The sequence below is a fragment of the Cyprinus carpio genome, chromosome A11 (assembly GCF_018340385.1).
Source record: "Cyprinus carpio isolate SPL01 chromosome A11, ASM1834038v1, whole genome shotgun sequence".
NCBI classification, from domain to species: domain Eukaryota; kingdom Metazoa; phylum Chordata; class Actinopteri; order Cypriniformes; family Cyprinidae; genus Cyprinus; species Cyprinus carpio.
This window is the reverse complement of record NC_056582.1, coordinates 10,356,764-10,630,134: the sequence shown is the minus strand read 5'-3', so window position 1 is coordinate 10,630,134 and position 273,371 is coordinate 10,356,764. Positions and strand designations below refer to the sequence as shown.

The 273,371-nt window shown below is 36.3% G+C and overlaps 7 protein-coding genes, 1 long non-coding RNA gene and 1 pseudogene across 16 annotated transcripts; 4 read left to right on the top strand and 5 right to left on the bottom strand.

The window, feature by feature from the left end:
* Positions 1-47,007: 47,007 nt before the first annotated feature.
* Positions 47,008-53,458, bottom strand: LOC109053717 (kelch repeat and BTB domain-containing protein 8-like). Its single transcript, XM_042766189.1, has 4 exons — positions 53,303-53,458; positions 52,137-52,344; positions 50,194-51,311; positions 47,008-48,657 (listed from the first exon to the last, which is right to left on the bottom strand). The coding sequence occupies exons 1-4, from the start codon at positions 53,316-53,318 to the stop codon at positions 48,194-48,196; spliced, it is 1,806 nt and encodes a 601-aa protein (XP_042622123.1). The 5' UTR covers positions 53,319-53,458; the 3' UTR covers positions 47,008-48,193.
* Positions 53,459-109,635: 56,177 nt separating this feature from the next.
* LOC109098273 (leucine-rich repeats and immunoglobulin-like domains protein 1) lies at positions 109,636-146,664 on the top strand. The gene is made up of 18 exons (XM_042766186.1): positions 109,636-110,828; positions 123,423-123,494; positions 124,474-124,548; positions 130,626-130,763; positions 130,878-131,021; positions 132,450-132,593; positions 132,748-132,891; positions 134,077-134,220; positions 136,520-136,600; positions 139,062-139,133; positions 139,490-139,561; positions 140,204-140,367; positions 140,475-140,795; positions 141,809-142,090; positions 143,287-143,718; positions 143,799-143,930; positions 144,098-144,370; positions 144,588-146,664. The coding sequence occupies exons 1-18, from the start codon at positions 110,638-110,640 to the stop codon at positions 144,773-144,775; spliced, it is 3,069 nt and encodes a 1,022-aa protein (XP_042622120.1). The 5' UTR covers positions 109,636-110,637; the 3' UTR covers positions 144,776-146,664.
* On the bottom strand, positions 146,019-198,032 carry LOC109061622 (S-adenosylmethionine mitochondrial carrier protein-like). 2 transcript variants are annotated; one of them, XM_042766187.1, is made up of 10 exons: positions 197,877-198,032; positions 193,143-193,299; positions 192,779-192,888; positions 181,913-182,017; positions 181,677-181,724; positions 163,838-163,882; positions 157,891-157,960; positions 155,990-156,054; positions 153,635-153,709; positions 146,019-147,400 (listed from the first exon to the last, which is right to left on the bottom strand). In XM_042766187.1, exons 1-10 carry the CDS (start codon positions 197,907-197,909, stop codon positions 147,305-147,307), a joined length of 804 nt encoding a protein of 267 aa, XP_042622121.1. In that variant the 5' UTR covers positions 197,910-198,032; the 3' UTR covers positions 146,019-147,304. The 2 variants fall into 2 exon arrangements, with proteins under 2 accessions (XP_042622121.1, XP_042622122.1); XM_042766188.1 differs by lacking the exons at positions 146,019-147,400; positions 153,635-153,709; positions 155,990-156,054 and adding an exon at positions 156,919-157,753.
* A 1,055-nt stretch (positions 198,033-199,087) lies between these two features.
* Positions 199,088-210,729, top strand: LOC109061640 (ras-related protein rab7). The gene is made up of 6 exons (XM_019078744.2): positions 199,088-199,403; positions 204,386-204,448; positions 205,374-205,500; positions 205,888-206,106; positions 208,093-208,221; positions 209,475-210,729. The coding sequence occupies exons 2-6, from the start codon at positions 204,396-204,398 to the stop codon at positions 209,568-209,570; spliced, it is 624 nt and encodes a 207-aa protein (XP_018934289.1). The 5' UTR covers positions 199,088-199,403; positions 204,386-204,395; the 3' UTR covers positions 209,571-210,729.
* A 1,120-nt stretch (positions 210,730-211,849) lies between these two features.
* Positions 211,850-214,446, bottom strand: LOC109061623 (annotated as a pseudogene).
* Positions 214,447-215,955: 1,509 nt separating this feature from the next.
* tada3l (transcriptional adaptor 3 (NGG1 homolog, yeast)-like) lies at positions 215,956-221,214 on the bottom strand. 2 transcript variants are annotated; one of them, XM_019078746.2, is made up of 9 exons: positions 221,084-221,214; positions 220,355-220,588; positions 220,025-220,275; positions 218,764-218,869; positions 218,511-218,643; positions 218,309-218,412; positions 218,110-218,210; positions 217,329-217,520; positions 215,956-216,998 (listed from the first exon to the last, which is right to left on the bottom strand). In XM_019078746.2, exons 2-9 carry the CDS (start codon positions 220,562-220,564, stop codon positions 216,806-216,808), a joined length of 1,290 nt encoding a protein of 429 aa, XP_018934291.2. In that variant the 5' UTR covers positions 220,565-220,588; positions 221,084-221,214; the 3' UTR covers positions 215,956-216,805. The 2 variants fall into 2 exon arrangements, with proteins under 2 accessions (XP_018934291.2, XP_042622117.1); XM_042766183.1 differs by having other exon boundaries at positions 220,983-221,102.
* A 178-nt stretch (positions 221,215-221,392) lies between these two features.
* Positions 221,393-223,105, top strand: LOC109061643 (actin-related protein 2/3 complex subunit 4-like). Of its 2 annotated transcripts, XM_042766185.1 has the most exons (5): positions 221,393-221,520; positions 221,731-221,834; positions 222,345-222,463; positions 222,567-222,678; positions 222,758-223,105. In XM_042766185.1, exons 2-5 carry the CDS (start codon positions 221,757-221,759, stop codon positions 222,905-222,907), a joined length of 459 nt encoding a protein of 152 aa, XP_042622119.1. In that variant the 5' UTR covers positions 221,393-221,520; positions 221,731-221,756; the 3' UTR covers positions 222,908-223,105. The 2 variants fall into 2 exon arrangements, with proteins under 2 accessions (XP_042622119.1, XP_042622118.1); XM_042766184.1 differs by lacking the exon at positions 221,393-221,520 and having other exon boundaries at positions 221,629-221,834.
* A 1,743-nt stretch (positions 223,106-224,848) lies between these two features.
* On the top strand, positions 224,849-225,701 carry LOC122146590. The gene is made up of 2 exons (XR_006161105.1): positions 224,849-224,999; positions 225,102-225,701. It is a non-coding gene; the product is annotated as an uncharacterized LOC122146590 (long non-coding RNA).
* A 12,784-nt stretch (positions 225,702-238,485) lies between these two features.
* LOC109061644 (calcium-activated potassium channel subunit beta-2-like) lies at positions 238,486-268,347 on the bottom strand. 6 transcript variants are annotated; one of them, XM_042766176.1, is made up of 7 exons: positions 267,858-268,347; positions 258,042-258,223; positions 245,154-245,270; positions 243,464-243,637; positions 240,936-241,131; positions 239,499-239,779; positions 238,486-239,430 (listed from the first exon to the last, which is right to left on the bottom strand). In XM_042766176.1, exons 2-7 carry the CDS (start codon positions 258,065-258,067, stop codon positions 239,346-239,348), a joined length of 879 nt encoding a protein of 292 aa, XP_042622110.1. In that variant the 5' UTR covers positions 258,068-258,223; positions 267,858-268,347; the 3' UTR covers positions 238,486-239,345. The 6 variants fall into 6 exon arrangements, with proteins under 6 accessions (XP_042622110.1, XP_042622112.1, XP_042622115.1 ...); XM_042766178.1 differs by lacking the exon at positions 267,858-268,347 and having other exon boundaries at positions 243,464-243,634; positions 258,042-258,550; XM_042766181.1 differs by lacking the exons at positions 258,042-258,223; positions 267,858-268,347 and adding an exon at positions 256,398-256,703.
* Positions 268,348-273,371: the final 5,024 nt, after the last annotated feature.

Here is a 273,371-nt window from a genome sequence, read left to right as displayed (position 1 = left end):
ATATCTGCATTTATTCTATTTGAGGAAACAACTCCCCCATTGCACCAATGAAGGGTCATATGATCAAAGTTGGTGTTCACCTATGTTGATGTCAATCACCACCAACAGTTTTTCAATGACGAACGGCTCTCATTGACTGGGGAATAGCCAATTCATATCAGATTTATTTCCACATGAGGCCTCAAACTGATCTGAGAAGATTGGAATCCATGTCCTTTTTTTCCTGCTTAAATGTTTGTGGGTCATATCCCATCTGTGCCACATACAGTAGGAGGAAAAAAAATGGAATTGGGTTAGGCTACTTTTTCGGTAGTATGAAATATGTTGGAATTGGGTTAGGATGAATTTATTTTGTGTTGGTTTTTTTTATATTTTTTGTTTGAGTGGTTTACCATTTAAACAGCCCTTAATTCTTATACAAAATAAAAAAAAATATAAAAAAAATTAATTGAAAGTGGGGTGTGGTGAAAGAACGCCATTACATAGTATTTTACATCACACAAATGATGCATGTATATTACTAGGTCATGTTTCATATTAGCTTCACTTCTATATCAGCTATGTACAAACAAACAGAATAAAAGAATAAAAAATACAGAAGAATACAAATCAGTAGGTAGGTTGACGTCATTAAACAAGTAGGGATAATATGCAATGGCTGGAGCAGTGGGTTATGTGCAAAAAAAAAATAATAATTAAGGGCGTGCCGAGAGGTAGGGGGGCATGGATATAAGGTCTAGTGTAATGTGTTCCATAGTTATTATCAAGTTAGTTAGATGGTTGGGGGTTGTTTCCTGTTGGTCGTTTCTGTTGTACCTTGCACCTTTCGGCAACGCTACCCTTTGCCGCGGTCCATCCACTGCTGACCTGCAGCTCTTGATAAAAGTTGCGATGATCATCACACAGTCTTCTGAGGTCAGATATTGATTAATAGATCTGCACTTTCAGACAAAAAGCCCTAATGGACATTGTTAAGCAAAGCCCTGTTATCACAAATAAGCATGAGCAAAGGTGATACAATATATGTACAGGTATTTGTGTCATTATTCTTTTTGAAATAAGGCGATACAATATATGTACAGGTATTTGTGTCATTATTCTTTTTGTTATTGATTTATTTTTTGATTATGAAATTGTTGTTATTGTATTATTTTTATTGTGACACTTTTAAAACGTAGTATGTTTCATGAGTACATGTACAAATTGACAGAAATGTAAAGCAGCTTTACATAAAATTACAGACTTTCTACAATATATTTAGTAGTTGCAATCAAACTTCAGTGATGTTTCAGTATGTTTGTTTCAGGGTTATATCTGAGGTCCAAGCAGAAATGTTGAATCCCGTGGTAGAAACAGAGAAACAGAGATATAATTAGCATAGCAGCTGTTCCAATCAAGTAAAATTGATTTGTTTAACCCAAGCTAAAGAATAATAATGTGCATTTGATCAGATATAACTGCAGTACAAGATTATGAGATGCATTATTTGAATGCTTGGCCGAAGGGATGTGTCTTTAATCTAGATTTAAACAGAGAGAGTGTGTCTGAACCCCGAACATTATCAGGAAGGCTGTTCCAGAGTTTGGGAGCCAAATGTGAAAAAGCTCTCCTTTAGTGGAATTTGCTATCCTAGGTACTATCAAAAGTCCAGAGTTTTGTGACCTTAGGGAGCGTGATGGATTGTAGCGTGGTAGAAGACTAGTTAGGTGTTCCAGGAGCTAAACCATTAAGGGCCTTATAGGTGAGTAATAATATTTTGTAACTGATACGGAACTTAATGGGTACAGTAGCCAGTGCAGAGACTGTAAAATTGGGGTAATATGATAATATTTTCTTGACCTGGTAAGGACTCTAGCCGCTGCATTTTTGGACTACCTGTAGTTTGTTTATTGAGGATGCAGGACAACCATCTAGCTGTGCATTACAATAGTCCAGTCTAGAGGTCATGAAATGGGAACTATATGATCAGAAAAAGGACAAGTTGCTGTCTAAACACCCAGATTTTTGACTGTAGAGGGAGTAACAGTACATCTGTCTAGTTGCAAATTGTCAAAAGACAAGAGATTCTGTGTACTGATTTTTTTGGTCCAATAAAGTATATCTCTCTAGTTGCAAAATCCAATCTTTTACATTTTTACACACACTCTGATAGCTTAATTTAGATAATTTATTTCAACTAATAATCCAATTAATACATATTAACATCTGATAGCTTAGATAATTTAGAAGTTTCATCTGGTCTTGTTGAGATTTATAGTTGAGTATCATCAGTATAACAGTGGAAACAAATCCGGTACCTTCTAATAATATTACCAAGGGGCAACATGCATATTGAAAATAGCAGAGGACCTAGGACAGATCCTTGTTGCACTCCATACTTCACTGGTGATAACTGAGATTACTCCCAGTTTAAATAAACAAAGTGGTAGCGATCGGACAGATAGCATCTAAACCATCTTAAAGCCTGCCCTTGAATACCTGTATAGTTCTGTAATTGATTTATAAGTATGTCATGATCTATGGTGTCGAACGTAGCACTAAGATCAAGTAAAACTTATTTCATGATCTATGGTGTCGAACGTAGCACTAAGATCAAGTAAAACTATTAATACGATATATACTACAACTGAAACCTGACTGAAATTCTTCATACAGATCTCTTTTTTTTTTTGCAGGAAGGAGCACAGTTGAGCAGACACAACTTTTTTTTAAAACTTTAGACATAAACAGAAGATTTTAAATGGGTCTGTAATATGCTAGTTCACTAGGATCTAGTTGTGGTTTCTAGCTTGAGTGGTTTTTGGATGTGACCTAAAGATAACGACGAGTTAATAATATTGAGAAGCGTTTTTTCTGCTACATGTAACAACTCTTTCAGTAATTTAGTGTGTACAGGATCTAATCAACATGTTGTTGGTTTAGATGCAGTGATAAGTTAATTTAGCTCTTCTTGTCCTATAGTTGTAAAGCACTGCAGTTTATCTTTGGGTGCGATGGATGAAACTAAAGTATTAGACGCTGTAGAATCTACATTTGTTATAGTATTTCTGATGTTATCTATTTTTATCAATGAAGAAATTCATAAAGTCATTACTATTAAACTGTGAGGGAATATTTATTTCGGGTGACGTCTGATTATTTGTTAATCTAGCCACTGTGCTAAATAAAAACCTTGGATTTTTTTTGGTTATTTTCTATGAGTTTGGATATGCTCAGCTCTGGCAACTTTTAGAGCCTGTCTATAGCTGGACATACTGTTTTTCCATGCAATTCTAAAAACGTTCTAAAACTAATTCTAAAAGTTAGTTTTTCTCCATTAGCGCTCAAGATTATGAGTTTCTTTCTTAAGATAATGGGTATTACTCTTGTACCATGGCACAGTACGTTTTTCTCTAACCTTTCTCAATTTGATGGGGGCAACAGCTTCTAATGTATTAGAGAAATCTCCAAATCTCCAAATCTCCAACAAGCACTCTATCAACATTAACCAATAGGTCTTGTTTAAATTGTTTAATAAAAACTGTATGCAAAAGCCTAATTTACAGTCTTTTAAGCATGGCCAAGTTTAAGCAGTAATAAGATTTCTGTCTGATCCATGACATCTAGTAATGTTTTATATTTAATATTTGTATTCTATATTAATATATTTAATCATGTTTTATAAATCTTAGGAATAATTTACACAAGCATTTTCTTACTGTGGAATGATGCTTTTCTAAATATTGTTACTTTTGCTATAAACAATTTTTTTTTTTTTTTTTCTTGCAGCTTGTACAATTCCAAATTGAATTCTATAATCAGATGTGGTGCATAAACCCAGATGTCACAAACACACTTGGGTGGAATAAAAGGACAGGTGACTTTCTCTATTTCCCCACTGTTTCTTTAATCTCCTCCTACCTGCCCTTCTGCTCAAGGTGAATATATAAAGCTTGTGCATGTCAAATGTCATTGGGATAAAATAACTGAGCATGTGGCATGGTGTAGCGGGTGCAAACAGAGGAAGAATGGGATGTCAGCAGTGGTTTGGGCCATCTGATGAAGCAGGTCTGTAATGAGCCGATGAAGGCTACATATACAGCGCGGCACCACTCCACAAATTCTGAAGGTGATGAGTGCTGGCACCCTCACCCGTGATGAGAGCTCCCTGCTGCTTTGCACTTTGATATGTGTGTGTGGTGACGAGAAGGAACGCGTTTGTGAATTTGTTTGTTTTGTTTAGTCTAGAGGGTTTACACTAATAGAATGAATGTTGTTTTAAGCTACTCACACTCTTGCTAGCACCTGGTGCACACTGGAATGGTGCGTTGGGAAATTCTGCCTGGTTACATCACTGCAGCTTTATCCAGTGACGAAGGATGCTCTAAACAAAGGAAAACAACTACTGACAAATTTAAAGAACTTGTAGAACTTTGTATTAAAATAATAAACCTTTATTGGTAACCCTGTTCAATAAGGTCTCATTTGTTAAAGGGATAGTTAGAAAATAGAAAAAGCTAACTTTCTTATATTCTTTCTTATATTCTAGATTCATCTCATACAAACTGAAATGTTTCAAGAGTTTTTTGTTTTAATTCTGATGGTTATGAAATTCAGTATGTCAAAAAAAAAAAATTAATATTCAATTTTGAGCTTGATTAGTTTGATTAATTTTGAGTATAAATACTGGGTACCTCCTGGGCTAGTTTAGAACATGCAACCACAATTATGGGAAAGACTACTGACTTGACAGTTGTTCAGAAGATGATCATTGACACCCTCCACGAGGAGGGTAAGTCACAGAAGGTCATGGCTGAAAGTGCTGGCAGTTCACAGAGTGCTGTATCCAAATATATTCATAGAAAGTTGACTGGAAGGAAAAACGGTGGTAGGAAAAGGTGCACAAGCAGCAGGGATGACCACAACCTTGGGATGATTGTCAGGAAAAGCCGATTCAAGAACTTGGGAGAGCTTCACAAGGAGTGGACTGAAGCCGGAGCCAGCACATCTAGAGTCACCACGCTCAGACGTCTTCAGGAAATGGGCTACAGCTGTCACATTCCTAGAACCAAGCCACTCCTGAACCACAAAAAAAAAAAAAAAACTTAAAAAGCATCTCACCTGGGCTAAGGAGAAAAAGAACTGGACTGTTGCTCAGTGGTCCACAGTCCTCTTTTCAGATGAAAGTTAGTTTTGCATTTAATTTGGAAATCAAGGTCTGGAGTCTGGAGGAAGACTGGAGAGGCACAGAATCCAAAGTCCAGTGTGAAGTTTCTTAAGTCAGTGATGATTCGGGGTGTTGTGATGTCTGCTGGTATTGGTCCATTGTGTTTTATCAAGTCCAAAGTCAATGCAGCCATCTACCAGGAGATTTTGGAGCACTTTATGCTTCCATCTGCTGACAAGCTTTATGGAGATGCTGATTTCATTTTGCAGCAGGACTTTAGCACCTACCTACAGTGCCAAAACCACTTCCAAATGGTTTGCTAACCATGATATTACTTGATTACTTGATTGGCCAGCCAACTCACCTGACCTAAACCTCACAGAGAATCTATGGGGTATTGTGAAGAGGAAGATAAGTAACATCTGAAAAACAATACAGAGGAGCTGAAGGCCGCTATCAAAGCAACCTGGGGTTCAATAATGCCTCTTCAGTTCCACAGGCTGATCGCCTTCATGCCACGCCACACTGAAGCAGTAATTCATGCAAAAGGAGCCCCAACCAAGTATACTGAATTTTTAATTTTCCTAAGCTGTTAGTCGTAACCATCAGAATAAAAAACTCTTGAAATATTTTGGTTTGTTTGAAATGTTTCTGTTTTATTGCAATGAATCTAGAATAATTAATACAAGCAAACAAATAAAGAACTTTTCCATGATATTCAATTTTTTTTAGATGTACTTGTACATGCATATTTATAATAATTATATTACAGTTTTTATTATTATTATTTATTATTATTATTATTATTATTATTAGTTTTGGTACTATTTCCACAAGTAAGGTGTATATTTTCAAAACATTTAGTACAAAAATCCTGAAAATTTTATCATAAAAAAACTGATCACACTTAAAACTTCTGTAAACTTCTTATGTTTCAAAACATAAGATTATTGTAATATATACTGACAACATTTGATTTAATCACCAAAACACTTTTTGTTTACTGTCAATGAATGAATGAATGAATGAATGAATAAGCATTTTTAAAAGGGGAATTTTACAGTACATTGCCATTGAATCTGGTCTTGAACTTTGTTAATTGCTATATCTTTAGAATTAAATATAAGAAGTGCCAAAAGAACTACAGTATGTTCACACTGCAATCATTAGTGCTCAATTCAGATTTATTGCTTAGATCTGATTTTTTTGTTGTTCACATTAATATTTTTAAATGTAGCCAATTCAAGAGCAGGCGATAAGTATGATGAAGATGAGGAGAAAGAGAGTAGGTGTTTTTTTTCTTCTTTTTTTATTCTTCTAGTATTTACCTAGCAAATTTAGCTTGTATAGAGCTGACTCTGTAGTACACCATAAAACAACACCTCTTGTCTCGTCACTGACTACCTCTGCAACTTTCTGTCATTCTCTGAGTGATGAAAGAAATACCGGTATGTAACATCTTTGAAGTGAATCCCGACAGAGTGGAATTATGATGAATGTCGATCTAGAGTGAAGTAAAATCACATGAATTCCCTTTAGGCTGTTCAGATTTGGTCACTTTGAAAAACGTCTGCTCTGAATCAGATTTAGTACCACATATGGAAGTGGCCCAAGTTAGAATCGAAAAGATCCGAGTCCATGTGGTTTGTGCTGTTCACACTGTCACACTGTCAACTAAATTATCTGAGTAACATTTAAGCAAAAAACAAAAAAACATAAATGTGAATGTAGCCTTAGAGAAACTTTCCATTAAAAACTTTCCCACTGTAATCCAACACCTGTGTCAAACAGGTGCTTCTCATGACCCTGTCATCTAGGCCTGCATGGCCCTCAGATAGATCTCACATCAGCCATTTCCCCTAAATGCTCTCATTACTTACATCCACTAGATATTTCAGACACTTCCAGTTGTAAAATTCTCCATTACACGGGTCAAGCAGGGGCAATGAGAGATGAATAACTGTCTGATCATCTGAAACGTCTCCACTGGAATATTTCCCTCCTGCTAAAATATCTGTCATCACTTTGATTGCATTTTAGAGGAGACTTATTCACAGGGACAAGTGTGGGATGAGAGTCCTGCCTCTGCACATTTATTCAGCAGTCCATTGCAAGAATGAGAAGAGAGCGCAAATGAAAACCTGAAAGAAGAAAAAACGAAGGGGGAAGAAAACACTCAGGTCAGTATTTCATCTCCCTGAGATTAAAAACTCATCTCTCAGACCGGTGCAGCGTTATTTAGGCTGATTTGCAAAGCTCTCCATGCAAATTGCGAGGTGATTAGTTGTCGTGTTGGGCTGGTGGAACAGCGGAGGGGTTAGGACACTTTGTCCCCCCCGTCCAATTACAGCTGCCTGTAGCACAGGATGACACCCCATCTGCACGCCCATGTCATTAAGAGAAAAGCAGAAAGCCCTTCCTCACTTACAGGCTCTGTGCAGTCTAATGCAAGTGAAAGAATTGCACGACTGTCATCTCTGTGTCTTCCGTCCTGTCTGTGCCCATGCCATCCTCTTTCACTCAAGATTTAATAAAGAGTAAAGCAGGAAACACATACAAACACTAGCCACTGGATACACATCCATTGTAATTCCATGACAAAAGTTTAGGAGATAATACTTATTACAATAAGCTCTTAGACAGAAAATTATTTAGTGTAAAAAAAATAATGGCAGTGAATTGGCCAATTTTAAAAGGTTAGTGTAAATTTTGTCATCATTAACTCACCATATCTTTTGAAATATGTATGAATTTCTTTCTTCTGTGGAACACAAAAGAAGATATTTAGCCAAATGTCCCAGCTGCTCATTTCTGTACAGTGAAAGTAAATGTTGACTATGGCTATCAAGTGAGATTTTATGTGAATAATGATAGTCCCCATCCACTTTTATTGAATGAAAAAGAAAAGTTGGAATATTTTTTTAAAACATAGTAATTTTAATTTAGATCAAACATGAAGCTGGCACAGATTTTTAATTTGATGAACTTTGCTTTTAAATGTTCTGTTCATGCCAGAAACAAAACAAACAAACAAAAAATCTGCAAGTCTATCAATGAGTTTTAATGTGAAAATGCACCTAAGTCTTAAGGATATTCAGTATAACAATAACAATATTTAAAATGATGCTGATTGTTTTACCAACATTGTTGGTTTGTTGGTTTAAAAACTCAAAACTTAAAAAAAAAAAAAAAATCTTGGTTTGATTATTTTACTTAATGTTGGATAATCAATAAACAGTGTGTTGGCTGCTGTTTAGAGAAGGTCAGTCTGGTTGACAAACAGTTGGTTTCCTGTCTGACAGTCCTCAGCAATCAGATCCCTATCACATTACGCTGATGATGTGCTCTTACATATGAAAAATTCAGGAACCTGTCTCCACATACCATAGATTTCATACTTTCCAGCCATCTTCACTTTGTTTTGCTGAATAAACATTATCTCTGTATATGTACTGTATGTACATACATGATTAGCAAACATTTTGTCATATCATCATACATTCTTAGGAAAAAGGCACTTTGTATGCAGTATTTTATATTCTTAAACAATGCCTTTATAGAGAAGTGGTTGAATAGACACTACTTGATTACTGTACAGGAGAACACTCTGTTATAACTCATGTATTATTATTATTAATATGTTGTAGAATAAAATGAGAAACTTTCTTAAGCTTGTGTTAACCTCAGACTTTTTTTTCACTCGAGCTAACTTGAGTTTCTTCCCAGCACTCTGTTAGTCAATGCTGCAGATTTGCATGTCAAAGGTCACCAAACTAGAACCTGAGATGATTTTGTCCAAACAATTGCAACAAATATGCATATAATAAACTGGATGCTATATTCAGCTATGAATATGAAAATAATCTGCCCCCATGAAATAACCCTGAAGGCGCACAGTAAACATGCAATTACAGTAATGTTTTTTAAATCCCATTATTAATCATTAAGGGCATTTCCTTACATCCTCTTATGCAATGAAGTTTGTAACCAGACAAACTGACATTTTGGAACAGTATAACCGGTTAAGTCCTCACTTACATGGACAGACCTTATTCTGTGATGTTCATCTTACAAATGCAAGCAACTGATCCTGAGTCAGTGATAATTTAGTTTTCAGGGGGGTTACTTGCCCAGTTAGAGCAAATTATCTCCCCCAACATTTGAGAAGATGTTAAATGAGTCTGCAGCTTCTCTTTGAGAGGCAAACACTGGGGAATAGATGCGAATGTGATGTAATAGCTCTCTGAAATTCGAATGGTTTCACAAATCATTATAACATTCTGCCCGATCCCTTTTTAATGAACACCCACAGTCGTGGAGTAGCAGAGATGAGAGACGAGATGAGATTCTATATTCATGCTGGGTTGTTGTCTCATTAACCTTAAATTATGCAAGCTAATGCAGTTCTAACTACCCATCATGAAAAGGCACTTTCTTCTCTTTTAAAATGGGTGAGAAAAAGTCCTTTCAAGTTGGACTTGATCTCCGAGGGTCATGTCTGTTTTTCTATTTAAAGCTCCATTCCGAGAGTTTCTCACTTTTAATGAGTCTGCTGTGTTGGATTCATGCCACAGAGGTGCAGCTTGTAAAATACACAATTTGTTGTATATTATAACAATATTCACAGGTCACTGTCACACTCGCAAGGTTATGTGAACTGATTATTCCCTGTCTTGCTTCTGACCATTGATAACTCAACTCCAAGTAATAGCTTAAGCCATCATGCTAGTAATTGCCCGGGGCTTTTCATTTAAAAACTAAGAATATTTATCTCTGTTCTTATCGGTGGCTTGACTGGATCAATATGGATTAGAATTTCACACAGAATCGGATGTCTCCCTGGGTAATTTACAAGAGTAAAACCTGCCAGTATTATTTTTTTTAAGATCGGTATTCATTACGTTCTACATGTGCGCTTAATGTATTTTTGTCAGATTTAAAATTAGATACCTATAGTATTGCAAATTTGGTTATAACAATTCAAACTGACATGTTCAAAGAGCTGAGGTGACCTGATTATTGTTTCCGGTTAATGTAGATCCAATTGTACACTATTGCCTGTTTATCTTTCAAATACAGACTGAAATAGTGCCACTTAAAAAAACAACCTGAGGACAGTCTTCTGTTCTGTCTTTTAAAGGAAAAAGTTCTTGAGTTTAGCCTGCACTTTCATGAGATTGGGTTATAATGTCTTAAAGTAACTGGGCAACTAAAGTTGCAAAAGTCTCTACCACTGTTTTCCACATCTGTAAAAAAATACATTTTTTATTTTTTGGCTGACTAGCCTATAGATATGCTGTTCTGGCAGACAACCTTCAGAAGAACTTTTGATAACTTGCTGTATATGCGGTGGTTTTTAATTCATGCTGCCATTCCTAGGTCAATGCTAAGGCCAACTGTTTGGCCACACCAAGCCGACTTCAAAGAACTAGCGGCGACGAAACATGTTATATTAGAATGTTTTTTGAAGAATCACTGTTACTGAGGACTGGAGTAATGATGCTGAAAATTCAGCTTTGCTGTCACATGAATAAATGACATTTTAAATATATATATTAGAAACAGTTATTTTAAATTGTAATAATATTTCACAAGATTGCAGTTTTTAGTGTATTTTTAATCAAATAAATGTAGCCTTGGTGGGCATAAGAGACTTTTTTCAAAAACGAATATATATGAATACAAATACCCAAACTTTTCTCTAATTAAATGGTAATTATTCCAAAAATACTCATCCTACAGCAGCCCCAGTGTTAACTCCAGTGCGATGGTGTTTTAACACTCTGTATCATCTCTGTATATCTTGTCTCCCCAATGTGTCTCTGGCACATTCCCTCACTTTCTCATGCCCCACTATTCCATAGATGACGATACATCAAATATTTATAAAAAAAATAACCTCTGAACACAGTCATTAGTGTCAAGGTTTAATATGGTGCTAATTCAGCAATTCCCACCTCACTGGCAGATCTTTCCAAAGTAGAAGAGGGAAGTATGCCAGCGAGATCTGCTTTCCAAACCCTGACTGCCAAGGGCAGAGCAAACAAATTAGACGCTACACACCCTACCTTGCAAAAACCGTTTGGATTTCTCCCCCTCTCTTTCCTTCTGCCAAGTCTGTTTGATGTGATGATCCTATTTTTTTTTTTTTATTCTGTAAAATGTTAAACCCTTCACAGTTTGCACTGACAAGTGTACAAATTAGTTACCTTAAAGAACCTTTGTATAGCAACTAGAGTGATCTCATTTGTTTTCATACTTAAAGTGTGTGTGTGTGTGTGTGTGTGTGTGTGTGTGTGTGTGTGTGTGTGTGTGTGTGTGTGTGTGTGTGTGTGTGTGTGTGTGTGTGTGTGCATTGACAGAATCTAATTATTGTAAACATTAAAATGTTCTAAAATTAATTAAAATAAGTAAGTTTTTTAATGTTTTGTTCACTAAGGCTACATTTATTTGATCAGAAATACAGTAAAAACAGTAATATTGTGAATTATTATTACAATTTAAAACCCCTTTTTTGTAATTAATTCCTGTGTTCAGTAAATCCTAATTATTTCAAGCCTTTGACCAATATTGTAAATACTTTCAGTATGCTGATAAAGATTTCAGTGGCTTTTCAAATGTATATTAATATATGTGTGATACCACAAAATTTTACTTTCAAATGCTTACAAATCCTACTGAGATCATGTCTAAATGCCATAGTCTCAGAAGTGTCTGCTGAAACTTCTCAAACTGTGACCCCACAGCATTTCAGGTTATTAATTACTAGCCAATTATTTAAACAAATACGCAACATTAAGCAGCTAATTTAGCCACTTATGCCAGAGCAGATGAATGTTGCGGGAGTGAATGAACAACCATGACTAGCATAGTGTAATAAGTGGACAGACCCAAAGAAGAATGAAGCCAAGCGCTGCACGCTTCCCCTCAGCTAGCTAGCACACCTGTAGTGCACGCTAATCACCTGGAATATTAGAAGCCCGCTGCATTGAGTCGCATTGGGCAGCATTTTGCATATGTCCATGTAGCCTGCTTTAACTGAACTTAGTGAGTTTAATTAAAGGAAGAAAAATGTGAGCGTTTAACTGCAAAGTGTGCATCTGGTGAGCCAAACAGCAATTTGTCTTAAGATTGTTTTATTTTCCGTTTAAGCTCAATTGTTGTTATGCCAAGTTGGTTTTCGTCATGCTGCAGCGTTTTCGGCATCTTAACGAAACTTAAGATTAGTGAAACGTTCCCAATGAATGTAATGGGATGATTGGGGTTGGCGTGACAGGAGATGTTCTGTCAGGTATATTAAGGTGGATGTTGCAATAATTGAGAAGCATAAATTATTCAAATGATTTCAAGCTAATTTACATTCAGTAAACAGTGGTTGAGATGACAAGCCGTCAAAGGGTTTACCAAAGCAAAGGGAGCGGAAATGATTCCAGATTAGCAACTAGCTAAAAGATTAGGGTCTTTCTCAAATAGCCAAACTGTCACTGCAAAACCATAGTAAGCAATATTTCTTCCAAGGTGAATCACAGCAATGCACAGTTTGGTTCTAAGAAAAGTATTTGAAAAGTTACAAAGGTACAAAACAGTGTACATTTAATGGAATTGATGTAAATGATTGATGTAAATCATAAATACATAAAAAGATGCCTCATTAGCGGCTGTTTATTTGCATCTATATATGACTGTCCGCCATATTGGAATGGTCAAAGTTGGTTTGTGAACACTGAAGAGCAAGTTGAATGTATGTCTGCAACCATAGTTATGTACATGTATATGCAGTGACTTAAGCAGATGATTTTGCTAAACTAACACAATACAGTAAGACAAACATTCTCACCTGTGGAAGGTTATTCCATTTCTTTAGGAATTTAAATCTCTGCATTTTTTTACAGAGGCTGTGCAATGTTGTGGCACCTTAAAAAACTTTTTTACTGTGAATGACAACTTATTGACCATTCCTAGATGGTGGACATGTCAACATGTCTGGAGTGGTCACATGTGGAATCTACCTATACTTCTTTATGATCTCAATGGCTACTTTTGAATTGCTGACAGTGGAAAGAGATGTTGTAATTACTGTACGTCATCTACCCTCTAAAGGGACTTCTTTAGTGCACATACAAAAAGCTTTGTGATTCTTTACCAACCAAATAAACAGTTATTTTATCTTACAAAACGTAATTTTAAAGTATAAAACAAAAGAAAACAGATTGAAAAATAATTAAAAAAAAATGAAAAATACACTATTGAAATAAATCTTTGGTTGTTTTCCTGCAGTATTTACTTGATCTAAGAATGTGTTACAGTGTTCGTTTCCCATCTCACCGATCATAAGTTTGTGTGTGTGTGTGTGTTTGTGTGGCTCTGTGCAGTGTCATATTTCATACACTGTCATGCTCATCAAGTCCTATGGTTTTAAAATATCTGGTGGTTGATGGTGTGCTAAATTAGAGTCGACATGGTAGGTTGAAGCAGCTTTGAGGTTATTGAGGAGCCTGGCGGTCGGGTCTGTATTTTAAGCTCATTACAAGCATCAGCTCTCATGTTCTCTGAGAGTGAAAGTGATACAGAGTCAAATAGAGAGAGATAAAATTAATAACTGAATAAATATTAGTCAGGGTTCTTCTCTGGAGGGGCCGCCAGTGTTTCTTGATGTGACTGAGAAAGAAAAGAGTGACTCTTGTGAAAGAGAGAGAGAGGGAGAGAGAGAGAGAGAGAGAGAGAGAGAGAGAGAGAGGAAGAGGACATAGTGAACACTCTCATGGGGGAAAGTATGGTATCTAAACCTCTGAAGCGAAAAGCAGATCTCTCTCTAGAGGACACTTCTACTGTGTTTCACATTTTAAGCATGACAGCATAAATCATCTTCAGTCTGCTGACTACTTCTTCTGTCGACTGCCTCGCTCATAGCCCACATATGTTAAAATACTGTACAGCAATAAAAAGGCATTGCATTTTCTGAAAAATGCCACTCATAAAAATGTTTTATATCACTTTAATGTTCCTTCACTCATGACCTTATAAGACCTCATAATAGCATTCTTTACGTATATATTATTTTACAGTAATAAGCTTTATATAGTTACATAAAAAATATATATAGTAAATAATAAATGGGTTTGTCTACTGCAAAGTTGGTCTACTTGAGTTGTCTACTGTCTACTTAAAACAGCTTGTTAAAATTAAATAATTATTAAAATTTGGAATGCTCAGGCAGCAGAAGATTCACCTCACAATTGATTTCATTGAAGTGTTTGTATTTTGCTAAGCTTACAGTATGATACTAATTTTAATGATTCAGAATTTGTCCTGTATTGAATATGTTATACATTTACGGTTAAATGTAATACTGTAAAGTGACAGTAAAGACGTTGTATTGTTTAAATAAATATGTATGTTTTAAATAAATGCTGTTCTTTTGAACTTTCTAAAGAATTGTTTTTTATATTATTATTTTTTTTTTATATAATTTATAAAATAAAAAAAATAAAAAAATTAAGTAGCACTGCTGTTTTCTATACTGATAATGTAATAGGAAATGTTTCTTGAACACCAAACTATGCATTTAAAATAAAGGATTTCCTGGGTCTCACTTGTGAAACAGACATTAAATTACATGCGTGTTAAGGTTAGCGTTAACCCTGCTCCGTAATGCTCACATCGTATCATTTTGGGGTAAAAATAGAAAAATAATACTAAAGTACTTTGATGTACATGATTCATTTTGGGGTAAAAATAGAAAAATAATACTAAAGTACTTTGATGTACATGATGTAAATTATCATTTTGGGGTAAAAATAGAAAAATATTACTAAATTTATTTGTTGTTGATGATGTAGTTAAGAGATTGATTGTGCACAAAGTCTATTTTAAAAGCATTTGAATGTAATATATTAGGTCTCTGCTACCAGAGACGGCACTAGTTCTGAACCTGCGGGAGAAGCATAAGTTCTAATTTGGCCAAAGAAAACTTGTAAAATCTATATAATTCTATATTAATTTGTGCATTTTGAAAATGTTTATTAAAGGTGAAAAAAGTCTTAAACAAAACTCTGAAAAGTAGTCATTAATTTATTTTTTCAGGCAGCATTTTTTGTTTATGGTTCTAATTTAAATTTTGGCTTTCAACATAGCATTTTTTTTTTTCGTCATAGTTAAAAAAAAAGAATGGACACAAAAGTACACTGACCCAGACAGCACAAACATAATACCTACCCTTTGGACAGGCCTTCATGTTGGAAACGCTGAAATGTTCTGGAACAGAGCTGTACACTTTGACAAGGAAAGTGAATGTTTTTTTTTTTTTTTTTTTTTTTTTTAATAAACGTAAACTGGTTTATTGCAATATGAGGAATAGTATACAAGACTGGTTTAGTAATATGATGTTTAAGTGAAATGTTTTTTATTTGCTGTTCATGTCGTGGAGCAGAGCTGAACCTGTCTGTAAGCAAGACAGGCTCATTTTTCTTGCTGTCAGATGCGGGAGCATCTCTTGTTCTGTCGCTCACATTTGTACAAACATGTCTGGCACAGTGGTGACAGGATCAGGTCTGAACCTCATGTGTGGTGGTCCTGAGCAGATGACAGGCCATCTCACTGACTCATCAACTAAAAAATATTCAGCTCAGATGAACAAAACTGATGTAAAGTTAAATTTACACACATATTAAAGCACTGAAGCACAGCTATTTGTCATTTTAAAAACACGAAACAACCAATATTTATTTATTTACGATTCCTTAATACTGAAGGCTATTTGGAAAGTCTTTGTAATTTTTTTTTTCTTTTTCTTGTGCTTCTGTAAAGTTCACTTAATTTATTAGGATTTCGTTTTAATCCCCCTTAGTAGCAAAACAGAATTCTTCAAAAGTTTTCAATCTTTCTCAGAATGTAAGGGATAGTATATAATAATATATTACAAATGAACAAACTAACCAGTAATGTTTCCTACAAAGCAAAAGCTCTTTGTTTAAAAAATATCAGTTTAGAGATTCATTGTAATTTAATAGTTTTTCAACAGTATTTTATTATATGCCTGTGGCTGACTGCCACCACAGAGTGGTCAGATTGGAAGCTCATTGCTCATTGACTGCTCTGTAAAGGGTCTTCATGGGACGGCTGGATCTGTGACTTTACTCCCCAATTATCTCCATCTCATCCCACCGTCCCAGCTTCAGTGGGCTCTGCAGTCGCTCCTGCAGCTTGGCTTCTCTAATGGACCCCTCCACGCACAATCTGCCCACAGTCACTGCAGCATATGCCAGTCAATATAACAGTATGAGCCCTCCACATCGGGCATGGGCTGTGCCTAATTAGCCGCCCCAGCTGTTAGAGGAGAAAATGGAAATGGGTCTTAATTAAGAAATTAGAAGTTGAGGAGTCATCAAGTTTCATTCCTCAGTCCCAGTTTTCAGGACTCTCCTGATGTTGCTTCCTTTTTTTCTCCAAATACTCTTTCTCTTTCCTATAAGAATGTGTCTTGCTTTCCTCTTTCTCCTTCTTCATACTGCTCCCAACCTCCCCTGGCAGCCTGCCTGGTGGATTCAGACCAGCACTGAGCAATTAGTAGCATCCACTCAGGATCTGGGCTTAGCATGTCGTCTGTACCAGAATCAGTCTGAAGCCCTGATGTCGTCCAGCTCTGATGGATGTTTGCTTGGACACCTGTCTATGCCAGGAGGGGGGAGCAGGTGATAGAAAGGAGAGAGAAAATAGTTTCTGAATTTCCCAATTTTCTCACTGCAGCCTTGACACACTCATTGTTCTGTCATTCTATCATCTGTCCATCTGTCTAGCTAGCTATAGGGTGTTGAAATTAATAGTTTCTAAAATGCATTGCGATTTGGACTTGGAAGATTCTGCATCAATGCAGTAATAGACTGTAACTGATTATAGCCTAGTGACGTTTCTCTGACGTCATTTGTCCTATACACACTTGTTGCGCTAGTGTAAAATGATGGAGAGAGGCGAAACACAAAAACGAGTAATAAAAAATGCACCCACTATTTTAAAAACCGACATCTGGGCATATTTTGGCTTTTATGAACAAACTAAGCACAAACTGGGCAAGACACTTGCTATCAGGTATCTATAACCTATAACACAACCATTTGGTATGTCATCCAAGGTGCAATGCGTGCTTGTAAATTGCGTGTCGACTCATGCACTCTAGAAAGCTTCATCTTTTTCCAGCGTCTGACATATTTTTCTCCAGAAGTTATGACAGATAAAAATGTATTTGTACTCTTTTAAACTAAAGTTGTGTCACTTGCGCTGTACTTTTAAACAGAATTTGTGTCACTCGCACAGTGCACGGACCCTCGCACACACGTGAAAACTGAAGTATACCTTGGCTTTGAGGTGGAGCTCAGGAGCTCCTCCACATACACAAAGCAGAGCCAAATTCATGTATCCTATGCATCTGTCCTAATTCAGGTCAAGTCCTATATTAATGAAAAAAGAGTTTTACATTAGTTTTCAGAAGATGAGAGCAATATCTTTCATGTAGAATCCTTTCAGCATTTAAGGGGATTTTCCACGACTGGTGTGAGTTCTGTTAAATGCCATTGATCTCTATTAAGTGAAATGTCAGCTTCAGCGTGACCCTGATGATGCGTTGAGTTCATTTATCTAACTGCTTGTTTTCATTGATGAAAACATAGCCATGTGCAGTTATATTGAAAATTGAGAATGCAGCACATAGTGATGCATCGTGATTTTGTAAATATGATTCCTTCATCAACCCATGTGTCTGGGATAGTTGCCAAATGTCTTGCTGCTAAGAACCTGCTGTACTTCTCTGTTGGACTTCAGTCTTTGGGTGTAGGTTCATATGTATTCACCTGCATTGCTCCTCATCAACCCATCACACCATATGTCTCTGCATCAGACGCAGATGGAAGCCTCTGTCACCTCTTTACCTGTTAGACACACACTCTGCATCCACTGATCCATGTGTACATCTAGACCCATGAGCTGCTTAACGGTGCCTACCCTAGCCAAAGCCCTTAGCACCCTGGGGCCTGGTCCCCTTCTGTCCACCCTCTTTGATTTCCAATATGTCCGACTATGCAGACAGATGGCGAGAGGGTAAACACTTCCTCCACGAGGCATCGTATACACAACCCTTTTGGTCCACTGAGTCCCTCAAAACTGGCACAGGATGGAGTGCAGGGCAAAAATTGGGGTGTAATGTAATAGAATATTTGATTGGCCTCCACAGAGTAGGTTACTGGGACTCGTGCCACGGTTAATGCGACTGTGTTTGGCTGGCATTCCTTCTCCTGCTTCTCTCCTTCCAAATTTTATTTGATAACCTTGCTGTTTCGTACTCTATTCCTCCTCCTCAGCCTGTCAGAAAATGCATGCTTAATAACTAATGCTTGGGCTGGATGCTCTGGCCTTTCAGATAGTGGAAAATCAGCATGTCAGTCTTTGAATGAATTATTATGGCCTGCTGGACATCCTCTAGACCTGGCAATGAAAGTGACATGTCTATGGAGTCTATGTTTGCTTAGAGTAGTGCAGCTTGTGCAAACTAAAATGTGTGTGTTTGTAGAGACAGTGATTAACAGCATTTAATCTGTGACAAACAGATGAACTGTGAGAAGTATCAGTCTGCCTGAATCTGCTCATTTTTGCTGACTTTAGACGATGCATGTGATTTGCGAACTAGTTAACCTCCATCATTTCAGTTAATCAGCTCAGGTACTAAATGAAAAACATGAGATACATTAGTTTGTTTTTTCGTGATGTGAACAGTCAACATTAGAAGGGTTTGATTCATTTAAGATGACCATACATTCTCTTTTTCCCGGACATGTCCTAAAAAATGCCTCCGGCTGGGATTTCTAAATCACCCAAAACATCCGGGTTTTGGCTTTTTCTACAGTCACCATTCATTGTGTGTGTTTTTGCATTGCTTTAACCTTTGTCTTTAGGTCCCGCCTTCTAGCATGCCACCATTGGTCAGTCATGTAGGCAAACATTGGTCCCCCTCACCTCCACCCACTATGGGTGTCCATCTGCATCTGCCCCCTCTGTCCTCTTCTTTGAAAACTAAAATATGGTCATCCTAGATTTATAGGTTAATCTCATCATACCTTTTATACCCTGGAATCTGTATTGGCTTTGAATATAAACACATGAAACTACAACAATGTTGGTAAATATTGACTGGAAGCCATTTATTTTTAATGAGCATTGGCAATTTGAGGCATCATGACAACTTTATGCAAATGAGCAGCTGACACAATGTGGAAACTAATCTACCTTCTCTGGCAAATCTTACTATTTTTACAAAGATTTGAATGTACTGTTACATTTACCATTGTACAGTGAATTTTCTTGGGTGAAATCCAGTCATTTCAATAGGAATCCATGTGATCTGCAATTTTGTGTGAGGATTTCTCCATGCAGAGTTTAAAACAGATTCTCTGTGTTGATCAACAGAAAGCTGCTTGGTCTAAAAGTAACATCTGTGTGAGCATTGCTTGCTGCATCATCACACTATTGACAGTGGACAATGTACATATTTAACTTTTTTTTTTTTTTTTTTTTTTTTTTTTACAAATTGCAAATAGGCAATCATTAGTATCTAAAAAAAAAAAAAAGGAAGCAAGTTATGACTTTTGACCAAGGGCATTATCTAGGATTTTCCGAGAGGATTTTATCTCTTTAATTTGCCTGATTTAAATTTTATATATTATATTATTTCTCCCAGTGCTTGAAGTGGAAAAAAAGAAGTGCCCAGGTCCTTGTGTGTACAGGTCCTTCTCAAAAAATTAGCATATTGTGAAAAAGTTCATTATTTTCCATAATGTAATGATAAAAATTAAACTTTCATATATTTTAGATTCATTGCACACCAACTGAAATATTTCAGGTCTTTTATTGTTTTAATACTGATGATTTTGGCATACAGCTCATGAAAACCCAGAATTCCTATCTCAAAAAATTAGCATATCATGAAAAGGTTCTCTAAACGAGCTATTAACCTAATCATCTGAATCAACTAATTAACTCTAAACACCTGCAAAAGATTCCTGAGGCTTTTAAAAACTCCCAGCCTGGTTCATTACTCAAAACCGCAATCATGGGTAAGACTGCCGACCTGACTGCTGTCCAGAAGGCCATCATTGACACCCTCAAGCGAGAGGGTAAGACACAGAAAGTTGGTGTGCAATGAATCTAAAATATATGAAAGTTTAATTTTTATCATTACATTATGGAAAATAATGTAATGATAATGTTCTTTCTTTATTTCTTTCTTTCTTATATACAGGTCCTACAGTGTGACATTTTATGTTTAATTTAATGTTACTTTCTGCTTTTTTGTAGTTGTTTGTGAAATTTAGCAATTTCTGAGTGAAACCTTTCAACACCATTTTTTTCAGTGTATAAACAACCTCTTGCCTTTATATATCAGAGACAATAGCAATAATGTCACCTTCACCTTGTGTCCTCAGCAGTCTCTTTAACACACACATACACACACACATCACAAGCAGATAGATCCTCATGCTGTGCCAATACCATGTCACCCTTCATGAATCACGCAACTTAAACAAATATACAAGCTTTGATTCAGCAGAGTGGAAGGCTTTTGGCCCTGCGGGCGGCTGCACACTCAGTCATAATGTCCAGTGGTCATGCCCGACCCCCTCTGGCCTCTCACATTGGCCTTACAGCAATTTACTCACTTACACAAACACACACTCCGTCTCTGACAGGACAGCAGGGGTCTTTGATGGGAGCGAGTGTGTGAGTTTTGGGTGGAAGTCAGACAAGGGAACATTTACTCCCATTAAGAGCATGAGTTCTCAAGAGCACATGAAGGGCACGCTGCAGGAGTCTCTCTTCATCTCTCTTTCTTTTTTTTTTTTTTTTTTTTGTTCATCTTATCCATTTAACAAAGGCAGCTGCCCATTTTCTGTCAGAGGATTTGATCCATCCAGTGATTTCTCTGTATCTATGAGCTAACTGTTACTTTAACAATAAGACTTTATGTTTGTGTACAGGAGCTTGTAATGTAAGGAGTGCAAATCCAAATCTTTATCAGATTCTGTAGTGTACAGATTTATTTCTATTCTTTGAGGTGTAAAAGTAGATGTTCACCTCAGTGTCACTTCCACATACATTAAACCCTGCTGTAAGGTGTAGAAAATACTTGACCCTACAAAATTCACTGACAACAGGAACAAAAAGTCACAAATATTTCTTCTTGACAGCAATGAGACTAAATGGAGGTCAAATTGAGACTTTTGTTTTAATATCCTGCTTAGCAGGTTTTTCTCCTCAAAAAAATCCCACTAATCACATATTCCTTTAACCAGGGTTTTGGGGGTCTGTGAAAGTACAGCAAGAGTGTAACAGTCCTCTTTTTTCCTGACCAGTCCTGGCCGGGATTTCCAAATTGCCTAAAATAGGGCCCTATGAAAGCAGTTTTATTTTTTTACGAAATTACATTTTATTTTTTACTAAATTCAGTTTTTTCCTTTGGGGACTCCATTTTAATGGTTAAATTAAAGTTTATTAATAAAAAAAAAGATGTTTTGAAATCATCAAACATATCATTTAACAACAATTTATTAAAACTTTAATAAAAATATATATATTTTAGGGTCCTATGAAATATGTTTCATTTTATTTATTTTTTTCTGGCATAAAATATAGTTGTTTCTTGTAATCCTATGAAAATTATACCCTTTCATTTGTTTTGTTTTTTTGGCAAACAAAGTGCTGTTGAAAGATGTACTTTTAAAACATGGAAGAAAGCTTGTGTGATTATTCCTTAAAGGAACACTCCGACTTTTTGGGACTTTAGCTTATTCACAGTATCTCCCAGAGTTAGATAAGTCCATACATACCTTTTTTATTTCTGTGCGTTCTGTAAGTGTTATTTGACGCACCCACCGCTAGCCTAGCTTAGCACAAAGACTGGATGTGAATGGATAATGCTAGCATACTAATCCCAATAAGTGACAAAATAATGCAAACATTTTCCTATTTACATGTTGTGATCTGTATAGTCACAGCGTGTACAAATAACAAGGCTATATGAGACAGAGACCATTTTTAATCATATAAATACTGGGAACTATATTCTCACTAGGCGTAGGAGCACAGCTTACGTTACTTGGGCGGAGTGGCTACTTGGGCGGAGTGATTAGCGCAGCACCCGGAGACGCGCCGTGGTGAGGAGCAGAGAGTTCGCTCAGAGTTGGAGTAATAGAGTCAGCAATTACTAGATGGTACATTTATAGTGTACAGTCATGGGTGTTCGCTGTATTGTAAAGAGCTGCGACAATAAACAGGGGGAGACCAGGTAATACTATGATGTTTCATAGAATTCCAACCAAAAACGCTGACCTGATGAATCGATGGCTACTTGATGTTTCATAGAATCAAACACACCTGTAAACACCATCACGAAGTATTTCGTTTGCTCTGAACATTTTACTGTAGACGACTATTTTGAAAAAAATGCAAGTTGCCACACGGACCATGAAACGTGTGCTAAAGGATACAGCCATCCCATCGATAATAAAGACAGGACAAATTGGATCACCTGTTGCTGCGGTAAGTGTTCCGTTATGTTTTGAGATGACTAACATTAGCCATACTGTAACAGTGCCATGCTAATGTAATATAACCTTAGAAGGGACACTATTACGTGAATAGGGGATCCGTGTATCCCCTTTATTGTTATTATTGTGTTGTCATGAACACACTGTATCGCTCAATAACAAATGAGCGGCGCTAAATGTAACTCTCAGGACTAATACATTCAACTTGCTAATGAATTGGAGGGGGATGGGCAGTTTTCTTTTTTGAGAAAATGTTTGTGAAATAGTAGGCTAACGTTACTGTCTGTGGGTTCATTGTGCAAAAACTATTTGCCTTTTGCTATTAATTACTTTCCCCATATTATTGGCTATTGTAATGCAATTATCTAACATTACTGTATTATATGCTGTTGAATATATTTGGTCAGCTGTAATAAATTGCATTTCAAATATATCAATTCCTGTAATAATTATTTATACATTTTCTGTGATAATTATTAATCAGGATGAGATGAGTGTTCTACAGCACTTTGTAACTCCTCGTCTGTGTATCCTGGCTCAAAACTATATGGTTCTGGATCTTGGTTTGATACACAGTAAAATAACTCTGAGTCTGACAATTCCTCAAAGTCAGCCATGATCACGAGTCACGTCTAGCTAGTTAGTCACGTTTGTTTTGTTTACGGAACCATCAACAGGGCGTCTTGTGTGCTGCGCTAATCACTCCGCCCAAGTAGCCACTCCGCCCAAGTAACGTTAACTGTGCTCCTATGCCTAGTGAGAATATAGTTCCCAGTATTTATACGATTAAAAATGGTCTCTGTCTCATATAGCCTTGGTATTTGTACACGCTGTGACTATACAGATCACAACATGTAAATAGAAAAATGTTTGCATTATTTTGTCACTTATTGGGATTACTATGCTACCATTATCCATTTACATCCAGTCTTTGTGCTAAGCTAGGCTAGCGGTGGGTGCGTCAAATAACACTTACAGAACGCACAGAAATGAAAAAGGTATGTATGGACTTATCTAACTCTGGGGGTTACTGTGAATAAGCTAAAGTCCCAAAAAGTCGGAGTGTTCCTTTAAAAAAATAAAGTTTTAATAATAATTTTATTGTTAGTATTAGCAGTAGTATTACGTTAAGATATACATTATACAGTACAAAAGTTATACATTTCTGTCACAATTTCTTCAAGTTTAACCTGACTTTTATTTTGACGGGTTGTTGTGAAGAGTTTTGTTTGTATGATTTTTGTATGTTTTTGTAAAAGGAAATGGTCAGATGCTCATGAAGTTCCTCTCTGGAGATGATGTTCATGTGTTCAAGTCCGTATTTAGTGAGTCACAAGCGCTTCAATATGTGTAGTAAAAGTCTTTTTGCAGCTTAATATTCACAAACACTAACCCATATCGCAATCTGATATAAGTGATCTGATCTATTTTCGATATTCCACATTATACATTTTAGGCAAAACATTAGCTTATTATGGAAGTGTGAGTTGATTTGAGACAGTATGAAGTTATTTGTTGATTATGAATGTGACATTTACTCCTGTGCTGAAAAGAAACTAAAAGTTGGTTAGGAGAATTGTGAAAAGTATTAAATCATTGTTCACAATAAAAAATGTAACTTTAAAAATACACTGCAAGGTTCATATTACTGTTCTGCTTTGTTAGGTTCCCTGCCAGTATTTCACCCCTCAGGTCTTTACAAGGAATACTGTTGGTTTCTGTCAGGCTGTCTGTGTTCCTCGAGGACTGAAGCATTAAACCCATGTCTGCCTTGACCTTCATTGGGACTAACCTGTGTGGTCAATTAGTAGCCAGACGTCTTAGTCACACGCACACATATAACACACGATAACATCAAGTCTTTTCTTCTTCCTTATTCACCATATCTAATGTCTGTCTGTCTATCTGTCTGTCTGTCTGTCTGTCTGTCTAACTATCTATCAAATGCATAGGTCTTATACAGCAAATTTTCTTGGACATCATGTGAATGTGCTCAGAGGTTTTGTTAGGAGACATCCTCTGTCCAGTCTTTAGTCCATGATGAATTGGATCAGTGTCCTACTTGGACTAATGGTCTAAAAAGAATCAAAATGAACAAAAAGCCCTGAGGGTCTGGTGGAGTATGAGATTCAATGTCACTTACTTTTGAAGACAGACTGTACGTCCCCTGTCGCAACCTGATATTTTCTGGTGTAATTTTTAAGGCAGGACAGGTAGACTACATAGACTAAAAATCTGCCTTTAATATATACAGTATCTGCTTCATAAAGAAAATATTTCATTTGTATGCATTTAGGTACAGAAAAATATATCACTGTCTTTGGATTTCTAGAGCTTTCTTATGATGCTTGTAAACATGCATATACAATATTATCGGCTTTTCTAAATACCATACAGAAAACATTCGAAAATATTATACATTGTACAAGATTCTTCCTGAAATCCATCATTTTTCCTTTTGTTTAAAAAAAAAAAAAAAAAAAAAAAAAAGGCTATCATGCAGACAGCCAAAGAATTTCAGAAACAAATGAGAAAGAAAGTAACTGGGATCTATCAGTCTGTAAAAGGATATAAATCTAAGCTCTAAGATATTTATGATTTTTTGGTACTGCGGTGAACAGTGGTGGGAGTTATTATTAAATGGAGGGCAAAAACATGGAACAGTGGAGAACCTTCCCAGGAATGGCTGGCCAAAATTACCCCAAGAGCACAGCGACAACTCACCCAAGAGGTCACAAAAGACCCCACAACAACATCAAAAGACCTGTAGGCCTCACTTGCCTCAGTTAAGCTCAGTGTCCATGACTCCACCGTAAAAAAGAGACTGGGCAAAAATGGTCTGCACAGCAGAGTTCCAAGACGAAAACCACTGCTGATCAAAAAGAACATAAAGGCTCGTCTCAGTTTTGCCAGAAAACATCTTGATGATCCCCAAGAGTTTTGGGAAAATACTTTGTGGACTGACGAGACAAAAGTTGAACTTTTTGGAAAGTGTGTGTCCCATTACATCTGGCGTAAAAGTAACACATTTCAGAAAAAGAACATCATACCAACAGTAAAATATGGTGGTGGTAGTGTGATGGTCTGGGGCTGTTTTGCTGCTTCAGGACCTGGAAGACTTGCTGTGATAAATGGAACCATGAATTCTGCTGTTTACCAAAAATCCTGAAGGAGAAAGTCCGGCCATCTGTTCGTGACCTCAAGCTGAAGCGAACTTGGGTTCTGCAGCAGGACAATGACCCAAAACACACCATCAAGTCCACCTCTGAATGGCTGAAGAAAAAATAAATGAAGACTTTGGAGTGGCCTTGTCAAAGTCCTGACCTGAATCCTATTGAGATGCTGTTGCATGACCTTAAAAAGGCGGTTCATGCTCGAAAACCCTCCAATGTGTCTGAATTACAAAAATTCTGCATAGATGAGTGGACCAAAATTCCTCCACAGCGCTGTAACAGACTCCTTGCAAGTTATCGCAAACGCTTGATTGCAGTTGTTGTTGCTAAGGGTCGCCCAACCAGTTATAAGGTTTAGGGGGCAAACACTTTCACACAGGGCCATGTAGTTTTGGATATTTTTTCCCCCTTAATAATAAAAACTTTCATTTAAAAACTGCATGTTGTGTTCACTTGTGTCATCTTTTACTAATATTTTGTTTGATGATCTGAAACATTAAAGTGTGACAAACATGCAAAAAAAAAAAAAAAAAAAAAAAAATATATATATATATATATATATATATATATATATATATATATATATATAAATATATATATATATATATATATATATATATATGTATATATATATATATGTATATATATATATATATATATATATATGTATATAGATATATATATATATATATATATATCTATATATATGTATATATATATAATAAAATATTTTCCAGTGAAAGCATGTAAACATTTTTTTAAAAAACCTTGGATCTTCAGAAAGTGTATTTTGTTTTGATTTACTTTATAAGTGAAAAAAGTGTTGTAAGACAAAATGAAAATGTTTTCAACTGTAATGTTTCAATACATCTTGTTTTAAGGCTTTTACTGGAAATATTTGTATATATATATATATATATATATATATATATATATATATATATATATATATATAGTAAATTTCTTCACTGTACTCATGTGGCTCTCTGGAATATTTGATTCTGATTGGTCACTACACTAGTAGCATTCTATGTAAATGTCTCTGTATCTTAGTGGTCTCTACTTGTATATGTTTTTAATGAAAATAAAGACAAAAAATAATATTTTATATATATATAAAATAATATATAATAAAACAAAACTATTTGTTTTTATTTTTTTTATTTGTTAGATAGCTGTGTACTAAGTGGAATGTACATTCATACGGTCATCGTCACATACTGTAAACCCTTTATAACTTGCGTTAATGTTTGTGTAATCAGTCAGTCTGAGTTCATAGCCACCATCATCATTAAGTTTTAACAGTTCTAAACTTTTACCCTCCTGGGAGCTAATTAACATCCCAATGTTAACACAGCTCTGATAATTGAGAGTCAGAGGGACAACTGTAATATATAGTGCTGTGTGTAGACTGTAAAGAACAATCTGACAGTGGCAGGAGCTTTGAAAAAAAATGCCTCAACCAGTCTAAGCCAACCAAGCAACACAGGAGACAGCATCTATTTAGAACAGCCATATTTAAATATGAGATAATCATTCATGTCCGCAGTTTGAATTCATCCATCACTCTTAACTCCATTCCTGCATTACCAAAGCAATGCTTTTAACTCAGTAAGCAATGCTGATAATTGTTTTAAATGAAAATTGAATGCAAATGGTGCTCAGGTGTTAAATTAGGTCTTAAAATTATCAAATGAATTATTTATTCAGAATATTTTGTCCTCACTATTGTTTTGACATCTGTAATTATTTTAGTAGCACTGTATGTTGTTGTTTGATGTTTAAATGAATGGAAAGTTGCCATTAGGCGGCAAAGTATTGCCTGCACACATACATACTACAAACATTTATAAAATACACAGAGGATTCGCACCGAGCCGGAACTGAACAAAAGGGATTATGGTCCCCCCTTCTGTCACCCTCCGGTAACGTGGGTAAAAATCCTTTGAGCAACTTTGGCGCAAATTTATTAATGTGATTTACATAAAGTTAAAGTTCCCGCAGCCAAGCGGGGCACTCTAAAATAAGGCAGTGTGACAGAGTCCATGCGTTATATATGTCATGCCTACGGCTGGAGGACTCTCTGGGGAGCGCTGGCCTGAAAATGACAGAAAGTGAGGAAGGAGCCCAGATACAGCGGAATCACTCATTTTCTCCTCCGTAGGAGAAAAAAAAGGGACAAAACTGCTCTGTAGGGCTAATGCCCGAATGAACATTTTTCTATTTCCAAACAATCTCAGGAGCAGTGCTTTTGACCTGAGATGTGCACTAAAATACTGACTGCATAAAAGACTGCATTTGGTCATATTGTAGTTATCAAAGTTTAAATACACAATTTGAAAGTTTGGGAAGGAAGGCCTATTTTATTCATCTAGAACTCTTTTGATCAAAAGTTACTGTAAATACATTTATAATTTTACAAAAGATAAAAAATAAATGCTTTTCTTTTGAGCATTTATCGAAGAAACCTTGAAAAAGACAAAGAAAAGTGGAACACGTATGATTTTCAATCACAATGAATTAAGAAAGTAACACAGAAAAGTGGTCCATTCAATTTCATCAAGGTCCATCCATTTTGAGATTTCTGGTCTCGGCACTGATGCAGTTCAGCAGGAAATAATGCACAGAGATACAATATTCTGAAGCACACAACAGTGGTTATATGTTTTAAAGGAATTCACAAAAGAGAAAATGAAAAAAAATAAAATAAAATAAAATAAAATCTCTACTTTATTGAACTTGGATTAAATCATCTGACTCAGTGCTCATTTACATTAATCTATAAATTGTCACATTTCTTAACAGGTTGATAATGATCAGCAAGCCTTCAGGAATGATGACACATTTGACATGATATGTGGAGTGGCAAATATCACAAGAGCAGGTGAGAAAAATCCTCAAGAGAAACCGCAACAGATCCTAACATAACTCCAGCACGCAACCTTCACACAGCAAGACAGAAAAACAAGCTTATTATGAGGTCATTTATACCCTAAAATACACAGACTGATGTGAATGGTAATAACTGAGTACATAATGTTTACAAATAATTTGATTATTAAGTTACCTCAAACAATTGGGGGCTTTGTATGGAGTCAGTTAACAAGTTTTTTAAAGCACATAACAGTGAATGAATAAGCATTGAAACAACATATGTTTGTCCATGCTGCTGTGGTCCTCTGTTTTTGTCAGGAAATTCATAAACCACAGCAGCATATTAATTACAGGGACAGGATCCGTGCTATATTTAATATGCACACTGCATCACTGGCATTACGCGACTTTGTTTTCCACTCAGGCCATCGTGTCAGCAGTAATCAAATCTTAATGTTGACAACAACACCTCGCCAATCAATTGCACGGGGGAAATGGTCACATTTTCCCTTCTGAATTTTAATCCTCTGTCTCTCTAACTGCTTTTGGTACCTATACTGAGACTGGGTTTCCAGTGTTAATAACAGTGGCCTTAATTCCAAGATTGTAATATAATGTTTTGGCCCAACCAGCCAAAAACTCCAGATTACTATTGAGGTTTCTGTATTTTTTCTATTTACCTCGACTGACATCAAATGTCTAAAGTACAAAAGTAATTTTGTAACAATTTACAACCAAGCCCCGTTAGTTAACGTTAGTTACTGCATTTAATAACACTAACAATGAGCAATATATTTGTTACAGTATTTATTCATCTTTGTTAACAATAATAAAAATGCAACTGTTGGTTTCTAAGTTCATGTCATCTCAATAGTGATAATAAAAAAAAAAAAAATGAACAGATACAACTTTTTGGAAAATAATCTCAAAACCTTAAACTAGATTAGAAACAACTTTGAAAAGCATCGTTGCTCTAAATTTTCTTTGTGTAAAAATACTTTTGTATTTTCTCACAGAAGGTCAGTTCAATATTTCAGTCTGTGGCTGGTGTTTGATTCCACACTGTTTTGGGAAGAGTTGTTTGTTTTAGTATTAAAGATCACAATTTTAAATCACTACTGGTGTTTCTTGTTTTGAGGCGAGTGAGATTACACTGACATTTCACTGATGATGTTCTTTCTCTGCAGCAGACTGAACTGTTTCCCTTAAATATTCTAACAGAGAAAACACCTGTGACCAATTCACAGAAATCTGCATTTAATACTATTCCAGCTGTGTTCATTTGTATGATGGAGCAATACTGACCTCTAGTGACTGACACATCTATCTTTTATAGTTTATACCTCACTGAATGTTTTGACATTAAGAATTCAGACATTATCTTTAAAAGGTAAAGTCTGTACTTGGACAAAAAAAAAAACAATCTCAGATAACTTATAAAAATCAGATTTTTCTGAAATATGTTTATGTATACATTATGTTTGAGGACACTTCAAGTAATGTTAACCACAATCTTATTTTACTCATAAGCTATTCTTAAAAATCATAAGAAATCATGTTTAAGGGCTGTATTTCGTCTTTGGGAAACCTGTTTGGAAACAGTAATTTTGCATTTGCTGCATGCTTCATAAATCGCTTAAAGCAAAACTGAAATGAGATGAGGCTGCCTTACAAAATATATCTGATAATCTGTGTCATGTACATTTAACCTGAGTTTTATACAGATATCTATTAAAACTCAGCACTTTATGCATTTTAATTACTGCATACCTGAAAATATAACTCATTTTTATATTTTACAGTGCCCCCTCTCTCTCTGTTGGTGAATCTTTCATATGACATATTAAGGTAAAAAAAAATGTCTCTCCTTAGGGACGGCCACACTTACTCTAATTAAACACTGATGCTGCGACCTTATTGTGCCAGGCAGTTACCATAGAATCCTAATACATCTTCTGTGTTCCATGTCAAACTAGATTTCCCTTCTCCAATTCACAGAGAGAAGGGGGAAAAAGATGCAAGGTCATTGCCACAGAGGGCCCAATTACATGAAATAATCTCCACCGTGAAAACAAGCTCTGCTGAGAGTGACACAGAATACCTACAGCATTGTGTATGTGTGTGTTTGTGTGAGTGTAAGGAAGTTGCTGAGACACGTAATATAAGAAGTGAATATGCTTGTAGCTGTCAGTAATCAACAACTTGATGACAATGAGGTCATTTTCTCAAGACAATGAAGTAATTACAGCTTGATATTAAATTTATCGTACCATGCGGTCTAGATCTTGTTGCTCAGACCGAGATTAAGTTATGCACTGAAAGCAGAAATTCTTCAGGATGCACTTTTATGAATATTTGCATTTGTTTATTTCAGGTTTAAAGGTTTATTTCACTCGCAAATGATCATTCTGTAATCATTTACTCATCCTCATATCATTCTAAACCTATATGATGTTCTTTCTTCTGTGGAATACAAAAAGAGGTGTTTTGTAGAATGTCCAAGCAGCTCTATAATTACGAAAGTGAATGGGACAAATGCTCCAAAAATAACACTATGAAAGTGCCATGCCAATATCTTAGAGAGCAGGGTGGCCAATGGATGATGTAAAGCCAATAGAAACCCAAATATTTTCACACTATTTAATTTCAAATATTAAATAGCACATGCATAACATTTTCTGCAATGGTATGTATATTTAGCTGTAGATAATAAAACATAACTTCTTACTTAAATTATTAGAATTAATAAAACATTTTGGGGGAAAAAATAATAATTTGTACTTAAAAAAATAATAATAATAACAATGAAACTTTATTTTATTGCACTTTTTATAAAATGCAGCTCAATGTGCTTTCCAAGCCAAAATACAAGCAAAAATAAATAAATAAACATACTACACTGACAATGAGGTTTCACACAATTGCAATAAATATTGATATCAATATAAATTACATTTATAAAATACATTTTATTCATGCTTTATGCTTTAGATAGCAGGTACTTATTATTGGTATTTGTCTTAATATTTGTCTTTCAGTTATTGGACAGAACTGTTAATCAAAGACAGTAAACTAATGATGACAGAGAATGAGAGCTCATGCGCAACTCCACACTTATCAGGCGAACAGAAAAACTTTGAAAAATGCCAAATATCGGCCCATAATATCAACCTTGGCAACATATCGGTCATCCATTCCTACTAACCATTTACATGATGAGACTCTGAGTAAATGTGAACTGTGAGAGTGAAAGAGGCATGTAGAGAGGAAGTAGGGCTTGGAGAGTTTGCCGATACTGGCCATAATGTTGGTCCACTCTTCATGGAGGGTCACAGAGAGCGCCCGTCACCAGCTGCCACAGGGGGAAAGACATTCATTCATCACACCTCCATATGGCGCTTCATTACAGTCACCTGTTTTCACACCTGCCTAATGCCAGCTGACCTTTTTCAAGATCTGTTTACCATGCATTAATTACTGTAGATATCAGGAGAGACTAATGCTGATTTGAGAGCATTTGAACTGACAGGTTTAATCACTGTCTGAGCAGCGCAGTGATTCTAATGAAGGATCATCGAGGAAAGGAGATTCTGACAAAAAGGGTTGGCAAGTGAAGACATTGGAAAGGATGCAAAAGAAATAAAGAGAATTATAGAGAAATAAAGTGCCAGTGCAGTTCTGTCGTGCCCCACATTTGTGCCTTAGCCCAGCGCAGGACTGATGAGTCTTGCACTGCGGTGTCACTGGGCCGCGCACCATCATGCCACCTCCTTCAAAAGCACATAATAAATACACTCCATCACAGCGGCCCAGGCCAACCGCCACACACACACACACTCACACACACACACACACACACACACACACACACACACACACACACACACACACACACACACACACAGAGAAGGAATTAATTATAGATCTACATTAAATTACTTTCATCTCCTCCCCTTTTCCAGAGATGGGACACACACAGTGTGGTGACTGATGAAGCAGTATTTCAATACCTCCCTTAGCAACATGCAGGCTGGAACAGGCACACACACACACACACACACACACAGAGAGAGAGAGAGAGAGAGAGAGAGACGCTCATGCTTCTCATCTTGTTTGCTGCTCTCTACTGCTTTTTCAACTTAAAAAGATCTTCCCTGAATGCCGTTTATTTCATCTGTGATCTTTTATCGCTCCACAGAGAGGTGTGAGAAGACTACAGCAAGTCTAAATGCTGATCTCAGCATGGCGGTCTCATAGGGAAACGTCTCTGCAGCAACTTTTTTCCATAACTCAGTTTGGAGGATTCTATCAATGCACTGGCAATCCTTGGATATTATTATTATTATGTGTAAATAAACACTGTTCTTTTATTCATCAAAGAATCCTGTAAAAATGTATCATGGTTTCCATAAAAATATTAAGCAGCACAACTGTTTTCAACACTGATTATAAGAAATGTTTCTTGAGCATCAAATCAGCATATTAGAATGATTTCTGAAGGATCATGTGACACTGAAGACTGACTTGAAAATTCGGCTTTGTTATTATAGGAATTAATTACCTTTTAAAATATATTAAAATACAAAGCAGTTATGTTAAATTTAACTAATATTTCACAATATTACTTTTTTACAGCATTATTGATCAAATAAATGCGGCTTTGGTGAACGTAAGAGACTTCTTTCAAAAACATTCAAAAATCTTACAGGTCTCAATCTTTTGAATGGTAGTGTAGATAATTTAAGATTTAAGGTGAATTCAATAAGTAAGTCTTATATTGACAGATTCGTGGAATTCATTCAGTGAAAGATTTGTCAGACTTATTCAGAACTCCTGAGTCTGTGAGTCTTTTTCAATGGTTCATTACAAGAACCAGCTCGTGGTGTAGGCTATATGTGTTTCTGCGGAGCAATGACAATTCAGTGAATTAATTCATTGAAGGATTCATCAGTCTGATTCAAACCACCAGTTGCTGAGTTTATGTGTCATTTGAATGATTCGTTACAAGAACTGACTCGTAAGAGTCAATTGTACACGAACCAGACAGGTTGTAGTGTGTGTGTGAGGAGCATCGCAGCTGAAAAGCAATGCTATGTGTGAAACATGTAAGTAAAATTTATGCCCACAAACTTAATAACTGAATTTGAAAACTTACATTTTTCTGATATAAATACAGCACCATTTTCACACTTTGCCCGACCCACTTATTTCCACTCTGAAAACAACTGGTCTCTTAACGAATCATGAAGCAGCAAGATGTTTTAACATTATACATGTGCTCTGAATCCAACTTTTTTCTCATCAGTGTTAAAAATGGTGGAGTTGATCTGGGATAAGGTTTTTTTTTTGGTGGGGGGGGGTGTCATAGTGTGTATTAATTGTGTTCTGGCATGGGTCATTTCATAACCTTTGGACACAAACTCATAAAAAGGAAGGCTCCGTAAAAGCCAGACCATGAAGGACAACACTTACAAACCAAAGCACTAGGGGATGGATGACGAGGGTGGGGGACGTAAAAGATGAAAAATACAAAGGGTGTGGAGGGGTCAGGGAATCAAGCAGAGACGAGCACCCTCAGCTAGTATGCAGGCCTCTCTATATCTCAAGGGCTTTCTTCTGCGTCCTTTGCCTTGTCCCCAGACCTTGAACAGGGTCTGCCTAATTTATTGGCTTTGCAACTTGCTGAATGTGAGAGAAAGTGTATATGTGTAAGACGGAGAGAGAAAAAGAAAAATACAGTAGAGAGAGAGAAAGAGAGAGAGAGAGAGTTTTCAGCTTCAAGCAACTGGTTCAGAACATCTGGGACTCACTTCATCAGCTAGTCACGCCCTTACCTATGACATTTCAAAACTTGTTACGCAGCTTTCTAAGTGGCATGAAAAATTGAGCAAAGCTCCAAACAGTCGTGGCTGCATAATAAATCCTGATCTTACACCACATTTTTGTCCTTTGGAGAGATTTTTTCCCCCTTTTTATTCTAGTTTGCCATTCTATGGTAATTATCACAGTTTCCAAACATTCAAAATATTGTATTTCAGGGTTTCTGGTTGAAATGAGGTTAAACATACAAAGAAAATTGTTAAATGTGAATCATTAAAGTGAATTTTAACAGTTTAAGTCGTTATCTAGTTTCTGAATTTACGTCATACTAATGTATTTTAAGGCAAAAATTTTTTTGAGTTGGAATGAACAATTTTGAAAATGCAGTTTTAAACAGAATTAAATATAATTAGCAGGGAAAAATTAATTAGCCATATTTTTTGCACAGGAGACAGCTCATTGAATTTCACAAATGTGAAAGACGTTTTTTTTTTTTTTAAGAAACAATTTACATATTTGTTAAAATACAGTTAATTAATAAAGAAGGGAGATAGTTTTGCAATTTTAATGCCACTCTGTGTTGTTTTCTGTCTTCTGACAGCTGGTGTACGTGACCTTTGATCTTTGCTCTTCCCCTCTTTTTCTTCATTCAGTGTTTGTCTCGTGAGTCGTGAGCTGTGAGTCTGCCTCTCCCTGTCTGTTACTATAGTCATTCACATAGAACAAGAAACAACATGCAATAAGAAAAACAGCACCATACGGGTCATACATGTTCCATTAGTCATTAAACCTGCCTACCATACTTCCTGGTAGGTGTGCCAAATGTCTTGTGTGTTGGTGTGTGTTTTTTAAAATTAATTATCACTTATTTTTTAATTCAATTCTTTTTTTAGGCAATATTTAAGTGTCATGCTGAGACATTTAAATGTTGATGATGAGAAACAAAGAACACTAAATTTATATTGCATATTTGTGCCCAGGAGAATGTACAAAATATTGAAGGGACATTAAAGATTGCTGGAAATACTGTAAATCAAATCAAAGTTTATTTATAGAGGACTTTTTTAAAACAACCATTGTTCACAAAGTGTCTGGGACTGCCTAACATATAGGGGCAAGTTATTCCAAAGCCTTGGGCCTGAGACAGCAAAAGCCTGGTCACCCCTGCTTTTCAGCCTTGTTTGAGGTACAACCGAGAGTAAACTGTCAGCTGACCTAAGTGCTCTTGATGGATTATACGGTTGTATTAAATCAGAAAGGTAACTTGGTGCCAGTCCATTTAATGACTTATAAACTAAAACTAAAACCTTAAAATCAATTCTAAAACTAACAGGAAGCCAATGAAGAGAAGCCAGTATGGGTTTAATGTGTTCACACTTGCGTGTCCCTGTTAACAGACGAGCAGCAGCATTTTGTACCATCTGTAACCGTTTAAGGGAAGCCTGATTAATACTTACATAGAGGCCATTACAATAGTCAAGACAGGTCGAGATAAAAGCATGTATGACCCTTTCAAAATCATTGAAAGACAAAAAAGACTTGCATCTTGATAACTGCCTCAACTGAAAAAAAAAAAAAAAAAACTATATTTAATTACTGAATTAATTTGTTTATCCAATTTAAAATCACTGTCCATTATAACACCCAGGTTTTTAACATTTGGCTTTACATATGATTTTATAACACTCGACTCTACATCACATGTGTTGCCAGATATCATGACTTCTGTTTTTTCTTCATTGAACTTTAAAAAATTTGAAGCCATCCAGGCCCTAACCTCCTCAAGACAGACCAGCAGTGGTGCTATAGAGTTTCCATCTTTCCGATTCAAAGGGAGATAAAGTTGTGTATCGTCTGCATAACAATGAAACAAGACGCCGGATTTCCTAAAAATGAACCCTAACGGAAGTAGATATAATGAAAATAAGATAGGTCTAAGGATGGAACCCTGAGGGACTCCACATGAGAGAGATGCAGAGGATGACACAAAATCCCCAAGGTGGACTGAGAAACTTCTGTCAGACAAATAAGAACTAAATCACTCCAGCGCAATTCCCCGAACTCCAACGCAATGCTCCAACCGAGAAACCAGGATGTTATGGTCTACATTGTCAAATGCAGCCATAAGATCCAGGAGCATTAGGACAGCATAATCACCTGAGTCAGTAACGAGTAACAGAAAAACGAGTAACAAAAAAGTCATTAAAAACTTTCAACAGGGCCGTTTCTTTGCTGTGGATTGATTTAAAACCAGACTGAAACACTTCCTGCAAACCATGTTGACTTAAAAAGGATCGTAACTGAGTAAAAACAACTTTCTCTAATATTTTGGAAAGGAACGGAAGTTTATCTCACGGTTCTGTAGAAGTTCTGTAGGTTTTCAACAAATTATTAAAGAACATCTTGCTAAAGAAAAAAAAAAAGAAAGTTTATATTTAAAACACAGAACCTATATGTTGAATCTATATAAAAATACTTAAAATTGAAATCAATCTTTTAACCCAATAATGAGAAGCAATTCCTAACAGATCAGTCATGCCTTGGGAAACACTGTTATTGCACACTAAGAAACTCTGACATGTTATAAAATCATTTCTGTACGCATTGCTACTGCAATTAAAAACCGTGAGATAATGAGTTTTTCCACTGTGCAGAAGATGATGAGGGCGTTATCTTTGCCCTTCGCTCTGCGTCACACCAAACAAGCAACCACCAGAGTTTGATTGATCACATTCGGTGTTTCAGGGTGTTTGCCAATGACCAGGGCCCTCATTAGGGCCTGTGCCTGATTGGTGGACTGGTAATGAGTCTCCATCTGGTGGTCACCCCTCATTTTTTTCTTTTTGTTTCCTAATGTATTCATTGGTTAATTATCACACAGGTAAAAGCATTTAATGAGTGAAGGGCTGATCTGAGATTCATTAAGAACACAGAAAAGCAAAAGGCTAATTACTGCAATTTCCTGTCTTCTTCCTCATTAGTTTGACCCACAGGTTTTGGCAGAGGGATGTGGATTCTGGTCATAACAAGGAGCTGGGACGTAAAGGGGGAACGCAATGACTCTGCCCTCCAGAGGAGAGAGCTAAAAGTGTGACTGTGATTATGCATGTGGATGGGTGCTTATTTACTTCATTAAACATGGGTTTCAGAAAGGGGTCACACCGCAGAACTAGTAGGCCTAGAAAATCCAACTCATTATAAAACACAAGGATAAATCTTTTGAATTGGCCACTTCCTGTCCAAATACAGACCAATACAACTTGATTAACTGTGCCACCGAAACCAAACTTTGCCGTTAGTCTTTTTTACTCTCAGTCGACATCCACTGGCTGGGGTTTCATATATAGAACACTTTTTGAATTGCTTTGAAAGCAGTTATGTATGAATATGTGAATTATTTTGTCTTCCCCTGTGTTTATATCCAGAAACTTATAACGAAAGCAAAGGAAAGTGTAAAGAGACACTTCATCCATTCCTGCTGATATCCAACATGCTGCATCAAGTATACTGTAGACCCCTATATTCAAATTCACCAAAATAAGGACATAATTTTTCCCTTTACGTAGTACAAAAAAGTTATTTAGAAGTACATTTCTCAATACAGAAAAGTCCTCAATAATAGCCAACCATCTGAGGTATGATGTAATGTGTTGGTAACACATACAGAGGCCTCGGTCAGCAGTCTAGGGTCCGTTGGGCAGTTCCTGGCGTTTATTGTTGGCCGATAGGGACGGCGGTGAAGTAAGCGAGTGTGAGGCGAAAGGAGACTTCATTACGCCTCCAGCTACTTAACCTCAGAAAACGGTCCATAATTTGTGCATAGAGCCAAATCCTCAAGCGGGCGTGCACCGCAACTCAAAGCGGCGTGACTTGATTCACAGCAGTAAATAAGCGTGACCAATTACTGCCTTTCTTTCCCTCCTTGAGCTCACCGCGAAATCTCACTCGCCGACCATAATCCAATTCTGCTGGAATGTCTTACAATAATGACACCCTGGAAAGCGTTACAGCACCACCTCTGTGTACTCACATTAGGCAGGGAGGCAACAGAGAGAGAATAACTGTTTTTGGCTCTGCTCTGATTTTATTTGTTTTGTTCCATTCCAACTACTTTATTAAGCCTCAAGTGTGACCTTTTCCTTTGAGGGAAAAGTGAAGAACTGTAAAGCCACGGTAAATGTCATTGTCCTGCCTGAGACTAGTGGTTAATACCTATGGCGAGACAGGGGATAGGAGACATTATAGTTGGCTCAGATGAAGAAAGCTTTGAAGATTTTTTTTTTTAGCTTCGGGGTGAAAAGGGAGAAAAACAATGGCTTACTAACCTTTTGGTCATGTACCATAAATCATATTTCTGAACCATCAAAAATCTTTTTAAATAATCTTACAGACACCAGACTTTTTAACATCAATGTATTTAACATATAAATGTTATAGTTAAATGTTAATAATTAAGGTTCTACTCCAACTTACCAGAATCTGAATGATCGCAACACACAGATAACACTTATACCATGTATGAGTGTTTTTTTAGAAAGACTAAAAGCTCAAGCTGCTAAAGCTCAACTTGATCCAAAAGCACCAACCATAATGACTGCTTTGGGCTGCTCTAAAATCTATATCTGCTGGAAGAAAAAGTGATGATATTTATAATGCAATTTGAGTCATGTTTGATAAATCACTTTTACTACAGTGTGCTTCATAATAGGCTAACACACTCTGTCATATCAAAAGAGTTCATTAAATATCAAGTTGAGCCCTTCAAAACATAATGTTTAATCGTTGGTTTGGTTGAAAAAGATGTAGAGATGACAATGAAAAAGAATGAAAGCCTACTTTTGGACTAAAAATCAATCCTAAGCTGAAAATGAAGTATCACTCAACATAACTCAGCCATAATATGTATTGAAAACTCTCAGGATAAAGTCAAACAGATAAAACATTGCTGATTTAGAGGAGCCAGAGCACAGAAGAAGACTGGACTTCCTGCCGTGGCAGCATAACCATGTGCGAGGGGCCATATGGCTTGGAAATACACCCCAGTAATCATCAAGAAAGGCAGTAGGTTGAAGGAGAGCCCAAAGCCTGTAAAAAAATAAAGATTGAAACCAAATGAGTTCCATTTCCGAGGCTAGTGTGGCCATTCCTAAATGTGGTGTGGTCTGTGATTAAATTAAGACCATTTCTGCTCTGTGCACATAAGGGTTCCATCTCATTTCACTTTGGCAACTAAAAACTCATTAACGGAAGCTGAAATAATTTCAAAAACGATTCCTCTACTTAAATGGTAATAAATTAGAGACTCTGGACAAGTCATTGAGCGCTGCCTCCTTCACCAAAAAATCCAATTTAATGTCGCTTCATCTTCCAAATGAGCATCGCACTCGTCTTCACCTACAGAGAAAGATGTACTGTAGGTAAAGGGAGAGAGAGGTTTCTCATTACAAAGGTCTCCGTCGATAAACCCTTGAATATGAGTCTTCTTGTCTTGATGACATCACTAAAGTTTTTCATTAGGATTGATGTGCTTTGTGCGATTGTTCATTAAGAAATTCAGAGATAATTGAGATCATGTAGTGCCACATCCCAAGAGCAAGGATTTAGGGCATTGCAGGCATCAGAGGCAGGCTATCTTTTACTGTTGTCAGCATGATGCATGTGTGAAAAAGATTGAGAATTCCAGGAACTGACAGCTTTAATGTCAGAATGAGGCAGTCAGCATTTTTCAAGTTATGAAAAATGGTCCTCTGGTGACGTACATCAGACTTCTCTCATTATTTAGTCTACTTAAACCCTGTCCCTTTCTTAAAATCCACTGCAAGACTGCATTCAGATCTGCCTCCATCCAATGAGCAACCGTTGCAAGTACCCGGCCTTTTTATAAAAAATAAACAGTAATCCCAGACACTCATTCAATGGAAGGGATTTTTTTGTTCAACTTTTTTATCATCGAAAATTTGTTTGATGAAATTTTTTAATTATTGGTTTTTTTTATAAATCTATAGGGGTGTTTAAAACAAGGGCAATAACTAATTGTACTTATTATGTAAGAATAACAATGTTTACACAACAACTGTAATGATGAAACAGTGGAACAATATTGTTGAAATCACTTTCAGAACATTTATTTTTTTCAGCTGATAAATGTTACAAAACACTGACAGCCAATCAGAATTCATGACTATAAAAAGCTTAAGCATTTAAAGTGTCAGAAACACAACACAAAATTGCAGTTCATATATAATAAACAGCGTTATTATCTACTGGTGTGGATGCTAATATAGTTATGGTTATGGTTTATGTTCTTGGTGTGAATGTGCCTCTGAGTTTGATCCATAATAGTGATACTTGCCTCTTTAAACACCACTAATAAACAACCCACATTTTATTATTATTATTATTTTAGCATTTAGCTAATTTTGAATGAATGTTCATTCCAAATGATAATCTCAAGGTTACTTGTTGTTTGGACTGAATCTCTGGACTTACAGAAAAGCGTTCACCGTCGCTGCTGCACTTTGGGATGCCATGTGGCCACAGAGGCCACTAATTCCTTCTTTATCTATACTCCTGTCCTCCGTGGCAGGTTGTGAGAAGGTAATGAGGCTCACTGGGCAGTCCTTCAGGGCTGGTACGTGCAGTGCACTCCTGTCCTGGGGCAATGGGATGGCACAGACGTAATTACATTCAGAGAGTGAAAATAGGAGAAAGAGAATGAGGCAGAGGCCTACAGGCCACGATCTTTTCCCTGAGCATGCATACTCAGTGTTCCGGGGTGGGACAGTGGGACTGTTGTGATCTGTGGAGACATGTTTTAGCAGTTCACAGAGACCCAAAGGCCTAAATAATGAGAAATCTGGCTTGCGCTAAATAAAGCCCAACGACATACACTCCAGAGTGCTCATCCACTCCCCCTCTGGTGATATCAACCAAAACATGTTTGGTTGTAGGTTAGACAAATTACTGTCAGTCTGTATATTAGTGGTGGGGATTTTTCAGTGACTCTTTCTGCAGGTTACATCATTATGCCTGCAGGCAGAGTATTTTGAGTGAGTGGATACATTCACTCAATCGATTCATTCAAACCAACCATTTATACGGGAACTTTGAGTGAGTATTTGAATTGTTTTAAAAACACTAACTCATACAGGAACAAAATGCCACAACTATGTGTAGTGTCCAGAGATTTATTTGCATTTTACATCTTGAACTCTACATCTACAAAATGATGAATAAGGATTGTGAATCAGGTTTGTTTTTGCTTTTTTATGCTTTTTTTTTTATGAAGATGGTTGAAGCTTCATATATTAAAGGTGTCATCGGATGCCCATTTTCCACAAGCTGATATGATTCTTTAGGCTCTTAATGAAAAGTCTATAACATACTTTATTTAAAGTTTCTCAATGGCAGTGTAAAACAACACCCTTTTTACCCTGTTAAAAACAGCTCTTTTCAGAGCAAGCTGTTTTCTTGCATGCCGCTTTAACTGCTAATGAGCTCTGCTGACCCCACCCTTCTTTTCAGAGCCGCTCTCTGAGAGACGGTAAACTTTAGCCGCATTCATCATTATACTTGCTAAGTAGCACATTAATAGGAAAGGTGACTGCTATGTTCATTATTACATCCAACAACAAAACACCTCAATCGCTTAGGAGACATTCTTGTCTACATCTGCTTCGGTGGTGAAACAATGGCGGACTGATAACAGCTCACTCAGGGCGGGTCTAAGGTAAAACGCTACTGTCAATCATGGGAAGGGCTTGTGTCTGTGTGACATCACACAGACAAGAAGCTGAGAATGGTTTGATTTGAAAAAGGGGTAATGATTTTATTAGATAAAAAAAAAAAAAAAAAAAAAAACACTGGGTGGATTTAAGATAAAAAAAAGTGGTTGTGTACATACACTGCCAACACACATTTATGTTCAAACAAGTAAAAAGTAAAAGTGTAAAAGTGCATTTCACATCCGATGAGCCCTTTAAGTTGAATCATTATATATTCAGTTACATTTAATTGTTATATATTCAATTGTAACTGTACAATATTTGTACAAAGTTGAACGCTACATTTTCAGAGTGCCGTTTCATGCAGGAGATGCTGCAAAAGATATAAGACATGAGTGCAATGGTTAAACACATCCATCTAGCATGTTTACATTGAAAAACAATGGAAAAGCAGTATAGTGTAATGGAAAAAAAATGTGTTCTGTCTGCATTGCAATGTGTAATATTTGTGTCTAAAATGTAAGTTACTGGATATTACCTTCTTGTTTACTGAACCGATTGTTAAATAAAAGTACAACTGTGTGAGTGTTTTAATACTGTAGCAACACCTTACATCACTAGCTCTGAATACCTGCCTGCTCATAACTGCTCACATGAAACGGCGAGGGAAAAACATCGAGCAAAAGAAAAGCATTTTGATGAAAAAGATTTGTTCAGCACCATTATGCCCATAAAGTCTGAAATATCAGTCACCTAAAAGATTGCTTCTCAATTCATCTCGTATCCTCTCCAACTGTAATAAAACCCATTACTGATGACACCTATTAGATCACAGTCACGTTTCATACTGAAGAAAACAACCCAGAGCAAGAGAAGAAACTTATCAGCCAAATGATGCACATCAGTCTGCTAGTTTTTTTTTTTTTTTTTTTTTTTTTTTTTTTTTTTTTTGGTCTTTTTTTTTTTTTTTTTTTTTTGATGCATAAAATGTATGTATTTTTTTATAATTTTTCAAATTAATTTTTTTTTGGTATATATATGTTTTATATATATATTACTTATTACGCTACGCCTACAACCTACGTCATCTGCTGGAAAACCACTCTCTCGTGAACACGCATACGACAGTTAGAGCTAGAGATTATGGTTTATAAAGTTTTAAATATGGATATTTTTCTCACACAAATACATCAATTAGCTTCAGAAGGCCTTATTAGCTTATTAACCCCTCAGAGCTGTGTGGAGCTCTTTTTATGATGGATGGATGCACTTTATTTTGCTTCAAAATCTTGACCACCATTCACTGCTATTATAAAGCTTGGAAGAGCCAGGACATTGTTAAATATTACTCTGATTGTATTCATCTGAAAGAAGAAAGTCATATAAACCTAGGTTGGCTTGAGGGTGAGTAAATCATGGGGTAATTTTTGTTTTTGGGTGAACTATCCCTTTAAGGTCACCTCAATCCTTTGCAATTGCGGGATATTTTCTACTATGAGAACACAAAATTCATATGACTGATCTTTTAAAGGCATTGTGAAGACAGTTAAATTTAAAATGTAAAATTAATTGAAAAACACACACATTTATTGTAGACACTTAAAAAAGTTCTTGTTTGACCCCTGAGACAGAAAATCAATCATATTTCATCCACCTTACAATATCACAGTGAAGAAAAAATAAAAAAAGAATACAATCAAAAAACACTTCCACACGAAGGTGATTACTACATGTGCGTCTTTGCAGGCTTACAAAATATACAACCTCTCATAATTCAGCATCTCTCATAACCATAAGGAAGATTACACCTTTGCAAGACATGGATCATTTTCAAAGATTACAGTTACCAGCCGACGGCGGCATGATTATCCTTCATTGCAAATGCTTACAACCTTGAAAAGCTTTTGTGATTGTTCAGGTTGTAAATTACATAGGAAACCACATGTCCTCATGAATAAGCACCAGACAGGAGTCCTTACAGGAATGGAAAAAACAGAGATGAAAAATAAAAGCAAAAAAGTCTTTCATTTCACATTCATGCTTTCCTGGCATTCTGATTGTCTCCATCATTATGGATTTAGTTCTCATGTCATTGCTTTCTAAACAAAATAAATAGCAGTTGTGCCTTTGTCTCGTTTCAGTGAGGTGGGCTCTCCGGAAGTATCAGGGGTCTCTCTTCCATTACACTTCCAACAGCCTGACTGCCAAAGTCAAAGCTGCTCAGGTGAGTTCATGATGGAGCTCCAGCTGGGAGCATTTGTTTTGTGTGTGTGGTAGAGAAGCAATGGAAGCGTGTCTGATGTATTCCTGCCGTCTTTCTTCCACTGCATATAGGGTGACATTGGGGAAAGTGAAGCCAAGGGCAGTATGATGAAGCCCTGTGCCTTTACTATTACACACGGGACCGCTGGGTCTTGCACTCATTTTCTCCCTTCTCTTGCGCGGGAAAATTTTGATTTTTTTTTTTTTTTTTTTTTACGTGTTCTGTCTGTGTGCTGCTGCCATAATAGACACTTTATACGGTATATTAGATATGTAATATGTTTGTCAGTATCGTTTGTGTCTTTAAAAATAAATTCTAAACCACAGTTGTTGTTTTTTTTGGTGGGGGGGGGGGGGGTGTACATTTGAGAGCAGAAGTCTGACAAGCTCATTTTCTCAATTGTCACAGTTTTGGAGAGAGTGAATATTGAGTTCTCCTCCTAGATTGATTATAAATAGGTTTTCTTTGAATAATTAATTAGTGCATACCCCAGAATGAGGGAGAAGATGTTTAAAGTAGATGGTCATTTCAAAAGTGAAGCCAAGATGAAAGCAGAAACTCCAGTCAGGATCGATATAATGGCAAGCTCAGGCTGATCTGTGGGACATAACCACTTCAAAGCAGTGAAAACAGCACAGCCATTCCTTAAAAACTGATAGGTGCAAAGAACCGAAAGGAGCAGTGAATGAAGTCTGAGTTTGTACTTTCTTTCCCCCATTAGTGATTTTATATTAAATGATAAATAGCTGCATAGATCACTACAAATATAGTAAAGCATTCTCCTTGCTTTAAATCCAAAGCTTCTTTCTAAATATGAATGAAACATTTTAAAGGGCGCCGTTACAGTATACAATGCAGCTAATGTTTGCTGAAACAATACAATAACTTTGCTAGTAGTACCCAAAAAATAAGGTTGTTTATCAGCCTTACAAAGTTGTTGTCAACTTCCTATATAAATCCTTTACTTGCTGTAAAAATACAATACCATTCATTTCCTTTTTATTGTTTTATTTTTCAAATGATGTGCAAGGTGAATTTCACAGTAGAGATCAATGAATGTTTACTAAACTCTCACACCATACATACAAGCAAACCAAATACAGATAAATTTAACAAAATGCAAAGCAATAATACAGAAAGAAAATAAAACACTGTTTTAACTTATGTGGATAAATTAAATGCAAGCTATGACAAATGAAAGAACTGGCTGTAAAGCATTCACACCTGCAGCAGCCAACAACATAAAAGTATAATTTATAAATTCTTTCAAAGCTTTTATTTAACATCTAGGTAGACTAGTGAAAGTAGCACTGCCATAACTTATCTTCTGTAATGCTTTGTATTCTTAAGACTGATGCAATCCCGAAGAAAGAAAAGAACAAAATCTAAATGTTAATGTCCATGTTCTGTGATTCACAATTTTTAAACAATAAAATCAAACTCTAAAAAACCTAAGAGTAAATATTAAAAATCAAAGAAAAAAAAAAAAAAAAAAAAACACACACACCCCACCTAAAAGGAAAAAAAAACAAGAAACAAAAATCAATTTTTCAAGTTAGAAATAAAGAACAAAAAAAAAAAAACTGTGCAAGTTACAGCAAACGTATGGTACAGTATATTACACATACAACAAACCATTTAAATACAGTACTGTGTATCAACAATAATCCTGAGAAGTGTCCATTTCTGGTTCCCGTGCTACTGAGTGTAAATATGTGAAAGGTAATGTGAATGGTACGGGAAGTCAATGAAATCTAATGCTTTTTCTTTTACTTAAGCCCTTGATGAAGGTCCCAGATGAAGCTCGCCCGACATGAGAGTGCATCAGCTGTCCTTTTTAAAGCCGCCGTTTACCATGTCCTCAGTCTCTGTGTCTGAAAACATAGCGCTGTATTCTGAGACGCTTTCAAGGGAGGAAATAATGTAGTGCAAAATCAGAAACCTGCGTGACGAAATAAACATGAGGCTGGAGAACCAAAACAAACCCAGAGAGACAACTTATAAGACTGACACCTTTTGGAAGTGTCAAGCAATGACAAATGGCTGTAAAATCACTGCATCTTATGTACAAGATTGTCAAAAAAGCAGCACCAAAACCAATTCTTCTTCTCCATAGTTCAAGACTGGAAGATAAGGGGATGGAAAGAAATAAAGAGTGTTCATTTACAGGGCATGTGTGAGCTAGTATAGGAGGACTTGACTTTTGCAAAACTGACCTTTCCTAAAGACAAAGCAACTTAGTGCAGAAGCAAACTGTACTATAAGACTTCATATCGGCTTTGCTCACTCCATCACTGACGCCTGGGCTTTTCATGTGAACGGTCACTGTAACATCCCTGGATAACAACACATCTCACTGAACGTTAACCAACCCATAGCAAAACAAAGGCCATTTTTCTGGAATTATTCACGATTTTACAATTTCTATTGTACTTTGTCTAAAGAACAATGACAGAACACCTGTTATTGCTGCCTTGGGGTGCAGGCTAAGACTCCTTGAACACGTTTTGGCATTTTGGAGGCATCCATCTTCAAACTGCACTTGCAGGTTTCAGATACGAGTCGTCAGTAAATGACAGTGGAATGTAGGGCATCCACATTTTGGCTACCTCTTCTCCAACCCTATCGATGTCCCCTCCTGATCTGAGCTGTTTTGGCGGTCAACAAATCGCCCACTTTTGATTTCAGCTACACATAAAGCTGGTATCCTTTTTTGTTCTCCAATATGGAGACTGAGTAAAACCTTGTAACCTCACTAAAGATCTGGCTGGTGATGCGAAATTGCAAAGATATAGATTTCGATTTGGGAGCTGGGCTCAAAAAAAAAACATCATAAAAGCAGAGTCTAAATGAAAATTAAAAACTGCTGTAATGTTATAGCACATGGGTCGACTTAAAAAGGAAAACCAAAGATTAAGAAAACAAAATAGAGCCACCTATGTGTGCATCTTGGCAAACAAATTACTTTTCATTGATAATCAAAATTCTCGAACTAAATTCTTAAGCAAACCACAGAAAGTCTCTTTGTAGGTGGCATGGATCAACTTATTCATCTGAAAACCTGAAAGACATGACAATTCAAAAATTCAGTATTCACACTGAGCAAAAACGCTCATCATACCCGTATGAATATTTATAGCTTTACATATTTATTTTTCCACCTATTATTCTTTTCTTGCTTTACTCAAGTGTTGACATACTGCTTGTCCTTAAGGACATTAACTGCTCATGTTCGCCAACGATGCATGCCAACAACCCAAGCCAAAACAGCAACAAAACCTTTAAAGATATAATGGAGCAGAAACAACTCAACATCTGCAAAAAAAAAACACTAAAGATAATTGCACTTATGATTCACTTTTCTAACTGTAAAACAAGCGATTCTGTGGGTGCTGTGCGCACAATTGTCGAACATAAAATACTGCGTTTTTTTTTTTTACTTTTTCAAACAGCACCCGAGTTAATTGATTGAAACCTTTAATGCTTTAAGACTTCCCCTGCAGTTCTGGTGTTAGGGACACAAACAGCACCATGTATTGAGCAGTACCACCATCCCTTCTCCAAAAACATTAATCAGCTGTCTCAAACAGCACCCCTCCTCGAACTCACAGCACTTTCTGAAGACACTGAGGGTATAGTTTGGCCACCACACACTCAAAATGGCGGCCAAGGTCCCAGAGGCGGTCCGGCGTCTCATAGACCTTTGTCCATTGGTCGGCTTCATCGTCATACTGGTAGAGAGAGTTCTTGCGGCTGGTACGGAACACGAGTTCTTCTACCATGACTTGCGTAGCTCGAACAAACAGATGCAATCTGCCCTGAAGCAGAAGCACCTTGATGTAGGGGCTGGTTGCTTGCTCGAAGGGGAGGTCTCTTTTACGGCACCAGGTGTTCTGCTCGATGTCGTACACCTCGACAGTAAACGTGCGCTGGTGGTTCCTGCAGATGCCTGCTATGTAGTAGATGCAGTTTTTGTACAGGGCTGCCAAGCCTTGAGTGCGGGGAACGTTCATAGACGGTAAATGCCCCCAATAGTCTTTGCGGGGGTCAAAACAGAAGAAGTATTCTCCTAGGACAAAGTCATAATAAAAGAATGATCAATATCCAAACTGATGGCCAAAATGATTAAATATGTAATTAATATTGCAAGTACAATCTATATTATGTAGCACCAAAATTACATTACTTGACCAAAACCAAAAATTCTGGACTCACAGGGCTGAAAGGAAAACTTTTAGTTTTTATTAATAATTAGAATTCAGCTTTATTTTTCTATTTTTGTTTTCAATTTAAACTTCTACATTTTTAGTCAATCTGTAATGTTTGTCATTTTTATTCGTTTTTGTTTTTAAAATTGTTACTATTTAGGTTTATTTTTTATTTCAATTTTAGTTTTTATTTTATTTCCGATTAGTGATTTTAGTGCTTCAATAATTAGAACAGCTGCCTTGACATCTAACTGAAATACTTTTTTTTTTTCATCTAATATTTCTAATAAACTAATTTCCCTATTTTAAAAACAAAGCCTTACAAGGTAAAATATAAAATAAAGAATGGAAAATGACAACAAGGGTGAAGATAAATAACAACAAAGATACACATTACAAATACAAATAATATACAAATAAAACAAACAGTACTTTATTTTTCAGCTACAGTAGGTGTATTTAGCAGTAGTGTAGCATTCAAGAAACAGAAATGAACAAATATAGATATAAAAATATAACACTATATACATCAACTATAGATTGATTCTTATTAAAGCAACTGTATCAAAGTTCTTCAGTCAAGAACAGTAAGTGAGTTTTCTCTTTGTGTTTTGTTGTTTTATTGACATTAATGGGATAGTTAACCTAAAAATTTAAATTCTGTCATCATTTACTCACTCTTAAGTTGTTTTAAACCTGAAAATTTTTCTTTCTGCTGTACACGTGCTTTAAAGCACATGCAAATAATGTACTTTTGTGACTGCGGATAAGTACAGTGTCCTGTGAGTGTAACTCTGTCACTGAGTAAACATTTGATGTGAATGTGTCACGTCGTACAGTATATTGAGAAAGAGGCACCAGAACTGCTACTGATAGAATGTGTGCTGTGGTGAAATACTACGATATTTCTTCAAAAGCTTATCGTGGAGACATTATAATTGTCCATGATCAAAAATTGTCATATCACACACATATAGGAGCATTGTTTTTGTGTGCATGTTTGTTTGCGATACAGACTTTTAAACAGTCTTTATTTCAACTGATACATGCATAACAATTCAATACATAGCTTAGCTCCACAATATAAAAACTAGATTGCAACTGATCAGCTCATACGTTTAAGTTAAGTATTTTCTCTTTTGACTGATAAATTGCTATGGCATTTTCTGTTGACAGTTTTCAGTGGCTGAAATTTTGGTGAATCCCTAATATTGAGTGCTAGTCTAGCTCTTTTGTGCTCACAGTTATTGCCGATTTTGCAGAAAGAGGTTAACCCACCTGACCTTACCATCTAAGCAGAGCTAAAAGACATGACAGGCCAATGAATAACAAGGATATATGTGTTCGCACACTGTGACGACCCTGATTTCGGGTGACTCCGCAATAACCCCACTCACCTTGCAGCACATAGATGCGGTCCTTATACTCTACTGTGCTGTGGAACTCCATGGCCACTGGCATGGGACTGACCGCTGTCCAGCAGTTGTCTCTGGCATCATAGCACTCCACAGATTTCAAAGCATTTCGTCCATCCCCTTCATACACTCGACCACCCAGAGCGTAGAGTTTCCCGTAGCAGTGTATTAGCTTGCAGCCGATGCGCGCCCGCAACATGGGTGATCGCGGGAGCCATCTGTTGCCAGCATGCTCATACTGCCAGAAGTCGCTCTCTGCACGATGGTCGATGCACACCTCACTATTGCTCGGTCGATAGCCTCCGGCAATGAAGATGTCGTTCTCTGATGAGACCAAAATGCCAACCTCTCTGAGGTCATTGGGAGGCTTGCACAGCTTGTACACCTTCCCGGCAGCAATGTCCAGGCAAGGCACGGTCTGCTTCTTCCCTGAGTGCTTGTGAGCCGCGTCGAAGCAGATGACCATCTCTGATGCAGTCATACCCAGCCGCTGTGGACAGCCATTGGTCCCGTTGAGCTGACCCTTATCAGAGGAATCCCTGGACAAGGCCAGGGCGAAGGCTGGGGGTATACGGCTCAGAAAGGCCTCGTCCAGCAGTGGCAAGCGGATGCATTTGGCAAAAACCTCAGGTAAATCCACCTCCCGACGCGAGCAGTCATACTCCAACCAGTGCACGATGCTTTCATACACGTGCTCCTCTTTTTCCACGTTCAAATCATCACTGTTGAGAATGCTGACCAGCTGTTCTTTGGTCAGATGAAGGAACTCCGGCTCTCCCATCACGCACAGGAACTTCTTACGGATGTAATCCTGTGAGCGCTCCCACAACTCCTGGTGGCCATAAGCATCTGCGAACATGAAGACCCCAATGCAGTTCTGAGGGTCCAAACGGCTGATCATGAACTGGGCACATTGGTCTTGGAGGGCTGGGATCTGGAAGATGCTGGCAGCGGTGAACAGTGCCTGCACGTTAGACTCCGTGAGAGTGACACGTGAGGTGTAAGCATAGTCCAGAACCAAATGCATGGACTCTGATTCAACACCAACAATCCGCACCTCCCGCTGACTGCTCTCTGTAAGGCCACTTGTGAACATGGATCTGACAAAAGATCAAACAAACACTATTACCATGTGAACACAACAAAGCAGTGTCACCGACTGCATTTCAGAAGTTTACCAGAGGAAAAAAGAAGGCTATGGCAATCATTTTTATGACAATAAGCATTTAGTTAACTGTGGTATTCCAATGTGTGATTCAAGCGTGTTAAAGTCTAAATAAGTGGCACTCCAAAGATTATTTTACATTTAATGTGTAGTTTCTTAAATGAGTGTTCCTGGTTCAGTACAAGTTAAATTCTATGTAAAGAGGCTCTTGGATACTGTCCAAAGAAAATAGAAACCAACTTCATTTTAAAAGCCAAAAATGATTCAATCAATCAATTATTATGGAATGAATCATTCCAGAGTTAACTGGTTTACATGGTCATGACATGGAAGTTGAACGACTGTAATTAACTTAAAAACAATGTCTACAATGATTTAATCACATTGTCAAGCTGCTATATTTTTAAAAGAGTACATATTTTGATGTTTACTGTCTGCCTTGTATATTTACTGTAAACAATTTTGTAGGGACAAATGATGCCAATACAGCTTGTCTTGTATTGAACCAGAAACATTCCTTTAAAGTTTTTGTACATTAATCCTGATAAAGTATTACAAACTCTAAATGTCTAATCAGTTTAAAGCTTTCATATCGGTGTATAATAAATAACTGAACAGTTAAATCCTTATATAGCATATTTCCAATAAATGAAGGGTCTGTGTTTCGCTCTTAGCTTCTATCATTTCACAATTTCTCAACAAATGTTTCAAAAATTGTAGATACGTAAAGGTTTAGAGCAGTGATGTGTGCAGGTGCTACCTGAAGTATGGGCTGATGGCAGCGAGGACATTTCTGTGACAAGAGAATGTCTTGCCATGGTCCACTTCCACGACAATGTCAGTCAGCTGAGCTTCGTCGTACAAGGCTTTAAGCTGCTGGAGAATGTTACAGGCATGTAGGGCATCTACCCCATTGTAGCTTGTGCTTGCTGGAGTCCCATTCTGTACTTGTAACAGCTTTCCTGTGTCTACAAGACAAAAGTGTTAGGCAGTTGAGATGATTCCCATTCTTACAGCGACAATTAAGAGTAAGTATGACTCTTTTGCAGTCAGTTTTAGTTAGCTTTTAAACTGAAATGTAATATGGGAATGTTACACTTTATTTGACCCTGATTTTTTTTTTTTTAGAACTAGAGCCCAAAACTTTGAGTTTCAATGCAAAACTAAAAGAAAGAAAATAGAAAAAAAAAACAAAAAGATTTAAGAGCTCAGATGTGCAAAAAGTCAGTGCCATCCAAGTTTACTTGCTAAAATTATTTCAGAGCTGTTCAGAAAAATAAATAAATAAAATATCAACAACACTTTTTGTCCATTGACCAACTAACCAACCACATCCCCCACATGGTAATACTATAAAACTAGTTAAGAGCAGGAAAATAAGCAATATGGTCTACAGAACTAGTATTGCTTTTGACAACCTCAGACATCTAATCCTCTCCAGATAATCTAATTAAAGAAATGTATTTTGTTACTACGAGTAAGCGAGATTCGGTGCTTAACTTATTAGCTGTGCTAATCCAAGTGCTGTTTTACCGGTTAGCACAACATCAGGCTAGTCCGGTCTCGAGCCATTCAAGTCCAGGCTAGAGCCATTTCATAGCACTAAATAAACCGTGACAACGCTTTAAATATCACGAAACCACACAGTTAACCGAGGGTTAACGTAGTTCAATGAATTGTATTGTAACCCAGCGATTAAATAAGCGAGTGTTTACACAGTCTCTCGCTGAGCTAGTCTCGCTAGCCGCTACCTCTCCGTACTTTTCTGCCTAAATCCAAACAACCACCGGAGTTCGCCGTTTATTTGAACGAGCCGCCTAACTTTAACTCATTCCGTCAAAAGAAAATACTATCACAGATGAATAACGCACAAAGAGGCTAAACAACTTTTGGAAATAAGTTTGGATTTTTAAGAGAAGATCTAACCTCCACTGGCAGCCATTCTCCCCAATCTGTCTCACGGCGACTGGGAAAACGTCACTAATGGAACAGAGCCCCGGAAACAGGCAGCAGCCAATCAGCGTCGCTGAACGAAGGTGACAGCCAATAGCCTTTCGAGACCGTCTGTTTTCGCAAAATAGTTCAAAGCAATTTCAAGGGAGTTTATATTCCATTAGGAACGTCTGTGCGTGAGTTTGTGATATGGATAACTGATATATATATATATATATATATATATATATATATATATATATATATATATATATATATATATATATCTATATATATATATATATATATATATATATATATATATATATATATATATATATATATATGAAGATAAACCAGTATTTAGGATGTATACAGTATATAAGTAATTAAGTAATTAATAATATCCAGAAATTAAATATTTAAGATTATAGGGACTAAATATATAAGTTTAGGAATAGCTCAATGAAAATTATTATTCGGATTTCTGAATACTGGTTTGGAGATGTGCCCCTCATGTATATGGTGGTTACAGCCCTGAAATACAAGAAGTGACAAATCTATTTTATCTTAATTTCTAAAGTTCAAACTTGTCTAGTTGTCTTTTGTTCCAGCTGAAAGTCTGTAGACATTAAGTGCTACCTCTTCCACAACTTAAAGCTATGATGGTAAAACCTAGCTTGATAAACAGAGGCAACCCAGCTCCCACTCTTTCTTTTCTTTTCAGATTTATTTGTATAGTTCTTTTAACAATAGTAATTGTTGTAAAGCAGCTTTACATAATTTCAGGCCCAGGCCCCCTGTGAACAAACACAATGCCACGGTGGCCAGGAAAAGCTCCTGAAAGTAACGAAGTGTTGGAGTAATCAGTGGTTTTGGGGAAACCTTTAGATCAGCCTGTATCATCCAGATCAACTGTAATATGTTCTTCAGTTACTGATTTCTGTAGCTCACATGCCAGAGACATCTGTGCAACTTCATACAAGCGTGGGTAACTTATGTTTTTGGATAACGCTGCTAATTTATGTTTTAAGTGATTTTTGTAGTTTTTTTTTTTGTAATAAATTCACTACCCTGAGAAGTTAATATTAAAATAATTAAATAACAGATTTGTGTTCATGGTATACTGATGTCGGTTAATGGTCACACGCAGGTAAACAAATAAAATATTTTATCTTTTTTAGTAAGTGTTTTTTTTGATTGCATTTATTTTAAAAATTATTTATTTTAATTGGACATTTTTATGATTTCATTATTTATTAGAATTTTATCAACTCAGGAACCCCCTTGCAAACCCACGTTTGGGAAAACACAGTGTAGCCCGATGCCTTTTTTTTTTTTTATCATTATATTAAGTTTTATAGTTATATTTTTATAGTTTTTGTAATTAAAGCACATTTTTTTGTCAAATTCTCAGTTGACATTATAATGCATCCTTATGTTTTATTTTAAAAAAATTTATAATTCCTTTTATCATCAATGAATAATAAAAATTACTGTAATACTGTTATACAATTAATTTAGCACAATGTATGGAAACTTTAAATAATTATTAATGCTTTTTTATTATAATAATGTGCCTTAGCAAAATAATCATAATAAATAACTATATATATATATATATTTTTTTTTTTTTTTTTTTTCTTTTTCTTAATTTGGAGTGAAATGTTGTACAGGTTGTGTGAGATACACACAAATATCTACACCCCACAGACCTGCTAAATGATAATTTAAAGTCTTGATGAAACGGAAGTAGCAACAGATTTTTTTTTCCATATTGTGATGTACATCCCAGTGAAACTGATTATCGAAAAAGAAAAAGAAAAAAAAGAATGCAGGGTTGGTTCTGTCCATTGTGTTTAATTGGATGGAGGCAGATCTGAATGTGAGCTTGCTATCAATTGTAAGAAAGTCTATTGTTTTACCGGAAGATTGAGTTATGACATTCTAATTAAAAATGACAAGATCAGAAAATACTTAAAAAAAAGACGATCATGAATCATTCATAATAAGATCAATAACATGCATTTAGAAAATATATGAGGTCAAATTTTCATTTCTTGTCAACTTTTGCTAAGCTATTGCTAAATCTCTCTCACTAGATTAGCTGCTATGCTGTTCTCTATCAGTTCAATGAAAAATTAGGATTGTTTCAAGGTTCATCTTCAATTATACAGATCTCTGTAGTTTACAGCATGCTATCTCACACATTGCAATTGTTCAAGGTAATTTATTTCTCAAAATCAATAGTGGTTCCTGCTACATTAATACAGGCAGCCTGGATATGAATAATTTATTCAAAATAATATGCATTATTCATATTTGTTTCACATAATAATATAAAACAATGGACTTTGAATATATTAGATGTGCTAATTCAGTTTAAGTCATCTATCACAACACTCCTGTTCTCATTGCTTCCTGATTCTTGGCTCTCTATGCCCTTATCTCAGTCCAGAGGATAAAAGCACATGTTTTGGCACAGCTTGAACTGTGTTCTTTTCTTCCTGTCAGTCTAGCACAGACTAGAGATCCATTTTGACACTAACACTGCTCAAAAAGGTGATCCAATAAGGTATAACTGCAGTCCAGATAATCGATTTCACTTTTTTTTTCCAATTCCTCTCCTCCATAACAACTAGAACAGGGCATGAAATTGCACTGAAATGAAAGGTTTTCTGTTGCCTTGGATGTATAATATATTTTTGCTTATGTTTACGTTCCTATAGCCTGCTACTTTTATATATAGTGCTGGAATTCCTGATAACAGCACACCATATCATCATATATCCTTGGGACCTCACACTTTGTACTAACATCAGAGAAAAGCAGATTTACTGATTCAAAATGCGAACAGGTCAAACTTGAAAAGCTGTATTCCTTGCAAAATTCTGAATATGCCCAGGACTGTGGAAAGCAACAATCACACTATAAGGTTTTAACCTTGCAATATTCCCTCAGGAAAGTCTCTCCTGTCCAATATAGCAATGCTGCTTGATAAGCTGCTGTACATTTTATCTGGAATTGCTTCAGGCATTTATGGCATTTCCATTTCAGCTTTTGTCAGTAAAGACATTTGCTTTGTTAGTCAGTCACATTTTTCAATGCATTTTAATATGCATTCACACCTGTCAGGAACAGACAACACTAGTAACAACAAATATAGCCTTGTTACTTTGAATTGCATCTCAAAGGAATTTATGGCATCATTAGGGTTAGGGTATGTAGTAATCAGGAGCTGGATGTGGAGCACATAGGTCTTGTAAGTCTTGTATTGCCCTATTGCAATAATGATGGCTGGCAGTACAGTCTCCTGTGAGTGAATCCAATTTGATTTCACATTCTGAAAGGTCTGTTTATATGAACCCTCAGCTTCACAATCTGTATTCACATTTTTGTTGCATGCACATTTACGTATTCCAAAGAAAACTTAAGTTTATACACAGTACCCCACCACATTCATAACTGGAGAAGACCACCGTTATAAAAAAAATGCAGGTTTACTTTGCATTGCTTTTTGCACGTTTCGCAGTAGTTTCAAAGTGAAATGTCCAGTGAGTGGTGTTAAGATGCATGTTCAATAACTCCATAACAGATAAATGTGACTGTGCCAACATTTTATTATGCTGGTTCACGCATATATCATGACAGTTTGGAAATTAAATGCCCAATGAATGGTGCAAAAAGGTTAATGCTTATCACTTTGAAAATAACATTCCACCATATCCTAAACCTAACCAATCATTTTAAAGAAGGGTGTGGGGGGGGGGGGCATTTGCAGAAGCAACCATGTCATCTTACATGTTTTTGAGCTCTTTTGTCAAACCGTATTTTGCTCGGCATTACAAGTGCAATGCTGTACCAGGTGAGCTACTGAGCAAGTTTACTATATCAGAAAAGTCATACGAAGCAGGATATGTGATTAAAAAAACAAAATGTAATAATGTAATCAATTTGCGCGAAAAGAAAAAAAGTTGTTGATGATTTTCTTCAGCTGAAAACTGTAGCAAACTTTTTGTACGAGTACATTTTGGGAGTTTTTGCCTTTGCTGAATGTTGTATATGGAAGCACAAATGGTTTACGATATTTGACTGCAACAATTTTGCAGTGATATTAACATTTAAGGCCACTGAAGTGATTTTCAGAATAATCGATAACTGAGATTCAGGATGATGTCCTCTACTGTATTTAACAGGAGCGAGTGAATCCACGGTATAATATGATAATAATACATATTAAGCAGTAATAATGCATAATAAGCAGTCTGATATGCTATACCATGGATAACAGTATTATATCTCAGTTATTGAAGCCCTAAGACTGGCAGAAGCAGAATCCAAATCTGCAATACTTATCTTGCTTGATCTGTTAAAACTTCTGTTAAACACTAACCACCAGATCCTCCTGTCAGCCCTACTGGCAAATGGCATCTCAGGAACCGCACTCCAGTGGTTTGAGTCTTAAATATCAGATAGGTCCTTCAAAGTATCTTGGAGAGGTGAGGTGTCCAAGTCGCAACATCTAACTACTGGGGTGCCTCAGGGCTCAGTTCTTGAACCACTTCTCTTCTCTGTCTACATGGCATCATTAGGTTCTGTCATTCAGAAACATGGCTTTTCATACCACTGTTATTCTGATGACACTCAACTGTACCTCTCATTCCATCCTGATGATCCGACGGTAGCTGCTCGCATCTCAGCTTGTCTAACAGACATTTCTTGCTGGATGAAGGACCATCACCTTCAACTCAACCTTGCCAAGACAGAACTGGTTGTGGTTCCAGCAAACCCATCGTTTCATCACAATTTCACCACCCAGTTAGGCTCATCAACCATAACTCCTTCAAAAACAGCCAGAAACCTTGGAGTTATGATTGATGATCAGCTAACTTTCTCAGACCACATTGCTAAAACTGTCCAATCCTGCAGATTTGCTTTATTCAACATCAAGAAGATCAGACCCTTTCTTTCAGAACATGCTTCACAACTCCTTGTTCAAGCTCTTGTTCTGTCCAGGCTGGACTATTGCAATGCTCTCTTGGCAGGTCTTCCAGCCAGTTCTATCAAACCTTTACAATTAATCCAGAACACGGCAGCAAGATTAATTTTTAATGAACCAAAAAGAATACACGTCACACTTCTGTTTATCAATTTGCACTGGCTGCCAATATCTGCTCGCATAAAATTCAAGGCATTGATGTTGCCGACAAAACCACCACTGGCGCTGCACCCCTTTACCTAAATTCTTTACTTTAGACTTATGTTCCCTCTAGAAGCTTGCATTCTGAAATTGAACGTCGCTTGATTGTGCCATCCCAAAGAAGCACAAAGTCACTTTTACAGACTTTTAAATTAAATGTTCCCTCCTGGTGGAATGACCTGCCCAAGACAATCTGAACAGCTGAGTCCTTAGCCATCTTCAAGAATCGGCTTAAAACACATCTCTTCCATCTTTATTTGAGCCTCTAACTTTAGCACTCACTATTCTAATTCTATTCTTAAAAAAAAAAAAAAAAATCTAACTAGCTTTCTAATCTTTTTGTATTCTCTCTGTTTTCATTTCATTTATTATACAATTAACAAAAGCAAAAAAAGACCTCTAACACTAGCTTGCACTATTCTTTTTCTATTCTATCTGTTTTCTTTTGATTTATTATATTATTTTAAAAGCCTTTGATACGTGTACTGCATTTAAGCTAACTGAGACTTGTTATAGCACTTGTATATCATTGCTCTTTTGTTGATTTTGATTGCTTCCATTGTCCTCATTTGTGAGTCGCTTTGGATAAAAGCGTCTGCTAAATGACTAAATGTAAATGTAATGTAATGTAATAACAGTGAAAAAAATAAATAAATAAAAAACTTATTTTCTGTTTGACTAAACCTCTTCATATGTCTGCATTGTGAGGTGGAGGAAACGTGCGCAGAGCGCAATTGCACTTGGTAATAAATTGGCCCACCAAACACCTCTCAGGCTGTGAGATTATCTCACTTCTTTCACTGTCTGATGAAAGAGAGAGAGAGGGAAAGCGACAGAGAGAAAGGTGCACAGGGAACACAGATGCCTGAGCTGCAGCACTGAATTGCAGAAGAGACGCTGTAGGGGAATGAAATGAAAAGCAAGAAGGAGAGAAAGCAGGGGGTGTAATTGTAGTTTAAATGTATGTTTTAGGAAGAAATGGAAGTAATAGGTTATTATAAGCCTCTGGGGACCCGTGTTAGAGTATCTGCAGATGCTCAGACAAACCGTTCAGTCTCCCGCATCTTCCCTCACCACCTGTGATGAGGCAAATAGGAGAGCGATGGGAGGCAGCAGTAAATACCTGCCCGTGCTTCCCACCTCATGTTTAAAAAGTGCCTCTCTACCCCCCATATGTGGAATGAATATGCGAGCATCTGCGAGTAGCATGTCCATCACTCGTGGCTCCATCTCACGGAGAGAACAAGCTTCCTGCCCGGCATGGAAATGGATCTATGTGTGTCTTAACAATGGTTATCATACATGCCGGGGAGCCACTTATTCAAATGACTGAACAATTATTTCTGAATTTGTTTGCAGAGGAATGCTGAAGATGAGAGGATAGCCTGCTAGGCTAATGTGTTACACGGAGTTTCCGCAATGACATAGGAACTTGTCGATTAAGTTGCTGGGCCTTCTTAAATCTATCTATCTATCTATCTATCTATCTATCTATCTATCTATCTATCTATCTATCTATCTATCTATCTATCTCAGTCAGTCAGTATGATAAAAACTATGAAAAAGGTTTGGTCCAAAAATTACACTGTTTGTGTAATATTTGTGTGTGTTAAAATACTTACTCATATAACAGCTTAATATACAGAGACATCTATGAGTAAAACAAAAAATCCTTGCAGAGCTTTTCATTTAATTCCTCCACAGCAAATGTGAAGTGTGTTCATGGAGTGTGCTCAAGAAACCTATCTAAAAACAGATATATACAGTCATATGTACTGTATATTTCATACAGTACATACAGTTTATCTTGCTGAAAGAAACCTAATGCCACATTATTCATTTGTAATACTGACAGTTTCTCTCTCTCTCTTTGGTAATACTTCATTAGGTTTATTGGCCGCACTGAATCTGTCCTTCAGGTTATTAATCCAAATAAATAAGGCACAGAGGAACCTGCTGTAAGGGAACTCATTTGTACCTGTCGAGCTGATGGATCCAGTTTTGTACAATCATGCTTTTTTTTAAGCATCCTTCTAATTGTCTCGATCTCTCTCTTCTTCTGTTCAGCCTGTCCTCTCAACAGCAGTAAGCCCCATGAAGCTCAGTTTGGGTGCTTAGCTCTGAGAACAGAGAGTGAGGGAGAGGGTGACGGACCCCCATCTGAGAGGTCTCCTGCTCTAATAGCAGAATCGGATTAGAGAAAGTCTCTCAACACGAGCGGTGAGCGACCGTGTGTGAAAGCTCTGGCTGTTATCAATATCTCTGCAGCCACACGGAAAGATCCTTCAGCAAATCCAATTGCATGCCATGAATTCTGAGGTCCCAGCAGAAACTTCTCTGGCCTTTTTTCATTTTTTATTCCATTCCTTGGGAGAATATTCAGTAATCATGTCAACACAGAGGCAATCACACTGTCCTCGAGTTCAGGACTGGAGACAGAAAATGCAACTTTAGTACTTGATCTTCATGCCATACAGTGACGGTATGCCAGTCAATCTAATAGACCATGTCTCATATGTTGCTTCACTTGATTTGCTTACTGAAAGCAATACCTTTCATAATCCACACATCTGGATTTACCTTTCCTGCACATAATTTAGCCCAGTATACATATTAAAGTGACTCCAACTTTGGATATAATGGAAGTTATATGTTTTTATTTCACAAACATTATAACACAGCTTTATAACCATACTGCTCGGCATGCCTGTTTTTTGGCAAAATAATACCTTATTAATATATTCAATACCATTAATACAGGACTTTTGAACTCTTTTCATAAATATAAATCCATGCAGACATGTGAATATATATATATATATATATATATATATATATATATATATATATATAATCTTAGGCTATTAGTATTTTCATCAAAAAAAAAAAATCAATTTTTTTTCTTAATGTGCAATAGATTTTTTTCTCTCTTTTAATGTTATTTTCCACTAACCCCAAAGCATCCCCTTGTGGCCCCCAGTTTAAAAAACCCTGCATTAATCTACACAAGGATGACCAATATTCATGACCCCACCCTCCACTAAAGAGGACCTTAGTGGGAATGTCTCGACACAGAGATCTTCCGCCCTTAAACTATAGCTTTCTTACAACCCCTGTGTGATACATTAAATTGGTTCAAGTCATTTCCAGTGTATGGTACATTAAATGAAATAAAGTTTGCTATGAAGTAGCTGAGAGCACCACAGCTGAACTCATAAATATGACACAAGTGTCCTTATTATCTTGACCAAAACACATCATAGTAAATAGTCACAGCACAGTCTCAGTGCACGGCTTGAAGTGTCCAACTGCCCTTGGGAGAGTGAGACAGAAAAAATCCTAGACAAACTCTGACCTAGAGAGCAGGGGGGGGGGGGTGCTGTTTTTTAGAAAGCTCTGAGGGAGAGGGTGGTCGGCATTACTATGTGATTGATTCCCTGGCTGTGTTTCCAGAGGGCTGGACTGATCCCGGGTCAGATGAAAATGTTCCAGCTTAAGATCACACCCTGGATATAGATGCATCTGAACCAGCCTCAGGCATCCATTCCTTTAACAAGGGCACTGTAGCTTTACTGCCCTTGCAACAGTGTTTCTCTGCCATGAGAAGAAACACAATACTTTATTCAACAATAACTTAGCACATCTATTGTGTAAAGAAAAATATGGCATTTCTTAAAAGGTTTTAGCTAAATTTGTGAAATGGCCAGGTAGGAATAATGAGTTGTAATGTGTTCAGTTATTGTATAAAAACGATTAATTTTCACATGCAACAGTTCAAGAAAGTTACTGTATGCAAACACCAAATTGGAAAGGCCGGGGCAAGTTGTCACACATGTAAGATGTTAGACTAAGCCTAGTCCTAGATGTTCTCTAGCAGTAGTTTTGTACGTAACTCTATAAAATTATAATATTTTCTTTAGTATTATATTTTTTATTTATAATTAATTGTATGTGCCTTTTCTAACTGTGACAACTTACCCCGGTAACAATATGCCATTGGGGCATGTTGTCATAAAAGGTGTGTATACCTGTGTTCACTGAACAACAACAGAAACATTTGTCACTTTAATAAGAAAGTGTCTGCTAAAAACATGCAAAGTACACTGTAAAAAAAAGTCTTGTAGTTTTTACAAAATAATTTTGGCAGCTGTGGTTGCCAGAATACTTTTGTAAAAAATACACTGTAAAAAAAAGTCTGTAGTTTTTACAAAATAATTTTGCGCAGCTGTGGTTGCCAGAATACTTTTGTAAAAAATACAGAAAAAAAACTGTAAACACACAATTACGGCCAAAAACTGTAAATTTTACAGTATAAAAACTGTAATTTAGAAACTAGAAAATTTGAATGTAAACCAGTAAATTCGACAACGCACACTGCTATTAAAATCTGTTTTGTACCTTTAACATACTGACGACCACCATAATAATGGAGAAAGCCACATGAAGAATCAAAGCTCATCGCAATTAGCTTCACCACAAACAGAAGTATATATTAATATATAGAAAGTGCACATTCAAGCAAACATAAAAACACTATCATGGTGACACACTGACGACAAACAATTCAATAAACTTTCATTAAACAGCAGAAGATGTAACATAAAGCCCAAATGTACAACTGATAACAAAAACTATTAAAAAACATGATTATTTAAACAAAAAACTTTCAAATGTGGAGCGTCACACAGGGAATTCTGGGAATATCAGTTTACAGTTTTTGACTGTAAATTATACATTGATTTGTTCTTTTTTTATTTCTAAAAACTGTAAAATTTAACAGCATTTTTTACTGTAAAATTACATGAATGTCTGGTTAGATCTTTTACAGTTTTTCCCTGTATATAGTACAGGAACTTACTGTTAACCTATTAACACTTTTTTTTTTTGTAGCGTTTTTTTACAAAATTGTACAGTTAAAATGACACTTATTTTTTTACAGTAAAAACATGCAAAGTAAAGAAAATGTAAGTGGAACTAAATGAAGCTATACTGTAATGTATTTTGTCCTGAGGCAGATGTCTTAGAGTTAGAGCCACCCTATTAAGGAGAAAGAAATCATCCAAGAATATATATTCAATGCAAATGTAAGTGGAACTACATGGGGATTCTATATTGTAATTTTATAGCGATATGGATGTCCTGATTAACATGGTAATATCTTAGATTATGCCGCATAGACACTGTGTCAAGTTACTGGACATTTGAGGAAATTAATTATAGCAGTTTCTGCATCAAATTGAGTTTATTCGGGTTGAAATCAATTGAGCTCAATAAACTGTAGTTAGGCTTCACAGAATTGAGCTGATTGAATAACATTGAGCTGAATTTGCTGCTGGAGTTAATGTGAAGTGAGTTGAATTGATTGGAATCTACAGTAGTAGAGCTGAACTGGGTTTGTGCAGAAGGAACAGAAAATACATGATGGTATCTTCATCATGCATGCTATCTTTTGATTTACCAAAAATGCTAGCCAAAAAAAAAAAAGCCCCTGTTTATTCTTACTGGAACATTAACATTTTGAAAATGTATTACCCTCTAAGACACCAGATAAATATTCATACATTTCATAAACAGATCAGTTCACCTAGTAAAAAACTAGAATATATAAATTGTAATGCTACAAAACAAAAAGATTATTTTATGAGCATTTTCAGGATTTCCCTTGTTGTAGCAAATGCCAATCTGCAAATGCAGTTCTAAAAGGATTCGAGGATTTCTCGCCCTCAGGCCATCCAAGATGTAGATGAGTTTCTTTGTTCATCATGACAGATTTGGAGAAATTCAGCATTACATCATATGCTCACCAATGGTTCCTCTGCAGTGAATGGGTGCCGTCAGAATGAGAGTTCGAACAGCTGAAACAATAATCCACAAGTAATCCTCATGACTCCAGTCAATCAATCAACATCTTGTGAAGCAAAAATCTGTGTTCGTAAGAAACACATCCAGTGGCATTTTAACTTTAAACCATCACTTCTTGCCAAATAACCAGTCCATAATCCATAATAACACTATGGAAAAAAGGCCCATTTCTGTTGTCCTCTTACATAAAAAAATAAAATAAAATAATAAAAATACAATTGTTTAGAACTGTTTGGGACTGTTTTTTCTCTTGTAAACAGTACTTGATCTGTGAATATTTCTCTCCTGATTCAGATGAGATGACTTTTTCACTGGATAGAGGACTTCAGCTCATGTTCCTGTGGCTCAGTGGTGGAGCATTGCATTAGCAGCGCAAAATTTATGCTAAATGCATAAATGTAAAATGTAGCTGGAAGCAATGATTTGAAGTTAAGAATGTCTTGATGGATGTGTTCATTACAAACACGCAGCTTGTCACTTCGCAATATGTTAATCAATGCACTGCGTCATGTGGAGTATTGTGAGGTTTCTTTCAGCTGTTTGGACTCTCATTCTGATGGCACCCATTCACTGCAGATATCAATGATGAAGAAAAAAGTTCTTCTACAACTTGGAAGGCCTGGGGGTGAGTAAAATTTCAGCCAGTTTTCATTTTTGGGTGAATTATTCCTTTTATTTCTTTCGAATTCACTGCATCTCATCAGGCAACACACATGACGGTGTCCAACAGAGGCCCGTCTGTGGCTGCAAAGCCACTCAATGGGGCGTAAAGAAACATGCAGTCATTTAGGTAAAGGTCATTTCATCTGACAACATGACAACTGTTAGTAGGGGCCAGTATTCTGATATTTATGAGCAGGCATGTGTGTGTGTGTGTGTGTGTGTGTGTGTGTGTGTGTGTGTGTGTGTGTGTGTGTGGGTGTGTGTGTGCATATGTGCATGAAAATCCATCTTTTCTGAAAGAAAATATGTTTTGATTCCCTTTACATATTCCATTTGAATCCAACCTAAACAAAAAATGGAACAGATTTAGTCAGAATAGGTTTTGTGTTGTTGGATAAACATTTTCAGCTTCCTCTTTCCATTTATACATCTATATCTTATGCTTAAATAAGCCCATCACGGTGTGTGTGTGTGTGTGTGTGTGTGTGTTGGTCTCTGTGTGTGTGTGTGTGTGTGTGTGTGTGTGGTGGGTGGGTGTGGGGGGGGGGGTTGTCTCTGTGATGGAAGAGGAGCTTTTTATAAGCAGCGATGGCTGTCTGGTGCAAAGTCGTATAAGGAATACTAATGACGGGTCTTTGTGTGGCAAAGGCTCTGACCTGGGAAGAGAATGAGCATGCAAACATTGCAAATTTAATGGCAGTAATACAAAGACTGAAATAAATACATCTGCTAAACTGCACTGGAGGGACTACACCAGGCGTTTTGATGGTCCTTCAAAAAATATCAGTGGATAAATCTTGAATAACTTTTCCTAATCTCGTTCTCTCTCTATTAGTGCTGCGGTGAAAGTCTTAATCCCTTATGCCCAACAATGGACATTGAGGCTAGACTTTAATATGCAGCTGGGAGAGAATAAATTGCCCATTGGAATGAATCTATCTATCTCCCATTGACTCACTTTGGACATGTTACGACAAGGCAATCTGTTACGGAGATGAGTTTTGTGCTTCTCTAACACTGATGGTCTTTCAGACATCATATTCTCATATTAGAAAACCTGAGTGGCATATAAATGAGTTTCCTTTAGATCAAAGGTTCTCAAACAGGTGGCCGGGACCCACTAGAGGGCCTCAGCAAACTTTTCTAAGGTGCAGGATGAACTAAAATTATTTATATTAATGCATTACTTAAAATAGAATTAATATTATTATCATTATTCATAAATGAAAATGTTAATCTTAATTACAGTGCCAAAAAAACAAAAAAACAAAACAAAAACAAAGATGTGAACTGCATCATATCAAAATGTAAACTGAAATCATTCTTCATTTTCCTCTTTAACTATTTAACTATTGTATATTGTATAATATATATATATATATATATAATTTTTCCATTGCAAACAGGAAGGTTAATGAAAAAAAGTCACTGTAAGAAAAACACTTTTGGTCGCTCACGGACTGCATAAGCAACAGTTGAATTGCATCTCTGTTATGAACTTTGTAAGTAATCAGCAACAGAAATACCTAACACATCCTCTCAGGAGCACAGGAGAAGTCACAGCGTGATACCTTCAAAAAGTAACAGTGTTAAACCAATACACACCTATGCTCATAATCACGAAGAGTGAGTATTAGGAAACCCTAAGAATGCAAATGTCATTGCCTTTGAGCGAAAGTGCAACAGTGCCATCTGTCGGTCTGGACAAGAACAGCAGGCGCGCCTCTCAGTAGATCACGACGGAAATAACACGCGACTGTCTCATTCTGCGCTATCGCAGTATTAGCGTATCTGACAGGTAACTTGTTCACTGATGATTGACATGCAGTGATACGTCTAGCTCGGAGACTAGGGGTTAAAATGATGGATGGCTTCCTGCTCAAGATATCAACATTAACACCATAGGGACGCTTCCAGCTACAAATGGACCGGGCCGTTTTTACTATTAATCACGTGGCTCGAGCTCTCTCGATTTGCATGCAGTGTCACAATCTAATACATGCATTCCCCGGCTATGCATTATGAGCCGTGAAATCTATTCCACCGGCCTGCGATTGAGCAGCCACACTCCGCAGGTGTCGCATAAGCATATAGGAACTGGAAGAGGATGGTAGAAAATGCAGTAATGATAATGCGATGCAATGGGCTCTGACGTCTCCAAAGGCGCAGACATTTTAATTTCACCACCACCTTATTCCTGAGGAGCTGGTGAATGCTGGGATAGGATTCTTGTATGTTGAGATGGGATCGCGAATAGTGTATGGAAGTAAAGAAAATATGTGAATTAGAATCTGCATATTTGCATGTAGTGGGGTCCAAAATTCTAAAACCACTTTCAATTTCTGTCATATTCTGCTTTGAATTAAACATGACATTTTGACCGAAACAGTAGGCCTATCTTCTTGTAAAACATAGGCTAAAATGCAGTTACTGCCTTTTTGCTTTGTAGGGCAGTATAGTCCAATCATTTTCGTTTTATTTGGAAATTATGATTTTTATGTTGATTTTTTTCTGTTATTGAGTGTCTGATTTTTCATTATTATTTATTTTTGTGGAAACCATGGCACATTTTTTCAGGATCAAAATTCAAGTTCAAAATTCTTTGGAATAGACTAAATCGACTTTGTAACATTTATTTATATGACAAATTTAACAACGTTATAATAAATATTTTAGGAAATATTCAATTTATTCTTTCCAAATACGCTCACATAAGCAAAATTTCACTGAATTTATGATTATTATTTGAACAATTTTAAATAACATTAGATCTTTTAGGTCCCATGTGTACATATCCATACACAAATACACATAAACCTTACAGTACAGTATAAGTTGTACTGGGTTATGCTGTAACACACACACACACACACACACACACAAATATATATATACAGTATATCAGTCCAGATGAGAGAAGTTTATTGCAAACACGACAGAAAAAAAAAAAAAAAAAAAAAAAAAAAACTGATTTACCCAGCTTAAATTGCAGAGATATTGCCTTATAAGTTATCATTCAGTTGCTGCACTCATATGGTAAGTCTGTTATCTCCTCTTAACTCGTGCTCACTCCGAGCACAGAGCCTAACTCTAACGCACTATGACAGTTAGAGATGAAATAGAAATTTTGCTATCAAACACCTACACAAAGGGGAGATGACCTTTGATCAGAAGCGTGGTTGATGTTTTGACATGAAATTTGCATCAGAGGGGCTGAAGCAGCAGTCGGCGCTTCAAGTGGTTAATGATTCCTCCTGTCAGAGAGACACAGAGATCAAAATCCTTTTAGGGAATAAGCACACCTTTAATTCGGCTCCCTAGCTGATGCCCACCACTGCTTTCTTTATCTCACAGCAGTATTGCTTTGTATGAAAACGAGGGAGTTTATTTACCATGATGTGATCTTATTTTCAGACCACCCTTCGTCTGCAATAGGCATTTTATAGTTTATTTTAAACTAGGAACATCTGAAGAACCTGTAGGTCGAGTAAAGTCATTGATTGATCTTTGAAAGGGAGAGACTGTTTAATTATTCAAGCGAGCATTTCATTTTCACCTGATTAAAGTACACTTGCCATTCAGATTCTCCCTTTGAATCAGAGCAATAGCTGTCTCCGTCACCCTTAAAACCAAATTTTTCATTTGTTCTGTTCTGGCCAGTGTTATTTTTGTCATTGTTGATGTCTCTTTGGGTTACGGACATAAATGCAGATGCGATATGTAGATATATAAATAATAATAATAATAATAATAATAATAATAATAATAATAATGCGCCACTGCGTTGAATAACCTATATGAAATTGTTCAGCTATCTATCCTATAATAATTGTTAGTTTAGCGAGCCAATAACTGGGTAAAACAAACTAACCTCAGCAATAAGTCAGGGAAAAGCAGGATGGTGTGCAAAAGTGATACAAGAGACATAAAACTAGCATGGTTATGCCAGTGAATAGTTCAGTTTGGTATCACTATACAGTCTACAGTGTCACATGATCCTTCAGAAATTCTTTTAATTTGCTGTTCATAAATCAGGGGTAACCAAACTCCTGCAGAGTTTTGCTAATCAAAACACACCTGAACCAGCTAATCAAGCTCTTACTAGGTATACTTGAAACTTCCAGAAAGGGTGTGTTGAGACAAGTTGGAGCTCTGCAGGACACCAGCCCTCCAGGACTGAGTTTGGTGACCCCAGCATAAATGATAATGTCCATAATATTATCTTACAAACACAACACAAAGACGTTTCATTGATTTATTAGTCACGCTATACCTGTCAGATCAGGTAACATGAGTTTATGTTTCCACCGAAAGCACATCTTTTATTGGACATGTGCTATCATTTATACTAGATATATGTATCTCAGCTGCGTGACAAGTAAAAAAAATCAGTTGAGGGGACAAAAGCAATACCGAGGTTAATAAAACAGTTCCATCATGTTTGCAGTTGTTGACATGAGGAAAGAATAACATGTTTTTTCTCAAAGTGTTCGTCTGTCAGGTACTGTACATGTCAGAGTGCCCTGTAATTCAATATTGAAAAACAGTTTATATCCACACAAAATGACATTTACTCAGCTATGCATGGAATTGTGTAAATGTCAGAACAGAAGAAGAAGGGTGCCAAAGAAAAAATACACTGCCTTGATTAAAGGGATAGTTCATCAGAAATTGATGATGCAGTCCAGTGTTTTTCGGACCTCATAGACTTTCATTATATGGAGAAACATACTTTAAAATATCTTCTTTTGTGTTCCGCAGAAGTACACATGAAGGTGAGAAAAAGATGATGTTGATGGGGACCATGTTTTAGTCTGGAGTTTGAGAACCCATTAATAAGATGTCTGTCATAGGGAATGGGAGGAGAGGGGAACCCTAAGTCTGCCATAAGATATGCATCCCATTGGTTGATATCCAGCAGTGATGCAGACAAATGAGTCCTACACGCCTCAATCGATGAGAAATGCAGAGTGAGTGTGCTTCTTCTGAAGGGCCCTCCAAAGCATGACAAACATCTTAATCAGTCTCAAAAAGGAATAGTTCTTCTAAAGAACAGACAGAAATATCAGACAGCAGTCAGACTGACAACATATGCTCTCGCTGTGAGAGGAAATAATGCTGTAAAGCGTCATTTCACACTGCATGTACTTATCCAGATACGCCTGCAAATACTTCATCAGTGCACTTAGAAGTTTACTGCAAACTAGAGTTGAACTTATAGAGAAAACCACGGGGGAGAGGGGTTGGGGTGTTCTGATCCTCAAATTTAGGCCTGAAAGCTATACAAAACTATATATAAGCCTTGGTTTTCTATCTTAAAAAAATTGTTAAGAACTAGGATTGTCAGTAGCACTAAATATAGAATACATTTTAAAGTAATAAATATAAATAAAATGATGCAATTCATCTAAATTATTATCACAATTCCCAACCAAAACCTAAAGTTTAAAAACAATTAAACTCTATTAATATTCGGTAAATTAAATGCTAAGTTATGTTAAACAACAATATAATTCAATATTGGTGACTTCAATAATATTAGCGTTATGGTAAGTGTTCCCGATTCCGGTTTACCTAATTAATGCAGCCTAACAATACTTTAATGGATTTGAATTATAGAAAAGTGATCGTGTTTTATGTGTATGCCAGGTTAAAGAGATGGGTCTTTATAGATTTAAGGTATTAAAAAATTACTTTCTAGGTATTATCAAATGGCCAGAGTTTTGAGATCGCAGCGGACGTGAAGGACAATAATGTGATAAGCGCTCGCTCAAGTACTGAGGAGCTAATCCATTCAGGGCTGTATAAGTTAGCAAGATTTTAAAATGTATGCAATGTTTAAAAGGGAGCCAGTGCAGAGTTGACAGAACCGGGCTAATGTGGTCATACTTCCTGGTTCTAGTAAGAACTCTAGCTGCTGCATTTTGGACCTGGAGTTTGTTTATTAAGCACACAGAGCAACCACCCTGCATTTCTGCATTTGACATTGAGAGCATTGGTCATAATTTAGATGGATTTTAAGATGGAAAAATGTGGTTTTACAAATGCTAGACATGATTGTCAAAGGAAAGGTTTCTATTAAATAGCACACCTATATCCTAACTGATGACGAAGAATTGACAGCACAGCCAGACAGTCTACTAGATTATTACATGCAGATGACTATGGTCTGATAATTAACACCTCTGTTTTCTTTCTTTTTTTAGAATTTAGCAGCAGGAAATTACTAGTCATCCAGTTTTTTATATCAAGAGAGCTGGTGTGGATGTTCTTGGCTATATGGCTATATGTATTGATTTAGACAAGATCACTTGTAATAAGTAGTTTTGTCTGTAACTTTGGCTCAAGTGTCTGCCTTAGATTAATAAAGCTTGTTAAAGTGCTTTTTAAATGGTCATTCCGTCGTCATACCGTCTCAAGTGGCCACTTTTACTGTAGTGAAGGACATTAATGTGATGTTAACATATTCAAAGTGCTTATTCCTTTGACATCTAACAAACAGGAATCACATCATAAAGTCAGATGAAAAGATGCTAAGCTGTGAGTCAGAACTTTTAATTGTACTCGAATATAACAAAAACATAATATATTTTACTACTTCAGGTTACCGTCAATAGAGAGATTAATCATGGAACACTAAAGCCATCTGCTGGATGCTCGCATTCTGTTTTTGTTGCGATTTCACTTGATGTTAAAAGGATGGTTCATCCAAAACTGAAAACCCTGTCTTCATTTACTCACCATAATGTTTTTTTTTTTTTTAAACCAGTATGATTTTCTTTCATCTGTGGGACACGAAATGATGTTTAGCAGAATGTCAAAGCTGCTTTTTTCCATAAAATGAATCTCCAACAAAAACAAAAGGCACCTCTCTTGTACGAGAAGGATGAGGAAAAGAGCAAATTTGAAGTTGAAATGCTGATCTATGTTCAGTTCAAATAAGTTGCGTTTGGTTGTTTGGTTTCAAAATATACATAGATATCAAACCTGACATTGATATCAAACTTGGGTTGTAATGTCATATAATAGTGAGTTAAATTCTTTAAATATGATAAATCAAACTGGTTCAGTACTGTATTGGGAGGAAAAAATGGAAAAACAAAGAAAAGAAATGTCCAGTTGTGAGGAAAATATTGAGAAGCAAAGATGTTTTATGTATTGATAGTTGTCACAAACATATTAAGCAAGATAACTGATCATTAATTTAGCATATAAGAATGATTTCTGAAGGATCATGTAGACTGGAGTAATGATGCTGAAATTTCAGCCTTTCCATTTCATTTTAAAATATATGAAAATAATATTTCACAATATTACTGTTTTTACTGTATTTCTAATCAAATAAACGCCGTCTTGAGACTGCTTTCAAAAAAACTAAAAATACAAATCTTACCGACCCCAACATTTGAACAGTTTAGTGTATATTTTCTCTTCTCCAAATTGTTCACAGAGTTGGCCAGTTGCAGTTGTTTGGCAAGTCTTTGCATACATATGGATGTAGGCAGTTACCATTAGAGATCTAAGATAAGTGCTTTGGTATGTTTCGTCTTTGCATACATATGTGTGTGTGTGTTTGTGTTTGTGTGTGTGAGTGTGGTGTGTGTGTGTGTGTGTGTGTGTGTGTGTGTGTGGTTTTCTGAGTGAGTGTGTGTGTGTGTGTGTGAGTATTTTGAGGAACTGCTCTGCGGCTGTGATTCTGTTAGACCAACAACTTTCAGATTTCAGCGGCAAAGAACTCAAGCGAAGGGCAAAAGAAAGTCTAAGGCAAATGATTGTCCTTCAGAACAAGCCTTTTATAACTCAATTCTGCCTTCACGATGTACACAAATCATTATAAGACGCTCAGCAACAGTCCAACACGTTATCCATATAATAAAGCCCCACAAACACCATGAATGTGTGATTTTAAAACATATGGTACCAATGCGGACATACACAATTTTAGATTTGGTTGAAATATACAAATCAGGAAGTTTGTAAGTGTCTTTCCTGCGGTCCTCCAGAGCAGAATGGAGTGATTGTAATGCATGGCAACACAACTCCTGTCCACCAGAGGGCAAACTCTCTCTACACATTTGTCAATCAGGCTTCTCATTTGAATCTTATCTACATATATAATATAAGTTTCACCCTCTGTAAGAGTTTGTTTTCCATATGTCCATACAAACATTTGCAGGAATGATAATTACGTGAAGTATAATGAATAATCTAGACAAAAGTCACCTTTTCTGTCTACTTCCTCTTCTGGTGTTTTTGCCAGGTCAGAGGAACTTGAGAAAAATGGATCATACTGAAAAAATTGAGTGCTTGACAACACATATGGGACAAGTGTCTTCAGTCCAAAATCCAAAAACTTTCTCCTTTCTAAATTTGAAAGTAATAGTTTTTGCAGAAAGGAATAAATCGGAAACTAATGACACAAGTTTGGTTCCTACATATTTGAAACCATTTTGGCACCAATGTGCCATTTTATCATTGAATTTTGACTTAAACTTCTTGTATGATTTTATAAATCTGGAAATACAGCACTGAAAAATGTTTCATTCATCCAAAAAATAAATAAATAAATAAATAAATAAATAAAACAGGGTAATGATTTACATCTATATTTTTTAAGTTGAGCCAATTAAAAAAAAAAAAAAAAGAAAAAAGAAAGAAAAAAAAAAGTGCCCTAAGAGCAAGTTATTTATTTTTCATTGGCTCAAGTTAAAAAAAAAATATATAGATATGAATAATTACCCACATTTTTTTAATTGGATGAATGAAACATTTTTTTTTCAGTGAGCATACTGTACAAGTCATATAGACTTCTGATGTATTTTTATAATTCGTTTAGGAGCTTGCCATTACTGCTTGTATAGAAAAAAGCTACATGAACTTTGTTCATAATATCCTCTTTCGTGTTTCACGGGAGAAAGAAAGTCTCATCATTTGGAATGACTTGAGGGTGAGTAAATGATGACAGAATTTTTCCCTTGACATTTGTTTTGCATTATTGTCTCTCTGGGTTGGATCTGAATCAACTACATAGCATGATGCTTAAAAGCTCAGCTGGACTCTTCAAGCATATTAAAGTCAAATTCCACACAATATTTGCCAAATGTACAGTAGTAGCCACTTCAATAACTCGTCCTGACATGTGCGTGTATTTGGTATAAATGTATGTTGTTATGTGGTATGTGACGTCTATCATGTGTACAAAAAATATGTGGTAGAACATTCCAAGTACAGTAAGTGGCTCGGTCCAGAGTCCCCACAAACAGTTCCTTAACCATAAACATGCCTCTAACTTCAAATCCAGTTATTTGTGAAGGCGATGAAATGACAGGGACTGGACTGTGATGGAAAGCATGCTGTGTGGTTACAGTCAGTGGGGCGTTCAACTATGACAAGTGGAAGCCAAATGCAATTTACTGCTCGAGTCACTTTCCTGAGTATGTTCCTCTCATTACTGATCTGAGGCTTATAAGTATTTTCAGCCCCAGGCAAAGCATGTCTTATAAACATCACAAAGTTAATAAGATGTAATTATAAGAATGAGTTATTATAAAATTGGTAGCCAAGTCTATGACATTTAAGAGATCTGACGACAATAAGGGACTTAATAAAATAATTCAATAAAGTAAAAAAATGTGGTAAGTTCTTATAGTATCTGTTTTCATATTGGTTTTAATATTGTTTTGAAAAGACAGAGAAAATGTAATGATTCTAAAAATATTGTGGTGTAAAAAATATATTTTTTTCTTACATTAAGTACATGTTAGTGTACACTGCACACATTTTAATCATTATTTAAAAAAAATGTTAGTATAAAAAAAATAAAAGCTTGTAAATATATTTTTCAAGGTAAATAGTGTTTATCAACATCATGAATTATTAATTATTATGTATTTTGGGGGATTCAAACCATTTTTTATTTTTTGAAATTAGGGTGTATTGTTGTCTTTTAGTTATAATTATCTTTTATTATGAGAGACATTTAATAATAAAATAATATTGCATTCACATAACATTTCTGAATTTAGCAGACACTTTCATCCTAAGTGACTTACAGTGCATTCATGCTATATATATATATATATATATATATATATAATATATATATGTATATACACCCTGGGAATTGAACCCACAACCTTTTGCACTACTAACACAATGCTCTACCACTGAGCAACAGGAACACCAAGTATATTAGTAGTAATATCAATACTATAAAAGTAATAAAAATACTATGGCAAACTACTTATTTTTTTAATTGTATTTCTATTCAAAACTTAAATTAATTTAATGAGGTTTATTCTTCTTCACTTAGCTTTTACAGACAAAAAATATTATAAATAAAATTAAAAAACATGCTGATCTTAGAAGAGATATTATTGCATGTATGAACTATATATTTTAATGCATTTTGAAAACAGATAATAATAAAAACAGACAAAATAAATAAATAAATAAATAAAATAAGCATCATGTCATCGACCCATGCAGCCATATGCTGATCATTGGTTATATGTGTTCAAATCTTGCACATCCATCATGTGCAGGTGTTTTTAAAGGGCATGCTGCAGCCTCAAAGCTATTTAAGCAAAGTGTGTGTATGTGTGTTTTATATTATACACTCTCATATTTCCAAGCTATTTGCTGATGCAGCACAAGTGCTACAGCAACACCTGGTGTGTAAGAAGACTTCACCAGATCCTGATGCTCTAGTTTCTCCCAAACACACACACACAGACACACACACACACACACACACATCCATTCATTTTGCCAGTAGGTCTATATGCAAATACATTTATTCAAATATTAATGCATGCTAGATCATGTTTTCACCAAGCATACACACACATAACCCCCAATCCTCCCCCCATCAATAATTGTTCTGCTGTTACTGTAATATATTCATATTTTACAAATCAAGCATCTAAACTCCCCATCAATTCCTATCTAACTCATTTAATTCCTAACTATCTAACGCAACACTATCTAAGTTTGTTCATTGCTGCAGGCGTCCATGTTAATGACCATCTGGACACAGCTGCACATTTTCCAAAACTCTCCCAAGTTCTGAATCTTGGAATGCTTTGAGTGTGACCTGTTCGCTCGTATTCCAGACAAGTGTAATTCCCAACAGAGGGTGTTGGAGAGAGCTGATTGCCAGAACAAATCACAGGAATTTGTGGTTGAATGAATTTAAGTTCTTTGTTTTTCCATCAATTACACGGTAAATTATGATGATGATGATGATGATGATGATGATGATTAGAGGTTTCTTATTGTAACCACGTTCAAAACTATTGAAGCCCAACTGTCCCTTATCAGCCCAGGGGACAAAATGGTAAAGCTTTGGTATAAAGGTGCTCCAAAAAACTTTGCACACTTAAAATAATGTCTACTTATAAAGTACATTTTTCAATTGTGTAAAATCTTAAAACTTTGATTATTTTCTGGTTTATAGTGCGCAAAAAAATAAAAAAATAAAAAATAAAATAAAAAAACCTTTTAAAATGTTTTATTCATTTTGCATTATTTTTTTTATTATTTTATTTTATTTATTTATAGGATTATAGTGCAAAAATAATGCTACTTTTATTCATTTTGCATCTTAATATTTCTTTGTTTTATTTTGTTTAAAATCTTAAAATATTGTTTATTTCTAGTTTTATTGTAATAAAACTGCATGGGGACATGAAGGTTGAGGATCCAGACGCAGTATTTATTAAAGGGGTAATCCACAATCAAAGTCCAAAAGCAGGCAAAGGTCATAACACAGGGTATCAGTCCAAATTATAACAACAGCACAAAACTAGGAAATGAGGCTCAAAACTGCAGTTTAGACACTAGAACAACTTAGCAATGAATGACAGCGTCAACCGGGCTTATATAGGGTGAACTAACAATGCTAATGAGACACAGGTGCAAACAATGAATGCTTATGAGACCGGGCAGAGGATTATGGGGAATGAAGTCCTTGATGGAGTGCCCTCTATTGGCCATCAAGGGCACTCCAGCTAGTGACTGTGACATTTATAGTGCAAAAAATAAAAGGTAATTCATTAAAATAATAATAACAATAATGCAAAATTAAAAATATCATAATGATTCTTTTTTAATTTTCTTAACATCTTAAAACTTTGTTTATTTCCAGATATAAATATTTTGGCCTCAGATTTTTTGGACCCCATTATGCAACCCCATTATACAGTCCCCTAAGCAATTTTGTTTTTAAACACATTTTATTTTAACACACGTTAAACTTTTACTTCATTGAACTAATGGAATATGGGCCCAGTGAATGCGATCTTGTGCTTGTGGGCATGTATTCATTCACGCTGCTTAATGGACACATTGACTGCTAGTCTTGGATACAGTGAGAAGAGGGTGACACTTAAGGAGAACATCTCCATCCCATCAGGGATAGACAAGCCTCTATTATCTCTCGCTCGCTCTCCTCTCTCCCGCTGTCCCTCCATCCAGTGCGATCCATAATTGTCTCTTTGTGTACTGTGTGAACTCTTCGGCTTCACTCTGCTTCCCAGACCACAGCAAGCTGCCAAACAGATGGAGTCTGTGTTTATGTTTGTGCACAGGACGTGCGTCACTTCACAAGATATAGCCAGCCTCATTTCAAAACCAATCACAGAAACCTCACAATCTCTCAAAGAGAGCAAGTGTCAAAACCTTAAGGAAAAAATTGCATCACAGAAGAGTTGGTGTGTTTAAATTGTATCAATGTTTCAGAGCATCTGTACAGCTCTGAGTGGAGCTGGATTCAGAATATCAATATCATTATATGATTATATGATAATATATTATTGCTATATTATTATATGATAATATTGTAAATGATCTCCAACATAGTAGGTGGCAGTATTGCACCTGAACTAACGAACACTTTATTTTCACAACAAGGTCATTTTGGGGACCTGAAAATAGGTTTCAAAGTGCAAGTTTTTGAAAATTTTACAATTATTGTCTCTGTGTAAACAGAACAAAAACACAAATTTGATGTCATACACATGCATTATGTGTGTAGTCTATAGGTATGTGTGCATGCACGTGGTGTTTCTGCTAAAAAATTATAAATAAAATATGATTATATATTGAAGAAAATCTAAAAACAACAACAACAACAACAAACAACTTAAGATTCTATCCTGAATCCTATCTTAGCACTTATCTTAATGTTCTCTCTTAAATGGAACTTAATTTATTCAAGCTGGGCCTATGTTGTCATGTGACAAGAAACCATAAAACTGGGAATGATATCAAAGAGTGGACCCCTGCAGACCCTCATGAGTGTGTTAAGCCCAGTCTACTAAAAATATGAGGTAATTTGATCTTTGTATGACATGGCTATGTTAGTTGAAGTTAACATTGAAAACCATCTGAGTCTTTATGCTATTTGTAAATGTTTAATTAGTCTACTTTTAACTTTGAAACACATTTTTCAAATGAAATGAAAACAAAACAAATAAATAATAATTATTGTATGTTCTCTCTTCTGTCATTCTAACCTGAAATAGAATCTGGGGCTAGTTACATAAATATTCATACTGTATGTTGAAACAGCCTGAAGAACTAGTCTGACTAACTAGTTGTTAGCCAAGGGGTAACGAGTGTAACTTTTCAAATTCAAATTAGACCAATCTACCTTTTTATGTAACAGATAAAAAAAAAAAAAAAAAAAGTCCAGTCGTATAACAAATGTGATGGCTAACAGGTAAGACAAGTCTAAGCAGTTTATGCAACCGCCCAATGGCCTAAATCACTTGAATACATTTCTATGGAGGGCATGTATAGATACAGTACACACACACATATCTTTTTACTTAATCTAGTATATTTTACTTAGTATATTTTATTGCAAAACCACATAAAGTCTTATTACTAAATGGTAGCACACGCTAAACAGTAGTATTGATACATGCACGTCTTTTTTTTTTTTTTTTAAACAAGCAGCATGTTGAATATGTAATGACAGGATGACACGAGTTGACACTTAGAATCATTAGTGAAGCTCATTCTCACTGTTTGTGATTCATTCCACTGCAGCGTTATGCTGGAATGCACATGTGCTGCCTGCTAGCTAACAGGTGCACTGCAGTGGCATGATTTCGTGAGAACACGCAGGCTGTCAGGACCTGCTTAGCCAGGTGCAGTCTGCAGACAGGTCCAGCTGTACAGAATCCATGTGCTAAACCAACCAGAACCAACCGGAAACCTCTATAAAGGGCACGGATCATGACCAGCTGTGTGAAGCCATAAATTTGGGCTTAAGTGAGAGGAGTCAATATGTAATATTAACTATAGGGTGACCAAACATGCCATTTTCCCAGGACATGTCCTGGCCAGGATTTCTATATTGCTTAAAATATCCAGGTTTTGGCATTTGTTTCCTGTTTTCATACTTAATGATCGTTTGACCAATAACATGCAGACATTGTACGTAATCGACCAACGTGGTGCGTGAGAAGGTGGGATCTACAGAGAAAGGTCAAAGCGATGCAAATACTGTACATATTAGCGTTCAACTTGAAGCAGCACTGAGCATACCGACCCGTGTATGACATCAAAGTACCGTGAGAGTGATTCAATAGCACAAGAAGCCGTCTGCTCTCTAGAGCTCTCACGGTACTTTGTCATACAACAATTGGTCTGCGCAGTGCAAACAAAGCCAAAACATGGATATTTTAGGCAATATAGAAGTCCTGGCCAGGACGTGTCCTGGGAAAATGGCACTTTTGGTCACCCTAATATTAACCCTTTGACTTTCACTGCTAAAAGGAGTCAATGAAAACAATATTTTTCTTTAAATTCTTATTATTGGACACATAAAAAATGGCCTCAAGCCATCAAGCTGTTTGTTTGTTTGTTTGTTTTTACAAAATTTATGTTTTTTCCTAAACAATATAAAACTCTACATACGTACAGTTGAGATGTATGTTTATGGTAAATCTTGCTTTACATGTCCAGTATTGCTTCATGGGTTTTTTGAATAAAATAAACTTGGAACATTACATGGTTCTAGATTGCATGTTGTCAGTACCCAGATGTAATTAAATTGGTTTAAAAGGGGTGTTTAGAAATAAATAATAAATATACTTTATATTTGTATATTGTGGGTAATGTAATATCCAGACAATTTTCTGTGATTTTAATTCATATAATTTGTACATATAACAGGTACATCTATCCGTTTCAAGGGACTTTTATACACGTGTTACTGTATAAACACTCTCTTCGACCTAAAGAAGAACTTAGTTCCCAACCAATAAAGAGTATATATTCTTTATCAGGGATGAGCAACTCCAGTGCTGGACGGCCACTGTCCTCCAGAGTTTAGTGTCATCCCTAATCAAACACACCTGCAAGTCATTTTCAAGAAATCCTTTAGACTTCTGTTAGGTTTTTATAGTATGTTTGATTGTGGATAGAGCTAAACTCTGCAGGATAGTGGCCCTCCAGGATTTGCCCATCTAGTATGAATGCAATCCAGATTCTGCCATGTTGGCATTTTCATGTGACCTACAGTGTAATTTGTATTGCTTTCATGTCATTTATGAAAATTGGTAAATTGTCCTTTGTATGCATACATCAAAATATTGCAGGTAGTAGTATGTCATTGAGGTACTTTTGACAACTAATACTGTGAATAGTTATAATTACTGCGAATTCAGACATGCTACTCTCCTAATGTAGGCAAGGTATTTTTTTTTTTTTTGCCTATATAATAAGGAAATTATTAGTGCACCATTCTGATAACACCCACTTTTCTTTACCTAATCAGTTCCGTTCCCATACAATATGGAACATAAAATACTGCATGAATGTATGTGAGAAACATTTCTGCAATTGTATTTTAAATCCCATTAACATTTTTACAATGTCTGCTTGAGTAAAAAAAAAAAAAATATCCCCATGCACATCCTCATAAACCACTCTCAGATGCCCCTGTAGTCACAACTCAGTCTATAGCCCTGTTCAGATGGGACTAGTTTTGCAGGGGGTCGTTAGAGAAATTTGTGTTTCACAGATATACCTGGTGATTTTACCCTTTGCAGACATATCAACCATATGGTCACACATATTTTTGGAAACTTATGGCATACAGGTGTTTCTGTATTTCTCTTATATTTTACCATATTTCTATTGTTTAGACTCTACTCTACTAAATACAATAAAAATACAACTAAATCAAACATGGTTTGATTTCCAACTTAAAGGCATAGTTCACCAGAAAGTAATAATTACCCCATTATTGTCTTCCAAGTGTTACAATGGCAGTGAATGGCTGATGAGATTTTGAAGTCTAGTTCATTCCATTGTCAAACATGGAGATCCCAATGAAGGAGAAAATGAGAAAGATGGGCCACAGCTGCTGTGATTTGTGTTCACAAACAGAGAAGCTTTCCATGCTAAGCAAACGTCTTTGCTCATTTAGAGATTTGGACAAAGAAATTTGGTGTGACATTTCACTGCAGACTGAGAGCGGGACTGACAGCTGTTGTTCCCAGTCAGCTTGTGAGATTCCCACTCTTTCTTTCCTTTTCTTCTCTATACATTGTTAATCTGTCCCCAAAGTGCTAAATGTCACATTTGGCCTCAAAACTAAACTGAAAAAGGGAAAGTCTGACGCACACAGCTGTGTGACATATTGAAGGAGAGACATCTCTAGACCAATATGTGAAAAGGAGAGTTTTGGAAAATCACTCATTCATTTTGATAAAGACGTTGGCTGAGATTTTTGACACAATATCTCACACTGGATAAGCTCCATTCTCTCCCACCTTTATTTACAGACAGATTAATGGTGAAAGGAAAAGTGCACCCAAAACTGAAAATGTCATCATTTACTCAATAACTCTGAATCAGTTCATCACAGAAAATAAGAAAAACTAAATCTGATATAATAAGAGACTTATTAACCTTATTTATTTGATTTTCCGTATTGTAAATTGGTTTTTTAAACATTATAAGCAGTGAAGCTGTTTATGTGCAGAATGTATAAAGGCATACTTTTTGGGGGCATTAAATAATGCCACAAATACCAGTAAACTGACTGCTGCAAACTTTAGTAAATCATCTTGCAATTCATTTAAATACTGTTCATCTGAAAGGGAAAATAAACTATGTTCATGCTTTTTCACTGCTTATGGTTCAATCAACTTTAGTAAATCCTGACAGTAGCTTTTTAATGGCTTTCTAAATGCTGGCCCAAGGTTTTTATATTAAATTATTTAAAAAAGAATGGTAGCACTTTATTTTAAGGATCAATTCTCACTATTAACTAGCATGCATATTACTAGCAAACTGGTAGTTTATTAGTACTTAAAAAACACATATTAAAACCTTATTCTGCATGACCACATTTAAGATCCCTTAATCGTACCCCATACCTTAACTTCACACCTTACTAACTATTAATAGGCAGCAAATTCGTTGTTTATTGAGGCAAAAGTCATAGTTAATAGTTAGTTAACAGTGAGAACTGGGCCTTAAATTAAAGTGTGACTGAAAGAATGGCCTCATGTGCAGCACTTCAAAACATAGGACAGTTGCACTGCAGGTGACCCGAGTTTGAGTCCCAGGTTGAGTTTGGGGACCTTTCCGAATTCCGTCCCACTCTCTCTCAGACTTTGCTTACTATCAGATTCTACACTGCCCTGTCTCAATAAAGGCAAAAATGCAAAAAAATAAATAAATAAATAAAAACCCTGTCATGGCTACATCAAGAAAACAAAGAATTGTAACTCAAGCGTCATTTAGAAAATTAGTTGGTCCCACTTTATATTAGGTATCTTTAACATGCTATTTGTTAAAATAGCATGTTAAGGTACAATGCAATTGTTGTTGTTAGGTACAATGCATCTATTGTTTTCATGCTAAATTGCAAAAAAAAATTGCTGGTGTTGAGGTGGGTTATGATTAAGGTTGGGGACAGGTTTGGTGGTCCTGTTAGGTTTAAGTGTGGGTTAAGGAGTAGAGGTGGGGTCAACAGTGTAATCATACAGTAGATGTACAGTAACTAAAGAAATTAATTTTTTAAGATTAAAAAAAACTGCAAATTAAGAAAATATCTTCATCAATTTGACAACACACACGCTGCAAATTTTCACAACACAAATACAGAAACCCACTACAAATTCTCGCAACACAACACAAACATAGAAATGTGCTGCTAAGGCTCACAGCACAAACAAATACAGAAACGCACTGCAAATAAAAAAAAAAAAAAAAAAAAAAAAAACAGAAATCCTGCAAATATACATGGACCACATTGGAAATAGGCTATTTAAGGGAAGCACGTTTCTTTGTTTGTGTTGTGAGAATTTGCAGCACATTTCTGTATTGTGAGTCTTTGCAGAAGATGATTTTTTTCATAATTAGCCATTGTTTTTCTATTTACATGTGTTTTCAATTGCAGCACGTTGAGCTCTCTTAATCACCGTAGTTTTAAATATTGTGTACTTACATGTTTTTACACTGTATATATATGTACATTGTATCAAAAGATTATTTAAATATAAGTACACAGTAGTTTAAGACACTTAATATAAAGTGGGTCCAAGTCCCTTCTGAAAAGGGCCATTAAATCAAAAAGGCGGTCAGGGTATACTTAAAAAAAACAAGAAAACAAAGAAACTCATATGGGTTTGGAATATCATGAAGCCTGAGCCATTCCTTTAATCCGTCATTAAACATTTTCTGGTCAAGATAGAGTGTTCACTGTTGTGTGGTGAGATACATCGCCGCTTGTCCTCGCAGGCTGGTAGTGTGAGAGTGAAAGAGAGAGAGAAACAGAAAGCGACAGAAAGAGAGAGTCCCAGTCGTCCCTTCTTATCAGATGAGGCATCCACTTCAATTTGCAATTTTAATGAAAATCAGACACCTGCACTGCAAATGATCGCCACTCTGTAGACTTCAGGAAAAAAGCCAGAGCGAGAAGAGAGAGAGAGCTGTGCGGGTGAAAAACAACCCACAGTTCCTATCGAAGGGGGACAGAGGCTCTGGACGTATCTGGTTACTATAGACCTACCAGATTGGGTTTTCAGATGACTGAGGTGGGAAAAGAAAGGGTTCCTTTCATTCAGGGCGTAGGGACAGGGATCTTCTCACATGCTGAAAGAGTGTAGAGATGATGTCTGCTGTCAGGGCGGCCCCAAGACCTGATTACCCCACACCCGGGAAGCACACACACATACACGCACCCCTCCTCACCATGAAGTAGTCCCTGCACAATAAATGTTTCGGGCCGAGGGGGGGGCCACCGGGGCGAGGTGAGCCACCTCGGCGGGGCTGCCAGAGCAGGGTGTCCTCGGAAGGCCAGGGGAACCAAATCAAACTGGTTCTTGCTTATTCACATGAGAGAGAATGACAAACAGACAGAAGAATGGAGAAAAGAGTATGGAGAGGAGGTCATCAAGATCTTATCGGTCCATTACTTCAACTCACACGCACAAAGGCAGCTACTCTTTTACAGCTTGGCCTAGATGTAGGGCCAGCTCCCGCGTAGCGCATATACGTACTGAGACAAAAGAGCTTTGGTGCAGGTGTTAGGAGATGCCGCAGACAGTGAAAAAGCCTGGTGTAAAATCTTTCCGTGTCCGTAGCCTCACATTCAGATACTGGATAATGGAACTGCTGGCCTTCAAAACCTGTGTCCGCTTTTTTAATGGGTCAGCCCTGTAAAAGGTGTCTCCGGTTCTCACAGACCGCTCTGCCCTGGATTGCACTTTTCCCTGGACCCAATGGATAGAGCACTGGGTTCATGGGAAAAGTCTTTGAAACTGTTTGCTGAGAAGTATTTAACTATTCAACACAATCTCATTCATAATTGTTGGTAACTATACTAAAGCGTAAACTTAACCTTGCATAGACACTGAAACATACAGTGCATCATTAACATATTGACAGCATTTAAAACAAAACCATTTTACATATGAACAACTTTAGAGATCAAATGTGTATAAAATATTTTAATTTCATAAAACAGTGAATTCAGACAGATTAAATTTGTCCAAAGCTATGACTGTGATGCTATGATTTCTGATGCTATATTCAAGGATTTCATCACTTTATACAAAGGCAAAGCTGGAAAATTATACAATGAATATTTATTTATTTAAAAAATATATATATATATAAATTAGTAAATATAATAGTTTGTAACTTACAATATTGTCACTGTGATACTGTGCATCTAAGCATAGATTACTGTTTAAAAGTTTGGGCTCAGTAAGATTTAAAAAATAAAAAAATTATACTTTTAATAAGCAAGGATGCATCAAATTATTCAAAAATGACAGTAAACACATTTAACATTTTTCTAGATTTTTAGAAAAATATTTATAGGTTCTAAAAGCTAGTAAATAGTTATTTTAAATTGTAATAATATTTAAAAATATATAAGTTTTTACTGTATTTTTGATTAATGAAACTAATGCATCCTTAGTAAGAATAAGAAACTAATTTAAAAAACATTTTTATTTTAAATCTTACCGACCCTTAGCACCATATACCCAAACATATAAGAATACTAATGAGATCAGGCTGAACTAATAACACATTTCACAAAGTTCTATCTTTATTAAACAAATATTTATGGGAATTTCGCATAAACATCTTTAAAAAATTATCTCTATGAAATGTTTTGGAAAGTGCAATTCAATTGAGGTGGAGGTTTCCTTGATCACAGGTTTTTGATTCGAAAGAATTTCATTTCAAGTTCATATTTAAAGCCATCAAGACAAATAATTCTTGAAACTACTAGCCTGGAAAGGAGTTACGCAAGGATTTCTAAAGGCCTGGGGCCCCATAAGTCCACATTCAGGCAGATAGTTTACAAACTGGAAACTTAGCACCACAGTTACTTACTTAAAGTTAAGCACTGTGAAGTCTGAGATGCAAGAATGCTACTACAGTGTCAGAGTCAAGATACAAGATAGCTACTATTGCTGAAAGTGACACACTGCCACAAGTCCTGTAGATCACTCAAGACAACCAGGAGTTACAGCACAAATATGTTTGCAGTGAAGGTCAAAGAAAAAGAGTGCATGCTACGGTGGATTAGATATAGTAGAGTTGGCTGTTGATTTTGGCAGCTAGCAACCAAGAAGCTGTTGGACCATGATAATGATTCAAAACACAGAAGTAAATCATCAAGGCAGTTAAATTTCAAGAATGATCTTTCTGATGCTGCACTCCAACAACTGTGTTGAGTTTCTATTTATAAAGGGTCTTTCTAGGCAGTCTGCTAACACCAGCATTCATTCCTCCTCTCTTCCTGTCCCTCAGCATGTCACATCACGTTCATCATTAGCATCACTGAAGACAGGAAAAAATGTGCACTCTATGTGCCACTATTAAAAACACGCACCTGTTGCCCCCATTCCCTGCTCCGCTCTCTCTAGGGTGTTGTTGCCCCTTCAGTGGGTGGCCGGGACACGTGGCCCTTCTCTAAAACAGTGTGGTCAAGGCCCCAGCGCACTCCATTTTGGCAGGTGCCATGATGGATGATCATACAACTGGAAAATCAGACAAAGCAAATGCACACTCTTGCTGTCAGTGATTAGTGAGCATTTATCCTGCCCTTCACAAAACAAACACTGGAGAGGCTTCAGGGCCCTCTCTTAGTTGTAATGTTTTAGATTAACATATATCCAGAGCTGGGTAGTAACTGATTACATGTAATCTGGATTACGTACTCAGATCAATTATATTTTAAAATACTCTTAAGAAGACTACAGTTACTTTTTTTATTACATGATTACATATTATTCACTCGATAGCAATAAATGAATCATAATTTATTGATTCTCCCTAGTTCTTCTTTTCTATCTTTTAAATTTTCCCTTTAAACTTCTAAAATAGCCAACCGCTTATATACATTCAGAAAGTCTTCCAGTTTTGAATGTCGAGTATGAGATCTACAGTGTGAAGAATGCTGCATTATCTGACTTTAATGCATTATTTGACTTTTTTTCAATCACTCAGCCCAAACATGTTACTCAAATAAATTGAATTTCAGTTTTGAAAAAAAAATATAAAAAAAATTTAAAAATGCCTCAAAATATGGATCAGACAGACAGACACACATACAAAGACAGATAGATAGACAGATTCTATTCTTGTTATTTAAATTCAACTTATTAGAATTGCCTATTCTTACATGATTTCACACAGCCCTATCTTAAATAGTTAAACAGCAAATAGTTTAAGACTGGCTACAATTATCCCGGTGTGTAAATGAATGCACTGCAGTAACTTCATATCCTTCGTCATGAAATCTGGACCACGGATTTGTCCCAATGAACTCCCTGTACACCCCTCTGTCGTGGCTATTCAAGACTTCCCTTAGTGTACAACCCAATACTTAAACCCACATCCTCACCTATTCTCAAAATTCTTGATGATGGTTCTCCCAGGTCTGTGCGCGTGGCTCTAGGGGGCAGCAGGTGGGTGTTAAGGGGGCACTAACCCAGAAGTTGTTTGTGAGTGCACAGCAGGAAAGCAGCACAGAGGGACTTCACTAAGCTAGGGCCTCCAAAACATCTGGAAAAGACCTCCGGGTTGCCATCACAACTGCGCAGTGAAGGAACGCTTTAGTGGAGGGGGGAATTTATGACTTCTGTCTGTGGTTTGGATCATGTGGGTCTGTGAGCATACAGTGGGCTCTGAGGGGTCAGTAAAGGTTTAGCTGGCACAAGGGCTCAAACCCCCAGGCCAGACAGGGACCAGGTGAGGTGCTGCATGCATGAACGGTCTGTGTGTGTTTCAGGATTTTGTTCCAGTCTTGCTGTGCTGATGGAAGCAGAAATGAGAATCACAGGTGTCTGCTGCACTTCCTGTTCCACAGATCTGCCCCCCTGCACAGTCTCAGACCACTGCAAATGTGGGCCAAATCTCTCCGCCCCCCGCCGCCTTTCTGGTCCCTTTTTCTTCCTCTCTAACACTTTTATTCAGGTTACTTTGTCTTTCTTTAGAGTTTGATTCACATTGTTTGTCTTCCTTGCTAGCCCAGTTGCCCACACCAATCAGAGGTAAGGAAAACATTTCACAATATTAATGTTTTCGATCAAATAAATGCATTTATTGGAAGCACAAGAGACATCTTTCAAAAACATAAAAAAATCTTACTGACCCTATTAGCTAACATGAACTAACAATAATGAAGAATATTTCTACAAAACCTATAATTGTAGGTTCATTTCATAATTTACTAATACATTGTTTTTACTAACCTCATTCAATTAATAAATGCTGAAAAAGTTAGATTCCTTATCGTTAGTTCACGTTAGATGTAATATTAGCATAATATTAACATTAACTAATATTAACAAATGAGACCTTATAAAATGTTACCAATAACTCTTGTGAATCAAAAAGCAAATCAAAAACGTACAGTAGGACAGATTCAAATGATGCATATGAGCTGTTCTTTAGGTGAAGTCCAATCAAAACAACTGTTACAGATTTGAATCACTCTGAAACACTGTCGTGTATAATGTAGAGCATATTTTACAGCTTAGAGAGAATTTATTTCATATGTAAAGAAAATAAACATAAAAAACAACTAAATTAAATGAAATTGACACCTGGATCGAATCAATCTGAATCAACAGCTTGTGAATCACAATCAAAACATCTGCTTTTGGAAACCCAAACACCCTAAGCATCGGGGGTGTTGGTTACATAACATTAACACATAGATTAGTCCCAGGAACTGCAGGTTTACTGACATTACAATCCTGCTGTATCATCACTATGATGCTCAACACATGGTTGCTGCAGTGGGACTATCCATGAAAATGGATGAAAAGCATCTTGCTAAACAACATCAACACAGATTACATGATCTACCCAAGCTTTGAAATAAATTTTCATTCCAATGATTATCACTCAGGTGAATCATTCAGCTGGCTTCCCTAAAAATGCCTTTTTAAACATTGTCAGCATATAAGAGCTTTAGCTGGAGCTCATTTTTAATCCTGGATCCGATTTCATACCAGAAAAAAACATGATTAACTAAACGCGCCATGTTGGAGTGACAGATAGGTCCCAAGGGTCCAGCAAGGCTTAAGAGTCCTTGTACGAGGCACATATGGGGAAAAGTCCACCATCTGTAGTGCTTAGCACACATTCCTTTAACATAACGATGGATATTTCATGTAATCATTTTAGCCGCAAGCTTTAGAAAAGGATACTACCATCTCAAATGTATTTGACACAAAAAATAGTAAAGACAGATACAAATAAATAGAAGTTGTCTCTCTTTGTGTCATACAAGCAACACTATCAACTGCTCTTAGTGGCTCCACATTCCCAACTAAATCCCACTCTATTCAGACCTCTATTAGTATGCGCAGATTGATAAACAAAATCTATGTGGCATCCATAACGGCCCAGGCTTCAGTTCAAAAGAGCAATTTGTCACCACCTTGTGGAAAGTGATCCCCCGGGGGGCTTGAGCTAATAGGGACGGGTCAGTTTAATTGTGAAATGAGTGTTTCATCCCTAGCTCGCAGGAATTTGAAACCCCTAAGGTGCAGCAGACGGGCCTGTGAGCGAGGTGGATCTTGGCAGAATGCAGAAGGCAAATACAGTCAGCTATTTTTTTTCCAGGCTCTCATCAGAGAGGAAAGGGGTGGGAATGGACCATTGGGCAGGCTCGTTTTTACAGGCCTTCAATTGCTTGTGATATCAGCTGGAGGAGAGACCAGAGAAAAATAAGGAGAATGTAAACAGGGCCAGTTACACGAAGAAAGCAATTACGCAGTCCCAAAGAGATTTTTTTTTTTTTGCATATTCTGCAATTGCCCTGGTATTATTTACCCAAATCTTAACCCCTCCAAATTTTGTTCTTAGAATGAATTAAAAGACTGTGTACCATGAAATTATGTTAAGAAAAGTCTTTGTATACAATCCTATATGTAAACAAATAACTTGGTAACACTTTACAATAAGCTTCCATAATGGAAATATTAACATTAGTTAACTACATTAGCTAACATGAACTGACAATGAAAGATAATTTGGCAGTACCAATAAATCTTAATTTCAACATTTAACTAATACATTATTTTTATTAACGAACATCAGCAAATACAGTTCTAGCTTGACAACTCTCAGAAGATTTTAGCATAGTAATTGGTCTTGGTGGAACAGATCTGCTGTTGGTTATTGCTGTTGTTGTAGATTATTGCTGCTGCTGCAAAGCAAGTACAGGAACTTGCTACTGCCAATACACACACTGATACGCTGCTGTGAGTATTTAAGACATACTGCTGCTGCACAACTGGCATATATAATACCCCGTAGCAGATCTATAGTAGTCAACACTTGAAGTGGATCAAAAAAGTTAATCAAAGTTGTCCTAAGACAAGAACGAGTATTCTTTTAATTGTTTTAGGACAACTTTGATGAAAGGTTTTGATCCACTTCAGATGTTGACTACAGTATACAGGTGGACCTGGGGAGGTGGAGGGTTTCAGAGGAATGCAAATGCACTGCGAACTGCTCTAGTGAATGCTAACCAGCCATTTAAATGTAAAGCAGCAAGCTCATTTTCTGCGCCTGCAACATGAACCAATCAGTTTGTGCCGAGTAGTTAACGCTCTAAATATCCTCAGTTTGCATTAAGGACCAATCAGCCTGCACCATCTAGAGTTTAATGACAGAACTTGGCATTAAATGCTCTAAAAGATACATTGCTCATTGTTATTTCACATTAGCTATAGCATGGACTGATTTTAATGATTGAGACCTTATAAAGCGTTACCAATAACTCTTATGACCCAATTCTTCTTTGTGAATCAAAACAGTACGACAAGTTCACAAATGACACATGTGAGCTGAGAGTTACAGGATTTTACCCAAAAACACGGCCCTGTAAAACTTATGTATAAATTACACTTACCCAAAATTTACCCAACAAACTGGTGTGAAGCAATTTCAAACAAATCAGGCCAAAACTAAGTTCGTTTCAGGAGCTTGAAATATCTTGCAAACTTTCCAGAAAAGTTTGGTCCAACTGGAAAACACCTTTGAACTTTACAATATTCACATTGTTATGATCAGATGCTGTTGTTTTGTTGTGTGTTTACTTTGTTATTGAGAGAAAAGCACGAAGCACATATTTATATATTCATCTAAATGCAGCGTCAACTAAAAGTATATCGCTGCAAAGGTATTTCAAACTTCTTTTTACCCCTAAGCGAAGAACACAAAAAAAAAAAACATTGTGGTGAGTATATTAAGGCCTATAAAGTCACCTTCAAGTCAAAACTGTCAATTTGCTGTGTATATAGTAAATGATTTATCCATATACTGTACGTTAATATTGATGTGCCTTGGTAATCTTTAATAACAATAAAAAAAATATTAGCATCTTCTCGTTTGAGAAGCCATTGAACTCAGACATGTCACTTTAGGGAAGAAAAGTATTTTATTTCGGTTTAGGTGTGAATGAGCCTTGAGGCCACACAACCATAAAAATGGCTTTTTATTATGTAAGTGATATAATTTTAAATATAACTCATTTTAAAATTGATTCTCATTTTGAAGAGACTATTGAAAATATTTAATATGTCCATTCCTTCACTATCCTTTTAACAATTGTTCTTTGTATGTAAAGTCTGCTAAGTTATAGGGAAAACAGCTCTAGATATAAGATATAAAATATGTAGAGGAAAATATTGCAACACACTGTAACAGCAAAGATAGGTCCCATAACTAACAGACACCGGAGAGGGCAGAATCCTGTCAAAAGCATACAAATAATCTGATTCATTCCCTCTTGTTTGGACAGTGTCCTTTATCCCAGACAAAGACTACAGTGCTGTACTTAGAGCCAGCTAGCCTTATGTAGCCTTAAAGTTTCCCTTCCCTGTTAAAGCAATTTTCCAAGTGAAACTTTGCCAGACCTGTGGCCCTCTACACTGTCTTTCTATTTAAGAGAAGCAGAAGAATGCAGAGGCCAAAACAAACTACCTCCCCAGATGATAGTAGGGAAGATAGCTTAGCAAGCATAAAGGCTAATAGCCTCAAGCTGACTTTCCTCTAGGGGGCACATCTATGATCCTCCTCCAGCCCTGTCACGCTTTTAACACTTAAACACAAGAGGCCTGTGAACAGTCTCTATGATCTGGGAACACAGAGATGTAAATAATTTTATCCAAGCATTAAATGCCAGAAAGGCGTGTTTTTAGTGCAAAAACAAAAACTGTATGTTAAATAAACCAGTAGAATAACATTTAGTAAAGCCTTTACAAAAGTCGAGCTTCAGAATCATAAAGCTTCAGAATTGTTTTTAATCAACTTTTCATATATGACTGAATAAAAAATTACTTTAGCATGCAATTAGTTATTGCATATCAAAATTACAGAGTGACAACAGTACTACCATTCAAAAGCTGCATTGCTATTTAATATATTTGATCAAAAATACAGTAAAAACATTAATATTGTGAAATATTATTACAATTGCTTTCTATTATATTTTAAAAGTATATTTTAATATGTTTTAAGCAGTCATTACTCCAGTGTCACATGATTATATCATTTTGTGTCACATGATCTTTCAGAAATCATTCTAATATGCTGATTTGCTGCTCTGTAATGAATAATAATGAACTGGAAAGAATGGCATTTATTTGAAATATAATTAAAATTATAATTATATTATAATAAATTCTTACTGACCCAAAACTACTGAATGATAGTGTAATGGCATAGTTAATACTTTTTGTAAAATAAAATAAAATAAAATAATTATTTTAAAAAAAGAAGAAGAAATTAAAATTAAATCTCTGGAGGCAAGCATTGCTTCACTGTCCAATCAGTCAATTACCAAACAGGTATTTTTTTACAATGCTTACTTCTCAGTAAAAACTGAGTCATAAGTTGAAAGAAATATCTATATCTATATTACACACACATTATGAGTTGCATAGACTAGTCGTCTTTAATGATCTGCCAACTAGTCGCTGGTTCTAGAGGGCGCAACAGGATCAGAAATCTTTGAAGTCCACATTTACTCTCTGTTTCCAAACAGTTAAAATGACAAATAAATGCTTAATTGAAAAGTGATTGAATAGACGTGTGGTTATTGAATATGGGTGATTGTAACTTATGTATGGAATGCACGTTTTAAACAGCTTATTGTACAGGTATCTGTTATAGGCGCGACAGCCATGTGGGCAGCGCTGTGTCATATACCATAACTGTGCACAAGGTGTTCGAGTCTCAGCTCAAGGATCAGGCCTATTTGTTCATTAATCTTGTCGTTAGCGGTTAGTCGAAGTTAATTCAACTTTCATCACATAAATGTCAACATTAAAAAATCTGAAGTTGTTTATAAACAGACTCTGTTCAATCGCTTTGTTATTTTCAGTAACCTCATTACACAAGATGGTTATGAAAAAGAACAGCAAACACAAACTGATGCAATTTGGGACCCATGACTGGCACTGAATACTTTGTTCTAGCTGATCTAATAAGAAAAATGCCAATCAGGTGGAAGAGGAGAAGGGAGAGAGGGGGAGAAGGGTCCATCATTCATCAAAAGCAAAGAGAGAAAGATACATAGAGAAGGAGGATTGGGGGATGGGGGTGGAGGAGAGAGCGATCAGATGATGTTTGGCTCTGGGCGTTAGGAAGTATCGTATGTGACACATCCATGTGAGAAGGTTATGGCAGACCACTGTAAGGGCCCATGTAATACTCGCACAGGACACAGGAAGAGCTGACTACTGGACTTCACCTTACTTCTGTCTCGCTTCTCTGACTCTCTCTCTCTCTATCACACACGCAAGCACAGCCATTAAATCTATCAATACAGAGGCCTTTAAGAGCTCAGTGCTCTAATCAAAGGGTCCACCCAAACAAACTTACAGAACACCAATCGGTTCAATATGTGGGTCTGGAGCATAAAAGACCTGGTCTAATTATGATGACGTGATCAACTGCTAAATTGAAATCTGTCACTGAGCCAGAGATAGATTCGCCCAGTGCTCGTCATATATCACAACTGCTGTGCTTTAAACCACATGATGTTTATGTTTTGGATTTACACAGACTACCATTCAAAAGCTTGAATAAAGTAGGCATTTTTAATATTTTTGAAACTCTTTTACTCACCAAGGCTGCATTTATCTGATTAAAAATACAATATAAACAGTAATTTTATGAAATTTTATTGCAATTTTTCTATTTTAATATTTATTTTGTGTTGGTAAAGCTGAATTTACTCTAGTCTTCAGTGTCACTTTTTCAGGATTCTTTGGTAAATAGAAAGTTCAAAACAACAGCATTTATTAGAAATAGAAATTTTTTGAAACATTATAAATGTCTTTACTGTCACTTTTGACCAATACAATCCTTGCTGAGTAAAATAATTCATTTCTAATATTAATTTCTATGAATTACAATCTTACTGATCTAAAACTTGAGCAGTAGTGTAAGTGCTAGCAAAAACGTTTTTAATTTAATAATCAGTAATAATCTATAAAATAACCTTGCAACTTGATCAAAAACATCGGCTCACATTAGAATATTTTTAATTTATGTGTGATGGATTAATCGGTACTATGTTCAGTGCCTGATTAGGAGACAGTTCATAACATTTTCCCTTTAAATGTGGCCATTGCAATGAGTGTGAATGCTAATTGATAGATTTTGAGCACTATTGTAGACTTGATGGTGTCACATTATTGTCAGATTGTTTGTATGCTTTCTTGTATATCGGTTCAGTAGTCAGCCCATTTTTGTTCATTCTTGAGTTTAGATGTTTTTGAAAACACACAAACAGTTCTCTGTTCTCTATTCCACATGGAACGGACAGAATGACTGACAATTTTATTTTGAATAATTCATCCGAGTGTGTGAAGGTCAGATGATGATCTGGCCTGTACCGCCCAGGACTTAGAGCAGAGGTGACACAGTCATCAAATATTTATTTACCAAATGTACTCCCAATACACTCTCAAAATACACACACTAACCCACCACCATGACCCTCAAACACTTTCTGACCGGCCCTAGTTCTGCAAAAACTAACCAACACTCCCCTTAAACCTCAGATCTTAAACCAGGACATAATGACCTACTGTAGATCAAACTTCCCGGCTGCACAGATTTATTTCATATATGTGTGCGAGAATAAGGGAAACAGAGAAACTGTTCCCAGGTCAGTGGGAAATGAACCAAAACTTTAAACAGTTTCACATTTTTGTGTGCGTACTAATGCTTGGTATGTGCAATATGAGCCTGTGTCATCTTGCTGCATCATGTCTTTTCTGGCTTCCAGTTGCGCATTACTCATGCACACAGGTGCAGAGGGTGTGTGCACAGTGTGGGCGGCAAACACAGCTGAAGTTAACTTAGGTGAGCCTATTTTGCAACTTTAGTAATAATCAAATACATTAACAGACTTTTTTCAAAAACATAAAATCTTACTGACCCCAAACATTTGAATGCTAGTGTAATAATAATAATAATAATAAATTAATATTGCTATAATTAAATATATGAATAAATTCTTATAAACGTATAAACATATCATTATATATATTTATATATATATATATATATATATATATATATATACACACGCACACACACATAAAACTTATATTCAAAAGAATATGCCAATGTAATATATAAATGTTCTTTTATTTATATATATATATATATATATATATATATATATATATATATATGTGTGTGTGTGTGTGTGTGTGTGTGTGTGTGTGTGTGTGTGTGTGTGTGTGTGTGTGTGTGTGTGTGTGTGTGTGTGTGTGTGTGAGAGAGAGAGAGAAAGAGAGAGAGAGAGACTCTCTGTTGGAGATGGAGTTTGAGTATGTATTTCAGTGTCTACAGAAAAGGAACAGGGTAGATGAAAATGTACTGTAAGCTTCTGATGTGTCTGCTGTGTTTATTTTCTTAACACTGAGATTTGAGGCCTTACAAATCTGCGTATTCAAACATAAACAAGCATTTCATGGTACTGAGCAGTGAAGGCATTTACTGTTATGGCTTTACACATGGAGTGTGTGTGTGTGTGTTTGCCTCGCTCTTGAGAGGGCAGTAAGTTTTGGGCTCTCTGATGAACAGCACATGTTTGATTGTGCCGTGCACCTTGAGTCTGGATGTGTTTACGCTTCCACGGATCGTTGGGTAGCATTAAGGAAGTGGGGTCTGAGTCACAGGGAAAAAGAGAGAGAGATCAATTTGAGCCATATGTGCTCCCAACTTCCTCAAACACTTGAACCCAGGAACAGTTTATGAAACCATTAATATATTTTCAAAAACAGGCAATTATTACAGAAGCCAGACTAACTCTGTTCTGTGTTATGCATATACATAAATGATATCATGAACTTTTAACTGTACTACACCTTCTTTAAAAAAAATAAAATAAATCAAAACCCTAAACAGAGACAGATGGCATGATTCTTTAATCAAGTATTAAAGAAATCATTCACCCAGAAATGAACATAATGTCATTGTTTACTCACTCTCCTTTGTTCCAAATCCATATGATTTTTTAAAGTAGAACAAAAAATGAAATATTTAGAAAAATCTTCACATAGGTATTTCCCATACAATGACAGTTCAATGACAAAACAAAGACTAAAGACTTCAAGCCAGTGGCAAATTCCAGAAGATCTGGCAGAGGTTCATGAGCACAGAACGACCGCTGACACCCTGAAGCTCACATCTCCGAAAGTGTCGAAGCAAATTTTCAACTAGACGTCATCTTTATTAAAAAACTGCATACTTGAAGTCTAAACAACTACGTTTTCACCAAAAAAAAAAAAAAAACCTCTTAAAACTACATACCGTGACACAAAAACAGTATTATTTATAAAATTATAGTAGATTTGGGTGTGTGTGTGTGTGTGTGTGTGTGTGTGTGTGTGTGTGTATATATATATACACACACACGTGTGTGTACACATGTCCATATATATATATATATATATATATATATATATATATATATATATATTATATATATGGACATGTGAGGTATATATGTGAGGTATATATTTATAAATCTGACAAGGTTTATTATATTCTGCTTTATTAAATAAAAAAATATAAAGTTGATGTTATGTCCCTATTTAGATAACTATGTAAACTTGTGTGTCTGTGTACTCGTGTCCCAGCATGTATCTGGATGTGCTTGTTGAAGACTGTCACACAGGTGTGTGTGTGTGTGTAGGGTACATACTCCAGTTGGAGGTGTTATTGTATTCAAGAGATTCGAACTGCATCTCCAGGGGGCAGCTGACAGCTGAGGTCAAAGGTCAACTGCAGCCTCAATGATGGGCGATTAGTTTTGTTGTCAAATCTTAACAGGTGAAGGTGAGAAGCAACTTATCTTCTGAAGGCATATCATCTAGAAAAAATAACAAACAAAGAAAAAGAAGAGAAAAAATGTCTGCCATTCCGACAATGCATGTTCACTCAACACATATCACAACAACTATTGATGATTCACTGCTGTCACAAAAACACAAATGAGCCCGCATGCGCACATGTCATTTGACTGCTTTTGTCCATCCAGTGAGGCCTTGCCCAGAACTATGGAATGACGAAAATAGCATTTGTCATCCTTTCTTTTCCTTGTTTGTTTTCTTTGTCAGTGTTGTATTTCTCTCGGGTGCACAGAGCAGCACACCTGCAGTGGAGAATTGTTCTACAATACATTCGCTATTCTTATCAAAACATCAATACTTCCTGGAAACTTTTGAAAACAGGTCGTAACGTTAAGCTCTTTTTTGCTTCTTACATTGGTTACTCTATTTCTTTTACTTGAGGTTATTCCTCATTGTATATTTAGACATTTAGTATTTTGGGAGCCATTACGTTTTTTTCTTTCTTTCTTTCTTTTTCTTTTTTTTTTTTCTTTTTCAGCAAGGATGCATTAAATTGATCAAAAGTGAGATTCAAAACTTTTACACTGTTACAAAATATTTTTATTTCAAACAAAAGCGGTTCTTCTGAACTTTATACATCGAAGAATCCTGAACAAATGTATCACCATTTCTACAAAATTATCTGTGACAATACTTGCTGTGATAATAATATCACCAAATCAGCATATTAAAATGATTTCTGAAGGAACATGTGACACTGACCGGAGTAATGGCTGCTGAAAATTCAGCTTTGCATCACAGAAATAAAGTACATTTTAAAATATATTAAAATAGAAAACATTATTTTTAATTGTAATAACATTACAGCTTTTGCCGTATCCATGATCAAATAAATTCAGCCTTTTTAAACACAAGAGACTTTTTTCAGAAATACTGTATATAACAAAATGGTTTTAATGAGACACATGGATGTAAGTTTTTCCATCTCTGTTTGCAGATGTCTGCTCTTTTCTGACTTGGTGAGTATTACAGATAATTGCGTTTAAATGCTGCAGTTTGGAAAATAAATAAATGAGCAGTAATTTATTGTGATGTAATATGTAATAATGATTGACTTCTGTTCTGTTTTTTTTTTGACATTGCATTTATGATATGATTTAATTTTTTTTATTTATATGTTACTACTTTGATCCAAGTATGGGCATATAAGTATGATTAAGAATACACAAGCAATTTATGATTTAAATTGAAGAGAACCCAATCAAACAAATGAGACATAAATATATACTTAGTCATTCATTTGGGAAAATTATCTAATATTATATATCTGTGAGTGGCAAAAGTATGTGAATCTGTAGGATTAGCAGTTCATTTGAAGGTGAAATAGAGTCCATCTGTTCAGAGGTGTTTCAATCAGTGGGATGACTATCAGGTGTCAGTGCGTGCCCTGTTTTATTTAGAGAACAGGCGTCTATCTGTTTGTGGATGTGAATCTTGAAACAAACAAAGGAGATCTCTGAGGACCTTAGAAAAAGAGTTGCTGTTGCTCATCAGGCTGGAAAAAGTTACAAAACCATCTCTAAAGAGTTTGGACTCCACAAATCCACAGTCCGACCGAGTGTGTACGAATGGAAGAAATTCAAGACCACTGTTTCCCTCACTCTAAAAGCAAGATGTGTAATAGTCTGCAAGGCTGCTGTGAGGTAACTTCTAAGCAACTAAAGGCCTCTCTCACATTGGCTAATGTTAAAGTTCATGAGTCCACCATCAGGAGAACACTGAACAACCATGGTGTACATGGCAGAGTTGCAAAGAGAAAGCCACAGCTCTCCAAAAACAACACTGCTGCTCTTCTGCAGTTTGATAAAGATCATGTGGACAAGCCACAAGGCTATTGGAGAAATGTTTTGAGGATTGAGATTTGGATAAGACCAAAATAGAACTTTTTGGTTTAAATGAGAAGGGTTATGTTTGTAGAAAGGAAAGCACTGCATTCTTGCATAAGAACCTTATCCCATTTACTGTATGAAACATGGTGCTGGTAGTATCATGGTTTGGGCCTATTTTACTGCATCTGGGCCAGGGCCTAGCAAAACAATGAATTCTGAATTATACCAGCAAACTCTAAAGGAGAATGTCAGACTCAGGACATCTGTCTGAGAGCTGAATCTCAAGGGAAAATGGGTCATGCGGCAAGACAACGACCCGAGCACACAAGTCGTTCTACCAAAAAAAAAAGGTTAAAGAAGAGCAAAGTTAATGTATATATATATATATATATTATAATATGATATAGATACGGGAATATATATATATATATATATATATAGTTTTTTAAAATGATGCAGAGACAGGAATATAATATAATATAATATAATATAATATAATATAATATTCAAATGAATGAAAAAATGTTACAGGCAAAAAACTAAAGTAAGGCAGGGGGAGCAAAACATGTGGTATGCAGAACAGCATATCTGGATTTGTCATTATTGTTCACAAAGGAGAACTGATATAAAAACCACTTATGAATAAAATATAAAATTGATTGCACAGATAAGGAACTTGCAACATTCAAAAACTCCCCAAACACGTATCTGTCCTATCATTTTACTGCTTTTAGGATAAAACATGGCAATAATAAGCAGGCACAAGTCAGCAGTTTTAAAGTCTGCTTTATGTCCATCTGTATCCTTTCTCCAAGGACAAAGCTGCAGAGAATACCAGCCATCTCCAGTCAGCAGTGACCTTGGACATTTCACATCATAACTTTTGTCTAAAATCTCTGTGTGAAAAAAAAAGTATGGAAAATATATTGAAACTGTCTACTGAAAATACTAAAAGATGAAGTTTGTTTATTAAAAGCCAATGTCATGAAAAGTTACAGGTTTGAATCATGACTTACTTCTCATGACAAGCAGTGCTCTAAGATGCAACATGGTTGCTAGGTTAAAAATTAATGGAAGTTTTCTGGTTTGAATCATGTTCTCCATTTTTTTTTTTTTTTTTTTTTTTTCCTCTGGATGGTCCTAAAAGCTGCAGAGTGATGTCCCATACCAGACTGTGCTGCAGTCCATAAGTAAGTTTTGCCTCTTTGTCACCATCTCTGTCTGAAACCTGCAATTGCAGTTATTTGCGGAATTGTCTTCTTTACGTTGGCTGTGCAAATTGTTCAAATTGTGTTAAATTGTATCATGACTACTAAAATTGCTTGGGTTGTAGATGCACATGTGAATGTAAAAAATTCTTATATTAAATAATGCTAAAAATAAGCAAAGATTTACTTGATTAGTATAGTTTTGCATGTGATTTGGATTAATGCATTTATTTATTAATGCATTTAGGCCTTATATAGGTGGGCCAGTCCCATTTGCACTCTTCCTAGCATGCTCTGGGGTATGAATAATCATGTGATGGTGACTTTCTGATCTTATGTTCATGTTGACAAAAGATGCTGTTAACAATGAATTCAGTAATACTGAATAACAGTGCATTGCACAAATGATATAAATGACTACAACATCAGTGATGATGACAGTGATGAAGGTGCAGTCTTGACTGAACCACCTGCAGCTGTTGGGAGTTAGACATGCAGAACTGCAGTGCATTTTCCTTGTCACGGTCCTGTCAGTCAGCCCCTTCTGAACACCCTGAATGAATCCACCACCCCACCCTGAAAACCCAAGGCAGACTCCAGATAACACATCGCACTTGTGCTTCACACCCCTGCTGAATTATTGGTCCGTATGTTTCCGCTCTCTTGGAAGTAGGAAAAAGCTCCATTATTCACCAGATTTCTTGTATGACAGCATGTCCTTGTAAATCAGCTACAGCACAGCTTTGGCTTTGGTTGATGCATCATGCTTGGAATCATTTTTAGTAAGAAAAGAACCTGGCATTACAGTGCAGTGCATGTAAGACAAGTCATTATTTTTTGATTACTGTTTCCTGTGTGACTGAGCTCTCCATTGCTCATATATGCAATATTTATTTCTAGGGTTAAATTGAGGGAAACTAGAAAACTAAGAGTTTTATGTCTTTTGAAACTGTTCCAGTGTCTATATCACACTTCATTCTGGTTATTTTTACATTTCCTAGTGTTTTTCAGTCATTTAATAAAAAATGTGCATCTGTAGACAAAGTAAATATAGCGGGCATCCCTGCTTTCTCTCAGTCGCATAACACTTTCACAGCTGTTTACATAAATATACTATATGTATTTTATATGTATATTTATATATATATATATATATATATATATATATATATATATATATATATATATATATATATATATATATATATACAAGGGAGACTGAGTCAAGTTTTCACACGTTATTTATATATATATATATATATGTATATATGTATGTATGTATGTATATGAAGACCATCTGAGATTTGTTTTTTTCTTTTTATATGCACATTTTTATCACGTTCCTATGTTTAGGTTCAGTATTTCACTGGTTATTAGTCAGTTATTGAATGCCTTATTTTCAAAAATCATCCAATATTATTTTCATATATTATCCAATATTATTTCTCATTTAAAAGAAAAATCTCAGATGAAAAATTTTTGCATCTGAAGTGTTCATATAGATAGATAGATAGATAGATAGATATGCCTAACATTAGAATAATTAAACAAACTTAACAAGTATTCTGTTTTTAGAGTGAATTATTTCTCTTTTTCTTTGACACACACTCTCTCTCTTTCTCTGACTCTTTTTCTGTGTTTGTTTTTTTTTGTCTTTAATGAATGAATGTGGATGGGTTTGTTTCCCTTTTTTTTAAGCGGGGGGATTTTTGTTTTGTTTTTTTGTAGGGTTAGCGTTAACATATTCTGATAGAACCAAATCCACAGAAGCTTTTATTTGGCCAGTAAATCAGACGCTTAACATAAGCATGCTTTGGTAGTCTGTTGTTTATATACAGACACACTAGCTCATGTAACACTAAATAAAAAAATGGGAAAACCCGACACTGTCTCTCGCGACTCTGCTGGCAAGCATGAATTATTTCTAAGAACAAATTTTATTTTCTTCCATGTTATCTGTATTCTATGCATTCTTGTTTCAAGTAACCTTCTTTATTCCGAGAGATAAGCATCAAAATATCAATACAAATTAGTACGTTCCTCAGCAAAAATGATTATTTCTGTTTAGGCTATTCACATTCTGGATGGAGCGTTTCGGCCTAATTGGGGGTTTGGAGATAATGACTCTTTCAGAGTGCTGTCAGCCAAAGGAATGAAAGTTTCTGGAAAGTCCTCTGGCAGTTGGTGCATTGAGTATTCAGTGTGAGGCCCTGGCCTGTCTCAAGTGCTCACAGCTGGATGCTCTAGAAGACTGGAGAACTGAAGCCGTGTCAGGAGACTGAATAGGCCTCGCTGTATAGGCCTCTGTCCTTATTTACTCGCGGAGCTGGAACCTCTTCTGTTTGAGCTCAAATTGAGATGCATACCTGAGCACGGCTGGATGAGGAAAGACTAAAGCTATTCATTCAGATTGGTTATTTGCTTGATTCTTTGTCATATTCTTTCTCATCGTTATAAATTAATTAGCTGTGATTGTTTCCCACAGCGCAGTCTTTACTTAAATGAACATATTATTTTCAAATGATATATAAATGTGTATATTTTGTTTAATAAATATGTATAAAACAGTAATATTGTGAAATATATATACATATATTTTTTAGAATTTAAAATAACTGTTTTCTAAGTAGATGTTGAATGTAATTTTTTTTTAATGCTGTTTACATATAACTGAATTAAATAATATTTAAAAATATGAAATTTCCTTTGGGTTTTATTAAAAGGAATTTTATATATTCTATTTTATAGAGGGTTTTATTTATATTTTCATTATATATGATAAGTTATATCTGAAAAACATCCAGTATAGACAGTATTGTAAATGCATGTGCATTGTGAGAATAAAGCTGCCAAACACGCCTACATGCATTCCTCTGCAATTTTCAACAAATGTTACCGTGCAGTATCTCACACCGCTGTGGGCCACAAGTGTTCAGAAGGTGGCAACCATTATCCCATTATCTATAACAGGGGCCTCAGGGGTGGATGGCCATAAGCTGTGCAGCTGCAGCAATCAATGGCAAAATCACCACTACTGAGAGTGTTTTACCAGAGCACTGGTGTCATCAGCGTAACAGGTCTCAGATCAGCCTGGTGGAAAAGGGAGGGACAAACTTGTAGTCTTGTCAGAGGTGGGTGATTATGAGGTGGAGGGGTCAAGCAATCGGATGGGCAGTGCACTCTGGGAAATAACTTTCACTAGAAAACTGGAGAGAGATCCTTTCAATTGAGAGAGATCTCTTTAATTGAAAAGAATGACTGAGCCATTGTTATGATTACCTATTTTCATGTATTTAATAATTAATACATTTTCATTTTAATATTATATTTTCATAATAATGTAATTTTGTTGAAATAAATCTTTTTTTTTTTTTGTGAATGTATGTGCTATATTTCCTTTATATTTTATTTCATTTCATTTTTAAAAGTCATTTAAAAAGGGATCTATCACATAACTTTAAAGGGATAGTTCCCCCAAAATGAAATTTCCTCACCCTCATGTCATTCTTAAACTGTATTCATTCGCAAGCGGTCACAGGCATTACTTGGTCGCATGTAAAAACCAAATGTAAACAGCAATGGGTCTCAGCTGACAACTTGTGATCTGAATACCTGGTGTAAACTTGTGAAAAGGTTAAAAGAAACATGGATAACAAAACTAATTTCTTTGTGCACATGTGGCGTCATGACAGTTCTGCTTGGATGAGAGACAAAAAAACTTACAGCTCAAACTTGAAATATGCTTTGTGCAACATGATTGATTGCTAAATAAATATGTAACATCATGTTAAAACGTACATGCCAGAGCAATGCGACTGCTTTAGCAATGTTCTCCTAAGTCAGTGTATACAGGGGACACTTTTCTTTGTGTACACGGAAAAAATATATATATATAGATTTATGCACAAGTTCTTTCCTGTGCAAAAAGAAACAGAAATTTGCTGTTTACTTTGACAATGTCATATGAAGTTTTGACAAATGCTTTCCTTTTGATATTTGGCTCGGGCTCACAGATTCCAACTACAAAGTCACCCCTCTCTTTGAACTGCGCAAATAATGGACTTTTGAAACGGGTTCATTACACCATGCTAATTTCTATTATGAGCGATTAAACGCAGCTCTCCTCTCGGCCCTATCATAGCCGTCGCCAGGAGCAGAGCTCTCTGTAGGGGTTCCGGTTCATTTGGGCTCTGCTCCTACCCCTCCCTCCAGTGCGACTATTCAGCCGACCTGGCCCAATCTATTCAGCGCAGCTCTATTCAGGTCTGGGAAAAGAAAGAGAGCCAGCGAGAAAGACAAGGAGAGAGGAGAAAGAGGAAGAGAAAGAAAGGTTTCACAGCTGCAGCTGCTAAACGCAGGGTTTGAGATTGCCGAGCATGCGTGGGTTTCAGACCACTAAAGGGTTTTGGCCTCTTCTTCTCATCTCCGTCTTCATTCTTTCTCTCACCTTCCCTCCTTTATTGTGCCTCATAAAGGATGAGAAGAAAGAGGAGGAGGAACGGGAAGAAAACAAGAAACGTGGTGTTCTAGGTCAATTGAATAGGGTTATATTCCTGGTGGGTTTTTTTTTTAGTTTATTAAAGGAATAGTTCTCACAAAAATGACTTAAATATACACCCTCATGTCGTTTCAAACCCGTATGACATTCTTTCTTTGGAGGAACAAAAAGAAGACATTTTGAAGAATGGTACTGTCGCTCTTTTTCATGTAGTTACAATGAATGGACACTGGGGTGTTCAAAAAAGACACAAAAGCACCTTAAAACTATAGTATTAGCAGTCTTATGTAGCCTATTTGAAGTCTTCTGAAGTCGTTCAATAGTTATCCACATGACTCCAGTCCATTGGTTAACATCTTGTGAAGCAAAATGCTTTGTACTTGTAGGAAACAAATCCATCGTTAAGGCATTTTAACTTTAAACTGTCGCTTCTGGACAAAATATGTGTCCATAATCCATAATAACACTTCCTACCATGAAAAATCCCTTGTTGTCCTCTCATATCAAAATCCACCCACATATTTGTTTAAAACTATTTTTGGACTGTTTTGCTTGTATACTGTGCTTGATCTGTGCATATTTCTCTCCTGATCTAATGCTAAAATTTTCCAAATCTTTTCCGATAAAGAAAGAAACTACATCTCAGATGGCCTGTGGGTGAGTACATTTTCTGCAAATTTCCATTTTTGGATGAACTGTTCCTTTAACTGCTCCAACTGGATCGTTAAGTTCAGAGTTGAACTCAAGAACGAAACACTCTGATTTGAAAATGATAATCCAGAAAGTTTTAGCAAACCAAATTAAGTGATTAATTGAAAAGATCCAACTTAGAATGCGTCTTCCATGAATCGGACATTCGTCATTTGAATGTGTAATGTAATATTTATATGACATCACATCTTGATATTTTTGTTTAAAAAATTGGACGGTTGTCTATGAGTCACGGATTGTGAGAAAAGCTAAACAAGTGGTTAAGTCAGGTCTGAATTTGTCTACATTTCAATCCCCAGCGGGCCACTTTATCAGTTTTATCTCTCGAGAGACTCTCTTAGTCTAAGTAAATCAGTGTGCCCCTGTTCACCGTAACCCCCCCTGCAAAGACATAATGACCACTTCCCAGCTCATCAGCCACTTAAGATAGTTAATGATGTTGATAAATCACCCATAAATCTGTGCCCCAAGCACTGTGGCATGCGCTCATTTGTGGTGGACAGGAATGAGGATCATGTAACTTTAAATAAATTGAATTTCCCCAGCCAGGCTTCCATGTTCATTGGACTCCACTGAAGACATAATTTAATATACATACTGGAGTTTCTGTAGATTTACCAGCTTGATAAGATTATGCACACACCATGTAAAGTTTTGTAAAATTTAGAAGTATCATGTAAGATTCAAATGATTTACATTTCATCCCTGTTTCCCTGACTGCATTTATGTGGTGGAAAATGTAGCTCACCTATATACTGTATATATTTTTAGTTTATTAATTTATTTTTTAGAATGTTAAAATATTATATTTAAAATATTTTTGCAATTAAATATAAATGAAATTAAGAGATAATGTAAAATATTTAAATAGTATTTAAGTTAAATTAAATCAAACCATTATCTGCACAAATTACATAATTACACCTTTGGTCTGAGATCATAGTTTTACATTACTAAAAATAACACCCTGCCTGATTTCAGAGAGAAAACCAGCACTGGTAAGTGAACCTAAAAAAATAAAAATAAAAAAGATTCTTAACAAAAGATTGCTGATAAACAAAACATGCAAAACTTCTTAAACTTGGCCATAAAGAAGTCACCTCTCACACACTGCATTCCTGCCCTGTGGCACACACACACACACACACACACACACACACACACAAACCCATTCAGGATCATTGCTTCTTTTATCACGTATTTTGCACTTGGCCCTATTAAAACACTCCTGCTCAAATAAACAAGAGCTTCACTGTGTTTGTGTTCTCCACCCTGCCAGCATATGGGAGGCAGTGTCTATACATCACACCTGAATTTGTGTGCTGATTGAGGATACCAAGGAGACGTTGCCCAGGTAAACACTTAATAGAAGCAAGCTGTTAACACAAGACTGTTACAACAAGGCATACCTTCTCCAGGGATGACATCGAGTGATGGGCAACCAGTGCAACACTCAACAGGTCAAGGAGGAGACATCTTTCAACACTTACAGTTTTGGCCTGTAGGCATCGAGCTCTAGGAAATGAAAGGAACTTGGCAGAAGTGGGCGACATCCACTCACTTTATTAAACAAACAACAGTGAGAAATGTAAATGTTAGTATACAGTACATACACAATAATAATAATAATAATAATAAAAAATCTGTACCTTCTTGTTCGGACACCTGCACAGGGGCTGTGCAAAGTTCTGCTTGACTCATGCCACTCATGCTCAGGCCTAAGAGTGTTTCTTAAAGCAATAGTTCACCCCAACATGAACATTTGCTGACAGTTTATTCACCCTCAGGCCATTTTAAGATGTAGATGAGTTTGTTTCTTCGTTAGAACAAATTTGGAGAAATTTATTGCAACACTTGCTCACCAGTGGATCCTCTTCAGTGAATGGGTGCTGTCAGAATGAGAGTCCAAACAACTGATAAAAACATCACAATAATCCACGAGTAACCACAGAAAAACAGTCCATCACTTAACATCTTGTGAAGGGATAAGTTGTGTGTTAATGAAGAAAATTAACACACACACACACATTTTTTTTAAACCATATAGAACCAACATAAATACATAATTTGACTAAGAATGTAAACTAGATTTTTTCTTTCATTAAGAAGAATGCGCCTACACTGTTGGAAAATACCAGCCAGTGTGCAGGTGTTATGCTATAACTATAACTATAATTGTCTAAAAATGTACTGCTCAGTACAGACTCGTTGAATTACAGCACATTTAGACCAGCGCATATGAAACCTTTCTTCATGCCTCATCTGAAACTCTAACTGCGTTTTCTCCTTTCGGATTTAGGGATTCTCACTTTTTAGCCAGGACTCAGAGATATGATGAGACGTGCAAGTGTCTCTGCTTCCTATTAACCCAGGCATTTCCTCGCTATAGTGCACAGCCATTAAACATCCAGAGATAGTACTACGTGCTGGCTTCGTTTCACGCCTCTCCATTTTATTCTTGACGAATAGCTTGAGCAGATGGGCTCGTTATCTTTGAAGATTCCTGCACGGCCAGCGTGATAAATTGGCACAGGACTGTCTGCAACACACACATAGACACACTGACAAAAACACAAAACGCAACTTACGCAGATGGAACAGTATCTCTTCCAACCTTGAATTATCTACCGTTTAAAAACTCTGGTTCAGGCCCACTTCACTTTACTCTGTCTTTCAGAGAAGCACCAAATCCAGTGTCTTTATGCTTTGCACCATCTGTCCGAACCCTTGCACCAGGGTCTTTCATCTTTTTCCAGCTGTGAATGTGCACTAGATGGAGAGTGAGAGAGAGAAGAGAAGAGAGAGTAAAAAAGAAAAGTAAAGATCTCCCATCTGATACGCACATTAGTTTACTGGCAAACTTTCTAGATCCAAAAACATCTCAGGGACAGCGTTTAATCAAATTATCAGTGAGAATTCATAGCTATGTCCCATAAAAACAATACAAACAAATATACAATTAACAGCTCTACTCACTCGTTTCACTTTAGATTACAAATTGTGTCAGATTCATACTGTAACATTGTGTTAATGCAGATTCAGTGATTAGAGTTGTATTTTTCCATTATGGATTTGAAACATAACATTGTTATTGAATTGTTTTTCCAAGTTCACTAACACTGCTGATACCCTCCGAAGCGCAGAACTGCGTCTCTTTATGGCTCTTTATGGTCTCTTGACACTTGTGTCATTTCCAAGTTATTTGTAAAGCAAATGATTTACATTCGGCACACTGACAGATAAATCATATGTGAAACCATGTCAAGAGCTCTTCTCAGAATAGAAAGCCAAAATACCTGAGTCAGATGCCGTTTGGGTTAAAGAGGACAAAATGTGGGATCACTTATTTGAATTATGTTTATCAGCAATGTGGCTTCAAGTTTGTTTCATGTCAATATTACATGAAATAAAGCCCTATTAATGTTGTCACTATTACTTTTTAATTGATGCCTATTTGTCAAGGCATGAAATAAAAAGCTTCATGTGGCAAAGAAACAGTATTTTGCAAATTAAATATTTTAGGTTTTCTGTGTCAAAAACAATATTGAAACAAAAAATAAATAAATAAATAAAAGCAGAATGTCTATTGTTTATTTCACTTTCCTGCATTACATTTTTACATTCTAAGTGAATATATTATACTATATATTATAGAATAATATAATATTATATTGTATAGTGTTGTATTATTAAACAGACATGAACATTGTCCCTTTAAGACGCGATGAGAGTGAAAGGAGGCGTCGCCGTTTCGCACTCTGGGTGTGAAATGTGGGCGGGGCTAACGCGAGGTGACTGACAGCTGGGCCCTGACACTTCCAAAATCGTGGCGCCTGAGCAGCCAATGAGATCAAGAGTTTGGCCGTCAATCATTCTCCAAGCACCAATCGGAAAGCAAACAAAGGCAATCTTTATCACTTCTAATGTATCCAGCGTGGGACTAAAGAACGTCTGGATTAAAAAAAGAAAGTAAAGTCCGGGAGGGGAAAAACAAGCGCAGGAAACGGTCAGAAGTGCGAAGTGAATTCGTGAATTATATCAGTTTTCGAAGCGTACAACGAGATCAAGATAAAAGCTTCCCAGTTCCTTTAACCGCGCGCAGGTCAGTAAAGAGAGAGAGAGAGAGAGAGAGAGAGAGAGAGAGAGAGAGAGAGAGAGAGAGAGAGAGAGAGAGAGAGAGAGAGATCGAGAGAGAGAGATCACAACAGTAGGACGGCTTTACTGGAACCTTTCGCTTCGAAAGTGCTTTATCACAATTCACTCGAGTGATCCAAACTCCTGCATTCGCAGTTGGAAAACTTTATAGCAAGTCCGCGAAGAAGCGATAGCGTCAAACTTTTTTTTAAAGAGTGCGGTTTTTCCTGAGGAAAAGTTTCTTCAAAGCGCCGACGATCGCAGATCTTCTTTCAGCACACTCGTATGGAGTTAATGGACACGATCTACTATGGCGTTACTTTTCAGGATAACAAATCACTTGGGATCAAAACATTATAAGAACTTCAGAAACATCGACGATTTAAAGTCCTCAAACTACATTTGATCCAGTCGACCTCTCTTGCCAAAACAAAGCGCCTGTATATCTCCCATCCAGACTCCCCTTTTCAACCTTTTAAGGACAACTGCATTTAGTTTTGGCTTCTGGACAAGTTTCTTGTATTGCCTCGTCGTGATTCACCTTTGATTTACTTGCGTGGTGCAGCGGGGGAGATACAATTTTACTGTGGACCCTTTTTCAAGTGCAGGACTGATGCATTGCCCTAAAACAACGCGATGTAATTTCACATCACCGCTGGGTAAACAAACAACTTAATGAAGGCGAATTACTCGGACTCTGGGAAACTCAGTAAGCTCGAGCTGTCCGTTTGTGGATGAGAGAGAGATCCGTCGTTAAGCGCCGAGACAACTGGATACAAGATGGCGGCGTGGCTGGGACAGATGGGATCACTTTCATACCATGTGTTTTATTGGCTTTTGACGCTGGAACTGATCATCAATTATGGCGCACCGTGTCCTCAAAACTGTACGTGTACGCTTGATACGTCCGACTGCAGTCATTTAGACATTACTGATGTCCCTCAAGACTTGCCTAAGAGCACTGTCCATCTGTAAGTACACAAAACTGGCCAGCGCGAGCAAAATGTCAATTTAAAACAACACTGTCTTCAAAACAACACGCTTTGTGTTCTTTAACACTCTTTAACTGACGTTGTCCAAAAAACTCAAAAGTCACAGAATAACAAACGACAAGTGTTACGTCCTATATAGTGCCCTACACTTATTTAATATTACTTACAAGTACTGACAAAAGTTTCTGTTCCCATTAAAATCATAAAATGGTAACTTATAGGTTATAAGTAGTCTCTGGTAAGTAGTACCAGGTTATGACATGCTAGTTACTATCATAATAAGTTTGGAAACTTATTCAGTTTTGTGAGGCCTGGTGATATATGAGTCGAAGTCATATCCTGGAAGGTAATTTTGCACCTTAAAATCCCATATTTATGTATATTGTTGGACTAGAGTGTTAAAAAAAAAAACAAGGTATAAAGCTTATAGTAATTCCAAAATCTCTTCATGGTTGTGAAGTTATGCTCTCCCACAAAAACTTTTCATAAACTTTTTCCATTACTGTGGCAATAATAATGCAGTTTAGCAGTTTTGACTATATTTGGTCTGGATTATCGATTATGACTTAAGATGTGCTATTTTCTTCATAAGAGCCCTAAGCCCTAGATAGTTAGTCTCATAATAAACACTGAGAACAGTGGCCGTTGTTATTTTTACACTTATCTGACATTGTATGAACTCCCAGATATATTTTGAAGATCGTTATTATATGTGAAGCAATTTTAATAATCTTATCTCCTCAACATTTTCCCTCAAACATGACATGACTTTAAAAGACGTCTTTTTGGGCGATAGGCTTTGATGTGATGTATCTCTGTGGCCTAGACAAAGTTTCTAAGGTGTTATCTGCCTGTGTGTTCAAGATAACAATCGTATCGTTTTCAAAGGGAACGATTTTACTATCCAGTATTATCTTTAACACCTTTACCTCAGGTTTCATCACTGCGAAGATACCTGTTTTGTCTGTCGATTTCAGAAAGGCAGCTCCCTTACTGTTCTCGTCAGGTTTAAAAGATGGTTATCGCGCACAAGTTTCATCATGGAAACATCAATTGAAGTCATGAGCTATCTGTTTTGCATTTTGTATGATCTGATTTGTTAAAATTGTAGTCAGACTTGGTGCGTTACGTACGTCGTTTGGCTTTATTTGAAATATATGAAGACAGAAACACTTTTTGAAGACAAGAAGCTTATTAGTTGTAACCGAGGGTGGTTGACATAATCATTCTTTGTCTGATAGGATGGCGAAACATTCATTACACATGATCTCAGGCTTTAGATGGGAATGATTTGCCAGGTAGTTCTGCCTCAAGGACTGTATAACCTACTGCTGAGTAATCTGACCTGGTCTGCCTGAGTGCTTTAGTCTGTGGCTCTTGGATATACCATTTTGTTGGGAAGCTAATGTGACGTATTTCAGAGCAAAACAGAATAAATCTGGGAGCTTGGACTTGATTTAATGTTATTGGATTGGATGATGAAAAGTGGTCTCTATATGACAGGTGGTTGGAGAAAAGAGGTTGAAATAAGAGGGCTTGTTGACATCAGCGAAATGGAAAGTAGAACAAATTTTTAACCGTAAGACCAGGAAAGTATATTAAGAAAGTAAACAGGGACAAATTCTATTTCATGTTGACTTTGTTGTTTCAGCTACCGGTTGTTCAAATGCGGGAAACTCTGGGCCATTTTTGTTCCAGATTAAGCACAATGTAGCAATAAATAATTGATTTATTCCATATTACACTGCTGAATTTGTATATTTAACCATTTAAAGTGTCTTGTTTCAAACTAGTATTAGAAGAGGTTAAATAGCTTTGAAGTAGGCCTCAACTGCACAACAGGTGATATACATTTTCTCTTGACTTTCTTCATATAAAGCGTGGCCGTTTTTAATACTCATTGACAACAACAGCAGTAAGTAACTCAAACCAACTGTCTTGTGTTGTTGTTAACCAGTGCCTCTTTGTCTCTCAAAAGCTTGAGGCAACTGTGGTCTGTCATAAATGCTGATTATTTATTCTCATTAATCCCTACAACTATCTCTATTCACATGTCACTATTCATGTTCAGCGCTTTTGTACGCCTCTGTGGCAATTCTCAAGCAGTCGAGATGCTTGTGACATTCAAACCTGTTGCTTGCGTAACCACACGGCACAAACTCGCCCAAGGAGCATCAAACTGCATTTTAGGGCTGCACGATAAATCGCATGCGATTGTCATGCGCATCTCGTTACTAAAGCTGATTCTGTGATTAGTAGTAAATCTCCATCATGTGCTTTCAGATGGAGCGGCATTTACTACACAGAGCCATCGTTTACTGACAAGCTATGCAATATCGCGTTCAGAATCAAAGGCGATTCATCTGCGATTATGAACGCAAAATTGCGTAGCTTGTCAGTGATCTGCGTATTAAATGCCACTTCATCTGAAAGCATGTGATTGAGATTTACTACTAATCACAGAACCGGCTTTACTGACGAGATGCACATGACAATTTCATGCGATTTATCGTGCAGCCCTACTACGTTTTATCATTTCCATGAGCTGAAAGGCACGTTTCAGCATCTTAATGTCTCTTTATTTTCTGCTTTCATGTTGACAGATCCAACAGAAGCTGGATTTTAAAGTTATAGGCCAGAGATAGTTTTTGGGGTTGTCTGTCTGCAATATATCAATCAAGAGTAGAAAAAGCTTTGGTTGGAAAAACCCTGTGGACATGGCCTGAGTATAAAATCAAGCCTTAATACCTTCCAGTTGTCCAAATAGTTTCTCCATACTGCCCATTTTTTTCTTTCTTTCATTTAATGGTTCCCCCGTGGCTCGCAGAGACCTTGATGGCGAGTAGGAAGCAGTGAGGTGTCGGCATCGCCAACTTGCACATGTCCCTTTGTGGATTTAAGTTAACTTTGAGATATGGGCTTTCGGACTCCATTAAGATAAAGACTGATGGAGTTATTTGTGGATGAGGGTTAGAGAAATAGTTCACTCAAAAAAAAAAATTCAGTCATCGTTTACTGACCCTCATGTCATTTCAAACCTGTTGTTTTTCCTTTTGCGGAACACAAGAAGATATTTTGAAGAATGTTGGTAACCAAAGTGTTTTGGTGACCATTGAATTATGTATGGACACTGAGACATTTCTGAAAAGATCTTATTTTATGTTCCACAGAAGAAAGTAAGTCATACAAGTTTGGAAAAATTAGGTTAAATGTCAGTTTTCATTTTTGGGTGAATTCTCCCTTTAACCTGAGTGCAGCGGATATGGTCGAATTAACTGATGAATGCTTTGAGTAATCTTATTGGCGTCACCGTTGCACGACACAATCCTCCAAACTCTTCATCCACAAATTTGAAAAAGTTGTCTGAATTCCTTGTGAATTAAATTAGTTTCTTTTAAAATGGTTTCCTGCATCTGATTTATCTGAAGTAAAGAAATGGCAAAAAAATTAAGCAATTTTGGTTTAGACTATGGACATTTATGTCTGTCTTTGGCATCTTACATTCATCAGGACTGACCCATTAAAATCCAGGATAAATGAGATCCGTTTTTAATTAAATAGCTATTTGATTTTGTTTGTGTATTCACTGTGCTGTGAAGACAAAGGTGATGAAAACAGTTTGGCTTGATATAACAAGCTGTATGAGTCTTACTTCTCAAAGTAAACTACAGCGACACTTTGGTGGCCCTCCTGATTGTTTTGAAAGCAGAGGGGGTGGTGGTTGGTTTGTATGTGCAACCTGGGTTGCCACATGTGTGATTGTATTTTGGCCACTCTTTAGGGTTGGTAAACAGCCTGCCAGATTTTTCTCACCACCACGAAGGGGGTTTGATGTGTTTTTTTTTATGCATTGTGGGAGACATTCTTTTCTTTACAGTCCCTGTCACCTGTTGAGGAGCCGCTGTGTAAACCTGAATGTTAAGGGTGCGGTGCTTCTTTGGCCAAGCTACAAGAGTTAGTTCAGTGTCACGGTCCGTTGCTTTCCATTGACGAAACTTCTAGCCTAGATCTTGATCTGCTTCTCCGACCTGTTGTTTATTCTTTCAACGTGTGGAAACCAGTCAGCAGTATCAGGGCTCGACATTAAGCCTTGACATGTGCTTGTCCTTTGGTCATTCACTTGTCCAAGTAAAAAAGTTACTTGTCTGAAAAAAAAAATATAGATATATATTGTTTTTATTTTATTTTTTCTTGGCATATAAATGTAATTTTTTTTTTTTTTTTCTAAAGCAATATTCTCATCAATGTTCTGTCAGCTCTTACTTTATTTGCCCCCTTTAATGGATTTCCAGGGCATTTTTTGCTTTTATAAATGTAAATTTTTTCCTAACCTTATTAAATGTATGTAATCATTCATGTATAATTCTTTAACTTTACTAAGAAATTCAGTTAGAATAATAAGACACTAAAGGGCTCTTACCAATTAAATGAAATGAGTATCAACAAAATGAACGTGAACATGATGCAGGGCAACAACTCAATGTGTGATGTAGAAAGCAGTTATATACATCTATAATTAAGGAAATTGGGGAAAAACTGTATGAGTTTTTGTCTCATATTTATATCATAGTTAAGCAATATCACACCAGCAATGAGTGCAGTATTACGAGTGCTGTTTTTGTCCCAAATAGCACAAGTGCAAATCTGATACTGATTTTATGCAACAGTTCAATAAATAAGAACTTAATATTGTGTTATATTTAAGACACAAAAGTTTTGTTCAGTTTTGCCAATGCAAATATAACCAATTAAATCCATAGCAGAACTGTTGTGCATCTCCGAGCAACACACAATTTCTTAATGAATCTGCATTTTGAATGAATCGGGTGGACAAGTGATTCAGTGGCTCATTCATAAAGAGAGCCATTTACTTCATTCTTGAATGTTTGAACAAATCGAATGAATGAATGACTCATTCATGACTTATTAGTTAAGACATTTAGTGCCACCTACTGGCAGTTTTAAGATAGTTCACCAAAAAATGTAAAATGAAATTTAAAAAAAAGAAAATGAGAAAAGCTACTTTTTGTAATCTATTTATTTATGTTTTTATTTTATGTAACACAATAATGGCTTTATTTTTATTTTTTGTATTTTGTGGGTAATATCTCAGCCAGATTTCACATGTGATTAATATATGATTAATTTGATTAATTCACCCTTCCAAAGTAGATTAAAATTTGTAATCGATTGACAACCCTTATATATACATACACACACACACACACACACACACACACACACACACACACACACACACACACACACACATATACATATTTATGAAATGTTGGTAAAAACGCAATGATGTTTTTACATATGAATCCGCCAGTAGGTGGCAGCAAGTTACTGTCTTAATGTTAGTGAGTCATTGGCTGTGTCCGAAAGCCTAGGCAGCTGACTTGCTGCCTCACTGCTGTATGAGGCAGTGACTTTGAAGGCAGCGTTTTTGCACGAAGGCAACTCATGAAACTGATTTTGGACAAAGCTTCTGAGGCAGCGTAACGGTTTAATGATCTACAACAAAATAGAACAAATTTTGGTGATAACTAAACGAATAATTACTATAATTCTGATTTCTCACTAGAAATAACATCAAAAGTGCAAAAAGTTAGTCAGAAATATACATTTACACACAAACTGACCACCAAATGCAACTTTCAGACGGCATCTTTATTTTTTAGCTCAACAGTCACAAAATGGAACGCACAGGATTGTGGGATATCAAAGGCAGTGAAGGATACATCTATGCTGCCTTCATTTACAATTGTGCTGATATTCAGGAAACAGCACTCTTGGTCATGTGGTGTTGCTTATCATATGCTATAAATATAAAAACACAAAATTTAGAATTTTTTACTACAGTATCTGTGTTTGTTTGTGTGCGCTGTTGTGCTCATTTGTTTTGATTTCTTTACGAGATTCTCTCACACTCAGTCAGTGGCACAACTTTACTGTCAATACATTACCCATTATCAGTCGTCGTTGAAAGAAATGACTGTTGCTGGAGACTTGGCTCACGTTCAAAAACAACAACTTGCATTCTAGATGTTTGAAAGCATAATGCATGACATATGTAAAAGCTGAACTGGTTTGGTCCAGGTGTGTGTGGTAGCCTGGTGCAGAGTTTGCTTGCGTTATTGGATTGTGAGTTAAAGGAGCGCCTTGCAGTGTTAAGCTTAGCCTGCATGGCACAGAGGTTAACTGCATCTTCCGTTAGCACTACACTTGAGGAGTTTCCATGCATTCAAGGACTTTTTATCCATTGATTTATGCCCAGGCTTTTTCCAGTCAGCTAAAATGCAAGCATTAGCTTTTTGTCAGTTAATGTCCATAAAACTTGAATTAACCATTTAACGGTAAGCTGACAGAGCAAATATCTATCAAAACAGCGGTTAATTGCAGTTTAGACTAGTTTAGATGTAGACGAGTGTTGTTATGTCTCGTTTAGGGAAATGGCAGCCACACTATTACCAGAATCGAAATTCCAACAGGATCAAACAAATATTCTAGATTCTCTTTCTGTTGAGACACATTTGTGCACCTCATTCTCTCCCCTCCTTTGTTTAAATGTCTACAAAGTGATGGATTACTCATCTGTGAATTCTGTACATCTGGTAAGAGTTTGGAGATCTGGAAAAGACATAAAAAAAGTGAAAGAAAGGGGAGGGGTGAGAGAATTGGAGAGTAACAGGCCTTATAGAGCACCCCCAGCACATTTGGTCAAGAGACTAAAATCACCTTTTAACATTCTGTAAAATTGTTACTGACGAGCTACCCCTTAATCCCATACTGCATACAGTTTCCAGAGGTTTTATGGCATTATACCTTAATGTGCAGGCGTATAGGTCAATATGTATATTCTGTTGAGCCAGCATTTAGTCACTTTTGTTTAATTTTCTTCTGTTTTCATTTTCTTTATATTTTTTACTTTTTCATTTTAATTTTAGTTAAAGTTTTGGTAATGTTGTTGTATGTTTTTGTCATTTTTTTTTTTTTTTTTTTTTTTTATATGTCCATATAGTTTTTTATACATTTTTATTTGCTTTGGCAACTAGTGTAAATGAAATAAGATAAAATAAATTAAAATAATACTTGATTTCAATTATTTTTAAGTTATGAAAGTTTTTATGATTTTATTTTTAGTTTACTATAATAATATCTATATTAATATTAATAATAATAATAATAGTTGTACAATAATAATTTTTTATAATTATTGGCTGTATATAGACTGAATGTAATACTACTACTATATTTGGTCACTATTGGTTTTTTGTTGTTTTTTTTATTTTTTTTTTTTTTATTTCTTTTTTTTTTTTATTTAGATGAACAGCATATATATATATATATATATATATATATATATATATATATATATATATATATATATATATATATATGAATATGAATATGAATATACAGCTGAAGTTCACCACTCTGATGTTTGTGGCTAAACTAGTGGTGCGATTACTCCAGAGTTTTCTTTTCTGTTAAGATAATAAACCGTATGCAGGGTAACTCTGTAATCTATCTAACAATCACTTGTTCTGTTCACTTTGAAGTTTTCTGGAACAATCTGTCACAAGCTGGTCTGTATTTTTACTCCCTGTCTAAACTCTGGCTATTCATTATATGATTAAAAATTATCAATTGAAACAAATGTGTATATAATCAAGTGTGAGCGTGTTGGACTTTTTCCTGGCATCTGTGGTTCTGGTTCTGGCTCAGCCCAAGTCAAGAAGAGACCCTTTTCTTAGCAGCTCCTGAGCCCAATTTCTGTCACTTTGTCTTTAAAATGTGCCTGGTTTGTCTTGGATTTAAGCGTCATGTTACTCCGATTTCTTTTATTTGTTGGCTTTTTTTATAATATTTAATTTCTTTCTCTCCCACCATGTAACATTCACTTCCTGATGATCTTTATCTCATGATTTTCATTCTAGATTTGATACTTTCGCTCCCTTTTCTGTGCTTTGTTTGGACTATCTGCAAAAGCTCCTGGCTTCACTATCAGTGGTGTTGCTGGGGTGTAAATGGTCTTTATGGCAGGAAACAGAGAGAAAGGAGCACAAGCTGTGCAGCTTTTGGAGAAGCAAGTGTCTGTCTGGTCTCTCGCTCTCTCCATCGCTCAGTGCTGGGACAGAAAAGTTATTCTTTGACTAGTTTATGGCCCTCTGAAACAGGGTGCATTAAATATGCTTCTGTCTTCCAGCTGCATCACAAAGCCCCATCACTGACATCATTTCACACTTTCAAAGACCAAAGTTCACACTCCGCTTATCAGTGATAAAGATAGATAGATAAAGGTCGTCTATTTGCCATTGAAATCATGATATGGCCCTTGAGGGAGAAACTGATATAATAAGAGTTATTTTTATTGATAATATAACAGGCGATAACTATAGCGTTGATATTATTTTCAATACCTTATTGAACCGGCATGTCAGAGTTTTGTGTCGACATATCAACAGATCCATGTTGTTTACTCTCAAAGCAATGTGACCAAAATGAATCGTAATATTTGAGAAAGTATTATCATTCTGACCTAAAATCAAAAAGCCACACTATTCAGTATGTTATTGGCAATTTGTTAGTACTCTTGTGTTTTTTTTTTTTTTTTCTCCCTCTGGTCATTTTCATGACTTTGACCTTTGTTAGGTGTGAATGTTCTCTTACCCTGGTTTCCTGGCATAGGAAGCTGTTGGCCTTCATGTTTAATGGAAACAAGAAAAAAAAGACATCATTGGCTGTTAGAGTTGAAGTTGAATTTACTAGCCTGTACTAGCACGATTAGGTTGGAAGTCATTATCGTCTGCATGGCTATAAAATGGTTTAATAGCACGTAGAAGTGTGTAAGCTCTCTGTTCTCACTTAAACTGAAGTGGGTACAGGTATCTGAGCTGATCTGAGAGCAGATAAAGGATGATTGGATAATTCTTGAATATTGCATTATTCATTTACATAGGATAGATGGAAAAGCATTTAGCAATCATCTTTCCTTAAAGTGAATTTCAACTGCGCTGACTAGTTTCTTAGCGATCCAAAAGAGTGTTTCTGGTTTCCTTTAAGGGGGCACTAGCACTTTTGATGCACACTAGAGATGGGCATTTTTCAAAAATATTGTATCAGAGTAATTGGGCTCATAAAAAAAATTAATATTCAAAGATTTGTTTATTTAAATGACATTATACAAGGAAGATGTCATTTTTTAATAATTAAATTTTTGTCACAATTTCTGAACATGCTTATGATTATGCATTACACACAACAATGTTCTACAATAACACTACATTATATCTCAAGGTTTTCTTTAGTTGAAAACGTGTGTATAAAAAAAAAAAAAAAATATAAAAAAAAAAAAAAAAATATATATATATATATATATATATATATATATATATAAAATATTTTCTTTGTCAGACTTTGATGATAATTTTCAATATTGTATTAAACTATTATTTCTTTATGAATTTAAGCTTTGTTTCAATCATTATATATATATATATATATATATATATATATATATATATATATATATATATATATATATATATATATACATTTTTTCTTTGCAATAAGAAATATTCAAACCTAGTAAGAGAAATCATTAAGGACCCCATGACACTTGATGTTTTGATGTTTGTCAAATAACTGCAGCCTTGGTGAGCAAAAGAAGTTTCTTTCAAAGACATTTACTGACCCTGGACTTTTGTATAGATTGCTTCAAAATCACCAGACATGTATTTAGAGCCACAAAACTCCATTTGTGGACTCTCAAAGCCACAGAAGTCTTAAAGACTTCCTCACTGAAGAACTGGAGCACTAGTTAAGACTGTTGTATGGTTACAGTGGCCATGTGATTTATTCCCCAAAGGTCAGCCTGAAGGTGTGAAAGTGAGTGTTAGCTGATAAGATAAAGAGGCTTAAACATAGTGAAGTAACTGAGAATTAAACACTGTGATTATATAGGCTAAACACTTTCATTTCCTTTTTGGATGGTGAGGCATAGGTCAGTTCTCCAAACATCATGAAGTCTTCATGAAGACTGTCATGATCTAGTCTGAGCATTTAGTCTGATTGGCTGTATAACAGTGAAGCATTTAAATGACTCTAATACTTCCCACCTCTTTATTAGCTCCACCCACTATTGACTGACAGAGCCATTGACAAGCACAATATATCTTAGTCCAGGTCATTGTGAAATGGCTTAACCTGGTATTTGGTCTCCTTTTCAGCCCTTAAAATTCTGTAGTGGAAACTAATATGAGTATTAGTCAGTAATCGGTGTGTGAAAGGAGAAATTGTTGGTTTCATTACTCTCACAGCGTTTTGCAGATTGGAAACGGCTAAAACAGATTAGCGACTCGCATTCTACATGATGTACATGATTTTCTCTGCAGTATTCATGCCCCCTGGCGAGGTGTTTTTAAGAAAGCCTACAATTTTTCACTTTGGTTTGGTATAATTATGTAATTGCCTCATGGTACAGGACTGCAATTTTGCTGTGTTCACCTGTCAGATGATTGCCTTGAGGGCAGCTCACCCTGTGTTATTATCTCCTCACAAACACACACACACATGGGCCGAGCTACAGAAGCATTGTGACAGTTTCCCCTTTCAGACCAAGTAAAATACTAGAGTAAATTGCTTTGCTAGTTTATGTAACTTTGCCGCTTGAATAGGGACAAATTGAGCTACGAAAGTATACTTCGTTCTTGTATGTGTATGTTAGCGCATGTGTACAATCGAGCGCAGCACACACACTGAGCAGGCAGTCGACACGTGCTTCATCAAGTTTTATCTTAATCCAGTGTCTGCGCTATTTTTCTCCAGAAGTTTTGACCGATAAAAATATCTTTGTACTCTTTTAAACTAAAAAAGTTGCGTCTCTCTCATAACTCTCTCATGCAAGCGCTGTTATTGCTGCAGTCTCGTTTTTTTTGTTGTTGTTGTTCCGTCTCTTTTTGTTTTCTACTGTGAAACAATGGCCTGGGCCAGTGCTGCCACCTCGTGGAACAACTGATTAGTGCAAAAAAAATTCAGTGTGCATGTGTGACCTGGGCGAAATTTTGAAACCAGTATTGAAATTTGCGTCACCCTCGTAAAAAACGAAAAATACTTTGGGCTTAAGAGTGTGATTAGTACTTTTTTTTTTTCAGTACACAATCCTAAATGTAGTTCATGTCTGTTCTTTCTCAAGTTTGCATATGTATGGCTTCACAGTCTGTAGGTGACAGCTCAGAGTGAGAAACAGACACATTATATAGTGTGTTAGATAATTCCGCTTCTTTACAACCAGCTGTAGCTCCACAAACCTGTCAAAATCGTCCCAGCAGACGGAAGGACAGTCATCCAGTTGTTTCTTTACAAGTACAGATGAGCTGCCAATTAAAACGTTTAACACTGCTAAGTGGAACTTGATGGGTGTGCCACTGAATCTGTTAGTCAGGGAGTTGAAGATAATCTAAAAGTCAATACTTTGTGTTTGCAGGAATGAACCGCTTTCTAAATGGATTTTACAGGCGATACTTCCTATTACCCTGTAGTAGTTGCCCCATAGACTTCATAACTCCTAGCTGTTTAACGTGAATTTAACCTAGGATATTAATTTCTTTAAAAGAAGGTTTAGGGTCAGTAAGACCCTAATATTAAGCAGTGTAACTGTTTTCCTTATGATTGATAATAATAAGAAATGTTTCTTGAGCACCAAATTCACATATTATGATGATTTCTGATTTCTGGAATGACTGCTGAAAATTCAGCTTTGCATCACAGGAATAAATTACGTTTTAAGATATATTAAAGTGTACATTTTGATTCAGAGTTTGGCCTGGTGGTTAGTTTATGTGCTCCAGATATATTGAGTCTTGGTGTTTATTTTTGGGAAATATGGGTTCGAATCCAACCCACCTGCATCATTTCCTGATCTCATTCTTGCTTTGTCTAAAAATAATTACAAAGAAAAAAAAAGTACTTCTAAGTACTCCTCTAAAATATCAATTCAGTCAATGAATCCCTTTTAAAACCAATTTCTCTAACTATAAACGATGCAAAACGGTGCAGCCCATCCAAAAAGAAAATCTGATCATGCAGTAGCTGAGGAGCAAAGGAAGAAACCACAGAGCTGACAGGAGCTTTATAGATCACAGCACCATCAATCTCTGACATTTCAGCAGGGAGAGCAGGAGTCCAGTGCTCTGCCAAGCCCAGTATGAAGCTCTTGGAAGACTGCTCGCCTAAACCGCGCTGAAATGAAGATGACGTCCCGCTAAAGGGAGGCTGTTGATGTTCCTGATTTATGGGCCATAAGTGTCGATACGACACGTTTCAATGATGAACCGAACTGATAGACTGTCCGGTGTGTTGTTGAAAGCTGCTGCTGGCACTGTAGATATAGTGAGGCGAGAGATTTATGGTGCTTGAATGGGTCTGCTCATGAGAGAAATGCAATTGTTTTCACATTACCGCTTTTTACTGAAGGATTAGAGATTGTCAACTGTTGTGAGTGCTTGACTAAAAAGTGTTTTAATAAATTTCTCTCTGTCCTCCCCCTCCCTCTCTGTGTTCTCTCAGAAATCTGAGCCACAACAAGCTGGCGGCAGTCGATATGGACATCCTCTCCAATCTGCCTAACCTGAAAGAAGTGTGAGTAGAACAGCCCCATGTCCCCAGTCCAAACCTCCAGTAGATCTGCCCAGCGTCAGCTGCAAATCTGTCCCTGCTTAATGAAATCAATTAGCATGCTAGCAACTTTTCCAGGGCTGTAACATAATGTTGTTGTTGGCCTTCCCAAACTTTAAAGCCAACGTTTGTTTTCAGGACAACGATGTCTTTTTAAATTGATCTTGATTCGGCTTCATTCATTTCAAATCTTCAATTATATATTTTATAAGACAGATCTGAGTCCAGCATAAAATCCTGTTTCTGAGTTGAGCTGAGCGCTGGTTAATGTTTCGTGTAAAACCACTTCTAAATTCAGCTAGAAAACATTCCCACAACTAAAGCCCCATAGAGAGAGGCAATTGAATGAAGTACATTAAATGGTGTAATAATGTTAATTACAGCCATTAGCCACAAACGGTCAAAAATCATTGTAAAGCGTGCTGTTAGTGCTATTGGATATTTAAGTACTTTTGCTGGTGGCTATTGTCCTGAAAGTGGCGGAGATTGGGAATAAAGAGGTTTGCTATTATAAGCGCCTTCCATCATCACCCGACACCAGCCACTAACCTGCGCTGTAAATATTTAATACATCGAGGGACTGTGTCTGGCCCTCAGCCAGACAGGCCTACCTTCCCTTTCTCTCTCTCTCTCTCTCTTTTGGTAGTAAAAAAAAAAAAAAAAAAAAAAAAAAAAATATATATATATATATATATGTGTGTGTGTGTGTGTGTGTATAAATTCAATATGGTTTGCTAAATATATATTTATGATAAAACATTAAACATTTTATTTTTAATGTATCTAATTTATTTTATTAATATATTTATTGTAAAATACATTAAATAAATTTTCAAAAATATATATTAAATATATTATTTGTAATATGACATCTATATTAGGTCACTATATTAAGCTATGTGTAACCTAGATTTTGTTCTGTTTTTTTTTTTTTGATTGACAGGAGGCTTGACCACAATGAACTGACATCCATCCCTTCATTCGGAGACGCAGCAGCAACAGTCGTTACACTCTTCTTGTAAGTGAAACATCAGTGTGTGTGCTGTGATGACGGCTGCTGCTGAGGTGGAACTTTCTGTACATGACACATTATTGTTTGCATGGTGTGGGCAGTCAGGAACATTTCAGTTTTAGCAATTCGTGTAGTGAAAACTGTTTAATCTTTTTGTGGTTATTAATTCAGCAGAACTGCACGCCTAAAAATTCCCACTTTTCGTAGACAGTGTTTAGTGTTGCTGGCTGTGGTAGTGAAACTCAGACTGGTGGGACTGCCTTTACTAGCGTTACCCTGGAGAATTTCTTCCTGTATTTGTTTGTTTAAAGGTGCTGTATGTAGGATTGACACTGAGTGGTTGAACTAGGTATTGCAATCCGAAATCAAAATATTGGATAGGGTTTTTTCACCTGGCCCCTCCTCCTCAGACTTGACACACACGCAGGTTGCCAGATTTATGACATAAACAGGAACGAGCGCACTTGACAATGAATGAAATGAAATACGCTGTGGTTTCCGCCAACTGGCAACCCGGGATGCCGCATTACAATTGGGTACACTAGCAGTGGGCGGGTTTCACAAACCAAAACAAAGACAGACATTCCGGCCCGGAACGCACATTTTCAAAAGAGAATAACTGACTGTAGCATTGTTTTTCAGATAAACAAGTATGTTAACTTAGCATGTTTCTTAAATTCTGCAAACATATTATGGTATTTTTATGCTTTAGTAGAGTCAAAATCTTACATACAGCACCTTTAAGCCCATTCCTTCCTTGGCATCCAGGTACACAGTTATGGTTTGTGAATACTTTTCACAGTATTATACAGTAAGACGGCTAGATTTGCACTAGCTGCAAATATCAGTACTGAATGTCAGGTTTATACTACAATATTAAAGGAGAGGTGCGTCACTGAATAGAATTGCAAAATGACTGAGGAATTCTGAAGCAGTGATATTTTAACATCAAAGTATCAACATATCAAAAAAAAAAAAAAAGTACAGCTTCTTCTTTACGTTTATGTGATTGTTTAAATAATGCTTGGTTATAGACTTGTTTCAGAACACCAGTTTGCCTGTATCTCCTTCACACCGACTGATAGCCCAGCAGTAATCTGTCTTCTGCATGGATATATCTGTAATATATCTCTCCACTACCAAATGTGTCGTTCATTTGAGCCGTAAAGTGATCTGTGTCACGGGCAGTTGTGCTGTCATGGTGTGACCTCATTGATTTACAGTTAATCACCGTCTCCCAGAAATGATGAAAAACCCGATGACCGCTCAGTTCACTTCACAGGATTCGAACATTTGATATTACACTGCTGAGCTGTGCTTGGAAGATATCGGGAAAGGTTGGAATGAGGGGTGATGATCAGGGAATTTAGGTCCAAATGGAAGTGCTTCTTTTTTTGGCCTTGGTTCGAGGCCTGTCTCTATGGAAGGCCGCCACATATCAGGAAGGGCTCATCTTTTTTGAGCCGCACAGCTGAATGCAGTAGAACGCCCAGCTGTAGCTGTCAGTCAAGCAGTTTACTGTAAAAAAAAAAAAAAAAAATGGGGGAGGGGTAAGGGGGCGAGATGGGTGGTTACAATGAGGTGGAGTAAGGGGTAGGAACAGAAAGAGCGAGAGGTCTCGGTTTCCACCTGTGAGGAACACCTGACCCTGCTCCTTTTTGTGACTCTTGTTCGAAACGCCGCTCCGCTCACGGAATTCCTCCCCTCTGAGTTCACCAGCTGGAATGTTGTTGGACAGCAGGGCCCTATGATATGGCCACAGAGCCGGCACTAAAATACAGCTGCGTCTGTCACCAACACCAGACTCCTCAATGCCCTGTTTTATCTGAACTGAATACGACATTTACACAGTAGCTTTGTCTTTCCCTCTTCTCTCTAGTGAAGTGTTTAAACAGCAGAGATGCCATTCCACTGATTTTAATCATTTTCTTTGACTGTTGACAGTCATATTCTCACAGTGTGCTCTGCAACATAGGATCTCACTCTTTATTGTTATGGCAGTGCAAGCCGTGTAATACAAATGCACATTGAAATATAGCTCTAGTGCATTATGATTGTCAGCTGTTGGGGAGTGTTTGACAAATGTTACACTTGCTAGTTGTGTGAGTTGTATGGTAGGGCTGGGGTTTTTATTTGCAAACCCCATTTATTTACGTTAATCCATTTGATTGACAAATGTATCTTATTATTTTCATCTGTTTGACTTTTTTTTTAATGTAATATATTTAAATGGCTAAAACTTTTTTTTTTGGTAATTAAACCAGTGTTTCGCTAAAATAGCCATTGTTGCTTATTAAAATAAATGTTAAGACAAGTAGTTAAATAAGTTACATTTTAGTTGAAAGTTAGTTATATTTTTATTTATATCTTTTTAGGAAGTATAACCAAATTAAAAAGCACAGTAAAATCACTGATATATTAACAATGTTGGTTAATTTATGTTGCCAAGAGTAATATTATAAAATTTTAAGTTGGCAAAAAGTTAAAATCACTTAAAGGTCATTTGCTGCTTTATGGAACCAACAATAACCTATTGTTTGGCTTCTTTGGCTAATGTTATGGTTGTACAAACCTGCATATTTTAGATTATTTAGATTTGTTTTCTAGGTTATTGTTTTTAAATTATTGTTGAAGACAGTAGACAGATATGTTTAATAGGGATGTAACGATTCACTTAACTCATGATTTTGATTTCACGATTCAATTTTTTTCTCACAATTTTTTTTTAACAAAATGAGAATGAAGACATTATACAGTAAATAAAAAGTGTTGTTTTATTAGGCTATTGCTGCACGTTTCTTTGTGAAATTGAAATATAACAAAACTAAATTGAAATTTTAAAACAAACGATAGATAATTAAAACAAGTTACACAAATAAAATAAATCTCTTAATATGAACAAAACTAAGGATTTGTCTGTGCTCTTTGCATTTAAAATTAGAGGCAACCACTGGATTCTAATCTTGATCCAAACAAAGATACAGCATACATGCAGCATGAGTAGTTTTTAATCTAAATTAGACTAAATTTTGAAATTTGAAGCAAAAACAGAATTAAAAAATATTAGGGATAGTTCACCCAAAATGAAAATTCTACCATCATTTATTCAACCTCATGTTGTTCCAAACTGATATGACTTTAATTCTTTTGTGTAACATAAAATAAGATATTTTGAAAAAATACCCCAGTGTTTCTTTGTTCATTACAAGAACAGTACAAGTAAATTATAACTAAAACTATTTGGTTACCAACATTCTTCAAAATAGCTTCTCATGTGTTCCACAATGTCGTCCAGGTTTCTAATGACATGAGTGTGAGTAAATGATCTGAGCTTAAAAACTAGTCTAGACTAGCTGGTTGTTGGATTAACTAGTCTACTCGATCATACCAAACCATATTATCACTACCTGATACAATCTTTGAGAGCTCTGAACACCCTTCCAAAACCACCTCCACCATTTCATCTTCTTACTTTGGAGGTCATCAAGCATATAAACCAATCAATGCTGCCTAAAGAAGCTAAACTGCTAATCCTCAGTGCGGTGCTGCTTTGGTTGGATTAACTGGCTAAGATATTCAGCTCCCACGCTCGCTTTTTGACCACAACCACTAATTCCGACACTGGTCTAAAACCCAGCTTTAGAATCTCAGTTTAACTCAAACAAGTGTTAGAAAAACAGCTTAACCACATGCAAAGACTTTGTAAACTATTTGTAAAGGATCCTTTTGGCATTGGGTCTGTTTTCGGATCTGCTGTAACCCAGATGGAGTAAGTCTAATCCTAGATCTGATCCAGATCCCAACAGTATCACTTTAAAATGTTTTATGTATTCATGGCCAATGCATGAGTGTGGGCCGCTTCTCTTGTTAACGTCAGCATGTTTTTTTTTGCCTGGTGAAGGTCACCAGCTGCTGACCTGCTACTCAGTGGAGTCTCAGTGCTCTGTTAGTCACAGGAACATCCTGTAGGGCAGTGAGCACAGCACTCGTGCTAATCCATACCCTCTCTGTTTATTCAGGTGGGACAGTGGGGGGTAGCCCTCCTTTTCTCTGTCCTTCCGTCGCTCTCTCTCGCTTGTTCTTCTGTCCTTTCATTCCTTTCTTTTTCCCCTCGTCTCACAATTCCCACCCAGATTTCTAGTTAAACGGTCAACCCAGGGAGCATCTGTGTGTCGGCCGGGTCCCGTCTTTACTGGGAAAGGCCTTGCTGGTCTCTCAGGCTCCCACAGAGCACCTGCCAGCAGACAGCTAGAGCAGAAATCCCCTCTTGGTCTCAGCGGACCATGCGTTTACTGTGAGATTTATGCATTATTGGGAATCCGAATAAGGAGGCTTTGTTGTTCCAGCACGGACTCGTTATTGATGTATGGGTCTGTCGGCCTGGGCTTTGTTGGGTTTCTGATAGCATTGATCATAGTACAGGTGCTGGAGTGGTAAGCATGACTAGCCAGCCCCAACGGAGGATGTTTCAGAAGATCTCTTGATGAGGAACTCTCTATGAACACCTTATATGGAGAATATTGGATTTTGAAGGGAGGATGTTTCAGAAGATCTCTTGATGAGGAACTCTCTATGAACACCTAAAGAAATTTACCGGATCCTAATACCAGGATACACTGATATATAATGTTGCATTGAATGAACCGTATTCAAATCCAACGGTATTTACCCCAAAGCTTGTTCATCAAGCATTCATCTTATGCAATGTCATTTCCTTACGTACACTATTTCTTATTGAGTAGCAAGTTTATTAGAGGAGGACTTTCAGATTTTTTTCTTTAGTACTGTCCACTTCTCCATTGCAAGGAAGGCTTACTCTGAAACTACCCCAAAACAAATTCCAGATGTGGAGAGCCTTGACCTTGCCATTCCTTCTGTGGCCGGCAAAAAGAATATTGGATTTTGAAGCTCAGTTGGCCAAGGTTTATTTTTGAGTAGGATTATTTTTTAAAGGATTGAATTTGAAAGCCCCCATGAGAGAAAAGTGTTATTTGATTTGTCTTTACTCGTTTAAATGCTCACCCCAAGCCTGATGTGACTAAACATCAAGAAAGATGCTATGAGAGAGAATTGTTTTTTTATTTGTCTTTAATAGTTTAAATTTTCAGTTTTAGCTGAATCCAAATCAAATACAGAATTTAGCATTTAAACAAAAGTGTGATTCACAATCCAATGCAGAAAGAATTTTTAAATATAAAAAAAAAAAGGGTTTTACACTTTTGTGTGACTAAATGAGACTAAATTCGCAAAATAAAGTTAAACCGAGGTTACGTTAGTAACCGAGTACGTTTTCACTGAATCCAAATCAAATACAGAATTTTCAACATTTAAATAAAGTTGATTACCTAATTTGTTACACTTTTGTGTGACTAAAGAATAAAATCATTTAATGGTGTGAAAAAAACTGGTGTGAAAAATTTTGTTTCAAAGTTGAAATAAATTGGATGAATGCATTTTAGCACCCAAGTTATTTGAGTCCTAATATATTTAGTCCGTTGTTAATCTCTTCTGTTGCATCCAAAACTATATGTACAGAAACAGATATATGCAGGTTTAGATGAATCTTTCATCTGACTGATATTTGTCACCATAGCTGGGTTTTTGTTTGGGATTCCAGGCCTGTATGTGTTTGTATGTCTGCATGTGCGTGTTGACAAATCAAGTTACCGTATCAAGCCACAGTCACTTCTGAAGGCGTGTTTGGAAACAAGCCTCCATTGGGCTTCAAAGCCCCACTGACACATTCTCTCTGAAAGAGCCTCATGTGGTTAGAGCAGCCAGCCGCCTATCAGTGCAGATATGTCGGTCAACATATGGTTTCACATAGTTGCCTATGCACTAATGAACCAAAAAACACTGCGACGACATGACTTCTAAGTCTAAAATAAGTGAGAGATCAGATCTACTGTCTTAGTCTTTGTCAGGATGTTCAGTTTGTTTGCATGAACTGTGCACACATTAAACATTAAATTAGTCTGGCATCTGTCCAGAGAGTCATGTGAAACCATATTAAACACTCCGCAAAGGTTTGTACAGCTGTGTATAGAGTTAGTTATAATAGATGTGTTCTTTTTTCCTTCTAGGCACCATAATAAAATTCGCAGACTGGATGGGAAGCTGCTGCAGAACTTCACTGCTCTGGAGACTCTAGATCTGAGTAATAATGACATCACGGAGCTGAGAGAGCATTGCTTCCCTCCGGGGTTACAAATCAAGGACCTGTAAGAAGAAGACCTCGTTCTCTTTCTTTCAAATAGATATAACTGTGAACATCTGTGTTTTCAGGTAACACTGTATTCTTTCAAAATCTGAAGCGTGATATTTCTTCTCTGTAGGCATCTGAGCAGTAATAAGATTGTTCATCTGGAGTTCGGGGCGTTTAAGAATCTCGCCGGCAGTCTGCAGCTCCTCAAACTGAACCGGAACCGACTGACCCACCTTCCTGTTAAAGGCCTGGAGCTGCCCAGGCTCACACAACTGTGAGTGCACTACACTGTGTATATACACTACCGTTCAAAAGTTTAGGATCACTACGATTTTTTAGTTAAACAAATTTATATTTTTATTCAGCAAGGATGCATTAAATTAATCAAGTGACAATAAGGACTTTTTTAATGTTTCAAAAAGTTTATTTCATACAAGTGCTATTCTTTTAAAATAATCCTGCAGCACTATTCTTTTCAACACTGATAATAGTAAGATTTTTTTCTTGAGCATCAAATCAGTATATTAGAATAATTTCTAAAGTATCATGTGACACTGAAGAATGAAAATTCAGCTATGAATTTACAGGCATAATAAATTAGATTTTTACATATATTAGAATTAATTTAATTGTGTATTTTTATTTATTTATTTATAAATTATTTAATATTTAAATATAGGAATATTTGAATAGTGTAATAATATTTCACAATATTACTTAAAAAAAAAAAAAATTACTGACCCCAAACTTTTGAATGGTAGTGTAGATCATGTTTGATTATTAGCAGAGGTGCTTCAATTAATTTTTTCTTATGCGACAAAACACTAGACGTGTATACTGCAACTGTTTACGACTTGGTTTTATTAGTATAAAGACATTTGTCCAATTTATTGTGCAACAGTTTTTTTTTGTTTGTTTTTAAGGGTAGATACACTACATTTAACTTACAAGTATTTGAGTAGTTTAAACTCTATTCTATTATTCAGCAGCTTTGGAAAATACAGTTTAAAGTACCTTCTCTGACACTGGCTTATATTAAAGGTATCAGCATTCAGGATCAGAGAACCATTGTTAAACATCAGAGCAGGACAATTCTTTCTCTCCATAGCAGATCTATGGATCTATCTGTGCCCTGAGCGTAGCCATCTGTACCTAAGCTCTTTGTTGTATCTAAGGGCTTTGTTCTTCAGGTGGACATAGTGATATTGAATCTTTGTATGCATGAGGCAACATAAGCTCATATTAAACCTCTCATGCGCACACACCTGGAGCACATTTCAGCAACCACAAAGCCACAGCTGGATAGGTTATTTATGACATTAAAGAGGGATCAGAGCCACTTTATTTGAACTGATGGTCAGCTGTACATGCTGTGTGTTTACAGTGCTGCACCCTTAAAAAAAAAAAAGGGTACAAAAAGGAGGTCATTATAAGAACCATTTTAGGTTCCCCAAAGAATCTTTCAGTTCACAATTCTTAATAGAACCATTTTTGTTCTCAGTTTGAAGAACATTTTAATAATCTTAAGAACCTTTGTCCACCTTGAACAACCTTTTGTGCAATGGCCAGGTTCTATGGATGTTAAATGTTTTTACCATAGATGCCGATAAGAACCCGTTATTTTTAATTGTGTATGTCTTCACATTGTCATGCATAAGTTCTTCAAATACTTTAACCTTTTTGGTAATTGTGTGTTTTGTAGGGAGCTGAGCAGGAACAAGTTGCGGTTGATTGAGGGACTCACCTTCCAAGGTTTGAGCAGTTTAGAAGTTCTCAAGCTTCAGAGAAACAACATCAGCAGGTTGACGGATGGGGCGTTCTGGGGTCTGGCCCGGATGAGGGTTCTGTAAGTCCAAACCTTCATTACCACAGCCAAAAAGAACTAGACTATATAATTATTAACATTTCTCACAATAGACCATTTATATTGAATATAAATCAAATATATATCTACCACATTACTTATGATGAGAGTGAACCCTTTTGTTTGTCATCTATAGGCACCTGGACTATAACAGTCTGCAGGAGGTGAACAGCGGCTCTCTGTACGGTCTGGAGTCGCTCCTGCAGCTGTATCTCTCCAACAACTCCATCTCTAACTTTAACCCTGAGGGCTGGGGCTTCTGTGAGAGACTCCGAGAACTGTGAGACACCACTCTCCTTATCAGTCTCCTCCTCCTCATTCTTCTTTATAAATAAATATTTACATGTATCTTATTGTTTAATAGAATAATATAATTTTACTTAGCCTGTCTGTTCTTTAAACTAGGGATGGGCATTTTTCAGAAATATTGCATTTGAATATTTGAGCTCATAAGTTTAATAGAATAATATAATTTTACTTAGCCTGTCTGTTCTTTAAACTAGCATATTCCTACAATTTTATATCCTGTGGTTTTTTTTATTTATTTGAAAACCCCAAACTATTGCAAACGTACAGAAGAAATGTACAGAATGCAGGAGCAAATGGAAAAAAAACGGCTATAACACGTAAAATCAGCATATGGTTATCAGTAAAAAAAAAAAACAAAAAAAAAAATACATGCCAAGTCCAAAAGCGTTTTTAGCCATGAAAATCTGTGAACGCTTGCGAGCGTTACGGAGGCGTTTGGTTGCTGTGATACAGAATAGCTTTTATTTTTCAAATAGTTATTTGCGGGAATACTAGTCGGGAATTCGTCAAATTTGACACATAAATAGAATTCTACAAGAGGATATCATCACATTAATTGTCAAAAATTTGACACTTAATCACATCCAATCTTTACATTACACGGAAGCATTTGTCCACAGTATCACCTTCTGCACTAAACACACAGCACTCCTCATCTTTCTGTAGATAAGCTCTGTTTATCCCCTAATGATGCACTGGATTGGCAGCGCTTAGGAGCTCAGCCACATTTTCACTCATCTCTCCTGATGCTAGTTAAAGAAGACAGCGTGATCCTCCAAGTATATGTGCGTATAAGTGTTCCACAGAGAGATCTGTACCTGAGTGAAAGTGATCTTATCTGGGTGATGTGTGTATACACTGGGAAGTCCTGTCAAGCGTATCGTGTCCTCCCTGTACGCGGTATCTTCCTCTATCTAACACTCTTCTCTGTTGTGGGGGTAATATGGCTTTATTGGTAGGACATGTTGACTGCGGTATCAGCTGAGTGGTCAGCCGTGATTTTGCAGATAGGTTTATGACACGGCTGTTATTGCATTCTGGACAAGACGGCCTGATGGGACGTCAGCCTGCTGTGATTAACTAAATTCTAGATTCTGACGAAGCTAACGATTGCAAAACCTAAATGCAGTTCTTGTTTGTTTTTCTTTTTTCTCAGGAACTTGTCCTATAATAACCTGACGAAGCTGTCCGAGGGTGGATTTGCCAAACTGGTGAACCTGATCTCGCTGCGTTTGGGACACAATTCCATCAGTCACATCACGGAGGGAGCGTTTAGAGGCCTTATTTCCCTACAGACACTGTAAGTTTCTTCACCCTTTGAGAAATCCTCTTGGATTAAGAATAAGACTAAGCCTGCATGTGAAGAACACTTGATGGTGTCAAAGCTGTGGCACAGTGATTTGAAAGTCCACATGCCAAACAGCTCTGTCACACTGAGTCATTGTGCTCATATGGGGGAACCAGGTTCAAGGCCATTCTGCCCTGATCACATTCCTAAAAATGTAAGTCATTCTGTACTATCTGTTTAATAAAAAAGGAAAAAGTGTTAAAAATAGCAAAAATAAATACAATAGAATAATACAAATACATGAAAAAATAATGCCAATGGCAGAATGTGTTGCAACACAAACACAAGAAATGCACATTTTCATTGTAAACAGTTGATCAACAGTGTTCCTGAAAGCATTTCCCTTCTTGAAATGGCTAAACAAATCAGTCATAGTTTCTAAAGTAATAAACAATGTTGCAGAAGAACGTGCTGATTGATTTAGTAGCATTTGCTAAAGTAGCCATAATCTATTAAGTCTGGTGAGAAAGCTTTCTGGTTTCTTTTCCTCATTGTTTCGTTGTTGGTTCCCACCAAAGTTGGATACACATGTGCACCCTGCTCAAGGCTTCCTAGAAGAAGCTATGTCTTTTTTTTTTTTTTTTGCACACAGTGAAAGGCATTATGGGGAACCAACTCTCCAGCCTGACTTCCATAGACACATAAAGTCTCAAACGCCACTTCATGCCCCCCTCTTTCGGTGTCTCAAAAGAGAAAAGAGAGAATTCTGCCTTTACTTTCTTAGATGAAGGCTTTTTCACAGTAGGGTGACAAGCCAAGGCACAACACAGCCCTCAGTGGCTGGCAGTGGGGAGAGTGTGGGGGGGAAGGGACTTGCGTAGTACAATTGTGAAGGCCTCTGTTTTCTTTTGTTCCGTCCTTCCTTTATGTCTTACTTGCTTGATTTCCTTTATATCGTTCTCTTTCTCTCCCTCACTTGCTTTCTCGCTCTTATCCGAGCCAGTTCTAATCTAATCACGGCCTTAGTGCCTTACTGGGGCTTCTGTTGAAAAGAAGCAGGGGAGGTTTTAATTGGTACGCGCTTCTGGCCGGGCGAGAGGAGCCCTGGTCGGGTGTGAAAGACCAGAACCGAACTGTCTTTGAGCTGAGGGGGTGGGGGCCTCCAACCCTACTGTCATTAACAAGCCAGGGTCCATTCACAAGCAGCCAGCCAGAAAGAATAGGAAATTGGCAGCCGAGGCCAGGCTTGAAGGGAAAGTAACAGAAAGAGCCAAGGGGGCGGTTGTCAGCCGGGAGGGAAAGGGCACAATCCCTCCACCCTCTCACCTCAAAAAGGCATTTATTCTTTTTCAGCAACAGCGATCTTTTTAATGGCATAGAAACAAAGGGACCCCATACAAAAATGGCATTGGATGGTAATACACTGTGTCATTTTAGCATAACCAAGATGCTATTTGAGTATATTATTTGTTTATATTTGGTTTTAATTTGTGTGCAATTTTTAGCAATGATGATGAAATTTGCCTTGTGTACTATGCACATTCCCTAGCATATCTGTAAAAAAAGAAGTATACTTTAGGCTTTAAGTGACAGGTTTCACTGAAATGTGTTCAAAACGTGGTTGTTTGAATTAAAGGAACAGGCCGGCCATGTCTGTCGTGTTTAGAGATTTGCGTCAGAAAGTTAAGGCCGTGTAGACAGGCCGCTAGCACCATCCGGGCTTGTTCGTGACTTGTCTGAAGTTGTATTGTGTGATGTGCCCATATGCCTTTACCTGCCAACACAGTTTTTGCATTGACGGATTCAAACGGCTGTCAGACTGAATGTGTGTGCAACTGTGTGAAAGAGCTGTGTTTGTGCAAGGCGCTTTCAGCTGTCATGCATTATTCATGCAGTGGCCTGTGCATTGTTGCGCTCCTTAATGTCACAATTCACAAATAAAAGAATGTGCTTGGTTGGCAGAGGGCAAGAGAGAGAGCAAGAAAGAGAGTTTTGTTGGACTTTCTTGTTTTCAACCAGGTGTCCAGGGCAGCTTTTGCCACTGCCGAACGTTTGTCAGCGGTATATGGAAGAGGAATTCACCCTCTGCTAAGCCTCACCTTTTAAAAATTACTGACCAGTCCCACCTCAGTTAAAAAATCTTAAAATACATATAAAGTAAAATATCAAAATTACATTTAAAATAGATGTAAATTTAAAATCGACATTTGAAATAAAATTACAATTTATAAGCTTGGGTGGAGCTTAGCAAAGGGTCAGCTGTTCCATCCTCTGTCTTTCCTGCCTAATCTTTTTCTTTTTCTCTCTGCAGAGAGTTGGACCACAATGACATCTCTGGCACTATAGAGGACACCAATGGGGCCTTCACTGGCCTGGAAAACCTCCACAAGCTGTGAGTGTCACGCATTCTCCTTTATCTCTACCATCATCTTTACTTTAATTTTGGACATACTTACATCACGTGCAGCCAAAACTGACGTCCCCAAAATCCTCCACATTTAACATCAAACTGCGTTGAACAACATCAGACCATGTCTATCCACAACAATTTTAATTTTGAGTTAAAAAGATGAGAAAGAACCTCAACCCACACCTTCCATGCAGTGCAGATTTGGGAAGAGAAGCTTTTTATAATTGACTTATAGTAGATGAGCTCTTGGCTTTGCTCTTGTGATGGAATCCGTGAGGGCGTAAAATGGGAGGCAGGCAGAGGAGGGGGCTTCTTCAGACACATCAAACGTCCCACTCTGCGCCTCTTGTTACGGGAGCAGAGGTTCGCAAATCTGCGGATGCCGCCTGTTGATGCACATCCCTGCCATACATCCTATTCACCCATCCTGGGAATATGCAAGGGAGAATTAGGGAGAGATGTGCACAACATCAAAGTCTTTTCTGCTGTTTAGTTACCACAAGATGGGGACGGTGGCTGACTCTAGTTTTAGTAGATTATAGATAACATCTAGTTATTTTGTTTGATACTTTGCTTGTGGATCACTTGTACGCCCTAAATCTTCATGTACAGATTCCATGTGCACCTGCTCGTGATGCCAACGGATCCAGTTAGCATCTATTTCAGTGGTTTCTATTTGGAACCCCAGTTTGGTCAGAGGTTGGATTGGAAGCCCAGGGCTCAAGACTGCCCAGAGGGTGACCTGCAGATGGGTGGTTGCTTCAGAAATGGTGGGGGGGCTGGAGGAGATGAGTGGAGGTGATGTCTTAGTCTTGCAGGAGATGACAGATGCTGTCGCACACACATAGACCATCAGTCCGCTGACAGACACGGCAGGGGCTGAATTTTCTGGGGTGATTCCCATAAGCACATAGTGAATAAACTAGTTAATAAACTCATGAAACTTTATTCTAGCAGTGAGACTTTTTTTTTTTTTTTTTTTTCATTTTTGACAATTAAATGAATGTTTAAATTGCTGTTTAAGATGATGCATTTTGTTTTTGCACATGGCACAATTTTTTTGGATGTCCGATTTTATACTTTATAAAACTATATAAAATGTGTTTATATTGCTTTTGTGTATTTTGGGACCATAGCAGCTGATAGTAATGATTTTTGAGAACACTTTACAATAAGGTTGTTAACTAATATAGTTTACTATTAGTAACTTTAATAACAAAGGTAATATTGTTAAATGTAATCTTTAGCAAAATTTAAAAACAATTAGAAAAATCTATTTTTGTTGTGATTCCTAAACTCACTTGCGTTTAAAAATGATTTTATTTTATTTTTTGTTCATTTAGACGAAAGATTTTGAAAAAGATTTTTTTAGTTCTGTATAGATTTTTAACATTGGCCATTTATCGGATATCAGCCATAATGTGAAAATAATTACCTGATTTTCAATATCAGTTACGATTTTAATATCCATGGACCCGACTTTACTTATATTACATTGTTACATGAAAAATGAAAAAAACTATTTTACAATTCAGTATTACAATGGTGTGATGCCTAAACTCACCTGTAGCATTTAAAAGAGTTTTTTTTTTTTCTTTTTATATGTATTTATTAAAAAAAATATAGATTTTGTGGCTCAGTGGTAGAGCATTGCGTTAGCAGTGCAAAAGGTTGTGGGTTTGATTCCCAGGGAACACACATACTGGTAAAAAAAATAAAATAAAATGTATAGCCTGAATGCGCTGTAAGTCGCTTTGGATAAAAGCGTCTGCTAAATGCATAAATGTAAATGTAAAAAAGTGTATATATAAATATATATACTGGATTTTTAATATCCACCGACTCACAGCCAATAAGATTATCCCCTGATCAAAGTGACAACATTGTCAGGTGTCAGATCTGGTTTATATGAGGAGGTGCTGGCTTTCACGGTGCTGACTGAGGAGTCTTGAGCCCAGGACAGGAAATGCACTGTTGGGCTTGTTTTGGTCCAACATGCTTAAGAAAGGAAATCGTGTCATCTGGGGGGGAGGTTACATCCCCGAAGGAGCCTGTTCCCCTTCACCTTTCCGCGATGTTTGTGTGTGTACGCCTGCTTTTGAAGTGCGAGCAGGATTAGCCCCTACAAGGCGTTTTAACCAGAGCCTTGACAAGGCCACTTTTATTACTATCCAAGCCATGCTGTTCTCCAGCCACTGAAGCTCCTTTTTATGTGACCTCGAGCTCTGGGCTCTACCCTGTCATCGCTATTAAATTCTAATAAAGATAAAAGTAAGCTTTGAAGAGCTGCGCCGGGCCCCCGATTCCTCACCCTCCTCCTAATCTCTACACAGTTTGGATTTCCAATCCCACAATCCCCCTCTCTTATCAGATTCAGCCCAACTAATTGTGCACACTCTTTCTCTCTCTCTTTCCTCTCACCCTGCGTGTCTGGAAACGTCAGAACTCTGTTTGGAAACAAGATCAAGTCGGTGGCCAAGAAAGCCTTCTCGGGCCTGGAGGCTCTAGAGCACCTGTGAGTATCCCACAATGCTGTTTGACCCATATAGCAGCGGCTGCCAAAAGTAAATGCTTAAGAGGGCTGCTAGCAATTTAATAGTGCCCGCTGCTCTTGTCTCGCTAGAGCCAGGTTTAACTTGCACAGGAACACAGTTATGGAGCATGTGGTCAGTTTCGTAGAAGAAAAGGAATTTTTAAGCACTTCTGCAGATGCTGTAACTCCACATCTGATATTGGGGTCTTTCCACCTTGTTCAGAGTTATCCCGTATAAAAATAGGCTACGGATTCGCATGCGAGCGCAGCAGCTGTATGTGAATATTCCCATGTTGTCTTTCTGTCACGCCTGAGGGCCCTGTTTAATCTCTCAACAGGAACTTGGCGGAAAATGCCATCCGCTCCATCCAACCCGAGGCATTTAGTAAGATGAAGAACCTGCGTTACCTGTGAGTCCCATTATTACACATGCTCCTTTTCACACGCACATCCACTCACCCGGTTCTAATGTTTCTCGACATCATGAATGTTTTGATGACAGTTAATTGTCATACAAATAAAATGCATAGTTTCCTGAGGCTTAAAGGAAATAGTATGCCATGACTAATGCCAATTAAAATATTAAAATATTTCAAGTGCACTTCACTCCACTTTTTTTTTTTTTTAATCCATGTATCTGAGATTTTTTTTTTTTTTTAAATTAATAACACTATTATTAAAATTAACTATTATTTAAATATACACTACAGTAAGTTTTTTTTTAAAGATAAATGAGTATTTATATTTTGCAGGAATGCATTAAATTGATCAATGTACAGTAATAACACGGTTTCTATTTCAAATAAATGCTGTTATTTTCACATTTCTGTTAATCAAGGAATCCTAAAGAAATGTATCACATCTTTTTACTGTTTTTAATGTATTTTGAATAATTAAATGCAGCTTTAGTTAACATAAGACACTTATTCGTCTTAACTGGACATAATTGTGCACATAATTCAGTTCTATCAAATCATCTCCATCAGTGTTTACAGTGTAGATGCATGCTAGTTGGCTTTTAATTATCTTTCTTTCGATCCCTCTCTCTGCAGTCATATTCAGAGTGATAGTTTTCTGTGCGACTGCCAGCTGCACTGGTTTCCGGAGTGGCTGGTAACACGAGGGCTGAAGCCTGGCGTTCAGGCCACATGTGCCCACCCAGAGAGCCTAAAGGGCACCAGCATCTACCAGGCCCCGCCACAGAGCTTTGTTTGTGGTAAGCAGTGCTGTATTGTCTATAACAAACAAAGAAGTCAATCACAATAAGGAAAAACATAATCATAAGGTGTGTTAAAATGTCTCTATCCTTGTACTTCCCTCCAGATGACCTTCCCAAACCCCAGATCACTGTCCACCCCGTCACCACGGCAGCAGTATTGGGCAAAGATGTGCATCTGACCTGTACGGCCGCCAGCAGCAGCAGCTCGCCCATGACCTTCACTTGGCTCAAGGACCAGGAGACACTACGTCAAGCCGAGGTGGAGAATTTCGCCCACGTACGGGCCAGTGACGGAGGTGTAATGGAGTACACCACTATCCTCCACCTCCGGCACGTCACCTTCAACCATGAGGGCCGCTACCAGTGCATCATCAGCAATCACTTTGGCTCATCCTACTCTAACAAGGCCCGCGTCACTGTAAACGGTACATTTAACAAGTGCAAACTATATACTGGTACTCTTCTACATACATTTTACACTTTAGTTGGGTATGTAATGGGTTCCTCTACAGTTGGAAATGTATACGTCACAAATTCCTATCGCGATGTGTTCGTTTAATATTGTTGTAGCATTTTGTGGTTTGTTCTAGTGGTGGCATTTTGTTGTTTTTATAATCTGAAGTTTGAAATGTATGTGTTTTAAATGCCAGTATGTGCTTAATTCACAATAATTGTCATTTATTGAACATTTATTACTTTAAAAAAAATTATAAAATGTGTAATTTCCTTTATTTTTAATAAATATTTTAAAATCCTTTTTTTTAAATATTAAAATATTTTAAATGTTTAAACATTTAAATAATAATAATAATAATAAAAATGATAAATATAAATACTTTTGGTTCACCTTTAGTAAACTTTTCATTTGTACAAATCGATTTTTTTAACCCAGCTACCTGAATATAATATTTTAGTAATATATTATTAATTTTAGTTGTTGTACATGCATATTTATATATATAAATAATACAGATATATAATACAGTGTTTATATGAAAGTCAAATTATTCATTAATTTATAATTTCAAGGTAATTTTAAGTCCGTTCAATTTGTAATTTGTAAAACATACGAGTCACACCAGTTGCACAAAATTCCCATTATGCAACATTTGCTCAGAGCTTTTCTTTCAGTGAACTGCACCAGCAAAATTCAGTTTGAACATTCAGACTGAACTGCGCCACTCGAATTTTGGCATTTTTTATCTTCTCTGCTGTTAGCAATACATTTGAATTACATGCCTTGTCAGTTCAAGCAACAGATGCAAATGGATTGTCCTGAGGCATTTTTGGTTTCTTGCCCGTCCAAATCAAGCAATTTCCCATCACCAATTGAGTTAGTCACAGCTATGAATGCTGGGCTTGTTTGGTGCTGATGAAGCAGCATTATGGGAATAATCCTTGCTAGGGCTAATTTCCCTTTGCCTGCTTATGCGCACAGTGCTGCCTTCATTTGTCAAGACTCCACGCGACATCACGATCCGCACGGGCACGAAGGCACGGTTGGAGTGTGCGGCTGAAGGACATCCGACTCCCCAAGTGGCGTGGCAGAAAGATGGTGGTACAGACTTCCCTGCCGCCCGAGAGCGCCGCATGCGTGTGATGCCTGATGACGATGTCTTTTTCATCATGGACGTGAAGCCTGAGGATATGGGCGTGTACAGCTGCACGGCAAAAAACACAGCGGGCATGATCTCTGCAAACGTCACTCTGACAGTGTTAGGTATATCCATTTTAAAAATATTTACATGATATAAATACATTATATAAAGACTTTTTTTGTCCCATTATGGAATTCAGATTTTGTTTATTAAGCTGTTGGAGTTCTGCTAACCCCTGCTTAGTTCTACGTAAGAATGTTTTTCTTTCCCCATCTGAAGCAGCTGGGCTTTATGTGCGGGCTTGAAGGGGAAAGGTCAGGAAAGAGGTCACAGGGGGTAGAGGAAGTGCTGAAGGCTCACATAGTGGTATTTTTGAGTGTTTCTAAACTCTCAGTTGAGTAATTGCTAGGCAGAAATAGTCAAATACTTGTTATTTTGTAGACATGATGTGGTATAGTCTGCCTAAAGTGGGCTTTGTTTTTGATTCACTAAAAAGAATTGCCTCAAGGGGTCAGACTAAATACTGAACCAGACTACATACTGGTCGCACTGGAAGAGAACCCGTTTATAAGAGTCATTCATTCAGAAATAAGACTACAATGGTCCCACTGTATGTTTTTGATTCACTAAATCTAAATGGCTCATAAGAGTCATTTGTTCAGGAACTGGAGTTGTTCTGTATGTTTTCGATTCACTACAAAGAACCGGTTTATAAGAGTCATTAATTCAGAAATTACTCTAGACTTGGTCCTGCTGTATATTTCGGAGTCACAAAAAAACAAAACAAAAAAAAGAACAGACTCTTAAGAGTCATTCATTCAGGAACTGGACTAAGCTGGTTCTGTCGTATGTTTTTGATTCACTGGAAAGAACCAGATCAAAGAAGAACTCAAGAGTCATTTGTTCAGGAATCAGACAATTTTATATATATATATATATATATATATATATATATATATATATATATATATATATATATATATATACAAGTGACTATCATAATGCTAATGTAGTCCTAAAAGTTGACGAAATACAATTTAAGCAGCTTTAAACATTTTAAATTACTATTCTTTATTTAAAAATACAAATGGCTCATCTTGTACTCAGGGTGAATTGTTTTTGTCCAGAACAACTGTCTAAAATGAGAATGTCCCTCATAAATTAGAAATAGCACATGAAAAGCTAGCAACAGCAAGTAGCAAATTATGATTCACAGCTGTGACATCAACTAAACACCAGTGTCAAGCCATTTAAAGGGATCTTTATCTACACATGGCTGTATGTAATTCAATAACTCTTTCTTGTGACCTTCCTGCAGAAACCCCTCATCTGGCACAGGAAATGGAGGATCGAAATGTGGTGGTGGGTGAGACAGTTGCGTTGCAGTGCAAGGCTTTAGGCAGCCCACCTCCTCGCATCACCTGGCTAAAGGGGGAGGAGCCTCTCAGACCCAGCGACCATCACTACTTCACTCCAGGGAATCAGCTCTTGGTGATCGGCAGCACCACCTTAGAAGACGCTGGACGCTACACCTGTGTCATGTCCAACACGCTCGGCACGGAGCGCGCTCACTGCCAGTTGAATGTTTACCAGCGATTTGAGGATTGCGCGCCTTTTTCAAGTCCCAGCACTGTTACTGTGGGAATCATCGTCATCGCCGTGGTCACCAGTATTGTGGTGACATCACTTGTTTGGGTGTGTATTATCTACCAGACGAGGAAGAAGAGCGAGGAGTGCAGTGTAAACACAGGTGCGTGTATTCACACAAATACTGTATTTGTTCAGGGCTCTGCATGTTGTGTCTATAACGTTTGCGCTTGCCTTTTACAGACGAGACAATTGTCCCTCCTGATGTCCCCAGTTACCTGTCCTCTCAGGGCACTTTATCAGAGAGACAGGACGCGTGTATACGAGTGGAGTCCAATGGTGGATCTCAAGCCAACGGACACATAGAAAACAATGGTACAGTATCCACACTTTTCTTGTAGGTCCAAATGGAATCTACTGACTTATTATTATTTTTTCTGCATTTACAAATTAAATGAATAGATGAATTTTCACGTCATGCCGGCATTTTTTGGCTGTATGACCTTTGCACAACATATGTTAAAAAGCACCTTTTATTTCAGGCTATGATGGGCCAGTCGTGTGCACAGACTGCTTGGAAAACGGTACCCACTACTCCAAACACTGTAACTACCTCCCTCACGGGATAGCGCCCCCTTCAGGCCTGGAGTATCAGCAGACACGCCAAACATCAACTTTCACCAGCCACAACAATGAACCACACTGCAATGGCACACCCAACGGGGTCAGGAAAGACAACCAAACTCCCATCTTTCCCACCAACCATGACAGGGTGACAATATCACCCTCATCGCACCAGTACAACGACCGAAAAGGTGAGAACAGGGTGACAATATCACCCTCATCGCACCAGTACAACGACCGAAAAGGTGAGAACTCTTCCTCTTAAATCACTATTCCTCCCACTGCTTTATGAATACACACTTTTATCATTTCAGTTCTGAGTGATTTATATCAGATTGTTGATCTTTGACGTAATACAGTCATAATATCTATTACTAATAACATCACTTCCTTTCTAATCTTTCTCAGGATTGTGGGTGAATAGGTCAGACACACCTCCCACACTTGAAGAGAGCTACCATCGGCCAGTAAAGCTCCTGTCTGGGGACTGTGACATTGAGTCCGAGCTTAAACAGACTCTATTACCCAACGGACACGCACATACGCCCGATGCCACCTCAAGCGAGAGCCAACCCTTCAGACGGGCCAGTGACTAATGCCTCACCAACCCTCTTCTTTATCCTTTTGCACTGAGAACTGCTACCTCACACTGAGGGGCACAGACAAAGCTGCCCCCATCTATCTAAATGCAGAACAGGGGTGTCCGGAGTTTGAAGGCGAAGCTTGAGTGGGGCGATGACGTCCCATGCGAGCGTTAATGATGTATATAGATATAATCCTCCTCAGGGAGGCTTGGTTCACACTTTAGAAATGTGACTTGCATTTGACGCATGCAAAATGTATGACAGAGTGCTACAACATTAGGCTTTGAGCTGTACATAAGAGTTTTCATATATAAATATATGAATGTATGTATTCTATAACTTTTACAAAAGAGTGTTTAACTCTATTCGGTGCATGGTGAGATCAGAGTGGTTTTATTTTATTTTTATTTCTTTGCTTTTTTTTTTTTTGTTTAAGGATCTCTCTTGCTTTCCCCAGTTTTATAAGCAGTGCCTTATTACAAGATCAAATGACCACAAGTCAGTTTTGTTTTTTGGGAGGGAGATGTCTGTGTACTTTTTCTCTCACAAATGGGAATTTTGTCATGCACTTGAAGTTTAGACAACCCAATCATAATTGATCACCTTGAAGGAATATTCCAGGTTAAATACAAGTTAAAGGGTTCTGGAAATATCAGGGAAATTACTTTTTTGTTGTTGTTTTAAGTTTTTGATGACTAGAAACTAATACGATCTACAAAAATAGAAAAGTCTTGGACAAGTTTTCTGTTGTTGTTGTAAATGCTATCTCTATAAATGATGTTTAAGTAATTATGACTGGAAAAATAATGGAAATTCACTGGTAAAAAGGTGTGGCAACTCTAAAGTTAAGTTCTTCCCACAGCTTTGTGTCAATTTACCACAAAAAATGTGTCTACAGAAAGGCATTCACAACAGACAGCAGTCAGCAAACTATTGTATTTGTCATTACTAACTGGTGTTTAACCTGGAATATTTCTTTGCCAGAATACATATGTTCTGGTCTGTGATGAAGGAAGAGCTCTGCATCCATTAAGGTACAAAAATGACAAATACTGGCATAAGGGAAAATATAAGCACTTTGATAAATCATGTAAGAGTTATTATTTGAACTGAACATTTTTACATCTTGAGATTCTGATGCAATCGAGGCTCTTCCGTTAACAAAGGTACACGTCACCACAAGCTGCTTCGCTCACCTACATACCTGTGGTATTTGAAATGAATTTTTAAATGTATCTGTTGACCGTCTTTTTTAACATATTTGGGGAAATAACAAACTATCCAAAAATAATACTTAGAGAGATTTGCTCTAACAGTGACTTTCTAACAGTGACATTAGACGTTCGTAAGCTGAACGCTGCCAAATCACGAAAGGGAAAGAGCGTCTCTAGAAAGCTCAAGCTGTGTGTGCTGGTCTTCAGCTACACAGAATATCTTCACGTAAAGGGAATAAGTGAACACCTCAGAGAATCTCTCATAGTCTTTGGTAAAGACTAAAGCAGCTAATGCTAAGATACGTTTATTAGTTAGCCTGAGCCAAACCGGTTCATGTTCATGTCAAAGCCAAGGTTTTTTAGGCCAAATAGTAAAAGAAAGAAAGAAAAAAAAAATCTACTACTAAACTTGGTGAATGTTTTATAAAGTTAGATTACAGCAAACACCAGTTTAACCCCAAAGCTGTTGAAACTGACCTTAGCAGTACATTGATACTGTGGTTAAATGGTTATTTGTGTAATCCAGCTCTGTGAAGAACCCCACTAATTCAAATAGGTTAACTCTACAGATGTGTGGGTCACCCTGTTTTGAACTGAACTCTAATCACAGCTGATCATCCACATGGCTAAAACTGTTGAAGTGTCAAAATGGCCAGGTGTTTATTAAAGTCACATTTTGCTCTTTTACTCCTTCTGGTTTGTTTTATTTTGATGCACAGTGGTTGAAATGACTTTGTATGAATAGGCTTTTTCTCTGCATTCTGCTTGAGTCTCACTGTGTGTTTATCAGCTAATAATAGTGAAGTAGAGCAACTAGTTACAATAATCCACTGGAGTAATATTGGTAATGCCCTTAAACTTGTTACCTATTAGTGCATACTTGAGAGTTTAGTATATAAATACCAGCACAGTCATGTCTTAATACAAATAGCCGATTCATTTTTGTAAAAATACTTTTTTTAATAGACACATATAGGCTTGCAAAAATGATATGTGAGTTTGAACTCGATCTGTGGTGCAACATAAGTAAAATCCAGGCAGTTAAACTCAATCTGTTGTGCACTGATGATCAGGAATGCAAACCACTGTGTTATGTGATCTTTTTATCCAGGCACCAGGTGTCCTCGCCGTGGCCCTCAAGACCACCGGTTCAAACTAGGACAGAGGGTGCGTTCTCGGTCAGATTTGAACAACCTCAACTCATCTGTAATATACCGGTTGCTCCTGGTCTCTGACCTTGTTTTGCAGTTTTGGCTGTACAGTCAGAGTTTGGGTTGAGGAAACCGGTCCAGTACAAACCGACCCACACCGTCCATGACGAGGGTGTTTATAAAAGCATACGGCGCACTTTCTCATATGCTCCGAGGAAAATGAAGCCTCCCATGCTGATGAACGTCACTCTGGGGATGCTGCCGGCGAACAGTTCAGATGGGATGAGAAAACATAAAAGCAAGAGTTAGCAATAAGTCTTTTCAAGCTAATAATTAATTTCAAAATATGATGATTATTCACAGTTATGAACAGATCAATTGAATTAAATTCAAAGACATTATTATAGCAAAGTCATAAATCATTGGTATTTTTATTCCCATATTTATATATATATTTTCATATATTATTGGTCTACAGTCCAAAACAATTGACTCTTTGCCGGGATTTGATTGACAGATGATCTGACCAATCATTATGCAGAATCTGCCATTTTGGCAAAAAAAAAAAAAAAACAGGAGAGTAGATTAATGTTGGTGGACTTAATTTAAAAATGGTGTGTACTGACATCTTTCTGCGGTTGAAACAAGATACCTTCTGATGTTCATTCATGTTTATTTCGTGCTATAACTAGTAAAGAGGAAGAGATGATTGGTTTGCGATCTGTCATGACACATTAAAGAGCCACAAAACTGTATTTACTGTTTAAATTTCTCAAGACAAAATTTGAAAGCTGACACTGTTTCATATCAGAAGTCACCTGCTCTGTCTTGACTGTCGGCGTGTTGTGAGTGTCCTCTTTTTTTGTAAAGCGAAATTACATTGCAACATAAACGTGCTTTTATTGTTTCATATCAGAAGTCACCTGCCCAATCATTAATGGTTCTCTTTTTACTGTACAGAATCATCTGATTCCTGATGAATATACAGCACAATCAGCTGTTCAACTCCTGAATGAATGACTCTTACAAGAAGGTTCTTTTAAGCACATCAAAACATACAGTGCAAGTCAGATTCCCAAATGTATGACTCGTACAAACTGGTTCTTTGTAGTGAGTCAAAACATAAAGCACAAGTACAGTCCGATTCCCAAGCTGACTCTTATGAATCAGTCCTTTTTAGCAAATCAAAACATTCATCACAAACAGTATAGTCCGATTCCCAAATGAATGACTCTTACGAGACAGTTCTTTTTAGTGAGTCAAATACACAGCACAACAGTATTAGTTCAATTCCCGAACATATGACTCATACGAACTGGTTCTTTGTAGTGAGTCAAATCATATTTCACAACCAGCATAGTCCGATTCCCAAATGAATGATGATTGTTTTTAGCAGATCAAATATATCATCTTGCTGTTACATTGTGCTACTGTTGTAAGTATTGTGAGACTTAAACCATTGTTTATTGTTGTGAATGACTGGTTGTTGATTTGACAATGTGTATTTAAAGACTCACAAAATGAGTTACGTATATATTATAATATATTATAAACCACATTTTTTGTTTGTTTACCAAAGTATAGTTAAGTTCCATATATTTCTCAAACTCAGATTGAGTAGGAAAGGAACCGGAATCATTAATTAAATCATTATTGACAGGTCTATCTACTGAAAATAGAAACATACAGTTGCAAAATCTGCTTGGATGCAACTTTGTTAGATGAAATTTACAGAGCTGCATTAAATAAAACATTAGCTATGCTTGATAACACAAGTATTCAGTATTTCTCAGCTGACAGCGTGTTGTTTGACAGATTACGGAGCGTTTGAGCAGGAATGTGCAGTGTAGGGTTTGTTGATGTTGGAGAGGTTCAAGGATGCGACAGGCCATGAAAGTATTGTAGTCTCCTAAGGCTCTTTTCCACGCAGCTGCTTTTGGTATAAGCACTGGCCCCCAGGGGCTTCTCCGCATGACTGATGGCCAGATGACATCCACACACGTCCCTCAAGCTCCCAGCACACCCACAACACTCTCTCGCTTTGGCTCCCTTCGCTTCGCACTTGTTTTGTTTCGCATATTTTTCAGACTTTATCAAACTTTGCCGAATCCATGTCCTGCTCACCGAATGTTTCTATAATGCCCCGTCATACTATCAAAATTGACTGATTTGGAATCGGCCTCCTTCAGTGTGACACCTGTGGGGGATAATGGTGGTTGGAAAGTGGGGATGGGTTGGATCTAAAATTAAAAATAAGGTCACGAGTGGTGTTACCACTAATACATCAATTTATGTCAACTGCAAAGCTGTACAAGGTGCCAAATATGTCAGGGATCTCTTGACTATTCCAGTGATTCGCAGAACTCGACGTTTCAGCATGCTTCTGCTGGGATCATGTGTTTTACAGAGAGATGCCCTGTCAGAGTGAGCTCGTGTGTGTGGACCTGTGAGCAAACACACTCATCCTGGAACGAATTAGCAAGGACGCATTCTGACAGTTTGTCTGCTGCGTGGGGTTGGGATTTCAGACTACGCACTAAAAGAGAAATGTGAAACCTTGCATGCGTGCTTTGAGTCAGTTCTGACCCTATCTTCTGCAATGGAAACCACAAATATGCATCACAGGAACTTCATACTGCTACTGAAACAGTTTTTATATTTTCTGAAGAAAATGTGAGTGTTGCTTGCATGATTAGGGTTCAGTAGAAATACAGATTTTCCAATTAATAGCATAAAAACATACAACGAAACCAGTGTAGTATAAAGGGACTTTCACGTCAGAATTACTGGATATAAAGTTATAATGTCAGAATTACCATGAAAGACTCACAAAATGATGATTTTAACTTGTAAAAAGTGCTCATGTTGTCATAGAACTCATAATTACAACTTAAAAACAGAGCTCTGCTGCAATGTCATCTCAAAATGGCATGACTTATGCAGTATGTAGTTTAATTATTCTTATAATGACTTAACAATGCAAGAATAAGACCCACGACCAAATTTGCATACTATCTGTCTAAAATAAGGTACCCAGATGGTTTACTATTTATGGTGGAAATTTGGAGTGCAGATTAATGCACATAACGGCTAATATTTCCCACATTTCACAATGGACAAAGATTCGATTAGAACTACAAAAACAAATAAAAACTATTAATAAACTACAAATGTGTTGGATGTGTGAGACATGACTCTTAAGTAGAAAGGTTAGATAAAGGGTTTGAGTGATAAATCAATATATAACCTGACGAAAAAAAATTATTCAATGTAATCCACATTATATTGCATCTGCAAAAACATTGTGAATTTATGAAGACACTGCTGGTCATTAACTTTTAAATGCATCATTATGTGTTGAGGGCAGGGTGCGATTTGCCGGGGGGGATGGGGGGGATTTCCCCCCCTCTGGTCTATGCATCCCTGCCTCTGCTGAATAACTTTTATCCCCAGTGGGGATAAAAACATCATGCAAACCCGCTCTGACGTCCCGATCTGAATCAAATGATTCGCGATACACGCTCTGACGTCCAGATCTGAATCAAATGATTTGCGATACGCGATCCGATTGGAGCGCTTTGAAACAGTGAATCATTTTGTTTGAATAACCGTGGACATTAAATCATTACAATTAATAGGCCTAACGTAGGCTTACAATGTTTTTATTAAACTGAGATCACACTAAATACAATTTCCGTCGTATTAAAAACATTTCATAAAAATTTTCAAAAGCATCCCCCCCTCTGTTTTTTTCACAAATCGCACCCTGGTTGAGGGTATTCTACAAAAAAATACCTGTGACGGCAGGTCAGCGTGCTACATCATCTCTCTCCAATGTAGAACGAGATTAAATAAAACTATATGTGGAGGATGATAACTGTGACCAGATGATTGGCAGAGCAGTGTTACTAATGGACAGAGTGGTTTGTCACAATTATGATGAAGTAGTATGTCTCAAAGCTTGCCTACTCTTCTTCTACACACTCAAATATATGTTCTTTTAGAGCATAGTATAAGTATGCAACTTGGGACGAAGCAACAGATTCGTTTTTGTGTTGCCATAGATGTCACATATGCCAAGTGTTGCCATAGAAACACATAATTCTGGGAACATGAACAGCTTTGTGTAGAACGTCCGCACATCATTTAGTAATTACAACATAATTCACAAACAAATGACTCCCATTAATCTGAACTTTTTAGTGAACCACAAACATACAACATGATTCGCAAACAAATGACTCATTTGTTGGTCATTTTAATGAATAGCTCACAATGAGTACCTGGTTTGAATCAGTCTGAGAAACCCTGGCCAGCCATGATCTCCAGTCAGTGAGCGGTGGACAGATCTAATGACACTTCCATTAATGGCTCTATAAATACAGCATGCTTAACAGATGCTTACTAATGTAGATTTCTGATCAGAGGCAGGTCATACACCACTGCAAAACTCCAAAGGAAGCAACTTACATTGTATCTAACCAAAGCTCCAATTGATTTCACTGCAACTGGAGGTCATTATGGGCCCACTGCAACATGCTCGTTGTAAACATTGCTAGCATTACTCTCTCAGCGGGTTGCTGCATCATCCTGAACTACTTAGCAAAGCCTACTTGCTTGTGGACATGGGAGCCATATGGGTAGGCTGGTTGGGGTAGCAGCACTTCAAAGCTTTGAGGAAGGTGAACTCACAAGTGCACGGCTGCCTTGATTGCCGATGTTTTGGTTGGTGTGGTTAGAAGCTCTCCGCAGAGCTCTGACACACATGGAAGCACTTTCTGGCTTCACTAGTCTGCAATTGGAGCCATTACAGTAATTACAGCTTTAAAGCCAGGCAATTTGTAGAAGGCATGCAGTAGTGAAAGTGCGAGAGTTGTTGCCCTTATGCAAGCATTGTCGAGCCTCTTTGCCTACTCTTTTTTTTTTCTCAGAGTTTTAAATATTGCAGTCTGGGAAGGGATTTTAGGAATTCCTTGAAGTCATAGAGTTTATTATGTGTTCTGCTAAAAAAAATAAAAAAAATCTGATAATAATCTGACAAGTTTTAGATGGATAGAGAAAGTGTATTATGAAGAGAAAGAGATTCACATGATCACTCATGGGCATCTATGTGCATAGAACAATAGTGACTGTCTGCTTTTTTCCATTGACTAGTTTTATTGCAATTAATTTTCTTTCAAAAAAAAAAAAAAACTTTTTCTTGCTTAAAAATCAAAGAATAAAACTTCAATAAAGAGTTCTAGGAAACATATTTAAAGCTAAAATTCTTTTTTTTTTTAAATCAGGAAAAATACTTATATGAATAAACTACAGTTCTATTAAACAATGCAAATTATTTAATCACATATAATCTAATATGCTATAAAAAAAACTACTGATTTAGTGTAATTAAAGTATAAAAAAAACTAAAACTATTTAAAATTTGTTTATATTTAAAACTATTTAAAATAATTGTTATAAAAAAAAATCTTGTGCTCAAAAAGCATGCATTTATTTGATCAAATGCAGTAAAAACAGTAATATTGTTAAACATTGTACAGTTTAATATAACGCTTTTCTATTTGAATATATTTTAAAATGTAATTCATTCCTGTAATGGCAAAGCTGAATTTTCAGCATGATTACTATGGAGACAGATTAGTCTCAAATATAATTCACGCAAAAAACACGATTCACACATGCGTAAACAATTTCACATGCATGAAACCTAATTAACGTACACACAAAAAAAATTCATGTGAGAAATTCATACACTCTCGGTGGCTTATGATATGATTGGTTGAATGGTAAGCTCGCATCTGATTGGCTAAAGAGTACGACAGACCCACGTGGGAAGAGAGCTCTGCCAGGAAAGTCTCAAAAACACACACACACAAATCCGAGTGGATTCGTAGTAAATGACGATTTGTACATTCAGACACTCGTACATTTTAAACATTCAAAGGTTTTTGTGCACAGTTGTATATCTACGAATTGTGTTTTGCATTTGTGAAATGTATTTTATGAATATATAATTGTATTTTGCGCATGTGAATTGCTTTTTGTGAATATATATTTTTTTTCATGCACGTGAATTTTTTTTGTGTGTACGTGAATTAGGTTTCATGCATGTGAAATTGTTTACGCATGTGTGAATCGTGTTTTTTGCGTGAATTATATTTGAGACTAATCTGTCTCCATACATTACTCCAGTCTTCAGTCTAATATGCTGATTTGGTGTTCAAGTAACATTTCGTATTTCATTGCTGCTTAATATTCTTGTAGAAACCTTTTTTTTTTTTTGCAGGTTTTCCCTGATAAAAAGAAAGTTAAGAAAGAACAGCATTTATACAAAAATATACTGACCCCAAATGGTAGTGTGTATATCCTTCTAATTCATTGCATAAAATAAAAAAAAATGTCTTAAAAGAGGATTTAAATGGTGCTTATAATGAAAAAAAAAAAATAAATACATTTCCTAATTGAGGAACGCAGTATCTGGATTCATACACTGCCATTTACACTCACCCAGGTATTCCTCGGCTCCTCCACACCTCATACAAAACCGTTGGGATGTTTCCACTGGCGGTGCTCGTCCCAGTCTGATAAACAGAGACAAAACACAGTAATGATGGATCATCTGGCTTTAAACTTCCTGTCAAACATGTAAACACACACTGTGTTTTGTCTTCCTTTTGATTCTGCTCTGCCCCGGTATACTCTACCCGTCTCCACCTGTTCAACGGCTCCCCTTTCTGCTCCATCTATATATTTATAGTCCCTCTTCTACAAACCCACAGCACCATCTTCAAAACAGCCATCTATATCAGGGAATCTTTGAAGGAGAGTTAACGTAACAACTGTGTGTTTTGCATGGGCAAACACCACATTCTGAGGCTAATTTTGATGACTCTATAATTAGACTGGGCTTGTTTTTCATATTTCAGTTGATGAGTTGACTGTACATTGAACAGCCCCGTACACTGCAGTTCCCCACAGGGCTTGGATAACAGCCTGGAGTGTCTGTAGGCCAAAACACACAGTACAGCAAACATGCCTGAACATGAGGTCTCTATTTCTTTAATTGCTCAAATAAAAAAAATAAAATAAAAAGACAACTTGAAGTGATATCCTGAAGCATGACACCTCCAGTAAACACATCACTCTATCAGCCAAAGGTGTGAGGAGACAGGTGTAAAAATGACCCCTTCACTTGCTCTTCTTGTTAAAGAGGCCAACATTTCATTCAAATGCAAAATCAACTTCATCTAAAGTGTTAGTTGAGGTTTAATTTAGTTTTCTTGACATTTCCATCCACTCTCTGGCCATTAGAATTAAGCTGTTTGTGATACTATACCTTTAAGTTTCTATATTTCAATGTTACTAAATGTTTTAATATGGAAATATGACTGAATACTGGTGTAGTCCACACTGTTTTGAAAGGGGTAGTTCACCCAAAAATCAAAACCCAGTCATCATTTACTCACCCTCAAGTTGTTCCAAATCTCTGACTTACATTAGGCATAGAAAAGAATCACATTTTGTTGCTTTGCAGCCTGAAATGAAGCCGGACACCGTTTTTGTTTTATCCAGCTGTATTTAATCAGTGTAACTCATAACATGCAAGTGAAAGATATAACACCAATATGTCAGGAAAAAAAAAAGAAAATAAATAAATTGTCTGTTGGGATGTGTCTCTGTCTCATCTAACTTTGCACATCTAGACTTTGCAATATTTTCCACTCTTCTTAGCAGAACTGCTCAAGATCAGTTAAATTTGATGGTGAGCGTTTGTGGACTGCAGTCTATTTTCAATGGGGTTTAAGTCTGGGCTCTGACTAGGCCATGCAAGGACATTCACCTTTTTCTCCTTCAACCACTGTGTGGTAAGTCTTGCTGTGTGCTTTGGGTCATTGTCATGATGGAAGATAAACCTTCTTCCCATTGACAACTTTCTGGCAGAGGGCAGCAGATTTTCCTCAAGTATGTGATGGTATTTTGCCCCATCCATTTTTCCTTCTATCCTGATAAGTGCTCCAGTCCCTTCTGGAGAGAAACACCCCCAAAACAGGATACTACCACCTCCATGCTTTACTGTAGGAATGCTGTTATTTGGATGGTGAGCTGCATGGTGTTGAGGCCAAATAATTAAATTATAGTCTCATCTGCCTTAGAATGTTCAAAGAGCGTTTTGGCAAAGCTCAGTCGTGACTGCATGTGGCCTTTCTTGAGAAGTGGCTTTTTTCTTGCAACCACATTTGTGATGTTGTTACATGCACACAATGACCACTCTTTGTCATAAATTCCTGCAGCTGCTTCAGAGTTGTTGTAGCCCTCTTGGTTGCCTCTCTGACCAGTTTCCTCCAGATCTTTCATCCAGTTTGGAGCGATGTCCTGATCCAGGGAGGGTCTGTGTTGTACCAAATACCTTCCACTTCTTAATAATATACTTCACTATATTGCTAATAGCTTTTGGAACAGCCTTTGTGTCAGGCTTAAAATGCTGCCTAGGTTTTAGAATTGAGCATCTGCACCAGATACCAACTCTGCAGCTCTAAAGTGCAGATCCGTTCCAGTCCATAGACAACTGGAAATTACTCTTGAATATACAAACGTCTTCTGACATCAAACATGCACATACACAGCTCTGTCTGTTTTGAGTCTCGACTGGACAGCGGATAGCAAGAGGAGTGCATTTGTGCATCAGTCGCATCCCAGGATGACCCTGCTATTGGATCGAGCTGTGTGTGTCTACTGACGCTTTTTCTTCACTCTCTCTCTTCTGTTGGTTTTGTCTACATTAGGGCCTTTTGTTTGTTCCCATTGCACTCCATCTGGGAGGCATCAGAAGACAGATTTAAACAACAGTTTCAAAGTCTCACCTTAGCCAACATTATCCAAGTCTTCGCAACATCTAGCGGAGTCGTGACAAACGCTGCTACTCCACCTGGAAAGAGACACAGACAAGCACTAATTATAGTGATAATCATGTTATAATTACCACCATACATAAATGTAAATATGTGGCATTACATCAGCCCTGATTACCTGACGGAAACGCTCTGGAGAAAAATAGCGAAAGCGGATGAATTTTTCAAACTGGCCTGGCAATGTCAAGCACTCGTAAACACTCATGCACATTCATAAACTTGTTTTGGCGTGAATGAGAGCAGAAAGAGGTTCTCTCTCCTCTCTAATGGCGGTCGGACAAACAACAGCATCAAGCTTTAAACATGCTCTTCCCAATGCTGGAATAAACAAGTTCTCCCAAACTGCCTGATTTCACTTAACTGACAATTAAAAGTTGCCCAAATGCAAGTGATGTATCTTTAGAGAAATATTCTAGGTTCAGGCAGTCAATTACCACAGAACATAATTTTGACATAATTTAGTACCCCAGGTTGTAAAAACAAGCAAAGAATGACATGCATAGAAATACATTTTCAACTGAAGTCCATTCTTCCATTCAAAAAGGGTGATTTTTGAGCTAAATCATCTTTCGAAGCGGATGAACTCATTTTTTGGCATAACCTCTGGTTATGTGTTACCATCTTAATTATGTATTTCTCTTCCTATACAAAATTCCATCCTGGTATTCTTTTTGTTCCTTGCTAGCTGAATGATCTTCTCAATCCTTCCCAAACTGTTTTTCTTTTGCAATGTTTTGTGCACTTGACTGAATCCTGTTGATGCATTCTGTATAATTAAATAAATACATATGATATATAAATCAGTAAATAATAATAATAATAATAATAATAATAAATGCTAATTAAGAATAATAAATTAATTAAATACTTTCAAAATATTTCTTTCCTTTGTGCCTGTTCTACCCCATTTTCCCCTGAACAAACCTAATTCAAAAGCATCTGCTAAATAAACAGCTGCACATATAATGTAGTAGTTACTGGATTTACCTGCTTTGCATGATCATAGTAATGGCAGGAGGATTTATAATAGGATATAACTTTGGACAAACAAAATAAGCAAGCAATTTTATTGCTATTTGATGCGACATGTACTTGTACTCAGAACACGAAGGACACAATAGTGGAGAGAGAGAGATTGGGAAAGGCAAGTGTTTCTTATTTGTTCTCTTGAGGCTTGCAGCTGTGGCAGTGATGGCAAGCAACTGCGATCATACAGTGTGCCACAATTCACATTTGTTAGTGCGATTTCACAATGACGCTAACAACCGCAATTCACCTAAAGCGATAAATCTGTGCCAAAGCAACACATGTGCACAGACAACTCGAATCCAAGAACACTCTCCAGGTGGCATGGCTGGTAGCCATGTTCTTTCCCTCTGGATGATGCATCCTCGTCCCTCCATTGTGTCCCAGTACCTGATAAGTTTTGACATGGATGGAGATGTTTTCCAAAATGGTGACTAGGAGGTTATCCAGCAGCAAGGGCCCCTGAGCCAGACTTGAGCTCCGTCAGGATAAACCTAGACACTGGATCTGGTTTGTAAACTCAATGACTGCTGACAACAGCTATGAAAGTTACTCAAAGTCTGATGCAGGTGCAACGAAAGGTCAATGTCGTACACTTCCTCTACTGACTCTCCACCTCTAACTGGTTGTTTCTGACCCTCTTCGTCGGTGCACACCAGCTGGTGAACAACCTGCTGTGACCATCTTGACCTGTATGGAATTAAACAGGAATGTGGCTGGGTAAAGTTTGAATGTTCCTGGCGTTGGACCCCATCCCAAAACCCTCTATCTCTCGTTCTCCTTCGCTCTCTTTCCCAGACCTCTGCGCCGAGGCTAATCCCACACACCTGCAAGAGCTCCGCACACTGCTGCCTGCCAAGAGTCCAGCCGTCCCCCCTGCCTCATCCACCAAACGGCCTACACAGAGAAAAAGAGAGAGAGAATTTAGGATTATTACATTTATAAGTCATTAAAAAAGAAATAACAAAAAAACACCCAAAGCCCTTGGGTTTACATGTATGGGAACGCAACAGAACAGCTAATTTCCAAATCTCCAGAATGATGTCAGAGTCTCATTTTCCCCACAAGGAATGGTGACAAAATCTGAAAGAAAGAAATCTTGAATATCCTTAACTTTCACCGCTCAGTACTACAGTATTATACACACATGCTAACTCTATAAATCCCCGGAAAACACGTTTGTTTTCATGCTGGTTCATACTGGTTCATGGTTTTCAAAGAAACAAGTTGAAATCGATATTGAGCACCATTGACACTGTTATGAAACTGAAATGAATCAACACTGAACTGACTTTAGCTGAATAGTGACACTATTGCCTTCTGCTGATGAAAAAAGAAAAAGAAAAATCAAAACACACACACTGCTGAAAACTGCCCTCCGTTTGTTGGATGGTTTTAGCTGGTCTTCCAGTCTGGTTATAGCTGGTTTGCAGCCTGGTGGGTTTTACCCACTTCTTTAACTGGTCAGGCTGGGAGACCAGCTGACAAACCAGCTAAACCCAACTGAACACCAGCTTGACCAGTTTAGCCAGGCTGAGAGACTAGCTAAAACTAGCTACTTCCAGCTTAAACCAGCCGAGGGTAGGCTGGTTTTAGCTTTTTTTTTAGCTCTACGTAGAGTTATTTCATAATTGACGACTTTTATAACATTAACACTGTTATTTTCCTGCTCTATTAATGTAAAGCTGCTTTGAAACAATCTGCATTTTATAAAGCGCTATATAAATAAATGTGACTTGACTTCCACAGCTCAGCACTAGAGTACTGTACACACATGCTAACTCTATCAGTCCCTGGAAAACACATTGTCTTTCATGCTGGTTCAGGGTTTTCCAAGAAACGAAGGGAAAACGATATTGTACTAAGATGAGAGTCACAGATGGAATAATATGATGAGAATACTGGTGCTGGCTTAGATGTAAGGTCTGTTCCAAAACCTAGTGAGCTGCTTTGTCGTCTGCTGTTCTATCTACTAAAGAAGCATCCTAACTGAAATAAAATATCAGAAAATCACTGAAGCACTACTCAAAGATGAGCAGCACTCAATAAATAAACAATGAAGTTTGATGTTAGTATGTTGCTAAGCTAACAAAACAAAACTCTACTAAGCATAAAGGTACACAGCACACAAAATATTACAGTACATCAAATAGCCTTTTTTTATTTCATTAATATTTATATTTTATTTATTTATATATTTTGTGTATTAAACAAACATAAGCACATTTTTTAATTTAATATTGTAGCCTAATGTTTTTTAAAAAGTTATTTTATGCTCACCAAGGATGAGTTTATTTATTTGATCAAAAATACAGTAATAATATTGTGAAATATTATTACAATTCAATTGAACTATTTTGACTTATCCTAAACTGTTGAATGGTAGTGTATCTGCTATCATACTAAGTTACATTTATTTACATTTACGCATTTAGCAGACACTTTTATCCAATGCGACTTACAGTGCATTCAGGCTAACATATTTTTGACCTAACATGTGTTCCCTGGGAATCGAACCCACAACCTTTTGCGCTGCTAATGCAATGTTCTACCACTGAGCCACAGGAACACTAGTTCCTGTGTTGCAATGCATTTTAGGATTGTCTTCTCTGGCAACATACATGTGATGCTACCTTCATGTTTGGCTATAGTCAGATGCCTCACTAGGTTTTGGAACAGACTTTTCGTGTTGAGTCGTCGTCTGTATGCAGCTACAGGTGTGTTCTGTAGCCTCAGGTAAGACAGGTCTGATAGGATCTCAGTCAATTGCACAATTTGTTCAAATTTTAGGATGGCTAATTTGTTTCGACTCCGAGTGTTTAAAGAGGTGAAGTAGGAGGGGAAGAATGTGGTAAATTAAAGAGAAATGTGTGTGTGAGGAGGACTGTTGTAGAAAGGAGGAGGGAGATTCAGTGACTTCACGTGTTTGTTGGATTTGTGTTGTGTTTGGAGGGAGTTGTTATGCAGCCAGGCTGCAGATAATTGCTGGAGTTTTCCTACGGCCTCAGACCAGGAGCATCTGATGGCTAAGAAAGGAAAACAATTGAAGCACAGCATGAAGTAATTATGAATGATCCCCTCCAGCTTTGTGCACAAGAACACACACGCATAAATTCTCTCTTTGTCAGTGCATCATGTGTGTTTCATTAGCTGTCAGATTAAGGAAGAGTCTTTGTTTCCAAGTTCAAAGAGCTTATGCTGGAGAACATCCATTTATCCCCGTCACACTCACTGAAAACAAACTGGAGGCAAGTTCACCTCAAAACTGACTGACCACAGCTCTAACATGCCAGGATGTACCTGACAGGAATTACATTTAACACCAAAATAGCTGTTACATTCAGCTGCAAAAATGGCATGAAATGACTTATAATGGAGCGAAAAGGGCATCTAATTTTAGAAGATAAAAATAACATTTTAATTGACCATAAAAAAATTAATTAAAATGCAAATTAACATTTTAAATATGAATTTAAAATTAAACATTTAAAGCCACGATAATGTTAGCTGCAGATTTTCTTCTGTTTTGTGATGCTTATAATAATTTCAAAATTGTGATTTAAAAATTAATAATTTTTTAATGTTGCTGAAAGAAGTCTCTTGTGCTCACCAAGGCAGTATTTATTTGATCAAAAATACAGTAAAACAGTAATAATGTGAAATATTATTATATTACTATATATCTATTTGAATATATTTTAAAATGTAATTTATTTCTGTGACACTGAAGACTGAAGGAATGGCTGCTGAAAATTCATCATTGCAATCACAGGAATAAATGATAATATTAATATATATATATTTCATTATTGGGATCACAGGAATAAATGATAATATTAATATATATATATTTTATATATATTTCCCAATATCAGTGCATTTTATTTTCCCAATATCAATGTTTTTACTGCATTAAAAAAAAAAAAAAAAAAAAAAAAAAAACAGCCGTGGTAAGCATATAAGACTTCTTTTAAAAACATTAAAAAAAAAATCTAAATTATTCCAAACTTTTGACCGGTAATGTACATCAGATTGTAATGGATTATCAAAAAATTTAAATAAAATAAAAATAAATAAATGTAATTCATGGGTATAGTTTTTTCAGTCGGTTCTTGATTGGATTTTGAGATGTTACTGCACTAAAAAAAAAAAAAAAAAAAAAAAAAAAAAATGAAGCAGATGAAATATGCAGTTGAAGGCTTAAAGTGGACTAAATGAAGATTGAGTTATGTAATTTTGAATAAAACTACAAAAGAAATGTGAAAAAAAAAAAAAAAAACTGCCATGATTCAATTGTCAATTGTAACGGATGAATTGTTCAAAATAAGGCAAATTACATGCATTTAAAATATTTCCATTCAATGCCAGCTTTAACAAAAAACATGTAAAAATCCTTGTTGAACGTAGCTGTGAATTTTTTAGGCCTAAATGGGAAATTAAGTAGTTTAGGTGTAAAGAAAGGGCCTGATTTGCCTGACATGTTAACCTACAGCTGCTGAGTCCGAGTAGCTTGAAATTTTCCTTTGATAATAAGTAAAATAAAGTCTAACTCCTTTGTTTAATCCAGAACATACCTGAGATCCATTTATGTGGACAAATGGACCTTTTTCTCATCACACTACATTCTAAATATAAGATTTACTTACTACTGTATAGTCTTTTCCGGAACACACCATCCTGACCATGCATTGCTCCACACATACGCTTCAGCTTCAATTACTCAAACCAAACTAAGACTCACTCGTGACACACTTGCACTTAATCATGAGAATAAGTTTGATCCACTGACATAAACGTCGAGTTGAGTGGGCATGGTGGGAAATAAATGGCCGGCTGATGTAATGACACAGCTGCTTGGTGGTTTTGTAACAGTGCAGCGCTGAGTTTAGGGGATTGTTGGTAGATAAACTTTGGGAATTGTGGGATACGCTGGAGAGAACAGATGGTTTACTGCGGCCTGCTGCTCAGATGCCGGGGCTTAAGATGTTTTTGGTGCGAATGACTTGAGAACTGGTTTGGTGATACTTAGGATTTGATTTCCCAACATGAAATGCTTGCCAGGCTTGTAGATTGCAGTATTTTGTGGATTGTGTGTGGTCCAATGGACCCTTATTTTTGTGCTTTTGAAAGACTTTATGTGTAGGAATAAAGCATGCAGCACACTTAATCCTGTATCTCTACCACTGCTTTACACTCAATTATTACAACGATTCAGCTGCTGGAAGATCTCTGAATTTGACACGCAAAAAAAATATACACAGATGTAGACACAAGGATGACGGTGTAAAATAAGGGTGTAACGGTTCAAACACCTGCTCACACCAGTGATGATAAAATAACTATAGAGCTTTAATAATCACTCTAATTGAGAATAAGGAAGCCAACACTGCTGCTATGATGATTAAGGCACAGAAACAATATTGCTGGAATTAAAAAGAGAAGACAAAAAAAAAATCACTTTTTTTCAAGTTGACAAATAAATAGACACTTAAAACTGTTTCATTGTTTATTGTTAAGTGTAGAGCTTAAAATGTTAAAGGTAAGCTCAGTGTTTGGTCCCACCTGTGAACTGCATTTGTTAACTTGACTTTACATTTAACTACATTTTAAGGTATTTTATGTCGTATGTCATTTTACAACATGAATTAAATTGCTTTAAGTCATTTATCAGTCAATTTGAAAAGTGATTAATTTATTTAATTAAAGGGATAGTTCACCCAAAAAATGAAAAATTTGTCACCATTCACTCGCCCTCATGTCATTCCAAACCTTTATGTTTTTATTTGTTCAGAATTTCTTCTTCGTTTCACAGAACAATGTTGGTAACCGTTGAGTGGACAAAAAAAAACACTGAGACGTTTCTAAAAAATATCTTATGTTTATCTTCCGCAGAAGAAAGCGAGTCATACTTTGGAAAGACAATGTTTTCTTTGAGGGTGAGTAAATGTTGACAATTTAAATTTTTAGGTGAGTTATCCCTTGTAATTTTTGTCAAAAAACAAAAACAAAAAAACAATCCAGATATTTTAAAACTGAATGCATATTTGAAAGAATGTGGAATAATCAACGAAGCGAAAGCGGCAGTTTAAAACCAACACTGGCATCTCATTCCACTGTCTCATCTACGCTTTCTTGCTTTTCAAAGCCATGCACTTTTGAAAGAGAGTTTAGCAAAGACTCTCACATTCCAACGGCTCCACACAGATGGCTGGAGAGGCTGAAAACATGGAAGAACGAATTGTGAGAGAATGCCTTTGAACGTGTCACAAAGAGGCGGCCATGAATGACACTCCTTATTACGACCGAGTATCGCAGTTAACACTCGTCCACAGCTGCACGTGCTATTGTCCTCCGATGCCTCTCTTTCTCCGCTCTGCTCTGGTTGCTAGGCCAAGAGCGCTAATGGAATTTTCTGCTCTCGCCCTGGAGACATGATGTCATCCTCACAAACTGGGCCTTTTTTTTTTTTTTTTGAAGAAAAACGACTTTTATGTGGCCCGGACCAGACAATGAAGAAGGAAATGGACAGTTGGCTAAGACTCAAAGAAATTACGATTCCGCTTAACCACCGGTGAGGGCGACCAATAAAATGCAGCGTCATTTTGAGAGCACATAAAAAGAGAGTTATTAACAGATAGCGAGGCAAAGTGTGTGTAGTTTGAGTTGTAAATGTGTCAGACCATTACCAGGCCATTATTCCTTTATTAGAGTGAAATTATGAGGACAAATTAGATCGAAATGGGAGCAAGTCAGAGAAAAAAAGTGGAATCATACCTTTAGATACTCCCAGAGTGGAAACTGCACCAGCGAGAATGGGATCTGAAATTAAAAGAAAGAGTTTTTTTTTTATAATATAAGCTAGATCAGAAAGCATAAAGCATGAGTTATTATTATTATTCATCTAAGAAAAGGAAATTCTGTCATCATTTATTCACCTTCATGTCATTCCAAACCTGTATGACTTTTTTCCTCTGTGGAACACAAAAAGAGAAATGCTGAAGAACATACTAGCTGCTCTTTTCTACATAATGAAAGTGGATGGAGATCCAGGCTGTCAAGCTCCAAAAATGATAAAGAGAACTATAAAAGTATCATCATTCATCAATTTTCCAATTTTGTATTCCACAGAATAAAAAAGCCATACAGCTTGGAATCAAATGAGGGAAAATAAATAATGACAGAATTTTTGGGCAAACTAATAAAACTCTTAAGACAAAGTCAGTCGTATAGTGACAGATTACACACAGTTTTGAAAAAAAAAATAATAACAATTTTTTTTTGCCATCAATGAAAAAGTAAAAGTGCTTTTAGAACTACCAAAATAATGCCATGATGATGTTCACTGGGGAAAAGAAAAAGAAAAGAAAAAAAAAGAAAAATTCTCTTTCTCTTTCGTCTTCTGTAAAAGAAAATGGATGACTTGTGGCAACATGTTCAACCACAGGCACTGGCCATTTATCTCATGTGACAAACTGTTTTAATACTGATGTCTGCACATCTGGAAGTGTGAGGTATATCAGCGTGTGTGTGTGTGTGTGTGTGTGTGTGTGTGAGAGAGAGAGAGAGAGAGATGATAAATAAATTAAGAGTCTGTGGTCAGACAGAGAGGGAAAAAGATAAAGAGAGTGCCAAAGATAAAGAGGGGTGGCAGAAATCTTCCTCTTCATTCAATCAGGCACAGCGGAGCTAAAAGAGGAAATCAATGGCACTGCTGGACAGTGAGCTGACAAAATCCTGTGAGAAAGAGAGAGAGACAGACAGAGAGGAAAAATAGAGACCCGATCCATTCAGCCAGAAAGCGTATTCACCCTGACAGCCATCTGCAGTGTGTTGTTAGGTAGCCGCTAAGAGGGTTGATAAGGTGTTGCTAAGGAAATCTGGATGGTGCTGGTGTGTTTCCAGGAAGTTGCTAAGGTCTTAGAAGTGACTGGGGGTCACCAAGAATTTGTGTTCAGAGGGGTTGCTAGGGTATTGCTAGGTAGTCGCTAAGGAGGTATGAGTAGTTGATAAGATGCCGCTAGGGAATTCTGGGTGGTGTTTTGATTCTAGGTAGTTGCTAAGGTGTTTGTTAGGAGTTGTTAAGGTGTTGACCGGCAGTAGCTTAGGTGTTCTGAACTGAGTCTAAGGTGTTCAGAGTGGTTACTACGGTGTTGCTAGAGTGGTGTTTTGAGTGGTTGCTAGAGCACTGCTAGTTGAGTGGTTCCAGGGCATTGCCAGCAAGTCGCTAAGGTGGTATTAGTGGTTGTTAAGGTGCTGTTAGGGAATTCCGGGTGGTACTGTGTGTTAGGCAGTTGGTAAAGTTTTAAAGGGACTGTTAGGGGGTTGCCAAGCATTTGAAAATGTGTTCAGAGTTGTTGCTAGGACGTTGCTACGCAGTCGTTAAGGAGGTGTAAGTGGATGACAAGGTGCTGTGGGAATTCTGGATGGTGCTGTGTGTTTTTAGGCAGTTGGTCAGGTGTTTATAAGAGGGTTTTCCAAATATTTGATAAGATGTTCAGAGTGGTTGTTAGGGTGTTGCCATGCAGTCGCTAAGGTGTTTTATGTAAGGAGTCTAGGGCATTTCTAGTCAGTTATTAAGGTGTTGTGAGCGGTTGCCAAAGAGAGCCTTTCTAGGCAGTTGCTAAGGTGTTCAAAGTGGTTGTTAGGGTGTTGCCAGCCAATCACTAAGGTGGTGTGAGTAGTTGATAAGGTGTTGCTAGGGAATTCAGTATGGTGCTACTGTGTTTCTAGGCAGTTGCTAAGGTGTTTGTTAGGGGGCTGCCAAGCATTTGCTAGAGTATTGTCAGACAGTAGCGTTCTGAATGGAGTATAGGGTGTTGATAGACTGTTGCTAAAGTGTTCAGAGTGGTTTCTATGGTGTTGCTAGAGTGTTTTGAATTCAATTAGGGAGCTGGTTAGACATTGAACAATTAAAAACTTTAAAAACAGCTGCCAAATCAATTTTAATTCAGAAATTATTCATGTTCATAACACAAGCTGAGGGACAAGTTATGTGATGACGCTCTGGATGAATAGCTCGCCCCCTTAATTAAAAACTGATAAACTCCCTAATCTAGACTCTTTTTCCACACTCATACTGAACATCAGGTCAGTTTAAGAACCCCTGAGCTCCATCCAAAACTCTTTATTGGAAACAACTCTTTGGACAAACTGAGCATAATCTAATACAGTTAAAAAGGCTGACTGTGAAAACAAAGCCCTCACTGGCCTGAGTTGGAAACACTTTCAAAAGATTTGACAAAAATTAACATAATGAACAAGGAAGCAGCATTGCAAACGCTGCGTGGGCATCATGCGCACTGCCAAAACATTGCATCTCCCGATTTCAAAACAAAGAAAATATTGGTGCAATGTGACCCAGTGCTGGGGAGTGTATAATGTGTGCGTTTTTTTTCCAAAAAACTACATCAACCACCTGTTTTTTATTACCAACGTGATGAATTCAGCATCTCCGTGCTCAGGAGGAACGCTTAGAGGAATCTGGAAACAGAAATGAGCCACAGCTGATTTATGCATAAGTTTAACACTTCTGGCAGAGACAGGGCGCCTGAGCAACACAGATGGTCAGATTTATATTGATAAGGCCGTAATGGTTGACAAGAGAGAGGGGATGACGGATATGGAAAGACAGAAGGATGGAAAGCAGGTTTCTGACCAAAGGCCAGAAGGCTTCTTAATGAGAACGGGTCGGTCCAGTGGATGACGGCACATTTATCATGTGTGGTCTGACTGCTGACCAGCTGTACCGATATCAGTTTAAGCACATTAGTATCACACTTAATCCCTGAAGTGCATTTGTAATGTTAGTCAAGGTTTCCTGCACCAAATAACAAGCCACAACTGCTTATGGTAGATTGCGTGGTATTGACGATTTGGAGACAAACAACAACACGCCGATGTACATCAAACACTCTCTCTGCTGTCTGTGTCGATAATACTGCATGTAACTGTCAGGTACGTTATCACTGAGAGACTTGTGATGGGTTACATGTGGGAATGTTAGTATGCTGCAGTGCTCTTCACTGTCAGGTTCCTGGCCACCAGTGTGGTATCTGGGAAAACAGATGTCAAAATGCATTTAAATGAAGCTATTTTGGACAGGGGGGTGCTTTGCATGCTATTTGACAAATGGCTTTAATAGGTCAGAAGAAACTGGATGAATACTAATGAGAAGAAAAAGGAATAGAGATCAATTTGAAATCTGATTCGGTTAAATTTGATTCATTTAAATCACATTCTTTTTCAGTTTGCCTTGATTTAAATCTGATCTAATGTGATTTACTTAATTTAAATCTAAATCAAATATGCTAATTAAATAGTGGACTTTATCTATTTATAAGATTTTATCTTTGTCTTGCAAGAAAGCCCAAGACTCCGCTGTTTGTCACCTTATAACAAACAACTTTTAAGAAGCATTTAAAAAAAAAAAAAAAAAAAAAAACTTTGACAATATATATATATATATATATATATATATATATATATATATATATATATATATATATATATATATATATTGCATTAAATTAACATCAAAACAAGTGTCTTTTAAAAGAAAGACAGCAGCCAGAGACACAAAAACAGGTTTGTGGTCAAATGTTTTTGTGAAATGATGTTGAACAATATTTTATTTAATCAATTTATGTATCTTATTGGTAAGTAGCTGCATAATAACACTGTAGTCTAACAGCTGACTAACAGAAAAATCATAAATATTAAAAGAGAAAGTGAAAGAGAGTAAGATACAGACAGGTTAAATGAAAGATGAGACAGTCATTGTACAAGTCAAACTAATCAATGTAAAACGAAACCGATAAATCCAAGGGAAAAATAAAAAGAAAGCTGAAATTTTAAAATATTGCTCAATGGAAATAGAAGATGTATTTGAAAAACAGAAGAACACTCTTGATTCTGCAGTTTTTCTACAGTGTGAGGGAAGACGGCATCTGTATAGCACTGAAATAAAAAGAAGAATTATTAAAGCACAGTGGAAAAGGATATTTCTCCAACACTAGAGGGACGACATACTGACCACTCCAGAGACACTCAGCGAAAGAAGAAAAGCGAATGAGGCAGAGTGACAGGAAGTAGATGAGGGCCAGATGGATATGTCATCAGCTGAGCTGTGATTCAGCAGCGCTGGTTATAAAAACAGCAGACGACTGGAGGAACCCACAGACTAACCCTCATTTATTATTGAGAGCTGTGGAAAACGGTCACTTTTACGGGCTCTTCCTAACACACACACACACACACACACCTATAACATAGCAAAGCATACTGACTGTATCTGCAAGTACAAACAGAAAGGTGTGATTGTCTGTGAGTGTGCACACAGCCAAAGCTTTTTAATTGTTGAAGTATGATGAGGAACAAACAGGAACAAATTGGAGGTGGAGAGCAGGAGGGGTGAAAACTTGAGGGAAAGAGAGTTTTATAATGCAAAGCCATCTGCCAAAGTCAAACATGTCACTAAACCTGTTTGAGTCCTGAGTGATTTATGAGTCTCATCACAGGTGTGCGTGTGTGTGTGTATGCACGCATTTGGGTGTCATATTTGTGTTTGTACAGGCATGTTTGCTCATCACTGTCACGATACTGTGTGTGTGTGTGTGTGTGTGTGTGTGTGTGTGTGTGTGTGTGTCTGAATATGTATTCAACAAAGAGTGCAGAGCTCCCTCATGAGATCTATTATGTTTACTTTTCTAACTTTTTATTCATCAAAGAAGCCTGAAAAAGAATTTTTTTTCAGCATTGATAATAATAACAAAAATAATAATAAATTATTTGGTATCAGCAAATCAGCATATTAGAATGATTTCTGAAGGATCATGTGACACTGAGGACTGGAGTAATGATGCTGAAAATTCAGCTTTGCCATCACAAGAATAAATATGTTTAATTTTATAAGGTAATATTTATATCATATAAATTATATTCTAATATGTATAAAGGTAATATATATATATACATACACAATTACATTTTAAAACAAATAATTTAATTTAATTTATATACAGTCTTGAAACCATGCAACAAAGTTAAAATGCTAAACAATAATAAAATAAAATAAAATAAAATAAAATAAAATAAAATAAAATAAAATAAAATAAAATAAAATAAAATAAAAATAACAAAAATTAAAAACCTTGTTTGAGGGTATTCTGGGGCTACTACATGACTTTTTATCAGAGGATGATATTAATGGAGTATGATCTGTATCGCTGATCTTTTGTGATCCTTGAAAATGTGATTTAAACTCCAGTGCTATAAAAACTCCTCTGAGAGCCAGTTTAGAAAATAAATAAACACATAAATAATGGAAAAATCAATGAGCTGAAAGCAAGCCAGTGGGATGCCCCAAACACTTTATCAGAGGAGAGAGAGAGAGAGAGAGCAAGAGGCTGTGTTGTGTTTCACGCTTCCCTGTGGTCATATAATCTTGGCTGAGAAGGCCTGCTCCCTCGTACAGAAAACACGCACATGCAGCTCCCACGACTGAAACACACACTTCACAGTGTACATTCAAATCTGCTGAGAGAGACTGACTCGAAGTTTTACACGTAAATCTGAACTGTATGGGACAGTATTACTGCATTTCTGGCTCATAGGGTACACTATTACAAATAAAGGATCTTTATTGGCAACTATGGTTCCATGAAGAACCAACTTTCTTTTCTTGCACAAAAGGTTCTTTACAGTGGAAAAAAACAAGTTTCATGGTTGCGGTTGCCATATTTCAAGAGTTTAAATCCCCCAAATAGAGAACCCAGTGGTTTACCTAATTTACCCAACCTGGAGACCGCACACGCTCTCTTTACATAACAGAAAAAAGCACTAATCAGTTAAAAACCCCAGCAAACATGTAAGCAAAACATGTTCTTTGGGGGAATCCAAAATGGTTCTTTTATGACATTGCTGCAAAAACCCTTTTTTTTTTTAGAATGCATGGAGAAAGCATGAATCAGCAGCACTAAAGAGTTCAATACTCTTTTGTGTTTGGATATGTGAATCCACTTGCTGAGGAATTCTGACAGGCTGAATGCCTCACATGAACACTTTTGCTGACTCTGCTTGGACAAGCCTGGAGTGCTAGAATGCTCCGATCGGCCAATCAGGAGGTGCGGAATGATGCGGCCAGCCAATCAGATTTCAGAAACTCCCTAGTTTCCATCAGCACCTGAGAGAAGCAAGTTAGAGTTCTGGGTAATAATATTCTAAACAAATTAAGACTTGTTCAAGGCTGGAGGGGGAAAGAAAGAGAAGAAATGAAGAAGCAAGGGAGGGGTTATGTGGTTAAGGACTGTTTGGAATCAGTGAACTGGCAAATATTCAAGTGTGCAATTCCATTGACATGAGCGAAAACGCTTCCCAGAACCGTCACATAATATTTACATTGTTGGGGGATTTTCTGGCTGGGGTTGCATTGTGCCAGGCTGAAGCAACAAGTGAATAAAAGAACAGTGAAAACATAGACCGCACCCCTATCAACAAGCTACCGGGTCCACAGCCGAACCGTTTGTTTCCTTTGTTCACATTCGAACAGGTGAATGCCCCGGCAACAAAACAGGAAATTTAAGTCCAGCAGTGACCAATGTAAGGTACAGGTGCATGCGCGCACACAAACAAACACAGAAACTTGTCCCGGTCACATGAAGGGTGTTTTTTTTTTTTTTTTTTTTTTTTTTTTTTTTTTTTTTTTTTTTTTTTTTTTTTTTTTTTTTTTTTTTGCGCGCACACAAACAAACACAGAAACTTGTCCCGGTCACATGAACAGAGCATGATGTGAGAGGAAATCTTTTAGTGAGTCAATTTATAATCTGTGTGAATGTGACATCTGATGCCTCTGGCCAGTCCAATAAGGTGCTGACAGTGCTGGCGAGATAGATGGCGGTCCTTGGGGGCACCAGAGAAAGTCTTAGAAAGAAAGAGTGATTGAGAGAAGATAAAAGATGAGCCAGAAGAGAAAGAGTGATTGAGAGAAGATAAAAGATGAGCCAGAAGAGACTGGCAGAACTCACTGGTTACCAGAAGTATTCAAATTGGGTCCCAGGGACCCTTAGATGGCCAAGAGGAGTGTGGAAGAAATAAAAATCATAATGAAATTTAATTGAAATTTATTTATTCTTGATTTTTTTTTTTTTTTTTTTTTTTTTCACATTCACCAGATCTGATAATATTACAATTTCATTCTGCTTTCTATAGATCAAAAATCAAGTGGTTAATTATTTTGATTATTTTATTGTATTTACAGCCTTTTTTACAGGAACTTAAAATAGTACAAAAAAACCGTATACAATAATAATTTATATAATAATACAAAATAAAAGCCAACTTTTTTATAATAATATAAAAACTCCTATTTAACACTACCAGGGTTGGGTGTCACATATAAAATCTTCGGGCAACAGAATTTGGAATGTGATCAAGCTTTCTAGGGCATGAGGTGTGCATTCACATTAACATGTGCACTGACATTAACCAACAAGCAGTAATATTGTGTATAAACTCTGTGACCACAGTCTGACAAAGATGTTTGGAACCTTATCTGGAAGACACTGTGCAGAAGGTGTGTATGAAACACTTGTTCAGTTTTGGTAAAAGTGTTCTTGTTCTGTGTGTATGAAACACTTGTTCAGTTTTACAGGGCGAAGACTTAAAGCATATTCTAATAATTACTGCAAGATAAGAACTTCATGCAGTTCTATAACAGTACTGGTAAACTACAAAGCCAAACAAACACTTGTTCAGTTTTGGTAAAAGTGTTCTTGTTCTTGTTTCTCCTGAACAAACAAAAGCATCTGAAGTGAACTGTTTTTAGTACATGCGGAATTGAAATGTTAACAATGTTTTTTTGCTTATAATGGGTGTCTAAACACTTGGAAAATAATTAACACAACAAGAAATAAAGAAGCTAAAATCATGCAACAGAATTTGCGATTTCATTCAAATGTGAGGGCTTCCAGAAAGTCTTCCTCCGCTCTGATGGTTAAATAAGTGCAATATTTGACATGAAGCAGTGAAATCATCCTCTCACCCCCAAACCTGACGGCTCCCTACAGATGTTTCCAGCCGTGAGCCGCTGTTATGTGAGCTAAACTAAACATCACAGTCAGTCTTCAGCTTTCAGCAGTCAGTGCTTCAGCAGGTGCGTCCTCCCAATTCAACAATCATCTACGCAGATATAGTTTTTTTCCAAATTTATCTGATATTAGTTATGGTTACGGAAGCTTATCCTTACCCAAGCAAAAACACAATTTTTACCTAGTAAACTAATCACAGTCACATTTATGGCCTTTCCAGCATGCAGTTTGAAATGACATCACCATGATTTCATTCAATTTAGTCCAATACTGTCCCTCAGGAGAGCAATAGTATGGTCGAATTGGCCATGATTACTTGCTTGCTAATAGATGACATTGTGCGTTCTGTGATTTATATTATGTGCTAAAACAATGGGAGCTCATTCATATTGTCCAGCCAGATAAAATCTGGCATGAGACATTTGTTACTTCAACATCTGTTGGCCTTACACATTTGGACACAGGAAATACTGAAATGTGAAGTCAGTGCTGATAGCTGGGTCAAACATGTGGACGAAAATCAGCAAGCTATTTATTGTTCCACATCTGAGACATGATAATTGGTTAAAACCTCAAATGCAATGCTATAACCAAATCCGAAATAATTATCGATCGGAACAAGCTCCCGGTCCGAGCCTCACTCAAGCTGTAATAATAACATTAACTGTCTCGTAAAGCCGTTCACCTTCAACCTCCCATTATCATGCAGCTCGGTGCTCAGACGCCATTTTTTCTCCAGAGACAACTGGGGTTAAGTACACAACTCCAGGACACACAAGCATCACTGCCCCGGAGATAAACTACTGAGAAAAAAAAAGAATGTATTCAAAATGAAAGGCAGAGAGTGTTTTGAAAAGAATATTGGGGAGAAATAAGATGAAAACGATTTTGGGAAAGGACGGAGCAAGAGATGGCATGAGGGAAATAAATCACAGTGTGAGTGTGAAACTCACCCTGCAATTAGAGGTTAACCTCACACTTGGTTTACAAGGGCACTGCTCTTTCATGAAAAGGAGGATCCTTCCCTTACTGCCTTCTGATGCAAGCATAATTAGATTAGAATTATATTCATTTGGAAATATTTGAAAATACAAAGTATATTAAAATATAAAACCTCTTGCATTATTGCATTATAATAATGTAAAGTTCAGCTTTGCAGTTATTCTAAATCGTAATTATATTTCACAATACTACTTGTTGATAAAGGCTTTAAATGTGGCAGGCACAAAAATGCTTAATTGAATGTATCAACTAAAATAAAATAAAATAAAAAAATTATAATGAAATAATATTATATATTTACTGGCACAGAGCTGTAATTTAAACAAAGCAATGGGACCTGAACACTGGTTGTTCTGTATTGGGAACTGATGGCTGGTTGTTTTGTTTAAATTAAGAACATAATTTAGTATGTGTGTTGTACATGTAAGGCAAGATCGGCTGCTTAGTTTTAATGTTATGATTTTTACTTGATATATATGTATCAAATAAATCTTTACAAATGCTTCGCCTCAGAGAGGTTGGTGGGGAGCCCCTAGAGCCACAATCTGAACACTGATTTTATGCATGTTTGGGTAAGTGTGAGCATGTTAGTTCGTTGTTGCTCAGAGGCATATTCAAGCTCAGGTCATAGGTCTGTGGGCCAGCAAAGGGACAAGAACCACCCCAACAACCCAACCCCTCTTTCTCTCAGGGTCCCCAGCCAGACCGGCGGCCCTTATTGAAACCATATGTGAGGGGCTGAGATGGTTTTCTGCTCAGATTGAGGCAAACACGCAGAAAATTGTGGGAAGCAAACATAACCCCAGGACCTAGCGAGATACGCTAATTAAAACAACAACAAAATACGATAAAAACTAGAACATGCAAAGTTGACATCTCGCTTCTCTGAACATCAAAAATACCCCTAAATCTTTTTTACTTGCATCAAACTATAACTGTGCAGATACAATCATTAAGAGTGTATCAGGGGGATTCAAATTCATAGATGGATGAAAATTTTCAGCAGAAAATTTTAGAAAAAAAATAAAAAAAAAAACTTTAGCACTGAAATATTACAATTTAAAGTTTCCATTTTCTATTTTAATATTTTAAAACGTTTTCAGTTTTCAGTGCCACAAGATCCTTTAGAAATCATTCTAAAATGCTGATTTGGTGCTTAAGAAACATTTCTTCTTATTATAGCTAAATTTTGAAAACTGTTGTGCTGCTTAAAATATTAGAAACTGTGATAGATTATTGCAGGATTCTTTGATAAAGTTCAAACAAAGTTCATAAGAACAGCATTTATTTGAAATCTCTTGTAACAATGTCCATGTCTTTACTGTTACTTCTGATCAATTTAATATCCTTGCTGAATAAATGTATTAATTTCTTTACTATTATGTGTGTGTGTGTGTGTGTGTGTGTGTGTGTGTGTGTGTGTATATATAAATATAATATATATATATATATATACACACACACACACACACACACACACACACATAATGTATTTAGGAATGTCAAAGTGAGCACATACATGTAAACTTTCAATTTGACAATAATAATAACAACAACAAAAAACACTCAATTTATTCTATTGACAGCAACAGCTTTTGAAAATATGGAATAAAGAAACAATAAATGTATTTGAATTATATATCTGAACCAAATTAAAAATGTTTCTTTTCAGGTTTATACAACTATCAGTACTCTAATAACAGGTTGAAAAAAGATGCACTGTATTAAATTACATATAAAGTGTCAAAGTAATGAATATTTGCAACATAATATTTTTAATTAGTTTTGGCATTCTCCATGTGTTGTCTGCATAATATCACGATTAACATTTTTCTCACCCAGGATAAATGTGCCTTTACTACATCTATAGCTGCATTTATGCATTTCAAAACACATTTCTAAGATTCACTCATGCATTTGCTGCTGTTCCAAATGCAATCCAATCGCATACATATTGTATCATGACTGATGTGTCACAGGTGTCCATACGTTCACGTTAAAAAATGCTGCATATGTGGAGATTTTTGTTTAGGATCAGGTGAAATCTATCGACAAAACCATTATGTTCTTGAGGTGATTTGGTTGATCGTTATGACGCTGGAAAAAATATCAACATTTCAAGCCGTTCTGAGGGCCCCATTCCAGAAAGCTTGGCGAGAGGAGCTAGTCTTGTGATTGTTACGCTATCAGAGACTAACATGTGGATTGTGGGTAAAGTGATCATTTAACAGCAGCGCTAGACAGGAGTCCCACCAAGAGGCATGAATCAAAAGGATGACAGATTGGAGTCGAAGAAGAATGGGAGTCTGAAGTGTACACCAACAACATGAACTGTACATCAATCTCTGTATATTACGCTGCTACCTCAAGTGTTCATATGTGAGTGTGTGCATGTGAGACGGCTCTTTTCTACACATATAAATGTCTGAATCCAATTCGACTCCTCAGGAAAACCCAGACAAATGAAGTGTCTTGTTCAACGCTATCACATGAGAGGATTCCTCTAATGCTGATCAACAGCCTTGTGAGAAGACCCGCCAAAAGCAGTCCCTCGGAGAGTGGAAAGAGTGGACGAGGTGCACAGAGTCAACTCATCACACACACAGCTAAACCTCTCTACACTTTGGCCCAAACATCACTACACTACATCAGCACCATCTGCAAACCAGACACAATTCTCCTTGGGTCATTTTGTTCAAGCTGCAAATAGTCTCACGTAGTCAGATTTCTGACTGTCGACATGAAGTCTGGTCCACAAGAAGTGTAATTTTCTGAAGTGCAATCGAAAGAAAACAAACATAGCAATCAAACAGAGCACCATACCAAACATGTACCGTTATCACTACAAAAGCCAACAACAACAACAACAAAAAACCTGTAAAGCATTTATTATTCTTAGTGTTAATTTCAACATTATAAAAATCAAAAACTGCAGCTGTTAATTTTATTTAATGCACCTGTGCCAACATGAACTAACAATGAACATTTACATTATTAACTAATGTTAAAAATGACTAATAAATACTTTAATAAATGTATTGTTCATTTTTTTCAACCACATGTATTGTGGTTAATGTCAGTTAATGCATTAAACAACATTAACTAGTGGAACCTTATTGTATTTACCCTTTACCAAAGAAAACAATGAATTACATTGTTATTTCTTTTTACAAATTTTGTCCATTTATTATTTATGTTTTATATATTTCAATATTTTATATTTATATCAATATATTATGTTCAATAATGTCAAAATTATGAATATAGTAATGAAAGACATTTTAAGTTTGCCAAACAGCACCACATGTCCACAACGTTTTTTCAGTGAACTAAAAAAAAAACGAATATTGACATCTCTTAAATAATTTTACTCATTCCATATGAATGTTTGGCTCCATTGTAAAGAATTTTTGGTAAATTAGAGGATTCTGAGAAAGAAAGTGTTATTTCATTAATATTTATGAAAATTATTTAAATACAGTGAAACAAACTTAACGGTAAATGGTACTTTTAATAGTGTCATTTCAAAGAGTGCATTAATATTATTAAATCAGCGAATGTTTCAAGAAAAGTATTTTTTTTTAATTTAATGGGTGAAAAAAAAAATCCTTTTTTTTTCTTTTTTGTTGTAATTCTACTTTCTTTCATTTCAGAACTGAATTTTAAAAGGCACTCTCACTTCAGTTCTGAAATGGAACAGAACCCGGGAAGCAGCACTAGTCAGCTGAATGAGTGTGAGTGCCATCAGTGGTGTAGATATGGAATATGAGGCTCATTGCCCCAGTGGGAGCTGGATTAGCAGTTTAGTTTGAGGTTTGGAGAGAGCTGAATCTTTTTTTCTCACCAACAGCCTCGGCAACAGTTGCTCTGCCACGTCACGCACGGTTGACATGCAAGCCTCCATGCCAGCACCAGCCCTCTTCAATATACAGCCAGTATGGGAACAGCACCTTTATCCTGACACCACAACACATTCTTCAAAACTCTCACATTTCAGCTGGAGGCAGGATGTGCTCAGGTGGAGGATAGAAATGAAGTCTCTGCCCCTCCACACGTGTGCTGTAAATCGTTCACTCATATACGCCACAGTTCAAATAATCAGAAATACTGCCAGCCAGCCAACTAGCTGAGAAACAATAAATACAAACCGGTATGGATCAATGCTATATGCATATATACATAATATTCTCACACATTCACGTCACACATGATTGTGAAATAGGCTGAGGAATGTGCATGGCAAGCAGGTTTAATGTCGTCTAATCAGATAAAATAAAGACAATAAAAAAGATCACAGAGTAATGAGGCAGGGCTAAAGAACTGGAAGGCTGAGCTCTGAAAATATCTGATTGAAGTTAGATTAAATCCAGCCCTGACAAATAAAGTTCAATCCTCATAAACCCATTGCAGTATTGCTAGAGTTGTCTAAAGCACTTAATTATCAATTTTTCACCAAATATAGGTTAAAACTACATTACGCAGCAGCAATAAACAAGAACATACACTACCATTTAAATGCATAGGGTCTTACGCACAGTCTTTACCTTAGGCTCATAAACAGTATAAACAGTAATATTGTGAAATATTGTTATCATTGGAAATAACTATTTTAATATATATTTAATACACAATTTATTTTGTGACGCAAAGATTAATTTGCTTTTTCAGAATTCTTTGATGAATAGAAAGTTCAAAAGAACATTTATTTGTAACAGTCTTTGATGAATAGAAATTAATGCATCCTTGCTGAATTAATTTATTTAAAAAATTTAGTCTTGTCTTTGATGAATAGAAAGTTCAAAAGAACATTTATTTGTAACAGTCTATTTACACTGTCTGCTGACAGCATTACTAACTTATTATTTGACCAATGTTTAGTGATAGGAGGAAAAATGTAATAAATAAAACATAAACATAACATAATATTCCTTAATGTTGTAAAAATGTACACTGGGAAAGAGAAAATTGCTTCAGTTTTTTTTTTTTTTTCCACTTTTCACACTCTGTTTTTCCATCTGAAACAGAACAAATCATCCCAAATACTCAAAAGCCTCTTATATCAATGCTGGATCTCTGAGGGCTGAATATTTTAAAGCCCCTTTTTAAGAGGACTTTGTTGAAAGGGTCAAAATAACATTCTTGCTCTCAATCTGTAAATGCTTGGAAATGACAGTTGAAAGAAGTTAAATGTAGAGAACAAAGGACTGTGGAAATCTGAAAGGAAATTGATTTTAGAATGAATCCACCAGACAAGCATAAAGAAAAGCGCATACCCCTGCCTCTTATCCTCTCCGTGCTTGTGTTAGAAGAAGAGGGCAGCAAATCCACACTGCACTGCAGGTCAAACATACACACTTCCACCTGTTAGCTGCACAGTCCACTGTGACCAATGAACAACAGCAACATAAACACAGGGATAAGTCTGACAAATTGAACTCGGGCAGGTCCAAGACCTCTGGGGCTCTTTGCCTTCAGGTTCAACTAGAGATCAGAGGAAGGTTGGAGCAAGAAAGAGAGGAATGAAAATGAGAGGAGTCTGAATTAATTTGTTAAGAAATGCTTTTAGAAAAACAAGGTCTTTATCTAGGTCAATATCATCTTGGCAACAACTAATGCAGAAGTTGACAAGAGCACAGCTCAAGGCGTAGGTGTTTCATAACTACATTCTTACAGGGTTGCCAGTCTCCTCTCCTCCCCTTCCCTCTGCTCTCACATCTGTGCTGATGTACGATGAGCTCTGTCAGATGAAAACCAACAGTACTGTGAGCTGTATCTCCAATAACACTCTTCTCCTGTCTATCTCAATCTCACACTTTCTCTCGGGTGAGTGTCATGAGAAAGTGATATGATCACATATCTCTGTCAACATGACAGAAACATTTCTTACAAAATCCGTTATTATTCATTTTTAATACTATGGTTTCACTGCAGCAAAAATGTCAAGAGATGGGTTACAAAAGAGTAAGCTAGAGGAAATCGTTTTATCTTCCATTCAGCTTTCATAAATTTGATTAAAGTTGTCATGTTATGATGGTTCTTGAAATCTGAGTGCTGTGATCTTTTCAGCTTCCATGCAGATGGTTATCAGATTTGTCCTAATCCTGTTATGCCCTCTAGTGGCCAAAACCAGGACACACCCTATAAGATAGAACCCTAACAACTTGTGTTTGACTAATATGTAGTCTTGTTTTTATATTTCAAGTCTTTTGGAGTCAGTTGGTAGCTTTATATGAGGAATAGAGACAAATTGAAGTCATTTTTCACTGAAAATCACCTCCTGTTAAACGTTGTAGCCGGATCGCTGGGGCAGAGGTCAATAATCGGTTTGATTTGTAAAAAATAATTCAGAAGACATTTAAAAAGAGTTGCACACAAAATAACGATTCATTCAAATAGAACATTAAACTTATAGGTGCAACAATAGGTCAGATATTTAGTGAAAAATGACTTAAATAGCCACAGCGCATTGAAAACAGAAATCTTAAGCAAGAAATGCAAGATAAAAAATAAATAAAAAAAAAAAAAAAAAAACTTTGTTCAGCAGGGATGCAATAAATTGATTAAAAGTGACAGTAAAGACTTTTACTTTGTTTTATATATATATATATATATATATATATATATATTATATATATATATATATATATATATATATATATATATATTGTTATATATATATCTTGAGCACCAAATCAGCATATCAGAATGATTTCTAAAAGATCGTGTGACACTGAAGACTGGAGTAATGACTGCTAAAAATTCAGCTTTGCCATCACAGGAAGAAATTATATTTTAAAATGTATTAAAAAATAAAATGGTTATTTTAAATAGTAACAGTAATATTTCACAATATTGCTATTTTTACTATATTTTTTCTTAAATAAATGCAGTCTTGGTGAGCATACGGGCAAACACTGATGGTAAATGATGAGATTTACCCTTGACTATTCTTTTATATTGACTTCATGTATCATGTATGATAATTCCTTTTCACACCAGCCTTTTTGTTTGTCAGTTCACTGCTTGCCATTCTATCTCTCTTCTCGTGATCAACTAGTGCATATCGGTGGGCTGTATTGCATCACGACCTCTTGTACGGGGTTCTTTAATGAATCTGCATAATGGAGAAGACCCCAATTAAATCCTTGCGTGAGGAGGACTCGACATCCAGGGTAAACAAACTTACCCTGACAGGTTTGCAGTGCTGGATAAGATAGCGGGCCGAGAAAATGAATTAGCTTCCTGACACACGTCAAAGCCAATCCCAAGGAAGAAGCGGGGCACCTCTCGGCACCTCTATTTTATCTGCCCCTTAGTATTCAGCCTGAGCTGCCTGCTCACATCCAAAATGCATTCATTTATTCAGAAGCCCTTGGAGAAATCAGAAAAAGCTTGTTGTTCTATGTCCAGATGGAGTATGTGTGAATAACGTGTGTTAAGTGAGGCGGAAAATAAGTACAGGATCGCCCCGCAGTGAGAGACCATATCAGCTCACGAAAAAATGAGTGTCACCTTCATGCAGACAACAAATTCTTTGATTTTGAATATTTCACTCACTTTATCTTCATCTTCTGTCCGAACATGACATGAAGAAGGAGAAAATACATTCAGAAAACAAATGAAAAATTATGAGCTTTTCCTATAACTCGATAAGCATTATCATGCGATGCAGCTGTGCGAGGAAGCAGATGATTAATCAAAGGGTGAGAATGAGAGATCCATTTAAAAAAACACCTTCTTTTTATGGCTATGGTGTGTTTCACCTTGTGGTTGCTCTGCCGGCTGCTTGTTCCACTGCTAATTAGTTTAATTAGCTAGATAAATTGAAAAAAAAATGCTTGAATGAGCAAACTGAAATTCAGAATAGAAAGGGGTCAAAATCTTGCTTAAAGGAACCCCAAAAAAATGACAATTCTGTCATCATTTACTCACTGTCATGTTCAAAACCTGTTTGACTTACTTTCTTCTGTGGAAAAAAATGAAAACAAAAATAAAATAAAAAAATAATAATAATAATAAAAAGCTGTTTTTACCAAAAAATTACATTGAACCCATTTGACTTTCATTATATGGACAAAAACACTGAGACTGAGGTTAGAAATGACATGAGGGTGAGTAAATGACGACAGTTTTAGAATTTTTTATTTCTTAAATAGGGATTTTTTTTAAATGCATTTTAGATTATTTTCAGTGAAGTGGTCAAACTGGTTTGAAAACTTTCAATTTGCTCTCATTCAGACTGTTCTCTGACTGAATCGTCCAAAGCGGTTTCTCAGTCAGTAAATCAAACAGACTGTATCAAGATACTTAAGATCTCAGAGAACAAACAGCACTGGAAGAAGTGGATATTCACCTACAAACAATTAAAACAAAAGCCTACTTTTGATCAGTAACTTCAGCTACTGCTGTGTCATGTTGAATTAGTGGTCATTCACACCGAAAGTGTCCACACTTTCAGTTTTTCAGTCATATTTCTGTGAAATAACGGAGGACCAGTACTTGATGTGTATACAGGAAAGCCAGCCTACCTCCCTAAGTACTGTACTGCCATAACCTCTGTACAAGCCTCTGAAACCCTGCAATGAGAAATCAAAACGAGTTGTCATCTCTGCACAGACAAAAAGACATTGCATTTTCATAACTGACCATACAAAAAGCCTAATATATCAATCAGTTCAGCAGTGCATTTGTCAGTAACACGACAGCTCGAGTGCATTGTTCACTGTAAGTCAAGCTGAAGGATACGGATCCTGAATACACATACCTCTTCTTGTAGTGTATTCAGCAGCACTCGGTAGGTATTGAGAGAGGGACTGGCCTGTGTCCTCTGCTTTACTACTTCAGTCGGCACACGGATCAGACAGGCGACCTGTGTAAGAGGAAAAGAACACTCATCAATCTGTCAAATAGTACTCTTCACACAAAGACAAATACTCAAGTACACTGCTCAATATGGCTGTTTGAAAATAGGGAATAAAGTAACAAATTTACAGCTTATATTTGCAGATGTATATTTACAACAACTGAAAAAAAAAAAAAAAATGAAAGCGGATCAAGACAAAATACATTTGGTAAGATTTCCAAAAGCAGAATTTGCATTTAGACATTCTGAGGTTAAGTACTTCTTGAAATGTGACCACTATTTAAAAATTGTAAAATTGTTTGTAAAGCTTGACATGCGGTAAAACATACATACATACTGTGGAACATAATTTAATTGTATTTCAATGTATTTTGGATCATTCTAGTATCAATCGATACATAAATATAGTAGATAGATATCTATAGATTGAAAGAAGTTAAATAGATACATTGAAATGTGTGATTAAAATGTGTATATAGATGTCAAAAGTTTTTTAAAATCAATAACAAAAAATATCACAAAAAATTATATACAGTATATTATATACACATATATTACATATAGCCAATTTCTTAAAAAAAAAATATATATATATATTAAAAACATTTTTTTCTAGTTATTTTTACTGAAATAATATATACCAAAATTTCTGAAAATGTCTTTAAACAATCTGCTAAAAATGTATGTTTCTAGAATACAACACAACATCATTTAATTGTACATGAACGTGGTCATTATTTAATGTTCATGTAAACAGAATGAATAAAAACCCATAATACAATAAGTCACAGTAACACTCATTCTCTCTCTCACACACACACACACACACACACAAACAACAGCTGAAATGCAGACGCAGTCTCATGTTTTGTCGATAGCTGAAGTGTCACATTATTCAAGCTCATTCTTCACGGCCACATCCCCCTCTAAAACTACACTTGTGGTGCATTACTTCTGATCCTCTCCATGCTGGGGACGGAAATACCAGGGTGAACCGAAGATGGAAAGCAATCTCCGCAACCACAGGGAGTTTACCGGCCCCCCACCAGACCCCCAGGCTCACACTGGATCTGTGTTGCTAGAAGTAATCTCTTCTGAATGACAGAGCGGGCATGGAGCGCTACTATGAGAGAAGTCGGTTCTGCTGTGAGCCTAGCTGACAGGCGGTGTGTGTGAACAAGCTACGGTAGTTTGCCCTCTGTATGACTCTGTCAGGTGGCAGAGCATCTTCTTGCACACTGCAGCTGCTGAAAAAATGGCCACTTGGCTTACAGAACAGCATGCAAGATTTTGCCGAACGGCGTGACACAAATGTGGAAGATCCAGCTGAGGGAATCTGTAACTGTTATTTTTTTTCACTGAGAAAAGTAAGGTTTATATTTTTAAGCCAAAACCGTGTAGCAAGAGTGCCAACCAGCGGTGAAACACGGGAACTACGACCATCGGTGTGTTACACAAAACTGAGAGGGCCCATTTTACCAAGCTCATTACATTCTCTTTTTGCTGGGTTAACATTTATGAAACACTAAACATCACGTCTCCTCGTGTTATTCTCAAAAGGATCAAATTTACGGCATTAAATAGAGAGGGAAGTGGATATGACAAGTAATTCTTGCAATAATTGAATTGGTGTGCATGAGTGTGCGCCGCAGCAATTTGGTCTCATCTCATGGAGGACTGGTGAGAGATTATATCAGATCAATTACCGGCACTGTGTATTTCTGGGTAATTTACAGAGAGCAGTGAGGAGGAAAACTAGGCTGAGGACATTTCAAAATAAATGGAAGTTAATTTACAGAGAGCAGTGAGGAGGAAAACTAGGCTGAGGACATTTCAAAATAAATGGAAGTCAAAGCTTTAGAGTTTCGCTTACCACGCAACTCATATCATGCAGGCACAGAGGAAAGGGCACCACAAAATAAATGGAAGTCAAAGCTTTAGAGTTTCGCTGTGTTTATGTTTGTGAATGCACGTGGTGATTTTTAGTTTACTTTTTTGCAAATTGAATGGTGGTTGATGCTTTATGGTTAAGACCTGAGAACAAAACTGTAAATTCAGTTGTTTTGATTTGCCTCAACAGAATGAAACAGAGTTTCCTTACTATTATTTACAAACACTTTTTCTAAGTTAAACAAAAATCACTATAAATATTCATATGAATAGTGTAAATGAGAGTAGATGTAAATTTATTATAACTGTGGTTAAAACGAAATGAAATGCACTTTAGAATGCATATTGTAAGGCTTTAATAATGAATTTGAATACTTTTATAATTATTTAAATTATATAAGTTTTAAAGTATTAACAGAAGTGTTATGCTACATTCAAAAGTTTGGGGTCAAGATTATTTATTTATTTATTTATTTATTTATTAACATTTGCAAAAGATCAGTTTCCTCAAAATATTAAGCTATATGAAAGTTTTTTTTCCAATCTTGAAAATAATAAGAAATGTTTTTTGAGCACCAAATCTGCATATCAGAATTATTTCTGAAGGATCATGTGACATTGAAGACTGGAGTAATTGCTGCTGAAAATTCAGCTTCGCCATCACAATAATAAATTATATTTTAAATATATATATTTTTTCTGAAGGATCATGTGACATTGAAGACTGGAGTAATTGCTGCTGAAAATTTATATATTTATGATTAATAAATGTAGCTTTGGTGATTAAAAGATAGGAAAAACAGATAGAAAAAAAATTTGAAGTATTTACTGTGAGTATTAATGATTTAAGCTGTATTTTTGATCAAATAAATGCCTTTTTACTCTTTGGTGAGTTTTTTCCAAGAAAGGAAAAAAAAAAAGCATTTCTATAAGCATAAAATAAACCACTTGTACATGGTAAGGTCACTCTCACAGCTGTGACTCCAGACTTCAATAGACAAAGCTGGAACATTCCGAACGGTCCATGAACTCGGAACGCACGTCTCCCAGCTCAGTCTCAGGAAGTTGGAATTAGAACAGGCATCTGGGACAGTCTTCCACAGATCATCCTACAGGTGCTTGAAAAAACAACAACAACAGAGGCCCCTCGGGTCCTTATGGAGCGCTGCCTTTCCAAAACCTATCTGCACCGACCAATATCTGCCTGACATATCCCCATCTCATCCTTTAATAATACCAATGCATGTGCAGAGATAACATTTTTAACCAAACACTTCAATTGCCTATTTTTACATATATATATATTATATATATATATAGATATATAATATATATTATATATATATATATATAGATACAGTACAGGTCAAAATTTGGAAACATTACTATTTTTAATGTTTTTGAAAGAAGTCTCTCTTCACGCTATCAAGCCTGCATTTATTTAATCAAAATACCAGGAAAAAAACAAGTAATATTGTGAAATATTATTACAACTTAAAATAATAGTTTTCTATTTGAATATACTTTAAAAAAAAAATTTTATTCCTGTGATGCAAAGCTGAATTTTCAGCATCATTACTCCAGCTTTCCAGTGTCACATGTAACATCCAGTCTATCACATGATCATTTAGAAAGCATTCTAATATTTGATTTATTATGAGTGTGGAAACATTTCTGCTGTCTAATATTTTGATGAAATAAAAGGTTAAAAAGAACTACATTTATAAAAAAAAAAAAAAAAAATCTAATAATATATATTCTATATAATATATTTTCCTTTACTATCACTTTTTATCAATTTAAAACATCCTTGCTGAATAAAAGTATTGATTTTATTTAAAAAAAGAAAGAAAAAAAAATTACTGACCCCAAATTACTGACCAGTAGTGTATATTGTTATTACAAAATATTTATATTTTAAAAACATCAAAGTATTTATTATTTATTCATCAAAGTATCCTTAAAAAGTATCACATGTTCTGAAAAAATATTAAGCAGCAGAACTGTTTCCAACTTTGATAATGAATCATCATATTAGAATGATTTCTAAAGGATCATGTGATAATGATCCTAAAAAATTCAGCTTTGCCCATCACAGAAATAAATGATAATTTAAAGTCTATAATAAATTTAAAAACAATAATTATTAAATTGTAATAATATATCACAATATTACATTTTTTTTTTCTGATATTTTTAGATCAAATAAATGCAGGCTTGATGAGCAGAAGAAACTTCTTTCAAAAACATAAAAAATTGTAATGTTTCCAAACTTTTGACCTGTACTGTATATATATGTATATATATATATATATTTCAGAGAACAAGAAGAGGGGGTGGGAAAAGGTTATGCCACAGTACAACGCTCAGGCTTGATTTGTGCAATAAATCATAGGCAATCGTATTCTCGCGGGCAATGCAATTCTTTTGCTCTGCCAAACTTAGCAGGGTGCCAGTCGGGCTCTTCTAGTCATACTACAAGCTGTTTTCATCCCACAGCCACAGGGAGAGACAAGGTTTATAAATGTAGGATAAGTGCTCCTTCAGATTGACAAATGAGCTTTCGGAGAGTGTGTTGGGCAAATGGGAATGAAGATAAATCTGATATGATGGCTAGTAGGGGTGTGACGAGACACTTATCCCACGAGACGAGACAAGAGACTGGGTTGACGAGAACGAGGACGAGACAGGATTTTAAAAGTTGTTTTTAAAGAAATCCTCAATGCTGAAATATAGAGGGAAATTTGTCTTTTTATTCAACTGAAAAAACACAAAATGCAAAACAATGTAGGTGCATTTTGAAATCAAATTGTACTTTGACATTAAACATCAATTTTAATAAATTTTATGCAGGTATAAAACAACATGTAAACACTGCAAAAAGGTTTTGCCACAACTCTCAACTGTAATTGCACAAAATGATATAGTCATACATAAAAATAAATAATAAACAACACAATCATATCCCTTTAAAGTTGGAGTCAGTCAAGTTTATTATTTTAGTAAACTGATTTTCCCACTTTTATAAAAAAAAAAAAAAATGTTTTTTTTTTCCATTTACTTTTTCTCAACTCCTTTTTTAATAGTATATACATTTTCATTTCAATTTATTAAACGTGTACAACAAAAAAATAAATGTTTTAGGGCCCTATGAAATGTTTTATTTTTTTCTCACCATATTATTGTTATTTATATTTGTTTATTGTTACCAAATTCTGTGTTTTAGCATGTCTAACTATTTGAATGCATAACACAACTTAATTTATTAATTTTATTTTTTTTCTTAAAGTAGCCTTGTGATTTTTTTCCCTTCAGAAATTCTGTGTTATGTATTTAGATTTTTCTGGTTATCAAATAAGGCATAAAAACATTAATTCTTTATCATTTATCTTTTATCTTTTAGCAAACTTTATTTTTTGGCAAACAAAGGGGATTTACTCTTAAAATTAAAACATGGAAGAAATGTTGTGTGATTATTTCTTTAAAATGATGTTTGTTTCATAGTAGTCGTATAGTAGGGTGTACATTCTATTGTCGTTATTTCAAACCAGACTTTTATTTTGACGGGTTGCCGTGAACACCCTTACAGTTCTGTGTATGCAATATGACGCTAGTTTTACTCAAATCAAATGGTAAAATGATTGTAAAGTGACTCTCAGAGCAGTTCTGGAGATGTTGTTCATGTGTTTACGTACTCAACAAGCGTTTACTAGAGTTTCGGAGCCGTAACGCACTGCAGATGTGTGCAGTGTGTAAATAGTCTAAGCATTAATGGCAGGGAAAGCCCCTTATACTTGAGAGCAGCCACATAAGAAGTGTTTCTTGGAGGTTAAAGTACATTGAGGAATGATCATATGTGACTTTTTTTGTGTGTGATTTTGTGATGTTTGTGTGAAAAAAGTTTTTTTTGTTGTTTTGTGAATTATTTCCTTTTTCACAGTTACCTGAAAAAAGTGTGAGCCATTTTTGTGCATGGGTTTTGTCTTTGAGCAAAAAACATTTTTTTGAGGTGTGTTTTTATTTGGTTGTTTGAGTTTTTTTGTTGATGGTGTATTTTCATTTTGATAATGAGAAATTTTAGACATCTTTGAGGCGGTTATTACAATATTATACCACAAGTTGCTGGTTGAAATGTATTTCTGATTGATTGCGAACATCTAAAGTGTGCAATTATTTTCATATTAACAAGGCAGCTATTACTTCTATGTCGACAACATTAATTTCAAAACACTTAAAACTAAGGCTTATAGTGTTTTATTATTTTCCATTAAACACACAGCTATAAAGTACTTCTATGTCTGTCGACCACATTACAGTTCCATAACACTTCAAACTAATGATTTCAGTTATATCAAAGGTCCTCAATGTTTTGAGATATTAGAAAATCACCATTGCTGGATTATTACAAAACTCTCTGCACGGCAATACCTCCAGGGCGTTGAATGCCTCAATCCATGGTCTATCATCAAATAAACCAAAACCCACAAAGACACTGACCAAGCCCACAAATACGAAAAACCAGAGGATGAAAATGACAATTCCCATGTTTTTCCCACAGACGGAAAAACACCTGCACAGAAACTTCTTGTGTGCAGTACTGCATAATTATTTTTTTTTTTATAATATATCTCAAATGTGAAGATATATGTTATATTTTTATTTAAGGGGGTTTTAAATTTGTTTTTTTTGGCTGTTAAACTTACAGTCTTGCTATTTGTAAAGACCCTGCTGCCGAATACTTTTAGTAATTCATTGGGTGTAGTCAATCCTTAAAGCAACCTTTTATATAAAACTTAAAATCTAACAAATTATAAACTAATGAGTCATTAATCATCTCCAGTTGAGAAACCTATTTGCGAGAAGTTGTATAATGACAGGAGCTACGTAAGTAAGATGACTTTGTCTTCTGCTCCAGACGGCCTGAGGGGAAAACTTTCATGGCTAAGCTTTATGATTACGGGCTTTGAATGTGGCAATGTGTACCCACAACACACTGGGATTCAGCTGGGGCTCTGCTGTTAAAATCCCCCTTTTGAAGTGTGCAAATCCTGCTGCACCAGGCAAAGGGTTATCAACAGACCTGACTTTAACGTCACCTCATATTCAGATATCTTGGGTATTGGTGAAGGCTGACCTTTCCACTTAACTTCTTTTTTGGGCTAAGTTTAATGGTCGCAATTAGCAAGGTATGGTTTTCCAAGCAAAAAGACACTTTTCACCCAGAGAGTCTTCATCTCTATAAAGAAGTATATGGAATAACAATCAGTTAATTTATTTGGTAACAAACTGAAATGATCAACCCAGTTACAACATGTATAGTATATTCTGTCTCTTGAAATTGGAAACTATTATTGCATATTGAGAGAATGGGATGGAGATGTATTAGTATGCCCATGTGGAATTTCTACAAGGTTGAGGAAAATCTGCTGCTAGTGCTGAATTCTGCTAAATAGATTTAAGCATGCTAAAATATGTTAAACAGAGCTGCGAGGACTAAAATCTAATGAGTGCCCATTCCATGATTCCACAAGACATTTTTAGTTCTCTGACAAAATAAGCTCCACGATGTTGATTGACAAAAAAAAAAAAAAAAAAAAAAAAAAAATCCGCATCACTTCCAGCTTTTGCACAAGAAACTTTTTTTTTTTTTTGGCTCACAAGTTTTATCTTTTTTTTGATATCTTTTAAATGACAAAAGTATGTACACCACAAAGCATTCAATGTTTGGGCTGGGAAGGTTTTTAGTTTATTTATTTATTGAAAAATCAATATAAAATGGGCAAAGTGCGTCCGGTTTTTAGTTTGTTTTCAGGGCACCCATGATCTTTTAGAAATAGTAAAAAAAAGACATGGTAGTGCACACGTACATTCAGCCAGCTCGGACACTCATTCACTCTTTTTAAAATAAATAAACAACCCTCTTATGCTTTAGTCATGGTGGGCACACATGGGTTTTTGAGCGAGTCGTTACACTCTGAAGCTTTTTGTTCCATCAAGCGTAACACTACTGTTCTTGAAAGAACAACTGTCTTGCAAACCGGAATCTAACCAATAGCTGAGGGAGAAGAAGTGGGCTGCCCTGAGAACACAACAAATAAGTGTCCTTTACAGCAATTTTTTAATCAATTAAAAATCTATCCTTGAGCAAATACAAGTAATTTTCATTAAAAAAACCATAAGGGTTGGTATTTCAAAAAAACATTGTTATTAAATTGCACTTAAATATCGATTTGTTCGAAAAAGAGATCGGAAATATTACCCATATCCATCACGCAAACTTTTTGCTCCACTTTGGCAGTGTGTGGTAGGTTGTTTTTAATTTGACACAATGAGGCTCGGACTGCTCAACCCTCGGGCAAAGAAAGAAAGATAGAATAGAAAAGCTATAGTGTCATATAGAGCATATAACACTAGAATAGATAGATAGATAGATATTTTTCTGCAAAATACACAAATTAATTGGAAAATAGGAATAAAAGACTAATTAAGGTGCTTGTCATTTTTCAAAGACAGCTCATGAATGTACAAAACACTCGTAAATCTTTTACTACCTTTGAATAAAACGGCAAGACTCCCTCTGGATATTAATCAATGTTTTGGGGATCACAGAAAATAAGCATAACAGTGACTCTAGTCATAGTTGGAGGGCACACAACTATGCCACGGCATTGGCCCTCCAGGGCAAGATTTGAATAACCCTGGTCTACAACATCAAATAAACCAAAACCCACAAAGACACTGACCAAGCCCACAAATACGAAAAACCAGAGGATGAAAATGACAATTCCCATGTTTTTCCCACAGACGGGAAAAACACCTGCACAGAAACTTAAACCAAAACACACAACTACACAATTAACTTTTTTATAAAATAGCTCACAACTGAAAAGCTACATGATATACTTTCATTAACGAGGATGTAACATTGCTGTTTTTGAAGCTGTTAAACTTACAGTCTTGCTATTTGTAAAGACCCTGCTGCCGAATACTTTTAGTAATTATTGGGTGTAGTCAAGTCCTCTAAAGCACAAACCTTTTATATAAAACTTAACTCTAACAAATTATAAACTAATGAGTCATTAATCATCTCCAGTTGAGAAACCTATTTTTGCGAGAAGTTGTTATAATGACAGGAGATCCGTAAAGTAAGATGACTGGCTGTCTTCTGCTCCAGACGGGCTGAGGGGAAAACTTTCATTGGCCATGGCTAAGCTCTATGATTTACGGGCTTTTGAATGTGGGCAATGTGTACCCACAACACACTGGGATTCAGTGGGGTACTCTGCTGTTAAAATCCCCCTTTGAAGTGTGCAAATCCTGCCCTGCACCAGGCAAAAGGGTTATCAACAGACCTGACTTTAACGGTCACTACCTCATATTCAGAGTATCTTGGGTAGTTGGTGAAAGGCTGGACCTTTCCACTTAACTTCTTTTTTGGGCTAAGTTTAATGGTCGCAATTAGCAAGGTATGGTTTTCCAAGCAAAAAGACCACTTTTCACACCCGAGAGTCTTTATCTCTATAAAAAGAAGTATATGGAATAACAATCAGTTAATTTATTTGGTAACAAACTGGAAATGATTCAAACCCAGTTACACCCCATGGTATAGTATTTGTCTGTCTCTTGAAATTGGAAACTATTATTGCATATTGAGATGAATGGGGAATGGAGATGTATTAGTATTTTTGCCCATGTGGAATTTCTACAAGGTTGAGGAAAATCTGCTGCTAGTGCTGAATTCTGCTAAATAGATTTAAGCATGCTAAAATATGTTAAACAGAGCTGCGAGGACTAAAATCTAATGAGTGCACATTCCATGATTCCAAAAGACATTTTTAGTTCTCTGACAAAATAAGCTCCACGCTGGTGCTTGACAAAAAAAAAAAAAAAAAAAAAAAAAAAAAAAAAAACTCAGCACACTTCAAGCTTTTGAAAGAAACTTTTTTTTTTTTTGGCTCACAACTTTTATCTTTTATTTGATATCTTTTAACCGAACAAAAGTATGTACACCAACATTCAAATGTTTGGGGCTGGTAAGGTTATTTATTTATTAATTTATTTATTGATCAAATATAAAATTGGCAAAGCTGAATTTTTAGTTTTCAGTGTCACATGATCTTTTAGAAATAATAAAAAAAGACATTTGAATGGTAGTGCACACTTACATTTCATGCCAGTCGTACACTCTCACTTTTTTAAAATAAATAAATAACCCTCTTATGTTAGTCTCATGTTTTTTGAGCGATGAAGCCTGTTCCAAACACTACTGTCTTGAAAGAACAAAGCAAACCGGATCTAACCAATAGAGGGAGAGAAGTGGGCTGCCCTGAGACACAACAAATAAATGTCTTTACAGCAATTTTTAATCAATTAAATCTATCCTTAAGCAATAAAATTATTTCATTTAAAAACATAACATTAACATTGTATTAAATTGCACTACATTTTTAAGGTGGAGTATCCACTAAGGAAATATTAAACCACAAACTTTTTGCTCCTGTGTTGGATTGTTTTTATGACGTGAGCTGGACTGCACTGCTTTGAGCATACACTTTCACTAGTGGAGGAAATTAAGGTGCTTCTTACAGCTCCAAAACCTAAATCTCCCTTGACAAAACTGCAAGACTCCTCTCTATAAAAACAGCTATGTCAATAGACAACAAACAGTTCCTATTTGGCTAGCTGGTGGGAAAATACAGGGTCGTCTGTGGCCCTGCTCCTAACCCAGAGCAAAAAATACCCAACAAAAACAACATTCTACACGTTCTGCATATTTGTCCCTGAAACAGACATACTGCTCATTTGGACTGCAAAGGGTAAATAAGTGATGATAAATACAAGGACAAAACAGAAGCAGAAGAATAACAGGAAACCTACGATTTCTCCAAGTGAAGCGGCCAGCATGTGAGTGATGGGGGCCAAGTTTGTAGCACTGTAGCCGGTAAATAACGACTTAGTGCTTTCATAGGTGACGAAAAACACAGCAGCTGGAATCAAGAAGTAACACTTTGTTTGAGGCAAACTGCTTAAACTGCATCCATTTTCTAATATATGTGTAATGTATTTAATTTGTGGGTGTATTCTGAGAGCTAGCGATTCCAGTAATTCTGGTTTAAATGGCTATTTATCTTAATCAGAAATCTTTGCAGCATGCAGTTATATTAATCTTCTAAAGAGTTTAAAGTAAACTTTTAAACATGCAGCCATTATTCATGTTTATTGATAAGATATCTAAACTTACCATTGGGAAAGGAGCCTATAGCAGCTGACGGGAGCCCTGCATAGATCCCTCGGAATCCTCCCGCCTTGTAAAAGCCCTGCTGGCTCTGTAACCTAGTCTTTATGGTGTCCAGAGGAAAGAGAGTGAGATCTACACACATTCCCGCACAGCCGCCTGCCTAAGGGACAGAGAGCAACGAAACTGTTTTAATACATCATTATATATATATATATATATATATATATATATATATATATATATATATATATATATATATATATAATAGTTACAGTATAATAAGTTCCTTTAAAAATTCTGGTGCAATGCAATTAATCACTGTACTATCATATATAATTTTTACCACATAATTCTACAATTTATACAAATGACACTTTAAGCTTTAAGGAGAAGAAGAGTCGTGTTTGTTGTTCTGCTTACTATGGTTTCAAAAACAAAGTGGAGATACAGAAAACCACTTTTTATCTAATTAATTATTCATTATGGTTAAGCCCATTTTTTCACTCACTGTGCTTTAGAGCATTTCTGACTATCAATATGCAATACTGTGCATATGGATTTGCAAACAAAAACATCCTTTCATTCCAGTGCAAACTCTACGACTGATTTATTACTACTTTAAGAAAAAGTGTTTGAAGATAAGTTGGTCCTGTTTTGATCCAGATCAAGTTGAAGCTGTAAATTACATGAAGCACTACTGACTGTACTATTATTATGACTATTATTATTATTTAGCAATATAGTCCAACAAATTCATGATTAGGCTGCAGAATCAGAGCGAAAGCAGAGTGATTTTTTATTTCTCTAAAACCATTAAAGGTTACATTTTTTTTATTAATAACTAAATTAGGCAAATCAACTGTCTGGACTAAGAAGTCACTGATAATGTTGTTATTATTATTATCATCACTATAATTATAATTAAGTACTAATCAATAATTGAGAAACAAGAATTCACTCTCTCTCTCTATAAACTAAAGCAGGTTTGGTGACTCCTGAACTAAAGGTTAAAAATAAACTAAAACAAACAATGTAAACAAATGTAAATGTAATGGAATAATAATAATATTAATAACCTGCATCCTCAATAAACAAGCTACAGGTAGTCCAAAATGCAGCGGCTAGAGTCCTTACCAGGTCAAGAAAATATGATCATATTACCCAAATTTTACAGTCTCTGCACTGGCTACCTATTAAGTTCCGTATCAGTTACAAAATATTATTACTTACTTATAAGGCCCTTAATGGTTTAGCTCCTGCGTACCTAACTAGTCTTCTACCACGCTACAAAACCCATCACGATCCCTAAGGTCACAAAACGCTGGACTTTTGATAGTACCTAGGATAGCAAAGTCCACTAAAGGAGGTAGAGCTTTTTCTCATTTGGCTCCCAAACTCTGGAATAGCCTTCCTGAAAATGTTCGGGGTGCAGACACACTTCCTCTGTTTAAATCTAGATTAAAAACACACCTCTTTGGCCAAGCATTCAAATAATGCATCTCATAATCTTGTACTGCAGTTATATCTGATCATTATTCTTTAGCTTGGGTTAAACTAATTAATTTTACTTGGCTGGAACTGGAACAGCAGCTACGCAAATTATGTCTTCATTTGTTTTTCTGTTTTGCCACGGGATGTAACTAGGATTTACAAAAGCTCCATTCTGGATCCAGTACACCTGAGGCAGAGATGATGCCAGCCCTTGGAGGATAAGACCTCAGATGATGCTAACCCAGAGACAACATACAGAACTACCACTTTTGCTAAGTTTGATTGCATGATTGCTGTTAATAGTGTTAATCGTCTGTTTGTTTATGTGCTTTTATTGATTTTTCTGAACATTTCTGCCGTATGCACATAAACTGACAGTCATCACTGATAAGCTCCTACTAAATATTGTAGAAACTTAATTTTCTGTAAAGTTGCTTTGCAATGATTTGTATCGTAAAAAGCGCTATACAAATAAACTTGAATTGAATTGAATAATATTACATATAGCTGCAAGCAGCAATTTGTTTATCAAAACGAAATCCATAACTTTTTGTCAGCACAGTCTGAAGATCTTCTGACTCGCTTTTGGTGAAAATCGGACTAACGGTTGACGAGGAGTTAAAAAAAGTAGGTTTACAACATGAATCAAAATGGCGAACAGAAAGTTAAGCATACTCTGGCATATTTGGTATCTATGTTGTCTGCATAAGCCAAGGAATATTTTGAAACCAGTTTTATTACAATAGGCTAATGCAATCAAAAGTTCAAGTCAAGTCAAGTCACGTCTGCTTTATTGTCAGTTCTTCCACATGTATAGTACATACATACAGAGAATTAAAATTGCGTTACTCTCAGACCCTTGGTGCATAGAGATGACACTAACAGTACAACTATACAAATAGGTCATGTAAAAAAGAAAGATAAGTAAAGCAGCACAAGGCACATGGTAGATAGAGTACAAACTAGTAAAGTAAACAGTGCAGATATATTGATTGTAGTGCAAAGAGCTTATTCAGTCTGATTAAAGTGTCAAAATCTGAGAGAGCAGTTCTTTATTTAAACTGACAGAAGAGGTGGTTGAATGAGGTCAGTGAACTGCTGAATGAGGTAGAGAGCAGGCCAATGCTGTACAAAGTGTCTGGTGCAGGTCCCAGTGTGTTAGTTAGGGATGTGTCGGTACTAGTATCGGTACAGAACGGTTCCCTGGCAAATTACAAGTGGAAGTGATCATCCCTATCCCCTTGGAGTGGAGACTTTGGAGTTAGCAGGGCACTTGCGTGCAATTAAATAGTCGTTAGGAATGCACTTGGCAAAAGGAGCGACAACATTTCCTCATTATCTTCAGCTGGGATGTTCCCATGAAGAACGCAGCACGTGTCCGTCAGCAGATGTCGCTGTTTTACTGTCATAAATGTCTTTTTACTGTTGTAAGCATAAATGTTGCAAATAAACATACATTTTATATTTTAAAAAAAGTTGTTAAAATATGCTATATAATATATAAAAACGAATATATATAAAACTTTTTAAAATATAAAATGCATACTGTTTTTATGTCGGTGTCCATCAGCGAATCTGCTGACGGACACGTGCTGCATTGTCATGGGAACATCCCAGCTGAAGATAATGAGGAAATGTTGTCGCTCCTTTTGCCAAGTGCATTCCTAACGACTATTTAATTGCATGCAAGTGCCCTGCTCACTCCAAAGTCTCCACTCCAAGGGGATAGGGATGATCATTTCCACTTGTAATTTGCCCGGGAACCGTTCGGTACCGATACTAGTACCGACACATCCCTAGTGTTAGTGGGACCTGGGGGCGTGGGGTAATGAATGGTTTATTACTCTTGACCAATAGGTGGCACTGTTACCAAATTGATGTGGCGTGGTCAATGTGATGTGACAATGGCACATACAAAGTTTGGTGTAAATATGTCAAAGCTTTGCAGAGTTACAGCCTCAGATGCAATTTGGCATCTTTCCAGCAAATTCGTTGATGCACTAAATGAGAACCGTTTTGTATATCGACACAAAATCCAAAACTTTTTGCCAGTGGGGTCTGAAGATGATCCGAGCCAAATTTGGTGGGAATCAGACTAACGCTCTAGGAGGAGTTCGAAAAAGTAGGTTTTCAACCTGAATCAAAATGGCAGACAGGAAGTTCAGTCAATTATGGCAAAATTGGTATCGATGTTGTTGGCATGATCTATCAACATCAGTTACATTGCAATAGGCTAATGTAAGCAAAAGTTATTAGCATTTTTTTGATATTTCATCATAACTTTTGACCACAAGGTGGTGCTGCCCCCAAACTTTTTGAGTACCATCAGGGCATAGAGCCAAAGATTTTGGTAATTAATTTCATAACGATACGCTGATGTGTTCGTAAAATACAGCATTTTAGAACATAATTCATAATTTCCGACACCTAAAATGGCTGACATGGTAAAATTGGATATCATTCGACTCAACATGACCCACCGAATCTAAAGAGACCAGTTTTGTGACTTTTGGCTGGACGAATCGACTTGAATTCCATAACTTTTTGCCGACATCACCTGAAGATGATCTGAGCCAATTTTGTGAAAATCGGACTAACCGTCTAGGAAAAAGTAGGTTTTTCGAACAATTGAAAATAGCGAAAAAAAAAACTAAACCTTGCGATTTTTTAATTTTGGGGTCCATTCGATTAAAAATTTTTCCTCCTGTGCCTTACAGTTCAAAGGTTATTAGCATAAAGAAATTGAAATTTTGGACAAGTGGTGGCGCTAGAGAGTTGCAGTTAGAGTCTCCAAATTTGCTATGGTTAAAGTTGACACTGTCCTCTATCAGTGTGCCAAATTTCCCGCAAGCAGTTCTATGGGCTGCCATAGACTTGCGGCGGCGGAGGAGGAAGAAGAAGAAGGCCAACGATTTCAATAGGTGCCTACACACCTTCGGTGCTTGGCCCCTAATAATCTAGATGTGGTTGTGGTTTATTTACTGATCAAAGCAGACGGTTTTTATTATTTTTATAATGACGTTCATTTTCTTTATTACTTTCATTATCAGAATCACTCTGGGACTAGTCTGAGATGGCTGAAACAAGGAAGTCTTCAAATAAAGTGACCACTAACACATAAGCATGAACACACTGTTACTCTTTTACATTACACCGTATTTATTTCAAGAGCAGAGTTAATGTCATGAGGAAAGATGCCTACGTTTCTGCTTTTAGCACGTGCAATAGACATAAAATGCGCATTACCACAAGGGAGGCTGTGAATTCTCGTCTGTCCATATTATTCGTGAGGACTGCGGCATTAAGCAGGTGATTGATCTTTGACACTCTATGCAACACCTATCTCACGCTCATCATGGGCGCCGCCATGTTTAAGGCGTGTGCTTTCACTGACGTCACGTGATGACTATGAGGCATATCAATATATTATCAACGTTAGGTATTTTATTTTGTTTTTAAACTATTTTCTAAATTAAACATTTTCTTATCTTGCATCTCTGTTTAATTGTGAACATGTATTTATTTATTTAAAGCCAAATGTTGGTTGCTTTTAGAAACTTTAATCTCTCTGTTCTAGGAATTGGATTCTGGTTTTGAATTTAGGATGGTTTGATTGGTTTTAGCATTAAATGCTCAAAATAAAATCCAGTATGGCGTCATAATAGGTCCAGCAGGGGGAACTGTTATTCCATCAAAGTTTCCAATTACACGAAGACTAAACAAGTTTTTATACTAGTACACTGGTTTATAGAAAATAAATAAAATTAAACAATCAAATGTTTTACACAGTACAATAGGTTTTAACTGTGATGAAGTGAAATAAAATTTGTGTTCAGGTCCAATAGTGCCGTTTCAGTTCAAATACTAAACAAAAACATTTTACCAAAATAGTATAGCTAATTTTTGTGTACAATATATGGGGGTAGCGCTATACAATAAATACACATATTAACATTATATCTATATAACGTCTGGTGGGGCAATTTTTCACATTTTATTGGGATTTATGACATGTAGCCTACTTTAAATGTTATACTTTTTTTTTTTTTGGCCAAACAATGATTTGTTAATTTAAAAATAATTTCACATTATTAGAGAAGCCCATTTCAGTCACAATAATGGCATACGTTATTATTATGACATAAAAAAGTAATTGTGACAAAAAAATAGATTTTTTTATGTCATAATTATGTTTTTACGTCATATTTGTGATTTACCAAAGCATCAGTTTATTATTTTTATTATTATTATTATTATTATGTGGTGGAAATTGGCTTCCATATTTTTGTAGTCAATATTTCGAGGTCATTGAAGAAGTATATGTCTAGACAAATATAAATAAATAAATAAATAAATAAATAAATAAAAACACCCTGGAAAACATTGTTCAGGAGTCTGACGAATCGAGTCCGCTTTGGGGGCGTCTTCTGCGCGATGACGTCACCTGCGTGATGACATCCTTGCTATCACAGGGTTGTTTTGGAGGAAGTTAAAGCAGATCCCGAAACAGAAAGAGAAAAAAGACCCGTCATTAAGCAGGGGGGCAATAACGACTACAGCACCCGTATCGGTATCCCCGATTCCGGATTAGTTCACTCATACACTAGCCTAAACGACCCAGTGGTCCGCTGGCGACAGGGGCCGAAGTTATTGTTTGTTTTCTTCAGAAACATCAGGCTTGTGTGTAAGGGCACGGTAGCAGTTTAGCTCACAGGCTACACCACAGCACTAATACAGCCTGATATTCGCTAGATCTCCTGCTTTATAAACCAGGTGAGTTATAAAATCAATATGTATGCTTGTACATGTTCAATTCAGAGACTGGTCGTGGATTCGTTAAGAAAGATGGTGTGACTGACATGTAAGCTAACTGACGTTAGCAAACGAGCTCATTTTTGTATGCAGTTATAGGACACGGAGGTGATTCAGTCATGATTTCTCTGCGTATGAGCTTTCTTTCTGGTTAAAATCAGTCATTTTTACACGCTGGGATGTTGATCTGTCCGTTTTCAAGGCCCTGAATAATCAGGTGTTTCTAGTTGCCCTGACAGTCGCGCTGGATTGCGTCGTTTTACATTTGCAGTTCATTTAAAACGCCTCACTTTTTCTCAGATCGTTGTCTCGAGCTAATATACATGCGAAGACATTTTATTCAATGTCACTAACATAATAATAATCAATCAGATGTGGATTTTACAGAGCCGTCTTGCTTTTAAATGAAATCAGATGATTGCACAACCAACAAACGTGTCAAATACATTCACTTTCTGCTTATGTTTACCGCACACTGGAACAGCTGTGGAGTATTGCGAAACAAGCTATTTTAAATAAAGAACCAGCTACTATTAGGCTAAAGCCTCCATTATACTATAACCCGACACCTTCACAAGTAGCGTCAATATATATAAGAAACAAGCGCGTGTCAGTATGAGTACACACTTGATTATTTGTTGAAATGGATGGCATTCTGCTGGTCTCGTGCATGCTAAAGGAAAGTGCTCTACCATATGATCCGACTTTACCGAGTGTCATGGGTTCCAGATTAAATATGGAGTCGTAAAACTGTTGGCAGTCCTGGGCTGTGTCTCAAAATCTAGCGAGCTGCCTATCTAGACAGTTCAGAATAGTATACTACTTGTACTATATATATATATATATATATATATATATATATATATATATATATATATATATATATATATATATATATGCATGCAGTACAAACTAGTATCTAATCTGTGCGTATATTTCTGCATAAATATTACATAATACACCAGCGCCTTATGAAGAGCAGCTCACATAGAAGTCACTTTCAAACCAAGAAGCTTCAGTTGGTCATTATGGCAAATTTGCATGAACACAGTTTGCAATAGTTGCATGCATTCTCAATAAAAATGACTGCATTTCACCAGCGAATATTAGCCAAACAATGTTTTTTTTGCTTAATTCAGTTTTGAGGTTGCTGTTAATAGGAATAACAGGTTCATGCTGACACGATGGATGTACAAGAATGTCCAAAAATGTATTTACACTGCAATATATAGCTGCGGCCACATTTACTGTAACAACTTTTCAATTTTCTATAGGAATCCAGTAATTTCATATGAGGCCGAAAGATTTTCCCGCTCAGATTTTGCGTATGTGAAAAGTTGAGTGTAAATGTTGTATACTATTACAGTGCTAATACATTTTTGCCACATAAAATTGGTAGGCAGTGCAATATTCTGTGAATTAGAACGCTGCACATGCCTTTGATGCCCAAAAATGCAGTCTAGGTGTAGGCAGCTTGTTAGGTTTTAAGACGGAGCCATACTGTCATGAAGATGAACCGTAAAGAAGCTTAAAGACTTTATAGTGATTTAATGTGTCATATGGGCTGGCCGGGCTACATGTGAGATTACTTCATTTCAACCCTAGAGTTGAAACATAAAACGTATTACAAATTTACAATGTGTTATACCACAGTGTCTTTTAAAACACAGCAAGAGTTCCATGTTGGTGACTTTAAGTTATGATGTTTGTGTGGAGGAGCTCTTCAGTCCACTTGTGGATTCTATTCGACCGTGATGAAGGGTTTTCACCTTAACTTTTAGTATTTGCTACTACAGCACATTTATTGTTAATGTAGGATCAGCATAGTAATAAGTAATAGCTGTTGGCTTTTGATATTCATGCTAATTTTGGTGTAGAAAGAAGCGTTTTGCAAGGTTTGAGTGGGATATGTTGTAAAAGGGTTATTTCTCTCAATTATTCTGCATTGTAAATGGAATAATTATGCATTGATTAAAGCTAATAAAATCTGCTTGTTTTTGGATATACACCATAGACCTTAGTCACGGTAGGGCTATATTTAAATTTTGACTAATGAAAATGAGGCTGTTAGAAATATAAGTACAGTGTGTTCAGGGGATTGTTCTGTTGTTTAACAACTTTCCGATTGTTCAACTGACGAAACTGACATGACATGGAAAGCCTTGATTTATAATGACATGCTAAAAACTGTCCCACTGTTCCTCTGATGTTCTGAGTTTCAAAATGTATCCTAAAAGACATTTGTGCACATGCCCAAGACAGCCCAACCCTGCAGTTGGATGCTGTTTGTCACTGCAAAATGAAGGACTAATTACATAATCCACTCCACATTTGATTTTATCTGCCTGATTTTAGCCCAGTTGTTACATAATATGAAAACAAGCCGTTAAAGGGTACTAATAAGTCTCTAAGTTTCAAATGGCCTGATTTAAAACCCCTTGAATCTATGATCATGCCATGTCAGTGGTTTTACAAAGAGTTTAATGTTAAAGCTGATTTCTAAATACTGAAACAGCACACTATATCCCCTCAGTATGACTCTCAATATTGCAGTTAGATAGACGGGTTTACATTGTCTGCACATAATATCTTACTGTTTACTTATAAGCAGAGTTATTCTTTCCATCTGAATGTTTGCATCCGTATTCTGTCGCCAGTTTGAAACTATTGTTTGCTCTTGTATAAGTCTGATTTAGATCAAGAAAGTCAAATAAACTCTTATCATTAGTAGTTTAGTATCGCTATACCATTTTTATAAAAATAGTATTAATCTACTTTTTTTCTTTTGGTATATCACTGTTTGTCTTTCAACTGTTATGTTTGTGACCTTTAAAGTTCAAGTGAAAACACAATGCTTGAGTAAGAGGTGGTCTTGATATGCTCAGCCCCTGTGATGTCTTTGAAGTCGATAAGATTCACATTTTTGAGATAAATGCTGAAAAGAAACATCCAACCTTATCAAACTGTGCCATGGTTTCAATTATGATGTCCTACTATTTTGTAACATATACATCAGTATACCCAACCCTTGTTGAATATAATTATACATTTTAGTAGTGATAGTCTGCCATTCATGCCATTTTTATTTTGCATTTCTGGTGTTACTATTAAGAATTGATAATATATAGGTACCATATCGGAATATATTGGATTTTTTTTTATTATTATTATTATTTTTAATGTATTTATGACAGCTACTATTGGTCATTTATTTTTGTATTTTGATTACATTTGCCATCATCAAACACTCAGTTATTTTTTAAAACAGTTATAATTTAATTAGTGGTCGACCGATATTGTTTTTTTGACTGCCGATGCCGATATCTTGGAAAGCAGGGGAGCCGATATAAAGCCGATATAATTTAAAAAAAAAATGAATTAATATTTAAGAAATGTTAAATAATTTGACAATGGATTAAAAAATAAATGTGTAAAATAAACATACTTTAGATGACAAAGTCACTCAGTATTCTGGGAAGTTTGTGTGCATTGAGAATCATATTTTTCAAATAAAGCCTGGGTAACACTCATTTTACAGACAGCACACAGAGAAAAAGACTTGAATAGGACAGTAGGCAAATGCAGAAAGTACAGCATAATATAAAATTACAAGTTTAAAGTTTAAAGCATTCAGTTCACACGGACCAACTGTTCATGCTGGATAAAAATGCATATTTCACAAGATCTCACTGCTGGATTTGATTAAGTTTGCAAGGTTTGTGAAATTAAATGTTCATTAGTCATTCAAAGATTTGTTTAAATGATATAAATGCATATTTGCTTAATGCTGAAGGCAAGCGAGAAAGTATTATAATGTTTGCCTATTACTAATAATATAAAAGCAATCGTTATAATACTTTTTGTATACATTACATTAATTCCTTTGTTTAACCGTTCTAACTGATTATTAGACCGACTTCTATCTGTATTAGACAGAACTGTTAACGACGACAGCGAACAAGAGAGAGAGTGTCTGCCTTTCTCAGTGCCGTCAAAATAAAAGTCCCACCTCGAACACATTGGCCAAGCAGAAAAACTTCTAATATCTGCAAAATGCCAAATATCGGCCGATATATCGGTCAACCACTAAATTTAATCATTAAAAAAATAATCTGAAAAGGAATATCCATTTTTCATACTGTACATTATAATATTGTGATGCCTAAATTCAGTTGTAGCATTTAATAATTATTTATTAATAATTAATTTTAGCCTTTAGTATTTAATTTAATTTAAGACAAAATAGTATTGAATTTTAATATTGTCCATTTGATGGTTATCACCCATAACATGGAAAAAGTATGACTTAATTAAATAAGTTGTAGCCACCATAATTTATGATCGCTCTATGCTCTTCCATTTCAATGTTGTGTATTAGTACAGCAATGTACCATGTGTACCTGTTAATGGCAGCTAGTTTTTTTTGGTGGTGGTGATGTACGTCCTAAAGTGTTTACCAATGATCCATGCCCTCACTTCCATGGCCTGGATAAACAGCAGTACCTCAGCAGATGGATCTGTATTGATTGAAAGATGGAGAAGCGTTTAGTAAACAGCACGTTCAAGCCCTCCTCTTAAAAAGGAAAGTCTGTGTGTTTAACGGTGGGCAGACAACAGTACATGTAGTCTGTGAGAGTGTGTTTCTCGTGACTTTGTTAGTTAGAGTGCACATGACCAATTTGAGGGTGCAAGCAGAATCATGGGTTTTGTCATTGAAACAAAAAAGGTCTTTTTAGCACACTTAGAGTGGGTAAGTTCAGTCAAAAGGGTGATTGTTGTTGTAGCTATAGCAGTTAGCTTACTACATACTGCAAGGCTCCTGTCCTGTCTGCATGTCTTTGAAATATGCCTGATTTGAGTACAACCAGTTTTGGCTTTCACTTCCTTTTTATTCATGAGTTGTGCTTTTGAAATCTTCATGCTCTGTGCTTTCTCCTCCCCAGCTGTGACACTATGACATCAAGGAAGAAAGTTCTTCTGAAGGTGATCATCCTTGGAGACTCCGGGTGAGTTTCCACATTCAGCACAGTGCCCAGTAATAAAGTCGAGGCTACTGCCACCTTCATTTAGTTTTTAAAGGGGATTGTTTAATCTGCCATTAAACATCTGACTTACTCACTTTTTGGATGTTTATTTGACAAAAAATAAAATGTAGATTCACAAAGTTTTATTGTTATAAATGTAAAAGGTCTGTAAGATATTTTAAATGGTTTTGACAGAAGTCTTTTATACTCAATAAGGCTGGATTTATTTGATCAAAAATACGGTAAAAACAAATGTAAAATGTGTACAATTAAACATGACTGTTTTCTATTTTAATATTAATTACCTTGCCGTGCTCAGACAACGTCTTATTTTTTTAATTGTATTTTTATTTAGTTTTTATAAAACTAGTTAATTGTAAGATGAATCAAGCTGCATTAATTGGGCTTTTAATTAAAGGCAGGAGTGTGAACCGTTGCCATTGAGTGCAAAATGAACTGCGTTCCATGCCACATGTGCTTTTAGATGTTCAGCTTAAAATTGTGTATTGAAATGTTTGAACATACACTATAAATACACAGCTATAAAAACATCCAATTACACCCTACCAGTGCACTGTTGGACTAACAATATAAACATATGTTTAGATGATTCATGACACACTGGGCATTTAAACCACCCAAATACAAAACCTCCAAAAAGCCTTTCATTTCCTCTTGATGTCTTACGAGCTTTCCAGATGGAAAATTTTTTGGGTGGGATATAGATTATTAAGAAAACAGTTTCAGTTTCACAAAGGGAATGTAGATTTTGTTATGGTTTACATAATTAATGTTCATATAGTGTCTAATTTTGCATGACTCATTGTTGTGCACAGTCACAAATAGATGTGTTAATTCTCCTTTTATTCTGCCAGGTACTGGGTTAAACGTTGTTTTGTCTCAACAGGGTTGGGAAGACATCTCTGATGAACCAGTATGTGAATAAGAAGTTCAGTAATCAGTACAAAGCTACTATAGGAGCAGATTTCCTGACAAAAGAAGTGATGGTTGATGACCGACTTGTCACAATGCAGGTAGAGATGGTTATTTTTCTGAAACCATGTGATGCTTTGAAATAAAAAATGAAAGCATCCAAAGCAGTTTTCTTTTCCCCATACCAATGTGTGTAATCTCATTACTTCAGCTAGCTTTACATTTTTCTTTTTAATGAACTGGGAGAAGTAACCAAAATATGATTTCTGTCATCATTTACTCACCCTCATGTTGTTTCTAGTATGTATGACATTTTCTTCTCCCAAGGAACACAAAAATAATAGCAGGTGTAACTGGCATACTATATAAATCTGTCCGTTTTCTTTTATTTTAGGAGGGGGTTATTTTATGTATGTCATAATGCAGCCTGACAGAATATTCGTATATGAAAGAAGGTTTATGAGAGTGTTCTGTGTCGTTTCGTTCAGATATGGGATACAGCAGGTCAAGAGCGGTTCCAGTCTCTGGGTGTGGCTTTCTACCGCGGTGCCGACTGCTGTGTGCTGGTGTTCGACGTCAGTGCCCCAAACACCTTCAAGACACTGGACAGCTGGAGGGACGAGTTCCTGATCCAGGCCAGCCCACGTGACCCAGAGAACTTCCCCTTCGTGGTGCTGGGCAACAAAATCGATCTGGAGAATAGGCAGGTGGGTGCAGTGATTCCTGTCATGAGGGTCTGCAGGGGTTCTCTCTATGACATTGAGGTTTTATTCTTTTATTTTCGCATTAAATCACTTTAAATTTATTGAAAAAAAAATTTATTTGGTTGAATTTTTATTAACAATCAAAGCATTTTTGTATTTTTGTGTTTTTTTGTTATGTAATTAAAGATTAAAGATTTTTTTAGTTTTTTTTTTTTTTTTTTCAGTTTCTTTTAATTAGGCGTTTTTCTTCATGATTATATCAAGAATATAATTACAGTTTTGAAAATAAAATAAAGTGCCCAAATAATGCCATTTATCAGGTTCGCGAGGTAAAAAAAAAATGCTTTAGTTTTCCAAAATATGCATTTAATATCATCTCATTTTCCAACAATTCTCAAATCAAAACAGTTCTAGGATTCAGTCTCCCTAAACCCTCTCCTTTCCATGAGCCTACTCTGCTCTGATTGGTCAGATGGCCCAGTATGTTGTGATAGTATACTGGGCACTGATCCATCTTTTAATAGCAAGTGTTTGAATCCCACGTTGAACTCCCTGAGATCAGCGAAGCTCATCATTAAAGGTGCTGTTTGTAAGTTTTTGACTCTACTATAAAGCATAAAAATACCATAATATGTTTGCAGATATTTAAGAAACATGCTAAGTTTACATACTTGTTTATCTGAATAACAACTACAGTCAGTTATTCTCCTTTGAAAATGTATGTTCCGGACAATGTTGGTCTCTGTTTTGGTTTGTGAAACCCGCCCACTGCCAGTTTACCCAATTGTATTTCGGCACCTCGGGTTGCCAGTTGGGGGAAAACACAGCGTATTTCATTTCATTCATCGTCAAGTGCGCTCGTTCTTGTTTGTGTCGTCAATCTGGCAACCTGCGTGTGCGTCAAGTCTGAGAAGGAGGGGCCAGGTGAAAAAAACCCTCTCCAATATTTTGGACTGCAATACCTAGTTCAACCACTTGGTGTCAAGCCTACATACAGCACCTTTAAAAAGACATGAACACAAAATGCATCAAAAGTAGATTACACACTGCATCAAAAGCAATATTCAGAATGGCATAATAGGACCACTTTAAAACATGCTCATCATATCAAGAGGTGTGTTGCATTTTTAATGCGTTTTAGAATAAACTAATAGTCATAGATCTGTGCAAAAAATATTGTTTGTTGACCCATGTACATATAGAAGCATGTATATCTGTGCAAAAAATATTGTTTGTTGACCCATGTAAAGGGAGCTAATTTAGAACCAGCTGTACTCTCTTCATATACATGTAAAGTGTCTGGGAGAAGTTTCAAGTAGCTGAACTCCCAGTGAATGACACTTCAAATAACTTGTTGTGAAGAGGACCTTTTTTTTTTTTTCTTCATGTGGCAGCCACAAAAATCCCAAGTATTATGTTCTTGAAAGAAGTCTCTTATGTTCACCAAGGCTGCATTTATTTGATCTAAAACACGGTAAAACCAGTTATATTGTTACAATTATTACAATTTAAAATAACTTTTTTGTATTCAAGTAATTTTAAAATGTAATTTATTCCTGTGATGGCAAAGCTGTATTTTCAGTAGTCATTACTCCAGTCTTCTGTGTCACATGATCTTTCAGAAATCATTCTAATATACTGATTTGGTGTTCATCTATTTGTGGAAACCATGATGCTTTATTTCTAGGATTCTTTGATGAAAGTTCAAAAGAACATAATTTATTTGTGATATTTATAGTGATTTTTTTTTTGTAACATCATAAATGTCTTTACTGTCACTTTTGATCAATTTAATGTATTCTTACTGATCCAAACTATGAAACTGTTGTGTACATTGAAGGGCCTGAGCCATATTGCCTAGTAACATGGTGGAGACTTTCACATAGAGCAAACACCATTCACTTTCTCTAATTTTAAATGTAATCATGTACTTTAATCACAGTCTTTGTGAATTTCACATTTTTGTTCTTTCATATTTTTCACCCTCAGGTAACAACCAAGCGGGCACAGGCTTGGTGTCAGAGTAAGAACAACATCCCGTACTTTGAGACCAGTGCAAAGGAGGCCATCAATGTAGAGCAGGCTTTCCAGACCATCGCGCGCAATGCACTCAAACAGGTATGTTTGTTGAAATATGTGTGTTAGGTGAGGAAACGAAGTGATGAAGCCCAAAGCATAATTAAAGGCATAGTTCACCCAAAAATGAAAAGTACCCCATGATTTACTCACCCTCAAACCATCCTAGGTATATATGACTTTCATATTTCAGATGAATATAGTCAGAGTTATATTAAAATAATGTCCTGTCTCTGTCAAGCTTTATATTGGCAGTGAATAGTGGTTGAAACTTTGAAGCCCAAAAAAGGGCATCCATTCATCATAAAAAGTGCTCCACATGGCTCCTTGTGTGTGTGTTGGGGTGGGGGGTGGGGGTTGGTTTGGTAAATAAAGGCCTTCCAAAGCAATGTGTTTGAAAATATCTGTATTTATAAACCTCTAACTTCCGCTAACTGTCATACACGCATTCACTAGAGAGTGGCGTTCCAGCAGACGACATAGACGTAGCATAAGGTCCTGTGCATATGATGCCAATTTCATCATAAGCATATTGTGTGCACAGTCAAGATTTTTTTAACCGTGTGTAAGCAGTATGCTCAGCTTTAAAATGTGCCTTTGTTTTTTTCGCACTAATTAATTTGTCCACAAGGTGGCAACACTGCTTGGAGTTGCAACAAGCTACGGGAGTTTAGAAATACACGCTCTAATTTAAACGAGTACAACATTTTTGACAGTGATATGTAGAAGCTTGTTTCTGCAACAAAATAAAAAATAAAGGTAACTTATCTTTCCTCACAATTATGACTAATTTTTTTTTTCGCAATTGTGAGTTGTCTCGTAATTCAGATTTATTTGTCTCATAATTTTTTTTTCTCGCAATTCTGAGTTTATATCGTGCAATTCTGACTTTTTTCTGTCTCATAATTTTTTTTTCTCGCAATTCTGAGTTTATATTGTGAGTTTGTGACTTTTTTGTTTTGTTTGTTTGTTTGTTTTTTATAAAAAATAGAAAAGTTAACTGGGTTTTTCTCACAAATATGAGAATTCTGTGTTTATATCTTGCAATTCTGACTTTTTCCTCTGAATTATATATCTAGAAATTCTGAGTTTATAACTCACAATTGAGTTTATTCTGAAAAACAGAATCAGAGGCAAGGATGCAACTTTTTATTTCATGTGTCGAGTGCCTGTGTTTGTGTACACTATCAATTGAGTATACTTTGAAAGGTGTGTTTGGCTGTATGCATACATTGTGTTTGCATCAAAACTGAAGTATGCATTGCACTTAACTGTGGCCCTTTTTTATTTTGTAGGAAACCGAAGTGGAGTTATACAACGAGTTCCCCGAGCCAATTAAACTAGACCGAAATGATAGAGCCAAGCCATCAGCAGAGACTTGTAGCTGCTGAGGACCTCCAGGGGGCGCAGCGTTTCATCCTCAGCCTCCCTGGCCTTGTCTCTGCCTCACTCCCTCTCTTTCTCATGCGTTCTTTCTTTCATCTCCTTCCCTCCCCTTAACTCTATAATCACTGGCCTTTGTAGATCAGCAGACTTCCTCTCATTCAGTATCCTACACAGTTCGCATTCACAGCCTTAGCCACAACACAACACACACACCCACATATGCTCAAGAGGCTCGATCTGACACCCGTTTTCGTACACAGATCTCGACACCTCGCACCGGTTCTGCAGAACTGTCACCTCACCCACATAAAAAGACCTACTGGAACTCTTCACAACACTTGAATGGCTCTTGAGATTTTTTTATATGATCCAGTCCTGCAGTGCAGTTGTAATACATGTGATGTGAAACGCTGAAAGATGGGGGTGTATCAGAGGCGTATGTTGGTACCAGAACTACCCGCCATGTTCAACTGCTTCATCATTCTGCTTGAAATAAAATGGTGACCTGACGTAAAGCATGCTACATTTGCATCTTAGAGTCGTGAACCCAAAAATGCTCCTCAGTTTGTGAAGTCCCGAAGCACTGGAGGTCTAACACTGCCCCCGCTGTTACATCTGAGAACTGCAGTCAGTTAATCCAGTGTACGCCTAATCGCCGTCCTCAAAATGGAACACAAAAACACGAATAGCAAACCGTGCAATGGGGAAATTTAGATATTACATCTAAATGATCTACAGTTCATACTATTATGACCATTAGTATTTTTGTGTATTTTTTATTTATCGTCTATCCTTGTGACAGCATCACCGCAAGTCTGCCATGAACAAGTAGTGGCGTAGGCCATCTCTTGTCATTTTTGTTTTTTTTTCTTTTCTTTCACATCTTGCCCAGACTCTACCAGTAGCTCAGGATGGTAGAGAATTTAAGTGCTCAGTATCACTCGGATCTTTTCCTGTCTGTATGTTCATTATTATTGTAATTATTTTTATTATTATCTGTCGCATTACATACAATAAACACAACTAGACAACATTGGGGGAAAACTGAATTGTTCATGACATTTAATGAAACAAAATGCACAGCATATACATTGTTCAAGATAAATGTATTTCAAAGTAATGGAAATAAAATTAAGTTGTTGAATAAAACTGCTTTACATTGTGTGTTTGCTGTACACTTATTGAGACGTGATAACTGGGACTATTTGAATGGAATGAATGAAATGTGTCCACAAATCCACTATTATTAACTATTAGAAATTACATGAATGTTTATTTTCATTATCTAATCATGAAAAAGGAACAATGTCAAATGCACACTACTACACACTGAATACTTAGCAAATGAATCTTAAAGAAATTCACCCAAAAATTTAAGTTTGCTGAAACTTTACTCACCCTAAGGCCATCCTAGATGCACGTGTCTTTGTTCTTCATCGAAAGAAAAGAAAGATCTGGAGAGATTTAGAATTAAATCACTTGCTCACCAATGGATGTTCTGCAGTGAATGGGTGCCGTCAGAATGAGAGTCCAAACTGCTGATAAAAACATCACAATAATCTACAAGTAATCCACACCACTCCAGTCCATCAAATAGCATCTTCTGAAATGATAAGCTGCATGTTTGTAATAAAATCAATCAAGATGTTTCACCTTCAAACCATTGCTGCTGGATAAAATAAAAGTCCTCTTTCAATAATATTGCTTTCTCTGGTGAATCGTCTGAATCGAGATAAATATGCAAATATCAAGCACCTTTCACAAGCCAAAACAGTTCTAAAGTATTATGCTGAAGGATTTAGAAATGACAGAATAAATGGGAATTTTTCACTGGAGGAAGCGTTATTATGGAATATGGACTAGTATTTTGGCTAGAAGCGGCAATTTAAAGTTAAAATGCCTTAATAATAGATTTGTTTCTTATAAACACTCAAGTTTTCACTTCACAGGATGTTAACTGATGGACTTAATTGAGTCGCTTGGATTATTTGATGTTTTTTGTCAGCTGTTTGGACTCTCATTCTGACGGCACCCATTCACTGCAGAGGATCCATTGGTGAGCAAAATTTCTACAAATCTGTTTTGATTAATAAACATAATCTCCCTCTTGTATGGCCTGAGGTAGGTTCTCAGCTATTTTTCATTTTTGAGTGAACTGCTACTTGAACAAACATTTTTAGGATGGATTTATGTATGTATTCTGCTTCTTTTAATTTTTTAGTTAGCTTTTGTCATTTTGGTTTCTTGTTTGGTTCTGTTTTTAGGTGCTTCTGCTGGAGAGGCCCAGTCGGCTTGGTTTACTTCTCTGCTGCAAACCTTTCTTCAGGTGCTTTAGCTGAAGTATCTTCATCAGGATTCTTCCTCTTCGTGGGCGAGGCAGTTTTCAGCCAGCTCATCATCATTTTAGCTGAAGTATCTTCATCAGGATTCTTCCTCTTCGTGGGCGAGGCAGTTTTCTATTTGAATGAAACAAGAAGAATATGGTAATAGAAGGTATGATACATGCATCTCTCTGTAACAGTTCATATTCATATCTCAAAGATTTAGATTTTTTCCACGTTTTCAAATGTTTTGTAATGTATAACATTTTGTTTACTCTTGTCCCAGACCCAAACTTTAAATTTTCAAAATTTGAAAATGAATTGCATTTTAAAATATATTCAAATAGAAAGTCATTTTAAGTAATAGTATTTCACAAAATTAATGTTTTTTTTATATTTTTTGATCAACTAATTGCAACCTTGGTAAGCATAAAGAGCCATTAAAAAGTATTTTAAAAATCTTGCCAAACCCAAACCTTTAAAATGTAGTGTATGTACAGTATATAAAAATGTCTAAATAAGCAGTTAAACAAACCATTTCAGTATGTGGAAATGATTACAGAAGTGCCAATATTCTCCTCTAATGTATGTACTGCATATACGCTGTTGGACCTTGATAAAAGACAAGTTAATAAAGTGTAAAAGTTGTTTTAAGTGCATTTCTTTTCTCAGTATGACCAAAAGTTTCACCTTCTTAACTGTGAGCTCTACAGGCTGCAGACACTCAGGGGAGTTGTTGCGGGAATTGTTGACCAATGAGGAGACTGGGTGAAAGGTCAAGGAGGAATTTGGATGCAGTACTTTCATAGCTTCCAGTGACTTTACTTCTCCAAAGTCCAACCACCGTCTTACCTCATCCTCACCGTCCAGCACAGCTGGCATCCTGTTACACACATTAACTCAAGGTTCATTTGACTCATTATAATAAAGTGTATGACACTGTTAAAACATCACATTAAAGACTCTATGATTCATAACTTTTATGCGCTCAACCTGTCATGGATGCTTTGAAGATTTGGAGAGGCATCTACAGTAATAACAGTGTAAGTGTAAAGAGTCTCTCCACCACAAGGAGGAGTCCAGGAGTCAAAGAGCCCTGCTATGGTCAGCAGACGCCACCTCTCCTTGGTCCAAACTTTGGTCACTTTTCATTTTTCTGTGTATTTTGTTGACCAGGCACTTGCCCTCATTGCATCTCAGGGAAGTAAATGAAGAAAGGCTGTTTCTCTTTCTCTGTTCGCCTCCATTCATAGAAGCCATCAGCTAGAATGACGCAGCGTTGTCCTTTCAGAAGAGGATCCTGAACAATACGTTTCCAGCAACAAATCATATGTCTGTCTACAGAATATTAGAAAATATTTGATGTTTAATACATAAGAGTGACAATATTTTTCCAATTCACATCAGGATTCTTCCTCTTCGTGGGCGAGGCAGTTTTCAGCCAGCTCATCATCATTCAGGGAACATTAGGGGGGAAAGCTGTTTTTTGGTGAAATTCGCTTGCCACTATTCTCTGGCTGGTGGAGATTTTTCAGCAGTAATTCTGCTATTAAACATGATTATTTAAAAAAAAAATAATAATAAGTTGAAATAATGCAGGCTAGTGGCCTGAAAATGAATGAAATCTTTAGAATATGTGGCGGGGTGGGGTTTGTGTAAAATTGTGTAAAGTTGTGTAAAGTTTGAAATAGTAGCATAGTAGGTCTGTCTTTAATGGTTTATAGGTTGTTGTTAAAAACCAAATGCTCCAAATTTTATTAAAATAAAAAAAAAAATATATGATTTTTACTTTTGGGATCCAACTGTTGCACTCTATTATGTGGAATTGAATTTTAGACCAATGAGATTTTGCATTGGGTGGGTATACCCCATTTCACTACTCATGTAAAATGAATGAGGGTGTCTTATGTACCTTGTAAGACTTCTTTTCTAGCAGGCTCTCACTGCGACAGTTAGAGGTGTTGTACTGCATCTTACTGGGGTCATTCTCTTTGAACCACGCCGGGACGAGACCCCAGCGCATCGCTGCCAACACACACTCATCTGCAGGGGCATCCTGTGGAAAGTGCTTCATTAAACAGCTGTTCTTCAGCAACAGATGTTGTGCATACTGTATATGTTTTGACCAGCCTTGTTGAAGTGTCTGCTGGACAGCAGTACAGAGCTGAAGGACTGAGGACTCTTGTTGTATGAGGGCCGGTAGTTGTCAGTGTCTCCATCCTTCCATCGGGGCCGGTGTCGTTGTCCCGTCCGGTCTCGATATAAGTGTTTAGGTCTTTTGTTGTATGAGGGCCGGTAGTTGTCAGTGTCTCAAGTGGACTTCACAGGGTATTCCGCCACCTTAAGTGAGATTCCAATCCGAAGGGAGCGAACATGTTCAGTTCGAAGGGCACTGCGCACGGCACAGGGAATAAGGGAACATCGATACATCACTTAACAGGAAGTGGAGAGCGATTATGCCCCAAGTGTCATTGCGCGCAGCACGTCATCACCAGTCAGAACGGTCAACTAACGATGGAGGAGTTTACGTATGTGTGTAAGTATTCATACATTTCGTCATTGTTATACAAATGACGGTATTTTTTAACGGTTATTGTTGTGAATATTACATTTAGTATTTTTGATGATTATAATTTACCCTCAGTGAATGCAGCCAGCTTAGCTAGTTTGTGAAGTAAAGTGATTTTATTTTAGGTAGTTGTAAAAACACATATATACACAGTTAACCAAATAAAAGTTTATTTTCATATTTTGCATGACAGTTACAGCAGGCTTCAATTCTGTTAATAGTCAGTAATAGCAGCAATAGTCAATTAAAGTGTATAATAAACATACGTTTTTTCATTATAAAGTACTGAATGTTTTTTTTTTTTTTTTTTTTTTTTTTTTTCTTTTTTTTTGTATAGTGTGTATAGTGTACATATTTTAAATGTGATTGTAAATAAAATTTAAATATGAAATGTAGTCCTATATATTTATGTTATATCATAATCTGCGCGACCCCATCGTTGACTTTCTTTGATGACGTTTGCAGGGCGTTCCAAATGAGCGGTTATTGTCAATGAAGTCCACTTCAACTGATATACCATGCTCAGGGAGTAGGGAGCAGTGAACACTGCGTAGGGACCCTGTCGAATGGAACACACCTTGCGTTGATTAGCAGATGGGGTGTTATTTGTTCTCCCTCACATTCTGACACATGCCAAATCTGCTTGACGTCACCACAAATTAAAGGGTACATTTACTTTAAACAAATTATGATATTGCTGTGATTTTGCATTTTCCGTTAAAAAGAATACAAACATTGTAATGTTTTCTTATAACAATTATGGTGAATTTTAAATATAGTATATTATACATTTACTTATATTTACTTATTTCTGGTTAATTTTAAATGATAAATATAACCTAATTCTATTTTAAAATGAGTAGAAAATGACAAAGCTGTAAAATTACTGTACCTACGTTACAGCAAAGCCTTCAAGCTCTCTTTTGATTAGTTGATTTACAAAACACAAGATTTATGCTATTTGCTTATCAAGATGCAGAAATATGAATATTTAAAATAAATATTCATATAATAAAAATACAAATTTATATTTTCCTTTTCCTTTGTTCTTTTTATTAATATACTTCTGTTTATCTTAGTATTTGATTTAATTTGCCATGATTGGTGTACTGGTTAGCTTTTGGTTGTGTTCATTGTAAAAAAAAAAAATGCGCAATCGGTTCTGCTCAGTTGATCCAATGATCTGTTTACTCAACCGCTCCGGGATATTTCATTTGGACTCATGAACTGGTTTCATTAAGAACCGACTCACAAGAACGATTCTTTCGCGAAGCAGTAGCGTCAGGTCGTTAAAACTTGAGCAACATCACAGTTTCCTTGCTTTAAGCTTAATTAGAAAATACATATTGCGAACATAAAGTTGTAAAAGACATTCAATCTCACCAGTAAAGAACAAGTCCTCGAGCAGAGAGCAACGATGGTTTGTTCACTGATCAAGTGTGTAAACACGAAATGCATACAGAAGAGAGAATAGATTACGAAAACCAGTCTTATTATTAATGTCAAACGTTTTTATTTTCAAACACACATACATGCAACTGCAATGGTGATGGTTTAGAAAAAGTTTACAAAATGTCAGAATCATACAACTAAAATCAACATGGACTGAAATAAATGACAACATACATGGATTTATAATCTCGATATTACCATGTACAATGCCTTTATAAAAGTTGTATTTTCTGTCAATCACATTACAACTCAAAATACTGTGTTCTTGCTCTACCCCATGTAGTAACAAAATACTATCAACAACACTGAGAATAGCTTAAAAGGAGTTCACCCACGTCATTTCCTCACCCTCGTGTTGTTCCTCTATGACTTTCTTTCTTCTTTGGACCATAAAAGAAGAAATGCCTGTGTTTTTATCCATGCAACAGCCAAAACTATTCGGTCACCAACATTCTTCAAAATATCTTCTTTTATGCTCCACAGAAGAAAATCAGTGATACTGGTTCGGAACGACAAAGTTTCATTTTGGGGTGAATTATTCCTTTAACCATATCAATCCGTTATGTTAATCAGTTGCATTTGGGAACTGTACAGAAAGGCCAAAAACAATAAAAAACGTAAACTCAAGATGCCATACTTCTGGCATCAACAATGTCAAGTCAGTGGCACATGAAACCCATAGTGTCTAACACCTTTATTAATCACAACTAGTCATGTCAGGTATTACTTTGGACAGAAAGTAACCAAAACATATGAACGTTATATTAAATGTTTGTTTACATGTTCTTCAGGTTGTCTGAAAGTTGAAGCTGTCTTTATGAAGTGAAAACAAACATAAAAAAAACACACACACACACACACACACAAAAACCCACCATATTATAGCTGCCGGTCATATTTATCCATCTAAGAGTTTGAGAATACTTTCTCTCTCTTTCAAAGCTTTCCAAGCCTGATCTTTCTCTTTTTTAGTTGGAGTGCGTTTCTTTTGCCTGGCTGCCATGATGCGACGGAAGGCCTCCATAACCTCGTTGTCAGCCACTCGAACCCGCTGTCGAAGCTCCTGTTTTCGCATTTCGTCCCGTGCCAACCTGCACGAACAGGGTGAAAATTAAGAGGTGACCTTCCCTAACTCACATTAAGCCTGGTGTTTCACAAAGCAAACTACACCAAAAGATATTTTTACTTTAAATTCCCATTCACAACATGGGTACATCTAAAAATACACACTCGACTGCTTCAATACAGCTCTCTTAAGTTGTCATCTGAGTAAAACTATAGAAAAGAAAATCATAACTTGTCACATCAGACTGCTCCCTCTAACTCTTTGAATGATTACAAGCTTATTTTCATGAGCCGGATTTCATCTTGTGCTGACAGCAGTCTTGATCTGGATCTGAGGCTCTTTCAGTGAGACTCACTTGAGCAGCTCCTGTTTGCGCGAGCGGTTGTGGGCAGTCAGAGCTTTGAGTTCAGCCTGTCTTTTCTGCAGCTCGGCCAGCACCTCGTCTTCAGTCTCTCCTCCGACACCTTGCCTCTCATCAGAGTCCAGCAGCCCCTGAGACACCAGCTCCTCTCTTATCCGAGCCTCCAGAGAGCGTGTGTGAGGCACACTGGGAGCAACAGAACAAGAGAGAATTAAAAAATAAAATTTAATCTCTTTACTTTATTGATGTACACAGTTATTTTCAAGAATAATTCTTTCAAAGTTTGTTTTTATGATCTTTTATCAAAATGTAATTGCTTTCTCTGACTCTGTCTTTATGTCATCCTTTTTGAGTGATGTCACCCAGGCCATGGAGGCTACTGAATAATGTTGACCAATAGCTAGTTATCATATATTCTGCTCTACTTTTCACTATCCAATCCTGATGTATAAAATCCATGTTTTTCCCCTTACTGAATATCCAGTTTCACTCAAAAATGCATCACATTACAGAAGTAAAATGAGTTGTGAGTGCTGCTTCATGTTGAATTTAAAAAGTGAAAGATAGAGAGAATGAAGACGGCTAATTTAGCTAAAAATGATCAAATAATAACCTGATGAGTTTCTGTTTTCGACAAAGCACAACAAAATAAGAATGTTTAGCTTTTCAGATTGTGTTGAGAGGTGTAAAAACAAAGAGTATTTTTAACTTGACGTCATCTTTAGAGCTTGTGGGGAGATGCTCAAAAAACAGAGCAAAAAAACAAAACATTTACCTGAAGGCTTTACCCTGGCTACGAGGTGATGTACCAGCCCCATCATCCTTCCCTGGAATGTCTGGAATGGGGGAATCCTCCATAGGGGATATGATGTTTTCCTACATAAGTGAAAAAGGATATGAATAAAACATAAGCTGAGCTGACTAAATTTTGCACAATAGAAGTGCTTATGTTAGCAAAATGATGAGTCACTGGCCTCAACGAGTGCTTGCAGAAGCCGCTGAGTAAGAGGGCCAAAAGGACAGCCGTCCTCAGGAGGTTCATGCTGAGACTCTGATTTCTTCAGTAGGGCGTCTACATCTACCCAAACCAGAATAGTGGAGGATAAAAGAAACAGATTTAAGGTAAGACACAACAACAAATGACAATGTTGCAACTGAAATCAAGATTACAATTACCTTTAGCATCCAGTTCAGAAAGAGGACCAATCATGCTTTTTTTCTTGTCATTGGCTCTTGCCCCCTCTCTTTGCTCCTCTAACAGGTCCTCTTGAGCCCAGCGCTGGGAATAGTGCTTTCCGAGAGCTGGGATCTGCAAAGAAAACCAACAGCCATTTACCATGCGTTCCTCTGAATGCAGAATTAATTAAAGGAAAGGAAAGAGAGAGCTGCAGTAATATAGAGCATGAACCGGTTTCTAAATGATCTTTACCTTGTAGTATTCAGCTTCATCTTCAGGGGGTTTGAGCAGCTCTTCCAGAACTCTGATCTCTTCATTTGTAATGTCTGCACAGTAAGGCTCCACCGAAGCCCAGAATCTGTTTTACACACATATATAACCACAAAAAATGCAATTATTGCAATCTTTCAAAAGTTTGGGGTCAGTAATATTTTTAAATGTTTTTGAAAGAACAACACAGCATTTATTTGATCCAAAATTCTGTAAAAATGGTAATGCTATGAAATATTACAATTCTACAGCATTACAAAAACATATTTCTATTTGAATATATTTTAAAATATAATTTATTCCTGTGATGGCAAAGTTGAATATTAGTAGCCATTACTCCAGTCTTTTGTGTCCAATAAACCATTTCTTATTATTTTCAATACTGAAAATAGTGCTTCTTATATTTAATAAAAATATTTTTTAATGTAATATTATTTGATAAAATTCATATTTTTATATTTGTTACTTTTCTTAATATTTTTGTGGAAACCGATATATATTTGTTTAGGATTCTTTGATGAATTGAAAGTTCAAAAGAACAGTGTTTATTTTAAAAAAGAAACCTTTTGTAAATTATTGTATCATAAATGTCTTTATTGTCAATTTTTATTAATTAATTGGTGAATAAAATTACAGGCTTGGATCTGTTTAAATAATATTAAATAAAATAATGACTGAATACTCATAAATATTTTTTTTTATATTTTTGATTATTATTGTTTTTGTGGAAACCATTATACATTTTTTATAATATGTGTGTGTATACTGTGTATATTTATTATGTATATATAAATACACACACATGCATGTATATATTTAAGAAGAATATGTTATGTTTATATATTAAATATATTTATATATAATATAAAATATAAGAATATAAATATATTAAATGTATATACATGTAAATATTTTCTAAATATATAATTTATGTGTGTGTATTTATATATACATAATAAATATACCCTGTACACATACATATATTATGTAAACAAAACTTTTATTTTGGATGTGATTAATCGTGATTAATCATTTGACAGCCCTGGTTTGGATCTGTTTAAATAATATTAAATAAAATAATGACTGAAATGAAAAAGTATAGATATTTAATTTAAACAAATTCATTTAACATCTAGGTAGTATGAAACATAATGGCAAAAATCTGATCTGTATCTTATATCTAGTCTATATTCCTATAAATATACATTATGTATCACAGACAAAACATTCAGTTGCAGCAAACCTGTTGGGAGCATCATTTTTAGGGTTGCGGGGTATATCTTGGGGGTCCACTTCAAATTCAAACTCCTGGACCTTGGTCTGTATGTTCTTAGACTTCGGTCTACCTGGCCCAGGTCCGGGACCATGACTTCCCTTTCCATCAAGCTTCTGTTTTTTGGGCTTGGAATGACGAGAAGAGGCTGCAAGATCTGGATCCTTCCCTAATTTCAGAAACCTTTTGTCCCCTTTTTTGTCCTGCCAGTCTGTAAGTATCTGTATCAGAGAGTAAACATAAATCATTTGAGGTATAGTCAGTAGGTGGCAGAAAGACAAACAGCAAAACACTGCTCACCTGTCTCTGTTCTTCCAGTGCTCTGAGACGTCGACTCGCAGAGGAGAGGAGTGTTTCCAGCTCCAGCTGAAGCGTGTCCAGCTCTTCAATGCCAATGCCGTCATCTTCTGAGCGGCTGAGCACTGCCGTGTAGCGTGGACACACTTTCACATGGTCCACAGGTTTGAAGTCATAGTACTTCAGTGGGGGGCAGTCCTTCAGTTCACTCATCTTCTCATCAACAGGAACCTAAATCTGAAAGAAAAACAAAAAGAGTATAAAAAAGGGTTGTGGGAGGCGTCCAAATGGTTTGATAAATTCTTTACTATTAATGAACAACACAGACTGTAAGTGATTTTGGTCAGGTGGTAAAAGCAAACAGTTACACAGAAAGACAATGCAAGCAAACCCAGAACAGATGTACTGCTGTAGATGTTATTCATAAGGTTTAAATATAAAATGTTAATGTTTTATGCATTGCATCACTGTAATGTATTTACTCTGTTGTGTAATACAGATACGATACCAGTGTGCGATAATAAGAGTACGTTAGCCACTGTAAGCTAACGGCTTCATGCTAATTCAGCTACATGCAGTTCAAACCACAGGGAATAGGTCGAAACATTTGTTCAATAAATATGTATATTACCTGCAATGAAAATATGTATGTCGACAATTAAATAATATGTTAAAATATAAAACAGAATTGAACCCATACAAGGCATTTATTCATAAAATATTATTGTTTACCTCCAATGAAGGAGCGTCCATTACTGAATAAACCATCTCAGCTCGGGGGGTGACAGCTCACCGCTTTAATTTTAAGAACTCGAATGTGTATTACATTTGCTTTAGTTTGGTCAGCGTACGGTTTATTATCATATTCTAACTGATATGTATGTACTATCTGCAAACTCATTTTTCAATATCAGATAAATATCCCCACTTGGCAGTTGACATCCCCCACAAAACACCGCAGCGTACGGAATGGTACATTCCTTTCTGAAACGCGTCCAAACAGTGTAATTAAAGATTATTTCTTTTTAGTGACTCGTGTGCTGTTTAAAGCCACAAAAGAGTTGAGGTTTATTTCAACACAGTGATATTTCTAAATAATCGCCTTTTTGACTACAGTGTATTAGACCCGTCGTGTTGTTTGCCATATAAGGAAGAAAAAGCGAATAATGGTAAGATTGGTGCTGGGCTTCACCGTAACTATAGGAACAGATGTGACATAATAACGGTCGTTTTGTTGTTTATGTTTTTCTCCCGATTTACGCGCTTAAAATAGAAACTCAAGAACTTGTATTTGTATGGAAATGTATTTAATTAAATACCATTCACACGTATACGTTTAAATCATGAGCTTATGATAAACAATAATGCACTTCTAATAGGTATATTACGGGAGTGTGAGAACGCAATGGAGGCGTGTTTTTTCATTTCCAGGCAGGCGTGGCGTGCGGACTTCCGTCTTCCTCCACAGACCTCATATAAAATGGTAAGATATTTACATTTCTTAAAGTTGCTGTGGTTGTTTATTTATTGTAGAGCAAGTAATCAAATGACCCAATAAGCAGCATTCGGATAAACCATTTGCACGCGCTCAGCGCAGTGTTTTTTGGCTCATTTGATCGAGTGATGTTAGTCTGTCTTGATTTATGCTAGGTGGCTAACGTCTGTGATTTTGCAGGCAAAACCTCTTTTTGGCATTTTGAAAACTAACAAATGCGCACCACAGTGCACAGATGAAATATGTAATAAATAACACGTGTTTAATTCACTTAGAACAGCCGGTAGTTGTCAGTAAGTGATGTTCAGGAAGATGATTGACACTTCACCACCTTGATGACTGACACGTACTCAATGGAATGGCCAAGAACAAAACCGCTCTTCCACCCACTGACAATCATGTTCCTGTTTGTTTATGATAACTATAAGACACCTATAAGGTCATTGAAGTTATGGAATGAGGTGTTACTTCATAAAATATGGTCCTTTTTGTATGTAGACGGCAACATTGCGACCCTACCTGAACGCGGTGCGCGCCACTCTGCAAGCAGCGCTGTGTCTGGAGAACTTCTCCTCTCAGGTGGTGGAGAGACACAACAAGCCTGAGGTGGAGGTTAGGTGAGGAAATCATTCATACACCCCACGCCCTTCTTATGTGTTAAATATGATGTGTGTGTTTGTATGTATGTGTATTTGTGTGTGTGTGTGTTTTACAATTCAGGAGTAGCAAAGAGCTTCTGTTGCAGCCTGTGGTCATAAGCCGCAATGAAAAGGAGAAGGTCCTGATTGAGGGGTCCATAAACTCAGTGAGAGTCAGCATCGCTGTCAAGCAGGTAAGTAATTTAGGATGAACTGCGTAGGATCGATGTTTTTCTTGCCACTGTCTTCCAAAGATATACATGCTTTTCTTAGGCTGATGAGATTGAGAAGATCCTGTGCCATAAATTTATGAGGTTCATGATGATGCGAGCAGAGAACTTCTTCATCCTGCGGAGGAAACCTGTTGAGGTGAGCTCTATTGTGAAGAACCAACAAGGGATGAAGAGAGATGTAATTTATTAAACCGAAGATGCATTAGTGATGGGAGAAACAAAGCTTTTTGAAACTGTGAATCATTTGAATTAATAGCTTTGCAAAATGATTCACTTTTTTGAAGCACTCGAAACACCACACGCTGGTCAAAATAGTGTAAATGCAGCCCAAAACACAAGCCCACACATGCATAAAAAGGCCTTTTACAAACCAATTGCAAATGTTTTATTGAAAGTGTAATCAACTAAATGCAATAACAAAACATTTAATACCATTAAATAATAAGTGTTTGTATAATATGTGTTATTTTATTAATTTGTAGGGCTTGTTTTGTTCATTTTATGGAGAGATCGGTTAATCAGGATAATATGAGACTAACTACAGCTCATTCTTATTATTATACTAATGTGTCATTAAAATGTTTACTAATTTTTAATCAGAGATTAGGTAAAAAACACAAAGAGATTGGTTCATGGGTTCTCAGAGATCATCGGCCTGTTATGTTATGACGTAACAAAGCCTCATTTACTGAAATCATGTGGCTTTTGCTGCTCTGAAGCATTGGTTCAAAACAAATAATACGCAAATGTTTGAAGGTTTTCAAAAGCAACCATCACTAACATGCATGTCAAGTTTTTTTGGTGGAGTCATGTAGGACATTGGTTTTCAAACCGGTCCTGCGAGCCCCCCCAGCACTGCACATTTTCTGTGTCTCCCTCATCTATCACACCTGATTCAACTCATCAGCTCATTAGTAGAGACTGCAAGACCTGAAATGGGTGTCAGATATACGGAGACATACAAAATGTGAGGTGCGAGGGGTGCTTGCAGGACTGGTTTGAAAACCACTGATGTAGGACATTGGGACAGTAGGGGAATTACAGTTAAACCCCAGAGACCAGTTTGCTCAGTGAAGACCAGGAGTCAAATTTAAAGTTTAATCAGTTGGCATAGAGTTTACTGAAGACAGAGTTCTCCACACTTCCAAAGACCGTAGAAAATGAGTAAGATGAGTCAGCCTAGAACTAACTTATAATACAGAAACATTAGTACTTATAGGCATATTGATTATCTTTTGTTCTGTTAGGTTAACAGTACAGATAATTGTATAAACATCCAAACAAGGTGTTCTTTTCTTTAAGACAGTATCTTGGAGACAATAAGTTCTATTTGTAAGCAAGTATTGTAAGGGTCGTAGGTGAGTCATAAATCTTGTGAGGGCACTGCTCATCTGCGCAGCTGTTTAATCTCCTGGACACTGTTCCTTTACCTAAAACAACCTTGCAAATATGCCATCAGATAAAGTATAGGCAATATCTTGTCCCTTCAAGATCCCTTGTCCCTGCAGCACATCACTGGAACAGGACAATACATTTACACAGAGCATACATCACTGTCAAAAATGATTCACTGTCAAAGTTGAACATATAGCAATTAATGGTGCTATAATCCCTCAAAAGAATCATAAACATTAAGCATATGTAAGAGTTAGTGCATGCATGTGGTGCATTGGTGCACATGTCTCATTTGAGAACCTCATAATAAGATAAATAAGAATGAAGTTCAGTATAACATTTGATTATATAATGAATCAGATAAATAATTACAAAACAAATGCATATTGATTCTCTGGAAGCTATGCTAAATGAGTAAACACTGTTACTGCATTCCTGACATGGGTCAGACCCTCAGTCACCTCTCAGATACCAAATTGCTTATATAGTTCAGACTATCACACTAGTATTAAGAAAACTATGATTACATATTAATTTTATAATAGAAGAGGAGGGGATTGGAAATCAACTTCTTCAGAACTAAGGGGAAAAAATGCATGTTTATGTGATAAACCTTAAGGTTTGAAATGCGTAGCTGAATGATGATTTATGTGATAAACCTTAAGGCATGTGAAGCATCTAAACTATTAACAAGATTAACATGTTTTCTCAATTCCTCTTTTGTGCTTTTCTTGGTTATGACATAATTCCACACAGAACAGATGTATAAGCACAAGCTGGTGGACTTTGTTATCCATTTCATGGAGGAGATCGACAAGGAGATCAGCGAGATGAAGCTGTCAGTCAACGCTCGAGCCCGAATTGTCGCAGAGGAATTCCTCAAGAATGTATGTTTGAGATGTTGCATTTATATCCTTTTACAGACAAGTTTAAATGAATGGAAAATGTCATTTTTTAATTCGATTCCTTTTATATATATTTTTTTTTAGTTCTGAGGATCCTTGTCTACATTCCTAATACCCATCAGAGATTGGTGTTGCTTTGGTTCTTGCGGACAAAAACATTCAAAGTTTTTAAAATCTCAACAGAGCAAAGGGAAAAGAGTTTATAAGTTAGCAACCAAGCAAGACGCTCTACAGAAACAACTGGCCAGTCCTGCAGCACTATATGCACTCCCCTTTGCCTTCTGTTCAAGGTGCTCCTTGTGCCCATGGATATTAACAATTGTACATTTAGTCAAGAATTTATAACTTTTGTTTTCTGTTTGTTAGGGAAAAAAGAAAACACAGTCAAGGCAGGTCCTTAAAAGTATTACCTGTAGTTAATATTGATGGGCATAGGAATCTTGTTGTTGGAGTTTTTTTTTTTTTTTTTTTTTTTCCCTGTTGTCTTTTATACACATGTAGTCACATGCTTTCATTTTTGTTACAATGCGGGGAAAAGGAATCAATTCAATGTTAAAGAGATCATGAGAGAGAAAAAAAAAAGAAAATGGGTGTTTATATTTTGGCACTGTCAATCTCCAATATTATAACTACACAAAAACCTGTGTAAAACAAATTCAATAAAAATATATTGTGCTTTCTTTACCTTGTGGGATTTATTTCCAAATTGCATTTTTTTTCTCTTCTAATTCTAAATTGCACTTTGTCCTGTAGTTTTTACTACTCTTTTGATTGTGCTTTCTATGCAGTTTATCTGAAACATGTATTGAGCCGAGTTATAACACTGCCAGGTCAATTGTGTTACTCATGCAATCTGTGCATAAAATTTGTTGGGAATCATAAAGCTAGACTGAGTACAGAAGTGGATATTGATCTTGCTTGGTAATCAATAGAAAAGTCCTTTTGTGATCCATCATTTTGAGCATTATGATTTGAAAAGATGGGTAACAATGGATATTCTGATAGTTCAGTCGATGAATTGTAATCGAACTGTGATCATCCCTTTACTCTAGTAGTAGTAGTAGTGCAGTGTATTACATTAACACTTTTTTCCCCCCTGTGCACACATTACATATATATAATTATATGTATACAATTATTATTATTGTTGCATAAAATGAATTGCTTGGTCTCTGTGTTTATGTGTGTGTGTGTGTGTGTATATATATATATATATATATATTTATTTATTTTTTTTTATTTTATTTTTTTTTCAAAGGAAGAGCTTATCGTGGTGTACAGGGCTAATTAATAATTACAGACAGGTGTTGGAGCAGGGCTGGAACTGAAGTCTACAGGACTGTCGTTCTCCAGGAACAGGGTTGGAGACCCCTGCTCTAAAGCGATACAAGCCTCAATGTGCGCTTCACTGAAAGCTACCGGGATTTCTCAACACATGCTCTGAAGCCTTGGCGCAGAATGTAACATCACTAGTGACACAACTTCTTTTGGTGGCACAGACTCACTAGAGAAAGAATCCTGCCAAGAAACCATCACGACCACAGCAGGATGCCATGCCCTTGTGAGCATGTCACACACAAACACATAATATCATTCCATGTTAGTTGACAATGCATAATTATTATACTCTTCAAATATCATGATTGAGGTTATGTGGTTGGTGTGTTTGGTGTATTTTATGTGATATTGGATTCAGCTGACCCCACAGCAATTCACATGAAGGATTAATGTAGGGCTGGTGAGAGACTTCACATGCAGGTGGTTTTGGTGGGTGGCTTGTTTTTGTACTTTTGATTGGGTTAAAAGGCACTGTAGATCTAAAAAAAAAATATATATATTTTATATTACAATATATTATAATAAAATAATATTAATAATAATTGAAACAAATGCATGCTGGGGTTTTAAAAATGTGGTATTTCATAAAGTATTTTAAATACCTTTTTTAACTCAACATTTATATTATTTAAAATATATATAAAGTTATTAATAATCCATGTAAATAAATAATTTTTAATAAATAATGTGATTGAATGTGATTTGTTTATAAAATATATAATTTATAAATAAAATTAATATTATTTATATGGGTTCTTATAAAAAAAAAAAATGTTGATTTGTAAAGATGTTTACTGACTTTGTTATCTGTGGTGTTATCATGTAAAATGGTTATTTTTGTTTTTAGTGGTTAGCGCATGTGTGTTGGTCTGTGAGCTTGTAATGTAGAGCATTGTGATAAGATTGTGCCAAAATAATTCTTGCCTTGTTGAAACCTAAAGTATGTGCAATGTTCATATTTAGATTGCTAAGTACACACATATGTAAAGTACATACTTAAGTATCCATTTACACTGTCAGTCGAAAGTTTATTTACACATTATTTTTCTGATTCTGATCTTGAAAAAAAATGCTTAAAAATTATTTAAATTGTGCCTACATATATTTCTTCTCAAAAATCAGATTGACTGAAAGATTGATTGATTGTAATGGGTGAGTTGAACCGGATAGTGAAGGAAAACAGATAAGTGTTTCTACAGGAACTCAACACTTCAGTTGAAATGCAAACATCAAACAACAGAGGGCGCTAAACAACCACAGAGCACTGAGGTGATGCACTGTGGGATAGATATGCAATACAAGCAACAGTAGGACAGTCTTATTACTTAATAAACGCCCATGTGTACATTTTACAGCAGTCTTATAAACTGGTCGGTCCAGGTGGAAAATCTTTTCCTTTTTTTTTTACACTAAAGTAAAAATTAAATCAAAAAGGCAAGACCCAAGTGAAAATAATTTTCATGAATTATTGTGAATTACTCACTGAGTTACTTTAAGGTTGTTGTTGTTGTTTTGTTGTTGTTGTTGTTTTATATTTTGCATTTCTGTCAGTATAATTTTAGGGAATAATCTTTTGAAATTCACCTTGAAGCATGTATGCATATACAGGTCCTTCTCAAAAAATTAGCATATTGTGATAAAAGATCATTTTCCATAATGTAATGATGAAAATTAAACTTTCATATATTTTAGATTCATTGCACACCAACTGAAATATTTCAGGTCTTTTATTGTTTTAATACTGATGATTTTGGCATACAGCTCATGGAAACCCAAAATTCCTATCTCAAAAAATTTGCATATTTCATCCGACCAATAAAAGAAAAGTGTTTTTAAATACAAAAAAAGTCAACCTTCAAATAATTATGTTCAGTTATGCACTCAATACTTGGTCAGGAATCCTTTTGCAGAAATGACTGCTTCAATGCGGCGTGGCATGGAGGCAATCAGCCTGTGGCACTGCTGAGGTGTTATGGAGGCCCAGGATGCTTCGATAGCGGCCTTAAGCTCATCCAGAGTGTTGGGTCTTGCGTCTCTCAACTTTCTCTTCACAATATCCCACAGATTCTCTATGGGGTTCAGGTCAGGAGAGTTGGCAGGCCAATTGAGCACAGTAATACCATGGTCAGTAAAACCATTTACCAGTGGTTTTGGCACTGTGAGCAGGTGCCAGGTCGTGCTGAAAAACGAAATCTTCATCTCCATAAAGCTTTTCAGCAGATGGAAGCATGAAGTGCTCCAAAATCTCCTGATAGCTAGCTGCATTGACCCTGCCCTTGATAAAACACAGTGGACCAACACCAGCAGCTGACATGGCACCCCAGACCATCACTGACTGTGGGTACTTGACACTGGACTTCAGGCATTTTTGGCATTTCCTTCTCCCCAGTCTTCCTCCAGACTCTGGCACCTTGATTTCCCGAATGACATGCAAAATTTGCTTTCATCCGAAAAAAGTACTTTGGACCACTGAGCAACAGTCCAGTGCTGCTTCTCTGTAGCCCAGGTCAGGCACTTCTGCCGCTGTTTCTGGTTCAAAAGCACACGCCTGTGCACGGTGGCTCTGGATGTTTCTACTCCAGACTCAGTCCACTGCTTCCGCAGGTCCCCCAAGGTCTGGAATCGGTCCTTCTCCACAATCTTCCTCAGGGTCCGGTCAACTCTTCTCGTTGTGCAGCGTTTTTTGCCACACTTTTTCCTTCCCACAGACTTCCCGCTGAGGTGCCTTGATACAGCACTCTGGGAACAGCCTATTCGTTCAGAAATTTCTTTCTGTGTCTTACCCTCTCGCTTGAGGGTGTCAATGATGGCCTTCTGGACAGCAGTCGGTTGGGGGTTCGGCAGTGATTGCGGTTTTGAGTAATGAACCAGGCTGGGAGTTTTTAAAAGCCTCAGGAATCTTTTGCAGGTGTTTAGAGTTAATTAGTTGATTCAGATGATTAGGTTAATAGCTCGTTTAGAGAACCTTTTCATGATATGCTAATTTTTTGAGATTGGAATTTTGGGTTTTCATGAGCTGTATGCCAAAATCATCAGTATTAAAAACAATAAAAGACCTGAAATATTTCAGTTGGTGTGCAATGAATCTAAAATATATGAAAGTTTAATTTTATCATTACATTATGGAAAATAATGAACTTTTATCACAATATGCTAATTTTTTGAGAAGGACCTGTATGTGTGTATACAAATAATACATACTTTTGACTTGGGAGATTCTTTTTTTATGTCATGTAATTACTGAAAACACTTTCTTTGTAAAATCTGTGAGGCTGTTTAAAGATTAGCTCATATTACCAGCAGTGACATCTTGGACTGCAGACACATGTGTGTGCTGTCACCCCCATACTGGATATTACCCTCATGCTCCCTGACTCTTGTGCTGCCTTTTAACAGCCTGAATGACCCAGTCATTGAGGAAGAGTGGTCCCATCAGATAAGCCAACATATTGAAGAGCAAGGCACTGTTTACAAGCGTAAAGACTCTGAGGATCTCACTGTGTGTTTATGAAGAAAGAAATTAAGCACCTCACAGTCCTTAAAGGCACAGTTCACCCAAAAATTAAAATTCTGTCATCATTTGCTCAGTCTCATGTTGTTTAAAACCGGTATTACTTCTGTCACTGTCTTTCTTCTGTGAAACACACACAAAAAGATATTTAGATTTTTGGTGCAATGAAAATTAAAGGGGATGTCTAATGCTATTTCATGCATTATTATTTACACTGTTAAAGAGTTGGATTCTCATGCTAAACATGACAAAAGTTTCAGAAAAAACGAGTTGGACAGAGTATTTCTGTGCCAAAAATAGTCCTTTAGGGTTCGTATAAGTTTTGGAAAATTTTTTTGAGTATGGCAGTGACATCATACTGCTCAGGCCCCGCCCACAACAGCTGACGGAGTGTCCCGTATTAGCATATTTCCACCCTCGGCTGTCTGCCACTTCATCCGTGCTCGATCAGCTGTAGCGACATGTCTCGTAAGCAATACAGGTGTTGGATGTAAAAGTGAACATAAGAGTTTTCTTTATCTCTCGAGATCAGAGCCAATGAGGACGCAGTGGATTAGTTTTGTTTTTGATGGTAACACACCATCGAATACACAAAAAGAGAAGAGAGGAGTGGGGTGAGTAGTAGCTCATTATAATTTAAAGAGACATGCACTGAAACAGTCGCTGTGAACAGATCTATTTTTGACAAGGTGAAAAGAGTGTTTTTATAGCATGTGGATGGCTAGAAATCAAAGATCAACAGCAGTGAAGAACTCTTCAGGATGTCCCAGAGTGTCCAGCAAGCCCCAGGACCGTCTCCTCCTGAGGAGTCATCTACGAAATTGTGTCACCAGCAGTGTAGAGCTTGCTCAGGAATGGCAGCAGGTTGGTGTGAGAGCATCTGCACACACAGTGAGGCAAAGACTTTTGGACAACGGCCTGGCGTCAAAAAGGGCAGCAAAGAAGCCACTTCTCTCCAAGAAAAATGTCAAGGACAGACTGAAATTCTGCAGGAAGTACAAGGATTGGACAGCAGAAGACTGGTGCAAAGTTATTTTCTCTGATGAAGCTCCTTTCCAACTGTTTGGGACATCTGGAAAATCGATTGTTTGGAAAAGAAATGGTGAATGCTACCATGAGTCCTGTGTTGTGCCAACAGTGAAGCATCCTGAGACCATCCATGTGTGGGGTTCCTTTTCAAACAAAGGAGTGCTCTCTCATGATTCTGCCCAAAAACACTGCCATTAATAAAAAATTGTATCAAAACGTCCTGCAAGAGCGACTTCTTCCAACGATCCATGAGAAATTTGATGATGATCCATGCATTTACCAGCATGATGGAGCACCAAGTCACAAAGCAAGCATGATAAAGAAGTGGCTCGAAGATCATTACACTGAAATTTTGATTTGATTTGACAGCGAATTGCAGAGGTTATGAAGAACAAGGGTAAGCACTGTAAATATTGTCTCATATATATATAATATATATATATATATATATATATATATATATATATATATATATATATATATATATATATATATATATATATATATATATATATTTGCCAATAAATCCCTTTAAAACTTATGATATGCTTATCATTGTTTTTCAATATACCATAGAAACATGGAAAGATGATTAAAATACTAAAATACTGAAGCAGCAGACTTTGCAAAATACATAATTTGTCATTGCCAAAACTTTTGCCCATGACTGTACAAGATTTTATTAAGATTATCACGCCAGAGGGAGCACCTCATGTGATCTCACACAGCAGACTGTCATTGATGTTTCAGCATTGTTTACTTAATTTAGCTAGCATGCTAGCAGCTTTTGCACTTTTTGTCCTTTTATGTTTTTTACGCATTATTTAGACAGTCATTTTTTTTCATTGCTTAAATTAGAAGTGTATTGTTTTCATCTATTCTATGAAACGGTGCAGTAGCAACAGCTTGTTTTGCATTCACGTATTGGCTATTGTGAAAATAATGATGTAATCATAGCCGCATCATACTGATTTAAAATCCTAAATATCAAACATGTTTGATATTAATCCGGTGCAGCCCCGATTTGTGTGTGAGCAGATTGGGAGGTATAAGAATTGATCTGTAAACGCCTCACATTACCAGATAATCCGTGCCAATCTCGGAACCGATCGAAATCCTCAACAAGACTTTTTCTCTGATTCTCGGGAGGGTAAAATGGGTAGGTTTAGGGGGGGATATGGGATCCAGGGGGTGGAGGTGGGTAGGTTTAGGGATATGTAAAGTTCAAAAAGTGCTGTTAGTCCTGTTACACATTTGTCCTTTCATTACCAAAAAGTGTTGTTACCAGTGTCCTGTAACACATTGGTACTTACACATACTATTCAGTGGGTTGTTACATATGTTTAGTTACACAAACATTAGAGCTGTAGATACTATGTACCAATGTGTACTTACACTGTAGTTACATACTTTGTACCCATCTAGTTACTATGTAAGTGTACAGGTATTAGGGACAATATAAAGTGGGATCTGGTTTGTTGATCCCTAACTCTAAAGGCGGTTGCACACCAGACGAGAAGCTCAGCACCGTGCCTTCTTCTCTTCTTCGTCTCTTTCACACGACATAGCTGGGCACTGCAGACAGATGCCAAACCGCGCTGCCGGTGTACATACACTCATAGAAAACGATGTGTTAGAATTTTAAAGACGTGGCGCGGTGCAACGTGACACTGCGCTGCGCTTCTCGTCAGGAGTGCGACCGCCTTAAGTATGAGCAATGGTTATTAGTAATAACCAGCTGCTTCTTCTTCTACTGCTTCCTCCTTTTGTGTCCTCAGCCCAGCACGAGAAGACCCACAGATGTCCCTTTTAACAAACAGCACAGCTGTCTGGCCTGAGCACAAGGGAAAAGTAGGAAGTGGGGTTTCCTGTTCCCAGAGAGGGGAGAGAGATGTGTTCTGAGGTGAAAGAGGGCACAAACACAAAGAACAGACTCATGTGCTCTTTGTTGTTTGAATAGCTTCTCTAAATCGCACATTACATTAGATGATATCGATCTACTGATGTTGATGCGGGGGACATTTATGCCATTATATTGATGAGGTATTTTTTTTATGGTCAGCCAGGTTAAGTCTAACTGCTTTGAAAAGCCATAGCACATCTTTTTCTACACAAGCCATATGATTTGAGGTATAATTCATGTCTGTAGCACAAACAGTGTGAGGCAAGTTACATACTAAGGTTTAATGCATACAGTTGGGATTTTGTTCAAATCATTAACTCTAAGTTGATTGCTGGAACAGAAATAATTATGACTAGGGATCAGTGTTATTTTAGTATCATTGAGATTCTCTTGTAATTTTTATGGATATTTTAAATCAGTTTTTATTTTTATATTTTCTGTTAATTTTAGATAAAGTTTTAGTAATTTTGTTGTATGTTTTTGTCATCTTTAGTAGTTATTTTTATGTCAATATAGTTTTTATTAATTTTTTTTTTCAGTTTTAGTTTTAGTTATTTTATATCAAGTTAAAATTATTTTAAATAAAAATGTGCCATTGGCAACTAGCTGAAACAAAATGTTTTTATTATTTATTTCAATTAATGTTTATTTTAATTTTGAGTAATGGCAATGTGTTTTTTATTGTTTTAATTTTAGTTTCAGCTTTAGTATAGATCCTGGGATGCATGATTATATTGGATATTATAAATATTTAAGATTTATCAGTACCTGGCGATTTAATTGTAAATGGATTGGATTGCCTTCCTAATTTTTTATTCCTTTATTTTCGTAACTTTTCTTTACTAATTTACCCATTCATTTTGTCATGAATGAGTCTGCAGAGTGTGGCGTCAAGCTGAGTGTGGGAATTGAGTTGTGAGTATTGGAAGACAGCGCTGTTCATTCACTCCCCCACCTACATTTACTGTCAGTACTGAGAATCAAACCCACAACCTTCAGGTTACAAGTCTGACTCCCTAATCATTAGTCCACAATGTTCATGTGCCCTAGTGTACATGTATCAATTGCTCTTTTTACTTAAGTTATGCCTCAGCTCCCAGTCTGCCTCAACTGATATAGTTATTCAACTTTATCAACTCAACAAATATGCCTCAGCTCCCAGTCTGCCTCAACTGATATTTTTGTTGTCGAATAGTCATTTGATCTCGTATGACCTAATGCAAGGGCCTGCAATTACATGTTTTGACCAGTGTGGCGCTGTAGCACAAGACTTTAATTCCGCCCTCCCGGATGCAGTTCAGAAGAAGACACACACACCACTTTAAAAATAAGTCAGAGAGTAAACACAGTTGAACCAGACGCTGCTGAGAGTGGTGTTTAGGTGAATATTTAAATATGTGCTGTGCGCTTTCCTCTCAATAACGAAATAAACGCACAACAAAAATGACTGCAGTGAGAAAACAGCAGTTAAGAAAACATCTGATCATAGAGATGTGGATCTGTTTGCATTAGCTCTGCAGTTCTACACTCCTGCAAAGTCATGTCATGTTTATATAGTGCTTTATACAAAAGATTGATTTAAAGCAAGCAGCTTTACTGTATTTAACATGAAAAAAAAGTATCAGTGTACCTTTCAGTTAGAATTACAACTGGATTTCATCTCTGTACCCACCTTCATCTGTCAGTGGATCACCAGCTTCCTGACAGACAGGCAGCAGTGAGGTTGGACCCTCACTATCAGCACTCACTATCAGCACTGGTGCCCCTCAGGGGTGCGTTCTCTCCCAATTGCTCTTGTCCCTTTACACAAATGACTGCACCTCTACTGACCCCTCTGTCAAGCTCCTGAAGTTTGCGGATGACACTACAGTCATTGGCCTTATCCAGGATGGTGAGGAGTTCTCTTACAGACAATAATTCCTTACATTTATATAGCACTTTTCTGGGCACTCAAAGCGCATTACATAGAAGGGGGAATCTCCTCAACCACCACCCGTGTGAAGCATTCACATGAATGATGTGAAGGCAGCCATATTGCGCCAGAACGCTTACCACACACCAGCTTATTGGTGGAGAGGAGACAGAGTGATGAAGCCAATCAGCAGATATGGGGATGGTTAGGAGGCCAATGGGCGAATTTGGCCAGGATGCTGGGGTTACGTGTTTTTTTTAGTGACCACAAAGAGTCAGGACCTCGGTTTAATGTCTCATCCGAAAGACGGTGCTTTTTGTCAGTATAGTGTCCTCGTCACTATACTGGGGCACTAGAACCCACACAGAGAACAGGGTGAGCACCCCCTGCTGGCCTCACTAACACCTCTTCCAGCAGCAACCTAGTTTTCCCAGGAGGTCTCCCATCCATGTACTGACCAGGCTCAACCCTGCTTAGTTGGGCAACTTGCTCTCTGGTGTAGTCTTAACAACCTGGAGCTCAACACGCTCAAAACAGTGGAGATGATTGTGGGCTTCAGGAGAAACCCCCTGCAGCCCCCTCACTCACCATTATGGACAGCACTGGGGCTGCAGTAGAGTCATTCAGGTTCCTGGGCATCACCATTTCACAGGATCTGAATTTGGACAATCAGATTGGCCCGGCAGAGGCTGTATTTCCTTCACCAGATGAGGCAATCAAACTGCCACAGGAGCTGCTCACACAGTTCTACTCAGCCTTCAATAAGTCTGTCCTGTGTTCATCTATAACTCTTTGTTTTTTTTTGGCTCGGATAAGAAGTCAAGTCATAAATAGAGTGTTTTGGATAGTCTGAGATGCTGATTAAGAAGTTCTACTCAGCCCCTCCAGGGTGAGGAAAAGGGCTGGTAAAATCACTCTAGACCCCTCACACCCAGCACACAAGTTGCCTTCTGGCCATCACAGAGACTGAGCTAAAACGGACAGTCACAAGAACTGCTTTGAGGCCATATTCCACCTGAACAATTAGCACATCTCAGGACTGTACAACTATAAGTTGTATGTACAAATTTTTTCTTATTTGATCGTTCATCTATAACTCTTTGTTTTATATTATATTTTGTTTTTATTGTCTATTCTCTTATTAAATGCAAAAAAAAAAAGCGCAGGACTGTTTTGATTATTATAACACTATAAGGTGTTTTAAGAGAGCTAATGTTGTGAATAATATTAGTTATTACATACATATAAGTTATTCAACAATAAAATGTCTTATCACTTACTTTTATTTTATTCAATGTCCATATGACTTCCGAAAGGAGATGTCAGGCAGAATGATGCATCAGCCTGTCAGATACTTTTTCATAAATACTGAATGAAGTTTTCCCTATCCATCATTTCATTTTGTGTACCAAATATACAATTTTTTATTGAAAAACAAAATTGTATAATATCTTTAATTGTACAATAGTAATATTATTGTTTGACATTTTCAAAAGCTTAAGTGATTGAGCTGATTAAGCTGCCCGGTGATTAAGCTGCCCACTATGGGTTACCTATACTTGGCCTACATGTCACCTCTGCAGACATTATTCATTAGACATTTGCTGTCTGATATGAGTAAAACAACTTTATGCTAGGGCCAAAGTGAAAACTTGATTTTTTGACCCTACTGTACATTATAATGTTGTGATGCTTAAATTTGCTTTAATAAAAAATAGCTTTTATTGTTTAAAATTGAATTTATTTACCCAATGAAATTGTACATTTTAACATCATGTCAGCCAGAATGATAATATTGGTGCATCCCTAATTATAATTATGATAAATGAAAAGATAATTATGATAATGTCAAAATACATCTACAAAAAAAAAAAAAAAAAAAAAAAAAAAAAAAATTGTGCTACCAAAAATACGTAATTGTTTGTGGATACATACCACAAATAAGATGTATTGACAAAGTATGCAAAATTGTATGATTTATACTTTATTTAGGCCCTTTAAAATAATAGCTAATGTCCAGTTGATAGTGTATAATATGGAAATGTTTGACAGGAGGCTTTAAAACATTGTCATCTTTAAAACAGCCAATGTCCCAGTTAACTTCATCTCCATATCCCATTGATTTGACTGGTACTTACTCTGGAGTTATGAGCAATACGAACTTTACAGAGTCAAGAGAATTCTCCACCAGACAGATCCCATCAGTCTGGGCCAAGGACCAATAATCACTGCACACCAAATCAGATGAAGCAAAAAAAAAAAAAAAAAAAAAAAAATTACTCTGTCATCTTCTGGGTCTAACAACACTGGCTTATTTGTCTCCAGTGGATCATTCGTTCTCTTACTATTTTTGAGGACAAGAATAATAAACGTCATGATGGTGTTCAATCGCGTTTTTTGATCTTTTCCTGTAACAATTAAACCTATTTAAAAGGAAAAACCCTCCTTTTGTGGGCAAACAACATGAGAAGGGTCTATTTATAAGGATGATGTCAGCGAGGGTTGGGAAGTGTGTGTGTGTGTGTAGGGGGGTAGTGCAGGGCTATGGACTGATTAATTTCAGACTGAGTCTGATTCATCACAGCCAGTCACCTGATTGCACTTTGAAAAGGTGCTCCTCTCCAGAAGCCATTCTGGTGCCATTCAGGCCAAATCCATCTCCCAAGGACAGTCAAATCAGTTCCTCCGTTGCTCCATGTGCTGGTTATAAACCCTGTATAGCTGTAAGCAAATAATTGAGCAGTATTGATATTTTCTGCAGTTTTTCTTGTAAATCTTAATTAGCTTGAAGCGTTTTTTACGTTCAAACACATTTTATTCAGGTCGAGTTCAATGATGGACATAAATCTTTTTGAGGCTGAAGTTATAATTATAACATCCTATATAAATTAATATCCAAATGTCTGTTTGTTTTGACAAATGTGTTATGTTGTCATCTTTGGACATATTTTTCGCTTCTAAAAGCAGCTATAAATGTTTTTTTTAAGGTTTATCTAAAAACTATATAAGAAATATCATATTTTTGTTTGTATGACAGAAGTTATTTAATCTATTTTTGGTGGGGTTTAAAAAAAGTTTGAAACCAACATACGAAAAAAAAAAAAAAAAAAAAAAAAACCTTCCTACAGAATGCAAGCATTTGTATAAATGAACATAACCTTTATGGAATCTAGCCCCAGTATCCCCTGTTCAAAGAATAATATCACATATTGGTTCACTGCTACTGAATTTATTCAGTCAGTGTAGATTACGTCTAAAAAAAGTGAGGCACTAAGGTTTGTGTCTGTGCAAAACCTTATGAATCATTCAGTCCAGCTGCTGCATTTGTTTTTCGATTGAGACATTACATCCATGTATCTACAACTGACAGTACAATTTTTGGTCAACAAAAAAAACATTAAGTGGGGGGGGGGGGGTAGGCGGGGGAACTTAACTGAATTTAACTGAAATTACATTATACGTGATTGAAAAGCAATGTTCATGAAATGCTGCTTTGGGTGCAGTTCACACAGGGCACATTCTTTTATTCCTTTGCTCTAGTTTGTTAATGATTGTTCTATGTAAATGTAAAAACATGGATGACTTGGTGAAAATTCTGTCATTTACTTACCCTCATGCTGTTCCAAACCTGCTTTATTTTATTTTCTTATTTTTTTATTTATGTGGAACACAAACAAAGATATTTTGAAATATTTCTGTGTTTCTTGTCTGTACAGTGAAAGTCAATAGGGTCCAATTAATGTTCTTTAAAATATCACTTTACAATAAGGTCTAATTTGTAAACATTAGATTGGTTAAAATGAAATAACTTAGCAATATATATTTTTTTTTAATTAGTTAATAAAAATACAATTGATCATTGCTTGTTTATGTTTGTTCACAGTGCATTAACTAATGTTAAGAGATACAACTTTTGATTTAAAAAAGTGTACTTGTAAATGTAGAAATTAACTATTAACAACTGTAGAAATACTGTCCATTGTTACAGCACTTCGTGTTAACTAATTTAGCTATCTAATGTTAACAAATGAAACCTTATTGTAAAGTGTTAGAAATTTTTATTTATTAATTTATTTATTTGCATAGAAGAAATTAAGTCATGCAGGTTCAAAATGAGGGTTTTCATTTTTGAGTGAACTATCCCTTTAGGAGTTACAGTATATTCACACACATATCAACATATGACCTTTGGTTTTGAAGAGATCCACAGGTGTTTGTCAAAGAGCCATGAATGACGGCAGTCACCGCTGATGGAAGTAGCATATTCATACTACTTACAATTTCTGTGATTACATAAGCGTCAGCTGGTCAAGACATATCGCTACACAGTGGCATCTTCTTGGAATGGAGTCTTTGATCTGTTGGTCAGAAAGTGTAATCAACACCCCACAACATGACCACATATTTTGACCCTTGAGTTTCAGGATTGGACTTGACCCAGTCTTATTGTAAGAAGTTCCATCTACAGCCACTAGAAGCTCTATTGAGCCTGAACTCAATTGTACAGGAAGTTCCCAATCACAGCATTGCTTCAGCCTTATTAATACAACTCTGCAGATTAACAAGGTTAATGGAGCCTGAGAGGAAGACCACATGAGAGCAGAAACACTTCGCTAGAAAACATGCCACCTCCATTCAAACCCCATCCTGGATGCCACCATTAAACTTCAGAGTGCAGACCCTGGTGTGAGAAGCTCTTGTTAGGGGATAGAGCCCCATCCTGCAAGGAACACAGCAATTAGATCTCTCTCTGGTCTGAGGTATCCGTTTGCACACTGTCAGTCTCACCTTTTAATGCGGCTGATCTGCTCGCACAGAAGGGACAGGTACTGAGTGAGCTTCACCATTGCGATGATGAGCGTGCCCCCCACCAGCATGCATGTGGGCCAGAGGAGAGAGCTAATGATGGCCCCGTGGCCATAGAGACGTGTCAGGAGGACGCTGTCCTGCTGCTCTGAGGGGTCATAGTAACACAAAACCTGTTGGTGCATCTTCAGTCGCTCTGAGATGTTCATCACAATGCTGTGCATCAGTGTGTGATCCTTGCGGCACTTTGGGATGTAAAAACACTGAAGGGAAAGAAGGAAGAGCACTTACTAGAAAGTATTCAGTTCAGTATGTGTACTAAACAAATGGTCATTTATCATGCTCAGAAACATACTGTTGTGTCATCTAGGGGACAAATTGTTTATTGGTAATTTTAGATAATTACATCGATAATTAAAATTACATTAACTGATGATTTGTAAGGGTCACTTATGTCCACATATAAGCAATGAGACAAGGCAGGATTCATTTCTGAAAGCACCTTATTTTTTATTTGTTTATTTATTTATCGCTTTTCTTTAGTAAATCATTGTACATAAAGATCAAAAAGACATATGAAACCTAACGAATCTGCCAATGTAATTATAATCTGTCAGGGAAATAAAATAGTAAAAAAAAAAAAAAGAAAAAAAAAGTGTTTTTAGGTTTTTATTATTTATTTATTTATTGCCAATATATTATTCAAAAATACATTAAATATGTATACATTTTAATTAATTAAATACATATAATTACTTCTATGATGAGCATATATTTATTTATTTATTTTAATAAATAAATAAATAACTACGAGGCAGGATTAATGTCTGAAAGCAGCTTATTTTTTATATGTTTATTTATTCATTTATTTATTTATTGCTTTATTTATTTATTTTAATAAATAAATAACTTTCACTTTCACTTTTTTTTTAAATTCATTTTATTTTAAAGTTATTTTGATATTTTCGGGGCATATCAGGGGGATGCAACTGTCTGTTGTAATAAAATAAAGACACCAAATAATATTGTTATTTTTTCATTAAATATTATTATATAAATATTAAGTAGTTTGGCATATTTTATTTTAATTATTTATTTATTTACTTATTTATTTGTTTTTTAAAAAATAATGATGGAAAATCATTCAAGATATATATATATATATAATATATATATATATATATATATATATATATATATATATATATATATATATATATATATATATATATATATATATATATATATATTTACACTGGGTAAAAATAATTTAATTCAAATCAGATTCCTTAAAATAACAAATGTGTATTTTTTCTTTCTTTTAGAGAATAGTGTCACAGAAGAACTGCCCATGCATCACTATTCACACGTAATGTGATTTAACTGTATATTTAATGCATATGGTTAGGTGTGGTGTACCTGAGGGTGGGCCTCATGGGTCTCCTCATTGTATGACAGCCGCAGAACTTTGCCGGTGAAATTCAGACGGACATATACCTGAAGGCAGGGAAACCTGGAGCTCTTCCTGCACTCAGAGCCGCAACTGTAGTTACAGTTAATCTCAGCAATTATACTGGAGTTCAGCACTGTGCAATTTGACTCCTCTGTCCAAACGCTGAGAGGAAACAATGTGCAGAGAATTAGAAAGAAAAAAAAAGTGAAGAAATTATTTATAATGGCTAAAAATGCATTTATCATACACTATAAATCAAGATTGCTGATTGTGGGTTAACATGCTGCTGGAGAACTTCCTACATTTTCAAATTTTTTTAGGTTACCTTGAATTGTTTAGCTGGTACAGGTGTGTTTGACTAAAGCTGATTTGAAACCCTGCAGTTATGTTGATCCAGAGGAGCAGGACTGAGCACACCTGATTTAATGTGAAACTTAACCTGTGGAGAAGTGTGACTCGTGAAATTGCTTGCTACTGAGTTCTTCTAAACTTGTTGTTAAGGGGCATATTGGAGGTAAAGTGAGTATAAAATCAAAGCTGGCAATATTTTCAATGCACATTATTCCAAAGACTAGTGTAATCATAGCTAGGTTTATTTTTTAAATTATTTCTATAACCATTTTATTGCAGTTTTTTTTTCTTAGTTCGAAATGGGTCATTATTGACATAATGGATAAACACCAAAAACCAATATGTCAAGAAACAGAAGGCTACAAAAATTGACACAGTTAATAAAAGTCTTAAACATTTTATTAATATGCTTCCAAACATAACAGCCCATTAAAGGCACCCATTGCATCAAGTTCTGTAATCAAAGCTGCTTTTATTTTTCACCATCGTGACACACTAAGTACAATATTTATACATCAGGGTCGCCCTTCATTTATTTTCACTAGGGTACATATTGGTGATTTGGCCCTCTGTGGTGGTTACATGTTAGTGTTTGTCTTTGTGCCAGGCCTCTTGTCTCCTACTCTATGAATAACAGACCTTGTGTTCTTTGGCTATTCCAAAGGCTCAGCTGCCTCTTTAATTGCGTTTGACTGCAGTGTATCAGCTCTTATCTGTGTGCAGTCTGTGGTGGGTCAGTGGTGTTTGGCTCTACAGAACCCAGTTCAGCTCCTATGTTGTAATGTTTGCTCGTCTGTGTGTTGTGGTCAAAAAAGGGATGGAAACTGTAAATGTCTGATTCATTGTGGACAATATTACTAGTGTTTTACACTGACTGATCATTTTTATGGACAGTTCATGAGCAGCTGAGAAGGATATGAAAAATGCTTTTCTGTTCAGAATAAAATGGACTCTTTCCACAGGCTGTGCAGAAGCATTACAGTAGCAATTAAAATCATAAATTTAGCAAAAAATAAATAAATAATACATTTTAATTTAATGTGCATTTTATAACTGTGTACTGTGTGTTATATGACATTGAATTACAAAAAAAAAAAAAAAGAAGCACTTTGTAAGCACTGGTGTGAGGGTGCTTGCTGCAGAGATCGACTGTTAATTTGATATCTTTTTTCTTGTCTGACTGCCACAGTGCATCTATCTAGATTTTTCACAAAAAAAAAAAAAAAGTGAATTTTCCTTTTTTATTTTGCTGTTCATGCAAAAATAATATTTGCTCTATGGAAGTTTATTATGCTTTAGTTCACTTCTGTGTTCCAAACTTAGAAATGTGAAAAGTGTCTATAGCAGAAAATGACAAACATCTGTCAGGACAAATATTAATGAGCAGAACATAAAAGCATACAACAAAACAATACACAATATAGCAGATAATATAAATATAAAATAAAGAAATTGTGAATGCTTTTGATTAGATGTTTGTCATAAGCAGAACAGAACAGAACACAAACCAAATAGCCTAAAATTGGAGAAAAAATATAAATATGAGAAACACAAGCATTTAGGAAAAGAATAGAATAACTAATTAGAATGGAATAGAGGTCGACCGATATGGGTTTTTCTCTGGCTGATGCCGAGACCAGGGCAGTCAATAGCCGATATATGATGCAGATTTATTTTGGCCGACCCCAGAAGTGATACAGAAAATCTCTTAAATTAAACATTTATTGAACAACACAAGCCTCTCCAATCAATGCACTTGTATACTATTAATAAAGAATAATGTATAAGTTAAATATTAAATACAAAAAACAGGTAATCAAAAATCTAGACTTTGTCAAATAAATGTTTAAAAACACACATTTAATGAGGAAAGTTAACGTGCGCATTTTAGCCAGTAGTTTCATCTGAATGCTTTAGGGAATACATTAGCATATTCATTTGCTCCCATATTAGAGATTATTTAAAGGTACTCAGTAAGCCAAAATTTCCAATGTTTAGTCACCAGTGTAGAAATTTTAAATGTATTTCTCATAATTACTATTAATTTCAAAGTTTTGAATGGGGAGAAATTACTGAATGCTCCTTTCATTCTGTGGTTTCAGTGTAGTTTTGTGACTTTCTGTTCTTGAGAAGGTTTCTTTACCTGTCTGAGTAAGAGCGCACCATTGTGATGCCTAGCACAAAGTACATCACGACAGAGAAAAGAATCATGCTGAGGCCCAAGAGAATGGCTCTGTCCTCTCCAGCCTTTAGCGCTGTGACTGTCCTCCTCTTTTCCAAAACATCATACTCACGAATCTTCTGGTAAATGGTCCTGCTTGAGTGATATAAAAATCACAAGACATGCAAAGGGAAGAATAAGAAGTACATTAATGAAGGCATGGTGTGTGCCAAACTCAATAAAACAAGATATTGCTTCAAGAATCATTTCAACAGTCCTTATCACATAAAAAGGTTTGATGCCCAGGATGAATTAGGTTTGGTTCAGAAGCTCAAATGACACAGATATACCTGCTACTGTCTTATTGCATAGTTAGTTCCTTTGCAAATATTTAAATTATTATTTAATCATGTTTTGACAGCAGGTCATATTGCTTTTGAAGATTATGCATGGGTGTGAAGGCAAGCTGTCTAACCTATCTATCGTTATCAGTGACCTTTTGATAACTTCTTTGAATACAGTGGTCAGAAGCATTACAAACTAACAACCCACTTCCTGTGATTAGTTTACATCAGAATCAAAAATTTGATTCCGAGACTTGCTACTGCAAATACATCCACAACCTGCTGCTGTGAGCATGTAAAAAATATTGCTGCTGCAAATATAACATACATGAAATAACTCCCATATAGCATACATGAATCACCTCGTAGCAGATATATACAGGAGGAGCTGGGGAAGGTGGAGGGTTTCTGAAGCAAGCTGCAACTGCTACGGTAAGCCCTAGTTATATATTTGAATGCTGAGTAGCGAGCTCATTGGCTACCGATACAGGAGAGAACCAATCAGCTAACCAATCATTAAGTCAGATTGAGCTAGACCAATCGGGCTGCCCCGTCTAGAGTTTCAGAACTCTGTATTTATACTTAATTAAAACTGCTAATAATAGTGAGTGAATTTCCATGCATTAAACAATTTGTGATGCATCCGTTCTAGAATGATGAAGTGGAATGCAAGTGTTGGTTGATATAATTTTTAGATTATTATTGTTGTTGCTGTTGTAAATGTATCAGTCACTGTTGGATATTTATTTGTTCATGTGCATTTCCTATAATTTTAATTTGTATATTACTTATCAGTCACTCAATGTTCACTTTCATTTTTAAATACACTAATAATTCAATAACACTGTTAAAGTAAATATAATTTATTCTGTTCATTATAATGTTTCACTTGTAGCATTTTAAACAATCGATTTTAGTATTTGTAGGGTTATTTTTCATTTATTTAGACAAATTAGCATAGAAGTTTTATCTTGGCCATTTATCGGTTATCGGCTGTAACGAAAAAATGTAATATCGGCACTTTTTTAAATATATAATGTATTTTTTTTGTTTGTTTATATATATATATATATATATATATATATATATATATATTATATATATATATATATATATATATATATATATATATATTTTTTTTTTTTTATTCAATTAGATTTTTTTATAACTACTTTTACAATTATTTTATGGCCATATTTTTTAATCTGTATTTAAAATAAACATGAAATCAAACATGCAGCCTCCTTATAGAGACTCTAGAAAATTAAAGTTTAGCATAGTGCTGTAACTGGTGTTTTAGTTAGTTAGTTAAAGTCATTGTACTTTACCTTCTCTCACTTCCTGATCCTTGAGCTCCTTTGCTTCCGGACCACAGAAACATTCTCCTAGCTATCCCAGTGTGTGCGGCTCTCTCTGAGGCATTCACAAAAGACTGCTGGGACGACCTGACAGGAAAAACACACTTAGTCGACCATGTGTTTCTCTCCACACAGGTTCGCCTGTGCACTGTTCCCAGTATGAACCATAGAGAAATGCACCTAAAATTAACAGCCTTCAGAGAAGGTGAAATTTTGCAACCACAGTATTAAATAAATGACTCCATCGTTGTGAACAAACATAGTAAAGTTCAAAAAGAGAATCCACCAATCTTCAAATAAAGAAAAAGAAAGTTTCTATAATCCTCAGCAGTGAACAAAGTCTGTCTCACGTGGTTGGAACCAGTTCTCCATAAATACGACTCACACCAGGCACTGAACTTAGCATCTGCTCCTTCATTTCCTGCCTGTTGGATTTTTATTGACTATTCATGGGCTGGCGAGTAGCAGGGTGGAAAATAATAATGAGAATAGTGAGCAAGGAGAGGAGGACCATTCACGGCATTGATCCCTTTCTCCAGCCCTGGCAGAGAGATCGAGTGAGAGAGAAAAGAGAGAGGGAGCGCCGTTCAAAGCCTCCTCCTCCCCTGCACCCTGTTGCTGATTGGTGTTGATGGAGAGTCCTGTAGCATCAAGGTGACACAGGTGTTTTGGGCCATATGCTTACGAATGACTGACTGCACACTCCTGCCCTCAGATGCTATCCATTCCAGGCTTATCACCCAGCGTGTTCTTTTCACAGAATCTACCATGGGCTTAAATGTCTGATACAAAGAACTGAGCTTGTTAATTGAAAAACTATATGTTATATATTATAATTCGCATGTACACTTCAAAAAAATAAAAATGTTTCGGCCTAAATTAAATTTTTATATATTTCAGTTGCATACAAATTTAGTGCTCAGCTTGACTGACTAAGCAATTTCCACTCTCTGCCCGACCCACAAATGTGCACAGCAACATTTCATCTAAAATGAAGGTCTGAAATGCAACAGTGAGCAAATCTCTTCCCTGCAGTGGAGAGCTGTAAATGTCAATGATGAGAATATGCCACATATCATATTTGTGTGTGTGCTGACTCCCTTGCCTATGCTGAGTGGGGTAGTTCACAGGGCGATGAACTAGATATGAGGCAGAGGCAGACAGGAAGCACTGACCCAAGGAAACCCATTGTCCCCACTGCACCCAATAAACACCTGCCAAAACTGCTAGGGCAAAATGGCACCAAGAAACACATCCAGTGTTTTTAATATAGAATGGCTGTCTTTAAAAGATTTTTATGGCCTGGACAGTTGTTGGTATTTGCCCTTCTGGTCACCTTAGCTGGATAGATAAAACCTTGCAGGGGCATTTTTTTTGTAGCAAAAACACAGACATCTGGCATTCACCCAAAACAGCTGGAATGTGTAATAATGGGATTTACTAAACCCATATTGTCACAGCAGTGATTTATGAGCCATTGTTGATGTTCCACATTAGCTTTGTGGGGATAAAATCATGAAAAACAGGCTGGCTCAAGCAGTGTTGGGGAGCAGCTAAGTTGTGTGTGTGTGTGTGTGTGTTTGTCTCTAGTAGTGCAACAGTAGTTTAGCCCTTTTTTTTTTTTTTTTTTTTTTTTTTTACCAGTAACAAGGAACTAGCAGTGTTGCAAATGGCATTGCATGTGGGGTTTAATATTAATATGAATGGTTTTATGGAAGTAAGGGTTTTAACGGTTTCATGTATTTATTTGTGTCTTTGCAACATTCAGGTAACAAAACAGCACATTTTAGTTTGCATTACATCACAACTGTGTGGATAAAGCCTAGGTGTCAGTGCAAAACCACCTGAGAACTACAACCAGAATTTTATGTACTGCATTCAATTCAATAGCAAAATCACATCCATGTTTACATATTTTTGAGGTGATTGTGGATTCTAGAACTAATTTCTCAATTAGCATTAAGAAAATTAGTGTTACTGTCCGAGTTGGCTGCATGTAACTGTGCTTTTGCATTCATTGTCTCTTATTAACAATGTTGCATTAATTAGCAATATTATCTCTGTTCACCCTTGTTATTTAACACACAATTACACACTTAATGTTGCATGAAATTGTGGCTTTAATGACAAAAACAGAGGTAAACTCCAAAGAACAACGTCACTGATAAGGTTAAAGATGAGCTAAATTAAATGTTCAGAGTTGACTGAAACAATGTGTCAATCATCGAGCCCATGTACTGTAGATATGCAATCAATTGTTAAATCTTAAGATCGGAAAGACAATAATAATGTGGCAGGACCATCTATATTCCTGTTATACGCCTCTGTAGAATAGTTGACTCTGACTGTGGCATTCAGTGGTCTAATATTTTTGAATATTTGCCATTGTTTATCATTCCACCAACTCACTCTCTCGTTTCACACAAACACAACTAGTGCTGTCTTGCGTTTTAGTTTGTGATTGTTGAGAAAATGACATCGGAGGTCTTTATTATTAATATTACTGCAATATTATTGCATTTTGTGTTGCTAGGCAGATTATTCATTAACTTTATGTCAAGTTCCTGATTACCCTTCTTGGAGTGTATTTTCTGCGATAATGACTTACTGACCTTTGGAACGTCAAGTGTTTTCATGGTGCATCATGGGAAGGATCAAATACATTTTAAAGCAGATCAGTCGTTCTTATCTGTGTTGATGATTACAAACTTAATTAGGTAGAAGGATTGTCACACAAAGAGGGTAAAAACTCAATGCTGGTTAATCACTGGCTATTTACAGGGTTGAATAGATCACTTTTCATGCTAAAAACTCTATTCAGTTATTGTTTCAGGTCTTGACAACTGTTTCTGCTAATTTACTGCTCTCATCAAGCAAACATAATTATCTTTTAATGGACCATTTTCAGGTCTATTACTCTAATGAGATTTTTATTTTGGAATCTTTCAGTGCTGCTGGCCAAAATTCAAACATTATCTAAACACATGCATATGGAATATAAATATGCCTTATTTTGCACAACAGATGCAAATGTGTGCAGACAAACTGGAGAGAAAGTCATGCATAACAAAAAGAGTGATGGATGAAGCCAACTAAATAATGAGAAACATCACATTACTCCTCAAACTGTTAAGTTTATCACATAAATATGTGATCTGAATTCAAAATTGCTGCGTAAGAAACCTAGACTTCATGACAACAAGTGTTGCTTTCTAAAACAAGATTTGGTGACTATCCAAAGTACCCAAGTCTGTTTATAAAGCTGCATATAAATGGCCGCTGAGGAAATTCCCTCACCATTTACATTAAGAACTACCAGGGATATAAAGATGTTTTATATGGGGTCAATAAAACTGTTCAGGGGTAAATTAGGTTTGTTTGGAAAGTGCCTTTCTCGGAAATTAGTATTGGATCCTCTGGCATGACACATCACATCATTGTACTGGATAATGGCCACAGTTGTTGTTGTTTTAATTGTACATTCAACACTCATTATAGATCATCAGAGAAAATAAAATCCCAGAGCTTCAAGTCCAATAAAGTGTTCCAGAAATTGATGCTATAAATGTTCATCCTGATTGTCTTGGAGACATTGAATATGATTTGGAGGCACCTGCTGTAAATTGATAGCTGTATTGAGGATCTAAATTTAACACCCATCAATGCTAAACAAAAGTTAAAAATTGGCATAGTAAGTAAATAAATCTATTATATAGGTAACTTTAAGAAAACATAACATAATACACTGCTTAGAATGACTTTTAAGAATGAAGGTCTGACTCTTACTGATGTAAATTACTTTTTTTTTCTTACAACACATCTGCAGAATATTTCTTTCATTAAACCAAAAAAATAAATAAACAAATAAATAAATTAAAATTAAAATCACTGCGGGCAGAGATGGGAACTACTGGGTTTGCCAGAAATATGTTGGGTTCAAAGATTTTTAATTATTTATTTTTTTATAATATAAATTATTATATGTATTCAAAATACAAGAAAAATTAAACAATTGTCAAATAATTGTTCAGTCACTGAAATATATATATATACACACACACACACACTATAAAATGATACAGACAAAATAATAATTATAATAAAAATTACAAAAAACACATCTGAACTAAGATAAAAATGAAAACAGAAAATATAAAAATAAAAACTAATTAAATTATTAATAAAAAACTATACAGGGCACTCTTAGTTATAATACTGATTATTATTTAAAAAAAATTAAATAACATTGAATGATGGGAAACAAAATTGTGTGTCAGTTCAATGCACTCTTTAGTATCAGGTGTGTTAGCGTGTTAACGTCTGAGCAACTGATGATATTCCTGTGTTAAGAAATATCTCCCATGAAGCAGATGGTGTCGGTCTAAGGGTCCTTACGTGTAAACGGGGTGTGTATCCTGAAGACTTTGGTGGTGGAAGGCTCCACGGCAGCTGGTGTCTGACATCACCACAGCAATAGCACAATGTGAAATTTACAGCCATTGCTGTCACGATTAGTTTTAAAAGTATGGGTGGGAAGAAGAAGGGGGTCTGGAATCCTGTTCTGGTGGGTGTGTTCGACGAGCAAGTGCTGCTGAACTATCTGTTGGGTTGTAAATATCTGTTGAAAGTGTGGTTGAGGTTGAAGGAACAAAACAGAAACTATGTCTTTGATTAGCGTCATTGTTATTGTGTGTCATGACAGGGCAAATGGGTCATCTGCAGAGCTGCGTGTTGAAAAAATGGTGTCTAGATGATAACATTTATTACCACAGTAAACACATCCAAGTAACTGCCTTACTCACTTTAGGAATGTGGTATTTCAAATGTGACACCAGCTGGATACTATTTTAGGATCCTGATTCAAGAAGAGCAGAATTTAGATGATCACGGTGATAAGTATCATTATTTGAACGTGCCCAAAGTCCTTAAAAATAATTACTGATATTTGAAGAATATTTATTGATTATTGAAGTAATTTTACCAGCATGGCTCCCAAGTTAAACACAGCTCAATGTTTATAATGTTCTGATGCCTAAATTTGTTTGATTTGATTTTAGTATTTGTAGAATTTTAATATATATATATAATCATACTGTCAGTAAATAATTTTACACTGTTTCCCAAAAATCTTCAAATAAATGCTGTTCTTTTTATAAATAAATAAATAAATAAATAAATAAATAAATAAATGTTTCCTGAGCAACAAAAAGGATGGCTGCTGCTGAAAATTCAGATTTGCATCACAGGAATAAATTACATTGTAATGTATTTTCAAATAGAAAACAGTTATTTTTAATTGTAAAAACATTTCATATTATTACTGTTTTTTTCTGTATTTATTTTTTATAAATATAGTAAAAAAAAAAAAAAAAAAACAAAAAAAAAAAAAAAAGGAAAGGAAAAGAAAAGCCTTGATGAGCATAAGAAACTTCTTTCAAAAACATTTTAAAATAATATTACACACCCCAAACTTCAAAACGGTATATATTAATTGGGAAACAATCAAACATGCTGTATTTAAACACTCTTGGAAAATTTCCCAAAAAAGCTGTGCAATGATCAGAGAGACTACTCAACTGTTTGGCTCAAAATTGTCACAGATTTTAAATCTTTGTCATTTCTTGGAAAGTCTTAATATTTTTTTCCGAGAAGCACCAAAGCTCCTTCTTATAAGTCTGTCAGGTCAAGAAATTTCTTTCTTGTTCTCAAATGCACAGCAGTCTCACTTCTTTTCTCACACCTTCAGCTCCAAGCATCATGAGCTATATTTCCTCATGTTCTACACTGTGTTTTATTCTGATCTGCTTACTTAACAAATCAAATTAATCATTTATTGTACCACACTCTAACAACCACCAAAGACATCCGTTTAAGGTCAGAATGAAAATATTTGCTCAGCATTGAGAGAGTGGGCAGCAAAGCTAATTTTCTTTTTCCACATCAAGACTATAAATCGTTTGACTGTATTTCAAGCTGTTTGTCTGTTGCATCGCATTTAGAAATACCTGAAATCACAAAGGCTTCTCCGGCAGGTATGACAACCGTCACGTTCAGCATCAGTCATAGCACGAGGCCAGGGGCACACCAGCAGATTATTTAACAAAGCAGACTGACTGGTCGTGAGAGATTGACGTGCCACTCTTAGGGAGAGCGCAACCCGTCTGTTTGTCAATACCATTTCAAGTGAGAAAGCGGAGTGCTCTCGACAGCAGCCATCAATTGGTGAATGTAAAACTTGCTGTTTTCCTCCAGCTCTGCCACTAGTCAGAGATCCAGTCAGCAGACTTAATCACACTCACTCAGTCCCAGTGAGACAGCCGCAGCCACAGGGTAATGAAACCTAAACAACAGGGATAAATCACAGAGCAGGGCCCGCGATACCAGCTCAAGAAACAAGTCATGCTGCTAAATTTGAACGAAACCAGGAACTGATAAAACATCTGTTTAGCTGTTTTGCACTCAATTACAGTGCACTCAGATGTAGTTGTTTTAACATACATACATGCAAACATTTTCACTAGGACAGTGAAAAAAAAAAGATTATATATATATATATATAAATTGAATAAACTGATATGCTGTTTAAATAGTTGCATATATAATTGCATATACTGTATTTGTTATAGAAATGCCTCAAGATAAACACAGTTCAGGACAATATTGTGGTAGAAGAGTAATGTGTTGATTAGACATGGCAAAAAGTTTGTCTGTGTGTGTGTGTTTGTGTGTGTGTATTTATTTGCATATGTGTATTTATACATGTGCTAGTGTGTATACTGTTCAAAAGTTGGGGTTGGTGAGATTTTATGTTTTGAAAATAGTTTCTTATGCCCACCAAGGCTGCATTTATTTGGTTAAAAATACAGTAAAACCACTAATATTGTGAAATGTTATGAATAATATTCTATTTTCATTTGAAAAAATACTTTATTCTTGTGATGGCAAAGCTAATTTTCTTCAGTGTCACATCACAGTGTTCTTCAGAAATCATTCTAATATGCTGATTTGATCCATTATTATTTTATTATTATTTTTGTGATGATTTTTGCAAATGCAGATTTTATTTATTTATAATTGCTAAATGAACACGTTAAACTGACAGCTCACATTGCTGGATGCGTCCGAAAGCTTAGGCTGCTGATTTGTTTCCTCGCTGCGTTATCAGACAATGACTTTGAAGGCAAGAATGAGCTTTTGTGATAACTATATTTTAGGGCTGCCCTCGGCTAAAGATTTTTCTGGTCGACTAGTAGTCTTCATTTTAAGCATTAGTCGAATAATCGCATGTTTACTAATAAACCATTTAAATCATGCTAACGAGCCTTTAATTGACTACATAGCCTAATAAGCGCTCAAGCGCACACATAAATCTTGCCACAGCACACCGGCAGCAGTAATGATCATGAACTTGTCAGAGAAAAACTATTTTTATAACATTTTAATAATCTATTGATAAACTAGTGTTTTCTGTGATTTCGGCTTAAAGGTACAGTAAGTTTGTACAACAAGTTTCATATGGATTAGCCTACATAATCTGAGAATATATATATATATATATATATATATATATATATATATATATATACAAATGAGCGTAGGAGATGGCTTTCAAAAACATTACAAAAATCTTTCAGACTTTTCAATAATGTTTGTAATTATATATATATATATATATATATATTTTTCAGATTTTAATTGTTTCATTTGAAAGTAGACATTTCACTCTCTCTCTCTATATATATTTCATGTCTGTAAGGCAAGTATACACGGAGTTTCTCACTCAAGTTCATAGAGGCCGAGATGGCAGAAAGCGTATCCTGTTTACTTTCATTATTTTACAAAAGCGCAATGTTTTGTTGTTATAATGAGTGCACACAAAAAAACGTAGAGGATTTACAGATTCGAAAGATGCATTACTCTTATCTGTATGACCAAAATGACGGAGTATTTTAAGAGCAAGTGACTGCACCGGCGCCTCCATTTATCATGCTGTGAGCGAGCCAGTGTTCAGACTTTTGTATAACAGATCATATTGTATAACAGATCATAACAGATCATATTGTATAACAGATTATAACAGATCATATTGTATAACAGATCATAACAGATTGTATCATGTTATGTAACTATTCTGTTTGTTTTAGCATTCACTCTTCATTCAAAACCATTTGAACCCCAGTAAAGGTCACTTCATCGCATCGGTTGAAGGTAATGCTGTAGCCATCTGTGTGCTATTGATAAATTCTCCTTGTGTCTGGACAAACAATGGCAGGTGAGAAATACACACATTGTAAAGAATGCTCATCTGCTTTGTGCAGGTTGTATGATGTTTCTCTAGGGGTCCAGAAAAGCCTGTCCCCCGCAGCTCATGTAACTTAAGATGAATAAATGATTCTTTGCACTTGCTGTCTCATAAGAACCCAGAGCATTTCTGGGAAGTCATAGTCTGTCAAGTGTCACGCTGGACTTTCTGCTGCTGTCAGAATCTCGAAACGTCCATAACTATCTAGCTATAAACATGCTTTTCCCGATATATATCTGTGAACACTAGAGCGTCAATGCTTAGAGGACATAAACTGACAAGTCCTGTCGGGGTCAGGTAGAAATTTCTGACTGAGTACACACTTAGCTTTTTATGTTCCAACGTTTTGGCCCAAGGTCAAAATAATTGTAGTGTTGCATTGATCAATGGGTCTCCGTCTGAGCTCGCAAATGCACTGGGGTATGGAAAATTACATGGCTTAAACTCAATAACAGTGCAAGCTTCAAGCAAAACAATATCAGCTGAGCTTATGTTGTCGAAAGTTGTGTTGTTGCATGGTCAAACAATGTCATTTGTCAAAGTTTCTTGTCATTATTGTGACTGTAGAAAATAACTTAGAGTCAACAAGTTGAGGGTTATTTGTGCTTGTTTAACTTAGTTCAGATGTTTACAGATGGACTTTATCCTCGAATGTTCACCAAACTACACAAAGTGGCAAAAGTGTGGGAATGATCTGCTGTGTTTTGTGAGCAGAGCTGCTTGGCATCAGCTGGCACTCCAAAGCTGCCTGTGCCCATCCAGACACAACACTGGCTGTAATAAAAGGCTCTGCTAATTTAAATCTGATGAGGACGGTAAGGTCATAGGAATGATGGATACTATTTATTGAGGAGGACAGTGTGTTGTTTTCATGTGATGAGATCCTGTGCAGCAAAGGAATAAGGGACATTTTATCTGTCTGTCTGTTTGTCCGTTATCTGTCTGTTGTTATATTCTTTCTGTGGGTTGGGTTGATCATTTTATTTTGTTTATTTATTTTTCCACACAGCAGAGCTGAATGTAAATGGTCATCTTACAAGGGTAAATAAAGTAAAGGTTCAATAAGTACAGTGTTTTCTTCACTCTTTACTTTAAAAACAGTGTCAATAAAGGGTAATATTTTATTTTATACCATACCAGACAGAGCAAGCTTACTGTTCACGATGCTCAAAATATTAAAAGAAAATAAAAAATATTGAATTGAGGGTGGGGTTTATATGTATGGAAACAAATGGGTAGGAAAATTTATTTTGAAATGTAATTTGCAAAATGGCAATGCAATATGTAAAATGGCAATGCATTTCTTTATTTAAATGTACATTTTTCCCATACATATGTGCAATGTTTAGTGCAAAATGAAAATAATTGAATGTATCTCTGAAGGAAACTGACTGTTTTCAGAAAATTTCTGATGGTATTTTTTTTTCCTTTAATTTTAAATGCATATTTTCATGCATATTAAAGTAGTGTTTATATAAACAATGCTCAGGTTTGTTTACAGCAGCAACAAGGAAACGCTATATTGAAGCTGTTCCATAAGCGCCACCTGCTGTTGGTAAATTTGCATAATGTACAAAGCTAAAGTCGGACCATTCTGTTTGCCTTAAATCTTAAAATTATACTAATTTAAATGAAAAATAAGTTCTCATGCATTTGAAATGTGATTTAAAAGCAGTGGTTGCCTCTAATTTTAAATGGCTCCAGATATTCTTTTCTTTTCTTTTCTTTTCTTTTCTTTTCTTTTCTTTTCTTTTCTTTTCTTTTCTAGGCCAGTTTGGAGCACATAAACATCTTGTTTTTTTTAGTCTGTCTTCTCTCTTGCTTAAAAAAAATAAAAAAATAAAAATCAGTTATCAGTATCAGAATCGGCCCATTTAATTGTAAAAATCTGGCAATCAGAATTTGCCATGAAAAATAATGATCAGTGCATGTCTATTTTTTTGTAAATAGCCTACAATGGTTTTCTCAAAGCGTCATAACTTTGATTGACTATTAAGAGGAAATCCAGAGTGAGTGAGTACACTGATCCACACGGATATCCACAGGTATACACACAGTGTTATTGTGTGTATATTTTCAATGACAATGTATATATATGGATGCTGTCCAACTTGACTGATTCTGATCGTAGTGGTGGGCCCCTTGAAACAAAAATGCCAGTGTTGATCTTTTTTTTTTTTTTTTTTTTTTTGTCCAAGTTCAGCCCTCCATGTGAAGCAAATATCTTTAAAAAGAATTATGTGCGGAGCATGCCCCGGACCCCCCAATTGAGGCAATTTTTCTCTACCTATGCAGTGTTCTCACCTTTTTTTTTTTTTTAACCCTTACCTGTTTGCATCCCTGTCTATCTAATGGTCTAGTCTGCGGGCTCTTGCTGCAGGTCAGCTGGTGGGCCTTCACCAAATACAGGTCAAGAGGTCAGGACAGGAATTCTCGTGCCCTGCTGCTATACAGCTGGATGATAAACAATCATCCACAAAAATACACCAGTGTAACAGCAAAGAAACATGTTTTATGTGATAAACTAGTAAAGCAACCAAACACAGCCCTGGGTTGCTCGAAGAGTCTGCTGTAATATTCAAGCAATTCCAGCTGTTTTCAAAGCCTTAATAAATTTTGAACAAACAAGATGCAACTTAAACATGAAATGAAGGATAATGCCTCAGTGTCTCAAGGCTAGAAGCTCAATTTCTGTGGATGTTTACTCACACACTTGCTCCCCCCAACCCCTCTTCTTTAACTGGGTCACAGTTATCGCCCCTCACTCAAACTGTCACCCACTAAAGCAAAACCATTTCATAGATGTTTAAATAAAGTCAAAAGTCTAAACAGCAACCTATCTTAGATAAAAATGGGTATTATGAATCGAATCAAACTCCTTTATGCACTTGACAGACATAAATTGAGCCTACCTTCAGGTGTCTTTGTTCTTTAAAGATTACATGGTTGATAATCCCAATCCCAGCAGGTGACTGTGTCTGTTAGTGGCAGTTTAAACTTTTCTGCAGATGTTCTATTGGTTAAGCCTGTTTGCGAGGAGTACTATTAGTGAGAGAGACGTGCTAACTCTGAGTGTAAGCCTGTATGCTAAAAATGTTTCAGATAGCTGCTGATGCAACAAGAGTGACAGGCACAATAGACTCACTTGCTCTCTCTTGCTCTTAAATTAGTTGACTAGTGTCTGTATGTGAACATACACACATTGACAACCAAAAAAACACTATTGAGAATGAACCTTTCTGTAAGTAGAATATAAAATCCTTTGCAAAAAATAAATAAATAAATAAATAAATAAATATATATATAAATAAATAAAATGTTTGTTTGTTTGTTTTTTCCTTGAATAAGCATGCATGAAACTGATCAAAAGTTATGATGAGGAGATTTATAATGTTACAAAGATCTCTATTTTAAATAAATGCTGTTCTTTTGAACTTTCAAAAGTCCTGAAAAAAAAATGTATCACAGTTTCCACAAAAATAATATAATAACGAGGAGGAGGAGGAATAATAATTAGTAGTCAAATTAGAACATTGGAATGATTTCTGAAGGATCATGTGACACTGAAGACTGAAGCTATGGCTGCTGAAAATGTAGCTTTATTATTACAGGAATAAATTACTTTTAGAAAAATAGAAAATAGTTATTTTAAGTTGTAAATATATCTGTGCAGTATACCTGGGTTTCATTTAGTTGCCTACTCGATCAGCTTTTAAGTTTTTTTTTCCCTAAATCTGCAGTTGCCCTTTTTTTTTTGCTTCACCCTATTAATGGTTGCTGAAGATAATTAAATCGTGATCTTCAATCTGAACAATAAAATTATATATATATGGTTGCTGTTCGGATTTATATCAAAGTATATATATATACAAGGATTATATATATATTATATATATATATATATATGTTATAAAGTATATATATATATATAATATTATATTATTGTTCGGATTTATTGTTCAAAGTAAAAGGGCATATAACAAGGGATATAAAATATATATATTAAATCCCTTGTTTTGTTATTTTTTGATTTGGGATTTTTGACTCATTAAACTCATTGGAGAGAAAGTAAAATACTTGAAATACTTGAAGAGGTTACAACAAGGAGAGATTAAAATGCATACATTTTCATATATTTGTAGTATTTATCCTTTAAAATCTAGAGCCAAAGCTGGTGGGTTTTTCATGGTATTTTTGTTCAAATATTTTTACTGAGATCTCTAAGGTAGAATGAGAATGTTTTTTACGCTCATGCACTGAAGAAATCGTCAGCACACGCTGCCATCTAGTGTTAGAGACCTTAATTTGCACATCCAATCACAATCATCTCTCATAAACCCTTGAAAATGGCCTCATGAGCTGCAGTGATTAAAACAGCTCAAACTGTTCAATTTAACTTTTGCGTATTTATGTTTTGCTAATTTCTCAATTTAAATTTAAAAAAGAAATCAAATATTAAAAATCGATTAAAAAAACAAAACACAATAAATTCCTCAAGATTTGAGAGACAGTGAGTGAAAGAGAGAGGAAAAAGTAAAAGGGAAAAATCACCTTACCTCTGTTCTCTCATAGGTCTTTTCATCTATCTTTCTTGCCATGCAGTGTTGTTCTCTGACGGGAGCACTTTGTGTTGGTCCCAGGAGGAAAGAATTGAAGGAAGTATGTAACACTTCCATCAGTTCTGATAGAGTGAGAGCAGCAGCTCTGGGAGCCATAGTCTTCACTTCTGAACAATAGTCTACAACAACAAAAATACACGTCGGTACAGGGACTTCATCCAATCCTTACATTTGGCCTTGATGTCTGGAGAGGTGTGTTTGGGGTTCTTTCTCCCATTTCCAAGGAAATTCATATCTCTGTGAACCTTACAGTTAATTCAATGAAATCCAATCCAAATGCAGTTCAAATAAAAAGAAAAGGGCTTGTTTTGGTTATTTTACTTAAATATAATAACACATGTACTAATGTGTCAGTAAAGGGATAGCTCACCCAAAAACTCAAACTTATCATTTATTTTTATTCATCTTCTTGATGTTTCCAACCTGTGTATTTTTTTTGCTATTCAGACAATCTTTTTATTATTATAATTATTATTTGTTATTTTATTTATTTATTTACTTATTTTTAAAATTGTCCTTTGTGTCCCACAATAGAAAGAAAGTCATACAGGTTTGGCGCAACATGAGGGTGAGTAAATGATTAGAGAACTTAAATTTTTGGGTAACATTCATTTACGTGTAAATCACAGTGTCATAGTTTGACTGATAGAATGAGAGTCCAAACAGCTGATAAAAACATTTTGTAAAGTGGAAAGCTGCGTTTTTCTTATAAACAAATCCATCAAGGGCTTTTACCGTTCTAACTGTTGCTTCTTGCCAAAATACAAATCCATCAATTGTTTATTATAAACATGCTGCTGTTTGCTTCACAGGATCTTAATTTGTGGACAGCAGTCATGTGGATTACTTGTGGATTATTGTGATATTTTTATCTCATTCTGACGGCACCCATCCATTGCAGAGGATCCACTGGTGAGCTTTGATGAAGAAGCAAACTCATCTCCATCTTGGATGGCCTGAGGGTGAGTAAATTTTAAGCAAATTTTAAATTTTGTGTGAAATGTTCCTTTATTAAGCTATAATAGCCTGCTTTTCTTCAAGCAAATGCACACTGCTTATGAATATATATTCAGCCACTAGGTGGCTGTGTTCACACAGAAACCCATTGAAGTTCATGTTTACATTCTCTTTCTCCATCTGTCTGTCTCTATTTATCTCCATGTTCCTTTGGCACTGGCCTTCCAATTTTAAAAAGCTACACATTTAAGATTAATACAGCCAGTTCTAACATTGAAAAGGAGTAATGCTTTTGAAAAAATGGGCCACTTGAAAGTACTGTAGTTATACAGTCAGAAAAGATAATAACAAAAAAAACAACAACATTCAAGTAGAATCTTTTTGCATGCCAACATTGCATGCCATCAAACTAATTTAATCATGTCTTTAAACCATCTGTAACCTGCCATTTTTTTCTAGCAATCTGAAGGAAAAAATACACAAAAATTGCTTATAGTATACTTAGTATATATGGGGTGCCCGCTGTGTTTCTCAGGGGGGAGTCGGTCTCAATCTACATGACTGACTCAATCAGGTCCAGTAGTCTGCCATGCTGCATCAGGAGGGGGAGCCCTGCTAACCTGCTACTTATATTACACATTCACTTGGAATAAATTACATCGTAGCAGCCGCGTACCCAAGAGAACGAGTGATAAATCTCAAGGGTTTGCTGTTTAATTGGTGCAATCTACGAAATTCTTGCGGAGTGCTGAAATCGTACCCGCTACAGATAATGGAGCTCCATGAGGGGCTTTAATCGAAAGGATTAATCAATCGTTCCAGACTGAAAGGAACAGGGAGTGTGTTGTAGGAAGAGAGATGGAGTGGGGGTGGGGAAGATAGGATCAATCTGTTTAGTCCTGTCTTTACTCATCCTGCCTGCAGTCTCCCAGCCTAGAGCAGGAGAGAGCCACTATCTACAAATCCCACCAGACTCCCAACCACACAGAGCGGCTAAAAATAGCCTGCTGATTTGACACATGCAAAGGCTTTATAGTGCAATCTGAGCTTAGTCCATATGAGCCGCTATGGATATGATCTCATCCTGTCACACCTGAGAGATCAGATCAAGACTGCACCCGTGTGCCTGAACATGTTAGCATTAATAAACAGAATCAGAATGTAATGCTGCCGATCACAGGCAGGTGAATAAAATGCTGGATCATGTGGCGCAGGATGGGACTGTGCTAATATGTCGTCAAGAAAGGAGACTGCCACACAGTGAATTAAAGTGGCAATAGTCCAAGGAGAAAATAGCAACCACTAGATATGTAGTTGCAGCATAATAACAGACTGATACAGACTGCTTGCCTCTGCAAAATCATTGATAGGATGTTCGGGTAGTTGCTGAGCCATTCTTAGCTAGGGCATGATCACTAGGGTGCTCTGGTTAGATGCTAGGTGGTTGCTATGTCATTTTGGGTGGTAACTAGGGCATTATGGTCTCTAGGGTGTTTCTAGGGTGTTCTGGGCAGTCGCTGATATGATTTTTGGGTGGTTTCTCTGAGCTTTGGTAGAGTTTTTTGAATGGTAGCATGAGTATTGTTAAGATATTATGGTTTCTAGAGTGTTGGTAAGGTATTCTTAGTGGTAACTAGGGCATTGTTAAGTTCCTGTTCCTGTGGCTCAGTGGTAGAGCATTGCATTAGCAGTGCAAAAGGTCATGGGTTCAACTCCCAGGGAACACACATACTGGTAAAAAAAAAAAAAAAAATGTATAGCCTGAATGCCCTGTAAGTTGCTTTGGATAAAAGTGTCTGCTAAATGAAAATATAATGGTTGATATGGTGTTTTGAGTGGTAACTATGGCATTGTTAAGATATTATGGTGGCTAGAATGTTGCTAGGGTTCTCTGCAAAAGACTTCAGCAGATGATTTTGCTAAACTAACACAACATGAAGCCATTAACTAACACAACATTAAAAAAATGACCATAGTTTAAAAACCTGGAATATTGAGTTAATACATATTAAAAATGCAAACCAACAAATTCTCACCTTTGAAAGGTTTTCCCATTTCATGAGGAGTTTAAATCTCAGCGGTTTTTACAACCAGAGGCTGCGCAATGTTGTGGCATCTTGGAAAACTCACTGATTTTGTAGTGATGAGTGATGACATGTTGACCGTTCCAAGATGGCAGTCACGTCAATGTGTCTGGAGCAGTCGAATGTTGCATCTATGTATACATATCTATAGATTGGTAGGGTCTGGTCTTTGCTAGGGTAACTTATAAATTCCTCTCAATATTTATACTACTACTCAGAGGTGGAAAGTAACGAATTACATTTAATCGCGTTACTGTAATTGAGTAGCTTTTTTGTGTACTTCTACTTTTTAAAGTAATTTTTAAAATCTGTAATTTTACTTTTACTTAAGTATATTTTGTTTGAAGTATTTTACCTCGCTACATTTTAAAACACATTAATTACTGAGTAAAAAAAAAAAATCGCTCCCTGGAAACTACGGCAGTAAATAATGGAAAGGAGGGCAAACTGGCGCTAAAATCACAAGAAAGATGCAGACGGACAAAACAGGCGTTAGTGGTGCAGACACCGCTGAAAACGAAACTCCGTCATATTCTGAAGTTGAACTCGAAGGAAATTAAGTGGACCCTTGGCCATATTTACGCTTTATTATGCAGTGTAAGCTGTGCTTACCTAGGGAGACCAAACTAGCAGCTTCTAAAATCCGACAAGACATCAACCCTTTGCAAGCATGTAGAGGTAAGCTAAATAATGGCGTCTTTGCATTGGTGGTTAAAATGAAGCTTTGACATTTTAGCAAGAGGTTTTGCACAAATTAGCCAAAAAGACAGTGGTGCTGAGTGTGCGATATATATCGTCTGCGATAATATCATAATTGTTTTAATGATGTGCGCGCGCATAGTGCGTTCTTTCACTGTGGTTCAGGCTGCTAAAATGCATTTAGAATGGTCACAAAATTGAAGATATAAGGGCAGAAAATTTACATATATAATTTCATATAGTAAATCAAAATCACACAAAGAATGCCGCCTTTTCCTCCAAAAATCATCATGATTACATAAAGGTTTTTATTTTTTATTTTATTTTTTTTATTTATTTATTTTTTTTTTACAACAGGTCAGTAAACAAGTTAATTAAGAGACTTGCGTTTTAGACACCACATTGCCTGTTTTTGCTCTATTTCTTCAACAAAAAGCAATTCCAAACACAGCCACCAAAGCACAGTTTTGCGTCTCTGAGCAACATGACAGTGTTTCGTTCCTGAATGAATCAACCGTTTAAATGATTTGGTTCAATCGCAATGACTCACTTATTAACAGTGACTTGCTGACACATACTGGCCATTTTAATTTCACATTCAAAGTATCTTTTGATTTTTTTTAAATAATTAATTTCTTATAATTTCAAATGAGTATTCACACTTCAACGTCTTGTATATCAGAACATTATACATGCATTTGTAACTGCAGGTTAAATGGATTCTTGTCCTGCACTAAACAGTGTGTAAATACATCTAAATGCCACGTCCGATGAAGCTTCTGCATTTCCTCTGCATTGAAAAGATGAGTTTGTTGATACTGATTTGCCTGGTAACAGCCCAAATGTCTTATTATTCTAAATAACTTATTCCTTTAATTAAAAACAACTAGTTTGATATTAATAGGCCTATCCAAGGGGTGCCAAACTCAGTTACTGGAGGGCCATAGCCCTGCAGAGTTTAGTTCTAACCCTGCTCCAGCACACATATCATGTAGTTTTCAAATAAGCCTAAATGATTAGATTAGCTGGATCAGGTGTGTTTAATTAGGGTTATATCTCAACTGTGCAGGACTGTGGCCCTCCAGGAACTGAGTTCGACACCCTTGGTCCCATTTTTGCCTCCCTCCCACTGTTAAAATGTAACTTTTTACTCTGAGTAAATTTTAAATGAGCTACTTTTTACTTTTACTTGATTAGATTTTTAGACTGGTACTTTTACTTGTACTTAAGTAAAATTTCATTCATGTAATGGTACTTTTACTTGAGTAGAATATTTTTGTACTCTTTCCACCTCTGCTACTACTACTGCTACGACTACTACTACTACTAATAAGAGAATAATAATAATAATAATATTTAAAAAAATCTATATTTTTACATTCTGCTTTCCTATTAATAAATGCAAATATTTCCAAATGTTCTGAGCTGTTTTGTAGCATGTAGCTTGGGTTATCTGGATGACAGTTGGATGGGGTTGCCTTCTGACTCAACCCAAAATCACCTGATTCTTGTCTCTGTTATATTGTGGTACCTTGAAATAGCTCAGGTCCCCCCCCTCAGTATACGTCTATAGGTTTTTCTGTCTATAAAAGTAACAGGACACCTCTACTTCTTATCAATCCACCTCCTCACTAATGTTTAATACTTAAGGGTTCAGAGTTTGTTCAGTTCTGTCTATGTAATAGTAATAGTGCACCAGTAATAAAGAAAAAAACAACAACAAAAATGTGTTTATTAATGGCATTTAGCATCTCAGGTTGTTGACGGCAAATGTAATGAATGATTGAATGTGCATGTTATTTATCTGATATCATCACAATGCCAACCAGCCAAAAAAAACTGCTTTATATAACCTAGAAAATGAGGCTATACGTGTGTAAATTGTATCACGGCAGCGAATATAAATGTATGAAGCTGTGATTCTCATATCTTCTATTGCTGCTGTCATTATGGCTACTGTCTTTGTTCTGTCCTGTTGGCATGGCAACTAAGTCAAGCCCTTGCTGTTATCAAAGCAAACCTATTGGGGCACAGTGTGTCAGCGTATATGTGTGTGTGTGTACTATCCTGCGGTAATGAAAACTGCAGTTTGGAGCGAGTGTGGCATAAAGATGCTGCTGCTATGTGTATGTATCTGATGTTCTACATGTCAGACTACATGACACAGATTCAGGAAGAACTATGAAAAAAATAGAGCAAAGCCTCAAGCATAGACCTAAAGTGGCTCTATCTATTAAAGCTCAAGTGCGTTTTTTGTTTTGTTAAGATACATTCTCATATCTCAAAACTAGTAAGCCAACCTTAGGTTAAATACTGTAACCATGTGGCTATTGTTCTGTTTTAACGCTCGACGAGTTTGACACGCCAACATTTGCTCAACCAATGGTGGGAATGTAGGGCGTGGGGCTGTTTGGTGAGTGTGCAGCAATTCTTTTTGTGATTATTTTTCAAGTCACTCCACTGTCACAGAATTTTTAATGAACCTTATGGTTCTTGTAAAAACAGCCATTCATCAATTACAAAAAAGTGCACATGGTAGAGCATAAAAAAAAATATAAAAAAAAATCACGATGATTAGTTCCTTTCCAGTAATGTTACGTCAATAGTTATAAATTTTCCTTTGCTGAGAAATTTCCTGGTGGTCTTTTCTGAAAGAAACTGCCAAGAATTGAAGCCAGACATTCAGTTACAGGCAGATGTTATCACCCTTTACACAATTTTCTGCACAACTGAATCATCAATGCCATATGTTTTCGGTTCCACAAAAGTACAGTTAATATGTAAGTATACAAACCGTATACAAACACTTAAATTTCAGACACAATTCATTGTTTTGATTTCAAAATGAAAGTAATGCAACTGGTGTATCTGAGATTCATCTAAAGGACATCCAGAAAGACAAAAAAAAATTCACTGTAATTCAACATTATGGAGTGAATTCACTCACTACTGTGAATAAACAGTGTTTTAGTGCCAGAACCTGCAAGTTATTTACCAATCACTTCCATTCACGCTAAGAATGATAACTCTAATGATAATTACATTAGCATCCATACCAATGTACAAAATCGACCTGTTTATTATAAGCGGCAGGCTGATGTTTTTGTTGTCTGTCACTTTAACTGCTCAAGCTCTTTAAAGTCAGATGGATTCTGATTGGCTTTTTTTAGGCTCAGGCTGGGCGAAACACAACCATGCAATGTTTTGGAGGACCGCCCAGGAGGCTACAACAATTCTTAATTAAGTCTAACAAGGCACAAAATGTGCTAAAATAGTGTGGTTTGGAAACATTCCATGCCGAACCAAGCCCGAGTGGAAATAATATTCTTAGAACCATTCGGCTCAGAGGTGGAAAAGCAACTATTGTCATTCTTTTTAGCACAAACATGTTTCCTTTTTTTTTTTTTTTTTTTTTTTTTTTTTGGTTTAAGGCCCAGTTAAGTTCACCAAACTGCAGCAAACTGCTGCTTCTTCAAGAATTCTTGATCACAATATGAACACAATTTGCATGATTACTTTTGTGAATCAGGTATTTAAGGAATAGTTCACTCAAAAATGAAAGTTTACTGAAAATTGACCCCCGCTCAGTCCATCCATTGTTTTATTCGTCAAAGCTCACCAGTGGATCCTTTGCAGTGAATGGGTGCTGTCAGAATGTGAGTCCAAACAGCTGATAAAAACATCACAATAATCCACAAGTACTCTACATGGCCCCAGTTCATCAATTCATATTTTATGAAGTGAAAAGCTGCGTGTTTGTAATAAACAAATCCATCATTAAGACATTTATGATCAAACTGTTGCTGTTTGAACTCTGTCTGATGGGACTGCAGATGATCCATTGGTGAGCAAGTGATATAATGCTATTTTTTTCCAAATCTATTCCGATGAAGAAACTCATTTATATCTTGTCCTAAAGGTGAGTAAATTAAAGGATTAGTTCATTTCCAGAATAAAAAATATATCTTGTCCTAAAGGTACTTTCCCCTATGCTGCGTCATCCGATATGTTTATGTCTTTCTTGCAGCTTCAGTTACGAGGAGAAATTACGAGTTTTTTAAAAAAAAAACATTTATATACTTTTACAAAGGATCTTTTTTCACGATTGTGGGATGAGTTTTGAAGTTGAAAGAGGAGGAACAATTAGTTGAAGTTGGAGGAGAAAATTAGATGAAGTTTTTTGCCCCACCCTAACTTTTTCAACTGGAGTACTCTACCTTTCCAACGTGATTACGTCATGCGTGAATTTGTGGATGTGCATCGCGGAGCTGGGGTGAGTCAATTATCAGGAAATTTTTATTCTGGAAATGAACTAATCCTTTCAGCAAATTTTCATTTTTGTTTGAACTTTTCCTTTAAAACTATGCAGACAGCATGTGTGAGTAAAAGTCGCCATCAGTGGCCACAATGTGTTCTTTACAATGTCTGAATATTACATATAACATATTTGCCCTCGAATAACCTGTTGTCTTTTTGTTATCACAAACGCAAGGTTAGAGAGTGAGTGGGTAACTAGATGTAAATTGGTGTGTCATCAACACAGCTGTTTATTTCCTGCTCTCAAGGGTCCTCTCTCAATTAAACTCTAATCTGTTGTTTTACTTTGAAACGGTCAGCACAGTTCTAACCATCCACTTATTCATGATTACATGCAGCTTTCATGTCACATAAATAACTTTAATCAGCCATACTCCATCTTAATTCCCCTATTCCGGTAAAAGCCCATGACATTTTCAATTACTGCAGGTGGGCAGTGATGGGGGTCTCTCGTACATTCACACTGAGCATGTATGAGAACGAGGAGGAGAGAAAAAAAAAAAACAGCCTGCTCATATCATAATGAAACAACACACAGTGCCTGTTGTTTTTTCCCAGAAGCCATGTGATCAGTTGCCATGGGAATGGTGCAGAGACCCACTTCAACTGGCATTGTGCTTTCACAGTCTTGGCTGGAGAAGCACAGTCACCTACAAAATACAGCCCCTTATTTAATGTCAACAGCTCACCTTTTTCTTTCCAAACCTGCATGTCCATTGCCACAAATTCTCACATTTGTACTTTTGGTATTTTAATGGCACAGGCAGATTTGATCGATTGTGTGATATATGAATGGAGCAGCCCAGCTTGTCTTTGTCATCCATTAGCTTGCCGGATCAGTTGTTACCCTTCCCTCAGTTATTAATGTGAGAGCTACTATTTCTCTCACAGCTCCCTTTCAGCTAAAGGCACATTCTTACTGCATTGCATAATTTTCCGGCTGTGGTGTGACCTAGTTCTCCTGATGTACCACATACACACACACACACACACACACACACACACACACACACACACACACACACACACACAGAGGGCCACATGGCAACAACCTGCAGCTACTTATGTACTTGTATTTATTTTAGCACTTGTCAATCAAAAAGTTTTACTCAAATTAATTACAATATGTTGATTAATTGCCAATTAATCACATATACTATGATTTACTGAAAGCCCCACAATGAAGAACATTCAAAGACATTACTGTTACATTACTACAAGACATTACTGCTTATGAAAGTATTGCATAGACATAAAATAGTCAATATGTTGCTTGTTTTATTTCCATATTATTGAATATAAGCCTATAAATGACCTACCGTCCACAGAAATCCATTTTACAGTAGGGTTTGCATACAGAAGGTGCTCATGTTCAATATTTGTAATGGTTGTACACATGCAATTGGGCGTCTTTGGTGTCACATCCTGCTAGTTTCCATCATTTCGCCCCAATGTATACTTTAGAAAAATTAGTTCAACTTTTAAAACAAGCCATGAGATTTTTATTTTAATTTTTATCACATTTGTGTTTATCATTAATCATTTATTAATCAGGGGTAACCTGTTTTTGGGATTTGTGTTTTAACTTATTTCAATAAGATTAGTTTTATTTTTTAGTGAATTTAACACCGCAACACCTCTTTGTTGGCTCCAGATTGCAGGTGCGCAAGCATCAAATGAATTATTAATGTCTTACCTGCAAGGAAGCCGAAATGAGATGCAGTTTTTTCTCTATCCCCTGGTGCTGCAAACATCTGACTGAAAGACCTTGGAGTATTTACCTTTAATATCACATTGTATTTCTGTTCACGTACAACATGTTCTTTTGGGTGAAGATGTGTTGTGGCGGATTATCTCTGAATTCAATCACACCATTGCACAGTGGTGTTATGGTTTGTTTTAGCTTAACACCACTGTGGTTGCTAAGTAACCTCTCTCACTATCATTTGTGTATTCAGTTCTCTCCCTCGCTCTTTCTTTGTTTATCAGACACAAAATCAGCTAAGCTTTATTGGCATGACCATGAAGGATTACAGTTGTGGCAAAGCATAAAAGTGATAGATACATAGTGGATATTGCAAACAAAAATGTGAACATAAAGTTAAGGATGAGAATAAAAGATTACAAAATATTCAGATTAGATGTATTAGGGTGAAATAGGATTATATATATATATATATATATATATATATATATATATATATATATATATATATATATATATATATATGTATATAATGTATATGTATATAATATATATATATATATATATATATATATATTTTTTTTTTACATATATACAAATGTATATGTATACATATACATTTGTTTGTTTGTTTTGTTTTGTTTTTTACATTTTTTTTTTCTTTGTTATGCAAATGTCAAGGAAACATTCAGTTTGATCATTATGCAGACATTATGGAAATGTTACTTTTGAATGATCTGTGAACATTTTTGCATAAAAAAGGTTAGCTCTAACTAAAACATTTCAGGGAAAAAAGTTTCATAAACAATGTATAAATAATGTTTTTGTGCTAATGTTTTGAAAACATTTTAAAGACCAGATAGCTTTGAATGACCATTCTAATAACACTAGTGGAGGAACACTTGTTAATAAATTGTAAAATTGAAAGAACCTTGCCAGAACATTAGCCAGACTTCTGAGAACATTCTTTGTTAGCTTGGAAGCGTCAGTCTTGTGGCGTGTGTTTTACATTAGCTTACCCAAAAATGAAAATTCTGTCATCATTTACTTACCCTCAGCTTGTTCCAAACCTGTATGAGTTTCTTTCTTCTGCTACACATGAAAGAAGATCTTTTGAAGAATGTTGGTAATCATTTAGTTGACGGTAGCCATTGACTTTCATAGTATTTTTTTCCAAACTATAGAAGTCAGTGGGGAAAGAAAGAATTTCAGCTAAGCTTAGCAAACATTTGAAAATACATACAAATCAACTCTTATGTGCATTTCCATATCTTTTGTATTCATTACCTTGATTTCATAGTAGACACCACTGGATAAAGCATTAGAGTATGTCAGTTCTGCTTCAATCAAGATGAGAAATCCTGGAGCCTATACAATTTTGGGAAAAAATATGAAATCCATTTTAACAGATTTGAACCAAAATACTAAGTCCATTCTGCCAAAGTCTGCAATTATCAGACGATTGACCAAGAGGGCAGCTACAAAAATGCAAAGAGCTGCAGAGCTCTGAAACAGATTGTCTGGACATAAATGATTTCATGAGCACTGAACAGATTCAGAATTTTTTTTTCCTTCCAACTCTAACAGAGTTTTTTTCATGGTTATGTAACAACTAAAGTTTTTCGGAATGAGTTATGGGTCCAAAGTTGAGCTCTTTGGCACAGCAGACCCAGATAACATTATCTGGAAAATCAAGCATAGTATCACATTCTGCATTTTGAATGTATATGTTCATAACTATGCTGAATTTGTTGTCTTTTATTTTCCAGTGGGAGTTGGTAGAGTATTATGCTTGCTGTCCCTCAGGCTACAGCTCGATGCATAGTAAGCTGATTTGAGGGCAGAGTCGTGCAGTGTGAGGTAATTTAGATTGTCGTCATGATGAAGCAGATACCCTGTACATACTAAGCCTGTAGCTGTATTTTTCACAACTTTAGTTGGATTCTAGCTGCTCTAAGCTGATCATTATCAGGTTCAAGATGGTTATTAGCCAGCTAAGTAGCTGTAATGCTGATGCAAAAACCATCTTGACCACATTACACTGGCATGACCAGCTGGTTTCTGGTTTGTATCTGGTCCAAGATGGTCTACCATTACTTATTTACAAACTTGAACCAGCTAGAAATGCACTTTGCTTAAGATGGATTGTCCAACAGAATATTGTATTTATTTCAGCCAACTGTAATTTTATATTTAAATGTACATTCTTTATTATTATTATTATCATCAAATATTATGCTAAAGAAATGGCTGATTTAATCAGGAATTAAGAAAATGGCTCTCTTTATGAATGGGCCATTGAATCATTGGTTTACCAGATTTGTTCAAAATGTGGATTCATTAAGAAATGAATCACTGCTGTTTGTTGCTCTGAGACGCACAACAGTTCTGCTGTGGCTTTATAGGTAATATTTTCATCTTAAAAATTGAGCAAAATCAGACAATATTGTGGCCTATCTAAAATATAACACAATATTATCTTCTTATTTACTGAAATGTTGTTTAAAAGCATATTTGCATTTGTGCTATTCGGGACAAAAATAACACTCATGTGATATACAGGTCTGGGCAGGGAGAGTAATTAATAATAATTAAATTGTGTTATTTTTCTATTTGACTATTCAATTAAATTAACACACTAAAACAACAGCTATAGAAAATACACACACACACACACACACACACACACACACACACACACACACACACACACACACACACACACACACACACACACACATGTTTGTTTTTGTGAAAAGTGGGGACATCCCATAGGCGTAATGGTTTTATACTTTACAAACTGTATATTCTATTGCCCTACACCAACCCTACACCTAACCCTACCCCTTAAAGGAAACATTGTGCATTTTTACTTTCTCAAAAAAACTCATTCTGTATGGTTTATAAGTGTTTTGAAAAATCGGGACATGGGTTATGTCCTCATAAGTCAACCTCTCCTTGTAATACCTGTGTCATACCCATGTCATTATACAAAGTTGTGTCCTGATATGTCACAAAAACATGCACACATATATATATATATATATATATATATATATATATATATATATATATATATATATATATATATACCAAGTTTTTTTATGTATATATATATGTGGCAGGCTGACAGGTCTTTAATATAAACTGATGATACTCTTAGCATTAAACTACTTGTCACATGCTGATTGGTTCATGTTGCATACGCAGCCAATGAGCTTGCTGCTTTACATTTAAATGGCTGGTTAGCATTCACTCGCATGCTTTCAGAGTTCCTCTGAAACCCTCCACCTCCCCAGCTCCACCTGTATAGATCTGCTACGGGTTATATTATATGCTATTTGTGCAGCAGCAGTATATCTTAAATACTCACAGCAAAATATGAGCATATGTATTGGCATTAGCAAGTTCATGTACTTGCTTACAGCAGTAGCAGCAATAATCTACAAATACAGCAATAACCAACAGCAGCGTAGCAGATCTATTCTTGTCAAGTCAAATACATTAACATTGTTATATCCATTACCTTGCTAAAATCTTCAGAGAGTTGTCATGATATATATATATACTAGGGCTGTCAAATGATTAATCATGATTAATCACATCCAAAATAAAAGTTTTGTTTACATAATATATGTATGTGTACAGGGTATATTTATTATGTATATATAAATACACACACATAAATTATATATTTAGAAAATATTTACATGTATATACATTTATATATTTATATTCTTATATTTATATTATATATAAATATATTTAATATATGAACATAACATATTCTCCTTAAATATATACATGCATGTGTGTGTATTTATATATACATAATAAATATACACAGTATACACACATATATTATGTAAACAAAACTTTTATTTTGGATGTGATTAATCGTGATTAATCATTTGACAGCCCTAATATATACAGTGTATATATATATATATCCCTAATATATACATATATATATATTATATATATATATATATATATATATATATATATATATATATATATAACACACATATTGTATTGTATATGTGTACCTACAGTACCTAGCGTGAACCCAAGCAGCACAACATGTCCTGTTGTTGGTTACTGCAAGGTGATTTACATGGTAGACAAAGCTTTTATCATTCAAACTACAACAGAAAACTCACAGTTCAACAAATCATTCAGTCTGAGCTACTGTATTTCACACACAATCACAAATCCCATGTGTAACTCACAGTGTTTAGAAGAATATTCAAACATGCATAAACACACGCTCTCATCTCTGAGCTTACTGAGTCTGTCACAGGAGCTGGTCTAACAGAGCACTGTTGTTCCCTGTTCTCCTTTATTAACGACACTAGAACACAGCGTTCCAGTGAGAGCACACTTTTCCTGGCTGTCTCATTTAGTCTATAATTACTGTTAATGTTCTCAGAGGCAGCTCCATTGTATGACGCACACTGGTGGTAGGGCTAAACAAATTAAAGAGGGAGAGGAGGAAAAAAATAGAGCAGTAAATCAACATGCAGGAGACAAACAGCAGTGATGAGAGCCGTATCTGCTCCAGGGGTCTATGGCTCAGTGTCCAGCAGTGTCATATTGGGCACCTCTGTTGGTAAAATGACCTCTATGGTTCTGACCTGCTAACATAAAGGTACACTATCCAGAATTGCCACAGAATTGATTAGTAAACAATTTCACAACCCCTCTTATTCAGTGTTTTATGAAATCTAAGATTAGTTTTAAAAGCACAGTTAAAGGAATAGTTCACACAAAAATGAAAATTTGCTGAAAATGTTTTCACCCTCAGGTCATCCGAAATGTAGAGTTTGTTTCTTAATCGGAACAGATTTGGAGAAATGTAAAATTACATCACTTGCTCACCTATGGATCCTCTGCAGTGAATGGGGGTCATCAGAATTAGAGCCCTAACAGCTGATAACATCACAATAATACAAAAGTAATCCACATGACTCCAGCCGTCAATTAAGTGAAGTGAAAATCTGTGTTTGTAAGAAACAAATCTATCAGTAAGGTTTCAACTTACTTAGGTTTTAAGCAAAATACGAGTTCATAAGTCTATCACCTGTTGTCCTCTCATACCCACATATTTGTTTATAACAACATGCTTGATCTGTGCATATACTGATATCTCCTGATTAAGACCAGACAACTTTTTCACTGGAGACAGCAATATTAGTAATAGCGGACTTTTTTTAGCTGAAAGCTTAATAAAGGATTTGTTTCATACGGTTTGATCAATAATGTCTTAATGGATTTGTTTATTACAAACATGCAGCTTTTCACTTCATAAGACATTAATTGATAGACTGGATTGCTTGTGGAATATTGAATGAGCTGATTGAACTCTAATTCTGACGGCACCCATTCACTCCAGAGGATCCATTAGTGAGCAAGTGATGTAATGCTAAATTTCTCGAAATCTGTTCTGATGGCTTGAGGATGAGTAAATTGTCCAGTTTTTATGTTTTGGTGAATTATTCCTTT

Excerpts from the sequence above, each read along its gene's own strand:
- LOC109053717 (XM_042766189.1), bottom strand. Across the intron at positions 51,312-52,136 it reads GCCATCAGCCCATACTTCAG|ATCCATGTTCACAAGTGGCC; the intron begins GTAGCACCTGCA and ends ATCTTTTGTCAG. Across the intron at positions 48,658-50,193 it reads CCGCATCTATGTGCTGCAAG|GAGAATACTTCTTCTGTTTT; the intron begins GTGAGTGGGGTT and ends ACTTTGTCCTAG.
- LOC109098273 (XM_042766186.1), top strand. The coding sequence starts at position 110,638 with ATGGCGGCGTGGCTGGGACAGATGGGATCACTTTCATACCATGTGTTT. Across the intron at positions 123,495-124,473 it reads CTGCCTAACCTGAAAGAAGT|GAGGCTTGACCACAATGAAC; the intron begins GTGAGTAGAACA and ends TTTGATTGACAG. Across the intron at positions 143,719-143,798 it reads GGAGTGCAGTGTAAACACAG|ACGAGACAATTGTCCCTCCT; the intron begins GTGCGTGTATTC and ends TGCCTTTTACAG.
- LOC109061622 (XM_042766187.1), bottom strand. The coding sequence starts at position 197,909 with ATGGACAGACGAGAATTCACAGCCTCCCTTGTG. Across the intron at positions 193,300-197,876 it reads AATTCACAGCCTCCCTTGTG|GCAGGCGGCTGTGCGGGAAT; the intron begins GTAATGCGCATT and ends TCTGTCCCTTAG. Across the intron at positions 147,401-153,634 it reads GGAGCCGAGGAATACCTGGG|CTGTTCGCCGGCAGCATCCC; the intron begins TGAGTGTAAATG and ends ATCCCATCTGAA.
- LOC109061640 (XM_019078744.2), top strand. The coding sequence starts at position 204,396 with ATGACATCAAGGAAGAAAGTTCTTCTGAAGGTGATCATCCTTGGAGAC. Across the intron at positions 206,107-208,092 it reads TCGATCTGGAGAATAGGCAG|GTAACAACCAAGCGGGCACA; the intron begins GTGGGTGCAGTG and ends TTTCACCCTCAG. Across the intron at positions 208,222-209,474 it reads CGCGCAATGCACTCAAACAG|GAAACCGAAGTGGAGTTATA; the intron begins GTATGTTTGTTG and ends TTTATTTTGTAG.
- tada3l (XM_019078746.2), bottom strand. The coding sequence starts at position 220,564 with ATGAGTGAACTGAAGGACTGCCCCCCACTGAAGTACTATGACTTCAAA. Across the intron at positions 220,276-220,354 it reads CACTGGAAGAACAGAGACAG|ATACTTACAGACTGGCAGGA; the intron begins GTGAGCAGTGTT and ends TCTCTGATACAG. Across the intron at positions 217,521-218,109 it reads AGCCAGGGTAAAGCCTTCAG|TGTGCCTCACACACGCTCTC; the intron begins GTAAATGTTTTG and ends TGTTGCTCCCAG.
- LOC109061643 (XM_042766184.1), top strand. The coding sequence starts at position 221,703 with ATGATAAACAATAATGCACTTCTAATAGGTATATTACGGGAGTGTGAG. Across the intron at positions 221,835-222,344 it reads CACAGACCTCATATAAAATG|ACGGCAACATTGCGACCCTA; the intron begins GTAAGATATTTA and ends TTTTGTATGTAG. Across the intron at positions 222,679-222,757 it reads TCAGCATCGCTGTCAAGCAG|GCTGATGAGATTGAGAAGAT; the intron begins GTAAGTAATTTA and ends TGCTTTTCTTAG.
- LOC109061644 (XM_042766176.1), bottom strand. The coding sequence starts at position 258,067 with ATGAAAAGACCTATGAGAGAACAGAG. Across the intron at positions 245,271-258,041 it reads AGACCTATGAGAGAACAGAG|GTCGTCCCAGCAGTCTTTTG; the intron begins GTAAGGTGATTT and ends TTTTCCTGTCAG. Across the intron at positions 241,132-243,463 it reads GTGCGCTCTTACTCAGACAG|CGTTTGGACAGAGGAGTCAA; the intron begins GTAAAGAAACCT and ends GTTTCCTCTCAG.